The sequence below is a fragment of the Lygodium microphyllum genome, chromosome 10 (genome assembly GCF_053477565.2).
Source record: "Lygodium microphyllum isolate KBCC chromosome 10, Lygodium_microphyllum_v1.1.10, whole genome shotgun sequence".
Lineage (NCBI taxonomy): Eukaryota > Viridiplantae > Streptophyta > Polypodiopsida > Schizaeales > Lygodiaceae > Lygodium > Lygodium microphyllum.
This window is the reverse complement of record NC_141144.1, coordinates 105,023,474-105,311,831: the sequence shown is the minus strand read 5'-3', so window position 1 is coordinate 105,311,831 and position 288,358 is coordinate 105,023,474. Positions and strand designations below refer to the sequence as shown.

Genomic DNA, 288,358 nt, shown 5'->3' with positions numbered 1-288,358 from the left:
GTTTTGAAACAATAAACCCTACCTTTTTCGGTTTGATTTCCTAACTCTAACCTACGCTAAATGCAACAAAGATCGAAGGCAAAAATTTCAAATAGATTCTCCATGCTTTCCAATCATCAAACAACCAAAATATCCCAAAATACTTACTTGTTTTGAAGATCAAAAACACCCAAACTTCCTACCTATCTCAAGCTCCATTTCGGGGATGAGTACCCTACTTCGATGCTCGATATGAGGTGCGTAAGTGCTCAAGCTTGAATCAGTTGGTCCCGGCAATGGAACCAAAATGTGGGAGATTTCACTCAACCACCAAGACCCACAGACCGCTTATTGTTTCAAGCGTTCCAAGCAAGCTCTAATGGCTATCTCTCACCTAGCCGATGCGCCGTCGATCCTACGAGTGTAGTGAGCTTACTTTGATACTTGATCGAGTACCCTCCTCTCTCTTGCACTCCGGTAGCTTCATGATTCTTGATACTAGCTCAAGCATCCTCAAGCCTCCTCCATCTCCAAGCTCCATCCTCCATAGCTGCGCGTGCAAGAGAAGAGGAGATGGTGAAGAGCTTCACCCTCTTGATCCCTTACTCCCCCACACACACTCACTCCCTCACACTCTCACACACTCTCTCTCAAGAGCACACAAAAGCAAGAAGGAGAGAAGAAGAGAGGAAGAAGAAGACTCTTTTTGCCACACACCAAAAGAATGAGCTTCTCGTTCACTTTTCAACTTTATATACAAAACCCTAAATCCCTTTTGGGCGGTCATCCCCTTTTTTCCCTTTTTTTACATGGTCGGCCGTAGCCTAGGCCCTTTTTCCCATTTTCCACCACTCTAATTTCATCCTATTCCCAACTAATGTGTACAATTTGCACAGGAGTGAGCCTGGCGCTCTTTTACAAGGATTCGAGAGCGCTTCCATATTTAATGGTGCGGCTTTTACTCTTTTGTCGCCTCGGGGTGACACTGAGACTTTCTAAGGGTCATGCCCGAACATTTAAATTTTTCAGGGTCTGGTTACCAGTCAAGGTGCCTTTTTTGCTATTTCCTTTTTTTCATTTTTCGCTCCTCTGTGCTACGGGAAACACGGTGACTCTGTGCTGCAGGAAATAGGTAGCACACATGAAAGGACGCACTCGAATCCAAGAGCCAGCACTACACATACATAGAATGTATCTCAGAAGTCTCTAAGGCATTACATGAAGAAGCTGCAAGTATGTAATCATCATATGAATCAATGGCCTACATGACATTAACCTCTTCTATCTTCACGCTGGACTTTGCAGGTACAATACTATGCTGAGAAGACTTTTCTTGCACTTTTTCTTTTCTTTTTTCCTTGCCCTTATCATCGCGGGACTTACTGCGACCACGTGACCTGGGCCTGGACTTCTGAGAGTCCCTACCCTTATGATCATTAACATGCCTGTCATGTCTGCCACCTCTAACGGTCAATGCATGTGAAGAGCGGGAAGCATCATTGTTTCTCCTGTTGATTTCCTCAGTCAATAAAGCACTCTCAACATCTTTGATTTTCGACCCATCAAGCTTGTTCGTGCATATGGCAGTATGGAAGACATCCCATGATTCAAGCAAGGTGCCAAGTAGAAACAACAGGTGCAAGTTGTCTTTGAACTCAATACCCTGTAACAACAGACTCTTCACGATAGCATGAAACTAACTGGAATGAGAAGAAAGGGAGGTCCCCTCCTTCATACGAAGATCCATTAACTGCTTTAGCCAATACATCTGTGACGCAGGACTCTGCTGCGCATAGAGCTCCTAAATATTTTAACATAAATCCCATGCACTCTGATTCTCATCTTCAACAACATTATGATGGACCTCTTCTGAGAGTGATAAAATAATGGTAGACTTGCATAGCTCATCAACTTCCTGTAAAATATTACACGGCGCAGCGAACAGAATCTGAGAAAGAGATAGAGAGTACACAACAGATAAGAGGAGAATCAGTAAATTCTTTAACTCCAAACAACTGATACAAAGATGGCTCTGTCCACCCGTGCGCTTCCACTGTGTGAAGCTTAGATGGCGATCTAGACAGAAGATAGGTAAAGAGCTTAAGGCTAGCTGGAACAACAACTCTGACTGGGTGAAAGATGAGTGAGAGATGGTTGCGACGAAGGGGTTTAGCTTTTATAGCCCGCGAAGGTCGTTAGGTCGGCCTGCTAACCGACCTACCATATGAGCCTCCACTAGTCGGCCACGGAATATTCCAGGGAATATTCCACTGCAACTCGATGCAATGCGCCTCGAGTTGCTACCAGCTTAACCACTCTGTCTAACCCAAAGATTAGACCCACAACAGTCACCTTTTTGCCATCCGGTCACATAGACCTCATCTGATATACAAGTCAGGACTCAACCAATGTCCGGGCCCACATTTGGCTTCTCCTCATAATGGGGGCCTTACAACTTTGAGCAGCATGGATCATTGGTAGCACCTAATGAGGGTGGGGCATTGATCATATCTAATACCCCCCCTCAATGTCCATCCATAGGTGAACTATCTCCTCGGCCCAATACTGAGTCTCTGAAGATGAACTTGAAGCAGATCCTTCGTAAGTGCTTTGGTGAAGATATATGCTCCATTCTCCTCTGTTGGACAGTAGACCAATTCCACTATCCCATCCTCCATCAAATCACGCACATAGTGATATTGGATCTCTATATGTTTGGTGCGTGCATGAAACATTGGATTTTTGGCAATGGCGATGCAACTCTGATTGTCACATCTCAGCACAGTTGGTTCTTCATCCTGCACTCCCATATGCCATAGAATCCTTCTCAACCATACGGCCTCACATGCAGCAAAACAAGCTGCCTTGTACTCTGCTTCAGTAGAAGACAATGCCACTGTTGGTTGCTTCTTACTAATCCAAGAGAAAATTCCTGAACCCAAAGAGAAACAATAACCAGAAATTGACTTCCTGGAATCAATGTCTCCTACCCAATTTGAGTCACAGTTTCCCACAAGAGAAGTTCCGAAACTGTATGTGATACTATAGTCAAGAGTTTTCTTCAAGTATCTGAGCACCCGCATCCCAGCCTTCCAATGACTCTCATGAGATTTGTTTGAGAACCTACTCAAAACACCAACAGCAAAACTGATATCTGGTCTGGTGTTACACAAGTAGATCAGACTGCCGACCAACCTCCTATACCTCCCAATGTCTGCTAGTGCTGATGTATCCTCGACGGATAACTTTGCATTTACCTCCATAGGTGTAGCTATCTCCTTGTACTCGATCATGCCAAATGCCTTCAAGATCTCCCATGCATACTTCTTCTGAGAGATGAAGATCTTTCGTGGCTCTTGCTAGACTTCAATCCCCAAACAATAGTGTAGCAAGCCCAAGTCTGTCATTTCAAACTCAGAACTCAAAGCCTTTCGAGTTTGGTTGATCATATCTTCATAGTCACCTGTAATAAGAAGGTCATCCACATATAGGACAATCACTACAGACTTTTTACCATCCCTGTAAACATACAAGTTAGCATCCGAGGCACATCTTTTGAAGTTTAGGTTTAAAAAGAACCTATCTATCCGCTCGTACCATGCTCTGGGGGCTTGTTTCAGCCCATACAATGCCTTCTTCAGTTTACACACTTTGTTCTCAGAATGGGGGGTCTCAAACCCTGGTGGCTGAGCCACGTACACCTCCTCCTTGAGGTCACCATTTAAGAACGCTGACTTAACATCCATTTGGAACACTGGCCACTTCTTGTGGGCAGCCACTGCAAGTACCGTGCGAATAGTGGTCATTCTAGCAGTTGGGGCAAATGACTCTTGAAAATCAAACCCTTCAACTTGTGAAAATCCTTGGGCAACCAGTCTAGCTTTATACTTTTCTAAGGTACCATCAGCCTTTACTTTACCTTCTAGATCCACTTGGTGCCAATAACCTTCCGCTTTGCTGGTCGATCCACTAGCTCCCAAGTGTCATTCTTCATTATGCTGTCATACTCTGCCTACATAGCATCCTTCCATGATGGATCTGCAAGTGCTTCTTCTAAGTTAGTTGGCTCCTTTACTTCTCTCATAATCTTGTCAAGAATCGCGTGGTGGAGGGGGTTGCTCAAGATGCTGCGCCGAACACACACAGAATGCACAAGGAGAAGCTCACTCAAGAGACAAGAAGAGAGATGGAGGCCAAAACGTTTTCTTGATGATTTCTTCTTCTTCTTCCACACACTTTACAATGTACACAAAGTATAGATAAGATACAACATAAAAGGAAAGTGGCCTACTAAGTCAAACAATGCACAACCTACTACACTAGTCGACTGGCGCTATAACTATGCCAGCTGTAAATAGGTGTAACAACCTGAATATAATAAGTAATGAGTCAGTGGCCATGTGAGATTCATAATGACCACCGACGTGCTAAGTGTAGATGTGTGGACCCATCTAACCAGGCGGTCCATCATCCATGTCCACATGTGTTGAGCTTGCCATTTCAACACTCCCCCTCAAGCTCAACTCTATCTCTGCAACTCCAAGTAAGCTTCGAAACTTTAGAAGCTTTTCTGTACCCAATGCCTTCGTAAAGATGTCAGCTATCTGATCCTGTGTGCTGACATACACCAAGTCAATCTCACCTGCTAGTACCTTCTCTCTCACAAAGTGGTAGTGTACCTCAATATGTTTTGTCCTGGCATGGAACACAGGGTTCCTAGCCAACTGTATACTGCTTATGTTGTCACAATAAATGACAACTTGACCTTCCACCTGGACATCCAAATCAGCCAATAGCTTTTGCAGCCATACTACCTCACATGCTGCAACAACAGCACCTCTATACTCAGCCTCTGTACTCGACAAAGCAACTGTAGATTGCTTTTTGCTGCTCCATGCAACTGCTGCACTACGAAGAGAGAACATGTATCCGCTGGTAGATCTTCTATCAGACATACTACCAGCCCAATCTGCATCTGTATATCCAAATACCTGTATATTTGTACCTGTCTCATAGAAAAGTCCATAATGTAATGTGGACTTCACATATCTCAATATGCATCTGACTGCATCCAAATGTGGCTTTCTAGGTACTTGCATAAACTGACTCACAAGACCAACAGCGTAGCTCAAGTCTGGCGTTGTAATGGTCATGTAGATCAAACTCCCCACTATCCTCCTGAACATAGTAGGGTCTTCTATCTCATCCCCAACATCAGCACTCAGCTTTACATTCTGCTTCAACGGGACTGAAAGTGGTTTGCATGCAGTCATACCATACTTGGACAACATATCCAAGCCATATTGTCTTTGGGACAGCCATATACCATCATCACATCTGATCACCTCAATGCCAAGGAAGTACCTTAGCTCACCTAAATCCTTCATCTCAAACTTCATCTCCAAACATCCCTTGACTTCAGCAATCCCACTATCACTATCACCTGTAATAATCAAGTCATCCACATAGATGACTATGATGACCAAACCTGCATCTCCCTTTCTCACATAAAGTGAGTGATCAGCATCAGAAACATAAAAGCCAATATTGACAAGATACTCTCTAATCTTGTCAGACCATGCTTTAGGTGCTTGCTTGAGCCCATAGAGTGCCTTCTTCAACCTGCACACATACGTGGGATGCTCTAAATCTTCATAACCTGCTGGTTGATCCATATACACTTCTTCTTGCAAATCACCATGCAAGAAGGCATTCTTTACATCCATTTGCTGCAACCTCCAACCTTTGGCTGCTGCCAAAGCAATCACACATCTGACAGTTGCCATCCTAGCAACTGGACTAAAGGTTTCATCATAATCTATGCCATATGTCTGGGCATAGCCTTTTGCAACCAGCCTAGCTTTGTACCTGCTAATCGAACCATCTACATTGTGCTTAATCTTATAAACCCACTTACATCCAATAGCTTTCTTTCCCTTAGGCAATGATACTAGATCCCAAGTCTTATTGGCCTCTAATGCAGCCATCTCCTCATCCATTGCTGCATCCCAATGAGCATGACCAACAGCCTCCTCAAAACATGTGGACTCAACATCCTCAACTAGTTTCACCATATAAGCATAATGGTGAACTGCATAACCTTCAAAACCAAATCTTTTAACAGGGTATCTCACCCTGCTAGACCTGCGTACCACTGGATCACTCAATGGAGTCTTTGCATTAACGCGTGCTCTCTGCACACCTGGAGTCCTCACTGAAGGAATGCCAAGCTCATCATCCAAGCTCTCTGAGCCACTGGAGTCTCCATCAAGAACTGCATCAATGCCTTCTGACACTTTATTCTTTACTTTGTCTTTACCTGTAGTGCTAGTAGATGCACCCGAAGATGTAGAGCTACTCCTTAGTCTCCTAGACCAAGGACTACCAGATGATGTCTCTGGTCCGCTAAGAGTTCGTGATTCTTGCTTTTCAGCCTGCACATGAGTGTCATGATCATCATCATCATCCAATGCATCACCACTAGATGCATACCAACTGCTCATTTCATCAAAGATGACATCCCTGCTCACTCTGAACTTACATGTGACAGGGTTGTAACAGCGATACCCTTTCTGCTCTAAAGAGTATCCAATAACGACACACTTTTCAGCCTTTGGATCCAGTTTCTTCCGCAACTCATCTGGCACATGAACATACGCAATGCAGCCAAATACTTTCAAGTGTGAAACATCATGCTTCTTACCTGTAAAACATTCTTCGGGGGTCATACCATGAACTGCAGCTGTGGGAGTTCTGTTCATAATATAAACAGCAGTATGAACAGCCTCAGACCAAAAATGCTTAGGCATATTCTTCTCAGCCACATCAAGGCACGTGCAAGTTCTGCAATATGCCTGTATTTCCTTTCTGCAACCCCATTTTGCTGTGGGGTATACCTGCATGTAAACTGTCTCTTTATCCCATGAGACCTCAGAAAATCACTGAACTCATTGGAGAGGTACTCTCCCCCTCCATCTGACCTCAAGCACTTTACTTTCAAGCCTGTTTCTCTTTCAACTGCAGCCTTGAAAGTTCTAAAGTGCTCAAAAGCTTCACTCTTTTCCTTCATAAAATATACCCACAGCTTTCTAGAACAATCATCAATGAATGTGACGAAGTATGAACTACCTCCAAGAGATACATTTTGTGTAGGCCCCCAAATGTCTGTATGCACAACATCAAGGATATTTCTGCTTACATCTCTGTCATGTGAAAAGGGTTGTCTTGCCTGCTTACCAAACTGGCATGCTTCACATACCTTCTGAAATTCTGCAACTTTAAATGTAGGCAAACCTGTAACCAACCCTTTGGACTGCATTAATTTCAGCCTTTGTACATTTGCATGTCCAATGCGTTTGTGCCAAATTTCAATGTCTGCAACAACACCTTTTCCTTTGGCATACATAGCAGCATTCATAGTAGGAATTCCAGCATCTAGAGTGAACATACGTCCAACTCTACTTCCCTTTGCTACCAATCTGCACTTGTCATTGAAGTCTTCTACAAAGCAGCCCTTTGCATTAAATCTGACTTGCAGCCCTTGCTCTACCATTTGATTGACTAACACCAAGTTCTTTGTAATAGATGGCACATGTAATACATCTGAAAGACTCTTTGTCTTACCATCATGCAAGGACAAGGGAACTTTTCCAATGTGTAAAATTGGGTGGCATGAGTCATCACCCGTCTGCACATAACCTGCATTCTGCAAATCCTGCATCTCTCCAAACCATTCTGCATGGCTGGTCATATGATTGGATGCACCTGAATCAACATACCAAACATCTTCATGTGTTCCCTTTCCTGTAACAGCATTCAGCATATGCTGCATAACGAACAAACGTTCATTTTTGTCTTCATTCTGTTGTGAAGACGATGCATAGTTTCCTTGTTGCAACTTACCACTGTGGATATCATCTCTCTTAGCATAACATTGGGTTGCAATATGACCTGTTTTGCCACAGTAGTGGCACACAATACCAGAGTTGTTAGAACCTCTGTTCTGCCATCCACCTCTTCCTCTAAAGCTCCCCCTGCCTCTAAAGTTACCACGACCTCCTGAAACCTGCATATCACCAAATTGCTGATTCAATCTGTTTTGCTGGTTGTCACTACCACGTCCTGTACCACGGCCTCTTGAAGAGAACCTGCCATGTCCCCTTCCAGAACTGGAGTAGAAAGCTTGGACCTGTTCACCACTTCTTTCAAATGTCTCACTCTGCATGTTGATCTCTTCAGTGATCATAAGGGAGACCAATTCATCGAAATTTGGAAATGGCTTTCTAACATATACAGAAGTTACAAAAGACTTCCAAGCCTTTTCATTGTTAAGTCCACCCAAGGTAGACGACACCAAATCATCATCATCGGGCATTGCATCAATCGCTACCAATGCATCTGCAATGCTTCTTACCTTCAGTGCATACTCATTGATAGACATCTTCCCTTTCTTTAATGTATTCAACTCTTGCTTGAGTTGAATCTTTCGTGCCTTTGTATTTACAGAAAACATACTTTCAAGTATGGTCCAAGCTACATATGAATTCTCTGCATTTCTAATGTGTCCCAGCATATTATTGTCAATTACTGCAGACAACCAATACATGACATTTTTATCCTTTGCATTCCATTCTTTCCGTGCCTTTGTCTCTTCTGCAGTTGGAGGATCACTCATCTCTGGCTCCTTTTCTTCACCTGAAACGAACTCGTAGAGGCATTTTCCAATAAGAAAGTTCGTGACACGGAACTTCCATGAAGGGTAGTTGTTCTTGTCAAGCTTCTCAATGATGGGGCTTCCACTGTTCTCTGCCATTATCACAAAACTAATACCAACAGCAAGCAAATCTTCTGCAACGTTGGACCTGTAGTGCACAACAATACACCAGACAGCCTTTTTCACTGTCTGCTCAACAATACATGAAATCTGCAACCTGTTTGCAGATAAACCTTGTGCTTACTCACTGGTAAACACCTTACAGATCTAAAATCTGTAACCTGCGCACCCACTTTCGGTCAATACAGTCGAAGTCACAGCGAACCCTGAAACTGTTGTCCGCAACCTTGCGGCTCTAAAACGGGCCCTAAAACGGCCTCAGATGCCCAAAATAACTACGGGACAGCCCTAAAGGGCTAATCTGCACAATACACAATGCTCTTCGTGCACACCGATTCTCACTACAATCTGAGATTTTTGCTCTGCCCTGCTTCCGATGCCTCCACAGGCACTATCCAAGAGAAAGAGTTGAAGGATGGGAGAACTTCTTACCCGTGGCTTGCTTGCTCGAACCTTGCTTCTTCTCCTTTGCTTCAACCTTCGAAATCAGCCTCTCTCAATGGCACGGCTCTGATACCATGTCAAGAATCGCGTGGTGGAGGGGGTTGCTCAAGATGCTGTGCCGAACACACACAGAATGCACAAGGAGAAGCTCACTCAAGAGACAAGAAGAGAGATGGAGGCCAAAACGTTTTCTTGCTGATTTCTTCTTCTTCTTCCACACACTTTACAATGTACACAAAGTATAGATAAGATACAACATAAAAGGAAAGTGGCCTACTAAGTCAAACAATGCACAACTGACTACACTAGTCGACTGGCGCTATAACTATGCCAGCTGTAAATAGGTGTAACAACCTGAATATAATAAGTAATGAGTCAGTGGCCATGTGAGATTCATAATGACCACCGACGTGCTAAGTGTAGATGTGTGGACCCATCTAACCAGGCGGTCCATCATCCATGTCCACATGTGTTGAGCTTGCCATCTCAACAAATCTCAACCATCAAGGCCATATTGACTATGTGAGCAGAAGCCCTCCTTTGCTCCTCTATTCTCTGAGACCTCCTTGGTCCGTCTGCCTTCTCTTCAATAGACGCAGGCATAGGATTATTGTGGTCATAGAGCTGCTTCACCCAGTGCGGCAATGGCTTTTCCGGTGGGGTGATATCAGGTTGGTGAACTTTTTCCTCATCATCTGAAGATGATGCTTCCTCCTCCTTAAGGATAGGGATAGCTCTCAGGACAGGTTCATAGTGGACTACTTTTTCACTTGATGATAAAGTGGAAGAACTTGCCTTCTCCTCCTCCACTGTATGCGGCTCCTCCTTGAACACCACATCACGGCTCGTGATGATCTTCTTTGCCTCTTGGTCATATGATTTGTAAGCCTTCTGCTCATCACTATAACCCAAGAAGATACATTTTCTACTTTTTGGTTGTAACTTGTTTCTCTTCTCATCTGGAACATGTGCATAACATTCACATCCAAAAATTCTGAAATGTGAGACAGATGATTTCTTACCAGTGTAAGCCTCATGAGGTGTTTTTCCCTTGAGAGCCTTTGTATAGCTCCGATTTAGAATGTAGACTGCAGTATTAACAGCTTCAGCCCAAAAATGGTTAGGCAATCCCTTGCCCTTTAGCATGCATATTGCCATCTCCACAATGGTGCGATTCCTGCGTTCCACAACATTGTTCTGCTGAGGTGTGTGAGGCATCGTCAATTGACGCTTGATCCCTTTGCTCTTGCAAAAGCCTTCAAACTCCTTTGAGTTGAACTCACCACCACCATCTGTTTTAAATTTCTTCACACTTTTCCCTGTTTCATTATCAACAAGTATTAGCCATTTTTTAAACTTACCAAAAGCTTGAGCCTGATCACGAAGGAAGTACACCCACATCTTCCTACTGTAGTCGTCGACAATCAACATAAAATAAGAAGATCCCCCCAAGGCCTGTGTAGGCATCTTACCACACAAGTCAGCATGCACCAACTCTAGAGGAGCCTGTGCTCTATTCTTGCTTTCTTGTGGAAATGCCTTTCTCTGTTGCTTGCCCATCGTACAAGCTTCACATGGTTCCTTCAATTCAGTTATTGTAGGTAGGTGAACAACCATACCTTGCTTTTGCATCTCCTTCAATACTGCAAATCCGATGTGTCCAAACCTTTCATGCCAAAGCTTACTTGTGCCCACTCCAGCGGTGGCTATAAGAGCACTTAGCTCATACAGGTTGTTCCTTCTTTCTCCTTTGCCACCAATTGTGCCAGCACTATCAATAATTTCTGCACCTGTCTTCTTGAACCTCACTTCATGACCAAGATCAGTTATAGCAGCAACTGATAAGAGATTTCTCCTGATTTCGGGAACATACAACACATTTGAAAGCTTTTTGACTTCACCATTTGCAGCAACAAAAGAAATAGTACATGTGCCCACAGCAAGGCATTTAGCATCATTTCCAATCGTCACAATGATGGATTCTTGTAGAGGCTGCATAAAACTGTATAGACCTTTCTTGTTGGTCATGTGACGGGAGGCCCCACTATCCAACACCCATGAGTCAGTGGTAGATTCTTCTTGCGCCGAGGAGCACACTTCCTCAATGGTCGCCATGAATAATTCCAACTCTGCTTCAGCCGTATTGGCTGTCTCTTTCCCTTTACTTTTAAGGGTACCATTCTTTTCATCTGCCTTCTTGACACGACAATCTACAATTGCATGTCCTTTCTTCTTGCAGTAGAAGCACTCTCCTTGAAACTTCTTCTTGCCGCCCTTCTTCTTTTTGTCACCATCATTTTTAGTGGAGGAAACACCTTTGCCTTTTGCATTGGCAGAGAATCCAGCATCTCCATTATTGCTTCCTTCTCGGGCTTTCAGCCTCAACTCCTCCTCCATTAATAATGCACAAAACTCCTCAAAAGTCAAAGCTTGAGGTCTCGAATTTTTTTGCAGTCCCTTCCTACTATACCCTACAAACTAAAATAAACACTCAAAATAATTTAATACCTTTGAATGGCTTGCTCAAAAGAAGTGGGTTATGGTTCGTGTATCACTTTGACCATATAGGCATAGTGAATGGCTGTAAATCCATCATATTTCAGCCTATCCACAGGATACCTAGCTCTGGTAGACCTACGCAAAGTAAGTTCACTCCCAGGTGTTGTAAGTTCACTCCCAGGTGCTCTCAAAACATCCCTGGTCTTCCTTACTCCAGGTGTAACAATAGAAGGAATACCCAACTCATCATCAATGCTTTGTTTTGAGCCACTAAATTCACCATTGAATCCTTGTTTGGTTTCATGTTTCATACTGACTCCTTAGTACATTCCAAGCCTCTGACGCTTTGGTTGTATGCTGAATCAAAGTCAAAACACTGTCAGAATAGCTTGTAACTAAGACACACAATGCATCTGCATTCCTTCGTTTCCAAGCTCGGAGAAGATCTGCATTCGGAGGAATCATCACACTAGGATTTGATGGGTCGGGTGTAGGCTATGGTTTTGCGTCAGTCCCCAGCACAGTCTTCAGAAGCTCATAAGAATCAAGGATAGTTGTAATTTTGAACTTCCACAAGATGTAGTTTGTACCATCTAACTTGCCTTCACTGAAGGTTGGTGGACAAATCCTCAGTGTTTGAATAGCCGGTACAGCAGCACCACCTCCTGCACCGCTTCCTGATGTGCCAGAACCGCTTCCCGGAGTTGACATAGTTTCTCTTTGCTGTTGAAGCCTTTGCCTCTTGCACGCTCTCCGATCTCTAGAGCCCCCTAGGCTCTGATACCATGTAAAATATTACACGGCGCAGCGAACAGAATCTGAGAAAGAGATAGAGAGTACACAACAAATAAGAGGAGAATCAATAAATTCTTTAACTCCAAACAACTGATACAAAGATGGCTCTGTCCACCCGTGTGCTTCCACTGTGTGAAGCTTAGATGGCGATCTAGACAGAAGATAGGTGAAGAGCTTAAGGCTACCTGGAACAACAACTCTGACTGGGTGAAAGATGAGTGAGAGATGGCTGCGAAGGGGTTTAGCTTTTATAGCCCGCGAAGGTCGTTAGGTCGGCCTGCTGACCGACCTACCATATGAGCCTCCACTAGTCGGCCAGGGAATAGGAATATTCCCTTTAACCCCCCAGCCAGGGGCCGCTTCAGCGGCCCCCGGACCCCACAATAGGGCCCCCTTTTAACTCCCTTACACCGCAACTCAATGCAATGCGCCTCGAGTTGCTACCAGCTTAACCACTCCGTCTAACCCAAAGATTAGACCCACAACAGTCACCTTTTTGCCATCCGATCACATAGACCTCATCTGATATACAAGTCAGGACTCAACCAATGTCCGGGCTCACATTTGGCTTCTCCTCATAATGGGGGCCTTACAACTTTGAGCACCATGGGTCATTGGTAGCACCTAATGAGGGTGGGGCATTGATCATATCTAACACTTCCATCCAAACATCATCGTCCATATCCTCAGGCTTAACACCCTTGAAATGCAAGGGTTTAGTCTTTAATTTCTGCACCAAAACCTGCCATATTTGGGACTTCCAATACAAATAGTTGGTACCATCCAACTTGGCAATGTTAAAGAGAGATGTATCTTTCAGAGGACCAGCCATACTGTCCCAAATCAAAGTAAAAAAGTAAAATTGAGGGTCGCTGTAATTAGCAGAAAATGCACTAAAACCACTGCTAAAACTGGCTGAAATAGTGGATTTCACCAAGAGAAGCACCTATCCACCAAATATGACTAGGAGAACATCAAATAGTAAGCATTACCCTCATAGAAGTGCTCAAAATCTGCAAATTTCAGCTTGCTGTAATAAATGATAGCAGTATGTAAAATTGTCCCAAAATGAAGCAATCACTGATAAATATGTCACTGCAACTACCAAGTAGCAAGATACATCCAACAGTGAGTTTCCAAGGGCAAGAAGGTACCAAGAACTATCAAATCAATCGCATGTCAGGCAAGGGACATCTCATAGGTCTAGAAGTCATGCATGTAATGGGTCTCGGGGTAAGAGAAGAGACCAAGCACAAGCACAACTGATAAAGCAAGAAGCTCAATACATAACCATCTAAGATGCATACAAAACTGGCAAACCTGTTACAGAAATAGGTGCCTGCACCAATAGGCGTATCGAATCAACCCACTATAGACTAACTACAGACATAAAGCTCTCAAGAGAGCAAATGCATGTAACTGTCCCACAAGCTCAAGCTCAAGTGTAAATAAGACTCTATGTACATCCAAATATACCAAGGGGCTCCCATTGGAAGTGAAGTCAAATGCAAAGAGAGCAAGCAACGCTCTAATACATCGAATACATAGCATCAGACATGCCAAATCCTAGTAGGGTACATCCGGAGCATAAATCCCAAGCTATCTCAGACCCATAAAGCATAAGCATGAAAGCATTTAAAGAGCATGTAACTGACAACCAAATGTAATGCCCATTAGGTCCAAAATGCTCAAATACATTTGAAAATGAAGCTCCAAGTGACGGTCAAGCATGGACAAACCAAGTGGCATCCATATCTGACCAAAGCATAAATGCAAGAAGCCTAAATGTCAAGCAGTGACAATAGGCATAAACTGGTCCAAAGCATGCCATGCCAGTGAATGGCGACCAAGGTGGAGCCTATTCCAAGCTCAAAAGCATTCGAGAACCAAGAAGAAGCATTTGACAACCTCCAAATACATCGGTATGATAATTCAAACCTCCTCTAAGCACCCCGTATCCATGGACCAATGCATACACCACGTAAATGAGCTTCAGCCCACTATATTATGGCAAGTAATTTATTGTTAAATGAAGCTCAAACGGTACTCAAATATGCTCCAAATCAGTCCCAAAGCATAAACATAGCATCCCATAACATCCGGGCATCAATATGCATCAAATGGGCAATGCCAAGAAGCATTAAACATTAAATGTCAAGTGCTGCCCTATTTTGACAGTCCTGGGACTGTGTGTATAGCAAAGGGCTGAAGGGGGAAGCACTCGAATCGATCACCGGGAGTCAAGCACTAATGCCAGGGAGTCAAGCAATGCTCGAGAAGGTTGCCAAGAGTGCCGAGAAGCCGAGGAGGAGCAGGGAAATACCGGGGAGCAGATCAGCCCAACCCCCTAAAAATGCACCAAAAATTGTGTTGGCTCTTCCTGGGGACTGGGGGGTCTTCAACAGCCCTCGAGGGCACTTGACAATGTCAAGGGGGCTCCAATGCAGCCCGGGAAGAAGCCAAACAAGGTTCGAAAGCTCGAGGAGGAGGCAGGAGATCAAAACATATATGCAAATGAAGATGCCATGGCTGTCATTGAAGCTCGGATTGAAGCTCTTCAAATCCGTGCTAAAGAGAATATCGAGCAAGCTCCAATGCCTTTGCTCTGATACCAATTGAAAGGGAAGTGGAACCCAAGAGGAGGAAGCTTGGCGGTGAGAGGTATGGCAAATGGAGAGCAAGAGCCAAGAGAGAGAGACTCAAAAGTGGGAACTCCAACAATCACAATGTGTGGCCGGGCCTTCCTTTATTCAAATTGTCACTAAAAGAATAAAGAATAAGTAACTATGACGGGTGCCCGCCACCTGTAGTGTGCAGTGGCGGGTACTATTAGTGTAGTAATACACGGGTGGCTAGGCGGAGGCGCCTTTACCCCCAACACAAGGTTGTTGGACACTATGAAGTTGGAGAGCCATCAAGAGCTCAGCCCTCTCATTTTCAACCTCAATTACAGCCCTTTTATCAACCCAAGACTTACACTAGCTCTCATGGACAAGATTTTGAAGATAAGACTCATGCTAACTTAAGGCTTGATGAGGACACACATGGATGCCATCCTTTTTACAAGTCTTTTTATGGATAGCCATCTACTATTCTCAAATCTACACATGAAGAGAAAACTGAAGAACAAATGTATTGTCATGGTCAAGCAAGTGGAGGTAATAATTCTCATGGGCAACATTGATGCCAAGAGGCATATTCCACGATGGATTCCATGAGGTTTTGCGGTGGATTCCATAAAATTTTATTTATTGCCGGGGCTCATACATAAGGTGGATTCCTTGTTCGAAAAGTTGATGGGGACGCCTGTCCTTTTCGGGCATCTTGTTAATTTAATGTGCAAGTGGGTGATTTCATAGCGGGTGATTCCGCAAAACACATATTTAAATTAATAGACGTTTATGAGTTTAGAGTGCGCACTCGTAATAAATTAAGGTTAGGATTGAGTTTTAACCAATTTATTTATTTTATAGCTGAAGACTACTAGGTATTCACTTTTGTCAATTTAATTTTATTATTTTCTAATAATTGTGAATACTTCAGTTGATGTGTAGAGCAGGTAGCGGTGGCATTGGGAAGCATTGGGGGTGATAGCGTGTATTCAAGTTATTTAGAAGAAATTATCATTTTTTATGGGCGTGCATCTTAGGCGTGGCACCAATATTTATTTTGATGCACTTATTTATTGAAGCGCCTGATTTTTATTTATTATTTTGTATGTGCATGGGCGCGCGATTTAAATATTTGTTATTGGACATTGTATTTGGGCACAACCTGACTCTTTGGACACCCAATAGCTTTAATTCTTTAGTGGGACAAAAGCAAACACAAAAGCTAAAGCATGCTAATTGTAAATTGGGCTATTTTTTGAGCTTGGAGATGAATAATATATCAAATACATGCTTTGTGGAGCACTCACACAGGGCATGGGGGGAGATTATACCCAATTGGTCTTTTGCTTCATGTTGTTCAAGTCTTCTCTCTTGTTTTTTGTGCAAAAGTAGAGTTCTTTTGTTCTTTGGGACCTTCCGGCGCTCGCTACGTGTGCATACAGTATCCGATCTATGCACCAAACACCCATATGTTCATGGACAGCAACAACCATATGTTCATGGAACATGGAGTAACGATGTTCAAAGGCAAAATTCTTTTGGTCCAAACTTTTATGGACAACAACACAATAATGGCCAATCTCATCAATATGAGCGGGAATACAATGAGAAAATAACCATTTATAATTTCAAGGGTGAAAATCCATCCCCTACTAAATTAGAAGAATGGTTTGACAAGATTGAGATGTATTTCTCTTTGTATCCTAAACCAAAGAATGCCAAGATTAAATTTGCAGCCCTACATTTGGAGGGATATGCACACACTTGGTGGTGGTACATGTCAAGGATTGGTAATGAATTCTTGACATGGGATACATTAAAGAGGGCAATGATCAAAATTTTCGTGTCTCCTATTAAAAAAGAGAAGTTAGAGAAGAAGTGGTATGCTCTTGAGCAAAGGGGATTATTAGTTAGAGATTATTCTAACCAATTCTTTAAGCTCTCCATGTATAGGGATGCAATATCCAACAATGCCAATCTGAGTAAGTATATATTTGGGCTTGAATCTTCTCTATCTTCAGAAGTGGGAGCTATGAAACCATCCTCTTTACAAGATGCCTTACAATTGGCTGAAAGTTATGGTAAAAAATATAAGAGTTTTCAGCAAAGAACATAGCAATATTTTCAACCAAACCAATCCACTAGAACAATTGCAAAATATGGGCAAACAAAGACTGAATTTTAGCAAGGAGGGAAGCCAACAAATACCTATAGCAAGATTTCTACATTTCCTTCTGTTTATGGATCAAAACAGGGCAGTAATTTCATATTTAATGCTAAAAATAGATCAGATGGAAAGAGGACTAAAATAGGTGGCAAAAACTCAGCTCCTATGGTGCAAGGAAAGCATGTGTCTAATGACAAGCTAAAGGACTTGTATGTAAAAGGTCTATGCTTCAAATGTGGGGAGAAATGGTCTCCCAACCACAAGACAAAATGCAAAGCCAAGAATGTCAAAGTGAGCATGATCTTTGAAGAGGAATTGGATGTTGAGGCAAATGAAAGCAATCTATCTCAACTTGAGTGCTTACCTACTCTTGAGGAGATGCATGACCATGATGATGATTGCCATGAAGAATTTTATGACCCTATAGATGGTTTTCCATTCGACCCATGTGGTTACTACATGGATGATCCTTTGACAAATTTGGATTCATCGAAGCTTTGTTCTATCTCCTTGATGCATGGAATGGTTCCAAAGGGGACAATAATTACGCCTTAAAGGCTACATTAATGGAAGAATTGCTCATATTCTTATCAACACTAAGAGTACACATAGCTTTGTTAATATATGGTCTCTTGATGGGCTAAAGTTGTACACTCAAGAAATGCCTTCATCACTAAGAATTCAAGTGGCAAATGGAGCTATGAGAGCAAAAATCAGATTTGTTCTAATGTTCCCATCACTTTATCGTCATCTTGTACCACTTTGGTGAGTCTTATTGCATTGGAGATGGGCCTCATTGATGTTATACTTGGCTATAATTGGCTGAAAAGTATTGGCAGGTTTACCATGGATTTAAATCAGCTACAAATGGAATTTCAATGGCATGGACAGCAAGTTACTCTTCAAGGGATTGAGAAGAAGAAACTAGAGGTGATCAGCCCCAAGAAGATTAAGAGAGAGATCAATGCAAAGGCATGTATGTTTGCCCTTCTCTTGTCAAAGATTGATGAGGATAAGCCCTCTTCAAATCAGCCCTCTACTCCTTCAAAAGATATGGATCCTTGTCTTTGTAAATTGTTGGAAGAGTATGATGATTTATTTTAGCCACCTTTCTCTCTTCCTCCAAACCGTGAAGTGGATCACACCATCGACTTGCTTCCAAATACCAAGCCTATCAATAAGCCTCCATATCGCCTTTCAAAGGTGGAAAGAGAAGAAGTTGAGCACCAAGTAAAGGAGCTACTTGAAATGGGTCTTATATAACCAAGTTAATCTACCTTTGCTTCTCCCGTCTCATAGTCAAGAATAAGTATGGTTCATTCCGCATGTGCTTAGATTATCACGACTTGAACAATGCCTCTATCAAAAATAGGTATCCAATACCAAGGATTGATAATCTCTTGGATGAATTGAAGGATGCCAAGGTCTTTTGAAAGATCGATTTGCGATCGGGATACCACTAAATATGCATGAAGGAGGGGGATGAATACAATACTGCATTTAGAACTAAGAGGGGATTGTATCATTTCATGGTTATGGCCTCTGATCTTTCAAACACTCCAGCCACATTCCAAGCTTTAATGAACAAAATACTTCAGCCACTTTTATTCAAGACAGTTTTGGTGTTCTTTGACGATATATTGATATATAGCAAGATATATAGCAAGGACAAAGAAGAGCATTTACAACATGTTAGAGAAGTTTTTGACAGATTGAGGAGTCACAAGTTGTTTGTTAAAGCAACCAAATGTACATTCATGGCCAAAGAAGTAGAATACTTGGGACATATTGTTAAAGAAAATGGCATCAAGGTTGGCCCAAAAATGGTTCAATGTGTGAAAGATTGGCCTACTCCAATAAATACTACTTCATTGAGGGGTTTTCTTGGTTTGTCTTCTTTCTACCAAAGATTTATCAAGAACTATGTTCATGTGGCTGTAGGATTGACCGATAGGTTGAAGAAAGAAGCTTTGTTTTGGGATGAAATAGTCGACAAAAGCTCCAATGAGCTGAAGCAACTCTTCGTTTCAGCATCTATATTGGTTTTTCCCAACTTTTCTAAAGTCTTTGTGATCTATGCAGATGCTAGTGGGAGAGGATTGGGGGCTCTCTTAGCCCAAGAACATGGTGTCATTACATATGAGAGTAGAAAATTTGATGAAAAAGAGAGGCAATGCATGTATATAAGCAAGAGATACTAGCTATACTACATGCAGTCAAAAAATGGCATCATTACCTCTATGGAAGTCACTTTAAAGTAAAAAGTGACCATAGGGTATTGAAGTACTTCCTCTCTCAGCCCAACTTTTCTCCTAAGCAAAGAAGGTGGTTGGCAATTCTTCAATCATATGATTTTGAGATAGCATACATTACTGGAAAAAACAATGTAGTGGCGGACGTGCTCTCGAGGATGTGGGCATGTAATGTATCTACCATCTCCACTATATATAAATATTGGATAAATGACATACAAGAGGAATATATGATGGAGGAGCATGTTGCCACAATAATGCAAAAATTATAGCAAGGGGTAAATGAAGAATATCCAAACTTCAAATCGCATAATGGACTTTTATGGTACAAGGGAAAGGTCTACTTGATCCCTCAAAGAAACTTTAGGCTAAAAGTCCTTCAAGAAATGCATTTTTTTCCCTTGGTCTCTTTAAGACTTTTAACAAAGTGCACAAGAGTTTTTATTGGAAAGGCCCATGGTGGGATGTGAAGGAGTATGTCTCTCATTGCTTGGAATGTCAATAAAATAAAGATTCTTCTTTATTACCAGCTAGTCTCCTTCAGCATTTGCCTATCCCACAAGGAAAATGGACCGACATTTCAATGGACTTCATTACGGGCCTCTCTACCACAAGCACGGTTGGAATTGTATTTTTGTTGTGGTGGACAGACTTGCCAAATTATCCCGTTTTATTCCAACCAGGACACAATTTTCAACAAAGCAAGTAGCCGACCAATTCATGGAAGGAGTGTTCAAGCTACATGGTACGCCCTTGAGGATCATGTCGGATAGAGACACTAAATTCGTGGGAAATTTTTGGAAGGGTTTGTTTACTTCCATGGGCACTACTCTTGCTCCAAGTACCACTTACCATCCTTAAACCGATTGTCAAACCGAAAGGGTTAACCAATGGGTGGAAGTACACTTAAGACATTTTTGTTATGACACGCAATCATCTTGGGATAATTGGCTGCACCTTGCTGAATTTTGTTACAACAACACATATCATATGAGCATTGGGATGGCTCCTTTTGAAGCACTCTATAAATACAAGGTTCAAATTCCTTCAACCATGTTTCATGAAGACTTGAATCCACAAGCAAAGGATGAGTTAGAAAGAATGGAGATGCTTATGAAGCAATGTAAAGAAAACATACAAAAGGCACAAGATGTCATGAAGTCCTATGATGATGATAGAAGGAGGCACATGGAGTTTGTTGTTAGAGATTAGGCCTTCTTGCCCAAGACTCATTATGCATCCCTTAAGGGTGAAAATAACAAGTTGGCTCACAGATTTCATGGCCCATATTTGGTATTGGAAAAGATTGGAGAGCTTTCATATAAGCTCCAATTGCCTTCAACTACTGGCATACATAATGTTTTTTATGTACCACAATTGAAGAAGTATATTGGGCAGGATGTACAAGTTATTGAAGAGCTTCCACCACTTGCTGAAGATGGGCTAATTGTCTATGAACCTGAGAAGATTATTGGGAAGTGTGAAAAGGTTCGTAGGAACCAAACTCTCACTGAATTTTTGAACAAATTGAAGGGGCTACCTATGGAAGAGTACACTTGGCAACCCTCTTCTTATTTGGATGCTTTTCCATGGCTTTTGCAAGATGAATGATGATAGTCTGTGCAGGGACAGCTTGATGTTTTTAAATACTGTTATTAATTTAAAAAATTTAGTGACATCAAAAAGTGGTTTTGATGGTATGGCATGATGCCTCAGGTTGTGTACTTCATCTCTACACCTCAAACACTGGATTTGGACACTCCAACCAAAAGCACATCTTTGTAAAATGCTTAATGTCATATTTTGTAAATGCTATTGGCTCATTAGTGGGTCTACACATTTTAATGCCAATGCATACAAAACCTCTCTTCCTTTGGTTTATAAAGCTCAAAGATATAGCCATGTATACACAAAATTGAAAGCCTAAGCCTAAGGTTCAAAAATCATGTAAATGTTCTCATTTTGAATAAAGAAAAGAAAGAAGGAAAGAACAGTCGTGATTATGGGTGGTTGAGGAAGTTGTAACTTCTCTCTTCCTTTATCAACCCATGCATACGGTCCTTTCTTTCTCTCTCTCGCTTGGCACAACTTCTTTCTTGATTCTTACTCTCTGCTCTTTGTGCTCTACTGCAAGATCAATGGAGAGTGAGGGTGAGGATGAAGATGGGGATGTCTTTCATGTATTCCTTTTGCGTGTCAGAACTTGGGCAAGGTTCTTACAATATTTCATGGCTATGGGCAAAGCCCAAGGCATATACTTTGCCTATTGGAAGCTGGGTTTTGTGGGAGCTTGGAAGGGATTATTCATTGGTGCGTTTGCCGGGAGCCAAGTGCGCTCTAGCGGGTGATCAATTTTCCTAGGGTATTCAAATCCTAGGTGTTATTTATGAGTGAATACATAGTCTCTTTTCTAAGGGACTATTTTCCTAATTTGCCCCAAGAGTGCCAAAGAAAAGTGCTAGATTGGGCGAGGGATACAAAGTTAGTAGAGGGAGGCACATATTTTGGGCCACAATTAACTGTGGATGTTGAACAATTATCCTCTTGGAGCTGGGGTTATAACGACTGTGCGCAAACCATAGTTCTACTAGCGACACACTTTGGGTTAATAGACGCGGTAGAGATAAATACAATCAGTGTATCATACCACTTTGATTGGTATCACCGCACAGCTTATCGGACGTTTAGAAGAGTAGTGTGGGATGATGTGTTGCCTTGGATACGTGTATCCAGAGGTTTAAAAGTTGCTTTCGATACGAAAGACATTAGAGAGGTTGCTGAAATTCTAGGCTTAATCCCCGAGCAAGAAGAAAAGTTACCTTTTGGGGAGATAGACCCAAAGTTGCCGACTATTTTGAACCTTCTAAGCACGCATACAAGCGACAACCTAATTTTATAGCTTCAAATAAAACAAGCGTAATTTTGGAGTATGACAGTAAGAGCTAGTTTAGTACTTGTGGATGAATTCCAAAGAGAGACGGAAGCAGCAAAACGAAGCTAGGGATCAGCGAGTTAGAGAACGAACAGTGCGGCAAGAGGCTTGGTTATTAGAAAGGCTAGAGAGGGTCAATGCATTGCTGAACTTGGGAGTAGACGCTGTGTCTAACTCAACGGTAGAACCTCTTCAGCCTAGCTTATCAACTGATAGAACACCATCAAAGGAAAGTGAAGCAGCTTCATATCAATGGGATCAAGTTGTCTCCAGTACTAGCAGTGTCACTGGGGAAAGAGGTAGGCAAAATAGTGAAAATAGGGAGAGTCAAGCTAATGCTACGGTCGAGAGTATTGAATTGCTCTTTGATTGGTATTTAGAGTCAAATTTCGGATTGCGTCAATTATTTAAGAAGCCTCAGGAACCTCCGTGGTTTGATACTATCAACGATTTAGGGTTAGGGCTATTATTTAGAGAAACAATGGCTCGCAACCCAGTCAGATTAGCTGATTTCACGCAATTCGGGGGGCTATGGGACGAAGATCCCGATGCCCATTCACAAAGATTTGAGGTGACTTGTGTCGCCAATGAGATAATAGATGACGACTAAAAGCTTCATATCTTCCCTGCAACATTAAAAGATGAAGCAGCGAAATGGTATGGGAATTTAGATGCTCAACATAAAGGGACCTATGCTGCCTTATCAAGAGCTTTTCTAGAAAAATTTAGACGACAAGGTTTTCAAGATAGATTGGCTCTTCAACTGGATTATTTGTCCCAAGGAGCAACTGAAAGTGTTGAACATTATATTGAGCGCATGGAGACAATCATTCGTAAGATGAATCCTGCTCCTGACGATCCCACGCAAAAACATAAGTTTATTGATGGACTTAATCCTGAAGTTCATCAGCATGTTAGTTTACAACGACCAGCTGCGTTGGCAGATGCTAAAACACATGCTAGATGGTGGGAAGAAGTGCAGCTTAGTCAACAACGACGGAGAGATCTATTCAAAGAATCTCGGACAGAATATCCAAGCACTTCAGGCGAGGTACCTAAGAACGTGTCTTATGTGACCGTTCCTTTAAATCCCTCGGTAACCGCAAGTTCAAACATGTCGAGTGTACCTCTAAATCCGTACACTTCAATTCCAGCCTATATGATGCAGACAGGAATGCCTTCTATGCCGCAATCTCAATCTCCTCTAGATGAAGCAAAAGTAGCAGATATTATTACGAAATCTCTAGGAAAATTAAAGGAGGAAATTATGACTGCAGTACAAGCGCCTTTGAAGGAAATTTATTCGATAACGACACAAGGATCTAGTGCTCAACAATCGTCGGGAAATTCGACTTCAAACCCACCTCGATCTAATATCTGGTGTGGTAAGTGTCATGGTTACGGCCATGTGGCTACAGAGTGTCCGACGCCTTCAAGGTTAATGCCTGATCATCCACCGTTTTGCTCTTTTTGCCACAAGACCGGTCATTTAGATACAAATTGCTGGCATATATTAGGTCAAGAGCAACAACAAGCTCGTTCAATGCAAACGAATTACAATTACATGGATCGTAATAATAGGACTTATGAGATTGGACCACCCAATCAACCTTTTAGGCCACGAGGATTTCCCACCTAGGGTAGACCCCCAGTGCCTCGGAACAATTACAACAGTGATGGCAATCGAGGGAGAAATTCTCCTTTTAGAAGAAATAATGGAAATTTTCGTAATCCAATGGGACAAGGTGGTCAACAAAGACCTAGGGGACCAGTAATTTGTTATCGATGCCAACAAGAAGGTCACATAGCCACATATTGTCCAAATGCGTGTAAAAATCAAGACTATACTCCTCTTTGCAGGAGGTGCAGTGGTGAAGGACACTATGAAGAGAATTGCCCTAAATGAGAGGATAATAAAATTTCTGACAAAGGGAAACAAACCTCTAACAAACCTTCAACGCCTGCTGCAAATTTAGTTGAAGTAGAAACAATAAGGAAAGATACTGGAGTTAAGTCAAAATTTATACCTCGCAAGGTGACTTTTAGAGCTGACCCGATGATTGGTGTCATTACGAGGGCACAAAAGCAACAACAGAAGGAGCAAGATTTAGAGGAAGAGAGTCCACAATTAAACGGAGCAGTGAAGGATAAGTCTAAGGACATAGATCCTAATATAGAACTACCTGAATCGAATTCTCCGCATCATTCCTCTGACCATCCGTTATTACCTGTGCCCTTAGCAAATCCTAAGATTCAAGTGGGAGTAGCTCCTTTTCCCGAAAGATTGGTTCCTCCTAAGGAAGGGAGTAAAGATTATGCAGAATCCGTAAATAAGACCTATGATCTTTGGGTTGCATTAGAAGAAATATCATTGACTATTAACCTTCCGCAATTGCTAGAAATAGCGCCTGTTTGTCGGAAACAACTTTACCATAAATTAGTTCGGCGTCGAAGGAAGAGGATTGAGATAAACGCTTCTAAAGTCAGTGAAAATTCTTCCAAAGGAAAAACAACTAAGGATGTAAAAATAGTAGATTTATTTGTGGACCCAGGAGCTCCAGTTATCGATACTACTATTAATGGCCACTTGCTACATGAAGTGCAGTTAGATGGTGGCTCAGCAGTTAATTTGATGACAGAACAGGCAATGCAAGAATTAGGATTGAAGGATCTAGAACCTACTCATATTGTTTTACGGGTGGCTGATCAAAGAAAAGTAACTCCTTTGGGGTTACTGCGAAATGTGAAATCTGTAGTAGCTGGATTAGAATTTCATGTAAACTATTTGATCGTTCGTTCGCAAACGAATATTTCATCATATTCTGTGCTGCTGGGAAGACCTTGGTTATACCAAGCAAGATGCATTCAAGAGTGGTATAAAGATTCAATTGTGATTGGTCCTCGAAATGATAGGGTTAAAATACAAGTTATTTCAAAAGGATTTTTGAAAGAGTCAGGCGATGAGGCAGTTAGTGAAATGGATGAGAAATCCAACAGTGAGTTTTATGATTCGGACATGGAGAGGAGTGATCATGAAGGGCCTTATGCCTGGTTATTTAAAACACCACACGCAGCAACAGCAGAAAAAGTAGAGGTCAACATAGTACATCAACCTCACAGGGTAGAACAGATGGGTATTGGTGAATATGCTGTAGCATTTTCATCTGACAATGATTCGGACAGTGATATTACTCAGTGGTTATCTACATCCAAAGATACAACCCTAGACTACTTAATGCTTTCAGCAGAGGAAGCAGAATATCTTGATGATTCGCTTGAAACATGTTTTCAATTATCTACGGATCAAGAAGGAAATAATCAAGAAGATGTATTTTCTATATACAGCAGGTCGGAAGAGGTTTCTGTGGATGAATTAGGGGAGAAAGAAATGCATGAGCTAATGATATCTGATGTGGCTGACATTTCAATAACCTCTTCAGAAAGTATGGGAGAAGATGATGTTACTGATAATAATAATAGTATGCCTGAGAGTAGGATCTTAGAAGCTCTTCCTTATGGGGAAAATGCTTTACCCTTTGGATTTGGACAACTGCCAGATAGAGCTAAAAGGATTTATTACTACCAGCTAGAAAGGAAGGAAAGAGAAAGGAGAAGTAGGCATGGGTGCACACCCTTACAAAGACCACTATCTCGTGAGGATGAGGATGATTCAGCTTCGGCTTTTAATAGGTTTTCACAGACTTCCCATGAACATCATGGTAATTACGCTAGGATTATTAGAGAATTGAACGAGGCATTGGAAGTAGAGCGTGAGGCAGCGTTGACTACTGTAAATGAAGCAATGAAGAAGATTACTGAGTTGCAAAAGGAAAAGGCAGAGTTTCAGTTTAGAGAAAGGCGATATCTAGATGAAATCTCGCTTTTAGAATTTTACTTAGAAGAAGAGAAATCTAAATTCAGTAGGGATGAGTTACAGATGGAACAAGCGTTATCTATGGATACGAATTATTGGGAAGAACATGAAAAAACTAATAGGTTTTTGGAAAAAAATAAATCTAAGAGTACTTTTGAGCCAGAGACTCAAGAGAAAAACCCTACAAATGTTCCCTGGTTGTGCCATTCTTTTAAGAGTTCCAACGGAATTGCGCAGAAGATTTATTGCTGTTCTAGGGGACCGATAATCGGTTATCAACGAGTCCAATCTGAATTTATTAAGGTTAAATTGCACAATATGCAAGCGGTGGTGTTGCCTCATCCAAAAGAAAGAGTAATGGATTTTACTATTTATGGGGATGGGCAAGAGCCACAACTTAGATGGTTTGAACCCGCAGCACCTAGGAATTTTGTGGAACTGAAACAAGTCATACATTATTTGGGCCGTCGAATTCAGGGCGAGGAGGATGAGAATCTACATTCATTAATTCTCAAGCTTAAAGGTAATCAATGGTTTTGGAGTTTAGATGATCAGGAATGTCTAGAAAAGAATAACGAAATTTTACGTCGATATCGCCGTAGGTTACATGCTCAATATCCATGTAATTCAGAGCAGATACCTAGCGTAATTGACTCTGTAAGAACCTCATTTACCATGAAATCTCGTAAAGATGTAAATGTCAATAATGGTTGTTTAGATAAATATGGGAAGGGATATACTGAAAAATCATTTCCTGAGTTAGTAAATGTTTATGGAGTAGAAGTTGATGGTGCTACGCAAGATAACTTGGCTATTATTCCTTATAGGGCTTTACCCTTAGTAAATTCTGTGAATGTGGGAGAAGAAGCACCGGAATCAAGCATTAAGAATAACCTGCTTGAAAATGTATTGATGCAGATATCCGAAGATGTGCCCACAATTAAGTCACAAAGAATAGGCTCTCTATTTATTGAAGAGCCTGAAGTTGAAGTAGTTAAGCTTAAAATGGCAGAAGGAAAATATTTAAATTTAGGAGATCAATTGGAATCGCCACATCGTGAAAGATTCGAAGAAGTCTTACGAGTGCATGTTGACGCTTTTGCTTGGTCATATAAGGACCTTAAGGGTATCAAAGCTGAATTATGTCAGCATTTTATCGATCTAGAACCAGGCACAAAACGTGTATGTCAACGTCAACGACGAACAAACCCTGTGTATGCAGAGTTAGTGAAAGCTGAAATAACTAAGCTTTTAGATGCTGGATTCATTTATCATGTTGCATACAGTGAATGGGTATCTCCTATTGTGGTAGTACCCAAGAAGAATAGTAAGAAGATTCGCATTTGTGTTGATTATAGAAAGCTGAATAGCAAAACACGTAAAGATCATTTTCCTTTGCCATTTACTGATCAGGTACTTGATAAGGTTGCTGGTCATGAGTTGTATTCTTTCATGGATGGATTTAGCGGTTACAACCAAGTACTAATTCATCCTGAAGATCAATCCAAAACTACATTTACTACTGAATGGGGTACATTTGCTTATAGAGTAATGCCTTTTGGTTTGTGCAATGCACCCGCAACATTTCAGAGAGTTATGATTACAGCTTATCAAGATTTTCTACGTCAATGGATGGAAGTTTTCTTGGATGATTTTTGTGTTTATGGTACGGCAAAAGAAATGCCTGAGCTACTAACGCAAGTATTTGAACGTAGCGATGAAGTAGGTATATCCTTGAATCCTGATAAATGTGTTTTTGGAGTACCAAAAGGAACCTTATTGGGGCATATCGTTTCTAAAGAAGGTATTGCCATGGATCGAGCTAAAATTATTAAGATTTCTGCACTTCCACCTCCAACAAATCTTAAGCAATTGCGTGGATTTTTAGGACATCTAAATTATTATCGGAGATTTATTTCCGATTTTGCAAGGGTGGCATCACCTTTGACAAATCTACTACGAAAGGATACTCCTTTTACTTGGGATGATGTTTGCCAGAAAGCATTTGAATTTCTTAAACATAAGTTAATTGAAGGACCAGTATTAGCACCCCCAGATTGGACAAAGGAATTCCATATTCATGCTGATGCATCTATGTATGCTGTAGGAGCTGTTTTGTGCCAAGCAGATGATAATAAGGTGGATCATCCAATTTATTATGCGAGTCGAAATTTAAGTGATGCAGAAAGGAATTATACCACCACTGAGAAAGAATGCCTATCAATGGTATTTGCGGTGGAGAAATTTCGTCATTATTTATTAGGGAATAAATTTACTATATATGTTGATCATGAGGCGTTAAAGTACTTGCTTAATAAAGCAGAACTTTCAGGACGTGTGATTCGTTGGATGTTGTTATTCCAAGAGTTTGATTTTCAAGTAGTTACTCGTCCTGGTAGAGCTCATGTTCTAGCAGATCATCTATCACGATTATTAACATCAGACAAGGAGGAAGGTGTGGAAGATGATTTGCCGGATGCATCACTTTTTACTGTGGAGACACACGTTCCATGGTATGCTGATATTGCAAATTTTCTTAGTACTGCTCGATATCCACCTGGTGCTGATAAGCGTAGGAAACGTCAGATATTAATGCAAGCACGCTCCTATGGATTATTAGGGGGTTACCTTTATAAATTTTTTCCACGCGAGGGTATCTATCGACGCTGTGTAAGGGAAGATGAAGTACCAGTGGTTCTTAAGGCATTGCATGATGAGCCATGTGGTGGCCATTTTGCCGGTGAATTGACTGCAAGAAAAGTTCTATTAGCTAGTTATTGGTGGCCTACCCTATTTAAGGATGCTTATTATTATTGTCGAAAATGTGATGTATGTCAAAGGACTGGTCGTCCTTCTAAGAGTTTTGCTACGCCTTTGACACCTATATTATCATTAGCACCTTTTGAGAAGTGGGGAATTGATTTTGTGGGCCCAATTGATCCGCCTACTAGATATCGATCGAATCGTTACATCTTAGTCTATACTGACTATATTACAAAGTGGGTGGAAGCGAAAGCGCTTAAAACGGATAAAGCCATTGATGTGGCTAAGTTTATGTATGAGAATATTATTACACGTTTTGGTTGCCCACTGGAATTAGTAAGTGACCGAGGTTCCCATTTCTTGAATGGTCTTATCCGTGAGCTAATGGAAATCTATAAAATTAAACATCGCAAATCAACACCTTATTATCCCAGAGCTAACGGTCAGGTGGAAGTAACCAATCGCATTATCTGTGGGATTTTAACTAAAACGGTTGCTTCCCACAGGCGAGATTGGGATGAACGTTTATATGAAGCGTTATGGGCCTATAGAACTACTTATAAGGTGACAGTGCAAAATACACCCTTCAATTTAGTTTATGGCACTAATGCTATATTCCCTATTGAGCAAGAGTTGCCCACTTTACGAGTAGCTCTATCATTATGACTAGGTGAGGTTGAATCTTTGAAACAACGGATTTTACAATTGGTAAAGTTGGATGAGGAAAGATTATTAGCTCTACAAAGTCTAGAAGCAATGCAAAAACGTCGTAAAGCATGGCACGACTAGAATATTAAAGTACGGGAGTTTAAAGAAGGCGATTTAGTTTTACTTTATGACAGTCGTTATTATAAATTTTTTGGGAAGCTTAAAATTCGTTTGTTAGGACCTTTTAAAGTGATTAATGTTTATGATAATGGTTCTCTTGATGTGCAGGATATTAATGCTGAAAATGAGATATTTAGGGTCAATGGCCTGCGCCTTAAACATTTTGTGACTTAGGCTAGCTAGTATAGTTAGGTTAGTAGTTAAAATAATATTTTGACTAATCCACCCTTGGATGTCTTTTCTTTCTTGGGGGGTTTTTTAATGGGATGCAAGTATGGCCTTTTTGTGGATGGATGCGCTTTACCCTCGTATTGATGCCAATAGTACTGATCCTGTTCATGCTGGACCTTACGATATTCCGCGTTTTCAAACGCATGACAGGTTTTTATATGCACCGAGAGGGGAGGCCTGTTGTGGTTCTTCTTTTGTGATTATTTTTTGTTTACAGTATCATCCACCTTTTGGTTGTAGGTCTTGTCAGCGGCATTTATTTGTGCGTGCTCAACTCTTGTGTTGGCAGTGTCGCACATACTTTCGACACTATGGTACCACTGCCATGCAGGAAATGATTGGTTATACCTACCAGCGTCATGATTATAATAGTGTTTTTTCTCCTGAGCGTGGCGCTGGTCAGTCTAGGGTAGGCCGAGAGCAAGCAGAATTTGTGACATATCGTTCCACTGTCTACCGCCTTACTCCATCTTATCATGATCTGCAGACTAGAGTTCCATGTCCATGTTGGGATTATATTTGTTGGTATATGGATGCGACCGAGGGGCATTCTTTAGATGCTTTACCAGTGGCCCCTATGCCCTACTATGATGATGTAGCTTCGGCTTCGCTCCATGATGTGATGAAGGTTCTTAGCGATGCACCTGATAGCGGATTTGTGACTTCTGATATGCCTACGCTAGAGGCTATTCTTGAGTATCCTATAGCTGATAGTTTAGTTAATAGGTTTGAAATAGATAGTGTTGATGATTTCGGATTAGGATTATTGTTTTCACTAGAAGATCTCAGAGACTTTGAAGATTTTAGTCTAGATATTTTGTTTTCTTAGTCTTTTATGTTTTTCTTTTATTCTACATTTTGAAAAACAAACAAACAAACAAATATATATCATTTAAATATATATATATATATACAATGCTTTGAGTTATTGATATCATGTAGGTTTTCATGCACTTTAGTTTTATTTTCCACGTAGTTAGGTAGTTAGTTGCACGCACGGTCAGGGTATTCCTCTCAGTGCTGGGGTTTGGGATATTTAAGTTAGTAAGATGGACAGTTCTATATGCAAGAATGGTTATCAAGTGGAGAAATATATTGCTTCTTAAACAACCAAGCAGTGGGAGCGTTAAGACAGTCTAGTTGATCGAGATTGTGACATGAGTATCTGACAATTCTTTTGCACAAGGAAAAGTTTTATTATTTATCTAACCCTTTAACATTGTACTGGCTAGTGTATGTTTCATGTGCAGATTTGACTATGATTTTGTGTTACACACTGTTGTATGCTTCTGTTGATTCTTGGAGTTGCAATATCCACGAACATACAAGGTTGTTTCATACCTAAAACTTTTTATTTCATATTCATTTTGGAAGAAATACAAGAATAAAAAATTTATGGAACGAAATTAGAGATGTAGAAAGAAAGAAAAAAAAAACCTTAGTAATCACAAAGGCATTATAAATAAATATTTTAAACAAATATGAATGATATATATACAATTCTGTCTATATGAAGTCCACTCACAAGGGATGGGACTTAGCATTAGGGAGTGATTAAAAAGGGGGTGATGTGTGTGCATAACATAGTGAATTTCATTGTATGGGTGTCTGATTAGGAATCCTATAGAGTTTTTCCCTATCTTTTGGTCGCTTTTCTAGCGATATGTGGGATAGCTGAATAACAAGGTTCTCTCCACGAAATTTTGACTAGGAGTAGCGTGGAAGAGAGATGCTGAGCTGGTGAGTATTCTTTGCTTATCATTTGCCTAGGCAGAGTGACTAGTATTATGCGCTAGATTAGATTCCTCGAGCAAAGTTGTTGAGCTGAAATGTTTGACCGTTCAATTAAGTAATGTATTCTTAGCTTTCTAGCTGATCCTTTTTTTTTTAAAAAAACTACTTAAAATCCAATCCAAATACTAAAAGTTCGGAAGAGCCTATATATTTATTCTTTTAAAGAAAGAAAGAAAGAAGAAAAACAAAGAAGAAAAAAAAAACACCCTGAGACTGCAGGGTTTGAAAGAAAAAAAAAACAACCAAAAGCTGAAGATAACCATCGCCTCTGAGGTCCTGGTAGGCTGTAGGGATTTCCTTGACGGGTGCCCTGCGTCCGATGCCTTGTATCTCTTTGGGGTGGGACCTTTTGGGAAAGAGAATCAATGTATATACTCTTTTGACATTAAAAACCAAAAAAAAATACCATTAAAACATAAACTTAAAAGAAAAGCCTTGGACAGTTAGAAATTACGAACCATTGGCTGGTTGTTCTAGTAGAACGTGGAGGGTTAGCAGCTAAACCCTAGGAGTCCTATTTAGTGTTGTAGTATTAGTTTGCCTTGTTTGGGTTCTTTGTTAAGTAACAATCTTATCAGTGACGTTATTTCTAAAGCAATATTTCTAGTAGGATAGTAGTGTGGCAATTTATTGCCTAGCGGGATTATTGTTGTTTAGCGGCTCTAGACAGCTTCCTAGTTGGTATATTCTATGCAATGGATGAAGCTCTGTTATGCATTTCAGTGTGGAGAGTGAGTAAGGGAGAATGTTAGTTTGCATAAGTTTTTATACAATTTACTTGAAATGTTTGTATTGTTTGCATTTTACTATGACACCAACAAGTATTTTTTCTATCTTTTTAGTGTCTACTAGTTGTCTATGTGTGGTTTTGCAGATGATGTAGCTGTGCTCGCGAGGACGCTTCGCAATTAAGTGGAGCAGAGTATATTTTTCTTTCAAAGTTGCGTAGCAGTGCTCGTGGTAGTAGTGTTCGTGATGCTGAATGTTTGTGATGTAGCTGTGCTCGCGAGGACTCTTCGCATTTCAGTGGGGGAGAATGACAACACCTAAAAACATGCCACTTATAGCAACAATTTTTTGGCAAAACTGTATACAATTGACACCTTATTACTAAATTTTTACATGAATTTAATGCAGATGCGGTGTTCGTTGTTGCTGTCTTTGGAGGCTGTGTCCTTGCAGTCTGGCCAGGGAATGTAGGTACAAAATTTAATCTTTTGGCCTGTCTACAACCACAAGAAACTCTTATATCTCATTTGCAAGGCATAGGCTATGGAGACCAAGAATTAGAGACTGTAGGACTTTGCAAAATGAAGTTCTTTGAGCTTATGCAATCCACATCCTTAGAGCCACTAGAAATCATGTCATTCATGGAAGATTATGCAGTTCTCTTTGAGTTTAATGAGCCTAGGTTACAACAAAGGAGAATTGTGTCAAAGCCCTCAATAGGAAATTGAGATGGCACTAAAGGTACAAGAGCATTACACAAAGATGATCCATCATTGTGGATTCCCACTTATAAGATGTCTGACCATCCCCTTAGCTTTCAAGGATATGAAAAAATGGCAAGAGAACCTAGAAGAACTACAGAGAAGGTACTAGGAAAAAAAATAGACTTGGCTATAAATGTTGACATTAAGATCTTACAGATAGAGCAACAAAATATAGATGCATTATGGGGAGATTTTTAGCTTCAAAAAGACAGGCCCAAAAGTGAATATTTGGTATTGAGGCCTTGGGGTGTTTGGAAGTCTCAACTAGAATGGTAGCATGCTATCTTGGAATCAGACAACATTATTTAGTTAGTATTCTAGTATTCATGGCCTTATGATTGAGCAAATCTACTTTACTATCCTTATCCCAAGTGATACAAAGACTATAATCCATAGTGCCATGATCGGACAAATCTTTTGAAGTTTTCTAACATCAATACTCCAAGAGACAATAAATTAAAGGTATTCCAACCACAAGACCTTAGGCCTTCCTCTGACACATTTCTCAAGACGTTTATCAAATTTCATAACTACCAGGAGCGTGACATCTTGGGAGGGGGTGTCGGTTAGGATGTGTGGCCGCCATGTGATAGGAAGGAGGGGCGCTATCGTCGAAGAAAAAAAAAAGAGAAAGGAAGAGAGATTAGTAGGGCGTCTGCTACTGATGGCTGTGAAGAAAGGGGCCAAAGTCTCTTTATCAAACGTAGCCGACGACGAAGCCCATGCACTTCTTCAAGTGTTGTTACTGGCCGATAGCTTTGCACAAAAATTCTGCCCGATAACAATAGAGCACGTGAAGGAAGGAAGATAGAGAGAGAGAGAGAGAGAGAGATGTCTCATTTGCCTGACTGAAATGAAGTCCAATCCAAAGAGGAGGCGTTGGAATTGAAGACCAGCGTAGTGATTTACTTCTCTAGAATCATCTCGATTCAATGTTTAATCATCTGCGCATCAACACCCTTCAATTGAGATAGAGAGAGATATATATTTCATCTCGACATGAACAGGAGGGCACCATTCTTTTTCCTGCGACTGTTCAAAGTGAGAGAGAGAGAGATAAAAGCATCTCTAAAGCAAGATTAAAGTCACAAAACTCATCAAGGTCACAATCAAGAAGAGCAAGAAAGATGAATTGCTCCATCAATGCTTTCATCATCACACGACGCCATATCTCTCTCTCTATGTGAATTCGGAGCTTCAATATACTTGCCTAATCTGAAGTGGTAGGCTGGTTGAAGAGTTTGTCCTCTTCGAATCGCCTGATCTCGTGCGTGATTCTATGGCTAGATTGCCAAGATATTCAATTAGTTCTCTCTTTCTCAATGAGTCATCGCCTGTGAAGACACCATGTCCATGGATTTAAAGCTTTTAATTAAAGCTTAATAACTTTGAACTTATAGAGACCATTCCTATTGCCATAGAGCAATAGTCACACGAGGTTCGGCGAGAGAGTAAAAAGAATTGATAAGCTCACGGTTGGAACGACTGGCAGGATACAAGACTCTTCTTGGTTGGACTGCAAGAGGACACGGTTTTCAAAGAAGCGACAACGATCATCGGGATTTACAAGTATATGCCTAAACTATTTATCTAAAATGAATGATATATTATAAGTAAATGTTCAGCTTAATATTTTTAGAAAATGCTTTGAAACTTGTTTTTCTATGTTGAATGTTTGTTTGCATTTATGTGGACTTGTTTTATTTATTAGAAATGGAAAATAGTCGAAAATGCTTAAAAATGACACAAATAAATTTTTATAAAATGGCTGATTGAAAATTTATAAGTTGTGACATTTTTTCTATAAAGTTTATGACTCAAGAAATTTACTGAATTTTTATCAAAATTTTTAGAGATGGTTTAACATATTTTAAAAAATTCAAAACTAGTTATGTTCAAAGTAAAATAGCAGTTTTCACTTAAATAAAAAATTGTTCTCTATCAATAAAAATATGGATCTTTACATGGAAAGCTGAAAAGACAATTCTTGATTGCTGATGAATTTTTGTAAGCTTTAAGATGAAAAGAAACATCAGTTTAATTATATTCTATCGAAAAAATATTTTTTCATAAACATGGTGTTTTTATTTTAAGTAACTAAAACGATACGTGATGTACTATTCAATAACATGGGGATGGGTTAAAAAAATTGAGAGATGTAATAGTATTTTATGATATTTGTTGATGATAAGAAAATTATAACTTTAAATTCAGATTACAAATATTGGAAACGTAATAAAATAATTGTTTGATCGCATGAGGGAAAGCCTCAGCATCCAAATTTAAGATTTATATTTTGTTCATATTAAAAAGAAATCATCTGATGATTGCAAGGAAGAGTGAAGGGCTACTAAGACTTATTTATAAATTAACAGGGAATATGGGAATGTAAAATAAACTATGTATGTGATTTCGTTAGAGTGTGGAAAGTACCTGGTTTAGTCCTGATTTGTATTTAGTGAAGAAAAAGAAGAAAATGACGTTATATTTGCAAAATGAATTAAGTATTTAAATACTAATAAGCAACGACGAAATTGCGGTACGAAGTGGGAAGACGTTTATCAAGGGATAAAAGTTATGGGTTTTTAGAACGTTGGATTGTTTTGATTTGAATGTTTGTTGTTAATCAAATAAATAAAATGAAATAATTTTAATCAGTTGAAGAAGATAAATATACAAAGGAACTTAAATGGGGATATTTAAATAGATCCAAGGGATCTGTTATATGAAACAAACTTCTTAAAGCCAAATATTAAAACTTCCTGGATAAACCGCCACTAGTTGGCAGGAGAAATTTATGAAAAGCCGCTCCTGAAAGATGAAGGGAAACTGTAGTTATCCTAGGTTAAGCGTTTTAGTGCCCAATATAAAAATCTAATTGTAAAAGTTGAAAAGAAGCAAAGTATGAGATTAAGTATGTTTACTGGAGTTTAGATATTTATAGTTGGACTACTACAAACAAAATGTCATGCAATTAATGGAAGACTAAACCAAATTAGCATTGTTAGTAGCAACAATCACCTGTTTAGTGCAACAACTCTTAGGAGTTGGCTTGTTGACCTAGGTAAAAGTGGCTTGGTCTTTGGCCAGTCATTTTTTGGTGCGTTTGCCGGGAGTCGAACCCGGGTCTATTGCTTGGAAGGCAATTATCCCGGCCGTTGGCTCTAACGGGTGGGAGTGCATTAAAGATTAATCTGATGAAGTGGGAGTGCTACTTTGAAGATCTTTTGTGGGTTTTTCACCTTTTTGGTGTCAAATTGGTGGATTTTCAATGTTTCTTCTTCATGGAGATAGTGTGTCTCCCAAAATCAAAGTGTTGTGGTATTCATCCTTATCAGTGTATTAGTCAGTGATGGGTGTTTGGAATTAAGACAAAATATTGATGTGAAGAGATAGTGGTTGTTGAAGAAGTAGACCAATGATTCATGGAAGTGTGAAGAAATGAGAAGGAGGATATGAAGTTTTTCTTGAAGATTACAATGGAAGTTTACCATGGTTCTTTGGTTCACGGGAGCTCACCAATTTAAGTGTGGGAGGAATGATAGCCTCCAATTTTGTCATAAAAAAGGCTAAAACCATGTGGGCTCTACATCGACAAGTTATTCACTTTATCAAAAATGTTTGTGATATTGTATCTAAGTTGTACTTCATTGATATATATTTTTACCATTGTAAATGCTTGGCTTGGAGCTATAAAAGCCATTGCATATGTTCTTTTATTTTAAAAACCTTAGGAATCTTGCCTAGAATACATGCAACACATAAGGGCTTCAACCTTTGCTTTTGTATGGTCAAAATATTTGATTTAATAAAGGTTCAAAAGGATGCAATTGGGGTTCTTGGAAAAAAAGTGGTTGAGGAGGTTGGAGCACGGCAGATTGTGGTGCCTCTTTAACTTCTCTCTTCCCTCTTTTCCAAACTCTCTCTTTGTCCATCCTTCTTCTTGCTCTTTCTTTGTGCTGCAACTATGGATCTTGAGTGTGTAGAGGAAGAGGAGGAGCCTCCTGATCTTGTTTCTTGATTGGTGAGGGTGTGTCTTGAGTGTTTTGTGTGTGTGTATTCATGGTAAGAGAGGCGTGTTTGCAGATTTCATGGTGAGGAGCAAAGCTCCAAGCATATACTTTGCTGCTCGGTACCCTGGTTTTATGCTTCCTTGTGTGCTGGGTGAGAGCCAGTCAAACCTCTCTGCCCGTAGGGCATAGTCCCATTTTGGTCCCCTAAAATGACATGAATCGGGTTCTAACCTAACCATACCTAAAGGTCAAATGACAATAAAGCCTTGTGAGAAGCCTCCTAGTTCTTTGGGACCACCCTACTGTAGGACAAACCATTGGCCCACCCACTTCCCTTTATAGCTTTAGTTTTCTAATTAGGTCCTATCACATTTATGTATGACATTCATAATCAGCTTCCTTAATTAGGCCTTTTAGGGACAAGATTCCTTTGTGTAATTTACAACACTGACATGAAAACAAAACAAGTAATCCTTTTGACAAATAAGTTCCTTAACTTATCTTCAAGTTAATCTTTGTTTCCTGCCCATATAGGAGAATTATATATCCCTTATGTCCAATAGAAGTACCTGGTCCAAATCACATGGCACCATAGTTTTCATCCTTTATCTAGAGTAGGATCTTCCAACACCTCCAGACATTGGGCTCACAGCAGTCTTCACCTCCGTTCCAAACTAGGCAAGGGGTGTCCAGAGCTCCACCTAACCCCAAGCAGCCTAGGAGTGAAACATAATTTCCGTGGTTGGCCTTTTCATCACTCGACCTTCGACCGTGAATCAAGCAGTGCCCTCTCGGTTTAATTCGCAGTGTGATCTTGGAGATGATCCACCCTTGCAAATATCCTTCCTTAATTAATCCAATTAAGACTCAAGCACAATCAAAGCAATCAGCTTAATATCACCTTCCAAGGAAACATTCCTTTATTTCCCATGGCAATTTGTCATTACAGATCCCTACCATGCTTTTACCATCAAACACAAGCACTTGGAATATTTATCTAGACCACAGTGCAACAATCAGTTGATTGTAAAAAGCATTTAGGGTGTTGTTCAATCAACCAATAAAACTAATTGTATTTTTTCCCAAACAATACAAGAATAGGCGTGATAATAATTCCATCGCATATTCGCTCTCCCCCTTGGGATCAAAGAGCGATTCTATGCAAAATTTACTTAATACTTGTATGCATAATTCTTAATGTTATTCTTTTTACGATTATGCTATTCATAACCCCTAACCAATTGCTCTATCAACGAATAAGCCATACACAACTCAGTGCAATTAACTTCCCTTGATACATGCACTTTGCAAACTCCATCTTTCGAATATGTGAAAATAGGCCCATCCCTTCCCATGAACTATTCTCATACATCATAGTATGGAGCCTAATATATCTCATGCGAGAATCAAAGCAAGCATCTATCAATTTAGAAATACATTACTTACAACCGGACCCACAGTTGGATTGGTAGTGATGCCCTCGCCCGGGGCTTCATTGCTAGTTGTAGGATTGCCATCTGCACGTGACATTTTTTGCTTGGAGGCCATCATCCGCAAGTAGATTCAAGAGATAAGAAGACGAAATAGATTCAAGATAGGAGAGCATAAGAGAAGATGGCTTAGTCCAAGACCGAGATAGAGGAGAATTGAGCTAACTCTCTCCCTCGCAGTCTTGCTTCCTTGCGTCTCCCCATGCCTCATATTTGTAATGAATTAGAGAAGAGGGGATGTGGCTGAGAACAAGAGTTCTTGGTGAAGTGGATTTGGAAAAATCAGTGATCTGATGCTCAACTCATAAAATCGATTGTTCCATTGGCTCCAAAAGAGGGGTAAAACTCTAAGACACTTGATAAGAAATCTTTCGGATCACTCGTTCTTTCTCTCCCTGTTCAAAGTGATGTCTACTCCTTGTAGACTGCGATCGCGATGCGCGTGATTTCACCAATCTCTATCTTTATTTTTTTTCTTTTTATAAAATCTCCAAAATTAACTAAAGCATCACTTGTCTTTTCCTTTAAATGACATTTAATTCTTGAAATCTCCATATCTTTTTAGGATAATATCTAAATTATCTAGAATATGCTAGTTTTACCCAAAATCTAATATTTTTGGACCATCCATACTATACATATTAACACTAGTGATTAATATGGCTCATAACTTTCGTTCACGTTGTAACTTCTGTGAAGGGTGGCTATGGTCCTTGTTAATCCGAGGAAAATATCGAATTTGTGACTCTCGATTTTTTGAATAAAATATTTTTAATTAAATAAAAAGTGTTAGTTATTAATGTTAGTTAGTTTTTACCTTACTTAGTCTTTAGTTAGTAACCTTACTAACTTATTAATTGACTAACTAACTTTCGAACTAACCAACTAACTTTTAATTGCATGGAAATATTATTGAAGCACATAGAGGTTGTGTATCACTATGTTCGAGAGTGGATCCTGTATTCTGAGTTAGAGGTGGTCTAGTCCATTCCTGTGATGTTGCTATCAACATTACCTAATCTGGTGCCCTCATTGATGCTTTGGCCTGCATGCAAGGACTAATCAGTCCATCATCATTGTATCAATATTCTTCTTCAGTCTATGCAGTATTCTTCCTTCATCCTCTACTTCCTCTCTTTCTCTCTCTCTTTGCTTCTCTCTGTGTTTGTGTTTCTCTTCCATTGCACACTCTCATAGAGTCACCATAATAATATTGGAAACAAAAGTGTTCATAATCTCTCATATGCACCAATTAAAACAGGGCTAGAATAAGAGCATTTATGTTTTCACTTATGAGATAATAGACTTACAAGACAAATCAACATGCCAGTCAGAAACATGTGTAAGATAATCATGATGCCTTTGTTCCTTGTGCTTCCTTTTCTTGGAAGCTTTGGAATGCTCTTAATTAGACAAAGTAGACTCCCTATTTTTGTGACTACTTGTTCTCCTCTTTTAGTGAGTATGCTTCCTCCTCCTTCTTTCTTCCTCACTATCACTACTGATTTCCATCCTACTCTTCTTCTTGTGCTTATCATTTGAACAGTCAATCACATCAAACTCTTCTTCCCTTCTGTGCCTTTTCAACTTTCATTCAAATCATTGCACTTTGCCTTTCCCTCTTCCCTTCAATTTAGTGTCAAATAGCATAAACAAAGTTGTATTGCAAGAGGAGTTGTTTTCATTGCAGGAGTTGATTGACTATCTTGTTCAAAGACACACCTAGGTTATTCCTAGACTTTAGCTTCTAAGAATACCCTCTTACAAAGATGGCAAGTCTATTCTACTTGCAAGCAACTCTATATTGATGGATTACTTCTTTGGCATGGTTTTCAACTAGATTAACTATCACTTTCTTACTACGAGCTTCTATGGGGGATCCCCACCTATCTTTGTGTGGTTGGTACCTTATTGCAAGTTGTTAATATAGGAGACTGTCTTTAAAGTTTCACGTAGAGTCTTAGACCCTTACACTTTGTTGAATTGGAGTTTTTAGAGTGCTTTTCCAACTTGGAGCTTTCTCTTATGGCACATAAAGATTTGGTCATTGCTCTTGAGTACCAAAGGCTTTGTGGCTGACCCTTATGGCCTAGACACATCCAACCAAACTGTTCATCCCCATCATGGAGATTACTTCCTATGCCAAATTGTGGTCTCATTCATCCACACCTTATCATTCCTTTGGTGGCACATGAGGTTGGTTGATGTAATCATTTGCCTACCTGTTTTGCCTTCTTCATAGCCAAAAGCCATCCTCATGATCAATCTCCTCAGTTAGAAGCTATTTTGTTTGCCAAAGACTTGTAAGCCTAATTAGCCACATCAAAGCTCCATCAAAGTAGTGTTTGATTGTGGACTACTACCTATAATCAAGAAAAAATACAAAAACAAATGTTCCAAATAAGCACAGGGAAAGCAATGTGCTAGCACTACAATTTAGGAATGCCTCAACTTCGCTTATGCTAATTGCACTCAAGTCACATACAGGGATGCATCAAAATTTATAGAAGTGAAATAAATAAAGAAATTGTTTTGATGCTCCAACACACAATGATAATAGATATGTATAAAACTCAAATCTGTTTCAAAGTTTTATACTCACACTTTGTTCTATTTTAAATATACAATACGATGATGGGAGACATAGAGATTTGAATTCTTTAGCATTTCAACTCACATGATCCATATGGTTTTCATACCCTAGTAGCAACTACTTAGCAACCTTAGATGTGCAGCAAACCATGTAGAAAACATTGGCACGACAGAAGTGTACAAGCAAGCGACCCATAAATAGATGAGATTGACTATCACTCCTTGATTATCATCATTATTGTTAACTAGCATTATGTCACTTGCATCCAAAACAGAAACTATTGTGTTAACAAGTTCTCTTCTTTCTCATTTTTGCCTACTCAATCATGCTCCTCAAGGTGAAGATGTGGTCAACTGTAAACAATCCTCATTTGAAGCCAACTTATCCTACTACTCTCAATCTCCCTCCCTCTACATATGCACTAAGCTCTACCTCCATCATTGCTCCATATATCTTTGCCAACATGTGGCCCACCATGATGGTTTTTTAGTTACCTAGATCTAAGGGTCTCCAGACTTGTGAATGGGCACAATGGTATACATGGTCCACTCATCTAGGAAGCCTTCTACTAGGGTCGTATTGAACATAAAAGCAAGGCAAGGAGCCAAAATTTCAACTACATAAATGGAGTTCTCATATTGTATACCTATGTAATCCATGAATGGTCCTTGTTGTAGGCACTCTTTCACCCTCCTCACCTTATTATGTGTGAAGAAGGTGGATGTGGTAGGGCGAGGCACCAGTGGGTGAGGAATCAGTGGCTAGTATTGTACATCATATAGTCCCTCTACATAAAAGTGCCATGTCTCTAGGTCATGGATGGGTGTGGAATGGTGTGGCTCTTGCAATTTTCACCATACTATGGCTATATCTCTACTCATGAATAAAACCCAATACTGTGCCTCCTTGTATTCCCATAGTTTATGATGAGTCAAGTTTAGCATCTTCCTATAGGCCTCTCTCTCTATGACAAACCCTAGTCCTCTCTAGATCTAGAGGTGTCTGCATAGCTCTCTACACTCGTCACCATACTGCCAATTTTGAGGTGGTGGGTTTGGTAGTGTGTGTGGAGTGTGGAAAGCTCTAAAGAGCAACCAAGTGGAGGATGGAGGTGAGCTCAGAGGTGAGGTGTCCCCAAGGGGCAATATGCTTAAACGGTGTGAGCCCATCATATATGTGATGGTTGTATATGTCAACTAGCTCATGCCTAAAATAGAAAATTTTGGACTTGATATGGACAATGGCTGGCATCTGTGGGTGTGGGGAGGAGGATATGGTGAGGGACAAGTAGATATGATCTACTCCAATTGGCAAGGGGGATTGTGAAGGAAGTACTTAGTTCCATGGAACCTAGTACATAGTCTACCGTATTGAAGCCTTAAAGGAGGGAGAATGAGCTTGAAGTGGAAGCACATGAGCGAAAGCAAGAGCTATGGTGGAAGGAGAGAGAGAGAGAGAGAGAGAGAGAGAGGATGTAGAAACTCCAAGAGTCACAATGTGTGATCGGCCTTGCCTTTATCAAATGTCACTGAAAGAATAAAGAATGAAGTGACAGTGATGGGCACCCACCACCTGCAACATACATGTGTGTGGGTACTCTCGCGCAGCTAGGCATAGGCATATTTACCCATAACAACCTCCCACTTAAAGATGAATTGCCCCTAGTGAGGAGAGAACAAGAAAAAAGTGATAAAGTATAAATCTACATAAGTACAACAGGATGAGGAAAGATGTCATCCCATCTAATGCCCATCAACTTCGTAAGGAAGGTAAAATGTTCCACTGAGAGACTTTTCATAAGCAGATTTGTAAGATTTTGGTTAGTTGAGATATTAAGGTCAACGGACTTTCCTCAATGATCTCTCTAATGAAGTGGTAATGCACCTCAATGTGTTTTGTATTTGCATGGAAGACTGGATTCTTGGCTAGCTAGATAGCACTCATAGAATCTAAATGCAGTGTAGGGACCACATCAGTAATACCAAGGTCTGCCAGCAGGCAACCTAACCATAGAGTGTCACTACAGATCTTCCCATGTGTGGACCTTTTTGGTAGCTAATGCAATTGCTATTTACAAAAAGAGAGAGAAGGGAGAGAGAATGAAGCGGCTTTTCCAATAACTAAGGCTAGTAACACATTAAGTGTCAACCCTTGCCCGCATGCATGCATGCGCACACACACACACACACACACACACACACACACACACACACACACACACACACACACACACACACACACACACACACACACACAGAGTGAGTGAGTGTGAGTGTGAGTGAGTGAGTGAGTGAGTGAGTGTGTGTGTGTGTGTGTGTGTGTGTGTGTGTGTGTGTGTGTGTGTGTGTGTGTGTGTGTGTGTGTGTGTGTGTGTGTGTGTGTGTGTGTGTGTGTGTGTGTGTGTGTGTGTGTGTGTGTGTGTGTGTGTGTGACTTTTCAATAAAACTAACACAATTATCCTTTACAAAAAAGGAGAGAAGAGAGAGAAAATGAACAAAGAGAAAACAAAGGGAAGAGGGGGGAGAGAGAGAGAATATAAAAGTGTTAGCAGTCTAATCAACTCATGTGTGATTTTGGGCACGTACAATAGTGGACCCAACATTTTAGTGTTATTTAGGTGTTTTTTATTTGTCAATCTAATGGTGATTTGGACATTTATTGCTAGCCGACTTTATCACACTATTGGCATATGTTTGCTCTTTATATTCATGCTCCCTCCTCCACAATTTGTCATTCACCACTTTCAAATTCTAGCGCATGGTTCTATTGGAGAGAGGGAGGCAACGACTCATTGTTATACATGAATGTCATGTTTGGTATATGGATTCCATTTTTCAAGCATATCTTTGAGTTCTTTGCAATATTATTATGTATTCTCTTTTCTCTATCTTTTATCTTGTGATCAATAGTTTAGTTTAGCATTCTTCTATACTTCCATTGTTGCATCCACTTCTGACATGGTATTAGATTTCGGGATCTACATTTTTGTTGCTATATACAAGATCAGTTTGGTCACATGCACTCTACCCTTCTAGAGGCTCACCCTATGGGGATTGTGCTATACAAGCTCCCTCTAGAGTTTGATGGAGTAGCCAATGTTTTGTGGGCCTAGACATCATTGATGCCAATAAGCTTTACACATATGTCCTCGATGCAAGGCATCTTAATGGTTATAGGGGAGGCTTCCATTTCAGTATGTTGGCTCCAATGAGGCATTTACCACTTTAGAGAGGGTTTACATGAAGAAAAAGTTGAAGGCCCAATGTTATCATTGTGGTAAGAAGGGACATTATGCATAAGGATTGCAAAGAGTTAGCGGCCTCAAGGAAGAAGATAGCAAGGAAGAAGAAAAAGCATAATATAGACTCCTCCCTTGAGTCACATACCTCCTCCGACTCTAACTTGGATCCTCCAACCAAGGCCCAAACCAAAGGCATGGAAGGGTCATTTTCTTCGAATTGCAAAAGGGCATGACCACCCCTCCTTCTACTACTTTCTAATAGAGCTGACATGATCATTCCTCACAATTCTCCAATGCTAGAGAGGGAGTGTGAGAGGGTGGTGAGGTGGGGCTGATCGACCTCATCTATATAGGTATTCGTGTACATAGACTCCAAAGAGGGACTTCCCTAATGCATTGACCAAAGTCTGGAAGGTTTTGAAATCTTGGAGATGAGATTGACTTCTAGGTTCGTGCTGGGTTGTTACTTGATAGAGAATGGGATTGGCTCCTAATCTAAGCACAAATGAGGGGACACTTTGGTAGGCTACTTGGCCATAGGTGGGGAATCCATTTTCACATATGCTCGAAGGAATTTTTGATAGGATGATCATGTATGCTACTACAAGGCATTTTGAAGACATAGAGAGTTCTTATGGTTATTTTCTATTTGCAGGTGTTGGTACAATTGACAACAACATTAGATCTCTCCCAAGCACCTTGGTGGTGGCATGATCAACCACTATTTGGGTATCCATTCAAGCAATCTTTGTTTCATGGATATGATAAGTCATTATCCTTGTACCATCTTATTATATCACATCACCCATGATTTGAGAGAGGGTATTAGCAATCTAGTTAGCTTATGTGTGAGTTTGGGTGTATACAAAAATGGACCTATCCTTTTAATGTTATTTAGGTTTTTTTCATTTGTCATTTCGATGGTGATTGGGCATTTATTACTAGTTGACATTATTGGCATATTTTTGGCTTTTATATTCAAGCTCCCTCCTCTACATTTTGTCATTCACCACTTGCAAATTTTAGTGGAAGGTCCTATTGGAGAGAGAGGGAGCCATTGCTAGTGCCCACGCAACCATTGACTCACTCTTATACATGATTGTCTTGTGTTTGGTATATGGATTTTATTTCTCAAGCATATCTTTAAGTTCTCCTTTTTAGTGTTATTTTGTTTTCTCTTTTCTCGCTTTGCTGCCTTGTGTTCATCAGTTTATTTGAACATTCTTCTATGCTTCCATCACTACATCCACTTATGATAATAAAAGAGAGGATAGAGAATAAAACATAAGAGAGAGAAGTGATTTTTCCATAATCAATGCGATTACCTTTTACAAAAATAAAAGAGAGATGGCAAGATACTACTCTGTGATAGGTTGGCATGATAATCTGGGGGGGAGGAGTGAGAAAAATAAAGTCATACATTTGCTTCTATTGTGATGCTACTTCGAAGCTGTCGTGAAGTAGCCTAGTGTTCTTTGCATGTGAGGAACACTAGTATATATAATACATATAACCTCATGAATAGACACATGTGGAAATATGGGCTAGGGGCCACTAGTATATACAACAAATAGCCTCATGAATAGACTCACATGTAGGAGCTTCCTACAAAGTATAGATCTAGGGGCTTGCAAAGGGTGATATTGTGCACCCACAAAAATAAGATATGATGCTTATGTGTGGAACATGTAAACCCAACAATTCTCTTGTTGTGTGGAGTGGGGCTTAGAGTGCAAAGCACACTCCATTTTTGTAGCATTAGGCAAAATGTTACTAGTGTATGTCAACAAGAATTTGGCATTGTGTCTAATGGTTGAAGTTAAGTTTTGTAATTGCAACATTTTCGGATATTTTTTATCATAGACGATTGCTATTTTCAGTAGCTTCTTATGATATCTTTTTGGTAACAATACTTTGTTGTGCTTATCTCTAGCCTCACTCTATCAATTTAGTCTACTTGGCCTTCTCTTTTCCAAAGGCTTGGTATAATAGGCATAACCTCCTATGGATGCATGCTCTGTGGCCTTTCAATGGACCTTAGAGCCTTTTATATGCTTTGAATGCTTGACCACATGGTTTGTTTGCTACTTGTTGAGAGAGAGAGAGAGAGAGAGAGAGAGAGAGAGAGAGAGAGAGAGAGAGAGAGAGAGAGAGAGAGAGAGAGAGAGAGAGAGAGAGAGAGAGAGAGACATAGAATTTGCTATGCACCTCATTTACAAACAATTTAGATCAAAGGCATTCATTGGCTCAAAATATTTCAAGACAAGTCAAGAAAAAATCACATATTGGCACACATGATCACTTACAATGCATCACATTTGTTGATTTAAAGAAAAAATCAACTCAAAACATATCATGGTTGTCTATGGTGTACTATGGAGCCTTAAGGAGGAGATCCATGCTCATTTTCTAATAGATAACCATTATAAGCAAGATCCCAAAAAGTCCTCATGTGTGTAGGGTATGAGAGTATGGCCAAATTGACAATGCAAAACTTTTAAAAGTAATGGACTCTACTTAGGTTGGTTACATGCCATTCTAGACAAATGGGGCAGTGTATACAAAAATAGGGTGTTGCACCATGTGCACATATTATAATTGGGCTCTTATTTTTTGGTTTAGCCACACACGAGGGTTCTTCTTGGCCTAAGGCTCATGTTCACACCCAACTCATAAAGAGACAATACATGTACATTGAAAGTACAAAGCACAACTAACAAGAGTTGAACCTCCACCAATCCCCTCTCACTTGAAATCCTTGATCAGTGGGCAAGTCATCTTTTCTATGATGCAAGAGGGTGTGAACAATTTGTACATTTGTTTTAATGAACTTGTTTCACACTTGCCATGACCATTTGAGCCAAATGTAACCTGCCTTGATTATGGCCTCACCATCTACGTGTACATTAGCTTATCAAGTTTTTTTTTTTTTGAATGGGAATTATATTAAGATGGTAAATAAGTACAACATGCCCATCAGATGTAGCGAGGCCTAAGCCTTTATAGAACTAACTTCAAGGAAAGTCTATAAATCCAATTCTTAGCCTTCAAGGGGCCCATTAGCACCAAAAGAACCTTTGGTTTAATTTGACTAATAAAACTATTTAGCTTTAGAATAGGGGATTTTTTGAATATTATATCATTCCTTTTGGACCAAATAAACTCGAGGACGACTCCATAAAGTAGATTTACTAGTCATTTGGTGCTATGATCCATGCAAGCTTGATCACCAAAAAAGGCTATTGCCATGCCGAAGTATCACTTAGATTAGCCAAGTTGAGCCATTGTTGACCTTTTTCCACACTGGTGAGACATGAATGCAATCCCATAAAAGATGCCTCTCAAACTCCTTAGCTTGCCCATAGAATGGCCACATTGGGGAGACTTCAAGCTTCTTTCACAATCTAGTTGTAGAGGAGGGAGCTTTTGATGGTAATCCTCCATCTCAACACATTCATTCTGAAGGACAAGGTGGCCCTCCAGATCCTTTTTAGCCTCTTTTTCCAAGTATGAATCCTAGTCCTTGGAAACTCACTCTTTCATTATTCCTAGACATTCATTGTTATGATAGGGGAGGGGGTTTTATAGTCACCCATAGACTTGCAATGCCAAAGTCTCTTTCCAATTGGAGCTGTTAGATCCCTTAGAATATAATCCTCTCTGTTGATAGGAGAGATAGACTAGTCTTCTTTAGTTGAGAGTACGTCAAAGAGCCAGCATGCTTCTTTTGGCTTTAGGCCAAAGTTGACCACATTTTAGTCAAGCTGGTGCCAATGGGAGTCATTGGGATTCCATATGTCATGCAGTTTCTTCAATCCCTTCCCATGCATCCTTTTGGCAAGCTTGGGGCAATGAAGTATTGGGGCCCTCTCTAGGTCAAAGGCATAAGAAAAAGCCATATACTATGACTTAGAGAAGAGTCTCCTCCTTTTCCTTCCCTAGAGCTCCAATTGGCACAATTCAAGACTTTTTTCTAGGATGTTACCATGGCATGCATTGTCTCGAACTATGGAATTCTGAGAGGAGTGAAAGGGCAAGCCATATTATCCTACTAGTCCACATTCTTCCATGTCATGCCTTGAATCTTGGCAGAGTTGATCCAATGGTTGAGGATAACCATTCAGGGTTGACTGCCATCCAATCATTTGAATGAGCCATTAGTGGAGATTGAGCCTTGCATATAAGGCTCTCTAAACTTGGACCTCCATGTGTTCTTCTCTCTATAAGTGTGTCCCACCCTATTTCGGCCATTGACTTGTTACTAGTGTGAGACCAGAGGAAGTCTGTAAAGATTCTTTTCACCTTTTACCAAATAGATAGATTGTGGGGTAGGATAGAGGCTATGTACACTATTGAGGACTCCATTATGGTCTTGATAATGGTAAGCTTACGTGAAAAAGAGAAGGGAAGATTAAATCATTTTTCCACCTTTGCTTGCAACTTCTCCAAAAACCAATCAAAGTGCTACTTTAATGAGAGTCCAATGTCAATCAGGGCACCCATATATCTAACAATCTCTCCTAGTTTCATAATCTTAAAGCCAAGGTCCTTAATCCATTCCTCAGGGTCCCTCCAAGTCAAATAAAACAACTCAATCTTCGTTTGATTGATTTTAGAAGCCAACAGTAGGGAAAACTTTGAGTAAACCTACACTCTTGGGGGTAAAGACGCCTCTGCCTAGTTGCTCATGTATTACTACACTGACAGTACCCGCCACTGCACACTAAAAGTGGCAGGTGCCCATTAGCATCACTTTATTCTTTATTCTTTTAGTGACAGTTTGAATAAAGGAAGGCCTGGTCACACATTGTGATTGCATGAATTCCCATTTTGTATCTCTCTTTCTTCCTCTTGCTCTCCCACTATAGCTCTTCCAAGCAAGCTTCGATCCTTCTCACCTTTCAACTGGTATCACAGCATGGTTGCTTGAGCATTTGAGCTTGGCCCGTGATTCCTTCATCTTCCTATTGATTAACTACACTCATTAGGTCTCCTTCCCAACAGCCATAGCCGACTCTCTTGAGCTCCCATCACTCCCCGGCTTCCCGACTACCCAGCCCATTTGGGCACCCTCAGGGCATTCCTTTAGAGGTATTGAAGCATTATTTTGAGTGTTTATTTCAATTTTCAGGGTATAGCAAGAAGGGACTGTAAAAGAAATCGTTTTTTCCTTCAGCCCTCCCTTGGTACTCATTGGCAGCCTCATTTGGCCACAATACACTTGGTTTATGCTTGGCATTTGATCCAGAGCCTTGGCATAGAGAATTGATGTGATTTACTTCAGGTTTGGGACTATTATACATAGTTTATAGGCAGCCCACAACAGTGCTACATTAGCATTTTATGTTTGGATCACTTTGGTATTGACATTTGATGCCCGATTGGTCCTGAATGCTCCCCGAATGCTAAGGGAACGTATGCCTATGATGTGAGATGCTTTTGGGGCTGAATTTTCTCAGCCATTGACTATTTTACACAATCCACAAGCAGCCCAAAACAGGGCAGCCCCCTGTCATTACACTTTATACTTATGCTACATGGTCATTTGATGCCCAATTATGCCCGTTTGGGTCCTGAGTGGTCCCCGAATGTTTGGAAAATGTATGCCTATTGATTGGCTATCATTTGGAGCTGATTTAGTGGCTTGAAATACTCAATTTTTACACAATAAATCACTATTGTACACTCCAGGGCTGAAGCTTATTTAGTCACTTTATGCTCTGCCTACTTACTAGTCACAGGTGCTTCTCGGGTGTTTCATATGACTATTGCGATGCAAACGAAGGTTGGAAAATGCTTTGGATGGTTCCAGAATGTATTTTGAGCCTTTTTTGAGCTCAGTATTTGTTGGCATTTACTTGACATTGGTCTACACTAGCATGCTTTGTGACAAAGGTTATACCTATGGTCTACATATGACTCGTTGGTACATGCTTGATGCTTATGTTACCTACACATGCTAGTTACATTGTTTGGACTTGAATGCTACTGGAACTTCATTTGGGCTTGAATTTGGATATTCTAGAGCTTATTTTGGTCTTACTTTGGCTTGTCACAGAGATTGATTGGGATTGTCTTCATGACATTGAATGCTATCATTGGATACTTGATCGCTCATATGCTCTGGATGTCTTACTCATGTATGATCTTGGATACTCCGTCACTGGTGCTGTTACATGCTTTGTTTGAGCTTATTTGCATGACACTTACAGCTTTTGTGCCAGTGGGAGCATCTTTGTACGCTTATCAGACATTGAGCAGCAGTGTCGGTTATGCATATTGAGCTTTTGGATACTTGAGACTGGGATCTCCTCGTGGATGATGTATGTTTGATATATATTGGTCCCCGTGTAGATGTACTTGGGCTGATTTGGCTTTGTATTCACTGTGAAGACACCGACTTGTGTCAAGTCTTGGCAATGGTATGTACATTTTGCCTTGTTGATTGGGGGGTGTACTGACTTTACTAACGGACTTTGTCTGACATGCTTGGGTGTTGGCTTATGTCAGTTTGGTTGTTACATGCTTGTTGATATCCGCTTGATGTTGGTTTTACATTGACAATTAGTGAATGACTTTGAATATTGGGTTTTGCCTACTATGGCTCTCATTGTACATTGCTATCATAAATTACAGCAAGCATATATCTCCGAACTGTGATGTATTTTTCATGCTGAATCATCCTAATTTTATGTACTTTTGATGGTACTTAGTGGGAAGCATCATTAAATACTTGTTTCTTACCATTTTGCCTTGATTTTGGTGATTTTTGGTCATTTTCTACAGTTTACAGCAAGCAGTTTTGAACTGTCTGCACTATTTCAGCTTGTAGTATGGCATCTTCTTCCACTAACAGTGATGTTAAGCTTGATGGTACAAATTATGCATATTGGAAGAGCCAAGTTTAGCACCACTACCTTATGTGCTCCTTCTACTATTTTGAACTTGCTTGATGTAGAGAGTGCTCTTCTGCACAAGAAGAGATTAACCCTAAGAACTTGGATGCCTCGTATGTCGCATGCTTTGACTATTAGAGGTAGAGATGGTAAGAATGACCATGGGTATGGACGTAGCAGAGACTCGTAGAAGTCTAGATCTAAGTCACATGGTAAGTCGCACATCAAGTCTCGTGGGAGAAATGCTAATGTGACATGTCATCATTGCGGCGAGAAGGGTCATATATGCCCATAGTGTCAAGAGTTGCACAATGAGAAGCACAAAGAGAAGGGGAAAGACAAAGTACAGGAAAAGTCCTATGATCGCAGCATTATGCTTGCGAAATTCAGTGTAAAAATAGAGGAGATAAATGTCATGCAGACTGATGACTCCAATAGGGAGTACATACTTTGTAGCTAGTTCTTGTGATGCTATGCCATTGATTGAGGTTCACTCTATATATGTGCAGTGTTGGCTTTTGGATTCAGGCGCTTCATTTCATGTTACACCTTGCCGTGAGTGATTCCACTCCTATCGCACTATCTCTGGCTTAGTTCTCTTGGGTGATGACAGGTCACTTGATATTGTTGGCATTGGGGATGTACGGCTACAACTTTTTTGTTACAGAATGTATGCCATGTACCTACGCTTACACGTAGTCTTATGTTTGCAGGGCAGCTTGATGATGCTGGGTTTCATGTATCTTTTGGGGATTCTGCCTAGAAGATCACCTGTGTGGCAGACTTGTGCTTGCTAGAGGTGCCAAGGCTGGTAGCCTCTATCCTCTTGTAGTTAATCAATCCTCTGTTGATTATGTTTTGTTAGTGGGCTTCATCCTTCATGTATCTCTTTGGCATGCCCTTTTGGGCCATGTCCTTGAAGGGAATGAAAATGCTTTTTGGTTTGTAGTACTTACCGATGTCGTGATGTTATGAGGGCACAGTGTGAAAAAGTATGGAATGCATCATCATCCGACTTCTTTATTGATCTAGAGAGTCAATGTGATCTGAGCCATTAGTACTAGTGTGAGTTGCATGGATTATCAGAAAATACTAGATTTTTGGATCATTTTAGCCTATTTTTCATATTATTTATTGTAAAAATCCGAAAAAGTTAAAAAAAGCTTCTAGATTAGGATGGCATGCAAAAAGCTAGTTGCTTTTTTAGCCAATTAGGGGATTTTCATAAAAAAGACAGATGGACGAAATCATGCACGTCGCGATCGCTGTAAACAGGCTGAAAATTGCAGATTGAACTGAAAGAAGACGAAGGAGTGATCTAGGAGGTCCGTGACCAAGTGTCCTAGAGTTTTACCCCCCTTTCGGAGCCAACGGAGCCATCAGATTTGGGTTCCGAGCAGCAGAGAAGGAGCTGGAATTTTGATGCATGTTTTGTTCTACAAAGAAGCACCAGGAGATCTAATGCCCGGATATTTCTTCTGAGTAGTGTGAAGATTCCAGGTTCTTTTAATACATATTGATTCAATTCATTGTGATTTGTTTTTGTAGCATTTATCACTTGGGTATTCTCTTCTCTTCCATCTCCTGTCTCTACTTTCTTCTACTTACATGAAAGGTTGTCACAGAAGAAGGAAAGATAAGATGGGAGAACCTTCCAATACAATCTCCAGTGATGTTTTGCAACAATTGGTGCAAAATATGAATATGCTTATGCAGGTACAACAACAACAACAGGTGATGCAAGCTTCTGCTCAAACAGAAAGTGTTGTGATGAATGCTTTGCAAGCAGTTGAGCGTGAGGTGAAGTTATTCAATGGTAGGAATATATCTGCATATGTACATACCTATTCTCAGAAGATGGAATTCTTTGGAGTGGCTCAATCTACATGGAGCCGGTATTTTGTACGTGTTAATGTTCATGAATTGAAAGCATGGATTATTGAATTATACTTGTAGTATGTAGACTGGGTTGCCTTCAAGAAGACGCTCAAGGAAGAATTTTACATTGAGGACACCAGTTTGATTACGCACAATACTTTTCAAGAGTGCGTTATACAACCCAATAAGGGTCTTGTGGCTACAAAATTGTTAAGAGAATTTGAAAGTCGATTTGAGCAATTGGATCTCGCAGAACAACAAGCTCTTGCAAGTCAGAAAATTAAATTGTTTCTACATGCAGCTGATCCTGAGCTTCAAGAGAAGCTTGATGATTTGCTAGAGGATCAAACTACAAAGACAGGTTTGAAAACAGAGTGGAGATATGTCAAGGAAGCTGTTACTGTGCTTGTGAAGAAGCATAGAAGAAGAGAAAGATTGCATGTCTCTAGCTTGCCCACTGTTATAGGCAAAATAGTTGAAGTATCCAGTAAGCCACCCGCTTCTGTGGCTAACCCTATGGTTATACTTGCTATTGTTCCCTCTATTAGGGAAGATGTCTTGGATGAATTGGTCAAAGGGATGCAGGATCTTCAATTGAAGGTTGCAAAATTGGATGAAAAAGGACAAGAGGAAAGGGGACGCGCAACAGCCCCTAAGCCTGGAAAAAGATGTATGTGGTGTGATAGTTTGCAGCACAAGAGAAATGATTGTGCTGCCTATCAGGAGGCCTTGGCATGACAGCTTATCTTTTGGAAAGATGGCAAGATCCATGCACAAGAAACGGGATTGCCTCTTGCTTTGAATTTTGGAAAGGGAGGTACGTAGAAGTTGTTGGAAGACTTGGCTGTCCCAAATGCTTATGCGACGGTACATACTTCTACTTTTGGTCTAGTGTTGGATAAAATGCATGGCCAGGTGATGGTTGGTCCAAAGGCTGAAATATGGATACATGCTTTACATGCAACTGAAAAGAGAAAGGTCACTGATAGTGAAATGTCTCATGCAGGGCAAGACATTCATGGCATAACTGGTTGGGAATCACCAATAGATGCATATTCAGTGTATGCATATTTAGCAACAAAACACGGATGTTCTTGTGGAAGAAAAATGAAAAAGAGATAAAGATATTGTAGGGACATCTAAAAGAACGACAAGAAGAAGTATGGATCAGCCTAAAGCTGCAAATCAGCCACCTCCCGAGCATGTTATGGAAGAGGTCAGTTAGAAGCAAAAACAAAATAACAAACAAGAGGGCAAAAAGACGGGCAAGCAGCCAGGATATAAGTTGCAATCTGACATTGAGATAGCCACAGATCTTAAGAAGGTTCTTGAAGAATGGATCTTAAACAGTCAGGTGAAATTTACCTTGGGAGAGGTGCTTGGCATTGCCAAGCGAGAATTTCATGATGAGATCATTGACATAATTAAAAGGAAGAGTCTGTTTCTTGGTGATACCACTAGTGCATTGCTACAATTTGAAGAGGAAACTATTATGTTGGGTATTCAGGTTGAATATGCGCATAAAGTAAGAACTAGATTATCTATACAGGATGCTACTAATCAGTGGACAGCATGTGGAAAAGAGAAGAAAGTGGCTCAAAATGCATTGTCTTGTAGCAATATGCATGGTGGAGTAAGGCAAATGCAACAATATGGAGAAGAGACTCTAGGATTTATTCCTCGAAGTCACTACACAAAAAATCATTGGGCTAGAGCTACCACTGAAACGGTAGTGAAAATAGGGAAACGTGAAACTCCTTGTGTTGCTTTACATGACCATGGGTCTAAGATAAATGTCATTGAGCGCGGATTGTATGAAAATGGTGCATGGCCTATGGACACTGATCATGGTTGGCGTATGAGGGCTGCAAATAATTTTTCAGGGGAGCTCTATGCTGCATGTCCTAATGTAAAAGTGACGATTGGTGATGTACAGGAAGAGCAACACTTCTTTGTGCAAGATAATTCCTCATATGCAGTGATTTTGGGACAGCCCTATATTACATGTGTCCGTATGGAAAAAAAGGTGCTTGATGATGGTTCTGCTTATGCAAGAGTCAGAAGCAAGGATGGGAGAAAACCAATCCAATTTCTTACTGTTTGTGTTGATCATCCTAGAAATCGTGATACGCTTCGAGAGTCTCCTTTGGTTCCAAATGCAAGGGAATTCAAAGACCTGGATTTTCATTAAGCATTGCTGTAATGCGGGACTATAGTAGTGTTGTTCAGTGGGTGTACTCGCCTCTTGATGAAATGAAGCATGTATTTACTATTGGTAATTCTCAGTTTATAGCAAACAGTTCATGTTGGTTTAAGCATATGGAAGCTATGTGTAGGGCTAAACGCATATCTATGAAATGGGCTATTAAGAAAGTGAGAGCATTGGGGTTATAGCTGAAAATGATGGCATTACAGGCATCTTTTATGGGTTGAATATTACTAACACTATGGCTGAAATTTCAGCAACTATACATGCAGAAAATGAGGTTGAAAACAGAGTGTTGTCAGTATGTTCTTTGGATATGTATGATGTTATAGCAATGTTTGCTCAGCAGGAAGGATTACAATGGGCTGAAACACTTGTGGAGACAAAGTATAAGACAATTGACAAAAAGGTGAAACCAATTGCTTTGCCACTTCCACTAGAGAGTGAGGGTATGTATGAAAAAGTGTTAAGGCAGCCAAGCTTACGAGATCCTAAAGATATAGGTCATCAGTTTACATCTGAAACATTAATGGGAAGGCATTTGCATTTCAGCCAAGTGAAATAGGTTGTGTGGATCCAAATGTTGTCTCTCCTATGGTCATATTTACTATGCCACATGTACCTTGGAACTTGAGGCCTATTCCAGTGCCTAAAGCTTACTTGCCAAAGCTGATGGATTTGCTAAATGAAAAGATTCACATGAAGATCTTGGAGCCTTCTTTAGCCTCGTACTCAAATCATTGGTTTACTGTGCCCAAAAAGAATGGAGCTTTGAGATTTATTCAAGACATGCAACTGGTCAATAAAGTGACCATAAGAAATGTGGGTGCAGGTCCTGTGGTTGATGAATTTGCAGAGGCTTTTGCAGGCAGAGTGATCTATTCTTTGGGTGATCTTTACTCGAGTTATGATCAGTTTTAGCTTGCAATTGAAAGTAGGGATATCACAACCATGAAGACTCCTTTGGGGTTAGTATGGATTAGTACTCTCCCACAGGGTGCAAGAAACTAAGTGGCACACATGACAAATGCTATGAATAGGGTACTCAGGGATTTTATACCACAATTGACTATGCCCTTCTTGGATGATGTTCCCATCAAAGGGTGTGCAGTGGATGAAAAGAATGAAGAGATGGATGCTCATGGATGCAGACAGTTTGTTGCAGACCATATTGTGGATTGTGAGAGGATTTTTACATGTCTAGAAGAGGTGCATTTAACTCTTTCTAAACAAAAGTCTGTCTTTGGAGTTGAAGAGGTTTTGATTGTTGGGCATATGTGTGAGCCTTATGGTCAAAGGCCATCACCAGCAAAAATAGATGGGATTGATAGAATGCAAGATGTATGCATGAATGTATTAGAGGTGCGTAGATTCTTGGGTGCATGTGTGTTCTATTTGATATGGATTCCTCACTTTTCACATGTAGCTGATGCTCTTTATCAGCTTCTAAGGAAAGGTCAAAATTTTCATTGGGAAAGGAAGCATCATAAAGCAATGAAGAAATTGAAGCAACTCTTAAAATCTGCTCCTACATTGAGAAAGGCTGACTATTTACATGGAAACGCTATCATTATTACTGTTGATACAAGCCCAATCGGGATTGGATGGGCAATTGGGCAAGATGATAAAGAAGGACAAAGATATGCAATTCACTTTGGTGCTAAAGTATTGGTTGAACGACAGAGAAGATATCCACAGGTTAAAAGAGAATTATGGGGAATTGTGATAGCCCTTAAATGTGATAAGGAGTATTTTATGAGTACTCATGTAGTCATTGAGACCAATTGTTTGCCGGCATTGGGTATGATTACTAGTTGTGCTACTCCGGACATTGCTATGCTCCAGTGGATTGCATACATCAAATCTTTGAACCCTGAATTTCAGCATATTGTAGGAAGAGATAACCCAGTGGTAGACATGTTATCTCGAGCATGTTATGAGAATGAAGATGGGATGATGGATGAGGAGGAAGAATATGACTTTCTTATGGCTGAAAATGATGTTGCAAGAGTGAATTTAACAATGCAAGGTGTTGCTACAGCATTAATAGAAGCTTGGACAACAAAGAGAAGACACTTTAGATGTTTTGTATCTTGTGTAGAAGTGTTTCTGGAAGACAAATATGCAGGAGAGTGGCTAAGAATTGGTCAATATCTCAGTACATTAACAAAGAGAGATGAATGTTCAGACGAGGAGTTTAAGAAAATCAAGAGGAAAGCGTATGGGTTTTTTTTAAAAAGATGGATACTTATGGAAACATGCTAAAAAGAAACAGGTTATGGCATTGCGAGTTTTGGGTGACAGAGCTTCACAAGCAAAAGTAATGCAAGAATTTCATGAAAGCTTGTGGGCTGGTCATAGAGGTGTTTGGGGTACTTTTACAAAGATCAAAGAAAGATATTGGTGGTAGGGTATGTATAAGAATGTTGCTCACTTTGTGGAAACATGTACGACATGTCAATTGTATTCAACTGTGAGACATTGGGATGGATTGCAACCTACATATCCATTGTCTCTTCATTTTAAGTGGGTGGTGGATTTGGTCACAATGCCTACAGGTCTTTGGCAAATGAGGTATCTTGTGCTTGCTCGTGAAGACTTGACTAATCAAGTGGAAGGGAGAGCTCTATGTACTAAGACGACAAATGTTGTGTGTACTTTTCTTTTAGAATAGATTTTTTGTCGGTATGGTTGCGTGGGAAAAATTACAGCAGATAGGGGTGAGTTGGATGCAGATGAAGCTCATGATTTCTTTGCACGGTTGGGGATAAAGCTTGCTTTAACTTCAGCCTATAACCCTAAAGGAAATGGAAAAAGTGAAAGAGGTCACACACCTATTGTGAAGGCATTGGCAAAAGCGTGTGGAGAGAAGGTAAAAGAGTGGCCACGATTGCCCCCTTATGCTTTGTGGGCTAACAGAACAACTCGCGTGCTGTTATAGGATATATACCTGCAGAATTGATGTATGGTCAAAAACCTATCATGCTGATAGAAGAGATGACATTCACATGGAGTGTGTTACCTTGGGAGGAGGAGTTGAATCGAGAGGAGTTGTTGGCCTTACGCATTAGACAGTTGGAAAGAAAGTCAGAAGACATAGAGGCAGTAACTGCAAGGTTAAGGGTAGCAAGGATATAGAACAAGAAATGGTTTGACAAAAGACATGGACTGAGACCAAGAACCATACAAGATGGGATTGGGTATTGGTTTATGATACCATTTTAGATAACCAGCATAGTGCCATACTTAAAGTTTCCAAAAGATGGTTTGGACCCTATGTGGTAAGACAGGTGTTTGATAATGCTAATTATGCATAAAATGAGCTGGATGGGACAGGCATCAAACTTTCGGTAGCAGGGAAAAGAATCAAATTATTCAAAAGGTGAGAATCTACTATCTATGAGTTGCCAAAATTGGAAGAAAATAGTGGTCCTGATACAGGGGCTAGCTAGGAAGATATGAAAGATGAAGAAGTAGAGAATATGTTTGCAGAGGATGAGGAGGACTCAAAATCCGGTGATAATTAGGATTTTGGCACATACCGGAGGATGTGCAGGTTCAAAGGGGGTGGATGTCATGATGTTATGAGGACACAGTGTGAAAAAGTATGGAATGCATCATCATCCGACTTCTTTATTGATCTAGAGAGTCAATGTGATCTGAGCCATTAGTACTAGTGTGAGTTGCATGGATTATCCGAAAATACTAGATTTTTGGATAATTTTAGCCTATTTTTGATATTATTTATTGTAAAAATTTGAAAAAGTTAAAAAAAGCTTCTAGATTAGGATGGCATGCAAAAGGCTAGTTGCTTTTTCAGCCAATTAGGGGATTTTCATAAAAAATATAGATGGATGAAATCGCGCGTGCCGCGATCGCTGTAAACAGGCTAAAAACTACAGATTGAATTGAAAGAATAAGGAGTGATCTAGGAGGTCCGTGATGAGGAGTCCTAGGGTTTTACCCCCCTTTCGGAGCCAACGGAGCCATTAGATTTGGGTTCCGAGTAGCAGAGAAGGAGCTGGAATTTGATGCATGTTTTGTCCTACAAAGAAGCACCAGGAGATCTAATGCCTGGAGATTGCTTCTGAGTAGTGAGAAGATTCTAGGTTCTTTCAATACATATTGATTCAATTCATTGTGATTTGTTTTTGTAGTGTTTACCACTTGGGTATTCTCTATCTTCTCTTCCATCTCCTATCTCTACTTCCTTCTACTTTTGATCCTCGGTGGATTCGACCTTTCGACAAAAACCCCTCCCACACCGCCCTTTGACTATGCATGATTTGACTCATGTGAGCATTGTCTTTATGACAAATAGACTAGGAATACGCATAAGAAGTCTGATAGAACACGCATGAGTGAGCCTTTGGCATTGGTACATTCGGATGTCTATGGGCCCATTCCCTGTCAGTCTATGGGTGGTGCAAAGTATTTCGTAACGTTTATTGACGATTTTTCGCGTAAAGTCTGGGCTTATCCCATTAATCTTAAATTAGATGTCTTGGCTATGTTTCAGAGATGGCTTGCATTGGTTGAGAACTAGACTGGGCATAGGCTGAAATGCCTTAGGATTGACAATGGCGGAGAATATGTGTCACGTGCCTTTAAGCAGCCATGTGACGAGAGGGGTATTAAGCATCAGTTGACCGCCCCCTATACCCCACCCTAGAATGGTTTGGTTGAGCGGATGAATAGAATCATCCAAGAGCGTATACGTAGTATGCTTAGCCATTCAAGTCTACCACAGAGATTTTGGGCTGAGGCAGTCAGTACAGCTGTCTATATCATAAATAAATCACCTTCTAGTGGTTTGGATTTCCAAGTTGCAAAGGAGGTATGGACTGGGAAACCTTCGTCTTATGCGCATCTACGTGTCTTTGGATGTGAGGCATTCTGCCATGTGCCCAAGGACAAGCGTAGTAAGTTGGATCCTAAGAGTGTCAAATGCATTTTCATTGGCTATGGAGATGCAGGAGAAATGGGTTACCGTCTATGGGATCTGTAGGTGTGGAAAGTCATCCGCAACCATGATATAGTCTTCCATGAAGACAAGATGCATAAGCAGCCTGAGAAGGTAGTAGAGATACACATGGTTATATACCAAGAGGAGCCATGTGTTTCTGCACAGCCAGTGGGACAGCCTGCAGCAACAGTTGGTACACTTGGCCAAGGTGTTGGACAGGCAGCAGAGCCTGAAGTGAGACAGTCTACTAGAGATAGATGTCTGCCTGATAGATTTGAGCCCTCGATGAATTGTCTTGGTTATAGATGCAAGAGAGCCTCTCACCTATGATGAGGCTATATGCAGGGGTAACAGTCATTCTTGGGAGAGGGCTAAGTAGTCTGAGATGGACTCCTTGCACAAGAATATGACTTGGGATTTGGTTGCATTGCCTAAGGGAAAGAAGACTTTACCATACAAATGGGTGTACAAGTTGAAAAGTACTCCTGGAAACCCCAAGCCAGCTTATAAGGCAAGACTTGTTGCTATGGGTTTTAAACAGGAGTATGGAGTTGACTTTGATGAAGTCTTTTCTCATGTGGTCAAGATGAGCTTGATGCTTTTAAATCTAAGTTGAAGAAGAGCTTTGAGATGAAGGATTTGGGACATGCCTCTCACATTCTTGGTATGCGCATTAAGTGCGACAGGCATCAAGGACTACTCTACCTCTCATAGAGGGAGTACATTCATAAAGTCCTTGAGTGTTTTCATATGCAGGATGTAAAGCCTATTGGCTGTCCATTACCTTCTTATGTGAAGGTCTCATAGGCCGATTGTCTATAGACAGATGAGCAAAGGGCTAAGATGGCCAAGATCCCTTATGCATAAGCCATGGGCAGTTTGATGTATGCCATGATAGCCACTCGTCCAAATATTACCTTTGCAGTTAGTGTTGTGGCATGCTATATGGCTACACCTGGTAAGAAGCATTGGGATGCCTTGAAGGGTATCATGAGATACCTGAAGGGCACAGTAGATATGTGTATTTGCTATGGTAGCCAAGATACATGAGTTGTGGGGTACACAGACTCCAATTATGCAAGACATGCAGATAGTAGGAAGTCCACTTCTGGCTATGTATTCACCTATGCTGGAGATACTATCTCTTGGATGTCCCGGATTCAGAAGTGTATGGCTCTATCTACCACTAAGACCAAGTATGTTGCAGCCACTGAGACTTGCAAGGAGGCCATATGGTTGGACCATTTGGTTCATGACCTTGGGATTGATGCTATACCTATGTTGCATTCGGATTCTATGAGTACTATTCAGCTAGCCAAGAATCTAGTCTTCCATTGCGAAGACAAAACGCATTGAGGTGAGGTATCACTTCATACGTGGGGTCGTGGAGGACAAGTCTATTGACCTTATCAAGATCTCCACTGATGAAAATCCTACAAATCTACTCACGAAAAGCCTCACTATTGAGCGCTTTGCCTTCCTCAGGAGATTATGGGCGTTGGATGAGATGACGTTTTTCCTCATCCTGTTATACATCTGTACACTGCACTATCTTTTTCTTTTTCTTTTCACTCCTCATTGGGGTGGATTCGCCTTTAAGTGGGAGGTTGTTGGGGGTAAAGGCACCTTTGCCTAGCCGCGCATGTATTACTACACTGACTGTACTGGCCATTGCACACTATAGGTGGTGGGCGCCCATCATCGTCACTTTATTCTTTATTCTTTTAGTGACAGTTTGAATAAAGGAAGGCCCAGTCACACATTGTGACTGTTGGAGTTCCCATTTTGTATCTCTCTCTTTCTTGCTGTTGCTCTCCCACCATAGCTCTTCCAAGCAAGCTTCGATCCTTCTCACCTTTCATATATCAGTATAGAGACAGAGGATTTCTCAGCCTCAACGATTGAAGCATTATCATCCCACAAATAATTGAATAATGGATCGGGAACCATTTGGTAGAGGAAGTGCCCTGATGGATCCATCTTGAATGTACTTGTCAATCTTGTGCAATAGTGGGTCTATCATTAATGCAAATAGGAGGGGTGCTAGGGGGCAACCCTGTCTAATTGACTCGTGGAGGACAATGGGTGTAGAGAAGAACCCATCAATATTGACAGAGGCCGAGGCATCCTTAAATAGTGTTGTACCATTTGTATGAATGTAGGCCAAAAGGCCTAATCTATCCTATCATATGCTTTGTCCTGGTCCATCTTTACTAAGATAAAGTTAGATTGATAAGATAAAGTTAGATTGATGGATCATTGCACAATCCATAGATAGAACTAGGTTTAGGATCACATCATGTTTGTGCTTGCCATGCACAAAGCCGTATTGCTTCAAACGAATCACCTTGCCCAATAACTACTTGATTCATAAGGTGGGTGCTTCCATAAGCACCTTGTAAGCAAAGTTAAGCAAGGTCAAAGGCTGCCAATCCACAGCTTTCCTGTGGTCCTAAGACTAAAGGACAAGCTTAGTAACACCTTGGTTCATTGTTGAGGGCATGGTACCAGAGGCTCTTAACTAATTGAGAAGATCCACTAGGTCCTTCTCACAGGTGCCCCACAAATTTTGGAATACCTCAGCTGGTAGTCCATCAAGACTTGGGGCCTTACCACTTTTAAAACTCTATCAAGACCCAGGGCCTTACCACTTTTAAAACTCTATCAAGACCCAAGGCCTTACCTTCTACATTGCTAGAAGTAAACTTGTAGCAATGTAGAAGGTCTCGATTCCTCTCTATAAATTTCGATATTGGGCAATAACTATGGCCTGGCATGGCAATTGTGGCCACTAATTCTCCTAACAATCACTTATGGCATGACGTGTCACCGCTGGTTCATTCACACCCATTAACGCTGACACATGACATCAGAGGTATGCATGCTTACCAGGGTAAATGACAAAGGGTGGAGGATTTGCCTGTTGGGCCACAACCATGTGATTACAAGCCATTCAATGTAGCATGCAAAGCAAAGGTGTAAGCGGGTGCCAAAGTCTGCAAGTTTGTTGTTTCACTGGAGTTAGATAGAATTCGTCACCGCTATGCTGCTTTGTTAGCTATGTCTGTTTTATGGGAAGACCCCCCCTTAACAACAATTTCTTTGGGATAGAGATTAAGGAAGCAGTTTTCAGTTTTAAAAATCAACTTATCATGTTGGTTTATGAATTGGAGGGGGCCAGACATGTAGTGCGAGAGCCTAGGATGCTAACAGCTACTTGGAAACTTCCTGAACTTTCGAGTTGCAACTCGGTCCAACTCTCGATATTGACCTTGGCACGTATTGAGGTCTCGAGACTTCTCAAAGTTGGTCGACTCTCGATATTTACCTTGGCACATATTGAGCCTTGAGGCCTCAAAGTTGCCCTTATTGGCTACTGTAAAGGACGAATAAAAATCAACGTCTGTGAAGGCGGTGATTCCAGGGAAGGGAACAAGGCCCCTTTTCTGCTAGCGGTGTCGTGGTATCGACGAAAGCTCTCTCTCTCTCTCTCTCTCTCTCTCGCCCTGTGTGCGCGTGCTTTTTCTTCTCCCTCCCTCTCGCTCGTCTCTCTCTATATCTCTCTGCGTTGTGTAGTGTCTGTCCTTTTGCATCCCCTCTGCGTGTACGGCCATGGCCACGGCTGCGGCCGAATCCGTAGCAAAAGCCTCTCACGATCTGCGGGCCGATCCCAGCGAGGCTTCCCTAGCGCGGACGAGTCAAATAGAGACTCAAGCAGGAGCAGAAGAAGTAAGGGAAGCAGAAGACGACACCGCACAGTCAGACCAAGAAGAGGAGGAAGAAGACGAGCAAGCGAAGGAAGGGCGTAAGCAGGAAGACGATGACGAGGAAGAGGAAGAGGACGTGTGCAGAATTTGCCGCACTCCCGGGGATGCGGCCTCTCCTCTCTACTATCCTTGCGCTTGCAGTGGTAGCATTAAGTTCGTGCATCAAGATTGCCTTCTCCAATGGCTCACTCACAGTAATGCGCGGCAATGCGAGGTGTGCCGATTCTCTATCTTTGTGCTTCTGTTTTGTTCACAGCGTTTCCATTTTACAAAGACTTTCCTTCTTCCCTTCTCTGTGCCATGGTATGAATGAAACCAAACCGTCAGGTCCTGTGGAAAAGTTTCTTTTTGTTGTAATTGTGCTGTGACATGGTCTGTGTGTGACATTTTTGTAGTGAATTGCTGAAACTGGACCGTTAAGGACATTTGAAAAAGCTGTATTTATTGAAATCAAAATATGAACTAGTGTACAGCAGGGTTCGGGACCCTTTCCAAAAGCTTCATTGTGTTGACATTTAAGATGACATAGTGTATGAAAGAGTTCAGGAATGTCTATGGACCTCTCCAACTTTACTTTTGTCTATGTAGATCAATAATTTCATGCTTGTACTGGATTCTCCTCAGTGTAGTGACTTTATGAGAACATATGTTGATGAAGTTCGATCCTAGGCCCTGAGTTGAGCCTCTGTCTAAGTATGGGCTTTTGAGCCATGCCACTTTAGACTGCATTCACTTTGAGTCTTGTGGATGTATGTTTGAGCATAAAGTCATGTGATGTATAGCTGCTTATGGCCGACTTTGAGGCTCCAAGTTTGTTGGTAGAATTTATTGTGTGACCAATTAGATCCTTAGTGTATTGAGCATCTGTTTTTGATAGATTATTGCTCTTATTTTGAAGAGTCTAACTCTAGTTAAGTCATTGATAAGTGATTAGGCTTTGCCATTTTCAAGATTCGACTTCTTTATGCATTCTACATTGTTTTGTCTAAAGATAACCTTCTATCAAGTTCCTTTTCCCTCATTCACTCTACAATATGGCAAATATAAGAAAGTCACGGGGTCTAGCTTGTGAAGATGAGCCTTGCAATCTATAGTTGTATTAGTGGACAAGTATTAATGTATGGCAGGAATATATCTTGTAAGCTTGTAAAAGTTTCCTTTAGCTTGTTGGAAGTGGATGCAGTGACGGAAACATAGAAAAGTATGTGGGTGTATGCTCAACTATCTAACTATACAGGAGGGTGTGTCTATAAACATGCCAAGGGTTTTTGAAACAAGAGGTATGAAATAGGTTTCATAGGTTTCATACGAGTTTCATAAAATGTTAGAAATTGGTTTCATTCCAGATATAAAAAAGTATGAAAGTTTTATATACATATATTGTATGACTCATGTGATGTAGAAAACACAGATTGACATTATTCATTATCCTTTACAATGCCAATGAACTTTTGACATAGCGTCAATATTTGCATGCATCATGGTCCACTATCCATGTCCAATATCAACTTTAGCTATAAAAGGAGCCATTAGTATATGCAATCATCATGGATCACAACTCAAAACAAAACTTTGGCAATTGATGCCAATATCCATATCAACTTGCTAAGTAAATCCATGATAAATGATGATTATAAAAGTCCCAAGACATTTAAGGTGTGGCATTTGTGAAAGTTTAAAATAGACGTTTCATACAACTATGCCTAGGTATGAAATGAGTTTCCTAACCTTATGAAATGAGTTTCTTGTTAACTATGCCTATAAAGAGGCCAAAATTAGGAGAGATTGGTTAGCATCTAGTGGCCCAAAAACATAGGTTGGCCAGCCATGAATGTAGCTGGTAAGTTGAAAATGAATAAAATAATCGGGTGCCTCAAGTAGGCAAACCTCATCACTACTGAATGCTTGGAACATGCACAGACTCACACATGAATTGACTTATTTGCTAATCCCTCCTCATAGATCATGGATGATCTAATACAATACAATTTTACAATGATAATGACTCATCACACCCCCTTTGTGCATTGGGGAGTTGTGAGGGATGACCTACATGACTTGTACTAGCAAGCTAGAAGGGAGGCCTTTGTAGCCATCGTTGGGTCCGCATGGTTGGAGTGCGAACCTAGACTTGTAGATAAGGAAGACTTGCTGATAGAGTTGTCACCCTTCATCATTGTTAACTCCTTCGCTTTCCGCAAAGCTACTAAGGTCTGGTAGTACTTTTAGAGATGTTTCTTCTTACCACAATAATAGCACCACCACCACGACAACGACGATTGCTGCTTCTTCTTCTTCTTCTTCTTCTTCTCCATATGTCACCTCTCTCAAAAATTGGATTAGTTGGTGTACCGAGAGACATCCTCACCAAAACTTGGATTTGAACATAAAGTATCCACTTCTTCTTCTTCTTTTTCTTCTTCTTCTTCTTCTTCTTCTCCTCCATATGTTACCCCTCTCAAAAATTGGATTAGCAGTTGTACCGGGAGACATCCTCACCAAAACTTGGATTTGAGCATAGAAGTATCCAACATAGCACTTACAGATGAGTAACCAATATTGGCATGTTGGCCGTTAGTAGAAGCTAGAGGAGCCGTTTGGAGATAGATGTAGAGAAGGTAAACTGAGGCAATCGATCTTAAGGGATATATATATGCCAAGAAAGTAGTCACAAGAGTTTCAAGAGTTGAAGCAATAAAGCAACAAGTATCCAACATAGCACTCATAGATGAGTAGCCACTGTTAGTATGCTAGTTGCGAATAGTAGAAACTAGAGGAGCCGTTTGGAGATAGATACACAGAAGATCAATTCAGGTAAGGGATCTTTAGAGATGTGTGTGTGTGTGTGTAAACCCCCCCCCCCCCCCCCCCCCCCCCCCCTCTAAACAAAAAAAAAAAGAAAAAAGAAAATAGTCACAAGAGCTTTAAGAGTTCAAGCAGTAAAGAAAGCCACATAGGGAAGAATCAATAGTAACCAGAGTCTACTGTAAAAAACACAACTGTGTGCACAAGAACCCTCTCTAAAGCTGAGCAATGCATTACACAGAAGCTGAGCAATGCATTACACACAAAGTTACTAGTCACCAGAGATAAAGATCAGCCTGAAAAAACTGTCACCCAGCTCTGCTGAGGAGCAAAAACTCAAAACCAGATGCTGATGACCTAAACACAGGCAGGACAACAATGAATACAGTTGTCCTGCAGGAAAACAGGTCACCTTAGACTGGAGACACAAGACACAGATGCCAGGGCAGAAAACATGTTAAAATTCATCAAAAACTGGTTGGCCAGGCCGAAGACAGGTCGCAGCAGTCAAAAATAGGTCCAATGAGCATCAGAGGTAGAATGTGGACCTGCAACAGCAGAAGAAGAACGGAAGCGTAGAAAATTGCTTCACATTGGTGATGGCTGGTGTACTTGTTGTGGAGGATTATGCATTGGCAGAGGGCCAAAGGCACTTCCTAGCAGTGCATTATTCACTCTTGGTTGGTGCTTCATTCTTGGCTCTAGCTTATTGTGATTAGGGTGGGATGAGATATATAAATGACATTTTAAACTTTATATTCACAAGATGTATGCATGCGATGGGGTGGATGGAGTAGTTTGTAGATTTGTATAGTATCATAGAACATATGTTCACACACACTTATGCGTGTTTTCTATAAAAAAGAATTGAGAGATCAATCGTATAAGAGTTTTGTGATTTTGTATGTATTTGTAATAGATAACGCACATCTAAACTTTTTCAAATCCCCCAACAATACACAATCAAAATGTGCCCCCCCCCCCCCTTGGCGTGTCAGCATAAAAGCATACTCACCCCCTTTAAAAAAAAGCTGCCACAAAAAAAAAGTTTCATGTTAGCTTTCCTTAATAAGGGGGTGGGGTAGAGAGGGCCATGGAACCAGGCTTCTTGGATAGGGTGGTAAATAACTTGATTAAACACTAATCACAACAAGCATATAATTCACATAAATTGAAATACAAATGTTACCAATCTAATTTGGACAATGAACACCCGGTTGGCCCCAAAAACTGGTGCCCCTTGCGGTATCACTTTAACTTATTTTGCAATGAATGAAATACACTAAGATTGCTCCAATCTCTTTTGCTTTTCAATGTCACTTGCTGCCAAAAATGACCAACAAGCCTTCTTATCCATTTGCCCCTTGATTCACCTAGGGTTGGCCTTCAATTGACCCTTGGTTGGTCAAATCTAACCCCAAATCAAATTGGGATGACTAGCTTCTTGAAATCTTTGGCAGTTGCTCAAATTCTAGCTATTTATTGATTTCAAGTACTAACCCTTCAATTTCTTGGCACGGTATCTGAGATGGTTGCTAAATTCTGATTTTTGCTGTAAATTAGGATTCATAGTAGCCAAAACACAACTTCTATTCATAGGGCTTGAAAATGGTTGAGAATTGTTGGGAGATTTCTTGTAGAGGAGGGAGAGAGCCAAGAACAGAGGAATCTCTAATTTCTATTGCAAGAAAGCACTAAAATTTGCTGCTGCCCTACTGAAAATGGCTGAATGATTGTAGCTTACCATCAATAGGAGCCCCACATGTGAAGAAATACCCTGACATAGAAACACAAATAACACCGTATGACAAAGCGCAGATTGATAGAAGATTCAGTTAGGGTTAGGGTAACTCAAAGACAATGAACACAGAGAATGAATGAAATGATATGATTATTGAATATACAATGCTCATGTAGCAAACACAATATGTAGTGAATGAATACTACACTTTGAACTCCTATATCTCAAGGATCAGGGCAAGGGTAATGAGTTGGAGAGAGTGTCGTACTCTGAACGGATCTTTAATAGCAGCAAGGTAGCCTTTGGATGTCGAACACCAGCAAATGCAGCCAAGGAAGACTGGATCAGATTTAGATAGCAATGCAAGAGAGAGAAAGACAAAATGTTGACTACCAGAGAGAGAACAAATGCAGGCTATAGGAGAGAGAGAGACTAAAAACGCACAAAGCTTTTTGATAATGTTGACAATATCTATTCTTCTTAGGTGCATTTTGCCACCTGGGTTTACGTTGAGACTGGGAGTTTCTTGTGATTCCTTTGCTTGATTTTGATTTTGATTTGAAGTTTGATTTGGTTTACCCTTGCCTTGCTGGGCCTTTTGAGAATGAGCAACAAGAGTCTCCCTGTGAGGGATTATTCGTATGAAACTGATCGAATAGCCATGCATAATGTAATAGCTGACATTCAAATTTATGGAATGTGGGTAAATTGGGCAGAGAAACCACTTGCTACACAAAATTGAAGTATTTACGTCATAGAAACATGAAACAGGAAACGGGAACGGGGGACGGGGACGGGGACGGGGACGGGAACGCCAAACCTAGGCAACATGGACGTGGGAACGGGAACGGCATTTAAAAAATCAAAATTCATGAAAAAAATTTAATATTTCACTTATAATCCATGTGGACTCTGGAGTGTTAAAACTTAAAACCAAGGTATATAATCCACAAGGACAAATCATTTTAAGTTTTAACTTTAAGATATCATGCATTATTCTAAAACTACTCATTAGAAATTGAATTGCAACTTACAAGGCTCAAGAGGTAAGCTATTCAATTATAAATAATAAAATCCATAATACATATGCCAAAAATCATAAATGATAAAACAGTGAACAATGAATTAAACTTTAAAGTCTAAGCTAAAAGAACATGCCTATGGTACCATTTCCAAAAAACTTAAAAGATTACAAATATGAAATTGAAGTCTAATCTTTGAAAGAACATGCTCATTGCCCCAAAAAAGACTACAAAAATAAAGTCTAATCTCTAGACTGAAGCAAAATGTGGCATGTCAAAATAGCCCAAAGGGCAACTACAAGACTGCAAGACTCAAGTACAAATATAATATCGGCATGGCACAACTGTCAACAGCCCAAGTGTCACAGTGTGATCAATGATCATAATATCATATATAATGTAAATGTGTCATGACTCATGTATCATGAGACTCGCGATAAGTAAGCTAAATCAAAGATCATGATCATGATCTGAGGCTGCTCTAGCCACTGCTGAAGTGCCAGCCTCATCATCATGTGTACCATGAATTGCTGCATCTCCCTCAACATCAGCATGTGTCTCCTCTTCTTGCTGCATCTCCCACTCTGTGAATGGATCAGGCTTTGTTGTCATACTATTACATAACATCCTCAAATTAGCACTAACGAATACTAGATCGTTTGCTCTCTCCACACCAAGACGGTTCCTCTTCTTTGAAGCAATGTGAGCGTAGGTACTCCACAATTGCTCCAAACAAGAGGAGCTAACTGACCGACTCAAAATACGGATGACTAGTTGCTGCAACTCAGGACTATCCGAACCATAGTCCTCCCACCACAAAGCTGCCCCAATCTTACAGCGATCCTCCTGTGCATCTCCACAACCAAAAGAACCTCGAAATGTCCTATAACATGAAAGCTGATCTCTGATCTTTCGTCTAGTGCCATGATCAGGCACTAGACGAGACAATATAAGTCTCCATGCATCCATAACCTCAGTGTCATTCTCCTAACCCTTGCCCTGGAACTCAGGATCCACAACAAATGCAGCTGCATGCATGGGTGAGCTATAGGAGTTCCACCTCGTCACAACTAAATGGTGTATTTCCTCATACGCCTCATCATTTGGTGCCAACTCCTGCAACTTTTCATTCAGCCTGTCCATAGCCTCATATACCTTGCCAATGCAAGGTTGCATAGCATCTGTAACCCTCAATAAATGTACAATGGGTGATACCATAGCATCTATCCGCTTTACATCATCCCAAAAAGTGGGGTTATTTGCTTTCTCCAAGCATAAGATACCTGTAGGAGTATCTGCCAATGTTGATGAGGTAAACTCATCACTAAGAAATAACTGCCTCAAGGCACCACTGCATTCTCTTAACCTGCCTAGCATCAAGAAGTTAAAGGCAAATCTGGTATCAGAGTATTTTAAAAGTGTCTTCTTCGACCGCAAAGAGAAGTGATGGTGAAGAAACTGGTGATTCAAAACAAAGCTAACCATTTGAGCTCCTTGCTCTATGACAGGTGCAATCCATGACAAGTTACCAATATCCTTTAGTAGGTTGTTCAAGCAATGAGCCATACAATATGAAACTGTGATATGCGGATAATATCTCTGAATAATAGCACCTGCTGCCCTATTTGCAGGCTCTCCATCTGCAAAATCCCACAACATGCTCTGGGCCAATAAGCTCAACACCTGTAACCCACTCTGCTGCAAGTACATCTGCTGACTTTCCTGTCCCCGGTGCATCATGTGAAGATATGAAATACATTTCTCCACGAGAATAAGCAACCATACCATGAATGGATCGCTTGTGTGTATCACTCCAACGATCAGCAATCAAGGAAACTCCATTTTTAGCCCACATGCTCTTTCTAGTCACTGCTGCTTGCTCAACAAGGCGCTTTTCCTTGTCGAGCAAAGTGGTCCGTAAGGTCTTTGATGATGGAGGTACATACGAAGGGCCATACTCACCAATCTTCTTGCACATCAATTTAAAATACTCTGACCTGGCTGCATGAAATTGAATGTGGTCATGATAAAAAAAGCGTGCCACTGATGTATCCACCTCTTCTTTCTTCTTGGGATCCCAACTAGCATCAAGTGTGCTTTGTCTACGTGTAACATGTGGCGTTGTTGATGCCATGGCCGATGCAATGCCTGTAGTAGGTGTGGAGGTAGCACTTCCTGATACTGACCCTGCTCTAGATACATCTGATGGGGATGGTGTCACAAAAGTTGCAGGGTCAACTGCAACACGTCGTGGTCTAGATGCAAGATAAGCTTGTTGACTTGCTACACGGTCAGGAAGCTCCCTTTGCTTCTCCAAGGTCACATTTGGACAAAACTGCACCTCTGAATTTGGCTCATGTAGGAGATGAGCTCGGACCTGATTATGCATAAATATTAAAATGGAACAAGTGGCAATTGGTAGTCCATATTCTAATATTTAAGGAACTTTGAAAAATTAAAATCAATAAAAACTTGAAATACAAATGCTCGGCTCAATGGATTACCTTGTTTGCTCCACTAGTTCGCTTGTATGGGCAAAGCTTGCAAGTCCATGGTCGAGATCCTCCACCACTCAAAGGGCGTTCCCACCATGACCAATCATCAGACCTTCTTCCTCGACCACCAACCCGACGAGCAGGGCGGGAAGATGAAGCCATTTATGATTTCAGGCTGAAAATTGAAGGTTTAAGAGTCGAGAGAAGGAAAAATTGAAGGCTGAAAATTGAAGGCTAGAGAGAAGGGAGAAGGCTCAAGAGTCAAGACTCACTCAAGAGTCGAGAGAGAAGGGAAAGGGAGAGAAGGGAGAAGAGAAGAAAAGAGGAGAACTTGGAACTTGGAAAAGAACTTAGAAGGAAGACTCAAGAGAAGAGGAGAAGAAGGAAGACTCAAGAGAAGAGGAGAAGGAAGAGAAGGAAGAAGGTTCAAGGAAGAAGGAAGAAGAGAAGGGAGAAGTGAAGAGAAGGTAGAAGGTAGAAGGAAGAAGAGAAGGAAGAGAATAAAGAGAAAGAAGAGAAAGAAGAAGAAGGAAGAGAAGGAAGAGGTTGGAGGTGGGAGGAGAAAGAAGAGAAAGAAGAGAGGGAAGAGAAGAAATAAGAAGAAGGAAGAGAATGAAGGTGGCTGGGCCGTTGGCCGCTGGGGGCAGGATGCAGGCGGGTCCCGGGAGCAGGATGCAGGTGGGAGTAGAACGCGAAGAGCAGGATGCAGGCGGGAGTTTGGACGCCGGGCGGGAGTAGAACGCGAAGCGCAGGCGGATGCAGAATGCGGGCGACCGGCGCAGGTAAGTTTCGCTTGCCACGTGGCGTTCCTTGTCCTGTTTCAGACAGGGAACGCAGCAGGGAACGCGTTCCCTATCTGAAACGGAACAAGGAACGTTTCATCATTTGGAAACGCGGTCCATGACGGATACATTCCGGGGACGGCGATTCCACGTGCCGGGGGGCCGTTCCGGCCGTTTACTATCACTATGGAGAAGGGGAATAATCATTAATAGAATCTGAAATGGTAGACATACCTGGCATCGGAGAAAATAAGTACGAAGGCATTGGAGTGTACTCTATGCTGGTTTCCACTTGTGGATGGCCAGTCCTAAGGGGAGATTTTGCCTTTCTTGCATGGTCAGTAGATTGGTGCACTGAATCTAAAGGGCGAAATTCACATACTCAGCTGTGGTAATCTCGTAAGGTCGTGGAACTCCATGGTAGTCCAATGTCTGTCCGGCCATGTCGGCAGCTTGTGAAGCAAGTAGTGAGGCCCACTCCCCTCGTTTCTTGATGGATTTAGCTCGGATGTGAGAAGCGGTGGAGTAGTGTTCAAAGTTGTCTGCCCTTTTGTTGTTCTTGCTTCTTGTGTAGAGCTTTCAGATCAAGGCCTAAGTTTCTCTCAAAGAACTCGGCTTTGATACCATGTGAAGAAACACCGTGACAGAAACACAAATAACACCGTACGATAGAGCATAGATTGATAGAAGAACATAGTTAGGGTACGGTAACTTAGAGACAATGAACACAGAGAATGAATGAAATGATATGATTATTGAATATACAATGCTCATGCAGCAAGCACACTATGCGGTGAATGAAAACTGTACCTTAAACTCTAGTATCTCAAGGATTAGGGCAAGGGTAATTATCTGGAGAGTGTCGTACTCTGAACGGATCTCGAATAGCAGCAAGGTAGCCTACGGTTGTTGAATACTAGCAAACACAACCAAGGAAGGCTGGATTTGATGCAAATGGTAGTGCATGAGAGAGAGAGACTAAAAACGTAGGTGAGGAGAGAGAAATACTAAAAATGTTGGATGTAGGAGAGAAAACAGCAAATGTAGGCTGCACAACAAGTCTCCAACATAACACTTGTAGTTGAGTAAAGAATATGTGCATGCGGACCATTAGGAGGAGATGATGGAGGAGCCATCATGAGGGGGAGACAGAGAAGATGAAGAAAGATAAAGAGATCTTCAGGGAGAAAAGCATGTCAAAAATACAAACTCACAAGGATTGCACGAGTTTCAAGCAGCAAAGAAAACACAAAGAGAAAAGAGAAACAGTAACGAGAGTGTAGTGATGAGAACACGACAACTGGATGCACATGAACCCTCTCTAAAGCTGAGCAATGTACCGCAAAGTGAGAAGATGGACCAAAATAATGAGAACCAAGCTGAAAATACTGTCGCCCAGCCCAGCATAGGAGCAAACAGCCAAAGCATCGGTGCTGATCAGTAAAACATAGGCAGCAGACACCGAAACACAGATTTGGAAGGGTCATTAAACAGGTCCCCAGTCCTGAGACAGGCCCAAAAAGCTGAAAACGAAAATGCTAGTCTACAAAACGTGGAGGAGACAGGCCGAAAATGATAAGAAGATGGTTGCTCAGGCTGGAAATCAGTAAGGCCTAAAGAATCAAGAAGTGCCCTAGCCCACTGACATGCACAGACTCAGCTGTGATGACATATCTGCTAACACTCCCAACCTCCACACTGTTCTAATAATCAATGCAGAGTTAATAATTTTGAAAATTAATTTAGCCCTTCGTCACTGCCTAGAAAATTAGTAGTGTCCATCTGTAATTAAATTGGCTAGGCTATTTTGATTGCTAGTGGTCATGTGCATGAATTGACCCTTGAACTGACATTAGTTTATTAATTAATGCCTAGTTCCTAGTGTCACCACAAACACTTGCTAGTCAAATAAATGCCCTAGGCCAAAATTGACACTTGGCACCACTAATACCTGCCCAATATAACTTATCACAACTTTTGCCTTGGACACCAACTGGTATCTTGGGGTCCTTGGCCCATCATTGTGAATTGATTGTCTTGCACAACACATTTGCACCTCACACACACACACACACACACACTCTCTCTCTCTCTCTCTCTCCCCCCCCCCCCCCCCCCCCCCCCAAAAAAAAAAAAAAACCTCAAGGCCACCATACTTCCAATAGTAAGTTCTACGAGGTTTAGTTCACACAGATTTTGCTGAAACAACTTGCTCCATTGAATGCTTTCCAAACTTCATTGAATGTTTAGGTCATTTGACACCAACCAGTATTATCTGGCAATCTTCAATGCATATTGTAGCATATGGACATCCCTCAAGGTTTCTTGCAGTCTTATGAGTAGTAGTTCTGAACATTCCACAGAATTTTTTTGATCAAAGTTTATCTGCTGTCATACGTCTCAATGCATTTTTATGTTGGCCATTTGACTAGTAGATCATCATGGTGGCTGAGATGAACGAATCAATTGTAATTCTAGTCCTCATTAGAAGGGTACATGACCCATCAGCATGGAACTAACAATCCTCACTGTGACATGCAAAGACTTATTGGAGAGCTTCTGAAACCAAAGCTGTACTGTAATTATTGCGTGACCCAACCAATTAACTTCTTATGAGATGGTTGCAATGCATATGCACATGATAACAAGCTCATGTGGATATGTTAGCTAACCTAGCAATATTAACTGATGCTCTCTTTCCTTTGTTAGTGGAATAATTTTGATAGTGTCCCATATGCAGACTTGCTTGCTTAAAAGTTTCTTTAATGGACTAAGAGACTATTACCCAACAATACCCCCATTGGAAAATTGGTAACAGTATCTGTGACATGAAACATATATGCATGACCTATTAGAATCTTCTAGATCTGTAATGGCAAGTGTCTAATTGCAAGCCAAGGGTGTATGATATGGGAGGACCTACTCGGACCCTTTTGTTTAACAACTCTTCCGTTTACTGCGGGAGGACCCAACTCCAAACTCCTCGGCATGCATTGATTGACATGTTTTGCAGCAACTTGGGCCCCTTTTTGTGCTGTGAAGAAATTGTTGCCTGTACAATGTACTATCAAGTGCAGTCAGGAATTGTCAAAGCTTTGAAACAGCCTGCTACTGCCCATGGGAATAGTTGGGTCTCTTTGTGATGAGTGACACTTTTTGATGGGACAGGTTTCTACCATGTACATTGAGAATTCTCAAATGGCCAGATGGTTACTTGACAGTGATAGAAAACCCTGACCCTGTGGCAGTGCAAAATGTAGAGACTTACAATCAAAGTCGTGCTCACTTGTGCTGTACGCATGTGTGCCCATCTTGGTTCTTTGTCCTACAATTGTGGTCTGTGGCATCAGCAAAAGATTAACTGTGAGCTTACACCTTTAGTTGTTTGAATTTGAAGCTTGTATTTTTGTTGTCTCTGGCTTCAGTGAAATTTCCACTGCGAGTTTAGATTTAAGTTGTTTGGTTTTTAAGGTTTGTACGTTTGCTACATCACTTGTAACTGAGAGTTCTTTATTTTTGTTGCGTCTCTTTTCTGACTGGAATTTGTTGTGTCAGGTGTGCAAACATCCCTTTGCTTTTTCACCAGTTTACGCAGAAAATGCACCAACAAGGTTATCATTTCAGGAGTTTGTGGTAGGGATGGCACTCAAGGCTGGCAGTAGCATGCATTTCTTTCTGAGATTAGCTTTTGTGCTTGCTGTGTGGCTGGTCTTTATACCTTTCACAACATACTGGATATGGCGCTTTACATTTGTCAGGAGTATTTCTGAAGGCCAAAAACTGTTCTTTGACCGCTTGACTCCTGGCTTACTTTTCACAGACTGTCTTCATGGATTTTTATTATCAGCAGGGATTGTGTTCATTTTCCTTGGTGTGACCTCACTTAGGGAATATTTTCGTCACTTGCGAGAAATAGGTGCTCATGGCTTTGAAAGAGAGGAGGATGTTATTGACAGACAGCCTGGTGTTAGAGCAGGGAGACGGCAAGCACAAGGTCATGCTTTAATTGGGGAGAGACCTGGGGTTGCAGGTGCTCAAGCAAACCTTGGACTAGCAAACAGAGAAGGTCAAGGTTTGGCTGCAGGTGCTGGACAAATTCTTCGGAGAAATGCAGAAAATGTGGCTGCACGCCTGGAAATGCAGGCTGCCCGATTAGAAGCACATGTGGAACAAATATTTGATGGAGCAGATGATGTGGATGGTGCAGAAGATGTGCCTTTTGATGAGCTGGTTGGGATGCAGGGTCCTGTTTTCCATTTAATAGAGAATGCAATTACTGTGAGTTTTTGTCCTTTTGTTTGCTTCTTAATTTAGTAAGAGGAAGGGCTGTATCTCTCAAGCTAACATGTTTAAAGGACGTGGTTCTTACATTGACAGGTTTTGGCTAGCAATGCTATATTTCTGGCTTTGGTGGCTTTTGTTCCATTCACATTGGGTCGGATAGTCCTCTCTGCTATAACTAAGATGATGGCTCCTGGATCTCTTAGCGCAAAGCTTTCAGCTCCAACCTTTCCTAGTACTAACTATATTCCTCCATCAGTTAATACATCCCAGGCTACCAATTATGTTCAGTTTGTTAGTGAAATTTTTAGCTCAGGAAATATGAGCTTTGGTGCAGTAGTTGAATCCCTAGCTGCTTTCCCAAGTATGGATGGAGCTGAAAAGTCCACAAGCACTCCAGTTGATTCCCTGGGTTTCTCTGATGCTGCTACTATCACAGTAGGTTATGGTGTTATTCTCCTCTGTGTCAGCTGTTATCTTTGCCTAATGGCTTTAATCAGACTCAGCAGAGGGGAGCCATTGACAGTAGGGCGGATTCACGGTTTGAGCTCAATGACTGAGGCTGCTCCATCTGTGGCAAGACATGTTGTGGCAGGGCTGAATTACTTGATGACATTGTTCAAAGTTGCTTTCCTGTTGCTGATTGAGCTTGGAGTCTTTCCTTTGATGTGCGGGTGGTGGTTGGACATATGTACTCTAAGCCTGCTGGGCGGGAATGTTGCAAATCGTGTTGCATTCTTTTGGGCTTCACCTCTCACAAGTTCTCTGCTACATTGGCTCTTCGGTATAGTTTACATGCTCCAGATCAGCATGTTCGTAAGCTTGCTCCGGGAGGTATGTTAATCCAAATATGTCATGAACTTGCCAAGTTAACTTTTGCAAGTTGTTCAGCTGGTGTCCATTTTCATTACAAGAACACAGCAAAATCAGACTAGATGGTTGATTTAAAACTGAACATCCTGCAGTGACTACACAACTTGGCATTTTATTTGAAGAAAACTTCATTGTGTTAAAAATTGATTTGTTAGTGCATCATTGAAAAGTTTTAAGGTTAATTCACTAGCAAAGCTATAAGGAAGTTCTTTAACAAACCCTAAACTGTTATGTTTTACCTTACTGAAAAGGGCTCATATTGCTGTAGTCTAAAAATTCAGTTGAAATTCCAAAGAAAGGTGTGTCGTTGAGATGCAAGATTACTCATTAGTAGTAGCACATAAGTTGGGAGAGCTCAAATGGACCGAGATAGCAAATAACATAAAGGGCATTTGAACCTTAACACTACAGCAAAGTTGGGTTTACATGTTCAAACTTCATGTGAATATTTTCTCTACGACGGAAATGTTGTATTCAGTGTTTTCTTCAGGTGGACTGTTGCATATAATGCCGTGTTCTGGATATTCCCACATGACTTTTGCCTGCTCTACAAAAACTTACAGAGCCAATTAGGTGACTTCATTATTCAGCTGAAGCCTGAATCTGTAGGAGTTTCTGATGTCCAAGACTTGGCTCCGTGAGCATCTTTAGGCTTCTTATCTTGTTTACGTGAGTTGCAGGTAAAGCTAGGCTACATACTCTTTATCCAAGTCCATGGAGGGGAGAATGCTGCAACCATTCTTTAGGTGGTTTGCACCGAGTCTTCTGTTGAAGATTCACTAACAAGCCTCCTATGTGTCAATGGCACAGAGTATATCTAAGGGGCCTTTAAAGGGAGGGACCATTGGTCTTTGTCAATGGCTGTACATACCATTTAGATGATTAAAGCGGTCTAGAAACTACATCATCTTGTTCCTGTACATTGTCTGTGCATGGAGCTTCTGCATGTTTTCTTTATGTTATCCCGAATTTGGGTTTCAGCAAAGTCATTTTATGTAGCTTGAGAGTTTTCTTTTATATGGTTATCAATTTGTGTTTCCTAGAGTGTCAACTTGTGAGTTTTCTTTTGTCTTGTCATCATAATATTAGCAAGTTTTTTCAATGTTGTGAAGGGGCCATCCAATTAACAAGGGAAAAAAATTGATAGGTAAATTAGAAATCGAACCATACAAGTATTGTGTAGCTACCAACAAATCCTGTTGATGGTCGCAAGAGCAGCTTAACTCACAGTCACTCTTCTTATATCATCTATTAAGTGGTGCCTATGCACAGGTAGTACATTTGCTACATTAACTTGTGGTCGTCATTCCCAAATGGTTGGCTTTTGAAATTTTCAGGTTCTTCGTCCAGGAGTTCTATACTTCTTACGAGATCCAGCAGATCCCAATTACAATCCTTTCCAGGATCTGATAAATGATCCTGTCCACAAGCATGCTCGCCGTGTACTACTTTCTGTAGTAGTTTATGGCAGTCTTATTGTGTTGCTCATATTTTTGCCAGTAAAATTTGCACTCTCTGTAGCTCCAACAATGTTTCCACTGGACATCAGGTAGAGCATAGGAGTAGCTAAAAATGGCAAACATGTGGTTTTCGTTACTTCTATCTGAAACAGAGTCAACATTCTGGACTAACTCCTTTCACATTTTCTGTTTGCCACTTGCAGAATCTCTGACCCTTTCACTGAAATACCAGCAGACATGCTGTTGTTTCATATTTGTATACCATTTGCTATTGAGCATCTCAGACCAAGGGCTACTGTAAAAACTATTTTGTTTCACTGGTTTTCAGTGGTTGGGTGGGCTTTAGGGCTGTCCGAGTTCTTACTTCCCAAGCCCGAGGAAAGAGATGAACAAGGAAGGCTTGTTAGAGGTGATGAGTTACATCAGGTTGCTGACAATGGCTTAAATTTACCTCAGGCTCGTGCTGACAATGGATTAAATTTGCCTACTGGAGATGATGCCATTGAGGTGGTAGATGTTGATGATCAGAGTGACTCTGAGGAGTAAGTTTGAACTTGTTTTGATTGCTTATACAAGTGTGCTCTATATTTTCTAGCCTTGCCTGATATTTGAAGTGCTGTTAAATTGTACTTCTGGGTTGGACAGGTACAAGTTTGTGGTCCGTATTGTCTTACTTTTACTTGGGGCATGGTTCACCTTGCTGCTATTCAGCTCAGCCATGGTTCTTTTGCCTGTCTCACTGGGACGAGCAGTATTTACATTCATATCACGTCTTCCAGTAACTCATGGTGTTAAATGCAATGGTGATTATGCTTTCCTTGAGTGCGTTTTAAATTGTCTTTCTTGCTTTTGTATTTGTAATGATGATTTGTTCCTTGCAGATCTGTATGCTTTCAATATCGGTTGCTACATGATATGGGCATTGGCAGCTGCTGTGGGGTATGCTGTGGACTATGTTAAAAAACATGACCTGAGAGTATTGGCCATGCATATTATTAAATGGTCTGCAATCGCAATCAAAAGCTTCATGTTGTTGTCATTGTGGGTAAGTCAGTGGACTTGTCTTTTACACAGAGAGTGTTTCAAAATCATTAATGAGGAATTTCACATGTTGTCATTGTGGGTAAGTCAGTGGACTTGTCTTTTACACACAGAGAGTGTTTCAAAATCATTAATGAGGAATTTCACATGTGGGGATACTGTTGAGTGGATGATGGACTGAGAAAAGATTGTGAATAAATGTGGTGTTTTTTTTCAGTTTTCATATATTGTCACACTGACCTAATCTATCACATATGATATATGTCCTCTGGCATTGATCTTCTTTCGTATATGTGCAGATTATAGTTATCCCAGTTCTGATTGGTCTTCTATTTGAGCTATTGGTGGTAGTTCCTCTACGTGTACCAGTTGATGAGAGCCCTGTATTCCTTTTGTATCAAGATTGGGCCTTGGGCCTTGTGTTTCTCAAGATTTGGACAAGACTGGTTCTCTCTCTCTCTCTCTCTCTCTCTCTCTCATTAAAAAAAAAAAACAGAAAAATAGAAAAAAGAAAGAGAGAAAAATCTCCCATCTTTGATAAGATACCTAAATCTTTAGGCAGTACGTGTTTCATACAGTGGGCCAAAGAGTGTTGAGACTGCCACTACCTGGCGAATGTCCGAAGAGTGTTGCTTTCTGCATGGGTTCAGAAGGTATCACTCAGCACTGACCCAGTGTGTTCCACTTTTGTAGGTAATGCTGGATCAGATGACTCCTCTTGCAGATGAGAACTGGCGTACAAAGTTTGAACAAGTCAAGGCAGATGGATTTTCCCGCTTACGAGGACTATGGATTCTACAAGAAATTGTGGCACCTGTTCTCATCAAGCTGTTAACGGCCCTGTGTGTTCCTTACGTGTTTTCACGTGGTTTATTCCCTATATTTGGGTATTCTGCCATTGTCAACTCTGCAGTTTATCGCTTTGCTTGGGCAGGATGTCTTATATTGGGGGTGGGGTGGTATGGTGCCAAGCGTTTGCAACACTGGTTTTTAGACCTCCATAATGCTATCAGGGATGATCGATATCTTGTTGGCAAAAGGTTGCATAACTTTGGGGAGAACAACCCACCTAGTACTCAACCTCCAAACGAAGATTGCAAGGAAAGCAGTAGTATTATAACAAATGTTGCAGGAGAACTTGAGGTTTCAGATTCAAGAATAGGGAAAATTCAGTTGATTAGCACTGCACATGGCCTATAATCAGGTGCTAAGAGAAAAACAAGCAAATATACAGGACTTGCTGTCTTGCTGTTGATGACTCTACCTTGGAAGCGTATGGTGAGAGTGCAGCTTTTTGTCTGCAGTAATATATGCCCAATATAAAAGTATGAATGTGAGTTATGCTGTTCCATCTTCTGATAAAGCAAATTATTGCTAGCAAGTTGTATCGGCAGAACATCTTTGTGTAAATAAATGTTTTGATAATTATCAATCAATGTTGTATTCAAAGCTTTTGATGTCCTCCATTCTTTGAGCTTGAGTTGTGCTTTGCCAGAGCATGTTGGGGCTTCCTTCTAATGCTGGTTATTGACCACTTGGATGTCTCATTATGTGAGAGGAGACACTGCTGTCTGCAGAGGAGGCCTTGAAGTGAAGAAAAGTACTGGCACTAGTGGGTTGGAGATGTCAGACATTCGACAAGGTGGCATCTCTTGATTGTCCATTGTCCATTTCCTTCAGTGACGTAATGGTGTTGCAAATGAGAGGGACTGGTCTATCACATCAAAGTCATGTAATTGTATCTAGTTCTTGGAATAGTGGATTGGAGATTTGAAACATTTGACCAGGTAGCATCTCTCGATTGTCCTTTACCCATCACCTTCAGTGACGAAGTGGTGCTGCAAATGAGAGAAACCGGTCTATCACACCAAATTATGTGATTTTATCTAGCTCTTGGTCTTAATGGTCTTCCAAATTAGTGAAGAACAAATACTGGTCCAAGAAATTCAGCCGTTCTTTTCGAGTTTGATATTACTGAGTCTTCTGGGGTAAGCTAGACTATGCCTTTGATATTCTATGGGTTCATTTCTATGCATGCTTGTAGACAGGTCTTCTCATATCTTACGGCATCTGCCACAATCGACCAAAATCATTTAGTGCTATATTTGTGTTGGTTCTGATGTTTCTATGATGCTCATGTTTTATTACATGTGGAATGTAAAGGAGAAGATGGTGCAATCTATAAGTTGTAAATACAATTTAAATGGAAGGCTTATTATGTAGACCATTTGGATTGATTTGGTCACAGAAGTTGCTGTCCTTGTCTGTTATGAGCTGACTTGTTAAGCATAGTCCATGAGCAAATATCCAGCTCCTGGCTTTTGTGAAAGCCAGATTATGCCGCTAATATTATCTTGGTTTTCTCTCTATGGGTGCTTGTATACAGGTCTTGTTACATCTGATCACAATCAGTGAAGACCATTTAGGACCAATTGGTCATGATATTTCTGATTTTCCGGATCTTCATAACATGTGAGTATGCTATCCATGTCCTCATGTAGTCTAGTAGTTGCCAGTTCATCATGAACAGGATGAGAAGCTTACTTATGGGAATAGAAGTCTTGTTATAAAGGTATTGCTGTGCTGCTTGTTTGATCTGAGATGACCTGTTTAGCATTTCTCGTGTACGAAATACGGACTCCTGTTGAAATGGCCGAAATGCAGATGGTTTTTCTGTGCAGCATTGCTAGGGACTGGCTGCTAATTGAAGTAACATAACTTTCTCTGTCACACTGTCCACATGACTGCAGGGGAAACGCATACCAGTCTATATACTACCTTTGGGGAGTGTGTTTAACTTCATGGAATATAAGTTGGTAGTTACTGCAGCACAGTAAAGTATTCTAGATCAACTGTCAGACAGCTCATAAGCTCCTAGTAGAGAATGTCATAACGTCCACCTTTTACATGCTACAGATTTTAGATATTTTTCTTGATTTTCTAAAGACACAACATGGATTCTTGACTAGTAAATGTCTAGCTCATTATGAAATTGAACCGCAAGGAGCTCAGCAAGATTGTACCTCCAGTCATGAAGTGACTTAACCAATCCATTCATATAGTTAACTTTTCCCCCTTTTTTTAGGGATGGTATTGGAAGACACTTTAATGCTTGCCACATGCAAAAGCTATCTTAGATCTTCAAATCCCTTTGGCACATTACCAATTTTGAGTGTGAACATTCAAAGATGGAATTTAACTAAGAAACACGACTAAAGTGAAGCAAGTTAGTTATCTAACTACCTTTCTATAATTGGGTTTCTAAAGCCGAATCGATACTGACAGTTATCACTAGATATTTTATGGAAGTTGTTTTGTTAATTGTATGGTCATTGGTTTTTTTGCATGTGATTGATGGTCACATTTGCCAATGGTTAGTGCTAGAAATGTTACTAAGTGGTGGAAATAAACATAAATCTCACTAAATTCTAAGGCTGCACCTTATAAGTATATGCATATTTGGCTCGAGTAGACACTTAAAAGGAAGTTGCGTATTCTCGGCTTTAGTAGCCTTAATAATATTAAGAAAATGCGTGTGGTACAGAGAGAAGAAGAAGAAGAAGAATCGTTTATGAATGTTGCTAAAAGGCCAATGTGACCTATGAGATCAAACCAATACATACAATGACATGCATTTCCCATCTTAAAAGTTAAAAGATATGCCTATGAGATTAGAAATTATGCAATATTTTGTGTAAGAAAATGCGTGTGGTACAAATGTAAATATTGAAGTAGGGAAGATTGATTTTTCTATTAGTGAAGTATCTTTCAAGTGGAGATGTAGCTCTATGTGGTTCAAGATACCTTGACATTTGTCTCCTATGGTGCTCAATGATAGCTCTAATTTGTTTGTGATTAGGATGTCTGGGTCTCCAACCATGTAGATATGGGCATCTCGCGTGACTAAGTGCAACTGCTTTGTCTAGAAAGAGAGATCCAGAAGATGAAGTTGCTTTGTGATGTGTCCATGTTGGCTATCTATCAACAATGGTGGCCAATCTTGTACTGGACTGTGTGGTAGTGAAAAAGTTTGTAACAACCCTCTATTTGAGAGGAGCTGTTTGTGGAGGGACTCTTATCTTGTAGAATAGTTGTCCTATGCCTTTGAAGTTCTAAGAGTGAATTCTAGACATCGTAGTCCTTAAATTACATTAGATGTCGTATAGGGCCAAAACCCTCTTAAAACATACAATGGTATTTGCCTCGAATGTCATATTATACCGTACATTAACATATAAAATGCTCCTATGTCTTTAGCTCTTTCACAAAGTTGGCACATGAGATCTTCTATCTCCATACCCTCCCATTTTCTTATCTCAATCCTTAGATGATGTGTTGAGGTATGGATTTGCACAATAGCTATATGTAGCCCATGTGGTAGTTGGGTATCCATATATAAGTGGGTTGGACAATGAACCCATCTTTAGACAGTTGAAGAAAGTGGATTTGGTAGTGTGCCATTCTTCTTTGCTCATATAATACATGATATCATCATGACCAATGGTCACTCCATATGCTTCAATACATCATACAACTCCCTCTTTGGTCTATCCTGATTTATCAATGGCTATCTCCTCACGTGATAGAGGCTTGGACCCCAAATGGCTGCTCCATAGAGGAGTGTGGATGTAACTAGTGTACGAAAGAGCCATAGTTTGGTGGATGGTTCATGGAATTGCATGTGTACATCGTCTCTCTAGCACACCTAATGTTGCATATGCTCGTGCTAGTCAAGCCTCTGATGTGTCTCTGTAAGAAAATCTTGGCCCTTTGAGAGAGAGAGAGTTGTGTGGACCAATCAGGGGAGAACTATTGTAATGGACCATGTCATCTCTTCGTGTATGTATGTTTGGACCAATCAAGAGAGCTACTATAATGGATCATGTCATTTCTTTGTTTTTTGTATATATTTTCGAAAAGCAAGAAATTGAAAAAAAGATGCTAAGAAATTAAAAGTATTTTATTTCTTAGAACTCAATATTTTTCATTGAAAGATGTTAGAATTAGTGCTGTCATCTCAATAAATGGATAAATTTTACTTTCAAAGTGGCTCTCATTTACGGAAGAACAAACTTTTGTTCCAAAGAAGAGCTTTTTCTCTTCACTACTATCTATCATTCTTTTGTGAGGTCTACTTACAAGTCCTTTTCCTTGCATGTTTAAGCTTCTTCAACTTGCATTTGGTTTATCATTTCTGCAAGTATTTTCTTTGCATGTTTAGGGTTTAAGCTTGTTCTACTTGCTATTTCCCTTTCAAAGTGCGGCTATCTCATTTAGTGAGAAGAATGAACTTTCGTTCCAAAGAAGAGATGTTTCTCTTCAGTACTATCTCTCATTCTTTGTGAGCTCTATTTACAAGTCATTTTCTGTGCTTGTTTAGGGTTTAAGCTTCTTCAACTTGCATTTTGTCTATCATCTACGCATGTATTTTCTTTGCACATTTAGGGTTTAAGCTTGTTCTACTTGCTTTTTTATATGTTCTTCTACTACTCATAGAAATAACACCACCACGACCTACACACCCATGCTCTTCTATTAGAAGTATAACATTATATAATAATTTTGACATAGAAAACTATAGGTGGATCCTTATCACAATCTTTGTTGGAAGTTGAGTTATACTATTGACTAGAAAGAGAAAAAAGGAGTAGCAACAATAAATTCACACAAAGGTAGGGAAAAGTACTTTCAAATGGTTGATAATAGTGGTAGGTGTGCAAAGGAAGTGTTGATACAACATGCATGCATACTTTGTGAGTTGTCCCTATGAGAATGACCATCCAATATTCCAATGCATACAACAAATTTTATGTTATCTTTTAACTTTGATAATATATGTTACATTTTTGTACTACGAGTTGTTTGAACTTTGTGTTCACACACACACACACACACACACACACACACACACACACACACGCACGCACGCACGCACGCACGCACGCACGCACGCACACACGTCAAACCTTCTAGATTGACAACTATTGGAGCCTATTATGGGTATTGTTGGGGCGCATTTCATAGAATCATTGGAGTAACTCTTTATAAAACAAGGTTTTGCATGTCTTTAGTAGAGTGGGAGATGGTTTTAAATGCTACATTTTATTTGGTTGCATGCTAGTATTATGGTTTTGCATGTCTTTAGTAGAGTGGGAGATGGTTTTTAATGATACATTTTATTTGGTGCATGATACTATTATGGACTATGATAATTTACAACTTACTCCATTGCCTACAATCCATAGCCTAGAATGGACACTTCTTGTAGTGGAAATAAGTAAATGTTATAGAGTCAAGCTATATCAATAAATGCAAATTTGTAGCCAAAAAATTGTAAACCATGCGTTGAAAGTAAGTTTGTTCATGGGCTTACATATGTTCGTTGACTTCTTTTATGATGAAGATGTTAAAAATGCCTTCACTATGTACATCTGCAAGACAAAGAAGTATTTTGATTTCTTGGATTACAACTTGGATATGAAAGAACTAAATGGTAATGCAAGGTTGATAAGCAATCTATAATTTATAAGTATCTAGTTGTTACATAGGACTTTATTCTTATATTCCATTATAGGAGATGCCACTTTGTGAACGGAAATCATATGCCAATGGATCAAGACTTGGTAGTAAATATTCAAAATGGTCAATGCCACACCCTCATAAGCTGCCACCAATGATCCATGGTGCTTAAAGTTGTTAGGCCCCCATTATGAGGAGAAGTCATGTGCGAGCTTGGTAGGTCTTAACTTGTATGTCAAATGAGGTCTGTGTGACTAGATGGCAAAAAGGTGACCTTTGTGGATCTAGCCTTTGGGCTAGATAGAGGAGCTAAGTTAGTAGCAACTTGAGGCACACATCGGGTTGCGACATGTGGTAGTTATAAGGGACAATAAAGAGAATATTTCCTCATTGACTAGGGAAGGTTCATAATATGGTAGGTTGGACAAACCGACATGATTGCCTTCCCATGCTATAGAAGGAAAACCTCTCTAAGCCATCATCAATCTATCTTTTAACTAGTTCGAGTTCATCTAGTTGGCCTTAAGTCCTTTGCCTATCATGTACATAGATTGCCTTTTATGTTTCACATTGGAAGTGCACAGGTTAATAGAGCTCTCTTTGTATTACTTTGTTTAGAAATAAAGAAGGTTCTCTTTCTCTCATATTTGTTGTGTACTATTCCTTGTTCAAATTCTGTTTGCTACATTGTTTAATTTTTTACATGGTATTAGACCCTAGGGGACTCTAAGGAGTGAAGGATACATGAGAGGCAAAGGCTTCAATATCAAAGAGGAGCGATGTTGACATGGCGCATCAGATAGCGATGTTGTTGTAACCGACAATCCAAACATTGAGAATTTGTCCCACAACCTTTAGCAAATGCAAGTTAGATAGTACAAACTAGACACCATCAATTGACAACGCCTCATACACCTCAGCAAAATGGAGTTTTTGAATGCCAAAGTCACACCATTGTGGAAGTGGCAAGGTACATGCTTAAGGATAAGGGATTTCCTAACAAGTTCTGGGATGAACCTACTAAGTGTTGTAGCCTATATTCTCAATTGAAGATGTATAAAGGCTCTCAAGGTAAAAACTCCTCATGAGGCCTATAGTGGTAAGAAACCATTTGTCTCACATTTCAAAACTTTTGGACATTGAATGAAATGCACATGTTCCAAAGGATAAGAGGAATAATTTGAAACCAAAAAGCACCAATTGTATCTTCTTGGATTATAGTGACGAGCAAAAGGTTTACAAATTGTATGACTAAGAGGCAAAGAAGATCATAATAAGTTGTGATGTGGTGGGTGTTCAAGGAGCATCCACATACAATGAAGGAGGAAAAAACAACTTCTTCCACTTTATTATCAAGCAAAGAAGTAGTCCACTATGAATATGTTTCAAGGGCTATCCCTATCCTTAAGGATGAGGAAGAATGGACTTCTGATAATGAGGAGAACTTCACAAATATTTGTAATTACACCCCTGAAAAATCCATTACCGCTATGGGTGAAGTAGCTCTATGATTGTGATGATTCTATGGCTACAATTGTTGAGAAAAATACAAATGGATCAAGGAGGTCTCAGAGAGAATAGAGGAGCAAAGAAAGGATTTTGGTCGCATAGTCAATATATCCTTAATGTCTAAGATTATGAGAGAAGTAAATAATCGTCATCTTTTAGAAAAAGTATGCATGGAAGATCTTGAAAGCATTTGGTATGACCGAGTGCAAGGAGATATCTACACTTATGGATGCCAATGAGAAGGTATCCACCATTGAGGATACATCACCACACTAGTGGAAATTGGGAGGTATAGGAGATTGGTCAACAGCCTCATCTACTTGTCGAATGCTGGGCGAGATATCAATTTTATGGTTAGTGTTTTGAGTAGGTTCTCAAACAAAGCCCACATGAAACTCATTGGAAAGCTTGGATGTTGGTGCTTAGATACTTGAACGGAACTCTTGTCTATGATTTCAAAAGTTATTTTGGGGAGAATTGCGACTTAGATTGGGTAGGGAAGAATGATTCCATGAATTTGGTTTTTGGATATTGTTTCTCTTTGGGTTCAGGAATCTTCTCTTGAAAGAAGCAGCCAATAGTGGCATTATCTTCTATAGAAGTAGAATACAAAAGGAAGCTTGTTTTGCTACATATAAAGTAGTTTGGTGAAGGAGCATCCTATGATATATGGGAGTGTAGGATGAAGATCCAATAGTGCTAAGATATAACAATCAGAGTTATATTGCCATTGCCAAAAATCTAGTGTTTCATATATTGGTTGGGCCTTGCGATCCAACTGGAAGAGACTTTTGCGACCCTCAAAACTGCATAGAGAGAGAGAGAGAGAGAGAGAGAGAGAGAGAGAGAGAGAGAGAGAGAGAGAGAGAGAGAGAGAGAGAGAGAGAGAGAGAGAGAGAGAGAGAGAGAGAGAGAGAGAGAGAGAGAGAGAGAGAGAGAGAGAGAGAGAGAGAGAGAGAGAGAGAGAGAGAGAGAGAGAGAATGGATGGAAGAAACAAAATACAACTGATTGAACTTCTTGATTCACATGAAAAACCTTTACCCACATACATATTTATAGCCATTCTCACACTGTTTGGCACCACATTAAGGTACATTCCCATTGATATCTTGTGTGCCCATTTATCCCCTAACACTTGGCACGCATATGGGACCAATTGTTTACAATTGAGAACCCACTATTCCCTTGATTGAATGTCAAATGCCTTATCTCTCTATCTATGAAGTAGATTTGATTACAAATAGTGGAGAATGATGAACAACAAAGATAATAATATTGGTTTGGCATTCTTTCACCAAAATATTCTTCCAAAATCTTATCTAAGATTGTGCTTCTTACAGGCTCTGCGTCTTTAGGTGGTACATCTGGTCTTCTCTTTGCTTGGTATGCCCCCTTTTGATCACTTTGTCTTTGCAGCAGTCATCCTCATGAATCTGCTTCAAAAATACTCATTGGGATGTCCATGCCTTGAAACTTGATATTTCTTGTCTTCTTTCTTCCAATTTTGTTTCTTTGACCTTCCATTGGCATACACAACGTGACATTCTACATCTTATAAAGGATAAGTTGTAAAGGGTAGCATGGAATATTGGGAGAATGGTAGATCTGGATAAGCATGTGAGATACATGTACTGGTTGAAGTAATACCATGACACTAAAGTAGATTAGTGTATCTATGAGTTTTATTGGCGCATGTGTTATATTTTAATATATAAAGATATTCAAGATGTATGTCGTGATTGTAATAATAAGGTTGATATAGATATGTATATGTGTTTGAATAGTTGGGGTGGCACAAATGATGATGGGGTCGAAAGATGGATTGAAAGCTAGCTGATGTGACCGATGGGCAAGTGGGGTGGGGACCGGTGTCTAACAGATGATGATGTAGGGCATGATGTCGTTGATGATAATAATCACGAGGGCTACATGATGCTGGTGTGGTTGGGTAATGGGGGCGCAAGATAGATGTTTAAGCATTGGATAACCATGGTAAGGCAACTGTGGTTAAGGTGGCTATGGCAAATGAGGGTTGCTGATGTGGGCTTTGAAAGGACAAATAGAGTGTATATGGAATGATGGCCTTGATGGCACAAATAGGGCGGCCATGGATGGCATTGGAATTGACAACCCACCTTCCACACTCGTGCAGTCCACAAATCAGCGGCTACATTTGGAAGGATAAAGCGGGTGAACCAAAGGAATCAACATACACAAGATCGCCAAGTGGTTGGTTGGGCCTTGCAGCCCACCAACTAGAAGAGCCTTCCTCGACCCTCAAAACTGCAAAGAGAGAGAGAGAGAGAGAGAGAGAGAGAGAGAGAGAGAGAGAGAGAGAGAGAGAGAGAGAGAGAGAGAGAGAGAGAGAGAGAGAGAGAGAGAGAGAGAGAGAGAGAGAGAGAGAGAGAGAGAGAGAGAGAGAGAGAGAGAGAGAGAGAGAGAGAGAGAATGAAAGAAGGAAGAAAGAAAGTTATATTAACGTCTTCTAAAGACCAAAACTGGCCTATGAGACAAACTGTGATACAACTGATGAGGTCCAGCTATCCAAAATAAAAGTGCTGAATGAAAAGCTAAAAACTGGAAACTGAAAATACGGTGCTGTGAGTGTGATAAGTGTTGTGTAGAGAGAGAGAGAGAGAGAGAGAGAGAGAGAGAGAGAGAGAGAGAGAGAGAGAGAGAGAGAGAGAGAGAGAGAGAGAGAGAGAGAGAGAGAGAGAGAGAGAGAGAGAGAGAGAGAGAGAGAGAGAGAATGAAAGAAGGAAGAAAGAAAGTTATATTAACGTCTTCTAAAGACCAAAACTGGCCTATGAGACAAACTGTGATACAACTGATGAGGTCCAGCTATCCAAAATAAAAGTGCTGAATGAAAAGCTAAAAACTGGAAACTGAAAATACGGTGCTGTGAGTGTGATAAGTGTTGTGTAGAGAGAGAGAGAGAGAGAGAGAGAGAGAGAGAGAGAGAGAGAGAGAGAGAGAGAGAGAGAGAGAGAGAGAGAGAGAGAGAGAGAGAGAGAGAGAGAGAGAGAGAGAGAGAGAGAGAGAGAGAGAGAGAGAGAGAATGAAAGAAGGAAGAAAGAAAGTTATATTAACGTCTTCTAAAGACCAAAACTGGCCTATGAGACAAACTGTGATACAACTGATGAGGTCCAGCTATCCAAAATAAAAGTGCTGAATGAAAAGCTAAAAACTGGAAACTGAAAATACGGTGCTGTGAGTGTGATAAGTGTTGTGTAGAGAGAGAGAGAGAGAGAGAGAGAGAGAGAGAGAGAGAGAGAGAGAGAGAGAGAGAGAGAGAGAGAGAGAGAGAGAGAGAGAGAGAGAGAGAGAGAGAGAGAGAGAGAGAGAGAGAGAGAGAGAGAGAGAGAGAGAATGGACACAAGAAACAAAATACAACTGCCTCAACTTCTTGATTCACATGAAAATCCTTCACCCACATACATATTTATAGCCATCCTCACACCCTCTGGCACCACATTAAGGTACATTCCCATTGAGCTCTTGTGTGCCGATTTATTCGCTAACATATACGAACCAAATATATTGAGATCCAATATCACAATGTACATGATTTGATCGAGAATAGGATAGTTTATCTGCTATTTGACAGAGGGAGAAGATATATTCACCAAAGTTGTGTTACGACGGATCTGCTTTGATTTCATGTTTAGAGACTCTGCATTGCGATGAGGATTTAGTTCACCTGCATGTGGACATTGAGGGGGACTAGCAAATATGCTCAATACCCCACCCTCATAAGGTGCCACCAATGATCCATGGTGCTCAAAATTGTTATAAGGCCCTCATTATGAGGAGAAGCCATGTAGGAGGCTGAATGTCATAAGTTGTATGCCGCAAGATAATGGCCGGTCATGTAAAAAAAGGGGATGGGTGCCCATGGGATTTTAGGGCTTGTATATAAAGTTCAAAAAGTGAATGGAAGCTCATTCTTTGGTGTGTGGCTAACAAGAGCTCTCCTCTTCTTCTTCTCTTCTTCCCTCCTCCTTGCTTGTGTGTGCTCTTGAGTGAGGGAGTGTGAGAGTGTGAGAGAGTGAGTGTGTGGGAGTGAGGGATCAAGAGGGTGAAGCTCTTCACCATCTCCTCTTCTCTTCTTCTCTTCTATTCTATTCTATTCTCTTCTCTTCTCTTCTCTTGCGCACACGACTATGGTGGATGGAGCTTGAAGATGGAGGAGGCTTGAGGATGCTTGAGCTAGCATCTAGGATCATGGAGCTATCGGTGTGTGCGAGAGAGAAGGCAACTCATATCGGCATCAAGGTAAGCTCACTACACTCATAGGATCGACGGCGCGTCTGCTAGGTGAGAGATAGCCATTAGAGCTTGCTCGGAATGCTTGAAACGATAAGCAGTCCGTGGGTCTTGGCGGTTGAGCGAAAGCTTCCACATTTTCGTTCCGTTGCGGGATCAACGGATTCAAGCTTAAGCGCTTGTGTGCCTCATATCGAGCATCGAAGTAAGGGATTCATCCCCGAAGCGGAGCTTGAGATAGGTAGGAAGTTTGGGTGTTTTGATCTTCGACACATATTTTGGGTGGGTTAGTTTGTTTGATTATTGGAAAACATGGAGAAATCATTTCAGTTTGTTGCTTTCGATTCTTGTTGCATTTAGCGTAGGATAGGATTAGGAAATCAAATCAGGAAAGGGTAGGGTTTACTGTTGCAAAATAGGGCATAAATCATGCAAAAAAAAAGGCAAAAAGCTTGCTTGGAATGCTTAATGTCGGCAAGTGAGTGATTGGGAGCATCAAAACCTTACCCGGGAGGGGGTTTAAGAGCCAAGAGGCCAAGGGAGAGCTCATTTGCAACCATTGCACAGAGAGAGAGAGAGAGAGAGAGAGAGAGAGAGAGAGAGAGAGGGAGAGGGAGAGGGAGAGGGAGAGGGAGAGGGAGAGGGAGAGGGAGAGGGAGAGCGAGAGAGAGAGAGAGAGAGAGAGAGAGAGAGAGAGAGAGAGAGAGAGAGAGAGAGAGAGAGAGAGAGAGAGAGAGAGAGAGAGAGAGAGAGAGAGAGAGAGAGAGAGAGAGAGAGAGAGAGAGAGAGAGAGAGAGCCGGCAAAGATTCGATTCGATCTCGTCATCGGAGAGCCTACCGCTCACCTCAGGTATACCAATCACTTCCCTTGGTACCTTAGTTAGGATCTGGAAGTTTGTGCTTGGAATGATTGCCTAAATCGTGAGATTTGATCGAAATCGTCATCGTGCGGCATTCATCACTCCGTGTTCAGCCCGTCCAAGCAGTCGTTTTTGGACTGAGTCCCAGACTCGACCCTTGGCCCCTGCCATTCGGCCGGCTTGACCCGAAAACCCTAATTGGCCCTTGGCCCATAGTCTACTTGGCCCATCCGAGTGACGACACTTGGCCCCTTGACCAACTCGACACTCAGCCCAAAGTCCACTCGGCCCCATTTACCAGTTCGGCCCTCGGCCCAAAACCTGACTCGGCTCGTCCGAGTGATGGCAGTCGGCCCTCAGCCCATGAAAAGTTTGGTTCTCGGACTAGTGTGATGCGGCCCGTCCGAGTCACCCACTCGGCCCCTGCAATTCGGACTAGTTGGGCCGAGTGTGAATTGTCTCAACTTTTCAGAAATTTGACCTGACCCGGCTAGAGCTCAATAGCGCAAATTGTCGCAAGCCCTCTTGATGCTCAGAACTTGATTTTGGCGAGCGGAATAGATAAAATCGTAAGGCACAGCCGCTTAGCAGCTTGAGTGGGCTGTCACGAGACCTAGATACCGAGAGACCTAGGGGAAACTCGCTGCACCATAAAACCCTGATTAGACCCAAAAACGAGTAAGGCAACGTAACAGAAAAACCCTAAACCACGTCAAGACGGCCAGAGAATTGATCGACAAAGCCTATCAGGCCCAAGACGAAGTGAAAGTGCGTAAGACGCTTAGAGATTGTTTGCCATACTCACCCTGAATTTCCGCACTTGAATACACTTAAGGAAAACTGAAAGCGTGATTGAGCACAAGTGCACTGGAAAGAACACACACACTGAGTGGAGATAAATTGAGGACTGTATTTAATAAGTCAAGGAATTCACTCAGATAAACCACTCAAGGAACCCACCAATAGGAGAGAACCCAAAGACGTAGACAAACCATCAACACGCGAAGTAGGACCAAGCAAGTGGCGCCAACGAAGTGGATCTTACAAACCTACTTAGCCTGATCGATAGCTTCGTGGAGCACGAGAACTCGACTATGGAAGAAGAAAGCTCAGACCGTAGGTCTAACGAGGAACTCGACTTAGGCGTCTTTCCAGAGGCCATTCAGTATAGTTGGTCAGTAGCTACGATGCGCACGCCCGGTATGAGCACTGGGGCAGGACAACAGATGCTATCATCGCGAACGTAGAAGAAGAGAGAAAGCTAGCCCACAAGGCATTGCAAAGCATAGTCGAATACAATAGAGACCAGCAAGCTAGGAGCCAAAGGCAAAGCACAGAGTTGCGTAAGGTGCAGGGGGTGCTGAACTTAGCTACCAGTAGAAGCCAAATGGATCACGAGAGGGCCCTAGAAGGAGACTTAACGCTAAGCGAGCTTCTTATGAAGCGACTGCTAGACAACACCGCAGCATAGCAAAGTGCCACAGCATTGGTGACATCACTGCTTGGCAGGAGTAGGAGCAACCCAAGGCTCTAAGAGCCAGTCTAAAATCCCAATAGTCGCAAAGCAGCTCGACAATTACCAACCCCACGACGATCCATATAGCTTTGTAGAGTAGTTCGAGCAAGTCTGCGAAGCCAACGGCCTCAGTGACCTGACTCAGCACTCTCAAGCGTTTGGGCTCTACTTAGGTGACAAGGGTAGGACTTGGTATACAAGCTTAGATGTCGCAAAGCGAGCCAATTTCAATGGCCTCAAAAATCTCTTCATCAAGAGATTTGCCGAGAATGGATACTCCGGCAATCTGCTAGTGCGATTGATGAATGTGAAGCAGAAAGAGAAGGAGGACATTCGCAATTACGTAACCCACGTGAGGAGTCTCTTCAAGAGAATCCCTATGGGCGAATGACTGACTAAAAGAGCAGTTTCAACTATATTCATCATCGGAATTTGAAACGAGGAACTGTATAAGGCTTTGGCAGGCAACTCGAGCTTGCAGCGAGACACACTAGTAGCTAGGGTTTTTGAGAAAGCCATTAAAGTTGACGATTAGCTGAAAGAGTGGAGCTCCAAGAGCTCCAACTCAGAAGAAACCAACTCACGAAGTTCAGAGAGAGCGTTAGCCTCTAGTGAACGACCAACCCCATCATCCCAAGATAGGGGGAAATCCACCAAGACAAACCAAGACTTGGCTGATGTCAAGATAGAGATAGCCAAGCTGCAAGACATATTGAGACAACCAACGCGCCCACACGTCCAATGTGTGTACTGTGGCGGAAACCATTTTCCAGTTGAGTGTCAAGACCCTCGATTGAGACCTTGCGCTAACTGGGCAGGTTCGGTCACGACATCGCACATTGCAGATTGCCAAGAAGACTTCCGTACTTGCAACCATACGGCCAGCCTTAACTAGCGAACAAGCCGCAACCACTCTTTGGAAGGGGAGCCCCATTGGCCCTTCCTGCGTCTAACGACATTAAGCCGGCTATTCCTAGGATGGACATAAACCCTACAGGCATACCTAGACCACCTAGTCCCTACGTGACCCATCCACCGTGTGATGCTCCGATCCACTACGTGGAAGAGCCAAATGAGGAAGAGACCTACTTATACCCTTATGTCTCTCACGATGACGAGGGCAACGCAGTCCTTATGGATTATCGACCAATACCGGTGATGGCGTTAGGGAGAGGACGAGGTAGAGGCCTAGGAGGGTAGACACAGGATCCAATCATCTATTGGACTTGTGGTCACCCAGGTCATGTCTCATCACGATGCCCTGAGAGGGAGAAGCAGAACAGAGACAAAGCTGACCTAAGGTGCATTGAGTGCGGAATCACCCATCTCCTCGTCGATTGCCCAATGCGGAAACCTTCTTCAAGTTCAACCAACGTGCCATCTATCCCATTAGGGCTGTTTGGTGTCGAGAACCTCAATGGGGAGGCCACAACTATCCCATTGCAAGTCATGTCCCGAGCCCAGATGAAGCAGGCCGGCATATTACTACCAGGACCTAGCAACCTCGATGCAGCCTCGATAGGGAAGAAGAGCCGTAGGCGGAGAAAGAAGAGGTCGGAAGCTAAGATTGCATTGAAAACTGAGAGTGCTACAACTTTGCCTATTGGGAAGAAGGTCACGGACGCAGAGGCAGAAACTTCAGCCCTTAAGACGGCCGAAAAAGGAAGTGCCAAGGTAGGGGAATACCCACATCCAAAGTGCCAGTTAGAGGCCATAGAGAAAGTGAAGGACTGGGTGAAAGAGGCCCAAGAGCACTTAAGGGATGCTAAGCTCATCCTAGAGGATGAGATCGATGATCTCCCTAGCATAAGCATGCCAGTCTCACCCCCTCGACCAAGATTAGGAGATGCGATCGCACCACAAGCAGCACCGCTTAGGCCAAGCCTTGATGCTACAGGTCCGCAAATCAATCATGGCCATTGGCCAGGACAATCCGGTTTAGGAGAGAGACGAGCAGTCAATGAACTCCTTACTATGTTAGTGACCACCCCGGTGATGTTAAGCTTGGGAGACCTGCTTAAGAAGCATCCCACCCTATGGCAAGACCTGAAGTAGTGGGTTGAGGGGTCATGAGAACAAGCTGCTGATCTGCACGATCATGATGTAGAAACACAAATACCAAGTCTAACGCTGCACTCTGTGCCAAAATCCTTGCACGTTAATGCTTTCTGGGGAGGCACCAAGATGCATGCAGTGTTACCAAACCTGGCTTAGGCAACACAACAAGAAAGGGGATCTAGACACGGGAGTCGGGATCAGTGTGTTGAGCCACGCAGTACTTCAGACTTGGGGAAACCCACCTGTCGAGACTGCTCGGTTTAATGCCACATTAGCAAACAGCATGAGAGTGAAGCCATTCGAGGTACTTAAAAACTGGCCAGTGAAAATTGTAGGTGTCTAGTTCTTTGTCGACTTTATAGTCATGAAGGGGGTGGACTACAATATCCTGTTATGCCGACTTTGGATGCGCAATGCTAGAGTTATCGAAGATTGGGGTAACAACTAAAACGAAAGCTGTGAGGGTAGAGATGGACACTTGGAAGGCCTCACCAGTTGACTTGGATGCTATCTCCGCGATGTTCAAGGGTAACGCTCAAGTCAAGAAGTCTTATGGGCCCTTGACCAAGTATATCCCATGCCCAGCGGATGAGCGAGATTGGATACATGTCCTTGCTATAGTCGACCTACCGTTCTCGGATCATGAGGCATATGAGCAAGCCATCAAGATGATGGGCAAGTCTGACGGCATGCCCTCCGTACCAGTTTGCATGATGGTAGGGACCCTTCGTGGGAGACCTAAGCCCGTCACCTTCCAAGTGCCAAGCGACAAAAGAGAACTCCATGAGGTTCTAGAATACTTAATGGATAAGCTAGCTGACAATCCAGCAGCAAACTTCAAACCACTCCAGGATCTCTTAGACGAATCCAAGTGGCAATGGACCAGGGTGCATGACTTAAACCTCATGTACAACTGGGCCCTAGTCCCGGATCAACTACAAGAGATATACCAAGCCCTAGGAGATGACGAGTAGTTTGACGCACATGACTCTAATGATGAGTACGAAGACTGCCAATCCTTCAGTGACAAGAGTGAGGGTGAGATAGATACGGGCAGACTCCAAGCCACAGAAAAAGAGTGTCTTCAGGACAGAGCGAGGGGTCATGCACATGGATTGTGATCGCACTTGGTTAGAACACGTAGGGGCCATAGACTTGGAGCAAGCAGGCCTAGCCGAACCGGGAACGACACCAGTGCTTGGGACAAAATCACCATCTGAGCTGCGACAACCAGGGGAGACCACCTCTTCTAGCGAAGAGGGGAGTTTGACTCTGAGTCAGAGGTCAATTTGGATAGCGACCTAGAAATACCTAGGCCACCCAAGACCCGACGCTCTAAGGAGGACCTACCCGTCCACTTAAGGCACAGACAATTGAAGCAAGAAAGGGCAAAACAACCCAGGGATACACGAACCGACGAACATCGAAAACCGCAGGACCTCCCTAAAAGATTTACAAAATTCAAGAATGGAGATAGGGTAGTGATCCTGTTGGGTGCCAAATGGCAAGGGCAAATGAGTGAACCAATTGAGGGACCAGCCAAGGTCAAGGAGGTGAACCTAGCCTAGGAAGGGGCGACACCCCGACCAGCCTTCATTGCTGATGACTTGACTGAGGAAGAAGAAATGAGTCTTGTCACTTTCTTGCGAGAGTACGTAGATGTATTCGCTTGGTCCTTGGAAGAGCCTAAAGGGGTAGATTCGAGTGTAGTGACTCATAATATACCCATGACACCAGACGCAATGTGGGTGAAGCAACAACCGTATCCAATGAATCCAAAGCACGCTCATGCTGTCAAGGAAGAGATTGATAAGCTGATGAGAGCGGGATTCATTTACGAAATTGAGCACACGGATTGGGTATCACCCATAGTCATCGTGATATGAAGAAAAACGAAAAAATTAGAGTGTGCGTCAATGCAAGGTCCTTTCCCTATTTCCTCTTCTAGCCTTATGCCTCTAGTCTACACCCGTTTAATACTTTACAATTGGCACAGGAGGGAGCCTGGCACTCTTTTACACGAGCTTTTGGAGTTTTTTGAGGTGCCTTTCATTTAAAATTATGCTTTTGGCCCCAGCTTAGCTTTAGAGGCCACCTGTGTGCCTTCGCTATTTTTCCATCCTCTTCTTGCTTTTTCATTCATTTTTTCGCCTTCTTGACTTGGGTTAACATCTGGGGTCTACTCATATTTGTTAAATTATACACCTCCTAGTGTCGTGCTCTAGAATATCGATTTCTGTTTCACTCTCATCACTGAAGGAACAAGAATCCTCATATTCGTCGTTAGAGTTGGTATTTGTTCAATTGCTCCTTGTTCTCTTGGTTCTGGCAATTCTCTTCTTGTTGGTCGAGGAGTAGAGCCCAATTGTATCTCAAGTTTAAATCGTGTATCTTGGGCCATCGCCATTCAGGCTTATCCAAGAGGTCTTGGAGTGGTTTAAGATTCGTTTGCTAGATTTCCCGCCGACTTGTCAGTCAAGTACTCTAGGATCTCGAGGAGCTCTTGTCTATTGTTCGGGACTCGGAATGCAACATGATTGAGTCTTCCACGTAGGCTCCTGATCATCATGTAAACATGCACTGAAGATATGCCCTTGAGGCCGCTAGTTGCCTTGATGGCTTGCTTGTACTCCTCACTATCTGAGAACGGTAGGTCGATAGTAGCAAGAACATGCATCCAGTCTTGCTCATCCTTAGGGTATGGGATATACTTGGTAAGGGTCCCATAGGATCCCCTAGTCTGTCCGTTGCCCTTCAACATGGTGGAGGTGGCATCTAGGTTGACTGGCGTAGTCTTCCAAGTGTCCATCTCTACTCTTACAACTTCTGTTCGTTGCCCTTCAGCATGGTGGAGATGGCATCTAGGTTGACTGGCGTAGTCTTCCAAGTGTCCATCTCTACTCTTACAACTTCTGTTCGATTACCTAAGAAGATAAGACCGTTGCCCCAGTCTTCTATGACTCTTGCATTGCGCATCTAGGGTTGGCCTAGCAAGATGTCATAGTCCACTCCCTTCATGACTATGAAGTCAATAGAGAATTGGATTCCTGCGATCTTTACTTGCCAAATCTTCAACACTCCGAAAGGTTTCACCTTCATTCCATTTGCCAGTGTGACGTTAAACCTAGCAATCTCGACTTGTGGGTTACCCTAGGTTTGGAGCACCGCATGGCTTAGTACACTCACTCCTGCCCCTATGTCCATGATCCCCTTTTGGGTGACATCCCCTAGTGCTAAGACTCGTAGGACTGTATGCATTTCCGTGCCCTCCCAAAAGGCATTGACGTGCAAGGATTTAGGCATGGAGTGCAGCGTCAAACTCGATATTTGGGTTTCTACATCATGCTTAGGAAAGTTTGTGATAAGTGGCTCATTTGGTTCTTCAACCCACTGCTTTAGCTCCAACCATAGTATTGGGTATTGCCCAAGCAAGTTGCCTAAGCTTAGAGTTATTGGGGTGGTCTCACCAGTGTATTGAGGAGGTGGCTAGTCACTTGCCTCTCTCCTAGGTCTATGGTTCTTGGCCAATGGCCTTGATTGTCTTGTTGGCCTAAGGAATCTAGGCTTTGTCTAGGTGACCGAGCTTGTGGTGCCATCGCCTCCCTTGATCTTGGTCGTGGGAGAGAGATTGGTGTGCTTGTGCTTGAGAGATTATCGATCTCGTCTTCCAGTATGGGCTCAACATCCTTCAAGTGCTCTTGGGTCTCTTTCACCCATTCTTTCACCTTTTGGCTTTGAGTTGGTGCTTTGGGTTGGGGTACTCCCCGACCTTAGTAGTTTCCTTTTCAGCTGTCTGAGGAGCCAGCGTTTCTTCATCTACATCAATGACTTTCCCTCCAAGTGGTAGTGTCGTGGCACTTTTGATTTTGAGGGTGATCTTAGCATCTGGTCTCTTCTTCCTTCATCTCCAAATCTTCTTTCCAACTAAGGTTGCATCAAGGTTGCTAGGCCCTGGCAAAGATATGCCGGCTTGCTTCATCTGCGCTTAGGTCATGACATGCAGTGGGATAGGCGTGGCCTCCCCATCAAATGTCTCGACATCGAACAACCTCAATGGAACCGATGGCTCGTTCGCCGAACTAGAGGATGGCCTCCTCCTAGGGCAATTGACAAAGAGATGAGTGATTCCACACTTACTGCATCTCAGTCTGCTTGCTCCCTCTCGTGGCAGCGTGAAGAAATATGTCCGGTGTGCTCGCAAGTCCACACACGACTGGTTCTTGGGTTTGCCCTCCTAGGCCTCTGCCTCTCCCTCTACCTAACGCCATCATCGGTAGTGGTCAATAGTCCATGAGGATAGCGTTGCCTTCCTCATCGTATGACACGTATGGGTTTACATAAGGCTCGTCATTGCTTGGCTCGTCCACATAGTGGATTGGAGTATCACTAGGTGGATGGGTCACATAGGGTCCAGGCGGTCTAGGAATACCTGTAGGATTTATTTCCATCCTAGGGATGGTCAGTTTAGCGCCATTAGGTGCCATGAGAGCCAATGGGACTCCCCTTCCAAAGAAGTTCGGTGGCCTGTTTGCAAGGTAGGGTTGATCGTAAGGCTACGGGTATGGGAGCCTCCGAGGTAATGGATAATGCATGGTGTCATGGACGAACCTACTGCAATTAGCACACGGTTGTGACCTAGGGTCATGACGCTCGACTGGCAGTGGTTTCCGCCACAATGCACACATTGGGCATATAGGCGTGTTGGCTGCCTCATCATCTCTTGCAGTTTGGCTATGTCCATCCTAATCTCCGCTAGCTCTTGTCCCGAATCGGTGCCCTTCCCATTGTTTTGCATGCTTGGGTCAGCTCTCTCACTCGGTGTTGAGACCCTCTCAGAACTCCTAGTGCTAGAATTTTCTCAATTTGAGCCTCTAGAGCCTCTTTTCTTGAGCTGGTTGTCCACTCTAATAGCTTTTTCAAAGACCCTTGCTAGTGCGTTTTTTTGTAAGCTCGAGTTGCCGGCCAAGGGTAGAGCTCTTCACTTCTTATTTCGTTGATGAATGCCGTGGTAATAACTGCTCTTTTGGTTGGTCTCTCGCCCATTGGGATTCTTTTGAAGAGACTCCTCACATGGGTCACATAATCTCGGATGTCCTCCTCTCTTTGCTTGACATTCATGAGTCGCACTAGTAGGTTGCCAGAGTACCCAGGTTTGGAAAATCTCTTAATGAAGAAAATTTTCAAGCCATTGAAATTAGCACTCTCCGCAGCATCTAGACTTGTGTACCAAGTTTGATCGTTGTCGCCTAAGCATAGTCCGAAGGTTTGGGAGCGTTGAGTAGGATTAGTGAGGTCATTGGCTTCGCAGACCTGCTCAAATTGCACTACAAAGGTGTATGGGTCGTCAATTGCTTGGTATTTGTCCAACTACTTTGCTACCACGAGGATTTTCGATTAGCTCCTAGAGCCTTGGTTAACTCTCAACCCTATTAGTAGCAACGTTGCCAATGCTACAGTGCTTTGTTCTACGGCCGTGTTATCTAGAAGTTGCTTTGTTAGGAGCTCGCTTAGTGTGAGATCTTCTTCTAGCGCTCTCTCACTCTCTGACTGATTTCTGCCCACTAAGGCTAGCACTCTCTGGATCTCTCACATTTCTAACCTTTGGCATAAGTTCCTAGTTTGCTGATCCTGGTTATACGCGGCTAGGCCTTGCAGAGCCCTACGTGCCAGCTTCCTCTCCTCCCAGAGGTCTGCTATGATATCCTCTACAGGTCTAACCCGATACTCCAGTCATGTTTGAGCATCGTATTTGTTCACTAACTACTGGAAAGCCTTAGGAAAGTCTCCTAGGTTAAGCTCCTCATTGCTTCTATGGCGGCCTGAGCTACCCTCTTCCATGTTTAGGACTTCCTGTTCCACCAAGTTGTCGATCAAGCCGATAAGGTCAGGTAAATCCACTTTCGCAGTATTGTTCATCCTTGTTGTGTTCAGATTTTTGGTCGTATTCTCCACTTGGTTCTACTTCTAGGGATTTGATCTCCCTTCTATGTCCTTGGGTCTTATCTTTACTGGTGGGTTCCTTCAAGTTCTTAAGTCCGGGTGTGTTCCTTGTTGATTACAACCAGTCCTTAACTTACCCTCACTTTGTGCATGTGTGCGTGTGTGTGCTCTTTTCTGTGTGCTGTGTGAAATTAGGCTTTTAGCTTTTCTCAATTGTGTTTTGAGGGCTAGAATTCAGAGTGAGTGAGAAGACAAGTGCCTAGAGATGACTCTACCACTCTCATCATGGGTTTAGCTTGATAGGCTTGTATGCTCAGATTTTGGCGGTCCTTGCTGGTTTAGAGGATTCTTTGCTATTCCCTATGCTCAATCACAATTCGTTAGTGTTCTAAGACTCCACTCGATGTTGCTATTGGACTAGATCGCTAAATGGTTGACTAGCGTCACCTGCCCGAGTCTCGCTGATCCCTTTGTTCCTTGTGCCAGAAAAACTCCTCAAGCATCTGTATGGTCTTTGGATGTTCGAACAGCCAATGTCTAAGTGGTCTAGTTCAATTTTCAAAAATTTCTAAAAAAATCAGACTCGGCTCAACATGTTTGAATTGTAGGGGCTGAGTGTCTAATTTGAACGGGCCGAATACAAGTTTTTGATTCGAATGGGCCGAATGGTGGGCGTCCGAGTCGAGTGGGTCGAGGGAGGAGTTTTTGCGTGTCCGAGTTGAGTGGTCCGAGGGTTGAGTGTCTGAGTCGAATGACCTAATTTTCAAGTGTTCGAGTCGAGTGGGCCGAATGGCTGAATGGGAGTGGACTGAGGGCCAATTCTAGGACTCAGCCCCTAGAATTGCCATCACTTGAACAAGCCAAACGCGACGTATTTTTTTTCCATTTGACGAAAAATTAGCTGCGATGAGCGATTGTGGCCTTCACACTAGCCGAGCTCCTCCAGATCCTGCCTACACATGAAGGAGAAGGTGTGGGTATACCTGTAGTGGGCAACAAACTTGTCAATGATGCGATTGAAGTGGGTCCACGCAATGAAGCTCATACACACACACACACACACACACACACACACACACTCTCTCTCTCTCTCTCTCTCTCTCTCTCTCTCTCTCTCTCTCTCTCTCTCTCTCTCTCTCTCTCAAGTAACCAGGGTTTCAAATGAGCTCCCCCCTGGTCTCCTGGCTATTAAACCCTTTCTTCACAAGGTTCTTGCCACTCCTGCCCGCTCGCTTGTTGGCCTCAACTCCCTTCAACTCTCATTTTTTCCATTTTTCCTAGATCTGTGCCCTTTTTGGCCTATTTTACAGTAGCAAACCCTACACTTTTCCAACCAATTCTCTAACCTTAACCTACTCTAAATGGAACAAGAATAAAAAACAAGGTACTGAACTAATTTTTCCTACTAAAATATCTTCAGAAACCAAAAATACTTACTTATAACACGGATTAAAGACCCAAAACCTCCTATTTATCTCAAGCTCCGGGTTTGGGGATGAAACCCTTACTTCGATGCTTGATTTGAAGCGCGCAAGTGCTCAATCTTGAATCCGTTGTCTCAGGAATGGAACCAAAATGTAGAGACGAACCGCCAAGACCTACAGATCGCTTATTTTTCAAGCGTTTCAAGCAAGCACTAATGGCTACCTCTCACATAGCCGACACGCTATCCTTCTCTATGAGTGTAATGAGCTTACCTTGATGCTCGATCGAGTTGCTTCCTCTCTCAAGCACTCTGATAGCTCCACGATTCTTGATGCAAGCTCAAGCATCCTTAAGCCTCCACCTCCAAGCTCCATTCTCTGTAGCCGCACGTGAGATAAGAGAAGAGAAGAGAAGAGGAGAGAAGAAGAAGAAGAAGAGAGGAGGTGATGGAGAGCTTCACCTCTTTGATCCCTCACCCTCATGCACTCACTCCCTCACACTCTCACACTCCCTCCCTCAAGCACACACAAGTAAGCAATACGAAGAAGAGAAGAGCTACTTTTGGCCACACACAAGAATGACCTTCTCATTCACTTTTCAACTTTATATACAAAACCCTAAATCCCTTTTGGGCGGTCATCCCCTTATCCCCTTTTTTACATGGCTGGACGTGGCCTAGTCCCTTTTTTACATGGCCGGGTGTCCCTTTTTCCCATTGTCCTCCTATCTTCCTAGCTTCCTTCCTATCGCCCACCTACCTTTACAATTTGCATAAGTGAGAGCCCTACACTCTTAAAATAAATCATGGTGCGCCTTGTGCTATTTTACAAAAGTATTAACTTGTGCTTTTTCTTGTGCACATTTCTCCTTGATTTAGGACTTTTCTGCACTTCTTGTGTTTCCATATTTTTCTTGGTGCGCCTTCGTCTTCCGTTTTACTTCTGCCTTGGCCTTGTCTTTTGCTTTAGATTTTCTAGATTTTCCACCTTGTTTATCAAAGGGTTAACATACTTGGGCTGATTTGGGCTTTGCACTCCCTGAGCATACACCTCTTTGTGTCAGGTCTTGCCAGTGTTGTGTACACTTTGCCCTATTACATAGGGGGTGTGTCGGCTTACTGACGGTGAATTCATTTGACATGCTTGGGTGTTTGCTCGATGTCCATGTATAAGTTTCATATGCCGATTTATTCCTGCTTGATACTGGTTCTGCTTTGGCAGTTAATGGTTGACTTGGTGCATTTATTTTGCCTTCAGTTTGCTCTCATTGTACCTGGCTGTAATTTATTATAGCAAGCAGTTGTGCATGGACGACGTGGAATTTTCATGCTATATCATCCTGCTTTTATGTACTTTTGATGGTACTTGGTGAGCAACATCATTAGCTATCAGTTTGTGGTCATTTTGCCTTAGTTTTGGTGGTAATTTGGTTGTTTAAAGTAGAAAACAACAAACAATTTTGAATTGTCTCCACCATTTTGGACTGCAATCTGGCATCTTCTTCCACTAATAGTGCTCTCTTCAACATCACCAAGCTTGATGGTACGAATTATGCCTATTGAAAGAGCCAAGTTTGACAGGTATTGGTGCAGAAATCTTAGATAAAGCCACTAAGGATGCACGGTGAGTAGCCTGAAACTATGACTGATGACAAATGGGATAAGCTTGATGAGTTATGCAAGTCCACCCTCATCTTGTCTCTCATTGAATAGGTGCATTACAATGTGGTTGAGGAAACACAGAGTGCTTGGCAGCTTTGGGATAAAATTAAGAACCTCTATGACAAGAAAAGTCCAACAAGTCAGATGTATTGGCTGAAGTAGCTTATGGACCTGTGCATGAAGGAGAATATAACAATGTCTGCTCATTTGAGTAAGTTCCATGCTATTCTCAAGAACTTGACTTCGTAGGGCATTATCTTTAATGATGAGGTTACTCCATTGTTTTTGCTTGGGACTCTAAGTGAGTCATGGGATGTATTTCACATTGCCTTATGTGCTCCTGCTACTATTTTGAACTTGCGTGATGTAGAGAGTGCTCTTCTACAGGAAGAGATCAACTATAAGAACCTGGATACCTCTCGTGTGTCGCATGCTTTGACTGTTAGAGGCAGAGATGGTAATGGAAAGAATGACCATGGGCATGGATGTGGGAGAGACTCGCAAAAGTCTAGGTCTAAGTCACGTGGCAAGTCGTGCAACGAGTCTCTTGGAAGAAATGTTAATGTGACATGTCATCATTGCGGCAAGAAGGGTCACATACATCCACAGTGTCATCAGTTGCATAAAGAGAAGAGGAATGACAAAGTACATGAAAAGTCCTCTAATTGCAGCATTATGCCTATGAAATCCAGTGTGAAAATCGAGGAGATAAATGTCATGTAGACTGATACTCTGATGGGGAGTACATACTTGCAAGTAGTTCTTGTGATGCTACGCCTTTGACCGAGGTTCACTCTATGTATGCGCAGTGCTGGCTTTTGGATTCTGGTGGTTCATTTCATGTTACACTAAGCCGTGAGTGGTTCCATTCCTACCACACTGTCTCTAGTTCAGTTCACTTGGGTCATGACATACCACTCAGTATTGTTGGCATTGGGGATGTACGGTTGCATTTCTCTACTCGCAGTACTTTTCTATTACAGGATGTACATCATGTACCTGCACTTACATGCAGTCTTATGTCTACAGGGCAGCTTGATGATGCTGGATTTTATGTTTCATTTGGGGATTTTGCCTGGAAGATCACCCATGGAAGACTTGTGCTTACTAAAGGTGCCAAGGTTGGCAGCCGTAGTTGATGGGTCCTTTGTTGACCATGTTTTGTCAGGCAGTTCCATCTCACATGTATCTCTTTGGCATGCCCGTTTGGGCCATATGTCTTTGGAAGGAATGAAAACACTTTCTAGTTTGCAGTACTTACCGCCCCTTGACTATGCATGTTTTGATTCATGTGAGCATTGTCTTTATGGCAGACAGACTAGGAATATGCATAAGAAGTCTAGTCGGACATGCATGGGTGAGCCCTTGGAATTAGTATATTTGGATGTTTGTGGGGCCATGCCCTGTCAGTCTATGGGTGGTGCAAAGTATTTTGTGATGTTCATTGACGATTTTTTGTGTAAGGTCTGGGATTACCCCATTAAGCTTAAGTCTAATGTCTTGGATGTGTTTCAGAGATGGTTTGCATTGGTTGAGAACCAGACTCAACATAGGACGAAATAACTTAGGATTGATAATGGGGGAGAATATGCGTCTTGTGCCTTTGAGCAGCTATGTGACGAGAGGGGTATTAAGCATCAGTTGACTGCCTGCTATACCCGACCCCAGAATGGTTTTGGCTAAGTGGATAAATAGAACCATCCAGGAGTGTGTATGCAGTATGCTTAGCCAAGCATGCCTACCACAGAGATTTTGGGCTGTGGTAGTCAATACAGTTGTGCATGTCACAAATAGATCACCTTCCAAGGGTTTGGATTTCCACGTTGCAGAGGAGATATGGACTGGGAAACCTCCGTCTTATGCGCATCTATGTGTCATTGGATGTGAGGAATTCTACCATGTACCCAAGGACAAGTGTACTAAGTTGGATCCTAAGAGTGTCATATGAATTTTCCTTTGCTATGGAGATGCAGGCAAGATGAGTTACCGCCTTTGGGATCCACAAGCGTGGAAAGTCATCCGCAGTCATGATGTAGTCTTCCATGAAGACAAGATGCATAGGCAGCTTGAGATTTATATGGAGCAACCTAAGGGCTTTGTAGAATTGGTAGGGACCACCTAGTGTGCAAGTTGAAGAAAAGCCTTTATGGCTTAAGCAGGCCTATGGAGTGGTATCATAAGTTTGATGCCTTTATGCAGTCATATGGCTACAGCAAGAGTGCTATGGATCCGTGTCTTTACATGAAGAAAGCCCATGATGGCTCTTTGTTTATTTTAGTACTTTATGTGGATGATATGTTGATAGCAGGGAAAGCTCATGATGAGCTGGATGCTCTTAAATCTTAGCTGAAGAAGAGCTTTGAGATGAAGGATTTGGGAAAGGCCTCTCACATTCTTGGTATGCACATTAAGGGCGACAAGCATCAAGGACTACTCTACCTCTCATAGAGGGAGTACATTCATTCATAAAGTCCTTGAGTGTTTTCGCATGTAGGACGTGAAGCCTATTGGATGTCCATTACCTTCTTATGTGAAGGTCTCACAGGCTAATTGTCTTTAGACAGATGAGCAGAGGTCCGAGATTTCCAAGCTTCCTTATGCTTCAGGCATGATCAGTTTGATGCATGCCATGATAGCCACTCGTCTAGATATTGCCTTTGCAGTTGGTGTTGTGGCACACTATATGGCTACACTTGGCAAGAAACATTGGGATGCCATGAAGGGTATCATGAGATACCTGAAAGGCATAGCAAATATGTGTATTTGCTATGGCAGCCAACATATAGGAGTTGTGGGGTACACAGACTCTGATTATGCAGGACTTGCTGATAGTAGAAAGTCCACTCCTGGCTATGTACTTACCTATGCTGGAGGTGCTGTCTCTTGGATGTCCAGGGTTCAAAAGTGTACGACTCTCTCTACCACTGAGGCCGCGTATGCTACAGCCATTGAACCTTGCAAGGAGGCTATATGGTTGGGTCATTTGGCATTCGGATTCTATGAGTGCTGTTTAGCTAACCAAGAATTCGGTCTTCCATGCGAAGATAAAACACATTGAGGTGAGGTATCACTTCATACATGGGGTCGTGGAGGACAAGTTTGTTGACCTTGTCAAGATCTCCACCGATGAAAATCCTACCAATCTGCTCATGAAAATCCTCACTACTGAGCGATTTGCCTTCCTTAGGAGATTGATGGGCATTGGATGAGATGACATTTTTCCTCATCCTATTGTATATGTGTACATTGTACTGTCTTTTCTTTTTCTTTTCACTCCTCACTAGGGAAGATTGGCCTTTAAGTGGGAGGTTGTTGGGGGTAAAGCCACCTCTGCCTAGCCACCCGTTTATTACTACACTGACAGTACTCGCCACTGCACACTCTAGGTGGCTAGCACACGTCACCGTCACTTTATTCTCTATTCTTTTAGTGACAATTTGAATAAAGAAAGGCCCCGTCACACATTGTGACTGTTGGAGTTCCCACATTGTGAGTCTCTCTCTCTCTCTCGCTCCTGCTTTCTTGCCATAGCTCTCCCGTGAAAGCTTCAATCCTTCTGACCTTTCATCGCGGAGCAGCTAACAGTAACAGAAGAAGAGAGAAGACAACGATACCAAAAGCACATAAAAGATCTAGAGAAGAGGATGGCCTTGGAGCTTAAAGAGCAAGAACTCTTGGAAAGAGAAATTGAGGAACAGGAGAGGAGGCTAAGGGTGTTTGCCTATAGGCATAATGAAAGCCTAGAAGAAATGAAGAAAAAAGCAAATGAATGGCTGGACAGGAGCAAAGGAAGGGTGAGAGACTTAGCATGCCAGTAAGCCCTTATAGAAGGTGACAGGGTGTTAGCACAGAGCAGGGTAGAGGCCACATAAGTGACTTTGGAAGCCCAACAACGTGCCTTCCTCAACTCTCTCTTGGACACCACACAATCTGAGGAGGAGGAGGCAGTTGAATGATTGAGGAGAAAGCTAGAGATCACCTGGAGGGCTCTAAGACATGGGGGTTGCATGTCCAACTACAAACTGCAGGGCCCAAAGAAACAGAGCCACTAGAGCATAGAGGAGAAAAGAGGCAAAGACCGACTGAGAATACATGGCTAGGTTTTGAAAGGGGTTAGCAAGATGTGGCTCCTTAGTAGAAGTTTATTAAGATAAGACTCTAATTCGCAAGAATACTATCTCCCGCCACTGTTTCTTGATCTCAACACCAGCAAAGATAACTATGCAATAGCTAGGTCAATGATGCACGTGGCCCCCTTACCATCCTTTTTGTAGCACCCTCACAAAAAAAAAAAGAGGGAATGACAAACGAATAAGAGATCACAACAAGAAAATCACAAGAAAGCAACCAAACAATCTCTTTCCATGTAGGCCGCAGTCACTGCACCTAGGGGTCCTCAAGTTAGAAACGTTCAATGGCTTCAGTCGGCCAGCTCCATTCTTAACCCCCTAGCCCATTTTGATTCCCCACATCACCCTTAGTGTACATCAAGGGCAGGACATACCTAGGGAGGTCACCCTCACCTACGATTAGACATGTCTTCCTAAGCCACATTCATTGCACCATCCTTATGCACGAACTAGGTCCTCAAGTGTGAGACAACACCTAGGCTTATTGCCTATGGTTCAACCCAACTCCTACTTTCAATAACATGAGCACAAGGCACCACATTGAAAGATAGACACACCCCCAGCCAACACACCTTATTTTCTTAATAGGTAACTCCAAACAATGCAAGCCACCAACTTCGGAGGCCCCATCATCATCGATGCACATGGCCACCTATCAACTCACCAAATCTTCCTCAATTTAAACCTGCAAGTGCCATGGAGCTGGCACTCATTGTCTAGGAGGGGGGTAATGTTACAAGACATGTCACAAACAAGGATCACACAGCCAAAAGGAAGCAGAGAAAGACTGAGGAAGCCCAAGTCAAAAAGTGAATGAAGAAGCTCATTCTACCCAGGCAGGAAAAGTGGAGAAGAAGGAAAGCTAAAAAAAACGTGGGAGACCATTGAATATTCTAGCAGGGTGCTCTCAAGAATGAAGGAAAGCACTGAAGATTCTAGCAAGGTACTCTCAATGATGAAGGAAAGCATTGAATTTTCCAGCAATGCTCTCTTAAGGATGAGGGAGGTTCTCTCAAAGATAAAGGATGCTCTCTCAAGGATGAGGGATAACCTCCAAGGGCTCTCACAAGGAAAGTGCTGGACACAATGTAATTCATTTTATAAGAGCGCTAGACTCCTTCCTCTGCAAGTTGTAAAGTCTAAACAAACATGGGTGAAGGGATAAGGCAACTATAAGGGAATGGAGAAAGAGGACCCTGGCAAGATGCCTGGTCACGTAAAAAAGGGGATGGGTTCCCAAGGGATTTAGGGTTTTGTATATAAACTCAAAAAGTGAATGAAAAGCTCATTCTTTGGTGTGTGGCAAAAGTGATATATTCTTCTTCTCTCCTTCTTGCTTGCTTATATGTGCTTGAGAGAGGGAGTGTGAGGGAGTGAGGGAGTGAGTGTGTGAGGGTGAGGGATCATGCAGAAGAAGCTCTCCATCATATCCTCTCTTCTTCTTCTTCTTCTTCTTCTTCTTCTTCTTCTCTTCTCTTGTATGCGGCTATGGAGGATGGAGCTTGAAGGTGGAGGGTTGAGGTTTCTTGAGCTTGCATCTCGAATCGTGGAGCTACCGGGTTGCTTGAGGGAGAAGGCTACTCCTTCGGGCATCAAGGTAAGCTTACTACACCCCGTAGGATCGAAGATGTGTTAGCTCGGTGAGAGATAGCCATTTGTGCTCGCTTGAAACACTTGAAGCAATAAGCGATCTATGGGACTTGGTGGTTGAGCATAAGCTCAAACTATAGCTTCTACTTGCTTCTTACTCAACTCATGCAATCCTTGATTCACATGTTCTAGTAGCTTATTCAAGTCATGCATTCGGTTATTATGTTTATGCGTCCCTGAACTTATATTGCATGCATTCTATATGAGTTAACCAATTTGCTAGTTCAACATATCGAGAATTGCTTCTGCATTTGAACACTTGTATTGAAAAGGGTAATTTGTTCCTTGAACCAATCCCTATTCCTACGTATTATTCATGTGTCGGAGATGCTAATTGTTTAAAGGTTTTTGTTGCTTTGATCTCATGTAGGCATTCGATTTTGTGCCACATATAGGTGCTAATCATAACAATTCTGATTGAAGGTGCTCTCTCTCTCTCTCTCTCTCTCTCTCTCTCTCTCTCTCTCTCTCTCTCTCTCTCTCTCTCTCTCTCTCTGTGGGAAAATCTTGTTAATCCATGCATGTATGGGATGTAGATGCATACAAAGATGCACTTGTGTTGGTAGACCTTGTATGCATAAATCAATTATGTATAGAATGAAAACCAAAGATGTTGAGATTCAAATGTAACTGCATGTAATGGGTTTATACATCTAGTGCATTTGTAATGACTACCAAATACAATTAGAGATACATATGGTGAATTGCATGTTAAGGAAGCCATTTCTCATCATGATAGATGCATTTGGGGTAGGCATTGTCATCATGTTTAAGCAATAATGGTAATTGGTTGACAGGACGCTCCACTTAGAAAATAGCAACAAACATCAAAAGTCATAAAACCTAAACCAAATTGAACAAAATAATTAGGTCTATGTTCTTATGATATCCTTCTGATTGTGATCACATACAAAGTGCCTTGTTTCATGATGCATAACTTGATGGATCTCAATGGATATATTATGTATGCAAATTGATTTAAGTACCATTTGTGATTCAACATTACGTATATGTTTATCTAGATTTCATGTTGAATCATGTTAATTAATGAATACGATTGATCCAAGAATGGATAGCATTGCATGCACATAATCCCTCATATTAATCCATGTGGGAGCTTTCGCTCAATCGCCAAGACCCCCGGACTGCTTATTGTTTCAAGCATTCCAAGCCGAGCACTAATGGCTACCTCTCACATAGCCGACACACCATCCATATCTATGGGTGTAGTGAGCTTACCTCCATGCCGTTCGAGTTACCTCCTCTCCCGCGCACTCCGGTAGCTTCACGATCCAAGTGCAAGCTTCAAGCAAGCTCCATCCTCAAGCTCCACGCTGCAAGCTCCATCACTGCGAGCAAGAGAAGAGAAGAGTAGGGAAGAGAAGAAGAGAGGAGAAGATGGAGAGCTTCTCCACCCCACGGTACCTCACCTTCACACACTCGCTCCCTCACACTCTCACACTCCCTCTCTCAAGCACAAGCTCAAGCAAGCAAGAGCAAGAAGAAGAAGAAGAAGAGGAGAGCCACTTTTTGTCACACACAAGAATGAGCTTCTCATTCACTTTTCAACTTTATATACAAAACCCTAAAACCCTTTTGGGCGGTCATCCCCTTTTCCCCTTTTTTCATGGCCGATCGTAGCCTAGGCTCTTTTTCCCATTGTCCTTCTCTCTCCCTAGCTTCCTTTCCACCGCCTATCTACATTTACAAATTGCATGGGTGAGAGCTCGGCGCTCCTTGAATTAAACCATGATGCACTCCTTGAATTCCGTGAGTCAGAATAGCGTTCTGAGTGTCCTTTGGGCTTCCGACAGTTTGCACTGCTGTGTTTTAGCCAGGTCAGGTCAAGTTTCTGGAAATTCGATAAAAAATTACACTCAGACCAACTGGTTCGAATTGCAGGGTCCGAGTAGATCACTCGGACATGCTGAGGCACAAGGCCTAGGGTCAAATTTCAAGGTTTGACTCGAATGGATTTGATTCGGACGGGCCGAATGGCACTTGGACCGAGGACCGAATGTGGAGAGTGGTCGAGGGCCGAATTTGAAACTCGGACAGGTCATTCAGATGGGCTGAGGCCGAATGTGCCACGTGGTCAAAAGTTTGACTTGGGCGGCCCAATGGGTTGACTCGGAGGGTTTGCCTAGGACGGCGGTCCGGGGGCCGGTACGAGGGCCGAATTGGCCAAGTGGGCCATGTGGTCCGAGGGCCGAGTCTGGGCCTCGGACCAAAGTCGACGTGACTCGGACGTGCCGAACGCCACGCGTATTTTCGCCGAAGCTCACAAAATTCGTCGTGTAGGGCGCTGGGGGCCTTCCCCCTTGTTGAGCAACTCCAGATTGGTTCTACTACTGTAGGGGGAGGTGTAGAATTACCTGGGCTAGCCGAAGATCTCCCTGATGTCAAGATTGAAGTGAATTTCCTCTCCAAGCTTTCCTCTTCTCTCCTGCTCTCCTGAAACCCTGCAATGCACAATGTGGCCTTTCTTGCCACTTTTGGTCCTTATACCCTCTTCCGGGTATGGTATTGGCACCCCCAATAACTCACTTACCGACCTTAGGCATCACAAGTAAGTTTTTTTACCACTTTTGTACGATTCTTGCCCTGTTTTACAATAGTAACCCTAATGCTTATTTTCTTTGTTTTTCTTTGTTTTCTCCTACTCTAATGCATACAACTCACAAAGTAAATACCTACTCTACTCCATCTCACTACATAACTCTCGAGAAGCAAAAACCTACTTTCCAAGAAGATCGAATATCATCTTTAATCCCCTCACTACCTACCTATCTCAAGCACCGGTTCCGCGAAACCCTTAATTTGATGCTCGATTCAAAGCGCACAAGCGCTCAAGGCTTGAATCCGTTGGTCCCGACAACGGAACCAAAATGTGGGAGCTTTCGCTCAACCGCCAAGACCCCTGGACCGCTTATTGTTCAAGTGTTCCAAGCCGAGCACTAATAGCTACTTCTCACATAGCCGACGCACCATCCATATCTACGGGTGTAGTGAGCTTACCTCCATGCCATTCGAGTTACCTCCTCTCCCGTGGAACTCCGGTAGCGCCACAATCCAAGTGCAAGCTTCAAGAAAGCTCCATCCTCAAGCTCCACGCTCCAAGCTCCATCACCACGAGCAAGAGAAGAGAAGAGTAGGGAAGAGAAGAAGAGAGGAGAAGATGGAGAGCTTCTCCACCCCACGGTCCCTCACCCTCACACACTCGCTCCCTCACACTCTCACACTCCTTCTCTCAAGCACAAGCTCAAGCAAGCAAGAGCAAGAAGAAGAAGAAGAAGAGGAGAGCCACTTTTTTCCACACACAAGAATGAGCTTCTCATTCACTTTTCAACTTTATATACAAAACCCTAAATCCCTTTTGGGCGGTCATCCCCTTTTCCCCTTTTTTCATGGCCGGCCGTAGCCTAGGCCATTTTTCCCATTGTCATTCTCTCTCCCTAGCTTTCTTTCCACCGCCCGTCTACATTTACAAATTGCACGGGTGAGAGCCCGGCGCTCCTTGAATTAAACCATGATGTGCTTGCGCTATATTACAATAGTTTTGACTTGCGCTTTTCCTTGTGCGCCTTTGTCTTCCGTTTCTCTTTGCCTTGGCCTTTTGTCTTTGTCTTCTGTTTTAGCCTTTCGGATTTTCCACTGCCTGGCACTCTTTTACAAGATTTCAGGGTGTGCCTTTGTATTTTAAAATGCACCTTTCCCCTTTTGCAGTTGCCTTGGACTTTTTAAGGTTGCCCTTGCGCTTTTGGCCTTTTCTCCTCTTCTTTCGTCAGTCAAGCTACCTTTTTTCCGCCTTTGCCCTGTGTCTTTTTTATTTCCTTTTGCTTTCTTCATGTTGAGGTTGGGGTTAACATTACCCCCCTCCTAGACGAGTGTTAGCCCCATGGCACTCATCGTCATAGGTAGAAGGCGTTAACATGCACCGAAGACATGGGTGGAAGGGTCGTCGTGGCACTTGCTGTTCTGATTGGCTGGTGATATGATTGTTGTAGGTGGCGATAGGGCTACTCGCTATTGGGAATGGCCACTCATGGCTGGCACGCGGTTTGGTATGCGTGGGATGCTCACGGTGGGGCCTGCTCGTGATGATTTGTTGGTGGTTTGCATGATGGAGTAGAGGACAAGAGTTCAGAGTTGAGTGTTGATGTAGAGCTGATGGCGCATTCGTTGGAGTCTTTAATACCTGCAATTTGGAAAACCTCTTATGTGGTCTCTCCCTAAGGGATAGTGCTAGTCTGCATAGCATGCATGAGACATATTTAGATTAGTTTGGGAGACAGGTCGAACTCTAAGCAAGCCTGGAGTATTGTCCTGCACTTGAGGACCCAAACTGTGTATAGACTTTGGTGCAGATATTATGTGAGTGCTCGTGCATACTTAGATATTACGTAGTTAGAAGGCCGCGGGCTAGTTTCTCGTAACAATGGGTGGATGAAGCAAAGTTGTCCATGTTGAGAAGTTCTCGTGAAGGTGTAGGAGACATCCTTTGCCTTGTGACTGCACGATGTAGCATAATTGAATACATGGACACTGCCCTTCTGGTAGCTGGAAGCTATTAGACTTGCTTTGTTGAGGACGGTGTACTTTTGATGGCCAATTGTGCGGTGCTTACCACCATTGATCGCAATGGTATTTAAGCAAAGTGTTAGAGGGGACTGTGCAAGTAGGTCAGGGTGACAGGTCTAACCATAGGCGAGACAAGCTCCCTCGATATGTCATGCCCTTGATGTGCCCTAAACTATTGTGGGGGACGCTAGGGGGTTAGGGGACTAGGGACGGAGCCAGCCGACCAAGGTCACTGGACGCACCTAACTTAACGACCCCTAGGTGCGGTGCTATGATCGTGGGTGCTTCTTATTTCTCTGTTTTTTTTTTTTGCCAAAGTACAATCACTGCAATATGCTGAGGCTATGAGCCTTTTTGGCTGGGAAATGTCAAGCCTGGAAGGCTCATGAAATGGATATGACAATGATGATTGTGCCCTAGCCTCGTTGTTAGGGGAGCCGTTGTTGCGATATTGGTGCGATTGCAGGGATAGAGAGTGTAGCCCATGACTATGCTTTGGTGCGTGGTATGGGGGTACTTGCAAGAGTGATTTTTCGTGTTCCGCATCATGGCTGTGTAGTGTTTCGTGTGTGGTTGGTGGTGTTGCAGTGGCCCGGCTGTTGGACACGTTTACGCGATGACCTGTGTCATCCTGCATCCACTTGTCACTTCGTGAGAGTATATGCTCGCTTGCGTTAAGTATATCGAACAAATGCAATCATGTTAAGACATAATTTTTTAGAATTCTATGATGTCTATTAGGATGCCAATTTCATTGCTTGTTAAATTCGCATACATTAACGAAAGGTAATAGAAATGTGTACAAGTGGGGATCTTGCCCCTTTACTCATCAAAAACAAAAAGTTATGGCATGCTGACTTGTCGAGCTACTTGTACATCATAGGGGTTTAGTCGATATATACGAGGCGGGGTGAGTCTGGTTGGCTAGGCGATCGGGGTGGTGCTAGTGCGGGGTTCCCATGAGGCTGGGCAGGGAACATGTCGGCCAGGACATGAATGGTGTAGTCCCGGGCCGCTACCGTTTCCAGAATGTCTTTAAACAATTCATTAAATTCTTCCCTATCCCGAGCCGCCTTGTCACTTCGTGAGCACCTGGTGCCCGAGCATGTGTTGGGGGTCTGTGCAACTGGCGTTGCCACATGTTGCGCGTTTCTTTGAGTCGCGACTTTCTTGGCCCGGGGATTCTTTGGCCTTCATGGGACAGTGCCACTTAGGGCCTCGCTTCTTCACGCACCTTGTGAGGGTGGGCACGTAGTGCACCGGTGGAGGGGCATGTGCCGCATGCTCCTGGCGTGTGCAAAGAGCGTCCTTGCACGTCAACTGACCGTGGTTCTCCATGTTTTTCTTCTGGAATCCTGCAAAATGCAACCCAAGAGTTAGGCTTTGATACGGGATAAGAGCATTCCCATAGGAGGGACTTGGTGTGGGTTGTCAAACGTATGTGATTAGAAGAGGAAGTGCAGAACATGCGGGACTCTTGTAATGGTGTCCCTCTGGCCGCTGACTACGAGCAAGTCTTGACTCACTCCGAGTTGGATCGGTTGGTGGTTCTGCGTTTGGAAGGCTCCTCCTCGGAAGGATAGGCTAGGGAGGGGATCGTGTACAGAGAGAGAGAGAGAGATTGCGCCCTGCTTATGTCGTTAGGGATGCTGGACAGAGCTACCATGGTGGTGATGCGGAGCACATGCTCTTTGCCCGGAGACGGGTATGATCTGGTGAACATGGAACCAGCCTAGCATAGCTTGGCAGCCCCGCTTTGTCTGTTTGCGGTTGACTTGTTATGGTTTGTGTGTGTTGATAATGTCTATACAAGGTGATACGAAAATCGTTGGATATATATATGTGTACATACATTTGTCTGAGCCCTTGTCGCTTCACTAGGTTAGAAACCAACGGTAGAACTCGAGATTGTACTGAAGCATGGCACACGCATCTAGCACATGTGGGAGCTTACTTAATACTGATAAATATTTTGCCATATCGAGTAGCATGGAACCTTGTTGGAGTCTACTGGCGACATGTAACTCCTCCTCAGCAAGAACTTTATCAAACAGAGGGTTTTTTTGGCCTGGTTCGGCCAAGTCTTTGCCTCGAATGGCAGTCAGCACCCGAAGAGAAGTTGGTGCCACATAGGTTGGGTCGCTTTGGGATCGCCATTTAGCCAATCGTTCCTCAGAGACTGTCATGATTTGAGCCCCTAGTTCGGCCATTGCAACACGGACTTCGCATCAACACTGCTCAAATTAATTGTGGCCTACTGACAGTCGCTTTAGTTGCTCTATGTCTACGAGATTCGGTTGGTAGAGCACTTCATTGAACGTGACGGGTAAGCATAGTTTGTCAGCTTCCTCGCCCGAGATGAGTTGCAAGCGTTCGTGTAGGAGCCTGCTATAGTGCTCATCAAGGTGTTCCTGCTCTTCCCAAGATAAAGGGAAGGGCAAGTAATCTCCAAGTTGCTCCTTGGGGATTGTGCCCATGTCGGCAAGGACGTAAACACGTGCGAACACCTTGAGCTTAGTATCCAACTTACTTAAACATTCTACGATACTTCTATGTTCAACGAGGGCTTGCTCGGTTGCTATTTCATGCAAGGTTCTAGGAGTTTGCCCTTGCTTTAGCATAGCTGGGGGTTCAGGCCTATATGAGCAAGATTGGTCAATGCTAGGATTGCTCATACTCTTGGGGTTTCCATGTTTCTCTTGATGCTTAGTTATTGTGTCATGGTTTTCCTTGGGTGTGATTGGTGTGAATTCGTCACTCCGTCGTGATAGTGTTGTATCCACTCTTGACTTGTCAATGCGAGTTCTATTGTTAGTGGATAGAGTGTTGCAAGCAACCATTGATGGTAACGACTGCTTTGATTTGTCGGAGCACATGGATGTGTCTGAGGTTTCACCGCTATTAGGAGAGGCATCAGTGGGCTCATTGGTGGATGGACTCGATGCTTTATTCATTAGCTCTCCAGCACTCTTCGTCCCAACGTTCTTAGGGTCCACAACCACCTGCAACTGTTGTTGTTTTCGCTGTTTTCTCCTCGTTTTCTTGGTCAGTGCAGGTGCATCTAACGTCTCAGGACCCTGGGCTATATCGACCGTTGATGTGCTTGGTTGGGCCTCAGCATTTCCCTGCTCTAGTGGGTCCTCATGGAACCTAGTCGTGGCCTGTGGAGTAGCCTTGCCAGGTTGCATGGGTACAACTATCTCCCTTTTGGGAGAATCTAGCTCTTTCGCTCGTTCCCTTGTGCTTAACTCCTCCAGCCCAGGTTTGAGGCGCTTTGGAAGTACTGGAGTTCTCAAGGAGGTAGGTCGCGACACCTCCTTCACAGGTAAACTACTAAGGACACGCTCCGCAAGGGGCATTGTCATGGCCAGAGGCTGTGACGGCTGTGATCCCTGATTTGAAGTACTGGCAGCTAGTTCGGTGGACTTGCTATTATTGGTGGATTGCGGTATCCGGTCCTTAAGGCAATCGGAGGTGGTCACGTCTTTTGTTGCCCTTTGAGTATTCATCTGTGTAGATTGAGCGTGGGTTGATCTGGTCACTACTTTTTAATAGGCCATGTTTGGTTTCTTGATTTCAATAGTGAGGGGCCAATCACCCCAATATTTTTTGTTCGAGACTTGGATTTTTGTTTAGGTTTCCTCCTACACCTCTTTGCTTTGGGCATAATTTGGGCTTCTGACAGAGGCGGTTTAGCAGGGGGTTTTGGTACCCAAATCCATTGATTGCCTACATAATACCCTTGAGCATAGAGCAACGCCTTGGATATCCATTGTGGCGTTGTGCTAGTTCTCCATCGATGCCTTTGTCTATAAGACTTGGGATTCTTTCGTGGTCTTCTACGATATTTGTGAGTCCAAACCCTATCCTTGGCCTTGTCTCCTAACCTTTTTGTTTCGAGCATGGCCTCAGTCACTGGTTCTCGTTGTTCGACTTGTGCTTCTATCAACTCTTCCAACAAGCCCTTGCTCTCGTTAATAGACTTGACTGTTACGTCAGCACCTTCCTTGCCTTTCCCTCGAGGTTCGCTGAGGTCACCCTTGCTAAAGGTTGTGACTATCCTCACACTCGGTAGTGTCAGGTGTATCCTCTATTCTATATAGTCAGCCTCGCATTTGGTCGCCCTTTTGAAGGGTCTTCCCAGGAGGGTTTCCTTACCATATTTAGCACCATTTGGAGGAACATGAAATAGGATAGGCAAGCTTTCAGTTTCAATTGTTGCAAGGATATTGCACTTCCCTATGAGTGCTTGTGGAGATCCCACATAAGGGCTAAGAGTTGCATTAGTCAGTATCAGCTCTGGTTGGCCTAGTAGGATCCATGCCTCATAGGCCAAGACATTAAAATCTGCTCCTTCATCAATCAGAGCATCAATAGTATGCTCTCTTTTCGCGGTGAGTTTGACCCTAAGATAAGCAAGTGGTACTATGTCTTCATCTTTCGGGTCTTGGCTTGTAAATTTAAGCCTTCTGACAAATACCCTTGAGTCCCCAACTACACGGCCAGATGTGGATTCTCCACTGATGTCTTGGCTCGTCAGTACGGAGCTATTCAAGGAGCATCTATTGTCAGAATTGTCATATTTAGTCATCGCTGCATTGGTAGCTTGACGATGTTGCATTCTGCTTTGACTAAACGTAGTTTGAACACAATGCACGTGTGTCCTTGTAGTGCGGCCTTTTTGCCCTTGATGGGCTAGATCGGCCTGTTAAAGTTCTAGGGTCTCTATTTGCCTCTATTCGAGTGCGGGCTTCTAGTTGCTCCTCCACAAGGGAGCCTTCATGCTTGCGTAAGGCCATTACTGCCCGAGGGTCTAAGTTGGAGGGCCTATCGCAGCGTGTGTTCTCTCTCCAACCTACTTGGGGTGGGAAAGGAGGGGATAGGGCCCCCTTTGCGGGGGTCCTGGAGGCGGTCCCCTTCTCGACCCGCAAGGTTGTTGCGATAAGCAAGATGCACAGCTTGGAGGATCGTTCCGCCAAATCTGGAACCACTTACTCGAGGGTTTGGTCTAGTCATGGGTCTGCAGTGTGTCTTTCATTCTATGTAGCCTGTGGGGTCAATTTCAGGGCTCGGCGCTCTTTTCCCACTTCGTTGCCTCATTCGTTTTTGGGTCTAATCAGGCTTTACCCCTCGATGGATTGCGCCTGAGTCCTTGGTCTTGTAATTGCCTGCCTCTAGCTCCCAAGCGGTTGCGCCCTATGATTTTGCCTATTCCGTGAGTTAGAATAGCGTTCTGAGTGTCCTACGGGCTTCCGACAGTTTGCGCTGCTGCGTTTTAGTTGGGTCAGGTCAAGTTTTTGGAAATTCGATAAAAAATTGCACTCGGACCAATTGGTCCGAATTGCAGGGTCCGAGTAGGTCACTCGGACAGGCCGAGGCACAAGGCCGAGGGCCGAATTTCAGGGTTTGACTTGAACAGATTTGATTCGGATGGGCCGAATGGCACTTGGGCCAAGGGCCGAATGTGGAGAGTGGCCGAGGGCCAAATTTGAGACTCGGACAAGTCGTTCGGATGGGCCGAGGCCGAATGTGCCACGTGGCCGAAAGTTTGACTCGGGTGGCCGAATGGGTTGACTCAGACGGCGGTCCGAGGGCCGAATCGGTTGAATCGGTCAAGTGGTCCGAGGGCCGAGTCTGGGACTCGGACCAGAGTTGACGTGACTCGGACGCGCCAAACGCCGCGCGTGTTTTCGCCGAAGCTCGCAAAATTCGTCGTGCAGGGCGCTAGGGGCCTTCCCCATTGTCAAGCAACTCCAGATTGGTTCTACTACTGAAGGGGAAGGTGTAGAATTACCTGGGCTAGCTGAAGATCTCCCTGATGTCAAGATTGAAGCGGATTTCCTCGCCAAGCTTTCCTCTTCTCTCCTGCTCTCCTGAAACCCTACAATGCACAATGTGGCCTTTCTTGCCACTTTTGGGCCTTATATCCTCTTCCGGGTATGGTATTGGCACCCCCAATAACTCACTTACTGACCTTAGGCATCAAAGTAAGTTTTTTACCACTTTTGTACGATTCTTGCCCTGTTTCTGCCCTGTTTTGCAACAGTAATCCTAATGCTTATTTTCTTTGTTTTTCTTTGTTTTCTCCTACTCTAATGCATACAACTCATAAAGTAAATACCTACTCTACTCCATCTCACTACATAACTCTCAAAAAGCAAAAACCTACTTCCCAAGAAGATCGAATACCATCTTTAATCCCCTCACTACCTACCTATCTCAAGCACCGGTTCCGTGAAACCCTTACTTTGATGCTCGATTCAAAGCGCACAAGCGCTCAAGGCTTGAATCCGTTGGTCCCCGCAACGGAACCAAAATGTGGGAGCTTTCGCTCAACCGCCAAGACCCCCGGACCGCTTATTGTTCAAGCATTCTAAGCTGAGCACTAATAGCTACTTCTCACATAGCCGATGCACCATCCATATCTATGGGTGTAGTGAGCTTACCTCCATGCCATTCGAGTTACCTCCTCTCCCGTGGAACTCCAGTAGCTCCACAATCCAAGTGCAAGCTTCAAGAAAGCTCCATCCTCAAGCTCCACGCTCCAAGCTCCATCACCACGAGCAAGAGGAGAGAAGAGTAGGGAAGAGAAGAAGAGAGGAGAAGATGGAGAGCTTCTCCACCCCACGGTCCCTCACCCTCACACACTCGCTCCCTCACACTCTCACACTCCCTCTCTCAAGCACAAGCTGAAGCAAGCAAGAGCAAGAAGAAGAAGAAGAAGAGGAGAGCCACTTTTTTCCACACACAAGAATGAGCTTCTCATTCACTTTTCAACTTTATATACAAAACCCTAAATCCCTTTTGGGCGGTCATCCCCTTTTCCCCTTTTTTCATGGCTGGCTGTAGCCTAGGCCCTTTTTCCCATTGTCCTTCTCTCTCCCTAGCTTCCTTTCCACCGCCCATCTACATTTACAAATTACAAGGGTGAGAGCCCGACGCTCCTTGAATTAAACAATGATGCGCTTGCGCTATTTTACAATAGTTTTGACTTGCGCTTTTCCTTGTGCGCCTTTGTCTTCCGTTTCTCTTTGCCTTGGCCTTTTGTCTTTGTCTTCTGTTTTAGCTTTCCAGATTTTCCACCGCGTGGCACTCTTTTACAAGATTTCAGGGTACACCTTTGTATTTTAAAATGCACCTTTCTCCTTTTGTAGTTGCCTTGGACTTTTTAAGGTTGCCCTTGCACTTTTGGCCTTTTCTTCTCTTCTTTCTTCAGTCAAGCTACCTTTTTTCCGCCTTTGCTCTATGTCTTTTTTATTTCCTTTAGCTTTCTTCGTGTTGGGGTTGGGGTTAACATTACCCCCCTCCTAGACGAGTGCCAATCCCATGGCACTCATCGTCGTAGGTAGCAGGCGTTAGCATGCACCAAAGACGTGGGTGGAAGTGTCATCGTGGCACTGTGCTGTTCTGATTGGCTGGTGATATGATTGTTGTAGGTGGTGATAGGGCTACTCGTTGTTGGGAATGGCCACTCATTGCTGACACGGGGTTTGGTGTGCATGGGATGCTCATGGTGGGGCCTCCTCGTGATGATTTGCTGGTGGTTTGCATGATGGAGTAGAGGACAAGAGTTCAGAGTTGAGTGTTGATGTAGAGCTGACGGCGCGTTCGTTGGAGTCTTTAATACCTGCAATTTGGAAAACCTCTCAGGTGGTCTCTCCCTAAGGGGTAGTGCTAGTTTGCGTAGCGTGTACAAGACATATTTAGATTAGTTTGGGAGACAGGTCGAACTCTAAGCAAGCCTGGAGTATTGTCCTGCACTTGAGGACCCAAACTGTGTATAGAATTTGGTGCAGATATTATGTGAGTGCTCGTGCATACTTAGATATTACGTAGTTAGAAGGCCGCGGGCTAGTTTCTCATAACAATGGGTGGATGAAGCAAAGTTGTCCATGTTGAGAAGTTCTCGTGAAGGTGTAGGAGACATCCTTTGCCTTGTGATTGCACGATGTAGCATAATTGAATACAGGGACACCACCCTTTCAGTAGCTGGAAGCTATTGGACTTGCCTTGTTGAGGACGGTGTACTTTTGATCGCCATTCGTGCAATGCTTACCACCATTGATCGTAATGGTATTTAAGCAAAGTGTTAGAGGGGACTGTTCAAGTAGGTCAAGGTGACATGTCTAACCATTGGCAAGACAAGCTCCCTCGGTATGTCCTGCCCTTGATGTGCCCTAAATTATTTGGTCTATTGGATGTGATCAAGAGCAAAAAGCATTAATGAAAGATAAACTTCTAAAATCTAGAATGTTGTGGCCATGTTTGAGCTACTATTAAGTAATCAAGATGATGGACACGACAACAGTATGTATTTGCCATTTTTGATGGAGTGCATGGGCTACTTCTCTCACTAGATAGCCCATCAAAGACATGATGGACAAGCATGTTGGGGCCTATCCCATACCACAAACATGTATGGAGCAAGGGATTTTAGGTAGATACTCAAATTAGATGTTTGCAAGACCACATTCAAATATCTTGTATTGAAGTTATCACCACAAATGTGATGCAAGAACACGAATTATTGAAGAGCAATACCTATTCAGAAGAGGGTTTGTGTGGCTGTACATCAACTCACAACCTCAAATTAGGGACTTAGAGGTGATTTGTATGTCGGAAAACGATGCATGAGTGGAGCTTTGGCATAGTATTGTCTTCTCAATGATTGTGCTTATCCGACACACGTTTGGATGCCACCTCCTTTCAAGGGTAGTAAGGAAGGACTCTTTTTGGAACATTACTATTAGAACTGCATACATTCAAGCAATTGAATGCCAATTGAAAGAGTCTTTGGAGTCCTCCAAGCTTGATTTCACATATTGTTGAAGAGATGTGATATGCTTCTTTAAAATGTCTCAAGATGGTGGTAACATGCATTGTTCTACGTAATATATGCATTATGCATATAGATAGTTTCGATGATGCATGGATATGTGAAGCTATAACAGAACTAAAGAGAGAAAATAATACACCTCATCAGGATATGGACCAACAAAATATTATAAGTAATGTACTAGCAAAGGTTGCTACATTAACTATAAAAGATATAATGCAAGCAGTTCAATAAGCTTAATCAGCAAAGCTAACACCGGGATCTAGCCAACTCGGAGGAGAAGCATGAAGGGGCAGCATTGCTCGAACCATGTTTCAAGAGAGAGAATCCTAATGTAATAAATGTATTTGGAGACACTAATTTAGTAGAAGAGATTGATAATGAAGATAGCAACCACCAATAAACTATCGCATTTGCACTGTAGATGGGAAGGTGGAAAGAGAGGTGGTGTATCGAATAAATTTTCCCTCTTTCCACCTTCCTGCATAGTATGGTGAAGGGATTCAAATCCCCTACTTTCTAGTAAAATATTTGATTAATCATGTTTATTATGCTAATTGATAGGCCTTTTACAATTATTATGTAAGCAATAGCTAATTAATTTGATTGTTGTGTTAATAATTTGAGATTGATTAATGCATATGTTGGTGTTAATTGATGATTAATGTTGATGTTTGTGTGCTAATGTGGGGATTGTTCGATGTAGATAAGTGATGGGCGATGCATAAACACTTGTAGACGAACAATGAACAATGACTGACCAAAAAAAGTGTTTGCCACCCTGTGTGTAAACGTGTGGCAGATGGACAAGTGGCCAAGTCATATTTTTCTATGCCCACAAATTGGACGCAAACTAGGCGGGGGGCAATGGTAGTGTGTAACAGCCTTATAAAGAAAGGTGAAAACTGTAATTACAACACCGTTGTAATAAATGTAGTAGTATGTCAAGAACCAACTGTAGAAAATTGGTCAAGAAAAGCCGAGCAACCAATATTGAATAGGCATACAATCGGTAGTACCAAGATCTGTCACAAACTCAATGTGTTAGTAAACCATACATCTAATAGGTATAGATGTCATACATGTAGTAGGTCTCAAAAGTAACAAATGAGAGTTTCCGAATGCACAACCAATTGAGCAAGGGCAACAAAGCTCAATACCTAGCCAAACACGGTGTATAAATCATTGACATTGCACTGAGAGAAACATGTGCTTGGTTCAAAGCATGTAATCAAATCAGCCCACTTAAGAGTAATTGCATCCAATAAGCATAAAGAGAGCATGTACATATTAGCTCAATGAGTCCCACTGTCTCAATGAAATAAGCTTAAGTTCAACTACATAAAGAGTCCAAAGCTCTAATGCCAATAGCAAGTAGCTCTCATTAAAGCAAATCCAAATATCAAATGAGCAAAGCAAGCTCAATGCATCAAGTACATGACCATCCCGAATCCAAGATACATCACGCATATAGTTGGGAGCATAATGCCTCAATGAATCTTCAAGCCCATGATGTCAATGAATAAAGTAATTGAAGCATAAAACCAAAGTGCCAAAGCATCCAATATAGCTCAAAGTGGAGCATTAAATGTCACCATAGACATGTCCAAGTCCATATATCAATTCCAAACATTCACATGAAATTCCGGAAACATGTAAGCCTTCAATACATAAGTCTTTCCAAGTTAGATGCTTGCTACCCACTATGTATATAACAAAAAACCTTCCATAAAAAAATGAGCTAAGCAAGCTCAAACCAATCCAAGAAGCACCTCAAGATATGTACCAAGCATCCCATTATCAATACGTAGATGTATGAGCATCAATGGAGATCAAACAATAAAGTAATGGCTATCCCTATTTGTATTATAGCAAACTATCCTAAATGTACAAACAATGAAGTATGCACTTGCAAATAGCGCTCAAATGGGTCCAAATCAATGCTACGAAAGTTGCCCATGCCAAGTGCCACAGGAGCCAGAAGGATTGCCAATGACTATAGTAGTGCCAAAGATAGGAGGCTAGGAACATATGCAAATCACACGGGTATTGTTGATATGTGTGTTGGTCTCGTTGCTTCTCATTTGAGCCTTGAGCAATGGCAAACAATGTGTCTTGGACCCTTGGAGTAAGCCTCAATGTGTGGGAACAAGTAGGAGCAAGATTCATACCTTGGGAAGAAGAGGGCTGAACTACCATGGAACCTTCAAGCTAAAGATTTGTCATGAACTAAAATGAATGATGGAGAAGCTCCTCAAATGATTGGCTTTGATACCAATTGAAGAGAGAAGCTTGAGTGGAAGCATGAGAAAGTGGAAGCAAGAGAGATGCAAGCTATGGAGGATGGAGTAAGAGAGCAAGAGAGAGAGACATAAGATGTGGGAACTCCAACAATCACAATTGTGATCGGCCTTCCCTTATCCAATAATCATTGTAAGAATAAAGAATAAAGTAATCGTGATGGGCATCTGCCACATGTAGTATACAAGTGTGTGAAGCCAATATAGGGCGGCGTAGGCACATGTACCTTTACCCCCAACAAGGTTTTGAATGACATTGAAAAGGATACCATAGGCTTCAAAAGCTTATGTTCAGTTTAGGTGCATATATTGTGTTAGTTGCTTTTCAAAACTTGTCTTTAATCCTTCTTGTCACAAGCTCTATGTTATACGAGATTACCTTGCCCCACCAACATCTATCAAACATTTCAAAACTTGTTCTTAATCCTTCTTGTCGACAAGCTCTATCTTGTAGCATGAGAGTATCTTGCACGACTAGCATCTATCGAATGGTAGGTTGATAGGCTTATTGCATGAGATAAAGTTGCCTCACTACTAACTTGAACATGCGGAGTACATGTTGCCTCATCAATCTTGTGAATTCTAGGAGTAGTTCCTTGTTTTACTCCTTTGAGGTTGTGAGCACATGGTCTTTGGACCTCTTTACTTTTATGTTTGTTGTTCTCCCAAAACTTCCAAAACAAGACTTTTACATTTAGATGGTGGATTGATATAAGCAACTATATTCTACGATATCTTTAAATATACTCCTTAACATACAAGGGTCTACATTTAAAATCGTGCCCTCATAAAAACACTCTCTTTGTGAGTTAATTGGACAACCATATAACTCATTTATATAATTATATTCAAGTTCACGCCTTGCCTTTTCTAGATCTTTTTGATTGTTAACTTGCCCTTGTTGGCTTGTTAACACATACGATATTACCTGTATATTGACTTAATGTTAGCTTTAGATACAAACTAAACTCAAATTTAAATCAAATAATCAAGTATATTTTTCACCAAATTTTCTCTAAAACGATACAATTTTAGTTTTTATTGCTTGTTTACATGTTTTAAGTAGTTAGAGTTTTCTTCACATTTGGAAAATCATGCTTGTCTAACTGAAGAATAAATCAACTAGAGATGCTAAAATTTATCCCATTATGAACAGGTCTATTTGACGAATAAAGTCATCAAAAGGAGATGTTAAAATCCATCTAACTCCCATTTACTTATGTTCTCCTTTGTTTACTTTTAGATGCTTATCTTATGTAATATGAATTTTATTTATTATTGTAATGTGATTTATTTTTAAACATTATTTATTTGAATATTTTTATTAAGAATCAAATTTTTATAATATTTGATCAATAAAATATATTTTAAATTTAATTAAGCGATCAATTATCTTATATCTAAGACTATTAATGTAGCTTAGAATACTCCTTGTTTAGGTCTCATTAAGATATATACTAACTAATTTAAAGTTAATCAAATTATAATTTTGTACATTTTATTTACCTTTCTCCTTGAAGTCCCTCAACTTAGAGACTAGTCAAACATGCCATTATATTATAGAATCCCATAGATTATAAGAAATATTTTTTTGTACCAATGAATTTTTTTGGTATAAATGGATTCTTTTGGACAAAAGAATGACAAGATTGATCACATTTTTAATCCAATAAGACACTACACAAAATTGATGACATGTTCCCATATTATACCCAACTCATACCCAATAATTTTTAAGGGCCATGGTATAGTAGCCATGTGCTTTAATATAATGCAAATCTCATATTTCTTCAGGTGTGGATTAGTGAAAAGGTGAGCCTATTTTCTGATTTCGGTTGTCTTGCTTGTAGGGTGGCGACCACTCGTTTAGACTATCGTTTCATGATAAGAGGCCATGAGCTACATGTTTACAAGGGCTATATTGGTGTAAGAAGACAACGTTGTCATGCCGCTACGCGCATGTTGTGTGAAAAACTCTAGAGTGTGGATTTCTTATTGATCTAGAGAGCCATTGACATTTTAGACATTAGTATCAGTGTCCATGGTTTCGAAAATATTAGATTTTTTGGACAAGTTTATCCAATTTTTGATATTTTAGATATTATCTCTTGTAAAAATCCATGGAACTGTACACAACTTCTAGAATAGAATGACATGTAAAAGAAAGTAGGTAGCTTTCAGCCATTTTGAGAGGATTTTATGTAAAAAGAAAGATTGATGAAATCGCGTGTTGCGCGATCGCTATTTTCAAGCAGTGAACAACACTTTGAAGTGGGAGATGAAGAATGAGTGATTTGGTAGAATTCTGCTCAGGTGTCCTGCATATTTTCCATCCTTTCGGAGCCAATGGAAGCATCAGATTGGCGGTCTAAGCAACGTAGAGGAAGGTATTGTTTTATGTACGTTTTTGTCTACAAGAGATTTGTCTTCTCATAATGCAGAAATAAACTGAAAGGCTTTAACTCTATGAGTATTCTTCTACATCTTCTATTTCTTTTTGTGAGTATTCTTTTATGTCTTCTATTTCTTTGAACCCTTTCTCTTTCGTCTACTCCTCTTCTTGAATCTCCCTTCACCCTACTGTCTCTTACCCCCGCGGTAGATTTTCGACCCCAAACGCTCCGACAACATATGAGTTGTAGCCTTCTCTAAGTTAAGGTGCGAGCATAGGAGGAGGTTTGATTCTTGCATATAATGCATAAGGGCCGATAGATGAGGCATATTGCCTCGTTGTTGCAAATCGCCTTTTCATCTCATCCATGTATACTTCTTCCCCATACTCCCCACAGAGACAAGTTGCCATGTTGGAAAAAGAAAGTCTTCACACATGCATGCACACACATCTCCTTCCTAGAGATGCTATGAGATCTAAGCCAAGCATAGCTCTTGTTCCGACTACATGGTCCTTTAATGCGCACCATGTGGAGTAACATTAGAGAGTCATATCCTTTGATATGGTGTGACCATTAAAGACCAAACACACACACACACACACAAAAGCTTATAAATAGTTTGTTTAAATCATTTTTTCTTTGTAATTGTGGAATAGGATTTTAAAATTTTTGGAATGTATATTACATATGTTTGGATAATGTTTAGAAGATGCGAGAATAATAGGTAGTATAAATGATGTCTCCAACTTTTTTCTTTTAGCAAACCAAAAGCCTTTAACTCGAAATTTTGGAATCAATTTACACAACTTGCCATTTCTATAACACTAAAAGTATAAGGGTCAAAGTTTTAAAACTTCTTTAAAGTTTGAAAGTTTTTTTAAGCGTTGGCATTTCATTTTACATCAAACCTCTATTTTTTGTGGACACTCGTATAAATATAGATATATTCATCCCTTATATGTTGAGGATTTAAAGAAAGGCATAATTATCCGGAGAGAGAGGAGGATGGCGAGCGTATACTCGTCATGGGCTGCGTCTTGCTCGCCGCTCTCTCTCTCTAGGGCGAGGCGGGGCATTTGGGCCCCCCCGTCGAGAAAGCCATCCCAGCTCGGGCGATTCCCCCCCCTCACCAAGTACAGCAGCTGTCGTTGTCTCTACGTGGACGACGAGGTACATTTTGCATGATCAGACACCATTGATCCTGACTAGACCGATACTTCAATTGGACATCACATTAACCTGCTGATCAGACAATCATCTAATGAATCGAATAGCAACAGTTCTGCGCTTCCTCTTTGATGGTATCTCATGTCTAAAAAGCAAGCTTCGGTTGATCCAGGGTGACCTGTTGGATGCACCTGTGTCCATAGGAGATGGCTTCTCTTTCTCTGGAGGTAAGCAGATGTATCGTCATGCACATCCGCTCTCTTTTGCGGCTAGCTGGAATCTTCTCTCAATTGCCTCTCGTTGCTGGCAGGCAAGTATTCCGACGAGCCTAGCCGAGCTGACGAATGGTTCGCCCGTGGACAAATGGTGAGTCCTTTTACAAGACCTTTCAGTATATTAAAGCAGCTATGCGGGCATTTACAATCCTAGATTTGATATACATCGATTGTAGTGGCATGGTACAATATAAAACTCAAGTGGATCATCTGCTAGCTGCATCACTAATAAGCATCACAACCATCAAACGAACATGCTTAACTTATCTTTAGCCTTGGTTTCAGCTTCACAACCCTGATAACTGAATCAGGGTTACCTACTTAAGATGCTTAAGCCTTGGGTTCAAGCACATGGAGTGCAATAAGAGCACCAAGGCAAAGGATTGGTAGGATGCATACTACTGCAAATAAATATTCGTTTGCAGATAACAAAGATAAAATAGATTTCTTTTAATGTGCCATTATAGGATTTCCAAAGCAGAAATGCCAAAGGTGCTCATTATTCATAGGCTTTTGTGTGGTGGCCAAAGCGTGGAAGCGATGGAACTTAGAGCCCTCAGCAGTCAGCTAGGAGAGAAAATGAGTCATCATATAGAGGCCAATAAGCTGTGCCTCATTGCAAGCAATCACTAAACCAATTTGAGAGTCTATGACCTTAACTCTGGTCAGAGTGAAGAAACCGCTCGCCCCAATTGACAAAGCTATTGAATAGATAAGAGATTTATCTGAAGCTTGGGGACATAGTATACATTGTTCAGTGAAGCAAGATCCTAGCCCTTGTTAGTATCAACTTGACGCGACCTAGACCATAGATCTTAACTGAGGAGTTATTCTCACATTAGACATTCTCGGTTGTAGGGGTTTGGGAGATAATTTTTTTTTGAATAGGGGTCATGTGATGTGTGGTTTGAAGATATGCTAGACACTAGTCAGAGAAGGGCAAGCAACAAAACACAGCCTATAACGGTGTATCAGTGATGATGGAGACCTCCATGAATAGGGCAGCAGTTGTATGATCAGGCAACAACAAAAACACAACAGTTTTGGTATCTGGCTGGTCAAGATGGCAGCTATAATAGGCAGATTTGGGGCAGCTAACTGTTGAGAAGATTGTTTGGGAGGTCGGAAAAGACGTGGTAGCCTGTTGCTTGGTTGTAGTGGGTGTAAATGTAGGCATATCAGGTGCTGTGATGATGTGGAGAGCAAGCGCTTGCAGTGGAGCAACAAAATGCAATAGTGGGAAGCCGGAACATCCAAAACAGCAGGGCGATCGCTGAAAATAGGCTGTCTAAGGCTGGAAGGTGAAGGGTTGTAGTTGATGATGGCTGGTGGTCGACACGATTGATGGCTGAAATTTGCATGTGAACGTGAGAAACCTATAGTCTATCTATTTATAGACGTGGAAATAATGAAAAACCCTAAAAAGGAGAGCGGTTCAAGAGGGTTTCAATGGTCTCCCCAAAACCCTAATTTTTGGGGCACCCTTCAACATCTATAAATAGATAGGCTGCCTCATTCTATCTATGCAGATTTCACACCCTTGAGTGCGGATTTCAGCCATCAATCCACACGCACGTGGCTGTCCAGCCCCAGAGACTATTGCCACACCTTCTGCTGTTGCGTTTGGACCTATTCTACACTTGGTGGCAGCTCGCGACTGCATCCACAGCTTGTGTTTGATGTCATATTCCCAGGTGATAGCTTTCTCTATTAGGCGACAACTTTCTCTATGAGGCGACAGCTTCTCCACACCAGGCAATAGATGCCCACCCTCTTTGTTATGTGTCCAACTTGTGTTTGGTGCACCATGTTCTCCTGAGATCTACGTTTGCTGCATTCTCCTCTACATGATGAGTATGAGTGGAAGTAGAGAGAGCATGCATATCCATCGAGGTGTTGAACAGTGCTTAACAGTGAGAGAGTGTAAGAGTGAGCCGACGGATAGGTGTGTACCAGTGTATTTATACTTAGGGTACGGAACACTTACACCCGCTAGGGTGAGTTTACATGTGTGAAGTAATGTATTTATACTTAGGGTACGGTACACTTACACCCGCTAGGGTGAGTTCATGCATGTGAAATAATGTATTTATACTTAGGGCACGGTACACTTACACCCGTTAGGGTGAGTTTATGTGTGTGAAGTAATATATACACGGGAGATACACGGGAGAGCGTAAAGGGCCTTTACATCCAATAACCTCTCACTTAAAGATCCTAAGCGAACCTTTAATCGACTTCCACAAGTCTAATGCAATGCTTATGTTGAGCCTTTGTAAGACTTTTAGTGAGAACATCTGCAGGGTTATCTTGTGATTTGATCTTAGTCAGGGTGACTAGACCATCATTCAGAATATGTCTGATAAAATGATACCAAACTTCAATATGTTTAGTACGTGCATGAAACATGGCATTCTTAGCTAGGCATACAGCGCTTTGGCTATCACATCCAAGTACAGGTGTTTTGGTGGGCAGCCCAAAATCCTTGACCAAACGACGAAGCCAAACTGCTTCTTTTGAAGCTTCAGTGGGCTGAAATATTTTCAGTTTCAGTGGTGGAGAGTGCTACTATCTTTTGCAATCTAGAGCACCAAGAAACTGCCCTACCAGTGAAGGTAAAGATGCACCTACCAGTAGACTTGCGAGTATCCAAGTCACCTGCCATGTCTGCATCACAATACCCCTGCAGATCTAACGTATCCTTGCCATAGCAAATACATTTTCTTTGTGTGCCCTTAAGGTATTGTAAGATACATTTCATTGCTTTTCAATGTGCTTTGCCAAGATTTGACATAAACTTGCTCACAACTCCCACTACATAAGCAATGTCAGGTCTAGTGACAACCATAGCATACATGAGTGAACCACAAGCTGAAGCATAAGGAACACGTTTCATAGAGCTAGTTGCCTTATAATCTTTTGGGCAATCTGCCTTGCTAAGCTTAAGATAAGGTGGAAAAGGTACACCAAGAGGCTTAGTATCAACCATAGAAAAACGATCAAGTACTTTGTTGATGCACTTTTCTTGTGAGAGAAATAAGAGCTACTGCTCTCTATCTTGTGTTACATGCATGCCCAAAATATATTTAGTTGCACCCAAATCCTTCATGGCAAAGACTGAATTCAATTGTCTTTTCAATGCATTAATCTGGCTTTTATACTTACCAACAATAAGCATATCATCCACTTAAAGCACAAGTATAATAAGGCTTCCATCATCAGCCTTCTGAATATATAAGTAGTGATATGCACTACTCCTTTTAAATCCATGTGAGTCATCAGTCATGTGTCTCCTGCATTCGTGGGAAACTGCATCAGGATGCGATTCCCAACAAAGCTTCTAGGCGGTCTACTTTACCCATGGAGCTTGTATCTACGAATCTTTGTGGCCCGATAAGGGCCGAGTCCTTGAAAGGGAGCTTGTATTTCATGTTGATCGTAGATGACTACAGCAGGATGACTTGGGCCTATTTCTTGACTTTGAAGTCGGAGGCTTTCTCTCACTTCAAGGATTGGCTTCTCTTTGAAGAGAACCGTTCTGGACGGCGACTGAAGACCTTGCGTTCAGACAAGGGAGGTGAATTTATGTCTAATGAGTTTGCTCGTTTTTGTGAAGATAGGGGCATTCACCAGGAGTTTGCTAACACCAATACTCCCCAAGAGAATGGCATTTTGGAGCGGAAGAACCGAAGTGTGATCGAGATGGCACGCACCATGATGGAGCACTAACAGACACCTCAGTTTCTGTGGGCCGAGGCAGTGGCTACCGCAGTTCACATCCTCAATCAATCTCCCACTTCGGCTGTTGACAGGATGACACCTTTTGACACTTACTTCGGGACTAAGCTTGATATCTCTTATTTTAGGATCTTTGGGTGTGACGCTTATGTGCACATTCCAAAGACGCAACGTGATAAGTTCGAGGCGGCTTCTCCGACGACAGGTTTTTGTTGGCTATAGCTCCCAGTCCCAAGGTTATCATTTGTTTGATCCCGTCAAGCGGGATGTCTACACGAGCCGAGATGTACGGTTCGTAGAAGTTCCGGTCACAAAGGGAGGTGAGGAGCACCCCGTCCTTCGAGATTCAGGGGAGAGTTGGGCTCCTGAGACAGTTCCCTTGGAGCCAGAGCCTCTTGATGGAGATTCTTCTTCTGATTTAGAGTCTTCTCTTCCACCGGAAACCCTCGAGGAGCTTCCGCCGGTGGATGTTCCTGAGTCTTCAGCAGATAGAGAGCGACGGTCCTCCTCCTCATTGGGCCCGTGACACACTCCGAGATTCAAGGATCGAGGGGGTCCCTGAGGAGTGGGAACCGTAGGATGGACCGCGGAGGTATTGGAGGAACCATGCTTATTCTTCGGAGCTTGTTTGCTCCAACTATTGTTTGTTGACCCGTGTTATGCAGGATCGAGAGTCCCCTTCATTAGTGAAGGAGGCTTTGCAGTCTGATCATTGGCGGAAGGCCATGGAATCCGAGTTGGAGGCTATTGAGAGGAATGGCACTTGGTCTCTTGTGTCTTGTCCCTCTCACAAGAAGGTCATTGGTGTCAAGTGGGTCTTCAAGACCAAGTATCTTAGCGATGGTTCTTTGGACAAGCACAAGACTCGCCTTGTTGCTAAAGGTTTTACTCAGCGTCTAGGCAGGCACTAGATGGTGGCAGGTGGCTGGTGGAATCTTTGACTACGATGTCCTTCGGAAATGGGGTGTGGGCAGCAGAGATACGACTCTTGATGTAAAAACAAGATTGAGGAAGAGTGGTGAGCTACATGCATATTTATAGAAGGTTTGGGGCACCCAAATTAGGGTTTTACATGTGGGACACAGTGACTCTAGGATTGCATTTCTTTTTAAAATAAGAGGTTTTCTCCATTAATTAAGCATGTTTTGGGGCTGTTTAAGTCAAGCTAATGCATTTTTAGCTCAATAGATCCTCCCAAATTAGGGTTTGGCTTATGGGACACAAACACTCTCTACAAACTTGCATTGTGTAATGAAACTTCGTAGTAATATAGTTTTGGGGCTGTAATAAAGAGCTAATTGTTTATAATGCATTTTTATCTCAACAACTCCTTCAACCCAAAGACCTGTTCTCCTGAAGAGGTGTAAGCAAACTTGCTTTTCCATGAAATCCAACAATCTTGCTTTTAGAGGATGACACAGGGACTAAAGTACTCCCAAAGCATCCAAACTTGTAAAATAACTAGCTAGCTAAAGATGGAATGGGGGAGTTTCATAGAGAATGCAACTTATTTTTTTTCTAGATGAAAGAACTACGAACAAAGAAAGAAAAACTATGATCAAGGGCCAAAAGCTGGCTTAGCCTAGTGTCAGATGGGAATTCCTTGACTTTTCTTTATGGCATCATAGTAGGCACCTAAAAAACTCTATCATATAATTCTCCAACTTGAAGAACACATATTTTAAAGCAAGAATTTGTAATTAAATTAATTTTCAGATTTAATATTAGAAAAATTAATTTGATTGGGCTGAAAATTGCTGAAAAATGCATTTAGAAGGTTGCCACTTGGCAAAACTTTTCCATGCAAGTGAGAAAAAGGCTATTGGAGTCTCATTCCAGGATTGTTGAGGTTGGGAGAGCGAGAGAGAGAGTTGTTGCTGCAATTTTCAAGCCATTGTTGATCAGCTCGGCCGTTGGAGGTTGTCAAAGAGCTGTCCCCAATAGCTGATCAGGAGACCGTTGGAGACAAGTGATAGCTTGTGTAGGCTGTCTATAGGTAGGTGAGAGGAAGTTTTGGGGCTCACTGTTGAGCTAAAAATGCATTAGCTTTACTTAAACAGCCCCAAAACATGCTTAATTATAAGAAAAAAACCTTGTTTATTTAAAAAGAAATGTGTTCCTAGAGAGTATCTATATCCCATAAGCACAAACCCACTTGGGAGGGCCTAAACTTTCTATAAATAGGTATGTTGCCCTCCATTCAGCATTAATTTCGTTTTTTGCGAATTTCAGGTATTTTAGCTTACTGCCCACACGGCGGATGCAGAGCTGATTTCAGCATGTTAACTGTTGTTGCTGGTTTTTCGTGCGTTTTTAGTCTTTCTCTCTCTTGCACTGCTTTTTGCATTAGATCTAGCCTTGGCTGCATTTATTGGTGTTCGATACCTGGAGGCTACCTTGCTGCGATTCAGGATCTATTTGGAGTACGACACACTCTCCAGCTCATTACCCCTGCCTTGATCCTTGAGATACAGGAGTTTGAGGTATAGTATTCATTCAATGCATAGTGTGTTTGCTGCATGAGCATTGTATATTCAATAGTCATATCACTTTATTCATTCTCTATGTTCATTGTCTTTGAGTTACTCTAATCCTAACTGTGTTCTTCTATTAGTTTGTGCTTAGTCGTATGGTGTTATTTGTGTTTCTGTGTTAGGGTATTTTTTCACATGGTATCAGAGCCGAGTTCTTTGAGAGAAACCTAGGCCTTGATTTGAAAGCTCTACACAAGAAGCAGGAACAACAGAAGGGCAGATGACTTCGAACACTACTTCCGTACCACTTCTCACATTTGAGCTAAATTCATCGAGGAACGAGTTGAAGTGGGCCTCATAGCTTGCTTCACAAGCTCCTGACATGGTTGGACAGACATTCTACTACCATGGAGTTCCACGACCTTATGAGATCATTGCAACTGAGGACGATCTCATTTTGATGCATAGAGCCTAGTAGCAGATAGAAGGTAAGTCTAAATTTCACCCTCTAGATTTGGTACTGATCTACTGACCATGCAAGAAGGGGGGAATCTCCACTTAGAACTGGCTATCCGCAAGTGGAAAAACTGGCATAGAGTACACTTCATTGTCTTCATACTTATTCTCTCCGGTGCCAAGTATGTCTACCATTTTAGATTCTGTTAATGATGATTCCCCTTCTCCTATTGGTATGGACGATTTTCATGATGAAGGACATATGCAAAACAATTTCTGGTTTATGAGTAATGAGGAAGACAAATATTTCTTTATGAAGTCAAGACCAGGTAAGCAATTGAAACAAGAAACTGTGAGTACTACTTCCTCTCCTTTTTTCTTCAAATAATTTTGTTTTCAAAGGTCAAAATGAAGTAGGTGCATCTTCATTCATCATTATTTCAATTTAATGCATTTAATGGACAAAAAGAAGCCACATTATTTCCTACCTCTACATCTATCACAAATCCATTTAATCTCCCTTTCATCCTGCCTCTTATTCCGCTGCCACATCCTTACAGCCTCCATTAAGTGCACCGCATGTTGTCTCATGTAGGATTAAATGTGTTTTCATTCACCATCTGGGGGGTTCTTTAAACTTAGACACAGCCGTCAGAATCTCATCTCTTTCTTAGTCGTGTGGTGTTCCACCTTTTCCCCACACACTTTCGGGATCATTGCAATCTGGGTATTGTTGGACCAAGAGGGGCACAACAGAGAGAGATGGAGGTCAAGCAGGAGTGAGCACAAGAGTGTGACGGTTGGAGAGAGTGTGAGCAGAGTGAGTACGAGTCGATTAGAGTGTACTAACAATGTGTTGGTACACAAAGAATAAAATGTATTTATACTTAGGGCACGTAAAGTGTGTGTTCACATGTACAATGTGCGTGTACTATACACGGAGGTTGCTGGGCCTTTATTCCAACAATCTCCAACTTAAAGGTCCAATATGAACCTCTAGCTAACCAACTGCCACTAGTTGAATGTAATGCTCGTGCTGAGCTTTACTTAGACTTTTAATGAGAACATCTGTAGGGTTATCTTGTGTTTTAATCTTGGTCAATGTGATTTGACCATCTTTTAGAATCTGTCTAATGAAGTGATATCACATATCTATATGCTTTATGCGTGAATGATACATGACATTCTTAGCCAGATACATTGCACTCTGGGTGCGTGAATGATACATGACATTCTTAGCTAGATACATTGCACTCTGGCTATCACATTCCAAAACTGTAGTACCTATAGACATGTTGAGATCATCTGCAAGTCTGGTCAACCATATAGCTTCCTTAGAAGCTTCAGTATTTGATATGTATTCAGCTTTAGTGGTACTCAGTGCAACAATGTTCTGCAACCTGGAACACCAAGAAACAACCCCACCAGCAATTGTAAAGACATACCCGATGGTGGACCTACGAGTGTTCAAGTCATCTGCCATGTTTGCATCACAATAACCCTGCAAATTAAGTGCACCCTGCCCATAGCAAATACTTTTTCTTTGTGTACCCTTAAGGTATTGAAGAATACACTTGACAGCTTCCCAATGTGCTTTGCCAGGATTTGACATAAACTTGCTAACGACTCCCACTGCATGAGCAATGTTTGGACGAGTAGTAACCATAGCATACATAAGAGAGTCTCAAGTTGATGCATAAGGAACTCCCTTCATAGCATTTACTTCCATGTCATCTTCCGGGCTGTTGGCTTTGCTAAGCTTGAGATAAGGAGGTAAGGGTACCCCAAAAGCCTTAGCTTCAGCCATGTTAAATCTGTCCAGTACCTTTCCAATGTACCTTTCTTGAGATAAAAATAGCAATTTCTGCATTCTATCTCTACGAATCCTCATGCCCAAAATATGCTGTGCATTCCCCAAATCTTTCATGGATAAAGTTGATTTCAGCTGATTTATTAGAGCATCCAAGCTAGTCTTTCTTTTCCCAGCTAGTAACATATCATCCACATACAAAACAAGTATGAAGGGGCTGCCATCTGTATCCTTTTTCATGTACAAGCAATGATCTGCATGGCTGCGTGTAAACTCATGAGATAGCATAAAAGTGTCAAACTTTTTGTACCATTGCCGTGGTGCTTGCTTCAGCCCATACAGGCTGCGTTTTAGCTTACACAACATCTGCTCTTTTCCAAGAACTACAAAGCCCTCGGGCTGTTTCATGTAGATTTTCTCATCAATGTCACCATGCAAGAAAGCTTTTTTTACATCCATTTGATACAGCTCTAAATCCAAAACAACAGTAAGAGCAAAAAGCACACGTAAAGTGGTCATCTTTACAACGGATAAGAAGACCTCTTGGAAGTCAATCCCTTCCTTTTGTGCATACCCTTTCACAACTAGCCTTGCCTTGTACTTGGGTTTCCCATCAACTGTCTTGACTTTGTACACCCATTTGTTTGGAAGTGGCTTCCTTCCCTTGGGCAATGACACAAGATCCCAAGTATCATTTGCATATAGAGATTTAATCTCTTCCTGCATAGCTAGCTCCCACTTACTGCTGAACTCACATGACTAGGCCTCTTTGTATGTAAGAGGCTCACCCTCATCTGTAAGCATCACATAATGCAAGGAGGGGTCAAATCTATGTGGTTGCTTCTTACGCGTGTAGACCCGTACCCAATGATCAACATTTTCAGGAATTGAGTCTACATGTGGAGGTATATTATTTTCAGCATTTATTCGCTGCTGTAAACCATTTTCAGCATGCTGTTCATGCTGTATAGCAACTTCATTTTCTTTTCGAGCACCTGCATTTTCATAATCAACAAGCCTATCTTGCTGTCCATGACCTCCTTGTGCTTCTATTTGCTGTCCATCATTATCTTGCTAAAAAATAACCAACTGATCATTAGTTTCAGCCTGTGGTACAACACCTTGAGGCTCATTTTCTGAAGTAATAGGTGGCTGCAAACTCTGAAATTTCACCTTTTTCAGATCTTCGTTAGAGACTAAAGTGCCTTTCAGCAATTTTTCCTCATTAAACACAACATTACAGTTGTGAATAATTTTCTTGGACTGAGGTAACCACACTTTGTAGCCAAATTCATCCTCATCACCGTAGCCCATGAAAATGCCTTTGGTGGATTTTGGGTCAAGTTTGTTCCTTAGCTCATCCCTAACATGTACAAAAGCATCACAACCAAATATGCGTAAATGGTCAGATGGGGCCGGTTTGCCAGACCAAACCTCCTCAGGGATGCCATTATTTAAGGACCTATTTGGAGGGCGGTTGCAAATGTGAACCGTTGTTTTGAGCGTCTCTGCCCAAAATGCATGAGGGAGATTAGCAGTGGACAGCATGCACCGCACTCTTTCACATAAAGTCCTATTATATCTTTCAGCCACCCCATTTGAAGAAGGGCTGTAAGCTCCCTCTTAATACCATGCAAGTCACAAAAGGACTCGAATTCAGTCGATGTGAACTCATCCCCGTTATCAGTTCTCAAGCATTTCAGCTTTCTACCAGTCTGAGTGGCAAATGCATGAAAAGTTTTAAAAATAACAAACACTTCACTTTTCTTTTTGAGTAAGTACACCGAAATCTTCTTGGAACAGTCATAAATAAAGGAGACAAAATATGAAGCACCACTGAACGATTTCACGGGCATACTACATACATTGGAATGCACTAAGTCCAAGACATTGGACTTATGAGAGACAATTGAGTAAAAGGAAATTTTTATTTGCTTTCCAAACTGACACTCGTTATTACAAAAGTCAAGTTTAGAGCCTTTTCCATCAACCCTCTTCAGAGAGGTAAGGACATCAAGTCCTTTTTGGCTCATATGGCCTAATCTCTTATGCCATAACTCCAAGTGGCTGCAAATTTCAGCAATTGCAAGAAACTTGCCATTTAAGGCTTTGCAGTGCAAACAATACAAAGTGCCCTTCTTGGTTCCTTTTGCAATTAGCATAGACTCATTTTTCTCTTTTCACAAACCACCACCAAACAGTGCGGTGTAGCCATGCAAGTCAAGTTGACCAACAAATAGTAAACTCTTTTAAATGCCAGGCACATATCTGACATCTTTTAGCACAAGCTCTTGACAATTGTCTAAAGACAAGTGTATTGTGCCAATCCCATCAATGCTGCAAGCATGGTTATTTCCAAGATACACCTTTCTATAACTGCTTGCATTGAACATAGCAAAACACTCCAAGCAAGGAGTTACATGGAAAGAGGCACCAGAGTCTACAATCCAAGTCTGACTGACACCATCATCAACAGACAGGAGTGTATCAATCACATCAGCCTTGGTAATCTGCATATCCTGCATGTGATATAGAAGGGCATCATAATCAACTGCACATAATACATCAGCCTTTGTATTTGAAAGCTCCTCTATGACCACACTAGAGGCCAATGGTATTTTCTTTGCCTTTGGTTGTCTCTGATGCATCTGTCTTTTCTTCCTTCTTCTTTTTATCTCGTGCATTCTTCTTTCTCTCTTGTTCCTTCTTGTAGTACCTGCAATCATGTTTCTCGTGGCCCTTCCGACCACAGTGATAGCAAGCAATGTCACTCTTTTCCTTTCCTTTGCTCTTACTCCTGTTTCTGTGTCCTGCATTTGCATTTTTCTTTTCAGCCCTGCCTCATCCAGTCCCATATTCACCAACTTGCACATTAAATGCACCTGATTAACATGTGTGGTGATCTCATAAGTAGTTTTCAGCTTCTCCGATATTGCATAACCTGTGTCTAAACCCTTAATGTCTGTCAGAATGTCATCAGTGACACCCATCTTTATGTAAGCCATAGCCTTTTTATTCACTCTGGCCCAATCTGCATTAGACATTAGTATGGGTTTATCTTCCTGCAAAGCATCCTCACAATTCTAATTTTGCTCAAAGGGGCAAAATTTTGACTAATTTGGCAAAATCCCCAAATTAATTTGGGTCACCGCTCGTAATGTCTGCAATTTTTGACTCGAAAGTCAGTGACAGGCATGAACGATGTCAAATTTGGAAAAATCCCTAAATTTTTGGCTCGAATCTTCATAGGTTTGAGATCTGTGCTTTCGGCGTGTGAACTCCTAGGATCTTAGATTTGTGAAGATTCGAGCCGGCTGGCGTTACTGACATCCTGCAGGCGTTACTGACAGCCTGCTGGCGTCCGTTCCACACGCGCGTCTCACGCCCTACAACAATTATTCACAATGGCCCCCTTCGTCGCGACACGGTGTATCCTTGCCAAACAGGTCAGTCGCCTCACATCTTGACCGCGCGCAGTAACATGTGCTTGGTCCACGTCCGCTGCCCATTGCCGCATGGTTGGTACACGTGCGCATAGTTGCTGCCTGATTGGTATACGCGCGAGTAGTTGTCACCTAGTTGGTCCACGTTCTTGACGACCTGTCTGCGCGTTTACTACCAGTCGACTCTGCCTGTTGCTTGCCTGTTGAAGGTCGCCTGCCTGTCGCTTGCCCGCTGAAGGTCGTGTTTAGATGGGAAGCATGCACAGAGCCTTAAGCTCTAATACCAGTTGTTAGACCAAGAGGGGCACAACAGAGAGAGATGGAGGTCGAGCAGGAGTGAGTGTGAGAGTGTGACGGCTGGAGAGAGTGTGAGCAAAGTGAAAGTATGAGTCGATTAGAGTGTACCAACAATGTGTTGGTACACAAAGAATAAAATGTATTTATACTTAGGGCACGTAAAGGGTGTGTTCGGATGTACAATGTGCGTGTACTATACACGGAGGTTACCAGGCCTTTGTTCCAATAGGTATTGCCCCTGGTCTCTCCTGAGTGTGGATTAGTTGATGCTACAAATTGCCTCCATGACATTACCTAGTGGACCCTTTGGTCATTATGCTGTGTCTCAACTGACATTTAGATAGGGCCTACATGTCCGAGTGCCTCCACCTCCATTGGTACCTTATGGAGACATTCATGTTCCAGTGCCTCCGTATCAATTGGCACTCATTTGGACACTCGTAGCCTATTTCTACTTTCCCACCTCTTCCCCCTCCTTCTTATTAGACACCACCTGTGAAGAAAACTGCTAGGGTTTGCACTGAGGACACACAGAGTGTACGACCACGATAGAAACACAAAGAGATAGACAGAGACACAAAGGGCAAAACTCAAACCCTAAACGCAAAACTCAAACTCAAACCCTAAACGCAAAACTCAAAAACTTAAACATAGAAACTCAAACACAAACAGAAGAAGGGAGAGAGAGAACACAACTCTGAAGTGAATGAATGCTGTGAATGAATGTAAGAGTGTACAGTGTGCTCAAGGGCAAAGCAATAAATCTGTGACCATTAGTCGGAGTGTAGGAGTACTGAATAGTGAATGGCAGTAGGCTGGTCACCAAAACGCAGCAGTTTGGAGGTTGGAAACTGGTAAACGTAGCAATGTACCACCGATCGGAGGCTGGAAATTGTGCACACTCTGCTGTAAACAGCAGGCTGAAACAGTGTGTGATGTGGTTGGCGATGACTGGATGATCAGATCATAGCAAATGATGATGTCGCTAGCAGCTGACGTCAGTTTGGATGAAGGCGCCAACAACAGGAGCAAACACGGAAGGAGTGGTAGCAGTCTCGAGGGATGGACAGCCACGTGGGAGGAGGCTAATGGCTGAAATCTACAGGTGGAGTGAGAAACTTGCACAGACAGAATGAGGCTGAATGGGGGCAGCCTGTCTATTTATAGATGTGGAAGGGCGTTCCAAAAATTAGGGTTTCCATTGAACTCTCTTGAAGCGCTCCACGTTTTAGGGTTTTTACTCTAAAAGAGCATTTTTTAGTGTGCTTTGGGGTTGTTTAAGAGGCTAATCATTAAGTTATGCATATTTTAGCTCAACACCCTCTCTCATGCCCAAAACTGAGCCGAAAGGTTAGGCCAACCACTGTGATGTTTATTGACCCCAAGGCGTCCCATCCCAAAGCAGCTAGGGCATCGGACAAAGGGTGTACGTCGGCTGCCTAGTGGCCTACCAAGACTATAGAGGCGATGGTTATCTTACTAAGGGAATCCAAGTAGCCACCCCAGAGAGGATAGGGCATCGGACAAAGGATGCATGTCGGCTACGCAGTGGCCTACCAAACCCTACAAAACAGTGAGTAAAAGTGACCCAGAAGACGAGAGTAGGGAGGGTACACCCAACACATCACAAAACAGTACAAGCTAACCCGTCCACTCAGGGTGGTGATGACGAGGAAAAATGGGTGATAAGGTATCCATGTGATGAAGGAGGATGGTGGTGTGGTAACAACAGTCATCGATGGAAACAACTTAGGATCCGCTCAAGTGGTGCTCTGCACAATGAGATGCAAAGTATGCTACATGCTGAAGAATGCTCATGCAGCAAGCGTCACTTGGATAGTATCCCTCATGGGAAAATTGTTCACTTGCTCAAGTGCCCTAGTACAAAGATGATGAAATTATGCAATGCAAAGGGTAAGGTACAATAGGGGGAGGAAGCCGATGTCGAAGACAAAGTGCTGAAGCCTGTAAAATACCAAGAAGGGTAGGAAACCCCTCTCAACGTGGATGTAGATGCTGAAGAAGGAAGAGGAGCCTGATGTCGGTCTTCGTATGGTGCCGAGAACCATAAGGAATGAAAGAAGATGAAGTGAATGAAGCATCCTGCTAGAAGAGCAAGGTAGAAGTTACCGCCATGATAGCATCAAGAGAGACGCTGCACGATCCGCCTCGAGAGGGGAAACCGCCAAGCTGGAAGAAGAGCAAGCACTCTTAGGATGATGAAACCATGAAAGGAACAGTGCGCATCCCCACGTCTCTACCCCAGGTAGGACCAAAGCAATCTGCAAGTTAGCCCTACACTGAAAGACAAAACCCTGCAAAAAGAGATGAGAATCTGCAAACACAGACGTTAGTGGTGAGATGCTCAAAAGCAAAACAGAACAAAACAAAAATCTAACTCAAAATAAATGCAATGAATATGTATGTGTGAGTAAATGCAGCGGAAGACAAAAGAATGGAAAAGCTAAGAACAATGAATCCTATGGGCCGGACTCTAAGAGTGCGAAAAATGAAGGCTAGAATTGACCTAGGGTATCCGAAAGGACCTAGAGACATGCTAGTCTAAGAAGGTGGCCACCATCGCGTACGTCCAGTAGTAGGGCTCTGCCAAGGAAATGCCTGACGAGATGGAGAGGAAGGTGAGATAGATGCATAAAGTGCAACAGGATCGGAACCTGCAGACCAATCAGCCAGTCCCTCAGGGATAGTCAAAGAGATGGGCTGCTAAGATTGTACTTGAGCCACATGTCCAGCAGCAACAACGGGTGTTGAAGGAGCAGATGAAGCAGGAGCGAAAGGCATAGCCCCACTGGATTGTGTAGTCGCAGCGGTCTGCTGAGGCTTTTTAGGTGGAAGACGTTGGGCCTTGGAGCGACACTCCTCGTCCATATGGCTTGCTCTTCTGGCAGTGTGTGCAAAACCGGTTTTTCTCAGGGAGTTGCTGCCAGATAGGTCTAGATGCTTTGGTTCCATCTGAGGAAGAGGAGTCACCCTTTGATTGTCTTGTCTTCACATCTTGTGAGTTCTTGCCACTGGTGGTTTTCCCTCTCGAAGAAGAGGCAACCAACCCCCTCTGCTCTGAATAAGGTTGTGATGAGGATTTCTTGTGGACTTGATCATGCAGCCTTGCATAACACAAGAACTGACACTCAAACTCGTAGAAGGTTGGCAATCAAGGTTTTGGAGATGATTTGTTGAATGAAATTGAAGTAACTTTCAAACAACTTATTCAAGAAGAATGTAACTTGATCGTCATTTGACTTTGGAGAGCCAGTAGTGGCGAACTCGGCAAGTAACCGCCTATATTCAGCCAGCTTGATTTTCAAATCATCCCCTTGCTTAATAGAGAACTCTTGAAGCTCAAAGTCGAGATTGATACACTGAGTAGGATCATGAGCCGCATAGTGGTCGAGAAGGTGACTCCAATGCTCTGACGCGAGCAGGAAGTGTTGTAACTGAGAGTAAAACTCAGGGAGCAATCCTTGGATTAGCTCAACATTGGCTGTGGCATTGCGGGCTCTTCATTGACGGATATAATCAGGGTGAGCTAGTTGAGGGTCCAACATAGGCTCTAGACCAATGTTGAGGTCCCAAAGACCTTGAGACTCAAGCACTTGTTGCATGAAATTAGACCAAGTGGTGAAATTTGACCCGTTAAAACGTGTCTTGTCTGTGAAGGCATTCTTGGCCATTGCAACAGGAGTGGTAGTGCTCGGAGATGGATAGTGTGAAAAAGTGTAGTGTGGATTTGATGCGGTTGGCGATGACTGGATGATCAAATTGCAGTAGATGATGATGTCGCCAGCAGCTGATGTAAGCATGGATGAGGGCGCCAGCAACAGGAGCAAACATGGATGGAGTGGCATCAGTCTCGAGGGTTGGACAGCCACATGGGAGGAGGTTGATGGCTGAAATCTACAGGTGGAGTGAGAAACCTGCACAGACGGAATGAGGCTGAATTGGGGCAGCTTGTCTATTTATAGATGTGGAAGGGCGTCCCAAAAATTAGGGTTTCCATTGAACTCTCTTGAACTCTCTTGAACCTCATGGTTCTACCTTATCTTCTTGTTAGAGCTTGTTGGGTCGAGATTGAGTGAGCTGAGGGTGAGAGTATCAAATATTGCGCAGAGAGCACCGAGTAGTAGAGAGGAGTGTAAGCATGACACAATGGGTATATGGTACAATAACGAATGTTCCACTTTTTAGGTTTAGATAGTATATAAAGTACAAGAGTGTAAGGGTGCATTCACACCTGAACACTGAAGAAAGGCACTGTAAGCCTTTATTCCCAACAACCTCTCACCTAAACTCAACGTGCTTAAAGGAAGAGAAAAGAATCAACTAAGTCTATGCATGTACAAAGCTGAAATACACATATACTATCCAATCCCCATCATTTGGCGGCAATTAGCAAACCGCTTTGGTGGAAGACCCTTCATGAGAAGGTCTATAGGGTTATCATCTATATGTATCTTGACAAGCTCAATGCTCTTGCTGTCAAGTACATCCCTGATAAAGTGATACTTGACCTATATGTGCTTTGTCTTTGTGTGAAAGATAGGATTCCGTGCTAGCATGATAGCACTTTGACTGTCACAGTGGAGAATAGGAGCCTTTGTACTATTAAGCTCCCTCACAAGACGTGAGAGTCATAATGCCTCTTTGCATGCCTCAGTGGAAGCCACATACTCTGCCTTTGTAGTAGACAACGTAGCACACTTTTGCAGCCTGGATATCCAAGAGATTGCTCCACCTGTGAACGTGAACACATATCCTAAAGTAGACTTCCTGTAGTCAAGATGGCTAGCATATTCTGTATCTATGAACCCAACAACAGAAGACTTTTGCTTACCAAAGTAGATACACAAATCCTTTGTGCCCTTAAAGTATCTCATGATACCCTTCATTGCATCAGAATACTTTTTGCCAGGATATGCCATGTATCTGCTAACCGCTCCCACTGCAAATGCAATGTCAGGACGTATAGCAACCATAGTATACATCAAGCTGCTACCAACAGCTTAAGCATAAGGTAACTTGGCCATTTTAGCCTTTCCACCATTAGATGTAGGGCTATCATCCGCACTAAGTTTCACATATGGAGGCAATGGTACACTAATGGCTTTCCCCTCTCCATATTGAAACGTTGCAAAACCTTAATGACATACTCTTGTTGTGACAGATAAAGAAGACCCTTTGATCTGTCTCTGAGTACACACATGGCAAGAATGTGATTGGCCTCGCGAAGATCCTTCATATCAAAGCTATTGTGTAAACTCTGCTTCAAGGAGTCCAAGGCATGAATATCCTTGCGTGCAATCTGCATATCATCCACATACAAAACCAAGAGAATAATGCTGCTATCTGTGGCCTTCTTGCTGTATTGGCAGTGATCAACTTGAGATTGATGAAATCACCGAGATTGCATAAATGTATCAAATTTGTGATACCATTCTTGTGGTGCATTGCTTCAGCCCATACAAACTCTTGTTGAGTTTACATACCATGTGCTCTTTCCCCTCTGAAGCAAAAACTTTAGGCTGCTGCATATAGATTTCCTCATGCAGATCACCATGTAAGAAAGCGGTTTTTATATCCATCTATATGAGTTCTATGCCTTCAGATGCAACCAAGTCCAAGATGGTCTACAAAGTAGTCATTTTGACTACATGAGAAAAGATTTCATCAAAATCAGTTCCAGGTTCTTGCTTGTACCCTTTAGCAACAAGTCGTGCTTTGTACTTTGGCAGAGAATCAGAGGTGACTTTCATTTTGTAAATCCATTTGCAAGGTAGCACTTTTTGCCCTTATAGCAAATACACCAAATCCCAAGTGCCGTTCTTCATGAGAGATTCTATCTCAGACAGCATTGCTTTGTGTAATTTCTTACTATCCTTTCTGTCCATTGCTTGGTGGAAGCATGACAACTCACCACAATTTGTTAACATGACATAATCAGCCACATAGTTTACACCAGGAACGAACCTATTTGGCTGTCTTTGCACTCTTGTGGACCAATGGACCTAATGGTCAAGATTTTCTGGCTGTTCAGCCTGTAAATATGCATTAACAGCTTGCTGTTTTGCAGGTTCAGCGTGTTGTATAGTTGGTTCTGGTTGTTCTAAAGGCACATATTCTTGTTGAATTTGTGGGACATCATGGGCAAGATCTTGCCGATCATGTTCAACATCATTTTGTGCATTTTCAGGAACATTTACAACAGGTATTTGCTGCTGCCTAATGGGCATTCTTTGCTGTCCTATTGGTACATCCTCCTGGAATACAACCCTTCTAACCTCTTCTATCTTTTTGGGCTATTTGTGCATGCGATCTTCCCAGAAGATAACATCGTTGCTGCGTACTACTTTTCTTTTCTCGCCACCCCATAGTTGATACTCCATCTCACCTTCATCACCATATCCTAGGAAAATACATTTATAGGACTTTGGCTCAAGTTTACTGCATTCTTCCTTGCGAATATGCACAAATGCCTCGCAACCAAACACTCTCAAGTGAGCATACGAAGGTGGCTTGCCCGACCACGGTTCTTGAGGGAAGACCCCCCCCTCCCCCCCAGACTTGTTTGATGACCGATTAATCAAGTCATAATAGCCTCTACCCAAAATCCATGGGGTAAAGCAGCGTGTGACGGCATTGTACGGGCCTTGTCTTGAATGGTCCTGTTCATTCGCTCTGCAACACCATTTTGGGGCGGATTATGAGGGGCAGTGAGCTTTCTTTTAATCCCTTTGTTGTCACAAAGTCCTTGGACAAATATTTTCCACCATTGTTAGAGCGAAAGCATTTTAATGTCTCACTGGTCTGATTTTCTGCAAGTGCTAAATTTTTTTAAATTTATCCAAGGCCTCATCTTTGCGACGGATTGGATAAACCCATACTTTGCGTGTGGCATCATTAACAAAGGTAATGAGGTATTTCTTCCCCCTAGAGATAATCCTAGCATTTGACATACATCTGAATGTACCAACTCTAAGAGTGAAGACTTTAGAGAAAGAGATTTTTTATGTGATGTTTGAGCATGTTTACCATAAATACAATAATCACACTGTTCAAAATCAGCATACCTCAAAGACGGCAAATAACCCAAGTGAGAAAGCACTTTCATTCTAGTTTGACTCATGTGTCCTATTAGGCTATGCCACAAAGAAACACTTGGTTGCTCAGTACATGGTCATGCACGCTAGATACATGCAAAGGATACAAGGTATCACTTTTGGACCCCTTGTTGGCAACAATGCGAGAGCTCTTGTAGATTTTCCATTTGCTATCCCCAAAGGTTGTGTGATAGCCTTCATCATCTAGTTGCCCTGTGCTTATTAAGCTCTTCTTGAGCTGAGGTATATGTCTCGCATTATGCAAAACAAACACGGAGCCATGCTGAAATTCCGGTTCCACATTGCCAATGCCTGCAACTTTACATGCATAGTTATCCCCCAAGTGAACAACACCACGTACACCACCATTGTAGTTAGAGAACCACCCATGATGTGGTGTGACATGAAAGGATGCACGTGAATCAAGTATCCAAGTTTGCATATCATTCTCAAAAATTTGCAATCAATGCATATGCACTCAAAGAAGAAGCAAGAAGTATATCACCATCATTGTCATTATCATGAGTGACTACATTAACCTCTTCTATTTTCACATTGCTCTTCTTTGCAGGCTGGTTGTCCTTTTTTTCAGTCTTGTTGTCTTTAGTATTTTTGTTTTTGCCTTTCTCTTTCTTCAATTGAAAATAGTTCCGTTTGTAGTGCCCTTTTTTGCCACAATGATGGCACTCCATATTATTTGCCACGAGACTTGCTGCGTGCTCTATTTCCAGAATTGCACTTTTGCTGAAATCTGCCTCTAGTGTGCAATGCATTAGAAGACTTGTTTGCTGAGTTATTTTGCCTATTGAGTTCTTCCAACAGCAAAGAACTCTCCACATCAGAGTATAACAGCTGAGCATTCGAGTTACTCAAAGCTGTCTTGAAGGTATGCCAACTTTCAAGCAAATTGAATAGCAAGAAAGTAGCCTTGAACTCATCATCAATGTGGAAATCCAAAGCAATCAGCTGACTGAAAATCGAGTTAAACTCATTCAAAAGTACAAACATGGCTGTACCTTCTTTCATGCGAAAGTCCATTAATTTTTTCAGCCAATAAACCTTGTTGGCTGCACTTTTTTGAGCATACAATTCTTCAAGCCACTGCCACATTGCATATGCTGAATTCAGCTTCTCAATGTTAAAGAGCAAGTTGTTTGACACTGAGAGCTCAATGGTAGAGCAAGCAAGCTCATCCAAGTTATCCCACTCGTCTTGTTCCATGTATGCTTGTTTTATTTCCTTTGTTTTGATGGGCTTTACATGTTTCTTTTGCACCAAGACATTGTAGCATTGTTTTTGCCATATTGCAAAATTATGTGCACCCTCAAGCTTCTTGATATGGAAAGATTGTTGCTGTCATTGTTTCTAGCCATAATTTGCAGTACCAAATAAACTATTAATCACCAAAGGCAAGCCCAATTGTTAGAGAAGTAACCACGGTACACTACAAGTACTAACTAGCAGTGTAAATCCCAAGATTGCAAAAATTGAAGATTTGCAAATAGATATTCAGAAAAGAAAATGTTTGTTATTGCACTCCTTAGGCAATTATTGACACATTTAGGTACGAAGGTACTAATTATATGTGAAATCCCCAAAATTTCACTGCTGTGAAATCCCCAAAATTTCACTGCAATTTCTGCTCCAAAGGCATTTACGGGTACAAATTTGACAATGTTGATCAAAAGCCCCAAATTTTTAGAGGGTAATCTATCCAAATTGCATCAATACATGTACCCAACATTTGCTGCACAAATTGAAGGGATTTTGCAAGAGTTCCAAATTTTTTGGGTTCAGAGTACACAAAGAGAGAGAGAGAGATAGTATGGAAAGTAGAATGAATTGTAGTTGTTGATTTCATCACTAGTAGTTGTATGTATACATGATACATTAAATGAGGTAGGTGAGCTCGTATCCTAAATATCTAGGGTATTTATAATGATGATAACTATGGGATCCTTTTATCTACATGTTTGCATATCCTTATCTTATCTAGACTTTATCTTAACAGAAGGCAAGGAAGCATGGCCCTAGGGAGTCCATCTATAAGAAATCATCTATATAACTTGAGTTCAAAGGATATTAAAAAATATCATTTCTTTACATGCTATAGAAAAGACAATGCAAACTTCGAAGTTTGCTGACAACCAGCTTCTTTCATACAAGCTTGATTTAAAAAAAAACAAAACTAAAAGGGTCTGGAAGAGTCATCGGCATAAAGATTTATGGTTTTGGCCTCACCCAAAATCCTGCCTTAAAATTATTCACTTTACTTTACTAAAATTATGAGATGTTTTTTAAGTTGTAATAAATTTTAGTGAAATTGAAGAAATTCCACTAAAATGTGCAAAGCTTCAAAATTATTTCGGGAAGATGTGCACGAAATGTGCAATTTTTGAGTCGAATTATCTTGTCCTCTGCTAAAGTCCTCTAATTGGAGAAAAGCCCCAATTTTCTTAGTCAAAATTTCACGTTGTGCCTGTGTGTGTGAATGCTTGACAAAAGAATGGTAGAAATTAAGGAAATTTTTTTTAAGAGAAAAAAAAAACAAGATGAGCCTGCCCTGGTGTTGACCAGGGCTCGCCGTGAGATCTGACGCCTAGTGACACACAATATTCCCGTTGCTTGCCGACCGTCCAATCGGACCCCTGGGATGCCTGTGACCTGTCGTGTGTGCTTGTCGTGTCCGCTTGCAACTCGTCATGCCGGCCTGCAACCTGTTTGTCGTGCCTGCTTGCAACTTGGCGCCTGCACATTCTGTCATCTACTCAACTCGCTGTGATTGTCGCATGCCCTAACTGTCGCATGCCCTGACTGTCGCCTCTCACCTCAAGCGTGTCACCTCACGCCAATCACCTACTCTGACACAAGTTTGTTAAAGCCTATCAGATTGAGACTGAGTGGAGCTGAGGGTGATAGTGTCAGATATTGCGCGAAGAGTAGAGAGCAATAGAGAGGGGTGTAAGCATGACACAATGGGTATTTGGTACAATAACGAATGTTCCACTTTTTAGGTTTAGATAGTATGTAAAGTACAAGATTGTAAGGGTGCATTCACACTCGAACACTGAAGAAAGGCATGTAAGCCTTTATTCCCAACCCTTCCGCCAAGCATCTATTCAATGATAAGACTTGTTTTAATGGGTCAAACTTTACAACTTGGTTGAACTTGATGAGACATGCCCTTGACTCACAAAACCTATGGGATCTTGTGCAGGGGTTGAAAATCCCCACCCGATCCCACACTTGTTTCCATACAAGGTCATCTGCTCATGGACGGGTAGGAATGCCTCCACTATTGTCGAGTTGATGCAGGGCTTATTGCCTGAGTTTCATTCTCAGCTTTAGCATTTTGACTTAGTATCAGAGTGATGGACACACTTGATTAATCGCTATGTGGTAGAACTTCAAAATCTTTGACCGAGATGACTTGAAAGTCAAGTTGGTTGAGCATCGGCGTCTTTTTGCTGAATTCTCCACTATAGGGGCTCTTAAGTTCTCTTACGATCAGGTCACATTGTTTCTTAACAAGCTGCCGTGTAAATATTTCAATTTCATGCAACAAGTGGTTTCTCTGTCCAATTTACCCATATTCTATGAATTTGAATGTCAGCTATTGTGTTATGCACAGTTGTTCGATCAATTTCATATGAATAATCCCTCAGAGGGGGACTCTTGTTGCTCATTCTGAGAAGGGGTAACAAGGAAAGGGCAAACCAAATCAAACTTCAAATCAAAATTAAAAACAAGCAAGGGAATCACAAGGAAACTCCCAGTCTCAACTCAAACTCGGGTGGCAGAATGCACTTAAGAAGAATAGGTATTGTCAACATTGTCAAGAGACTGGCCATTTTGATGAGTGTCGATCAAAGGCAAGAGGCACAACACCAAAACCCAAGTCTCAGATCCCGGCCCCTCAATTGGGCAACCCCCGTTAGGGAAGGCAGGGTGATAGGTGTACTGGAAAGGTCAGATCCACATTGCCACCGGTCAGCCGTCTCAATCGACAACGTTCTCAACTCTAGAGGACTTGTCTGACTGGTTTGCAGAGGCCCACATCGTCTCCGTAGAGACATCCAATGCGAGTCTTGTCCACATCTGTGAGTTGCCTTCCAACGAGGTTACCGCAAAGGCCCACTCGTCACAACCGAGCATATCAACACCTGTTTGGATTGTGGACAATGGAGCTACACATCAAATGACTCCTACAGAGGACATCTTGTGTACTCGAGCCTCTACAGCCAGGCGGGTCCGCGTAGAAAACAACTCCTCACTCAAATCTAGGCTCAAGGTTGCGTCAGTTTTGCCATTGACAAAGGGTTCGGATCTGGCTTGTCTGGACAATGTATACCATGTCCCTCAGCTTGATGGGAACTTGTTATTTGTTTAGCAGCTTTGCCGATTAGGGCGAGCAGTTTTCTTTATAGCGACCACAGTCGAGTTCCTTGACTGTCAAACTGGTTTAGTGATTGCTTGCAGTGAGACACAACCTAATGGCCTATCCCCCATGACCCATTTCTTACCGAGTTGACAGCCGAGGGCTCCGTGCTCCATAGCTTTCAAGCATTAGCCACATCTCGAGAGCTTACGAATAATGAGCGTCTTTGGCATTTCCGCCTAGGGCATCTTGGCTATGACTCTCTTTATGAGTTGTCTCGCTGTGAGATGGTTGAGGGTCTTCCTCGCTTGAAGATAGCTTGAGATGTTTGTAGAGCATGTCAGCTTGGGAAGCAGCACTGTATCCCATTTCCTTAGCGATCTACACATAGAGCTGAGGTGTCTCTTATATTGATTCATGTTGATCTTTGTGGACCCACATCCACTTCTGCCTTGAACGGCACGCTATACTTCTTTTTGATAGTGGATGATCATTTGAGATACATGTGGATGTACTTCCTCAAGCATAAGTTCGATTTTTTCACATATTTCTCTGCTTGGGTGGTGTTGGTTCATAACCAGATGGGTCGTCATATTGGTTGTATGAGGAGTGATAGCGGTGTGAGTTCATCTCCCATGAGTTTTCGAAGTTTCCACAGTAGCATGGCATCTCTTGTTAGCTCATCTCTACTAACTCGCCCACTTAGAATAAAGTCGTAGAGCATCGGAACCGGGTAGTTATGAAAACGGCATGCTGGATGTTGTTCACAGCAGAGCTCCCTGAGCGCCCTTGGGCTGAGGTTGCTAACATTGTGGTGTACATCCTCAACCAGTGCCTAAGACTGTGGCTCTTCCTTAGAAGACCCTATATGAGGCATTCTTTGGCTCTCGGCCTGTCATATCCCACTTTAGAGTCTTTAAATGTCGTGCATACACACACATGCCTGATGATAAAATAGGAAAGCTCATTTCTCGAGCTGATCTCGTTATCTTTGTCAGATATTTCTCTGAAGCGAAAACCTACCGTTTGTTTGATCCTCGAACGAACAAGGTGATTGTTAGGAGGGATGTTATCTTTGATGAGAGGGATATCATGCAGTCCTCTGCACTTGATTCCGATCCGATTCCTCCTTCCATATCATTGGAGATTGTGCCTACTACTGAGCCTGGTTGCTCCTCACCTACTTGCGGATTCTTCAGCTTCCAGGCCCCCTTCTTGAGACTCATTACCTCGTTGGTACCAATAGACCATGCGGGGTTTGCGGATCTTACCACTGGGTTCCACTCCGCAGGGACCTAGAAGATTTGCTCGGCTTGCACCTTAGGCATCATTTAGTGCATTCTGAGCTGGATACATGGCAGTAGACTCTTCAGCACCTTGAATGGCGAGATGCCATGGAGAAGGAGCTAGAAAGTATTGATTGAAATGAGACTTGGATATTGGTGGATTGTCCGAGCCACAAGAAAGTCATTAGGACAAACTGGATTTTGAGGACCAAGCTAAAGGCTGATGGAACTTTAGACAAGTACAAGGCTTGCCTTATCGTGCAAGGGTTTCAATAGAAGCATGGTATTGATTATGAAGAGACCTTTGCATCTACTATGCTGTTGACATCTTTTTGGTTATTACTTGTGCACCCGCTCACCATGGTGTTGGATGTAAAGCCCCTTCTGATGTTAACTCCCATTTATCCCATGTGTATAAACTTACGGGTGTGAACACACCCTTTACTTGTACCCTAACATATAAATACATTTTTATTCTTTGTGTACCGTGCAACACACTGGTACACTCTTACTCCATTCTCTCAGCTCTCAGCTCTATCTCTGCTCGCATTCTTGTTAGCACTCAAGTGCAACAAATTGGTACTAGAGCTCGACGGTGCAAGGCGGTGGTCATTGCAAATAGTGCTCTCTCTTCATCATTGGGACCAATAGTCGACAGTTGAGGTAACACCTACTGCAGGTGTAACAATTTTGGGGGCTATTGAAGAGTAGGCCGTGACATGACTGCAGTTCAGTCAAAGTTTGCACGATAGGACAAGCCCGTGGGGCTGGTGGGCTGACATGCACCAGGCGGGAACTTGACCAGTCCTAGTTGATGGTCGGGCTGACGACCAGCGCACGGGCGACAGACGGGAGATGGAGGCAGTCGACGACCAGCGCATGGGTGACAGACGAGAAACAAAGGTTGCGCATGGTGAGTGACGGGAGACAGTGGCCAAGCAGTTGACACAACACGCGTGTGGGCTGGGTTGACAGGAGCCAGATGGGTAGGTCAACGGCCCCTCCATTTTTTGAAAAAAGGAAAAATCTTCAGTTTGATTTATTCCTTCTCTCTCGGGTGTTTGCAAGAGCAAGCATAGAACACAAATATGTGCAAATTTGCTCCTTAAAATTTGGGGCTTTTCTCAGATTTGGTGGCGGACACATGTTTTAGTGATTCTTGATCCATAAATTGCAGACATTGAGTGCACGGGCCTGGGAAAATTTGGGGATTTTCAGATGCAAGTGAAATTTTTGCTTGATTGAGCCAATTTCTTGGAAATTTGTGCACTCCTGGACCGCGAAATTTGGGGCTTTTGTGGAATTCATAAAATTTCTGCAACATTTGCCCACACTTGATACTTGGGAAGATGTGCTGATGCAATCAGTTCAGATTTGTTAGTAAAATTTTGGGGTTTTTACTGAAATTTGAAAATTTTGGCAAAAATAATGTTTGAAATGTACATCGGAAACATTGTTGATGCAATCTTGGTGCTATAAGCAGTGAGATTCATTCCCCACTTATGAAACATTGAAGAAATTGTAGAGAATCGTGGTTTCTTTTGTGTATCAGAAGTATTTGGTCACATACGCAGCACATATGTTGGGCAGCTTCCATTGAGTTGATGTATTGCTGAATAGTCATTTTGGAGCAGTCTTAGTGATCATTTGCAGATTTGGGATTATTGCAAATGTACTTTTGGTGATACTGCTGAAGTGGGAGTCACCTGGTAGTGATGTATGCTTTGCACATATGCTGAAATTTCAGTTATACTGCTGAAAGTCATGAGTTCCACTGCTGTACATGTACTTGGACTAAACCTTCCTCTCATTGCCTGAAAATTTGGGCTGATATTAACCGAACATTCAGCTCATTGTTTGCTGTTATAAATTGCAGTACTTTTTCTTGGGTACATTGCTGAACAATGGCTGCAAATGCTTCAAGCAGCAGTGACACTAAATCCCTTCTTGAAATCAAGAGATTTGATGGCACTAGTTTTGACTTGTGGAAGGACAGAATGCAAGGCATTTTGTTTCTCAAGGATTGTGATGATGCTCTTTTGGAAGTCGAGCTTGCAGCTATCACATATGAGGATCGGGCTAGACTCAAAAAGAAGGCCATTGCATACATTAAAATGGTGGTATCTGATGATGTACTTACGGACATTAAGCGTCTTGATACAGTTTATGCTGTATGGAAAAAGTTGGACACTTATGAAAATACAACTACAGTAAATCAAGTTCACCTTATGCGCAAACTTGTAAACATGGAGCTGGATGAGTCTAAGTCTGCATCTGAGCATCTGAGTGCTTTCATAGGGATTTTGAGTCAGTTACAAGACTCTGGTTTGCAGCCCTTCAATGATAAATTGAAGGCCATTTTCTTGTTGACGACTGTGCATGATAGCTGGGAGTCTTTGGTTGTTTCATTGAGCAACAATCCTACTTTAACCTTTGATGGTGTTAGGGGCTCTATTCTCAATGAGAAGATTAGAAGAAAGTCCAGTGGAGAAAGCAGTGGTTCAGCTTATCGTTTGAGAGGCAGGTCAGAAAAGAGAGGTAATGCAAGAAATAAGGGCAAAAGCAGGAGTAAAAGCAAGGGCAAACAAAGGATGTCACTTGCTATCAATGTGGACGTAAAGGGCATAAAAAACCCGATTGTTGCTACTACAAAAGAAGTTGCAAAAGCAAATGTTGTATCTAGTGTGGTTATTGAAGAAAATTTTGACACTGGAGAGATACTTGTTGCAGCCTCATGTAATGATGCAAATATTATGGTAGCAGTAGGTGATATGCACATCACTAAAAACGAGGTGATTGATGCCTTACTTTCAGCTCATGATAGGCTGTCTCAATCATGGATAGTGGACAACGGTGCCTCTTTTCATGTCACTCCCTCTTTGGAGGCATTTTCTGAATACACTTCAGGTTGTTTGGGCAATAATTATGCATGTGAAATAGAGGGTGTAGGTACCATTCACTTGGCCCTTGGAAATGGTCAAGAGCTGATTTTGCATAATGTCAGATCTATACCTAGCATAAAGAAAAGTCTGCTATTAGTTGGGCAGCTTGATGCAAGAGGGTATTTTACTACCTTTGGTGGTGGATCTTGGAAGGTCCACAGGGACTCTATGCTGATTTTTAAAGGCAGCCAAAAGAAGACTTTATATTATTTGCATTGTAAAGCATTACCTGGCAAGTTTTTGGCTGTGGGCTGAAGTTCATTCATAGATGGAACTTTGGCACAAAAGATTTGGTCATATGAGCTAGAAAGGCCTTCAAGTTCTCTTCTCTTCAAGGAGATTTGATGTAAAAGGCTTTGGACTTGACTTTTATAATGATTGCATATATGGAAAACATGTGAAGTCTCCTTATTACTATGGTGTTCTTAAGAAGTCCAATGCTCTTGACTTAGTACATTCAGATGTTGGAGTTAGAAGTTAGTGATAGAATCCAAGTTCGCCTACACGTCGCGCTGTTGTCCCTTCGCCCAACACGCGCGTCCGACTGGTCGCTCGTCCGATCCCGCCCTCTGCTTCGACTCGCCTACTGTCCGACGATCGTGCCATCCCCCGCCCAATACGTGCGTCTGACTAGTCGCCTGTCCAACACGCTCGTTTGACTAGTCATGCCATCCCCCGCCCAACACGTGCGTCCGTCCAACACACGCATCCGACTGGTTGCGCCATCCCCCGCCCAACACTCGCATCCGACTGGTCGCCCGTCCGACACGCGCGTTCGATTGATCGCGCCATCCCTCGCCCAACACGCGCTTTCGACTGGTCGCCCGTCCGATCCGCCCTAACCCCCCTCTCTCCCCGTAAGGGCTTTGTAGCTATACCATGCCGTTGCTACCGATTGCACCTATATAGGGAGTAGTAGTGACTCAAAGTCCTGCCTTGTTTTCACTCTACGTGTGATTCCCTATGCCCAGTGGTGAACCCTCTTATGTGCGGCGTCACGAGGGTGTAGTCCTGGGATGTGTCTATGTTGTCCCGCTTTTGGATTGAATAATACAAGAGTATACCTTGAGCTCATATCGTGTTACCTTTTTGTGCCGTGTTGAGTGCGTAACGAGTGCAGGTTTATCACACTTGGTATCAGAGCAACTCTTGCTCGGAGGAAGGAGTGCTCACGGAAGCAGGAGGAAAGATCCAGTGCCCCGAAGAGATTGAAGTCGTAACGACCCACAGCGCGATGCCCCACGTCGTGTCGCTCCACGTCGCGTCGCCCCACGTCGCGTCGACCCACGTCGCGACGCCCCCCGATGCATCGCCCCGGCGTGACGCCCCAACCTCGACATCCCACCGTCTGAAGACTTGACACGGCTTCCCCGCGGCACGAACCACACCACCACAGGCGAAACGCGGCTTCCCCACGTCGACACCACCACCAACCACATGGAGGAAGAAAGGGAGAACATCACCCTCCCGACACTGGAGGAGAGGAAGAAGAGTAGGGGACAAGAATGGAGAGTGGCCCAAGAGGAGAAGGTGACCGGACTAGAAAGACAATTAGATGGTATGTCAGGCATGCTAGAATCAATATGGAGAAACATTCAGATGAAAGAGGAAGAGGAAGAAAGGAGGAAAAAACTAGAAGTAGAGCAAGGCTATAGAGAATGGGTGAGTCAACAACAAGAAGAGGAGAAGAGACACCGAATGCAAGAGGAGATGGATAGAACGGGTAGAGAGGAGTCATCTAGGAGGGCGCAAGATACAAGGAAGGAGAAGGAGAAAGTAGTAGAATTAGGAAGCAAAAAGAAAGACAAGAAGAAGGAGAAGAAGCATCATCGCAAAGAAGAGGAAGATAGCAGTAGTTCAGAAGATGATTATGGAAAATTCAAGATGCCGCAACCCGCCAAGTACAAGGGAGAGCGAGATGGGTTGGTTCTGAAGAAATGGATCGCAGAGGTGGATAGGTACTTAAAGTATTCAAGAATTACCGAAGACAGGAAGGCGGAGGTGGCAGCCATTTACTTGGAGGAGGATGCTGCCAGTTGGTACCTATTAGAACAAGAGCAGGGCCACACAATCCGTTCGTGGGAAGAACTCCAGGAAGAACTGAAGGACTACCTTATTCCAAAGCTGGAGAAATTCAAAGTGAGAGATGAATGGAGGAACCTCAAGCAAGCACAAGGAAAGATGAAAGAGTATGTCAGCAAATATAGGCAAATCATGCTGCAGCTACCAAACATGGATACAGACACTAAGCTACATGGATTTTTGTTTGGGATGCAAGAATGGGCTAGAAGAGATGTGGAGAGACAGGAGCCAACAAGCTTAGCAGAAGCCATGAGAATGGCCGAACGACTGGTGGACCTGGAAGGCAGAAGAACAGCACAAGGAAATCAAAACAAGTTCAACAACAACTTCAACTACACCTTCAACAACAACAACTCCTGGAACCAGCGGCCCAATGCTCCTAGAGGGGCATTCACAGATACAAGGAGTCAAAACACCACTAACACCACGGCCGTATCCCAAACCGCATTAGTACCAAGAGGAGCAGTAGGGAGATGGGGAAACAATCACTACAGGCCAACCCATAGCACATCATATGGGCCCGCAGGATCAAACACATCATGGTGGAGACCCCCAGGCCCTTCCACCGGCATCAGATGCTTCAAATGCGAGGGTCCACACTACCAAAACAGATGCCCAATAGAAGACACAGCTTCATCGAGTGGATCAAGGGTAAACGCAACTTGTGCATATGGAGGAGAAGAACCACTACCACCGCGTATCCAGGAAATTCCAAATGGGAGTGAAGAGAGCATGGACCACCCAAGGGTAGGGTCAGTTAGTGCCCGACCCCAATGCATGGCAGCCAGGGTAGCGGCAGTCCACCATCTATACATCAAAGGCCGAATGGGCGAAGGAAACCAACCTATCATGGTGGACACAGGAGCAACACACAACTTCATGACACCACAGTGTGCAGCAAAACATGGATTGAAGCTATCAAAAGCCCCAAAAGGATTAACAATAATATTCGCACAAGGAGAAGCCAAGGAAGTAAAACAAGTCTTTGCAGTCCAACTGGAAGCCGACAAGTGGAAAGCGAAACTCAACTTCTTAGTAATCCCCATGGATGATTTTGAAGTGATATTAGGCTTAGAATTCTATGACAAGTATGTCATTGCAATGTTTGGTAAGGGTGTGAATGAAATGATGCTAGATATGCAGGGAGAAGGCGTCAGAGTACCATGCGAAAGAATGCAGCTACCTGGTAGGACCCCAATCAAGGTGCAAATGAAGGAGAATAAGCCAGGAATATCATGCCAAACAGTAAAACCAACTACAAACCAACCAAAGGGCCAGACCCAAAAAGCACCGGTCCAAGGGACCGTTATCAGGCCACGTATCATGACATGCAGTGCAAAGCAAGTTGAGAAATCAGTCAAGCAAGGAGATATGGTCTATCTGTGTATGATCCGACCAATTGAAGAAGAAGAAAATGGCAAGAAACCCAAACAACAGAAGAGGAACACAGAAGTGACAGAAATACTTGAAGAATTCAAAGATGTAATGCCAGCCGAACTACCCAAGGGTCTACCACCCAGACGAGATGTGGATCACAAGATTGAGCTGATTCCAGGGTCTGCCCCACCGGCCCGAGCTCCCTATCGCATGAACCACACCGAGCTCATGGAATTGAAGAAGCAACTACATGAACTAGAAGAACAAGGATTCATCCGCCCTAGCAAATCCCCCTTTGGTGCTCCAGTGTTGTTTGTAAAGAAGAAGGATGGGGGACTTACACTCTATGTAGATTATAGGGCTCTTAACAAAATCACCATAAAAAACAAATACCCTATGCTCCTAGTGGAAGACCTCTTAGATAGACTGCATGGGGCCAAGCACTTCAGTCGGATTGATCTTAGATCAGGATACCACCAAATCCGCATAGCCGAAGAAGATATCCCAAAAACAGCCTTCCGTATCTGATATGATAGTTTTGAGTGGTTAGTATTAGGGTTCGGCCTAAGCAATGGGCCAGGCACATTTTGTGGCCTCATGGATGGAATTTTTAGACCGGAGATAGATATCTTTGTCATTATCTACATAGATGATCTCCTAGTCTATAGCAAGACCTTAGAAGAGCACAAACAACACTTACGCCGAGTTTTTGAGAAATTGAGGCAGCATTAGTTATATGCCAAGCCGGAAAAATGTGAGTTCGCAGTGAAAGAATTGGAATTCTTAGGCTTTATTGTAGAAGCAGATGGAATCAAAGTGGACCCTAAGAAAGTGGAAGCTGTCCAAAGATGGCATGTACTGAAAACTGTAAGAGAAGTGCGGGAGTTCCTAGGCTTCACAGTATTTTGTCGAAGATTCATCAAAGATTACAGCCTTATCACTGCCCCCCTCTGCCACCTCCCCAAAGAAGACCACTCTTTTACATGGGGGAACGCGCAGCAGGAAGCCTTTGAGCAGATGAAGAAGTGCATGAGCCAAACTCCCGTCCTAAGGGTACCGAACTTCACCAAACCCTTTGAAATCTCTACAGATGCATCTGACTATGGCATAGGGGGTATACTGGTCCAAGAGGGTCACCCCATTGCGTATGAGTCAAAGAAATTTACCGATGCTGAAACAAGGTGGAGCACACATGAGAAGGAAATGTTGGCAGCCATCCACTGCCTTAGAAAATGGAAGCACTATGTTCAAGACAAGCATACAATAGTCTTCACCGACAATATCTCCCTCAAATACTTCCAATCCCAACCCAAGTTATCAGCAAAGCAAGCCCGCTGGCTAGACTTCCTAGCCGAATTTGACCTGGAGATTAAGCACAAACCCGGCTCTACTAATAAAATAGCAGATGCCTTGAGCGGGAAAGTTGACCTGAAAGCTGTCAGTGTGGTCAGCAGCAACTTCATAGAACTTGTCAAAGAGGCCCTAGAACAAGATCAAGAAATGCACAAGATAATCAAAGATGTGGAAGCAGAGAAGACACCACATGGAATGTACACCTTAGAAGAGAGTATTCTATTTTTAGGCAAGAGATTTTACCAGTACCTAACCGCCCATGGGATGTCATCAGCATGGACTTCATTGTGGAGCTACCGGAATCCCATGGGTATACAATCATCTTTGTAGTGGTGGACTATTTCTCCAAACAGGCCCACTTCATCCCGGCCAAACCACCACTGAATGCCAAGGAGGTAGCACGCCTCTTCTTCACACATGTATTCAAACTGCATGGCTTACCACTGGCCATTGTATCAAATAGAGATGGAAGATTCATGAGCGACATGTGGAAGGAACTCTTCAAGACTCTGGAAATCCAACTGAGATTCTCATCATCCTTCCACCCGGAGACAGATGGACAGACCGAATGGGTCAACCAAGGCATCGAAGATTACCTCCGCAGCTATGCTAGAGTGGATCAGAAAGATTGGGCCTTATATCTTGATGTCTTGGAATTCCACTATAATAGCTCCATCCACTCGGCTACGGCTTACACTCCCTTTGAGTTAGCCACAGGAAAAGAAGTCATTACACCATTGGCCTTAGCATCCGGAGCGGCCAAAGCGGAGGATCAAGATGCAGAAGAATTCTTGAAGAAATGGAGAGATCGCAATGCAGCAGCTAAGCAAAGTCTCGAGCAGAGCAAGATAACAATGACAGAGCAAGCAAACAAGAAGAGAAAGGTGGTACTATTCGCCAAAGGAGACCTGGTCCTAGTGAGCTCTAAGAATATGTCACTTCCCAAAAACATGACCCCCAAGTTCAATCACCGCTACTATGGACCCTACCGAATCACTCAAGTGCTGAACAAAGTCACCTAGAAGCTGGACCTGCCAGACAGTGTTTGTGTTCATAACGCATTTCATGCTCGTCTTCTGCGCAGGTTCTATCCCGACAACCAATGGGGACGGCGCGTACCAATGCTCCATTCCAATGGTCCCTTCGAAGTAGAAGCATTCCTCCGACGCCGGGAACAAAGAGGCTTCCCCGAATACCTCACCAAGTGGCGCGGGCGTCCACTCAAGGAGGCCACTTGGATCTCAGAAGCGGAGGCCCGTGAACGCGGAAAGGATGCCTTCGCCCTTTGGCTCGAGGAGAACCCCCCTGTTCCTTCTACCGACCCTTGAGCCGCCTCAACACTTCAACAAATAATGCGGTTCTCAATCATAGACCCCAAATGTGCCTCCACTCCTCAAATGTAATCGAGTCGAGGGTGGAATCGCATGGTAGCAATCATCACAAATAACTCCATCAAAAAGAAAAAGCCCCAAATGTCTTAGTGCGGCAGACACTGACCAGTTTGATAGTATAGACTGTGTTAAGACCCCGCGGTCCCCTTAGACCGGCAGACACTGACCAGCTTGCTGGGAAAAGCTGCGTTAAGACCCCGGATGAGTCAAATAACAAATGCTACCCTTAGATTGTTGAGGTCAGCAATCTAGTAAGCGGGGGTGAGTGTAAGGGCTTTGTAGCTATACCATGCCGTTGCTACCGATTGCACCTATATAGGGAGTAGTAGTGACTCAAAGCCCTGCCTTGTTTCCACTCTACGTGTGATTCCCTATGCCCAGTGGTGAACCCTCTTATGTGCGGCGTCACGAGGGTGTAGTCCTGGGATGTGTCTATGTTGTCCCGCTTTTGGATTGAATAATACAAGAGTATACCTTGAGCTCATATCGTGTTACCTTTCTGTGCCGTGTTGAGTGCATAACGAGTGCAGGTTTATCAAACCCCCCCCCCCTCCCCTTCCGAGTGCCACCTGGGCGAGAGGCCTGGTCCGCAATCAATCTGCAACACCACCGCCATTGAAAGCAGAACCCCCTCCCTCCCTCTTTTTTTTTGTCCCCTTCCCCTTCAGTTGCTCCCTCCCCCTGCAGCAACTCTCCATTTAGCGACACAACAGCGTGATAGGTAGGTTCTCCCAGTAGGGACGGGCAATGGAAACCTTTGGTCAGACGCTGTTGTATTCATCGAGTGCCCCTCAGTCGAACACCTTGCGCGTAATCCTCTCTGAGGAGCAGCTCTTAGCCGTCCGAGCTAAGGAGCTAGAACTAATGGAAACAACAATCTATGGTCAGGTAATAGGACACTCCCCAGCTAGGGCCAAGCTTTGGGACTGGCTCCACTCCACGCTGAGTATCGGCTTGGCGCAGATCATGGAGGCGGTCCTGTTGGGCCAAGGAATCTTCATGGTCCGCCTCAGCTCGGCAGACGTAGCTCGCGAGCTACTCGCTAGTTCACCTTATGCATCCACGAAGGGGGTCATATACATGGTCCCTTGTTACAGTGGCTTCACGGTGGAGGCGTTTGCACTCCACAATAGGTTTCTTCGGCATCCGGTCACCCTCCTCTTTCCCGGCCTGGCGATTGAGTACCGCCAGTTATTAGTGGAAGACTTCGGGAGGCTCTTCGGCACTGTCCTTCCCGCGTCCTTCAAGGATGTAGTGACAGCGGCAGGGGTCCCAAAGGTATGGGTGGTAGTGAAGGAGGTCAAGAATATCCCACAGTTCCTAGAGATTGAGGCAGGCGGACATTCCTTTAGGTAGCAGGTCATTGTGACTGGGCAACCAGGGCAGTGCTTGTGCTGCCACGACTTTGGGCATCATGCAGCAGTTTGCACACGGTTTGGAGCCAAGGCGGCTCCGCCTACAGGTCTGCAAGTGGATGCTGATAGTTTCACAAGGGTCCAGAGGCGACAGAGAGAGAGATGGCAAGGGGGGGGCAGCCAGCCCCTCAAGCCCAGCCTTGTCAGCAGGGTGATGGCGGACGAGTGCCCCCCTCTCGGTAGAGCACTCCGCAGTCCCCCCTGCCCGCGTCACCCGGCAGGACCAATCCCCCCCATTTTACCCACATGAGCCACAGACTACCTCGCCGGACCCCCCACTGGCCCCTCACCCACCACGCCCCCCACCCCTCCCCCCCCCCCGCACATCCCATCCCCCCTCTCCCTCCACTGACCATGGCCCATAGCCCCCCCTTGCCAGGGTTACCACCCCCTCCCTACACCCACCATGCATCTCTAGCCACTCCACCATAGCGTGATCCAATCCACCCCCATCCCCCCCCCCCCCCCCCCCCCTACCGAGCACTCCCCCTGATCCGCACCTAGGTCAGGTGAGCCCCCCCAGACCCACTCCCTCTCCTCCCAGAGAAGGAGATGAGCCACACACACCTATTTCCTCTGTACACTAGCAGTCCCCCCCGTCCACACTACCACCAGCTCATCTGCCCCTGTCACCCGCCTTACCTTCCCGAGACAGGCACAGCTACTGCCACAAGAGTTTTTTCGCAGTGGCCCATGGTCTTACCTGCGAGTTGCGGAGCACGGAGTGTTTCCACTACCTCTAGAGGTGGGGATCTTCGTGGTTCGTAAGTCAAGGAGGGGCAAGGTCCACCTACTAGCACCACCGGATGGACCAAACTACGCTTTCTTCCAGTCATCCTTCTCAGAGGAGTGGACGACTACGCAGTTTGAGGAGGAATTGAAGAGTCAGGTGGCAGATCACATCTCCGAGTGGATGGGAGATGAAGGACTAGCACTGTTTGCACAACAATGGCCAGGTTGCATGATGGACATTAACTGGTGGGCTGGCGCCGACGTCCCGCATTCGAGCATTATCTTTCGAGCCCCCCCACAGTGGGAAGCGCCGAGGAATGTGATTGCGTGGCCCCCGGCACAGGCGGCCCGCTTCTACCAGTGTACAGAGTCGCGGTTTTCAGCATGGCTAATAGATGCATTGATAGTACCATTTGGAGCATCTATCACCCCTATGGTCCGGCCGAGGGCCACCATGGGGGACTGGAGCTCACCATCCAGGCCAGCGGCAAAACGTATCTGCACGCTCCGCAGTCTCTCCTCCTCATCTACAGCTTCCACATGGAATAGATGCCTGTTCGGTCAGTCACAAGTTTCCCCCTGAGCCTACACCTTGCATCTTGGAATGTGAACAATCTCCACTACAGTGGGGCGCGTGGCTCGAGGAAGTTGATTGTCCGACAAGAGCTGCAGCCTGCCCTTGACGGACGGATAGACATCTTGCTACTGCAGGAGCACAAGCTCACCCTTGCCCAAGCTCAGTGGGTTGGGAAGGTACTGCCAGGCAGATCGCATACGTATTGGGAGTAAGCCATAGGTGCCCACGGCAGGAGCGGAGGCGAATGCACATCTGTTGGTCCGAGTCTCACCACCTGTGTACGAGACCACGGGACGATAGTGGCAGGAAGGGCTCTATGGATCAGACTGGATATGGGGGACTTGTGTGTTGGAGTCCTCAATGTCTATGCCCCTACGGAGGTTAGGGCATGCAGCAGGTTTTGGGGGGAAATTGTAAATGGACTCCCTGAGGTGGACTCCTGGATTGTTGGAGGAGATTTCAACAATCTAGAGGCTTTGGAGGACCAGCAAGGCAGGGGAAGAAACTACCAGGGCATGGCAGGGGAGGAGCAGGAGGCATGGGAGGTCTTTTTTCTTGCAGTCGGAGCACGGGATGCCTGGAAAGACCTTACCTTCCTCAAGAGGGAGGGGTCGTTGGACTTCTCTTGGGGATATAGGCGACTAGGTGGAGCCTTGCTGGAGCGGTTGGACAGGTTTTATGTGGGAGAGTGGGGAGGTTCTCGTGGAGGCCAGATTGAGCAGTTGGCAGGTACCACACTATCCGATCACTGCCCGGTTCTCTTGGCACTTGATCCCCCAGCATCCGCCCTAGATACACGATCCTGTCGGATCCTTGACTCTATCTATAGGAGGGAGGAGGTGTCGAGACAGATAGAGCAGATTTGGACCAGAGAGTGGGAGAGGAGGGACAGGATAGCAGAGGAGGTCGTAGAGGTCCTAGCCGAGTCAAGTAGAATTTGCCAAGAAGCAGCCCTACAGGCAAGGCAGCAATGCTGGGAGAAGGAGAAAGCACTTCGGCAGGACCTGGCAGCTACGCAGAGATTGTTGCAGGAGGCACCAGGGGACCCCATCCTCCACGCACAGGAGGTGCATGCGCGTGCAGCCATTGCTGGCCTAGAGGATAGGCGCTTGGAGTTCTCTTTCCGCAATTCAGTAGCTTTTTGGGCGTGGAAGGGAGACACGATGTGTAAGGAGTTCTTCTAGGTGCACTAGTCCCGTACCGCGGGAAAGCAGATACGCAGCCTTAGGGATCAGTATGGGAGGACCCGTTCTAGCCCTGATGAGGTGATGGAGATTGCCACCGACTATTACACACGCCTCTTCCAATAAGAGATTGCTTCAATTAGAGGAAAGAGATGCAAACAACAGGTATGGGATCACATCCCGTCCCTCATCACAGAGGAGATAGGACACACCCTCCTAGTCCCCTTCATAGAGAAGGAACTAGAGGAGGCTTTCCATATACAGGATGGGCAAAAATGCCCGGGGGAGGATGGCCCCTCTAAGGCCTTCTTCACTACATATTGGGAGGTGGTGAAGGACCCCCTACTGAGGACTTTCCAGGAGATATTCTCCTCAGGACAGATGCCAGGGAGGCTATCGGCAGGCCTTATCAGTCTCCTCCCCAAAGGGGGAGACTGGTTGGAACTATCCGAGTGGAGACCTATCACCTTATTGTCAGTGGCCTATAAGGCTATGGCAAAGATGATTGGTAGACGATTATGCCATGTCCTTCCAGACATCATTCATGACACACAGCCAGGCTTTGTACAGGATATGAGCATCCTAGACAATGTATTTACATTCTTTGAGGCGATAGAGTGGGCTCAGCACAGTGGGCAAAGACTGGCAGTACTACTACTGGACTTCTAGAAAGCCTATGACAGGGTGGACTGGGATTTCCTAGAAGGTACCATGGTAAAGTTAGGATTTCCCCACGCTTGGATTCGCGGGGTCTCTGGCCTGTACAGATCAGCCACTAGCAGGGTTCTCATAGGAGGAAGGCGAGGGGAGGAGGTCCGAATTGAGAGATTGGTCCAATAAGGTTGCCCCCTGGCCCCATACCTATTCCTATTTGTCGCAGAGGCGATGTCTCACTTCCTCAGGTCACGTGTGAGTGGACTACGCAGCCTCCAACTTCCAGTGAGAGAGGAGACTGAGTTGCTAGACTCAGAGTATGCAGATGGCACAGGACTCTACATAGAGGATGATGAGGTGATGTTGGAAATAATGAGGTTGGCTCTTGAGGTGTTCTGTGTTGCAGCGGGTGTGAAAATTAACTTGCGAAAGTCGGTTGGCTTCCTCACAGACCTGGAATCTAGCACGGAGTGGGGAGTCCACTTGGGGTTTAGATGGGTGAGCAGAGGGCAGACCGTCCGATACCTAGGGTTCCAGGTGGGACTTAATATCACTCCTGCCCAGCAGTTTCTTCTTGTTCTAGAGTCTATTAGGAGGAAACCGACCTATTGGAGCACAGCTCGCCTCTCACTAGCTGGTCGAGCCCTGGTGGTTAACCAGGTCCTCCTAGCGACGGCCTGGTACATCGCCTCGTGCTGGTGTTTCTCCTCATCATGCGCAGGACAGCTTCGCCGACTGGTGCGGAATTTCCTTTGGTCAGGGTCTGATGGCTCCAGAGACTCCAGGGCCAAGGTGGCGTGGGCGACCATCATAGGACATCGATCAGAGGGAGGGCTTGGGATCATAGACCCAGAATATCAGAGTAGGGCCCTCTTGGGCAAGTTAGTTGTCCGCAGTCTCACACCAGGTGGGCAAACCTGGAAGGTCTAACTGCAGGAGGGCCTTCCGAATTGTAAACCGAGGCTTGGCGGGGAATGGAGGCCGTCCCTGAGATGGATTTTCACTTCAGCCCAGATTACCCCACCCAGATCAGCTTTCCTGCGGAGCCTACTCCGTGTGTGGCAGGGCCTCTAAGGCCCTAATCTAGAGCCCCCCGGGCTGCCAAGAGGAAATAGACCGTTAGCCGATGATCTGGAACATCCAGGTCAAAGACAGGGAAGGGGCACAGTTAGGTGAGCGCCCCCACATCCAGTGGGCTGGGTGGGAGGCTGGCCCGGCTCGCTCCATCAGGACATGGCGGGAGGTGTATAGGACATGGCGGCCCGGCTCGCTCCATCAGGACATGGCGGGATGGCGGACAAGGAGGTGCTACAGCGAGTATCAGGGTGCTTGAGAGGAGTGGAGTTGAGGAGAAGAGAGATTGACGTAGCAATACCTCCGGAGTGGCTCGCCCCCCGGATACGAGAACCGATAGAGACCGGGGAGGTATGGGCAGCCAGGTTCTCTCCAGCAGGCATCCCTCTTCAGGTGGCAGGTAGAGTGGGCGGCGCCCCCCAGGGGACCTTCTTTACCGTTTAGGAGGGGGGTCATTTGGTCCCTGATAGAGGGCAACAGGATGAGGAGATTGCCACCCTCTCATGGAGGAGGATTCAGGTGGTGGGCCTTCAGGGGAAGACCTGGCGACTGGACCCCTATGTCTTCTGGATGGAGCTCAAGGAGTGGGGCCTTTGGATATGGGAGGGTAGACCACTTGATGAGCTAGAGTGGGACCCAAGAGAGTGGCTATGGCCGGCCTCTGCGGTTGCAAAACAGCCACCCAGGCTCCTAGAATACACTGCCAGGATTGGCAGACATGTACTGATGCAGGAGGATATGGATTGGGCGTCATCAAGCAATAGACACTGGGCGGAGCACAGCATCACGAAGCCCTTCCGACGGACCTTCTGGCGCCGCCGATGGGATAGCTGGAGGCCGAGGAGGGTGTCGTATTTTTTATGGCTGGTGGCACATGGAGGTTTGGCGGTGGAAAGCTGGCTTGCCTAGATGCAGAAGGAAGGAGGTTGTAAGCGCTGCACACAACAGCCTCTAGAAACCCCAAAGCATTGCCTTTGGTCTTGTGAGGAGGCGCAGCTTGTATGGAGAGGAGCATGCCGTATCCTTCGACGTATAGCCCCCAGCCTTGGATGTATTTCATGGGGAGCTTTCTGTTGGGAGGTAGTTAGCCAGGGACGTCACCTTTTGTATGAGGCCGGGATGCAGGACACGATTTTCATGATCGAGGCAGGGTCATGTGCAGTGGTTGGTCTGGAGGCTTTACCCATCCGCCAGGTACTAGAGCCCACAGCCGACCGCTCAGAGATATGGGAGATCATAGGGAGTCTTACTGGATGGCATATTTGGAAGGCGCGATGCCAGGTGGCCTTCAGCGGAGAGAGACTTTCAGCACTTGCGACCTTGGCAGAGCTATGGACTTCTATCATTCACTCCCTTCGCGGCCGATGGGAGCAGGTGCAGGGTGAGTCCAGGGCGCGTCAGGAACTCCGGGATCACTTCATGCGTACCTGGGGCAGCCAGGGCCTATTCTTTGTGCTACAGGCAGGCAGTCCCGTTTGGCGATATACCCTTCCCCCATGGCTCCTTGCCCCCATCCCCCCTAGACCGCCTTGAGAGGCTTGAATACATGATGTAGTGGTGACTTTGCATAAGCTCCAGTTTATTCTGTTGAGCTTGAGCACTTTGTTGTAATCAGATTTTTGAGTAATATAATTAGCCACATTTTCTTGGAAAAAAAAAAGTACATTCAAATGTGTGCACTATGCCTGTTAATTCACATGGGGATGCATGGTACTTTGTCACTTTTATTGACGATTTCAGTAGAAAGTCATGGGTGTATGTACTAAAGAGAAAAAAGGAAGTGTTTGATGCTTTTAAAAGGTTTCATGCCTTTGTTACCACACAAAAAGGGTTAAGTTAAAAGCTATAAGAACATATAATGGGGGGGGAGTATATCTCTAATGAGTTTTAAAGATTTTGTGAGATGCATGCATTAAGAGGGAGTTGACAGCCCCTTACAACACCCTGCATCAAATGGCGTGGCTGAAAGATATAATCGCACACTTTGTGAGAGAGTTAGATGTATGCTGTCCACAACTAATCTCCCGTAGCAGTTTTGGGGAGAGGCTCTTAAAACTACAGTTCACGTGTGCAATCGCTCTCCCAGTGGCGCGTTGAAAAATGACATTCTTGAAGAGGCTTGATCCGGAAAATGTGCTTCATATGACCATTTGCATGTCTTTGGTTGTGATGCTTTTGTGCATATTCCTGTAAATCAGAGGACTAAACTAGACATGAAATCCATTAAGGGCATCTTCATGGAATATGGAGATGAGGGAGAGATGGGATATAGAGTTTGGCTTCCTCAAGATAGGAAGATAGTACGCAACCGAGACGTAGTATTTAATGAGGCAAAGTTGCTGAAAAATACTATAGATGGTGACCTTAGCAAGAAGAAGGTCAAGTTTCAGCATGAACAGCCAGCCATTCAGCAACCATTAGCTGAAGATTCTGTCCCTTTTGATGCTGAAAATGAGTAGCAACCTATTGTGCTATAGTCAGAAGATAATGGATAGCAAATTGATGCACATGTTGGAATAGGAGAGTAAGAAGAACATGCTGAAAACAGGTTACAACAGCAAGAAAATGCTGAAAATCAGCCACTAGGTGATGGTGTGCACATACCTGAGGATGTAGGCCCATTGCTATCAACACAGATCATTGGATAAGAAGGTCTACATGGGTCAGAAGGCAGCCACAGAGGTTTTAGCCATCTTTGGATTGCATTTTATTTACTGATGAAGGTGAGCCTTTGACATTTAAAGAGGCACAGCCATGTGAAAACAAGAGAAAGTGGGAGCTTGCTATGTAGGAAGATATGAAATCTCTATATGCGAACAACACATGGGAGCTTGACCTTTGCCCACGGATAGGAAGGCTATTCCTAACAAATGGATTTATAAGGTGAAATGTATTGATGGGAAGCCCAAATACAAGGCACGTCTGGTTGGTAAGGGCTATATGCAGAAGGAAGGCATAGACTTCCAAGAGGTTTTCTCACCAGTGGTGAAGATGACTACGTTCAATGTTTTGTTTGTTCTCACTGCATCCTTGGATTTAGAGTTGGTTTAGATGGATGTGAAGATTTCTTTTCTTCATGGTGACCTGATGAAGAGCTGTACATGAAACAACTCGAAGGTTTTGCTATTCCAGGGAAAGAGCATTTAGTTTGTAAGGTGGAACACAGCTTATATGGGCTGAAACAGGCCCCTAGACAGTGGTATAAAAAATTTGATACCTTTATGCTCAGCCATGAATTCAAACACAACCATGTAGATCACTACTTATACACTAAGCAGGTTGATGATGGAAGCCTTGTTGTGCTGGTTTTATATGTGGATGACATGTTGATTGTAGGAAAGCATGAGTACTTTATATACTCTTAAAAGGCAGCTGAGTTCAGCCTTCTTAATCAAAGATTTGGGAGCGACTGAATACATTTTGGGCATGTGCATTAAAAGAGACAGAGGACAACACTTGTTGTTTCTCTTACAAGACAAGTACATCAGCAAAGTTCTTGACAGATTTAATATGGCTAATGCTAAGTCTCTTGGTGTACCTTTACCACCATATACAAAGCTTAGCAAAGCTGATTGCTCAAAAGATAATGCAACTGCTATTGCAATGAAAGACGTACCTTATGCATCAGCTTGTGGTTCGTTGATGTATGCCATGGTTGCAACTCGTCCAGACATTGTCTATGTAGTGGGAGTTGTTAGTAGATTCATATCTAATCCTGGCAAACAACATTTGGGAAGTAGTGAAATGTATCTTTAGATACTTAAAAGGTACACAAGACAAATGTATATGCTATGGAAAAGGTGCACTAGAGCTGCAGGGGTTTTGTGATTCGGACATGGCAGGAGATCTTGACACTAGAAAGTCCAACAGTGGGTATGTCTTTACTATGGTTGGTGGAGCTATTTCTTGGTGTTTGAGGTTGCAAAAAATTGTAGCATTGAGTACTACAGAGGCTGAATATATTTCAGCCACAGAAGCTTCTAAGAAAGCTATTTGGCTTGGCCGTTTGGTAAAGGATTTTGGTCTTTCTTCCCATACTCTAGTGCTTGGTTGTGATAGCTAGAGTGCAGTATGTCTGGCTAAAAATGTCATGTTTCATGCTCGTATCAAACACATAGATGTTCGGTACCATTTCATTCAATAGGTCTTGGATGATGGCCTTGTCACATAGACTAAGGTCAAAACCCAAGGTAACCCTGCAGATGTTCTTACTAAAAGTTTTGCAAAGGTTTGCACGAGCATTGCATTCGAGTAGTGGGAGTTGGATACCTTACAGGCACCACTTTGGGCCTTTAAATGGGAGGTTGTTGTATGTAAAGCCCCTTCGGGTGTAAATCACGGGTGTGAACACACCCTTTACTTGTACCCTAACATATAAATACATTTTTATTCTTTGTGTACCGTGCAACACACGGGTACACTCTTACTCGATTCTCTCAGCTCTCAGCTCTCTCAGCTCACTCCAAGCTCACATTCTGGTCAGTACTTAAGTGCAATACATGATTGGCTAATACGTCAGATGGATTGCAAGAGTGCCTTCCTGAATGGTTATTTGAAGGAGGAAGTCTATGTCGAGCAGCCACCAGGATTTCCTTCTACAAACCTGACGTATTCCGCTTACAGAAAGCTCTCTATGGGTTGAAGCAAGCACCGTGGTCTTGGTTTCAAAGGATGGATGAGTTCTTACAGACTCACAGATACTATTCTACCCCTTGTGACCCAAACTTATATGTTCGATCTATTGCAGAGGGGGTCAGCTACATCCTGCTATACGTTGATGACTTACTTTCACAAGCTTAGAATCTGCTGTCATAATGGAAATCAAGGCAAATCTTAGTGCTACATTTGAGATGACAGACCTCAGTTTGTTGTCTTACTTCTTGGGGATGGAGATAGTTGAATCTGGGGGGTTGTATTTTTGTGTCATAGCAAAAGTACGCACTTCAGCTTGTAGAACAGTTCACTACGGATCAATCATGGCTAGTAGCCACGCCTCTTGATCCTATTGTCCACTTGTCAAAAGATATCCCAGGTTAGCCTCTCGATGCGCATATCTATAGGTCTGTTGTGGGAAAACTTCTAGGCCAGACTTAGCTTACTTAGTCAATATTCTTAGTCAGTATTTCAGAGCACCTAGGATGTCACATTGGATTGCATGTCTTCGTGTGTTGCGTTATTTACAGTGTACTTATTCTTATGGCCTTACTTATGGTTCTTGTTTATGTTTACAGGGGTACATCGATTTTGATTGGGTAGGAGATCTTGACACCTGGCATTTCCATGGCTGCTACCTCTTCACCTTGGGCACATGGCTCCCATTTCTTGGTTCAATCATAAGCAACGATGGTGGCTTCCACATCCGAGGCTAAGTATAGGGGTCTCTTTGATGGCACCATTGAGGCCATCTACCTGAGGAGCTTACTGGTGGCGCTTCACTTTCCTTGTGACTCTCCCACCATTGTCTACTGTGACAACCAAAGTGCCATTGCCCTTGCGCGAAATCCGATCATCACACCATGGATATAGGATGTAAGAGTCCACTTCCACTTTTCCAGATAGCAGGTTGAGCTAGGCACTATCCGCCTATAGAGTTTGTGCCTTCATCAGACAATTTTGCAAATATTTTGACCAAAGCAGATCGGCCAGTTCTTTAGTACCTTTTCCCAAGGATTAGCCTAGGTACACCCTCCTCTACTTCTTTAGATTGATGGGGAGATGGTGCTTGCCTCTTGCTTTCCCTTCTGTAACTTCATAAGCACTGTCAGAATGACATGATTGTAAAAGGACACTTGGACAAGTGAACAATTCCCCTACAAGGGCATTGTCCTCAGGATAACGATCCTTGGTAAGATAACGATCGCCTCTGTAGTCTTAGTAGGCAACTGGGCAGTTGACACGCATCCTTTGATTGATGCTTTGGTTGCATTGGGGTTAGATGCCTTGGGGTAAAAGATAAAGGAAAAAAAAAAGGGCTTGACTGGCCTACTTCTCGTGGCACCGTTGTTGGGCCGCCTGAGAGGAGGTGTTGAGATAAAAATACATTAGCTTTACTTAAATAGTCCCAAAACATGCTTAATTAAGGAAGAAACCTTGTTTATTTAAAAAGAAATGCGTTTCTAGCGAGTGTTTGTATTCCATAAGCATAAACCCACTTGGGAGGGCCCAAACTTCCTATAAATAGATATATTGTCCTCCATTCAGCCTTAATCTTGTTTTTGCAAATTTCAGGTATTTCAGCTTGCTGCCCACATCTCGAACGCAGAGGACATCGCTGTCCATGCTGGCCATTGTTGTCTACAACAGTCTGGTGCCTGTTTCCAGCCTACCAAATGCTGTTCGGAGTTGATTTCAGCATGCTGACTGCTATTGCTGGTTTTTCTTGCGTTTTTAGTATTTTTCTCTCCTGCAGCCTGCATTTGTTGGTTTCTCTCTCCCGTAGCTAGCGTTTTTGGTCTTTCTCTGCTTACTTGCGTATTTAGTCTTTCTATCTCCTGCACTGTTGTCTGCATTAGATCCAGCCTTCCTTGGTTGCATTTGTTGGTATTCGACATCCGAAAGCTACCTTGTTGCAATTTAGGATCCATTCAAAGTATGACACACTCTCCAGCTTATTACCTTTGCCCTAATCCTTGAGATACAGGAGTTTAAGGTACAATATTCATTCACTGCGTAGTGTGTTTGCTGCATGAGCATTGTATATTTAATCTTGTTTTTGCAGATTTCAAGTATTTCAGCTTGCTGCCCACATCTCGGACGCAGAGGACATCGCGGTCCATGCTGGCCATTGCTGTCTACAATAGTTTGGTGCCTGTTTTCAGCCTACCACACACTGTTCGGAGTTGATTCCAGCATGCTGACTGCTACTGTTGGTTTTTCCTACGTTTTTAGTATTTTTCTCTCCTGTAGCCTGCATTTGCTAGTTTCTCTCTCCTGTAGCTAGTGTTTTTGGCCTTTCTCTACTCACCTGCGTATTTAGTCTTTCTCTCTCCTCCACGGCTGTCTGCATCAGATCCAGCCTTCCTTGGTTGCATTTGCTGGTGTTCGATATCTGAAGGCTGCCTTGTTGCGATTTGGGATCCATTCAAAGTATGACACACTCTCCAGCTTATTACGTTTGCCCTAATCCTTGAGATACAGGAGTTCGAGGTACAGTCTTCATTCACTGCATAGTGTGTTTGCCGCATGAGCATTGTATATTTAATAGTCATATCACTTCATTCTTTCTGTGTTTTCATTGTCTCTAAGTTACCCTAACCCTATTTGTGTTCTTCTATTAGTCAGTGCTTTGTCGTACAATGTTATTTGTGCTTGTGTTAAGGGTATTTCTTCACACCCACAAGGGCAAGCGATTGCATTTGGGGCTCTTCTTGATGGTGGGATGGAGTAAATCAACCATTTTTCAACAGGGCAGCATTAAAATTCAGCCTCTCTCCAACATCCTTCCTATTCTTTCAGCCAATTCACAGCTTCTCTCAAGAGATCTCAGCCAAATTTAGTACCAAGAGGGTGCAATTGAAGAATTTTTTCTGCTCAGCAAAAATTAGGGTTTACCAGTCACCCTAGGAATACTGCTCAAAATTCAGGGATTGGCACTTGAAATTCAGCAGCTGAAATATGGGAATTTCAGAGAATTTTAAGAAGCGGACCAAGCAATATTAAGTTTAGGGCAAAATTTGTTAGGAGCATATTAAAGGCCAACCCCCAAGAAAACCAAGGGGCAAATTGGTTTGAAGGCTTTCTGCTTGCTATGGAATTGCAAGATGTATTGAACATTGAAGGAGATCAAGTTGGATCTCGGTTTATTTTCAACCTTTAGCAATACAAGTTAAAGAAATACTGTAAGGGGTGCTAGTTTTGGGGCCAACAGGATGCACAATGTCCAAAGTTAAGTGGTAACATTGCATTTTTAGGTTATTGAATTTATGCTTGCTGTAATTGTTATTAATCAGGTCATTACCACCCTCTCTGAGAAGGAAGGCTGGTTTCAGCATAGACGAAAAGAAAACTGGTGAAGAATTGCACCTCTCATTCATCAATGTGTGTGTCAATGCCTGTATTTCAGCACACGTATGTGTTCCATGAGTCCATCTGATGCTAATGAGTTGGTAGATCTCTATGCCAATGGTGTAAAGCTGTTGTTGCAGACAACAAAGAGAAACTTCACCAGCTGAGCTCTTGTATGAGTGTGTCAATGTGCCTTTCTTGTGCCAGTGCTCTTGTGCTTCATCACCTGTGCATTCCATAAGGCCCTCTAATGCTTGTGCATTGATACCTCTTTCTTGTGCCAGTGCTATTGCACTTCAGCATTTGTATTCCATAAGACCCTCTAATGCTTGCAAGTTTAATACCTCTGCTATGCCAATGGCGACGAGCTGTTGGCACAATGGACAAATAAAAGAGAGAGAATTCACTAGCCAAGCTGTGTGTTATACTGAAAATAGGAACTCTAGGATGGCCAGGAGGTGAGTGAGGCATTTTGGTGATTTTCCAAACAGCTTTATATTCAATTATTAAATGCCAAGTACTGTTAGAAAGCACCAAAGTAGGATTGGAACCGATATACATTGCAGTACAGACAACAAGCTACAAGCTGCAGCCTCTGAAGACTGTGACCTTGGAAGTCATCAAGGAAAAAGGAAGACATGAGGAAATCATAAGGCTAGACAGGGGGAATGCAGATTGTGATGAGACCCCTTGAGTGTAGACTGCAAGGCATCTAAAGCAGAAATTATCCATTACTGAGTTAGAGGCAAATCTGAGTCCCTAAGCAAGAAGTATCTGCAAGAATTTTGGATGGCCATGAAGATGATGGAGAGTAGCAAGGAGAATCTAACAAGGCAAACTGGTATAGAGAAACCACGTGACCATGCTGGCAGCATGAAAATAAACCAGTCCTCTTAATGTGAGGAAGTTCTGTGATGAAGAGGCATCAAAAGCCCACCTATGGAAGTCTGCAAGGGAGCACCCAAAAGACACTTCTTCAAATTGCTGTAAGTGTGTACTGATCTATCCCCAAGTGGTTGATAAGGCATCCAAACACCTTTCTGTGTAGAAAAGCTAAAATCCTTCTATTATTGAACACTCTATCTTGCAGTACATGGGTATCTTTCTTTGATGGGAATTATGGTTGTTGGGGTTGCTTAAAAGCAGTGATGAACACTAGACCCCAGTGTATGCTTTCTATCTCAAGGAGAATTTCATATTTTGGGGGTCTTCTTGTCCTACGGAGATATTTGAACAGTATTTGCGAATAAGTAATCAGGTCAGACCCTTCCACCTGTCCAGAAAACACTTCATCACGAGACAGCTGCTGCAACCTGCCAAAATATTTTATGTTTAATGATGGTACACATTGTTGCTATCATGGCAGTTGATGCAGAGTTTTTCAGTAAAAAATGTGGACAGCATAATGGCTTTCATGTATGTACTGTGACTATATCCAACAATAATTCTCTTAAAGGTTCAGAATGTGCTAGTTCATCCATAGCTAGATGGAACAAATTATATAAGAATTTATGGCTTAGACAATTACACTGTTTTAGTGAATCATGACAAGCGGAACATTGTCTGAAGTTGTACAGGAATAAGTTAGATGATTGATTTCAAAAATTCTTGAAAACTGAAAGGTTGACTTCTCTTTCATGAGGGGCTTTCAAGATAACTAAAACTACAAGCTTTTGCTTCTTCATCAGGGAGCTTCAGAAAGTCCCTAGGTTAAGTCAAAATAAGAGTGCCATGTATGATGTCTCCATGAAGGGAGCTTGAAGAGTGTCACTTCACAATAGTCCAATATCAATTTGACTAATAGATTATGGTGATTGTCAAACCATTGCACTAAAGTAACACATTTTTGTTTACAACTGCTATTTAAAGATCCTTTCAAAATTTATTTACTTTTGGATTTTTTGACTTCAATTAATAGCTATATCTTATGATGTTGTTATTTTTTTTCATTTATCTTTGTTATTGTTGAATGTTGCCGAATTGTTTAGATTAATGCATATCCTGTGAAAGGAGATCGAAGGAAGGCTCAAGATCCTATATTTGGACTTGCCATGGGTGAGTCTTCACAAATTTCTGAGGATTATTTCAGGTGATCACTGTAATCTTGTAATAAATAATTTGTTTTTCATTTCATCTCTCCAAAAATCTATTACAATTTTAATTTACATTGCATGCCAAAATAGGGCTAGGCTGGTTGGCTGGCTGCTCTATGGGGGGGCCAACTCATATAAGAGATTGGAGTGGTAAAACAGCCAAAATGAAGGGTGAAAACTTCAATGTAAGACTTGAACGTCAGATTCCCAATCCAAAAGGAGGCTCGATTTTGATCAATGTAATGCTTTCTGTGTCTAATAGGTTAAGGCATCTCTACATAGTCAAGTTCTATTTTCGCTTATTTTTCTCTCTTGTGCATAGGGGTGCATGGGCCTTCCATTTTCTTTGATGTTCTAGTGCAACCATTTCCATCTATATTTCCTTCATGGTATTGGAACCTTTCTTCAGACTCTCTTTGTCATCTTTATCTTTGGTTATCCTCCTCCTTTTTGGATTCACTAAGTATTAGAAGTTGCATTAGAGGTTACTTTACATTAGCTAAAACTTTTAAAACTTGTATTTATGGCTCTCAACTCACAAAGGTTATGGTTGAATTTCCTACTATCATATCATATTTTAGAATTGGAGTAACCAAGTATGGCATATAGATCTCTATGGCTTAGAGAAAGAAAGAAAGTTGTACTAAGGTCTATTGAAAGTCAAAATGATCTATGAGACCAAAATCAGTATGATTGATCGATGTCTCACTAGGAAGAAACAAGATAACAACAAAAATAGTAGAGTCATCTATGTGTACAAGAGCTCTTGCCTTTCTTATTGTCCTAAAAGATCCAACATAGGGTTATGATGGAGGGATCTTAACACATCTATGATGGTATATCCTGAGGTGAGTCTCCTCTAGAATGCCCAATGGTGATGGTAGATTATAGCTTAGAGTCATGTGGCCCTATAAGGACCCCGGTCCTCACTTATGGTAAGGACGGTGATCTTTGGTGACTGATTGACTTCCAATCTTAAGTAATGCCATTTGAACTCTCTCAAGAACTTGGACTTGCGAAGTGATGCTAGAATTTGCACTGATAAAACACAAAATGTATAAACATGACTAAAACACAAGAACCCAGACAAGAATGCAATAAACACAAAAACACAAAACACAAATAGAGAAAAAGAGGACTCTGAAATGAATGAATGAATGTTGTAAATGAGTGAGAGAATATACAAAATGCTCAAAGGTGGAGCAATGCAAGTAGTCAGAGAGCGACGTCCATCGGAGATGAATTGCAAGGTTTGTAACCGCCACTCAGAGTTGAGGTGATGCTGAAAGTGGAAGGGCAGCATGCTGGAAACCAAAACATAGCAGCTTGGAGGCTGATTTTGATAAATGCAACAATATAACCACTTGGATGCGAGGGCAGGTGATCACTAGAGGCTAAAGAAAGCTGGGTGACAACAATGTGTATCATGGAATAGGATGGGCCACCACAACTGAGATTGCATAATCTTCTGAGCTGTGGTGTTGCCATCAAAATGATCCCCCTTGTAACGCCTACGTGCACTTTAGCCAAAACTTCGTGCATCTGATGCTCGCAGATGCAACATCTTAGCAAGCCATCTTAAGCCTAACTGATACAGCTGTCCGGTGATCAATTGGTAGGGTTGTGCTTTGATTAGGAGTTGATGAGGTCAAGCCTTTTCTATTGGTTGGTCAAGTATTCCATTTTCCAAGATCTCAACTGCATCATCAGCCCAATAGGGAGTGAGGTCAGCTTTAAAGAGATTCTTTGCTTTAGAGATTTTGAACAAATGTACATGAGGAAGGTCATCTACAATGCCTTTTTTTTGGCCCTCCATTGGGTATCCAAGATAAATGATCGGCCATGTAATATTGCTTTTCTTTCTGTACTACTACTGAGAAGTGGAACTTGGGAAGTAGGGCTATGTGGCTGGTAGCACATTGCTTGTTGACCAGATACAACAGAGCCTGGTAGTCCATAAAGAAAGTGAATGGCGTTGCTAGTAGATACTGAGGAAATTTCTTCACGGCAAAGACCATCGCCAAAGTTGGCACAAGACTGCTCCCATGGAAAACTTTGAGGTATCAATGTGCACATGGAAAGTTATGTTTCAATTTGGGGCTTGTAGAATTGGTGCTAGGTCAAAGTCTTTTTTAGTATTTTGTAGGCATGTTGGCATTCTTCAGTCTATTCGAAAATGATCAATAGCTTGTATAGAGGTCAAGTGATTAATGCGTAGTCTAGTTCAACTGTTGATAATATCCAATGTGACTGAGGAAGCATTAAACTCCCCTGTAGTTCGTCGGTGGTGGCAATTTCACAGTGACTTTGACATTCGAAAAGTCAATTGCAATCCCGTTTTTTGATACTATTTGCCCTAGAATATATCTGCGTTTGACCCAAAACTAGCATTTTAAGAGGTTCAAAGAGAGACCGTACTGCCTATACCATTCAAAGATCGCTCGAAGCTTTTCGAGATGTTTTTCCAAGTTGGTATGTTTGCAAAGGTCATCCATGAATACTCCAACCATTTGCAAACCATATCTTTAAAAATTGTGTACATTAGTAGTTGAAAAGTGGAAGGAGCATTGGTTAGACCAAAGGGCATTAGCATACATATGAATACACCCCATTTGGTGTCAAAAAGCTATTTTCTGCCTATTCTTTAGATGAACTTGCACTTCATTGTAACCTAAAAATCCATTAAGAAAGCTATATGCATCCTTTCCTATGACCCTTTCCAACATGTGCTCAGTTGTAGGGCAGGGGATAGTTATCTCTTTGTTGTTGCATTGATTTTTTTGTAATTCATGCATACTATGGTTTTGCTACTTTTCTTCAACATAATGATTATGGGGAAAACCGAATTCATGTGCTTAATTTCGTAGATGAATCTAGCATTGAGGAGCTTCTTGATCTTCGCCTTGATTGCATTAGCGTGCTTAGGATTCATTGCTTAAGGGTGTTGCTTGACTAGCACCACATCTGACACCATAGGGATATTATGACAGACAATTTGAGGTTTATTCTCTTAAACTCCTCGAGCGACTAGGTGGCTAAATCAATTTCTTTGGCTTTGGCTAGACCTTCGATCACTCGCTGGTTTGTCATTCTTGTTTAGCCCCAAGTAACACTACAATTCGATCTCCTTTTTTGAATTTAGTAAAGTGTTTTGAAAGATTTTGAGGCTTCTTTTGTTTCTTAGTATCGACACTTATTGCAATCATTCTCTACTCCGCCTTTAGCCTTTTGCACTGTAGATGGATTGGAAGATCCCCCTTGGTGCGTCAAGTCTTAGGTAGTGAAGGGATTTCAAAGTCACTATGTGAGCTGGTTTTTGACTCAGAGCTAAAGTCACAGCCTTCGCTGTGGACGAGGGTGTTTCACTTGGTTGTTGTAGCTCAGAAGCTATCTTTATTTCATGTAGTGTTACTGAATTTGCTTGGTTGAGTTTAGCTTGCTCATAATCTAGCACTTCCAAGTACTCTAGCCAAGTTCTATCACAATCCATCTTAACTACTATGTTGATAAGCAACACGTGCGCTTCCTTAGGTTTGAAGTTGACAATGATTTATTCAATCGTGCGTGCCCCTCAGTGTCATGGTTGATAGTTTTGAGTCCTATGGTTGAGGCTTTATCTCTTGATTCACAATTAGTGTGTGGACTTTCTGTGTCTTCTGTGTTAGAAAACTCGTTATCCGTCAGTATCATAGTTGATAGTTTCGAGTCCTATGGTTGAGGCTTTGTCTCTTGAATTAGTGTATGTACTTTCTGTGTCTTCTGTGTTAGAAAACTCGTTATCCGTCATTGCCTCTTTTTCTAACTTGGTGTTCTTCTCAAGAAGGGCCCAGTGGTAGAGCAAGTTGAGATCATGTACTTTGGTCCACTTCCATCGTTGAGCTTCCAAGAGCTCTTCGAGTGGTTTTAGGTTTGCCTTAGGGTTCTCATATAGCCCCTTTTTTCAAAAATCCTAGCATCTTAATCAGCTCTAGCTTGTTTGGAGGCACATGATAGGTCCTGCTAGGAGCTATTTCGGCATTTCTTGCTATCATATATTTCAGAATTATTGGTAGGTGTTGGTCAATGGCATTCGTTGCTTTTCTTTGTTCGTGTACATGAGTGCTTGTGGTGGTTGCTCACTTATAATCATCCTTATCATCAGTGAAGGGAAAGTCAATGATAGGAAGCATATACATCCAATCTCCATAGCTCTATTTGAGTTTAAGAAGAAAGAAGAAGAGAAGAAAATGCTGATGAAGTCTACATCTTGTAGACTTCATTCTCCTCATGACTTGCACAAAGAACTTGTTGAGAAGCTTTATCAAGAACTTGGAAGGAGTCCTTCACAAACTTGACTCTAAGGCGAAGAGCACAAATCTTGCTCATTGAAAGAAGATATCCAAAACTTGGCACATAGAGAACCTTTGATGTGTGGGCATCACCTTGCCCATCTTGAATCAACTACATATCACATTTGTATTTAATTGGAACTGAAGAGCTATCACTTATGAGAATTTTCCCATGCATCAAATGCATATGGGCAATACCATCTCAAGGAGTCATGTGGCGAGAAGCGCCACTATTTACAATCCACTCACGAGATTGGAGGCCAACATCACTGCATTAGTGGCAATCAGAGGAGCATCCTCAATCATCTCCAAATGGAGGAAGGCAACCAATGAAGGAGCAACCATCGCTCCTGAGTTCGCTGTAGTCTTCTCCTTCTTGGTGTCTTCCTTGTTCTTGTTGGGGCAATCCTTCTTTCAATGACCTGTCTTGCCGTAGATGTGGCAAGTAGACCCCTTGGCTTTATCTTGCTTGGTCTTGTTGTCCTTGTTGTTGTTATTGTTGTTATTCTTTCCCTTCTGTTGGGAAGATTGTATTGTCAATGCCTCTGACTTGGGATCATTGTGACCTTTGAGTTGTTTCTCTTGGTCCAAGACCATCAGCACTAGCTCCTCCCACTCAAGGGTTTCTCTCCACCCTGAAGCAACCAAGGCAGAATAAAATGCACTAAATGGGGGCGGTAACTCTAAAAGAAGAGTTAGCACTATGTCTTCCGAGATGATCACCTTGCATTCTGGAGCTAGATCTGCAATTGGTGAAGCTTATTTACATTCTCATGCATGGAAGAAGACTTGTTGAGTCTCAAAGTCCGCATTCGAACCTCCAAATACACCCACTTCATAGTGGTCATCTGATTGTACATTTGATCCAACTCTAGCCATATCTCTCGAGCCACGATCAAGTGCTCAATGTGAGCAATAACACTTGGGCTGCAAAAGAGAGAAATCCACCCACCTCATCATACTAAAATCATCAACAATTAGCATAAAGAATAAACTTCCCTTAGCAGACTCCCTCCTCATTAGTCCACATAAGTCTGTTGAAACAAGCTCCAATAGCTCCTGAGCCCTACGCGAAGCGTTGCTAGGAATAGCATCTCTATGTTGTAGATGCAAGACACACATGGTGGGTGACTCACCACATCTCTATTAATCCATGCACAAGTTGACCATGAGCTACCTTCCGAAGGTATTTGAAGTTGAGGTGGGCGAATCAAGCATGCACCAGCTTAGTCTGAGTTTGAGAAGAGAGAAGAAGAGAAGAAAGGGCGGATGAAGTTCACATCTTGTAGACTCCATTCTTGTTATGACCTGCACAAAGAACTTGTTGAGAAGCTCCATCAACAACTTGGAAGGAGTCCCTATCAAACTTGATTGTAAGGCCAAGAGCACAAATCTTGCTTATTGAAAGAAGATACCCTAAATGTGGCGCATAGAGAACCTTTGATGTGTGGGCTACCCTAAATGTGGCGCATAGAGAACCTTTGATGTGTGGGCATCACCTTGCTCATTTGTCGGAATCAACTGCATATCATCTTTGCCTTTGATGGGGACCAAAGAGCTATCAACTATGAGAATTTACCCATGCATCCGATGCATACGGGCAATACCATCTCAGGAAAGAGTCGTGGCGGGAAGCACCACTATTCACAATCCACTCACGAGACTGGGGGGACCAACATCACTGCATTAGTGGTCATCGGAGAAGCATTCTCAATCACCTCCACACAGAGGAAGCAACCACCTTCTTTGAGTAACAATCGAGCTCACGCTCGTCACGTCGCAAGCGCCCCTCCCCCTTGTCACGTCTGATCGCGCTCGCAAGTTTTTTTGTGCTGAAGTAGCTGCACCCCCCCTGTGCCCCCCCACCAAAAAAAAACTGCCAAAACTAGCAGCCCTCCCCCCCTCGCCATTGTTCCCCCCACCCTCCAAGTTGCTCCCTCCCTTGCAGCAACTTTCCCCCTTAGGTAGCACTGCGACGTGATTGGTAGTTTCCTCAGAAGGGTCGTGCAATGGAAACCCCTGGTTAGACACCGGCGCACTCAACGAGTGCCCCCTAGTCAAACACCTTGTGTGTCGTTCTCTCTGAGGAGCAGCTCTTAGCCGTTCGAGCTAAGGATCTGGAGCCAAAGGAAACAACGATTTATGATCAGGTAGTAGGACATTCCCCAGCCAGGGCCCAGATTCGGGATTGGCTTCACTCCACGTTGCGCATTGGCACAGCGCAGATCGTGGAGGTGATCCTAATGGGCCAAGGGATTTTCATGGTCAGGCTCAACTTGGCAGATGCAGCTCGCGACTTACTTGCCAATTCATCATATGGGTCCACGAAGGGGGTCATATACATGGTTCCTTGGTACAGTGGCTTTACTGTGGAGGCATTTGCACTCCACACCAGGTTTCTTCGGCACCCGGTTACCCTTCTTTTCCCCGGCCTGGCAATAGAGTATCGGCAGTTGGTGGAAGACTTTGGACGGCTCTTCGGCACTATCCTTCCGACGTCCTTTACAGATGAGTGACAGTTGCAAGAGTCCCAAAGGTACGGGTGGCAGTGAAAGAGGTCAAGAATATTCCACAGTTCCTAGAGATTGAGGCGGGCGGGCACTCCTTTAGGCAGTAGGTCATTGTGACGGGGCAGCCAGGGCAGTGCCTGCATTGCCACGACTTTGGGCATTAGGCAACAAGTTGCACGTGTTTCGGAGCCAAGGTAGCTCCGTCGATAGGCCCACAGGTGGATGTTGATGGCTTCACATGGGTCCAGAGATGACAGAGGGGGAGACGGCAGGGGGGGTGCAACTAGCTTCCCCCCACATCCCATGTTTCCCCCCCCCCCCCCCCCCCCACACACACACACACCCGCCATGTACCTCCGTCCATCCCACCATCCTTTGATCCTCCTCCCCCCCACCACCCCCCGTATCGAGCACCCCTACTGATCTACACTTGGTTTAGGCGATCCCCCCCGACCCACCCCCCTCCTCCCATAGGAGGTGATGAGCCACACACGCAGACATTCTCCTCGCACCAGTAGTCCTCCCCCTCTCATACAGCCACTACCTCATCCACCCCTGCAGCCCATCACACTTTCCCGAGACAGGTACACCTGTTGCCATAGGAGTTCTTCCGTAGTGGCCCATGGTCATACTTGAGAGTTGCAGAGCGTGGAGTGTTGCCACTACCTCTAGAGGTGGGGATCTTCGTGGTTCGTAAGTCAAGGAGGGGCAAAGTCCATCTACTAGCACCACCGGATGGACCAAACTACACCTTTTTTCTTCAGTTCTCTCACTCAAGGGAGTGGACGACGACACAGATAGAGGAAGAGTTGAAGAGTCAGGTGGCGGACCACACCTCCCAGTGGATGGGAGAAGAAGGACTAGTATTGTTTGCACAGCAGTGGCCTGGTTGCATGATGGATATTAACTGGTGGGCTGGTGCCGAGGTCCCTCACCTGAGCATTATCTTTTGAGTCCCTCCACAGTGGAGAGCTCCGAGGGATGTGATCGGGTGGCCCCTGGCACAGGCGGCCCGTTTCTACCAGTGCACAGAGACTCAACTCTTAGCATGGTTGATAGATGCATTGATAGTACCACCTGGAACATCTATCACCCCTATGGTCCGAGGGCCACCATGGGGGATTGGAGTTTGCCATCTAGACCGGTGGCAAAGCGTACCTGCATGCCTCATAGCTCCTCCTCTTCATCAGTAGCCTCCACACCGAACAGATGCCTGTTCGGTCAGTCACAGGTTTCCCCATGAGCTTACACCTTGCATCTTGGAATGTGAATAGCCTCCACTATAGTGGGACACGTGGTTCCAGGAAATTGATTGTTTGGCACGAGCTGCAGCCTGCCCTTGCCGGATGGATCGATATCTTACTTCTATAGGAGCACAAGCTCACCCCCACCCAGGCCCAGCGGGTAGGAAAGGTACTCCCAAGCAGCTCGCACACTTACTGGGAGCATGCCATAGGTACCCATAGCAGGAGTGGAGGCGTATGCACCTCTATTGGTCCAAGTCTTACCGCTTGTGTACGAGTCCACGGAACGATAGTGACAGGGAGGGTGCTATGGATCAGATTGGATGTTGGGGACTCGTGCCTTGGAGTCCTTAATATCTATGTCCCTACGGAGGTTATGGCACGCAACAGGTTCTGGGTGGAGATTGCGGAAGGACTTCCAAAGGTGGACTCTTGGATTGTTGGAGGAGACTTCAGTCTTCAACAACCTGGAGGCTTTGGAGGACCAACAGGGCAGAGGGAGAAACTACCAAGATATGGCTGGGGAGGAGTAGGAGGCATGGGAGGTCTTTCTACTAGCAGTAGGAGCACGCGATGCTTGGAGAGACCCTGCCTTCCACAGGAGGGAGAGGTAGCTGGACTTCTCTTGGGGATACAGGCAGCTAGGTGGAGTCGTGCTGGAGCGGTTGGACAGGTTTTATGTGGGAGAGTGGGGAGGCTCTCGGGGAGGCCAGATTGGGTAGTTGGCAGGCACCACGTTGTCCGATCATTGTTCGGTTCTCCTGACACTAGATTCCCCAGCATCTGCCCTAGATACACGATCTTGTCGGATCCCTGACTCGATCTATAGGAGGGAGGAGGTGATGAGACAGACAGAGCAGATTTGGACCAGAGAGTGGGGCAGGAGGGACAAGATCGCAAAGGAGGTTGCAGAGGTCCTAACTGAGTTGAGCAGAATCTGCCAAGAGGCAGCCATACAGGCCAGGCAACAGAGCTGGGAGGAGGAGAGAGCACTCCGGCGGGACCTTGCAACCATGCAGAGATTATTACAGGAGGCACCAGGGGATCCCACTCTCCACGCACAGGAGGTGCGTGCGTGAGCAGCCATTGCTGGCCTAGAGGATAGACGCTCAGAGTTCTCTTTCCGCACCTCAGCAGCTTTCTGGGTGCAAAAGGGGGACATGATGTGCAGGGAGTTTTTCCAGGTGCACCAGTCTCGCACCTTAGGAGAGTAGATACGTAGCCTCCGAGATCAGTATGGGAGGACCCGTTCTAGCCCAGACGAGGTGATGGAGATTGTCACTGACTACTACAATTGCCTTTTCCAGCAGGAGACAGCCTCCACTAGAGGACAACAATGTAGACAGCAGGTCTGGAAGAACATCCCGTCCCTCGTCATAGAGGAGATGGGAAGCTCCCTCCTAGCCCCCTTCACAGAGATGGAACTAGAGGAGGCTTTCCATACACAGGGCGGGTAGAAATGCCCGGGAGAGGATGGCCTCTCTAAGGATTTCTTCACTATCTTTTGGGAAGCGGTGAAGGACCCCCTACTGATGGCCTTTAAGGAGATTTTCACTTCAGGACAGATGCTAGGGAGTCTTTTTGTAGGCCTTATCACTCTTCTCCTCAAAGGGGGAGACCGGTTGGAGCTTTCCGAGTGGAGACGGATCACCTTATTGTCAGTGGCCTATAAGGCGTTGGCAAAGATGATTGGTAGGCGACTATGCCCTGTGCTTCTAGACATCATCCATGACACACAGACAAGATTTGTCCAAGATAAGAGCATTCTGGACAATGTATTCACCTCTTTGAGGCGACAGAGTGGGCCTAGCACAGTGGGCAGAGACTGGCCGTACTACTCTTGGATTTTGAGAAAGTCTATGACAGGGTGGACTGGGATTTCCTAGAGGGCACCATGGTGAGGTTGGGTTTTCCCTAGGCTTGGATTTGCGGGGTCTCCGTACTTTACAGATCGGCCATCAACAGGGTTCTCATAGGAGGGAGGCGAGGGGAGGAGTTTCGGCTGGAGAGATCGGTTCGATAGGGCTGCCCCTGGCCCCATACCTGTTCCTTCTCTTTGCAGAGGCGATGTCTCACTTCCTTAGGTCACGTGTGAGCGAATTATGTGGCCTCCGACTTCCAGTAAGAGAGGAGACCGAGTTGTTAGACTTAGAGTATGTAGATGATACAACTCTCTACATAGAGGACAACGAGTTGATGCTGGAGAGAGTGAGGCTGGCTCTTGAGGTGTTCTATTTTGCCGTGGAAGCAAAAATCAACTGGCAAAAGTCGGTTGGTTTCCTCACAGACCCAGACTCTAGCACGGAGTGGGGCGTCCACTTGGGATTTAGATGGGTGAGCAGAGGACAGACCGTCCGGTACCTAGGGTTCTAGGTGGGACTGAATATCACTCCCGCCCAACAGTTTCTTTCAGTCCTCGATTCTATTCGGAGGAAGCTGACCTACTGGAGCACGGCTCGCCTCTCACTAGCCGGCGGAGTCCTGGTGGTTAACTAGGTCCTCCTAGCTACCGCCTGGTACATCGCCTCGTGTTGGTGCTTCTCCTCCTCCTACATAATGTAGATTCGCCGCCTAGTGCGGAATTTCCTTTGGTTCGGGTCAAACAGCTCCAGGGATTCCAGGGCCAAGGTGGCGTGGGCGACCATCATACGACATCGGTCAGAGGGAGGGCTTGGGATCATAGACCCAGAGTATCAGAGTACGGCCCTCCTGGGCAAGCTAGTTGTCCGCGGCCTCACACTGAGAGGGCAGACTTGGAAGGTCCTATTGCAGGAGGGTCTTCAGGACTGTAGACCAAGGCTTGGCGGTGAGTGGAGGCCCTCCTTGAGATGGATCTTCATGTCAGCCCAGATCACCCCTCCCTAAATCGCCCTTCCTATGCAGCTTGCTCCGCATGTGGCAGGGCCTTCGTAAGGCCCTAATCCAGAGCCCCCAGGCTGCTAGGAGGAGATAGACCGTTAGCTGGTGATTTGGAACCCCCAGGTCAGGGATCCGAAGGGGCACAGATTGGCGAGCGCCCCCACATCTAGTGGGTTGGTTGGGAGGCTGGCCCGGATCGTACCATCAGGACATGGCAGAAGGTGTATAGGATGGCGGACGAGGAGGTGTTGCAGTAGGTATTAGGCTGCCAGCGAGGAGTGGAGTTGAGGAGAAGGGAGATAGACGCAGCAATACCGCAGAAGTGGCTTGCTCCCCCGATACAAGAGCCGATAGAGCTCGGGAGGTATGGGCAGCTAGGTTTTCACCAGCAGGCATCTCCCTACAGGTGGAAGGAAGAGTGGGTGGCGCTCCACCTAGGACCTTTTTCACAGTGCAGGAGGGGGGGTGTCTGGCTCTTGACAGAGGGTAGCAGGACGAGGGGATAACTGTTCTTTCATGGAAGGGGATCCGGGTGATTGGCCTTCAGGGGAAGACACAGCGGCTGGACCCTTTGGTTTTTTGGCAAGAGCTCAAGGAGTGGCGCCTCTGGATCTGGGAAGGAAGGCCACTTGATGAGTTGGAGTGGGATCCGGGAGAGTGGCTTTGGCCGGCCACTGTGGTCACTAAGAAGTCACTGAGGTTCCTTGAGTACACTGCCAGGATTGGCAGTCACGTACTAATGCAAGAGGATATGGATTGGGCGCCGTCACGTAGCAGGCACTGGGCGGAGCATAGCATCACGGAGCCGTTCCGACGGACCTTATGGCGCCACCTCTGGGACAGCTGGAGGCCGAGGAGGGTATCATATTTTTTATGGCTGGTGGCACATGGAGGCTTGGCGGTGGGAAGCTGGCTTGCCAAGATGCAGAAGGAGGGAGTTTGTAAGCACTGCATACAACAGTCTATGGAAACCCCCAAGCATTGCCTTTGGTCGTGTGAGGCAGCACAGCTTGCGTGGATAGGAGTATGCCGCATCCTTCGCCGCATAGTACCCAGCCTTGGATGTATCTCTTGGGGAGCTTTCTACTGGCAGGCGGTCAGCTAGGGCCGTCACGTTTTGCTGGCAAGCGGTCAGCTAGGGCCGTCACCTTCTGTATGAGGCTCTATCCATCCGCCAGGTAGTGGAGCCCACAGCAGACTGCTCTGAGGTATGGGAAATCATAGGGAGTCTTACTGGTTGGCATATCTGGAAGGTGTGGTGTCAGGTGGCTTTCGGCAAAGAGAGACTTTCAGTACAGGCGACCTTCGCAGAGCTCTGGACCTCCATCATCCACTCCCTTTGAGGCCGATGGGATTAGGTGCAAGGTGAGTCCAGGGTTCGTTAGGAGCTCGGATGTCATTTCATGCGCACTTGGGGCGGCCAGGACCTATTCTTCGTGATGCAGGCAGGCAGCCCCAGATGGCGATACACCCCCTCCATGGATTCTTGCCCCCATCCCCCCCAGACCGCCTTGAGAGGCTTGTATATATGATGTATCTGTGACTTTCATCAGCTCTAGCTTGGTCTGTTGAGCATGAGTACTCTGTTGTAATCAGTTTTTTTTGAGTAATATAATCAGCCACATTTTACAGGGAAAAAAGAGGAAGCAACCACACCACTCCTAAGTTCTTTGTAGCCTTCTTCTTCTTGGTGTCCTTCTTGTCCTTGTTAAGGCAATCCTTCTTCCAATGACTTGTCTTATCACAATGTGGCAAGTAGACTCCTTGGCATTATCTTGCTTGGTCTTCTTGTCCTTGTTGTTGTTGTTCTCCCCCTTCTATTGGGAAGACTGACCTATCAATGCCTCCAACTTGGGATTGTTCTGACCTTTGAGTTGTTCCTCTTGGTCCAAGACCATCGGAACCAATTCCTTCCACTTGAGGGTTTCTGTACACCTTGAAGCAATGAGGGCGAAAAGAAATGCACTGAATGGGAGTGGTAACTGTGAAAGAAGAGTTATCACCATGTCCTCCAAGGTAATCACCTTTCTTGTGTTCTAGACCTACATTTGCACAATTGCTGAAGCTTATTGACATGCTCTTGCATAGAAGAAGACTTATTGCCGAATTTGAATGTCTAGAGACACTCGCTTCATAATGGTCATCCTTTGCACATTTGATCCAACTCCAACCATGTTTCCCGAGCCACGGTCAAGTGCTTGATGCAAGCAATAACAGTTTGAGTTCAAGAGAGAAAGAGCAAAGAGTGGATGCAAGCATTTAGTTTATCCGAATGTGCGTGTACCTTGAGCAACCTAGATTTATCGTTTGTAGAAAGCTTGGAGGCATCACAGGCTATAGGACCTATAGCCTCGCTTATGAGCTCTGCCAAGTCATAGGACTCCAAGATGGCAAGCATCATTACCCACTAGATGCGGTAATCCTCCCCTTTGAGCTTGTGATGTGAAGGAAGAGTTGGTAACATGGGACCTCACGGTCCATAATAGCCAGAAACTCGGCTTTGATCTCGGTAGATATTGTCTCGTGAATAACTTGCACAAAAACAAGGGCAGCCTCATTTGATTGCGCACATGATGCTTGCTAAGGCTTCCTCTACTTGTCCCAATGTGTTTCAGCCACCGGAGGTGATGAAATCTCAAAATCTGCTCCAAAAGGCTAATATAATAATCATGTTAGCTAGTTTCAAAATGGGCCAACCACACCAAAACTGCCATCGCTGAATTAAATAATGATAAAAATGCTGCGCAGCACAGCAGCTGCCATGTTGCACTCTGTGCAACATCCTGTGCCTGGTCAATTGTTGGCTAAAGCTGGAAAACACTTGTATATCAAAATATGATTGTTGTGAAAGCAAACTAGAGTGATAGTGGGGTTTGTGGGGGAGGGGGGGGGGAAACACAGATTGTTTACGGCAAACACTGAGTGAGAAGAGAAACTCAAAAAACACAAAAAAAGAAGAAGATGAATGATGAGTCACTGAATCATGCTAAGTGAATCGAGCTGATACAGGGGAGCCAAAGCTTTGAAGATAGTTGTACTGTCTTGTCTGAATCAAGCAACAACACTTGAAGGGAGTTTGCATTGTAGAGGGAGGGAAATGTAGTCCTCCAGTAGTAGGGTATAGAAGGTAATGTTGAAGATGAAGGAAAGGATAGCTAGCTATAGAGGGAGTGAAATGCAATCATTCGGAGCTATCATAGGTGAAGGATATGCTGAAATCTCTCCCAGATGATGGTTGCTATCAATGCAACTGCTAGGCAGCCCTTTAGGAGTTTAGATGACACAAAAATGGAGGTATTTGGTGTAGGACAAATAAAGAGGGTGTAACTTGCTGTAGACGGTCTTAAAATGGTGTAAATGCAAGCCCGATGATGATGGCACGTGAGGAGGGTTGATGTGAGTTGATTTGGCTGCAAAGCACTAGGTGGAGATGACTTTCCTTTGCACATTGAGGGGGGAAAATTTTTTCTCTCGAGGGTGATAGGATTTCGGTTCTGGGACATTTATTATTTTGTACCTTGTATCATTATCTGCATCTTAGATGACCATGATTGTAGAAGGGTACTTGGGGCAAGTGAACAATTTCCTTGCGAGGACACTATCCAAGTGGCACTCTTACATGGCATTTTGCATTTTGCATGATCATCTGCATTGCCTTTTGCATAACTCCAATGCATAGCATTATGTTATTGTAAACATGCATCCGTGGACATGTATCCATTCTTAGTCTTTTGGAGCAGTCGACTTTGGATTCATCATATTTGTGGCAACTCATATGACAGTCTCCTAGGGCAATTTCCTTTGCTTGCCTAGCTTGCTTAGCTTGTTTCCACCTATCTTTTTTACTTTCACCGCATACCCTCCATAGATATCTTCATCACTAACACCCAATGGTGGTTGGGATCACTTGTTTGTTTTGTGGAGGTCTTGGATGTGACCATCCCTTTAGTATCCCCAAAGGGCACAGATTACTTAATAGGACGAAAAGTAATTGAAAACCCTCATTTGAAGATAACTCTATTTAAAGCAATCAAAAGCCCTTTAAAGAAAAACCAAAGTTCATTGTGGTTTCATCCACCTTTGCAGGTTCCGATACACCACTGGGCAACTGAAGAGCACCCTTTGTCCAATGCCATGGCCTCTCTGGGATAATCACTTGGGGTCCCTTGTAAGATTACCATTGCCTTTGTAGTCTTGGTAGATCATTGGGTGGTTGACATGCACTCTTTGTCCAATGCCTTGGTTGCTTTGTGTGGAATGTCTTAGGGAAAAGAAAATGAAATTTGGGCTTGGACCAATCTAGTCCCTTTCTGGTTCCAATTTTGGACTTGAGAGGGGTTGTTGAACTAAAATGCATTAGCTTTATTAAAACAGCCCTAAAACTCAATTAATTAATGAAATGAACCTTTTATTAAAAAGAAATGTGTTCCTAGAGAGTATCTGTGTCCCATAAGCACAGACCCTAATTGGGAGAACCTAAACTTTCTATAAATAGAGAGGTTGCCCTTCATTCAGCTACAATCTCGTTTTTGGCTTGGAGATGCTAGAGCTTTGCTGTCCACACCCCATTCATGAAGGAGATCTATCTGAGCTGTCCTACATTGCTGTCCATCATTACTGCGTGCTATTCGGCCTTCTTGTGCAGTTTTTCACTGTTTCCAGCCACCACCGAATAGCTGTTGTCCAACCAGGCGAGTGCTGTTTGGGCAGTGAGCGAGCCGCATAGGGTATGAGTTGGAAGATCCATCCGTAGATGCATTATGCACATGGGAGCTTCGAAAGGAGAAAGCATCCATAGAGGCTCAATTGGAGCCCTTGAAGGAGACATGGGTGAAATATGGACGCACAATATTATGCGATGGATGGTCAAATATGCGTCGAAGGAATGTTTACAATGTTTTGGTATCTTCATGTAAAGGCACCATGTTCATTAAGGCCATCGATGCCTTTGCCTCAGGTCCTGACTATCACAGAAACTTTCATTTGGGAGTACATGTGACAGGTCATCATGGATGTAGGAGTCCAAAATGTGGTGTAGGTAGTGACAAATAATGGAAGCAATTGTGTGTCTTGGGACGTATGCTTGAGGAGGAGTTTCCTAGCATAGTATGGACTCTGTGTGCATCCCATTGCCTTGACTTGCTTATTGAAGATGCTGGGCAAATATCTTGGGTGGATGACATTTTCAAGACGGCAACAAGCATGGTAAGATTTGTGAAGAAGAGGCCATTCATCACAAGCATGTTTCGAGTCAAGAGCACACTTGAGCTATTGAAGCCCTCTACGACTAGATTTGCTTATATGTTTATTGTATTGGAGAGGTTGATACGGGTCCGTCCAAATTTGATACAAACCATTGCATGCTAGGAATGGCTCACATGAAGTGAGAGAGTGTCTTCAAAGGCTTTTGCTTTTAGGCGGATAATTTTAAATGAGAGTTGGTGGGTTTACGCAGAGGCATTGGTGAAAAGTCTCTCTGCTATTTACACTATAGCGCATCACTGATATGGAGGGTTGTACTTTGGGGCTTCTATATGAGTAAATGGATATAATTGGCAAGGCCTTGTTTCGTAACAACTTTTTACCCCAAGACAAGTAAGTTTTATTTAACATGACATAGTTACATGTATCATTGTATCTTGATTTCACTTATTATGCATATTGATTCTTGTTCTATTGTTCTTGATGTCAATCTTCATTGTTCTTGATGTCAGTCTTCACTGCTCTTTAGATCATAGATTATTCATGAGTCATAAATTAAGTTTTGAAGATTGAGTCTTAATTGTGTTAAGCTGTCTTAAGTTTCAACCATTGAGTCCTTAGTTTTGACTCCTCAATCTTCACTCCTGAGTCGTGACATAAATAATGAATCATGATTTCAATCATATGACATGAAGACTCAAAGTTTTGTATGAAATTTGGGTACATGTTATTGCAGGCATTGATATATTTACATACCCTCATAATATTGTATTTATTTTAGTGTATAATCCGAAACACCGTTTCGCCGTTTCCAAAATTTGGCCAAAACTTCGAAACTCTGGTTTTTCCTGTTTCCGTTTTCCCGGTTTCCGAAACTCCCCCGTACTATGGAACTGACTTGGTCTTACATTAGATTGCTGCTTTTCATGAGAGGGCAGCCATCGTTTACTTTACTGGAAGCACTCCTTTGATTAGTAGGATTTGTGCTTGGTTGCAGTCCATGCTTGTCAGTGTTGAGGTATGTCAAGATGATGCTTCAAGGCAAGTGTATGCCCCTCTCATTGAAGAGATCTATGATGGAACGAGGGGGTTTTTTGAGGTCCTTTTTCCTAAGGTTCCCTCTTCGACCTTTTGAAACAACGGAGGCCTATTTATGTTATGGATTCTTTATAAAAAATGTTCTCTAAAATCATTGCCAACAAATTGCAGAAAGTGTTTCCGCCCTTGGTTCATCCACGTCAATATGGTTTCATTAAGGGTCAAAATATAATGCATAACATTTTGAATGTTCAATTGGGGATGGATTATGCCAAAGCTTCGGGCCAATAGGCTGTTATGCTTTAGCTTGATCTTGAAAAGGCATTTGATCATGTTAGCTGGTCTTTTTGTGGCAGCTAATGTCCACCATGGGATTTGGTCCTTGCATGATTTCTCTTGTTGATACCATTAGTCAGGGTGCAGTGGCTTGTAATGCACTTAATGGAGGGATCACAAATGAAATTGCCTTGTCTCGGTCTCTTTTGCAAGGCTGCCCTCTCAGCCCTTCGCTATTTGCTTTAGTCACTCACCGGATGCTCTCATTTTTGGGTAAGTTGGCCGATCAGGGTGAGATTGTTGGTTTGTCTCTTCCTAGTGGTGCCCAAATTTTGGGTCAATCTTTGATTGATGATTCCTTTATGTTTCTTAATGCTAATCGCATTAATGTTAATCTGGCAATGGTTGTGTGGAATCTTTTTGCTTTGGCATCAAGACTCCATATTAATGCTAAAAAATCTACACTACTTTCTTGTATGGAGAATGATATTCAGGCCTTGGGATTGCATGGGTTGGCATGGAGATATAACCAGACACTTGGGTTATCCTATTGGTGTGGATGTAGCTCCTTGTGCCTTGCTTGATTGGATGTCATCCTGTATTCATGATCGGTTCATGTATTGGAAATCTCAAGGCTGGCTTCTTCATGTGTGACTTAAAATTGCTCAATGCATCATGATTAGTATGATTTCGTTTTTTCTGCCATTACTTGGACTAAGAATTCTCTTTTGGAACTGGTTCAGCCTATCCGATTCATGTTGTGGAAAAATAAAGGGAATCGTTGGATTTCGCGGCAGGATGTGAATACTCCTAAAAGGATGGGGAGAGCAGCTTTATTGGATGTTAATTTGCATATGACTGCTTCGAGACTAGCTCTTTTGCAGGCACTGTGTAGAGAGTCATCCCTAGTCAGATATCGCAAAATTTTTCATAGAAAGGACTGGCATCTCTCATGGTAGCATGGTTATTCACGCTTGTTGGTGGCATGTGCTTAATTTCACGAGGCCTATTAAGGTCTTCGAGTCTTTTCTCCTTTCACATTTGATTGCATCTTGGCACGAGAAGTTACATTTTGCAGCTGGTGCCTCCCTGATTTTCATAAGGAGAAGAATTCGCTGCAAGGAGAAGTATTGGCTACCTCTAGGTTGTTGGATTGGGATGATAAAGATTTGCAGTGAGACAAGTTTAACCGGATGTCTTGTTTGGGGTTGCAGACAGTCCTTGATGGTGTCATTCCTGGGCAGCCGCATCTTTATTCTTTCCAACGTATTCGTGAGCACTTTCGGGCGCCTTGAGGATATCATGATATTTGGTCGTCCCTACAGGACAGGCTTCTGAGATTATCTCCTTTGCCTGCGTTACAGCCATCATCTCATTGGCGAGATTGGAGGTTTGTGCTTCTTAATGATATCGAGAAAAGGTCAGCTAATGAGATATATCATTAGATGGTGGAGGCTAAGAGATGGGTCATTGGAGAGGCTTATAAATTTTGGCATATTTGGGATAGCAAAAAGAAGTGGCAGGAAAGATTCATTCAACTCTGGAAGTCTAAGGTTCCTTTTCGGGGTAAAGTGTTCATGTGGAGGTTGCTTATTGGGGTCTTCCAATTGGGGATGTGTTGCATGCTTGCAAGATCTCTGCTGGTTGTTGTATATTTTGCACTACATGTGATGTGACATTGCTTTATCTCTTTGTCTCTTGCCCTGTTGCTCAACAGCTTTGGAGTTTTGTTTCCTGTGTGTGGTCTTCGGCGACTCAACACCGGATATTTGCTTGTTCGTGGATTATGGGAAAGATGATCTCTATGTCTTAGATTATTCTTATCTCTTCCATTTCCTTAGATGGACAGCCCTATGGCATATTTGGCGTACTCAAAATGCCTTTATTTTTGATTCAACATCGGGCATCCATGGTCATGTGGCCGGCGTTTGTGGTTTAGTGTTATAGCAGATTTTCTCTATGGTCTCAGCTGATCTGGTTCTTCTTGACATTGCTGCTTCCTGACTGGATATTGTTCGCTCTACACTAGCTGTCCTTCTGTGTGATATTTCTATGTTAGAGTCTTGGTAGACTTTTATTTGTGTCTGTTTTTTCTTTTCTTGACCTGATGGTTTGATGTAAATATTTGCTTCTTAATTCAATTATCTCCACAAAAAAAGAGAGAGAGAGTGAACACAAGACAATGAGTAAGAGTGGGCAGCAATTCCACACTCAAAAGATGCAAGTGCTAGAATGATAGAATGAAAGTACTGTAGGTCTTAACTAAGTTAGACCTATCCCTAACTCAGCTTGACTTAATTTTACTCTAGAACTAATTGTAGAAGTGGTGACACAACTTGTTAATGTAGTTGTGTTCACACTACAAACCAACTAACGATAACATTGGGCCGCACTGCCCATAGAATTGGCAAATTCTAACATTCATAATTATCCATTCAAGTTTTCGAGTTTTTGTTTTTGTTAGTCATGGTACATAGTTGCATTTTCTCTTTGCGAAGTGTATCATTTCCCCACACCAAGGGGATTTACTAAGAGAGCTATTTTTAAATCTGAAAAACCATGTTTTGATTAGAGTTCAATGTAGTCTCGTTGGTTCAGTGGGTGTGTATGACAAATGAGGCTCTATTAACATCATATTGCACATATTGTTTTATCATCTTTTTTAACTCTTAGCTAAAGAAACTAAAGCACCTCAACTTCTTGGTGGTTATGTTTACGTAATGCCTATCAATGTGGCTTGGCTATTCTTGATCCCATTTCACAAAGCTAGGACTTACCAAGTTTCCTTTTGTGGTTTTGTGCTTTTGTCCAAAGAACATCTCTTAATATGAAAGTTACCATTTTGCAAAGGAGTCAATGCAGAAGTTAACACACAATGTACCATAATAGTCCAAGGTTGTCTTGTAGTGAGAATGCAAGCAACATCATCCAATCACACCTTTTCACCGACAAATAGAAATTACTCACCTTCATTTCATAGCCATTATAACCCCATATTTGTTTTCCTAGAAAGTTAGAAAGATTTTTTTGTTTGTAGTGGTTGGCTTACAAGATGGATCATTTTGACTTAATTTATACTCTTTGATGTTATTTTGTCATTAGGTGGTTTTATGTCGAGGAGGGAGACCCACAAAAAACTACAGTTCTACTAGTCCACGGGTTTCCATCACAGGTGAATCCATGCAGTTTGAAAATATGGAGAGAAAATTTTATAAGATGTCCATACATTTAGTTAAAGTACTTTCTAAAAGGTAGCTTTCTTGCTAGCTTATGTGCTTCAAGAAACGAAGTTGAGAAACTGGATGGTAGTTAAGAAACATATGAAGAGATAATTTTGTTGTTGTTGCATTAAAATATGTGGCCTGTGACTATATATAAAAATTGGGTATCTCTTGCCATGCAAGTCTCTCTAAAGTCTCGTATACTAATCAAATATGCAACTATGATAATGGCCATTTATTCAACCATTTTGGTCTTCTCAACATTGCACAAGTCAAATTTTTGAAACTTAGATTGGTTGCACATAAGATTAAATCTACTCAATGGAGAATGGGGCGGCATAGTAGGGAATTTTTTTGCTTCTTAAAGTCAATCAATTGTTCTCTTCCAACACACATGTTAATCTAAAGGTATCCTGAGGCTATACATATAACAAAGATTAATAATATCCTACATCAAAATAAATAAAGAGGGGATTATCAAACCATTTTTGCTAAAAAAGAAAACTAAAGCTATGCTTTATGATTCATTTTTGCTCCACATTATTCATCCTTTTTGTGCTCTTTAAAGAGCGATATGCATTTGTGTACCAACCATAACTTGAGTACCATTTAAGAAGAAATGTATAAAGGTAGTGAAAGGGAGGAAACCTAACTTCTATGAAAACTCCATGTAAAAACCTGATAGATTCTACGTTGGAGACTAGAGACCACAATCACTCTATATGTTTATTTTCTAAATATTAGCTGCAAATCTCAAAGGTGCTGCAATCATAGAGTTGTCAATGGGTTATTTCAAATTTGCAATCACCCTAACTTAGGCCAGTGGGTGTCAAAACATAATGACGAGAAGTCCTTCGAGAGTCCTCGACTTTAGGATCATAGTTGCCTTCATATGTGGTACGGATTGGTTTGTACGGTACGAACCGTACGGTACGTATCCGTATGAATTCATACGAGATTTTGGGCCTGTTTCGGCCATGTCGCCTACGCCACCTAGATCCCGCGTCCCGCGTTTTTCGCTCTCGCTTTTGCTTTGCCTGCCTGTGTGGCACCTTTTGGGGGGTGGGAAGCCTTGGATACCTCACCCCACCCCCTTTTCCAGCCATGCACTCCCCTCCCCGGCCCTCTTTGGATTGTTGGGTATTTGACTCACGCCTCACTTATGCCTACGCTCATATGGGAGTGTCGGTGATCAGTAGGACACTGGGGCACTTTTTACTCTCGGTAGGAGAGGTTTTTTCCCCCAGACTTATAGTCTTATTGTCGTATGTGCTTATGTGCTTATGTTACACACTTATGGGCACTTAGCGTGTGTCGGGTGTGAACACCCCCTACAACTCTAAGTTTAAGGGTTGTACTTTGTACTTTCTGGTTACACTCTTTCAGACTATTCTCTTGGGTGTCGTGCTTCACTCTGTCTCTCTTACTCTCACACTGTCTACTGAACTCTGAGCTGCACCTCGATCCTATTGGTGTGGATGTAAATTTAAAAAAAATACATTTTTTCTACCAGAATTAATCTGTGGAAGAGAGGGTTCCCACGGCCCAGGCACAATATTCAGAAACGTGTCTGGGACACATTAAATGCAATTTTTGGACACAGTCATAAATTTTTTTGGGGCTTTTATGTATTTTGAGGACAGTTGCATATGAACTACTGTTACAGTCACAGAAAGATTGTTTTGACAGAAAATTTGGCAGAAATTTTGGGGCTTTTGATATAACAGTGTTGTTGAGCACTGTTTGCACCTTGGGAAGCGTGCATTAAAAGACAGTTTTTGATAGAGTACGCCCTTGCACATTAATTGCAGAAGTGTGTTTGCTGCAATTTTTGGAAATCTGCAGATTTCCATGCCTTACTGCTTTGACATTGCTCATTTGTCTTTGGAAATTTGTCATCATGGCAAATCAAGGAGGTGATGTCTTTACGTCTGTATCCAAGGAAGACAGATTGGACGGAAACAATTACTCGCTATGGTCATTCATGATGAAGAATGTATTAGTGGCCAAGAATTTATGGGATTATGTCAGTGGACAGGAAACACGACCGGGAGTTGTAGCTCCCGTTACTCCTCCCCATGGCGCACGTGGACAATGGGGACCTCAGCCTGCTCCACCTCAGCCACTTCCTCCAAGAACTGCAGCTCAAAAAGCTTGGAATACACGTGATGCACAGGCCTTGTCGCTGATTGCTCTGGTAGTTCAGCGATCCATCATTCCTCACATTCGTTCAGCATCTTCTTCACGAGATGCATGGTTGACTTTGGAGCATATGTTTGCAGGAAAGAATGAGACTCGGATCTCTTTCTTGAAGAAAGAGTTGGAGACTTTGAAGATGAATGAGGGTGATTCGATGCAAGATCACTTAAATAAGATTTAGGACTTGAGGGAGCAGCTCATGAATGTAGATGAGTATTTTTCGGATGCACAGTTGATATCCACCACCTTGAATTCCTTACCTCCTTCGTACTTGTCTTTTCATACTGCATTGAACCTCACCATGAGGATTGCTGAGCACCCACTCACTTTTATTCAGCTGGTTAGTTTGCTTCTAGAGGAGGAGCAAATAGGAAAAAATAGTGGTGTGGATGCTATAGTCTTTGAGCAGGCTTTTGTGGCAAGACAGAAAGGCAAAAACAGCAAGGTGAAAAATGCTCTACAGAGTTCTGGCACTTCGGGCACATCGCAGAATCAGACACAAGGGGGGACAGAAGCTAAAAAAGGAAAATGTCATTATTGTAAGAAGCCCGGCCACTATATCACTGAGTCAGGAAGCGCATTGCCAAAGAGAAGAAGAAGGAGTCAGGAATGTCTGTTTCTACTACTCCTTCCACTGCTAGTGAGTCCGCGTCCTTTGTTGTGGACAGGGACTATTGTTTTTACACTTGTAGTTATGACATCTCTTGGGCCGATAGAGCACTTAGCTCTACAGAGGATGCTGACATTTGGTTCTTTGACAGTGGTGCTTCTAGACATATTACATCTCGCAGAGATTTGTTTGCTTCGGTTAGTGCACCTCCCGTTGGGAAATCTGTACAGTGTGCCAATAATGCATCATACCCTGTTCGTGGTATTGGGGAGATTCAGCTCACAGCCATTGATGGCTCTATTCTCCGCTTGCAAGATGCTTTGTTTGTGCCTGGAATCAAGAAGAATTTGCTTTCTATTTCTTCTTTGGCACGTTGTGGTTTGCAGGTCACATTTGATGATGACCGTTGCACGGTTAGAGATAAAGAACGCATGACTTTGGTCTTGACAGGATCTTTGTGTCATGGTTTATATGAGTTGGATGCTCTTTCAGTAGATCAGACGGCATACTTGACATCCACTCTTACTCCTGCTATGATACAGGTGGAGTTATGGCATGCTCGTTTGGGGCATGTAAACTTTGGCAGCTTGATGCTTTTGCAGCGTACTCAGATGCTGGATGGCTTACCTCTCTTGGAGAGACCTCCTGAGCATTTATGCGAGGGATGCATTTTAGGGAAAATGCATCGTTTCTCATTTTCTCTTGATGTTGCTTTCAGAGCAACAACCAGATTGCAGTTGGTGCATTCAAATGTTTATGGGCCTATGCAAACCATGTCATTGGGCGGTGGTTATGATTTTGTGACATTCGTTGATGACTTTACACGTTTTTGCTGGGTCTACTGTTTGAAAAAGAAGTCAGAAGTGTATGATGCATTTTTGGCTTTCAATGCACTTGTTGAAAATCAATCTGGATGCAAGATTAAGACTCTCCGTTCGGACCGAGGGGGGGAATACATGTCCTCTATGCTGAATTCCTTTTTGCTGAATTCCTTTTTGCAGCAAAGGCATAGTTCATCAGTATACTACTGCCTATACTCCACAGCAGAATGGGGTAGCAGAGAGGAAGAATCGGTCACTCATGGAGATGGCCAGATGTATGCTGAAGGCAAAGAGCAGTTTTTGGATGGAAGCAGTCATGTGTGCTTGCCATATTTTGAACAGATGCCCTACCAAAGCCTTGAAGACCATCACACCTTTTGAGGCTTGGAACAGCTGTAAACCTTCTGTTGGTCACTTTCGTACCTTTGGGTGTCTTGCCTATGCCCATATTCCACAGGTACTTAGAAAAAAGTTGGACAACAAGGCTGTTAAGTGCATTTTTATGGGATATAGCAATGAGAGCAAAGGCTACAGACTCTATGATCCCGTTACAAAGAAGGTTTTTGTCAGCAGGGATGTTGTTTTTGATGAAAAATCAGAATTATCCTTGGCTGGTTTGGACACATATCAGACTGCCCGTGATGTTTTTGAAGGGCTGCCCCCCATTACTTTTGGTGATTCAGCTGGAGCTTTAGAAAATGAACCTGATGTTCAGCCAACTGCTCTTATGGAAAGTGCAGAAATTCAGCCATTGGCTGATCGGAATATTCAGCATAATGCTGAAACTGAAATTCAGCAAGAGCTTGCACACAGTCAGGAAGCTAGACAGTTACCTAGATGGTATTTGCAGACTATGCAAGATAGTCCTTTGGATGCACCCATGGTTGGTCGTACTAGAAGGCAAACTCGTTTGCATGATTCAGCACATACCATGGAGTTTGTTATGGCAGCAAGCACTTTTGATAATGAAGAGCCTGAATGTTATGAGGATGCACAACACAGTGTGCATTGGATGGCAGCAATGCAAGCTGAATTAGATTCTATTACTAAGAATCAAACTTGGGATTTGGTGTCCTTGCCATTTGGGAAGAAAGCCATTGGAACGAAATGGGTCTACAAACTGAAAAGGAAAGTAGATGGATCCATTGATAAATACAAGGCACGGCTTGTAGCTAAAGGCTACGCACAGAAAAAGGGCATTGATTATGAGGAGACATTTGCTTCTACTTCCCGTATGACGACCATCAGGTCTATGATTGCTTTGGCTGCACATTATGGTTGGACAGTGCATCAGCTAGATATCAAGACTGCATTCTTACATGGAGAACTTCAAGAGGAAGTCTATGTACAGCAGCCCATTGGTTTTGCAGTTGAAGGCTTAGAACATTTGGTATGCAAGCTCAAAAAGGCACTATATGGTTTGAAACAAGCTCCTAGAGCTTGGTATGCAAAAATAGATGCTTTTTTGCTTGGTCAAGGGTTTCTAAACAACTCATCTGAGTCTACCCTTTACGTATGTAAAGAAGGGGGATCTATGCTAATTATATGTCTTTATGTTGATTACTTTTTGCTCACTGGAACACATGCTGATCAGATTTCAGCATTGAAACAAAATTTGCAGCAAACTTTTGACATGTCTGACTTGGGAGTTTTGCATTACTACTTGGGCATCCAGTTCATACATGATGCTCGAGGTATTGGGCTATCACAGTCAAGGTATATTGGGCAGCTTCTTGAGAAGTTTGGCTTATAAGATTGCAAGCCAGTTTGTACTCTCATGGAACCTGGACTGAAACTATCATTACATGATGACAGTGATTTGTTTGATATACATACATATGCTCCTGCAGTTGGATGTCCTATCTATCTATGCAACACTAGGCCGGACATACAGTTTGCAGTTTCAGCTTTGAGCAGGTACATGCATCAGCCAGGTATGTCACATTGGCAAGCTGTCAAGCGTGTTTTTCATTACTTGCAGGGTACTCGATCTCTTGGGTTGCTTTATGCCAAGGGGGGACCACTGCAGTTACATGCTTACAGTGATTTTGATTGGGGTGGTGATTATGATACACGTCACTCCACTAGTGGGCAATTGTTTCTTTCTTGGCTTAGCAAGAAACAATCCACTGTTGCCACATCGTCATGTGAAGCTGAATACAAGGCAGCTTTCACTACCACAGTTGAATGCGTATGGCTTAGACGCTTGCTAGCTGATTTGGATGTATCTGTTATTACGGAGCCTACTCCTTTGTTCAATGACAGTCAGAGTGCCATTGCAGTGGCACGGAACCCAGTGTTTCATGTCCGCACGAAACACATTGAGATCCATTATCACTTTGTCAGAGAGAGGCTACATGCAGGTGATATCAGCCTTGTCTATTGTCCTACCACCAGTAATGTGGCAGGCATCTTCACCAAAGCTCTTTCTTGTGACAAATTTGAAGCATTTCGCGATGCTTTAAATTTGATATTCTTTGGTGGAGGATGATCCTTGTACTCTTGATCACTCTTCACTCCAGGGGGGTTTGTTGGGTATTTGACTCACGCCTCACTTATGCCTACGCTCATATGGGAGTGTCGGTGATCAGTAGGACACTGAGGCACTTTTTACTCTCGATAGGAGAGGTTTTTTCCCCCAGACTTATAGTCTTATTGTCGTATGTGCTTATGTGCTTATGTTACACACTTATGGGCACTTAGTGTGTGTCGGGTGTGAACACCCCCTACAAGCCTAAGTTTAAGGGTTGTACTTTGTACTTTCTGGTTACACTCTTTCAGACTATTCTCTTGGGTGTCGTGCTTCACTCTGTCTCTCTTACTCTCACACTGTCTACTGAACTCTGAGCTGCACCTCGATCCTTCGATCTCACATGGATTTCTTCTAGCTGGCAGCCCTCTCTTTGACTGTTTGAACTTTGATTGTTTGAACTTTGACCTTTCTCTCATCTACAAAAGGTGCTCCTCTCCTCCATGCTTCCACACCAATTTAGCAAGCACTTGTGACTTACCATTCTCATCTTCCTCTCTTGGATCTCGTCGCTCGATTCTTGAATGGACGTGTGATTTGTCATTCTCGAATCTCATCTCCCATCTCCTCTTTCCCGCACCCTATCGAAGCATTTACCATTCTCAAATTTCATCTCCCATCCCCTCTATCCCACACCCTATCAAAGCATTTTCCATTCTCATCTCCCATCCCCTCTCTCTCACTCTTGCTCTTTCAACTTTACCCCAACCCTCAGGCCTCTCAAGTCTCCCTCTCAACTTTGAAGAGTCGAGACTCAAGCATCTCTTTCTCTCTCTCTCTCTCTCTCTCTCTCTCTCTCTCTCTCTCTCCTCTTTATCCGTCATCGGCACCATGACTCCTAAGAAGCATAAGGCCTTCAATTTGCATGCAATCCATGTGGAGAGGGACACAAAGAAGTCCAACTTTCACCCATGCAAGTATTGCGGGAAGCGCTATACAAGTGATGCAGCTCGGATTCTCAAACATCTTTCCAAGACGGGGGGCAAGTTGCTCTATGCAAGGAGATCCCTCAAAACATTGCGGAGGAGATTCTCGCCAAGATGAGAGGGGGATCCACAAGAGGAGGAGGAAGTGGCTTATCGGCACCAACTCCTATGCCTACTAGCGAGTAAGCATCCAATGTGGGCGTATCTTCAACCGATGCGGGAGAGACCTCTTCCATTGGTGGTGGGGGCTCCACATCTCCCCGGCTCCTGTAAAAGACAAAGAGTGGAGGCTCATGCGATGCCGGAGAGACAATCATCTCTCTCTCAAGTTCCCGGTCATGTGCGACTTGTGGACATTGAAATTGCACGCACGGTGATTGAGTGCAATCTTGCATACAATGTCCTAAAGCAAGAGCAATGGAAGAAGATGGTAAAAGGCATTGCCAATGTGGGTCGATGTGAAGGATGGACCGGTGTCAGATACAATGACATGAGGACGAGAAAGATTGATGAAGAGAGGGAGAGGATTGATAGAGCCCTTGATCTTATTCGGGCCGCATGGATAAAATATGGTTGCTCCATTCTCACCGACAGATGGAGTGATCGTAAGAAACAGAGCATCATCAACATACTCGTCTCATGTCCACTCGGCACTTACTTTTTACGGGCCGTAGATACCGGCAAGAGGGGGAGAAAAACGACGGGCGCATTCATCTACCGCCACATTCTACAAGCTATTATTGAGGTATACATTGCAATTTGTGTTTTAAATTTGTTTCACTTTCTTTCATTATGATAATATCATGATTCATAATTGAAATTTGATTTATACATTACTTGTAATTTGTAAATTGTGGTTGTAGGTGGGCCCCTCAAATGTGATGCAAGTTGTTACAAACAATGCATCGAATTGTCGGTGCATGGGCTGTTTGCTTGAGGCCGAGTTTCCTACGATTGTGTGGACTTCATGTGCAAGTCATTGTTTGGACTTGCTCATGGAGGACATTGGGAAGCTCAAGTGGATGAAGAGGGTGGTCCACAAAGCTACATCAATTGTCACATTCTTCATAGTAAAGGTAAAGGTTGGCCCCTCAAATATGGTGCAAGTTGTTACAAACAATGCATCGAATTGTCGGCACATGGGCTGTTTGCTTGAGGTCGAGTTCCCTACGATTGTGTGGACTCCATGTGCAAGTCATTGTTTGGACTTGCTCATGGAGGACATTGGGAAGCTCAAGTGGATGAAGAGGGTGGTCCGCAAAGCTACATCAATTGTCACATTCTTCATAGTAAAGGTAAAGGTGCTTGCGATGTATCGTAAGCATAGCACACTAGAGTTGAAAAAGCCTTCTTGAACTCGCTTTGCTTACATGTGGTTATTGCTGGAGCGCCTTTATAAGGCGTGGTCCGCGCCTTGCGCGAGATAGTGGTGTCCACTCTATGGAATGAGTGGGATGAGCATGAGACAGAAGATGCCAAAGCCGTGCAGCGCTTATGCCTTAATGAGCAGTTTTGACAAAAGTCCGTGCGGTTGTCATTGTCGTGACTCCCTTTTATAGGGTGTTACGTATGAGTGATTGCGAGGGGTCCACCATGGGCCTTCTTATTCACTTCTTTAGAGCGGCATTGGTGGAGGTACGTGCTTGTACAGTGATCACAGAGACATAGCGTGCACATGTTTTAGAGATAGCAGAGAGGAGATGGGTGTGGATGCATAAGCCCATCCATGGTTTTGTCGCATTGATACATCCGGCCTACAAGTCACCGGCGGTCATGGATGATAGAGAGTTGTGTTCGGACCAGCTTGCTATTTAACTTGTGTGGTCCTTGTGGATGATCACAATGCAATGCTAGAGGAGTTAGGATGCTATGCAGATCAGAGAGGGTATATGGCTTTTGCTTCTCCCACTTGTTGGAGGAGAGAGTCACTTGTGAAGCCTTTATTTTGGTGGCAAAACTTTGGATACACACTAGAGACCCTTCAGTCCTTAGCCATGAGGGTCCTTGTCCAGGATTGCTCTTCGGGTGCATGTGAGAGAAACTGGAGTGCTTATTCTCTCATTTACACAAAGATTCATAATTGGCTTAGCACACGACAGTTAGAGCGGCTAGTTTATTGCCGCACTAACTTACGCATGATGAGGGCTATGATGAGCATGGGTAGTCCAAAGCAGGTAAAGTTTAAACACTTAACCATAACATTTAAAATTTGTTGTTTTAACTTTTAAACATTGAACTTTGAAGTTTAAACTTTATTCTTTACAATTTAGACTTTAGCATTTACAATGATCAATCTTACATGCATCAGTGCATTGTGTAGGTGAATGTTGATACATTCAAGTTGACGGGCGACACTCTTCGGAGTATACATAAGGAGGTGGACGAGGAGGAGGAGATGATTTTTGCAGAGCTCTATAGAGAGCTTATAGCAGTAGATACTTGTGACACTCGCAGTCAGCGTGCTTGTGGGCAAGGAGTTCGAGTAGGTGGTAGCAGGGGCATGGTCATTCAACGCCGTCCATCATCGAGGAGGGGTGGTTCGAATGGCTTGCAGACATATGTAAGGTGGGGCTCTAGTAGCTCACATCCTGTGCCTCATGATGATATCCCCACCTTGCCTACACAGCCGCCACCTAGGGAGCCATCATTTGATGATGATGGTAACCTCATCAGTGAGGATGAATATGAGTGTGTCTCATCGTCGGATGTTGAGGAGTCATCTTCAGACTCTCTTGATGAGCACTCAGATGGTTCTGATGATGATGATGATGATGATAGTGATGCCTCATTATAGATTCATATGACATAGGTCTCTCTTTTTTTTTGTATTAGATATACTAGACTGTAGACTGTAGTTATATCGCATGTTTTGCATAGCCCATGTGACCACTATGGTCACCCTCATGTATTAATCCTATTTTGTAATGAAATGGCTAGTTCCACTTTAAACATGTATTCTATGATCTATCATTTAATGTTTTATGATTTTTGTTATTTAAAAATTCATCTTAATTTTTTTTCATACTAATATCGTACCGTACCTTGTAAAATCATAAGGTACCAATTAGTACCATATTTTATCATACCGTATCGTATCGTACCTTTCATACCTGACAACTATGTTCAACATCTATCCAAATCATCATGAAGGCTCATAGGAGTGCAAAGACAAACATTGTAATTAGCCATCAGTTGTATCTTCACCAAATACAGCAAACATATATTATTTTATGACCTAGTTCTCTTTTGAAATATATACGAGCTTTTGAGTTTTGTACTGCTCATATTGGTTTTGGGTTATGGTAAGGGATAAAGACTGTCATTGGTCCAAGTAGGTGCAAGAAAACACCAAGAAGAAACAATACTAAACATTGTGTAAAACAAAAGAAAATCACATTAACATGGTTCATACTTTTGACATTGAAAATGTTTTGAAAGGACCTCTATTATTTGCGTGCTTCTCTTCATTATGTTTTTAAAGACTTCTCTTCTCATCATATTTTTGAAAGATAATAGCCCATGGTGTGTGTGGTATCATTTCAATGAACTGTTGGGTTTGACTCACACCTACGCTCACAAAGGAGTATTGGTAATCCGCAGTAGGACACTTTTTACTCTCCTTATGAGAGGTTGTTCCTCAGTTATATTATCTTCTATTTTATGTGCTTATGTTACATAGGTCGGTCATCTATTGTGTTTTACATCTTTCATGTGTGAACGCACATTAAGAAGCCTAAGGTTTAAGGTTTGTGCTTTGTACTTTCATTACACTCTTGGTAATTGCATTGGGAGTCGTGCTGTGTCTTCACTTTCTCACTCTTCATTGTTAACTGTGTACTCTCAGCTGAGCTTTGATTCTCCATATCTCACATTTGGTATCAAAGCCACAAGCTTAGCCTCTCGCCGTGTCCAACTGTCACCAGCAGCTCCGCCACCTCAGAGCTTAGTTGTGCTGCCACCTGTGTCAACCGTCCCGATCTCCAGTCCACAACTGTAGGCTTGCCAGGTCCGCCACTGTCCAGCACCGCCTGCAGCGCAGCGGGCTGTGCCTTCTGCTCCAACTGCTGGTGCTCGTCAGCTCCACTTTAGGCCCGCCACTTGTAGCACCTCCAGTCACCCTCTGCGCCAGCAACCAGCGCTGCACCTTGGTCTTGTGCCGCTGTCACTAGCCTCTGCATCACTACCTGTTCTCTAGCGCCTGCCAGCTCCACCTTGGTCCAGTGGCGCTGCCTAGCTATCGCCATCTAAACAACCTGCTTGCCTCTAATTGTATCTCTGTCAGCTCCTCCAGGCCTGACAGTTGTCACAGCCAACATTAGAGGTAAAGAAGGCATTTATTCAGTTTTTAGTTAAAATCTGAATCACAGCAAAGGGCTTTTCCCTGGGCAGTTTATTTCTGCTCTTGGACATGACTTGGACACACTTATTGCAGAAATTTCTTGAGATTTGGGAATAAATTTTGGGGCTTTTGGGTTTAATGTAGACATTGGCACATGTACTACAGGTTCAGTTTGATAGACTGAAATTGTACATTTTGGACAACAAAATTTTGGGGACTTTGCATTGGTTGTGTTGTTGAGCATTGTTTATTCATTGAACAGCGTGTACATTGGACAGTTTTGATAGAGTGTGATAGAGATTTGTCAATTACAGCCTGGTGCATGCTGTAATTTTTGAAAATTTCTAGATTTCCAGGTTGTTCCAGCTTTAGCTCTTGCTCTTGTAGTGACTGAAACAGTGACATTTACTATGGTCAATCAGGGACAGAGTGATGTCTTCACATATGTATCCAAGGAGGATAGATTGGACAACAATAAATATTCTTTATAGTCTTTCATGATGAAGAACGTGCTGATTGCAAAAACTCTTTGGGATTATGTTAGTGGTGAAGAAGTTCGTCCTAGGGTTGTGGCTCTTGCAACACCTCCTCTTGGAGGATGTGATAAAAGGCCCGCTCCAGCTCAGCCACTTCCCCAAAGATCAGTAGCACAAAAGGTTTGGGATACACAAGATGCTCAAGCATTGTTGCTGATTGCATTGATAGTTCATTGGTCTATAACCTTGCATATACGGTCTGCAACTTCTTCACGAAAAGCATGGCTCACAGTTGAGCAGATGTTCGCTAGAAAAAATGAGACATGCATCTCTTTCTTGAAGAAAGAGCTTGAGAATGTGAAGATGGATGCAGGTGAGTCCAGGTAGAATTATCTTATCATAATTCAGGACTTAGATGAGCTATTAATAAATGTAGATGAGTATTATTTGATGCACAGTTGATCTCTATTAGTATGAATTCTTTGTCACTCTCTTATTTGACCTTTCATATGGCCCTAAATCTCACCATGAGAATTTCTCTGTAGCCATTTACTTTTCTTTAGTTGGTTAGCTTGCTCTTAGAAGAAGAGCAAACAAGAAAGAAGAGTGGGGTGGATGTTATAGTCTCTGAATAGGCTTTTATGTCGAGGTACAAGGGCAAGGGCAACCAATTAAAAAATTCTCTGTAGAGGTCTGGTTGTTTAAGTACTCCAAAGAGCAATAAGAAATAGGGGGGCACGCAAGCCAAGAAGGGAAAGTGTCACTATTGTAAGAAGCTAGGTCATTACATCACGGAATGTAAGAAGCGCATTGCCAAGGAGAAGAAAAAGTCAGGGATGTGTTTCTGATGCATCTTCTACTGCTACAGAGTCCACATCTTTCGTTGTAGATCGAGGCTACTGTTTTTATACTTGCAGTTATGACTATTCTTGGGCTGATATAGCATTTAGTTGTACTGAGGATACTAGCACTTGGTTTTTTGACAATGGTGCTTCTAAGCACATTACATCTCACAGGGATTTGTTTTCCTTTTGTTATTGTAGCTTCTATTGGCAAGTGTGTGCAGTGTGCCAACAATGCATCTTACCCTGTTAGAGGTATTGGGGAGATTGTCTTGAAAGCCATTGATGGCTCTACTCTTTGTTTACAAGATGCATTATTTGTGCCAAGCATAAAGAGGAATTTGTTGTCCATTTCTTCTTTAGCAAAGTGTGGTATATAGGTCACATTTGATGGTAACAAATGTACGGTTAGGGATAAAGAATTCTTGACTTTTGTTTTGATTGGCACATTTTATTATGGACTCTATGAATTAGATGTCTATTCGATTGATCAGTTAGTCTATTTAGCATCTACTCTTACTCCTGCTATGTCATAAGCAGAGTTATGGCATGCTCGTATGGGACATGCCAACTATGGCAGTTTGTTGCTTATGCAGCGTACTCAGATGCTAGATGGTTTACCTCTCTTAGAGAGACCTCTTGAGCATATTTGTGAGGGATGCACCTTGGGGAAAACGCATCGACTCTCAATTTCTCGTGATGTTTCTTTTAAGGCAACCACGAGATTACAAATTGTGCATTCGGATGTATGTAGACCTATGCAAACAAAGTCATTGGATGGATGCTATTATTTTGTCACCTTCATTGATGATTTTACTCGTTTTTGCTGGGTCTATTCATTGATGAAAAGGCTAGAGGTATATGATGCATTTTTGGCTTCTTTTGCACTTGCCAAAAATCAATCTGGCTGTAGGATTAAGACTCTCTGTTTGGACTAAGGGGGGAAATACATGTCTTCCTTGCTGAATAATTTTTTGAAATAGAATGGCATTGTCTATTAGTATACTATTGCATATACTCCACAACAGAATGGGTTTGCAGAATGGAATAATCGGTTACTCATGGAGATGGCTAGATATATGCTGAAAGCTAAGAGTTTGCCACATGGCTTTTGGATGGAAATAGCTATGTGTGCTTGTCTTGTGTTGAACATGTGTCCTACCAAGGAATTAAAAGATGTTACGCCTTTTGAGGCTTGGAACAGCCAGAAACCTTCTGTTGGCCATTTTCATACTTTTGGGTGTCTTGTGTCTGCTCATATTTCCAAAGTACTAAGAAAGAAATTGGACAACAAGGCTATCAAATGCATTTTTCTAGGGTACAACAGTGAGAGCAAAGAATATAGACTATATGATCCCGTTTCCAAGAAAGTCTTTGTCAATAGGGATGTGATTTTTGATAAAACATCAAAATTATCCCTTGCTGGTTTTTATACATATTAGGCTGTAAATGATGTGTTTGAAGGGCTGTTGCCCATTTCTTTTGGTGTTATAGCTGGAGCTTCAATAAATGAACATAATGTTGAGCTAGTTGCTCCATTGAGCAATGCAGAAATTCAGCCTATGGCTGATTTGAATATTCAGCAAGCTGCTGAATTTGAGGTTCAGTAGGAGCTTGTACACAATTAGGAAGTAATGTAGATGCCTAGATGGTACTTGCAGACTATGAAAGATAGTCATTTGGATGCTCTTATTGTTGGTTGTACTAGAAGAAAAGCTCATCTGCATGATGATGCTAATACTATGGAGCTTGTTATGGCAGCACACACACGTGATGATGAGGAACATGAATGCTATGAGGATGCACAACAAAGTGTGCATTGGATGGAAGCAATGCAAGCTGAATCTAATTCTATCATAAAGAAAAGGGTATCGCTATTATAACCATTCATCACATGTGAGTTCACAGTGAGCATGGACGTTATTTTTTATGAGATGAGTAGTTGGTACACATCTACTGGTGATGTATTAGATGATAATAATGATCATGATAGCTATGTGCAAAAAGAAAAGCAAGAATCAGGGAGCCTTAGTGGACTAGAAACATCATTTGGTACTACACCTACAGTTAGTTTTTGGATTGGGAGACTAAGGAGTAGCTCCACGTCTTCAAGTGAATCTACAAGTGTTGTAGGTAAAGACAAAGAAAGAAAAAAGTGTTGGATGTTAATGAATCTACTAGCCATTTGGGATTTGATGGAGATTCTAGTGGTTTAGAGAGTTTAGATGATGAGATTGGTATTCCTTCAATCAGGACACCAAGTGTACAGAGAGCACATAGTAATGTAAAGGCTCCACTAAGTGATCTAGTGTTGTATGCAGGTCTAGTAGGGTTATATACCCTATTTAAAGATTTGGTTTTGAAGATTATGTAGCTCACCATTATGCTTATATGGTGAAGGTGGTTGAGGATGTTGAGCCCACTTGTTTTGAGGATGCTGTTAGTCATGTTTATCATGGGATTTAGTGACATTTCCTATTGGAGAGAAAGCCATTGGTACCAAGTGGATATATAAGCTGAAAAGAAAATGTTGGGAATAAAGGCCCTCATGCCTTTTAATGTGCTCGGGTGTGAACAACTTGTACTTGCACATATATATCTATCTAAAAACCTAAAGTGGTACACTCATCATTGTACCCAAAAATCATACACTCTCTCTACTCTGCTCTGTCTCGCTCTGTCTCGCTGCTGCTAACAAATGCTGACTGTCTCGATCTTCGTGCCCCCTGGTCATTACAAATTGGTATCAGAGCCAACGGCTCTCACGCAAGCTCTTGGGGGGTAGACCATCAGGTGTAAAGTCTTGTGTAATAGTCTTGTGGACTGTTGAGGAGTAGGCGACATGTGGCGAGTAGACGAACACGTAAGCAAAGAACGACTGACAGATAGGCTACTGTTGGTTGGGTGCAGTCGACGGTAGACTAACGACACGTCAGACGGGCTGCGTGATAGGTGACGAGGTCGCGTTGCGTGACAGGTGACGGGGCGAACTGAATGCAATGGGGCTGCACGACGACCTATACGTGATGAGCGACAGATCATCCCGTCACACAAATAGGGCAGAAGGTCAATGCCACATTTTTCCCTTTAATTTACTTCATCCTATTTTTTCCCTTTACTGGGTGTTCACATCTACAAGCACAAAGTGCAAACCTGTGTCTTAAAATTTTGGGGCTTTTCCCAAATTCGGTGCCTGACACACATTGCAGTGATCTTTGGACCAAAAATTGCAGACATTGAATGCACAAGCCTTAGAAAGTTTTGGGGATTCTCCAATGCAAGTGAAATTTTTTTGCTTGGATGAGTCAATTTCACTGAAATTTGTGCAATCTTGGCCCGAAAATTTGGGGCTTTTCCTGGACTTGGGGATTGTGATGCAGGACGAGACAATTTGTCTCAGAAATTGCAAGAATTTGTGACATTTTGTCTCGGAAATTTGGGCCTTTTCATGTACATGCAAAATTGGGCTGAAATTTACTTAATTTCTCGACATTGATGCACATTGGACCCTGTGCAATTTGGGGATTTTGCTGTTTGGACAATATTTGTGCACCATTTGGTCATTTTATGTACATGCAAGCTTAATTCCATGCAATTTGGACATCTAGCACTTGGAAAATTTGGGGGTTTTTGCTAAAATTGCTCTATTTTGGCAAAATTGGCTTGTTCTATTCATGTCACAGACAATGCAGATGTGTGGTTGATTCTTTGAGCGCACAAATTTTTGGCGCTTTTGACCGTGTGTGTCAAATTTTATGCCGGTGGGTACATATACAATAGAAATTGCAGCTAAAATTTGGGATTTCTCATGTAATGTGATGTATATGCCCTTGGAACAGTTGTAATTAGTTGTGGAATGCTCTAGCACACATGGTTTGGTGCTTCTGAAGATTTAATTACAGTTCTGAATCTCTGCTTCTACGTGGTCATTTATTGTTGGTTGGTACTTGTTTGTACCTTGGTCACTTGTGTGACAGTTTGGGCCTGCATTTGCTGAATTTTTGGCCCACATTTGGGCTGAAAATCATAGCTGGCAACAATGACACCAGTAATCTCATGCACATAAAGAAGCTTGAAGAAGCACATAACTTTGCAATTTGGCAAAAATAGTGCTACAATATCCTGTTGCAAAAGAAGCATGCAAATCCGATTAAAACCAAAGGAGCAAAGCCCACAGACATGAAACAGGAAGATTCTGATGAGTTAAATGAGCTTGCACGCTCAACCATTGAGCTATCGATTTCTGATGCCTCGCTATTTAATATTGGAGATTTGGATTTTGCATATGCTATATGGACTCGATTGGAAGAACTGTATGCACAGAAGAGTGTCGCAAAGTGTATAGACCGAAAAAGCTTATGGATGTACATATGAAAGAGGGTACAACAATGTCTACTCACTTGAGTGAGTTTAACTCCATTTTCAACCAACGGGTTGCCTTGAAGTTCTTGATTGATGAATAATTTAAGGCTACGTTCTTGCTTTGCACTCTTCCAGAGAGTTGGGATACATTCAGGACTGCTATGAGCAATTCTAATGTGATTCTTTTGTATGCTGATGTAGAGTGTCAAAAGATGACGTACCGGCGAGACAGTAGGGTTTGCGGGGAGGAACACGGAGTGAACTCGGCAAACATGGAGAACAGAAGAGAAGAGAGAAGAAACTGTGATGAATGGAATGATGAAGATCTGAATCATGAAGTAAATGTGATACAAGGGAACAAGGGTGCCGTAGCACAAGGAAGATCATGAAGACAACCACGAACCACGAATCGCAATGTTCTCCTGAAGGGGTGTGAGGGTAGTGGAGAGGCTGGAGAGAAGAGGTGACGGACTGAATGAATCAGCCGTGAGGAATGAATGAGAGAGTGGCCTATAAATAGGCACAGTTAGTCTAGGCTGGTGCCCCTTTTTGGGGCTGCAAACCCTAAACGCAAAACGCAGAAATGCAAAAATGCAAACTGACGATGAAGGGTTTCTCAACACCCCCTCTGAGGCCCAAAAAGGGGAACAAGAGAAGAGTGAGATGGAGATGCAATGCTACATGCTAAAGAATGCTCATGCAGCAGGTGCCACTTAGACAGTGTCCCGCGTGGGAAAATTTTTCACGTGCCCTAGCGCCCTAGTACAAAGATGATGAAAATATGCAATGCATAGGAGGAATGTCGAGCTTTGTGTGGTGCCGAGAACCATAAGGATATGCCCATACTCAATCTCGGGAGGTGGCTCCATGCTGACCAAGGGACCAAGGCAAGAAGATAAGAGGAGGAAAAGATGTAGAGGATTCCTAAGATCCAAGATTTCGACCGGAAAGGAAATCTGCAGTAAAGACCAATAGACAAAGTGAACTGGAGAACCCGAAACACAATCTCGGAAGAGAAGCCACTAGCTCCGTGCTGGAAGCAATACGAAGGCCTCGTCACCAAGTCATGGCTGAACCTGCGAGGTTTCGATTTAGGTGGCACCTGAAGATCCTGGGTATCAGAAGAAGAGATGATTGGTCGAAGACAGCCACCCCAAGAAAGTAGAGGATGGGTGAAGAACTTCATGTGGAGTAGGTTTCCCCTCTAAGGTGGGAGGTGGAGGGGCGCCCGCTAAAGTCGAAGAAGAAGTAGATGCCCCCTTTGAGGGCAAAGAAATAGGGAATCCAAAAACTCATGGATCACGGACTCCGAAATGTCTGATGACGAAGGAAGTGCCGCCGGTTGTGCTGAAGAAGGTATGTGGGGTGTCGAAAAGCTCCTAGAGGTAGCCTCTCAAACTTGAGTAGTCGAGGGTGGAAAAGAGTGGGGCTCAGAATGAGCAAGAGTTGGGTAGCAGTCGCTGTCTCTCAGTGGAGCAGACTGGGTAGCCAAAGAAGAGGAAGGAGTTGAGCAGTCACTATCTCTTGAAGGAGCAGACTAACGAGGAGACGGTATCAAACAATCACTGTCTCTCGATGGAGCGGACTGCAGAGCCATAGGTCGTGGAAGCCACTGTACGTGAAAATAAGTAGGAGAAGACTGCCACTGGCATTGCGACGATCTCCAGGAGGTTGGTAGCGCCAATTGATCCTCCATGTGCTTGAAAGGACTTAGTGCGCATCGGATGCGTCTTATTGCCTTGAGCATAGTACTCTGATAGCCGATGCTGAAAAATCTCTGTGGCCCAGAAAGGAGAGGTGGCACAAGGAGTGCTTGGTGGAAGACGCATATACTCCGGGGGGTTGGGGAGCAAAGGTCGAGGTCGGTAAGTATCAGTGGTGCGTCCGGTGATGCCACAGTAGGAGCACCGAGTAGTCTGGTCATCTGTTGGTGAAGAAGCCATGGATACCAGTGTGCCTTGCTGAAGAAGGAAGAGGTTAGCCACCATGAACCACGAACCGCAATGTCCGCCTCAATGGGTGTGAGGGCAGTGTGAAGCATGAACCGCAATGTTCACCTCAAGGGGTGGGAGGGTAGTGGAAGGGCTGGAAGTGAGCTGCCAGTGGGAGGAGGATGTGACCAGCAACAAGTGATTGCAACGAGTGGGAAAACGCAAGTGAGGAGAGAGAAAGACTAAAAACGCAGGCAAGACAACCTGCAGGAGAGAGAAATACTAAAAACGTAGGTAGCAGGTGAGAGAAAGACTAAAAACGCATGCAAGACAGCCTGTAGGAGAGAGAAAGACTAAAAACGTAGGCAGCAAGACTATGATGATGTGGCAAGCTGTACGACAGTAGGTGTGCACAAGAATAGCAGTCAGTCGCCAGGCAGAAGCAACAACAATCAGCGTTTGGAGGGTTGGAAATCAGGCGCCAACTGATGGAGACAACAATGGACAGCTTGCAACGCGATGTCCTCCACGAAAGGGGTGTGGGCAGCAAGCTGAAAACACCTGAAATTTGCAAAAATGAGATTTTGATGCAACGGAAGAAGAAGAGAAGTGGATACCGAACCCGCTGCCAGTCTTTGCCTTCACTAGAGTGGAGGATCTTCGCTGCTAGGTGAGCAGATCTAGCTCTGATACCATGTCAAAAGATGACGTACCAGCGAGACAGTAGGCTTTGCGGGGAGGAACACGGAGTGAACTCGGCAAACATGGAGAACAGAAGAGAAGAGAGAAGAAATTGTGATGAATGGAATGATGAAGATCTGAATCATGGAGTGAATGTGATACAAGGGAACAAGTGTGCTGTAGCACAAGGAAGATGATGAAGATAGCCACGAACCATGAACCGCAATGTCCTCTCGAAGGGGTGTGAGGGTAGTGGAGAGGCTGGAGAGAATAGGTGATGGACTGAATGAATCAGCCGTGAGGAATGAATGAGAGAGTGGCCTATAAATAGGCACAGTCAGTCTAGGATGGCGCCCCTTTTTGGGGCTGCAAACCATAAACGCAAAACGTAGAAACGCAAAAATGCAAACTGCGGGTGAAGGGTTTCTCAACAGAGAGTGCTCTACTCATGGAAGAAATGAATTGGCATAACAATGCATCCAGTAAGTCATCCAGTGCTTTGCATACTAGGGGCAGATCACATCAGAAATGCAAATTTGATAGTAAGGGACGCAGTAAATTGCGTGGTAACGATGTTGAATGCCATCATTGTGGCAAGAAGGGTCACTTTAAATGTGACTGCTACAAATGGAAGAAAGAGAAAGGGAAGGGAAAGAATACAAATGATAGCAAGGAAGAGAAGAAAGAGGGTTAACCTAAGAAGAGCAGTGTCAAAATTGAAGAGGTGAATGTAGTCAGTCATGACAGTGACAGTGGGAATGACGTACTCTTGGTCTCTTCACACTTTGGTGCACATGCTTTACTTGTAGGTACAGATGATGACATGCATACCTGGATTCTTGATTCAGGTGCTTTCTTTCATGTCACCCCTGATCGTGAGTGGTTCTTTGTCTATACAGGGGGTCGACATGGTGTTGTCCATCTTGGGGACAATTATGCATGTGCTATTGCAGGTATTGGCAGTGTGCAGTTACAATTTTAGCATGGTTCTGTCTTCACACTTCAGCATGTATGTCATGTATCTTAGCTCAAAAAGAGCTTGATTAGCACAGGGCAGCTATATGATGATGGATTCATACCACCTTTGGTGATGGGAAATGGAAGATCTGTAAAGGATCTAGAATGATTGCCAGAGGTTGTAAAAGTGATACCTTGTATCCTCTCCATGTATCTAGTATGAGTGATCATGTTGTTGCCGTTACCAAGCAGCCAAGTGTTTTTTTGTGGCACGGCCGGTTGGGACGCATGAGTCAAACTGGAATGAAAGTGCTTTCTTGTTTGGGTTACTTGTGTTGTCTTCATTATGCTAATTTTGAGCACTGTGATCATTGTGTTTATGGCAAACATGCATAGACATCTCATAAAAAGTCTCGTTCGTTGAAATCATAAAAAGAACAATCAAATCTACCAAAGTGTTGATTTTAAGGAATTGAACAAGTAAACAATGAATGATTGATGATGCTACACAGAAGGTATGTGTTTATCCTATTCGTAGCAAGGATAAAGTGCTTGACAAGTTTAAAAATTTATTGGCATTGGTTGAAAATCAGACTGATAAGACACTTAAGTGTCTTCGCTCTGATATTGAATTGACTTTGATGAGATCTTCTCTCTTGTACTACATTGAGAATCATTTTGGGCTCGATTGCAGCTAAAGATATGAAGCTCATACAGATGGATGTAAATACTGCATTCTTACATGGTGATTTGCATGAAAACATATATATGCAGTAGCCTGAAGGGTTTGTGGAAAAAGGAAAAGAGAGGATGGTATGTAAACTCAAAAGGAGTTTGTATGGGCTGAAACAAGCACCAAGAGAATGGTATCATAAGTTAAAGACATTCATGCAGTCTCAAGGTTTCCATAGAAGTCAAGTGGATCACTGCTTGTACACTAAAAAGGCAACAGATGGCAGCTTGATTATCTTGGTTCTGTATGTAGATGATATGCTGATTGCTAGCAGGGATACTCATGCCTTGGACTCACTGAAGCAAAGTCTTCATGGCACCTTTGACATGAAGGATCTTGGTGATGCAAATCACATTCTTGGCATGCGAATACTCAGAGATAGATCGAAAGGATTACTCTATCTATCTCGGTAGGAGTATATCTCCAAAGTTTTGCAGTGTTTCAATATGAAGGGGGGGGGGGGGGGAAGGGAACGATTGGGGCTCCATTGCCTCCATATGTGAAACTCAGTGCAGAGGACAGCCCTACATCTAATGATGAGAAGGCTTAAATGGCCAAGATACCATATGCTTCAGCTGTTGGCAGTTTGATGTATGCTATGGTTGCTACATGTCTTGACATTGCCTTTGTAGTGGGAGTGGTTAGCAGATACATGGCAAACCCTGGAAAAAAGCATTGGGAAGCAGTGAAAGGTATTATGAGATACCTCAAAGGCATTAAGAAGTTGTGCATTTGCTTTGGAAAGCAAAAGGCAACTGTTGTTGGCTTTACGGATGCAGATTGTGCTGATCATGCGGATTGCAGAAAGTCCACTTCTAGGTATGTGTTTACTTTCACAGGAGGAGTAGTCTCTTGGATCTCCAGGCTACAAAAGTGTGTTACATTGTCTACTACAGAGGTAGAGTATGCGGCTGCCATTGAAGCATGTAAGGAGGCTTTATGGCTTTTACATCTGGTGGAAGAGCTTGGCATTACAGAGCTATCTGTTCTTCATTGTGACAGTCAGAGTGCTATTAGGCTAGCATGGAATCCCGTCTTTCATGCGAACACGAAGCACATACAGGTGAAGTACTACTTTATTAGAGATGTACTTGATAGAAAGAGCATTAAGCTTGTCAAAATGCATACGGATGATAATCTTGTAGACCTTCTCACAAAGGGTCTTTCAGCAGAGCGTTTTGCTCATTGCCGATAGATGATGGGAGTTGGATAGATATATGTATTTCAGCTTTGTACATACCTAGACTTAGCTGATTCTTTTCTCCTATTAAGGCACATTGCCTTTAGGTGGGAGGTTGTTGGGAATAAAGGCCCTCGTGCCTTTTTATGTGCTCGGGTGTGAACACACCCTTAGCACTTGTACTTACACATATATATCTATCTAAAAACCTAAAGTGGTACACTCGTCATTGTATCCTAAAATCGTGCACACTCTCTACTCTGCTCTCTCTCACTCTTTGTCTTGCTGCTGCTAACGAATAGTATAAAGCCAGGCTTGTGGCTAAAGGCTACGCATAAAAGAAGGCCGTTAAATATGAGGAGACATTTGGTCGTACATCCCGTATGACTACCATTCGGTCTATGGTTGCTTTGGCTTCCCATCATGGTTAGACTGTGCACTAGCTTGATATTAAGATTGCTTTTTTACATGGGGAACTTCAAGAAGAAGTGTATGTACAGCAGCCCATTGGTTTTGCAGTTGAGGGATTCGAACACTTGGCATGTAAGCTGAAAAAGGCTTTGTATGGTTTAAAGCAAGCTCCTCGAGCTTGGTATGCAAAAATCGATGCCTTTTTACTTAGCCAAGGATTCATGAACAATCCATCAGAGTCTACTCTTTAGTATGCAAAGAGGGGGGATCCTTGTTGGTCGTATATCTTTATGTAGATGATCTTTTGCTCAGAGGGACACATGCTAATTAGATTTCAGCATTCAAGAAAAATTTGCAACAAACTTTTGAAATGTAAAATTTGGGGCCTTTGCATTACTACTTGAGCATTCAGTTCATTCATAATGCTAGAGGCATTGGATTGTCACAATTTGGATATATTGGTGGACTCGTTGAGAGGTTTAGCTTAGAGGATTGTAAGCTAGTTAGCACATCGATGGAGATTGGACTCAACCTACCCTTGTATGATGACAGTGATTTGTTTGACATCTATACATATGCTCCAGCAGTTGGATGTCTCGTTTATTTATGCAACACAAGGCTAGATATTCAGCTATCAGTTTTAGCCCTGAGGAGATATATGCACAGGTACGCATGTTACATTGGTAAGCTATGAATCGTGTTTTTCGTTACTTGAAGGGTACTAGGACTCTTGGATTGCTTTATGCCAAGGGGGGACCGTTGCACCTACATGCTTACAGTTATTGAGATTGGGCTAGTGATATTGATTTACGTCATTCTATGAGTGGAAACTATTTCTTTCTTGGCTCATCTTGCATCTCTTGGCTTAGCAAGAAACAATCCATTGTGAAGCTAAATACAAGGCAGCTTTTACTATGACAGATGAATGTGTATGGCTGAGACGTTTGTTGGCTGACCTTGATGTATCTGTCACGGAGCCTACTCCTTTGTTTACTGACAGTCAGAGTGCCATTGCAGTGGCATGGAACCCAATGTTTTATGCACACATGAAACACATGGAGATTTACTATCACTTTGTCAGTGAGAGGCTACATGCAAGAGATATCAGCCTTGTGTACCGTTCTGCCACCAGTAATATAGCAGACATTTTCACCAAAGGTCTTGCTCGTGACAAATTTGAAGCATTTCGCAATGCTTTAAATTTGATCTCCTTTGGTGGATGATCCTTGTATGCTGATCACTTTTCACTCTAGGGGGTTTGTCGGGTTTGACTCACGCCTACGCTGACAGAGGAGTGTCGGTGATCCGCAGTAGGACATTGGGGTACCTCTTACTCTCCTTATGAGAGGTTCCCCCCCAATTATTTAATCTTCTATTTTATGTGCTTATGCTACACAATTCGGTCATTATTGTGTTTTACATCTTTCGGGTATGAATGCACATTAACAACCCTAAGGTTTAAGGGTTGTACTTTGTACTTTCATTATACTCTTGGTAATTGCATTGGGAGTGTAGTTGTGTTTTCATTCTCTCACTCTTCACTGTCAACTGTGTACTCTCAGCCGAGCTAGGATCCTCCATATCTCACATGAACTTGGCATGGTTTACCTTTCATATTACACAGTTTTTGGGTCATTGGCATGTTTGACCAGTTACTGAACTCTTTTCAACTAATTTCCTCAACAGAGACATTTATGGGAATGTTGTAGATACTATGGGGAAAGGAGCTCCACATGAAGGGCCAAACCTCACAAGGGAGACTGTTATGTATGTTCTACTCTCCTGAAACAAGGGAATGTGCGGACCGAATTGATGCATCTTGGTTCACTGCTGTACTGAAATCAAAGATTGATGTATTAGAGTGATCAAGAGGATTATTCTTGGTCTAGAATAGGGTATTCCATGAATATATGGGCTAAATAAGTGGAGGGCTCTTCTCAAGTCTAAATAAGACTGTTCTGTTTTGTGAAGCATTGTTTGCTCTCCATAATCTTTTATGGTTGAATACACTCATTCAAGTTTGGTCACCATTCATGAAAGAAATCGTCGTCTCCATGACTATCCTCGACTCTCAAATACCAAAGAGTTAAAAAAATCTCAAGATAATATGGGTTCAGCAAGTGCCATTATAAAGCAGGACTATGATGGCACTAAAAAGAAATATCTCTTGCCTCTTTTAGTTGGTACAAATGCTTTTTTTGCAAGGTTTAGAGCATTTTCAGTAGACGTTTAGTTTTGTGAAAAGCATGGATCTAGAGCATGGCAGGAGCTATGGAGGATGGAAAATGAATACACAACTCATGATGACATAGACTTAGATAGACTAACTTTTACACAAGTGAATTGGGGTCCAAGATGGAAGGTTGAACTCATAAACACATTCTTGTGTAAGATAGACAATGACACTGACAATGACTCAAACTGATAGTTCCATTACTTTGAAATGAGTGTCAAGTACATGCCTTTATAGCTTATGGATAGTACCACTCTCCCTCACTGTGCTTATGGAAATTCGAACATCTCTTCCTGGAGTATACATCATTTGTCATCTCTTTCATACAAAGCCACTTATAGGCAAGCCTCTTTTTAGGCACACATATAAAGCATCATTTGCTATTCTCAACACCCCCCCTCAAATGATGAGTTCCTACACTTGTTGGCTTTTGCCCCCCTTACATGATGACATGGCTCGGGAGACCAGCTCATAGGCAGACTAGTCAAGTAAAAGCTTGAAACTTTATATCTTTGGCAAGGGTTTTACTTTACAAAACAAATCCACTAAGGGAAACAAAAATCAACTATGGGAAAACATAAGATCCACTATGGGAAAACATGATCCACTAATGGGAAATTTTTTGTTGTCAGTAGTAGAATGTATCTTCTTCATATTCTTTGTGCATCCTTTGTTTTTCTTGATCTTCTTGGTCTTCTTGGTTTTCTTTGTCTTCATGGTCTTTTCTTCATGCTCTTCATCTTTGACTTGTTCTTCATTATCTTGTGCTCTAGTCTTCTTTGTAAGGTTCTTTTTCTCAGTGATTTTGAGATGGATACAAATAGGTACATTGTTGTGACTTGACATGACTTGTTGAACCATTACATAAATCTTGGGATACATAGATTTTGGGATTCCATGCGGCTTTGCAAGATAGATACATTTCTCTTTGGATAGCTTTGGGACTTGCTGGAATACATGGCTTGGTATCACATTAGCATTGGATTTTCTATTGAGGTTGGGCACTTGTGCATAAAACATCTCCTCTTCAAAAAGACAAGGTCCTACCAATTGGCATTCACGCTTAATGGAAGAGTCTAATCCCTTTACAAATAATGAGGCTTTTAATACATGGATTTTAATTTCAGATCTGATCTAGGTCAGTAGACAAATGACTAAAAGTTTATGCTTAGTGCTTACAAGCACTAGTTTTACCGCTTATGCCTCTTGTCTGTCGATTTCTCACGAACTTGTGGATGACTTCTGAGCTTCCTTGGGCACTTCTAGATCTGTAATGAATTTTGAGAGAGTGTAGCTCAGTGATTTAAATCACTGTTGATAGCTTCAGTGAGAAGAAACAATGAAAATTTAAAGTTTTGAAGCTTTGGCTATGGCTGCCCATAGAGATGACAGTTAGGGTTTCATAGATTGTGTGATAGATAGAGAGAGAATTTTGGGGAGCCCTTTCAGCCTGAGATTGCTCACTTGGGAGTCTTCAAATGCCCGCAAAGATCTGGAGAATCATGCCTTGTGGTGGATGCTCGATCAGCTTGAATCCTTGCGTGTGAAATCTGTGCTGCCAAATTCACGTATTTCTGCAATGTCGGGTCCTGCAAGGCACAATGTTGACGTCTGATGTAACAAGAAGAAGCGCCCCAAGTTGGGGAATAACTCTCTTGAAGAGAGCAAGAGCTAAGATGCCTTAGTTTTCTCACACTACCTCCTCCAAGGTCAGTAGGTATGAGAGTTTGCAGGCACAGTTAAGACAGCGAGTGTCAATTTTCACAATGCCAGGGCTGGGAGAGGCGAAAGTCAAGCTTTGATGTGACCAGAAGTTACCCAATGAGTCAAAGGAGAGATTTCCAGAAGAGAGCTTGAAGAGATATGCTCTGGTTCGAAAGATCTAGGTGCTCAAACAGAGGTGGGTTCAGGCTGGCTATGACAGACACAAGGTCAAGATAAAGGTGAAGTTGAAAATAGAGTTATGAGTTGGATGTGAGCTGGACAAAGATGACCAGAGATGAAGAGATACTAGAGAAGCAGTGTATGGAGCTATGCCATGCTCAGCTAAGCTGTGATACCATGTGAAAAGCATGGATCTAGAGCATGGCAGGAGCCATGGAGGATGGAGGATGAATACCCAACTCATGATGACATAGACTTAGACTAACTGTTACACAAGTAAATTAGGTTTCAAGATAGAAGCTTGGACTTATAAACATATTCTTATGTAAGATGGACAATGACACTGACAATGACTCAAATTGATAGTTCCATTACTTTGAAATGAGTGCCAAGTACATGCCTGTATAGCTTTTGGATATTAGCACTCTCCCTCATTGTGCTTATGGGATTTTGAACATCTCTTCTTGGAGCATACATGATTTGTCATCTCTTTTATACAAAGCCACTTATGGGCAAGCCTCTTTTGGGCATATATATCAAGCATCATTTGCTATTCTCAACAAGTTTTTTTCCAAAAGTTTGAAACTATTGTTGGGTTTGACTCATGCCTATGCTCACAGAGGAGTGTCGGTGATCCTTAGTATTACATTGAGGCATTTTTACTCTCCTTACGAGAGGTTTTTTCCCCTAGATTTATTCTCTTTTATTTTATGTGCCTATATTACACAGTTTGGGCACTTATCGTGCTTTATACCTTTTGGGTGCGAATACACTTTAGTAACCCTAAGGTTCAGGGGTTGTACTTTGTACTTGCACATTACGCTCTTTGATTATTGCATTGGGAGTTGTGTCTTCACTCTCACATACTCTCTTCAATGTCAACTGTACTCTCAGCTGAGCTTCAATCTTTGTGTATACTTTCACCTCTCACATTTGGTATACTTAACCTTTGCATAGGTTGCATCTGTGTTTTCTACATACCGATCAATCTCAAAGATCTTGTCCTTTGTGTGAAAAATAAAGGGCATTATAAAAGGAGTTTTAATTGAAAGGTCGTGTCCACAAGGGATCAAAGAGTGAAGAAAGTAGAGAAAAGGAGATAGAAGAGAAGAAAAAGAATAGGCAAGAGATTCAAATGAATCTCAAGAATGCTGGAAAACAAGTTCTCTTCAAGACATGTCCATACATCATGAATCAATCATAAAATCTTCTACCAAGTATGCCAGAGCCTTTATATAATATAAAGACAAAATTCAATGATTCGAAGCACTATATATTGATAGAAACTGAGAAGATAAACAACATCCTTGTACGGAACTCCAAATACACTTCAGCCTTGTGCATTCCTCATTATTACAATAGCTATAAGTTGATTGTTTGATGGCCAAACTCCAAGAAAAATGGTTCTTGGATTATCTAGACAATGTCTACTACTAGTCGAAAGCAATCTCCAAGCATTAGATCTCTTGGACCCCCTTGCTATACCAAAAATGCACACTAAACACTAGCTTCTTCTTTGCTGCTCAGACGGAAAATTTGATGGTTCCGTTGGCTTCAAAAGGGAGTAAAACCCCACGATACCTAGTCAGAACTCTCCCAGATCATTGCTTCTCCTTCTTCACCATCTAAAGTATTGTTTGTTGTTTGAAAACTAAGAACACGTGCCGTGCAAATTCGGGAAACTTTTTTTTTGCATGAGATCTTCCAAATTGGTTGAAAAGTAACTTGCTTTTTGCATGTCACTCTATTCTACAAGTTTTCTATACCTATTTAGGATATTTATAAGAAATAATATCCAAAATATAAAAAATAGGCCAAAATTGTTAGAAAATTCCGTATTTTTGAACCATCCATACTATGGACACTAAGACTAATGACTAATATGACATTGACTCTCTACATTAATAAGAAAGCCAGATGATGATGCATTTCAAGCTTATTCACACTGTCCATATATGTTGTGTGGTGGAACTCCAGTTTCAGTCGCCTAATGTAAGGAAGCACGAGAGGCTGTCGATTCACCTCCCAACCTTGCTAAGGAAGATGCAGGAAGAAAAAAACATGTCTTCCCCTACTAGCCGTCAATTTCTATCGAGTTATACTAATTTTATAACTCATTTACTTCCTAAGCCCCCTGAACCCCATACGAGTGTCCAAGACCCCCGGACGGTCATCTCTCTTGCTGTTTCCCCATAAGTTACATTTATTAATGTAACATTTCCTCCCCCTTAAGAATCGGTTTCGTCCTCGAAAACGATACTTGGAAAGTCTAACTGTAAATTGGGAAACCTTTTTCTTAAAGTGCTTACTCGCTCCCATGTTGAGCTTTCTTCTAAACAATCTCTTCATTTTACCAGACATTCTTGATAAATAGTATGCCTTGTTCGTCTATTACAAACATTTAAAATTCTTTTTGATTCATGTGGAACAGATTGGTCACTAAATAGCTCCTCAATCTTATCATTTAAGAGTATATTATCCATATCACCCAGCTTCTTTCTTAACTTGCTTATATGAAAAACTGGATGTGTTTTACTACTAGCAGGTAGTTGGAGCTTGTAAGCCTATTCCCCCACCCTCTTAAGTATTGTAAAAGGACCACAATACCTAGGTGAAAGCTTTAGACATCATCCCGTCTTCATGGTTTTAGTTTGTCCAGGCACTTTAAGATAGACCAATTCTCCTTCTTCAAAGAAGATGTCTCTTCGGTGAGAATCTGCATAAGCTCTAGCTCGGTCTTGAGCTTTCTTAATATTTTCTTGAGCAAATTTTAACATATTATTCATATCCTCCAAAAAGTCTTTTGTTGCCTGAACCTTTTCCTTATGCAGTCCTACTGCATGAGAAGCTCTGGCCATACATTAGCATAAATGGACTATATCCAGTGGAAGAGTGTTTGGCACTATTATATGTAAACTGTGCTATCGGTAAATACTCTTTCCAATTTGTTTGCCTTTTACTTACATATGCTGTCAACATATCTTCAAGGATTTGGTTAACCCTTTCAGTTTGCCCATCAGTTTGCGGGTGCTCCACCATGCTCATGCTAAGTTTAGTATCCAACTTCCTAAATACAACACGCCAAAATTGACTATCAAATTCTCTATCTCGATCAGAAACTATATTTTCCGAAAGGCCATACAATCGGTATATGTTCTCTATGAACAATCTAACGAATTCTAGTGTTTTAACATCAGTTGAAGTTGGAATAAACCTAGCCATTTTGGTTAACCTATCCATAATCACCCACACAGAGTCGTGCCCCCTCTGTGTCCTAGGTAACCCAACAATAAAGTCTATGGAGGTACTCTTCCATTTTCTCAAAGGAATCTCTAATGGGTGGAGAAGTCCTCCCATTTTTAATCTTTCAACTTTATTAACTTGGCACTTATTACATTTGACCACATAGTCAAGGACGTCCTTATTTATTCTAGGCCAATAGAACTGCCTAAGACTATAAGTCTTATTAACTCTTGGATGTCCCGCACTAGGGGTATCATGATACTCAAAGAGTATCTGGCGCCTTATTTCTTCATCTTTCGGGACACATACCCTACCCTTGTAGAGTAAATAACCATTATCACTAGTAAAATTCTTCCACTTGAATTCCATTTGAGCAATCCTTGATGCTCCATTTCCTTGTTGAACATCCTCAGATGTTCCTTCCTCAGTGGAGGCTCTTACATTTGGATCCCCATTTTCAATTGCTTCCCATATGTTGGAATATGCCGGATCAACCTGGAATTTTCCTTTTAAGGATTCAAGCAAATTAGAAGAAAATTGAGTAAAACTCAATTAATTTATGATGGGCATTTTGCTGAGCGCATCAGCCACTATATTGTACTTTCCTTTTCTATACCTTATCTCATAGTCGAACTGTTGGAGGAGTTCGGCCCATCTGGCTTTACGCCCTTGTAGATCCGGTTAGTCATTAAGCCACTTAATGCTTTCATGATCCGACAAGATCAAAAGTTTGGCACCGTACAGATAGTGCCTCCATTTCTTCATTGCATGTGCTATTGCATACAGCTCCCTCTCATAAATGGAATAATTCTATTTTGCATGGTCTAATTTCTTGCTTTCAAAAACAACCGGTCAACCCTCTTGTAATAAGACCGCACCTACTGTCCTATCACTGGCAACAGCTTCAACTAGAAATGGTTTATTGGAATCCACAATTAATAGTACTGGAGCTGTAGCAATAGCTACTTTAAGTTTTTCAAAACATTCATTTTGGTATGTTCCCTAGTTAAAGCTCTTCCCTTTCCATTTAAGTTGGTCCGTCATTGGAACAACTATCTTAGCATAATCTTGAATAAATCTACGATAAAATCCAGATAAACCTAGGAAGATCTACAGCTCTTCTAGGTTCCTTGGAGATGACCATTCAATAATTGCCCTTACTTTTTCTGGATCCATCTTGAGTCCCTCTTTCAAGATAATATGCCCCAAATATTTGTCCTCTTGTGTGAAGAATTCACATTTAGTTTTCTTCGCATAAAGTGAATGGGTTCTTAACAATTGGAATACTAACTGTAAGTGTTCCAAATGTTCTTCTCTTGATTTACTAAAGATCAAGATATCATCCAAGAAGACTACTACAAAGCGTCCTAGATAGGGCTGTAAGACACTATTCATCAGCTTCATAAATGTAGCTGGTGCATTTGTGAGGCCAAAAGGCATCACCAAAAAATCATAATGCCCGTATCTAGTTTGAAATGCTGTCTTAGGAACATCGTGGGCCTTAATTCTTACTTGGTGATAGCTTGACCTTAAGTCAAATCTTGGTGAAGAATTTTGCCTCTTGTAATTGATCAAAAAGATCTTCCATTCTAGGCATAGGAAATTTATTCTTCACCGTTATCTTATTAAGTGCTCTATAATCAACACAAAGTCACATAGAGCCATCTTTTTTCTTCACCAATAAAATTGGCGAAGGCCAAGGTGAATTGCTGGGTTGTATAAACCCCTTATCAAGGTAATCCTTGATTGGTCTTTCGACTTCTTCATACTGTGTTTCACTTAGCCTGTCAGGTGATTTAGAAACAGGGCGTGTATCTCTATCTATGTCAATTGGGTGATTTACATCACCCCTATCTGGTGGAAGGCGACTAGGTAAGTCCGATGGAAACACATCTTTAAATTCATCTAACAAACCATTTAATTCATTATTTGCATTCAACTCACAAGCATAATAAAATTGCTGCTTTATATTACAAGAAGTAAAAGTGTCCTGTACAGGGAGGGACCATAACATGTATACCTCACAAGCTTCCTTCTTCATCAACTTCTCTACTTCAAGGCAACACATCAGAGGCTTATCAGATACTTTATGCTCACCTTGAATCACAAAAGCCTTACCATCCCTTTCAAATTCCAGTGTATTATGATAATAACTACGCTTTAAGGATGGTTCCAATCCCCATAGCCACTCCCTCTCTAGAGCGATATCGGCCCTTTCCATATTCATAATTTGGAAATCAAGCTTATCTTTATATCCTTGGATCTCGATTTCCAAATTGGATACCATTGTATCCCATATTTTGTTACCCTGACCTCGCATCATACGAACAATATATTGATTCTCACTCTTTTGTTGGGGAAGTTTCAACTTTTTGACAAGTGCATAACTTATGAAATTGTGGGTGGCAGAGTCATCAATCATGACTCTAACCCTCTTGCCATCTATCGATCCATGCACTCTTAGGTAAATCATGTAGCCCGAAGGTAGGTTGCCACATGGAAGTTGACATACAATACTTGTGTTGTACATCCTTGTGCAAGATCTCTAAAGATTTCTACCTTTCATGCCCCTTTAATTCCAAGGGCTACACTACATGGATTTGTTTCTCTTTTCCCTTGCCCTTATCCTTATCCTTTCCTTTATCTTCCCCCTTCTTTCTTTGAGGGCAATTCCAAGCAGCATGGTTAGGAGATAGGCAATTGAAACACAACTTTTCTTTTTTGGCCTTATCAAAGTCATCTTGACTTAGCTTTGGCCGTACATATTGTTTCTTTTGAAAGGGCTGTTTCTTACCCTTAAGGAATGGCATTTATTTTTTGAATTTACTTACAAATTTTGAGGCCTCAAATTCCTTAATCTTGGGCTCCTTTTCGACGGGACTAGTGAGTGCATTGGACGTATATTATCTTCATTAATTAGTACAAATTTAATTGCCTCTTCAAGCGTCTTAGGTGAACTCCTTTTCACTTTCTTTTTACAGGCCTTATTTAGTCTCCTTATAAATCCTCTTGTCTTTTGAAATTCATCTATTCCTTCCAATTTGAGAATTATCTCATGATACTCTTCAAGATATATCAGCAAAGGTCTTCCCTTTTGTCTGACAAAATCCCAATCTTCCCAATTTCTTTGCATTTCATTTTGAGGAAGGAATTCTTTTAAAAAGACCGATTCAAATTGAGCCCAAGTTTTAGGTATTTTATTTGCCTCCTTTTAAGTTCTCCACCATTTATATGCTTTTGGCCCCAAGGTTAAACTGGCCTCTAGCGCTTGGAGATGTGGTGGAGTATTTCTTAATTTGTGCAAATCCTCCCATTTTTTGAGGAAGTTAAAGATAGTGTCTTTGTTTCTATCTTTTTCCTCCCCATGAAATTGAGGGGGTTTCATATCTTTTAACACTCGGCTATCCCTTAGCTTTTGGTGGGGTTCCCTTGGGTCTCGCCTAGTCACATCTATATCTTTTGATGAAGATGGAATATCTGAGGCCTCTGCTTTACTTTTATCCCTTTCAGCTCTTTCTAATAATAAGGCTAATTGGGATTTTATTTCGGTGAGTGCTTGAGTTAGCAACTCCATTTGAACCCCCTGTGCTTGCACACGAATAGTTAAATCATCAAATTGCTCTCGTGTAGCAAAAAATTCTTCCCAGTGTTCTTCTTGCATTTCAGTTTCATGGGGATCCACCATAGGGTGGTCCTCGGAACTAGAGCCTTCCGTTGCACCCTCTCTCTCTTTCCCCTCTATCTATACAATGGAATTTGAAAGAAAATATAAGAAATTTGCAGACAAAGGTAGAGCACTTCCCTGTATTGCGTCCACTTGATTCCAGTTTTCAGTACACTGGAAATTCCTGAAATTCAATGCGGCATCCAAGGCTGTAAAAAGCTTCCACGAGCAAACCGGTTGAAAATTTGTTTTCTTTTTTGTTGCGAGTTCGTAAGCGCCTGCATTAGCTAGCTGCTCCCGATCGAGTGGGTGTTAGGCTCCCATGATGTGAGGTCTCAGCCGCAGTGAGAATATCCCCCTTTTCTCTGTGTTGAGAGGACAATCCTTTCTGGTCTGCATATTTGTGGCTTGGACTTATTGTGTCGCCTGTAACCCAAGGAGGGGGAAAATTTGTGGCCGAAGTGGTGGATGTCACCAGCCACGTGTACTGAGATTGTGGGGTCACTTGGACAATGGCCTTGTCACCGGCCATGTGTACTGAGATTGTGGGGTCGCTTGGACAACGGCCCTTAGCAACGTCACCTGTCTCGAAATCGTGAGTGGACGAGAGCGTTACCACCTGTCCCCAAGTCGCGAGTGGCCCTTAGTAGCGGCTCCCATCTCTAGTCCCACGAATGGCTTTGATACCAGTGTTGCGTGGTGGAACTCCAGTTTCAGTTGCCTAATGTAGGGAAGCATGAGAGGCTGTCGATTCACCTCCCAACCTCGCTAAGGAAGATTCAAGAAGAAAAAAACGTGTCTCCCCCGACCAGTCGTCAATTTCTAATGAGTTATACTAATTTTATAACTCACTTCCTAAGCCCCCTGAACCCTGTACGGGTGCTCAAGGCCCCCGGATGGTCATCTCTCGTGTTGTTTCCCCATAAGTTACATTTATTAATGTAACAGTATAGCGGCACAACACCACTTTCTTCCCACATTTCACAACCTTAAATAAAGCTTTGCCAGGTGGAACTATAGACTGTATTATTGTATGAAAAATCTACCAAAGGCAAATACTGCTCCTATTGTGACTTATGCTCAAATATATAACATCTCAAGAGATCAAGCATTGTAGAATTTGCCTCTTTTGATTGACTATCTGTTTGCGGATGGAAGGATGAAGAAAATTTTAGTGTGATACCCATATTTTCAAATAGCCCCTTCTAAAATAAATTGGTCATTTGAGGGTCTAGATCATTGATGATCACTTTGGCATTCCATGATACTTAAACACATGCTGCAAAAATAAGCATGCGATATGATTAGCCTTTATCTTCTTCCTCACTAGAATGAAATAGGTGTGCTTATCGGGCCTGCAAATAATGCTCCATATTGCATCATTCCTTGTAGGTATTCCGGGAAGCTCAAAGATAAAATCCATACCAATGCTCTACCAAGGCCTATCTGGAAGAGACAAGGATTGCAATAAACCTGGCATATTTTGCCTATCATACTTCACTTTCTGACATACGATGCATATCATGATAAAACTGCTCAACATTGTGTCTCAAAGAAGGCCAATAAAAGAAATGCTTCACTACTCTAATTGTAGCATCAATCCCCCTATGTCATGCATAAGGAGCATAACTCTCAGTGATCACTTTGGGCCTCAATAGCTTTGTGACACACAGTCCTCTATGCATCATAAAATTCATCTCTAAGAACGAAATGCTCATGCCTCTAGCCATTGCAAAGCCGATCATATACATTCACAAAATCAGAAGTAGAAGCATATTGTGTAATGAAGGGAGACTGGAGAGAGAGAAGGAGAGGAGAGAGAGAGGGTGTAGAAGAGAGAGAAAGACTGCAGGAAGTGAGAGAAAGAGAGTGACAAGGAGAGAGAAAGACTAGAAAAAGAGAGAGAAAGACAGTTAGAAAGAGAAAGAAGCCATGAGAGCTTGGAGAAGGAGATGAAGATAAAAGGAGACTTGTATTAAAATCTGATAGTCAAAAATCAAGTCCCTAACACCTTATATACCAGCCATTGTAGCTAGTATTTCCCCCTTATTAAATCCCCCTCTCTTACATTCCACCACCCAGAGGTTTTTGCCCTAAAAAACAATCTAGGCACTTATGCTAACTGGGTAGGAGCAGATGAGAGTACTACTCTGCTGCATTATTACAGGGGTATACAAATGAATGAAGAGGTATTATTGCGTATGTTGGGTCATTGAGGTATGTACGTTACATGGGTCTTATTGGGGAATTATAAAAAATGAATTTTGACCCAAGTATCTTGAGTAAATGTGAGTTGCAGACAGTGGACAGCAAGCTGTTTACTACAGGACCCTGCTGTAGTAAATTTGTCATAACTTTTTGTAGGATTCTTCGATCGGGGTGGACGATATATCAAAACGGAGCTCTCGAGGAGTACTTTCAGCCCATGTATGGTGTCTGTTGCTGTCCATAGTGCAGGGTAAAATCTGCTTTGAAACAGAGAGCTGTCTGCAACCAATCTGAGAGAAAACAAGGCCATAGTTAGCTAGATTTCAGCCAAATCTGCTTCTAATAGGTATGGGAACTCTTCCAAAACTAAAGCTGGCCTCCAAGAAGCTTCCTCAAGTGGTAAACCTTGCCACTTAATCAAGCATTCCATGATGGAGCGAGAGCGAAGCTTCTTTTCCCTTTGTCCTATGATTTGCTCGGGTATATATTAAATGATGCCTTCTTTATCTATCGGTGGTAACTCCTCAACATAATCCACTGATGATCCAATGAAGGGCTTCAATTGGCTCACATGGAAGACATTATGAATTTTTGTGGATGGCGGTAGTGCTAACTGATATGCCAAGGCTCCCACTCTTTTGACAATCCGGTATGGCCCATAGAACCTGTGAGCCAACTTATTGCTGGACCCATCCTTAAGGGTAGCATATCTGGACTTGGGCACCTTCAAAAGCACCAAATCCCCTTCTTGGAATTCAACATCCCTTTTTTTGTCATCAGCATAAAGCTTCATTTGATCCTGAGCTTTCTTCAAGTTGACTTTGCATTGCTAAAGTAAGGCCTGTATTTTATCCAATTCCTCCTTGCTTTGTGGGTTTATTTTATCATTGAAGATAACCGTGGGGAGGGGCACCTTATAGCCATACAGTGCCTCGAATGGCGAAACTCCAATGCTAGAGTGTATAGAGTTGTTATAGGCAAACTCAGCTAGATGCAACCATGAGTCCCAAGTATTCTGCACATCATAACAAAAATGCCTCAAGTAAGTTTTCAGCCACTTGTTAACCCTCTCTGTTTGGCCATCAGTCTGTGGATGGTAAGCGGTGGAAGGGGCTAACTGAGTGCCCATAGAGCTGAAAACTGCCTGCCAAAAATTGCTCATGAATTTAGCATCCCGGTCATGCACAATGACCTATGGTAAGCCATGTAATTTGAAAACATGTTCCATGAATTGGCTAGCTACTTGTTGAGAAGCATTATATTGAGTCTTTGTAGGAATAAAATGGGCTGCATTGGTAAGTCTGTCCACAACTACATAGATGCTGTTCCACCCTTCTTGGTCACCGGTAGGCCGGTTATGAAGTCCATAGTGATGTGTATTCATTTGTCTTCGGGCATAGGCAATGGCTGTAGTGAACCAGCTGGTTTTAAGGTGTTGTCTTTGTTTTGTTGACATGATACGTAGCTCAAGACAAAATCCTTTACATCCTTCCATAGGCTCTACCAATGAAAGCTTTTAGTAATTTTGTCATTAGTTTTAAATATGTCCAAGTGACCAGCTGTAGGTGAAGAATGCATCTCTTGCATGATCTTTTGCTTGAATGGGGAAGTGTATGGGATGGCAATCCTGCCCTGAAACCATAAGAGATCGTTCTTAAGCTGATATGGAGAGTTTTCTTCTACATGCCCTTGCTGTAATTTCTGGAAAATGTGACTGAAATCAGCATCTAACAAATAGGCCCCTTGAAGCACAGGGGAAGCATAATGTGAAGAACTGGGCTCAATGAATCCCATGTCAAGTAATTCTTTGACTTGTTTGGCAACTTCTTCTCTTTCACATCTAGACAATTTGTAAGGTGGCTTGTTCACAGGCTTTGACTGAGGCTTCAGATCTATGGGATGATTAACTGCCCTATTAGGGGGCAGTGCTGTAGGTACTTGGAAGAGGTCCTTGTACTCTTCTAAAAGAGTTTTCAATGCTGAATTCTTTACTGTTTTAGTAGACTGATCTGAATTTTCTTTATTTAACTGCAATACAAAGATTTGGGACCGTTTCTTGAACTCTTTCTTGAGTTGTTTGCTGGTAATGAGCTGAAATTCACTATCATTTTGAATTCCCTGCAAGTGAATGAGCTGTCCTGCACTGACACACTCCATATACAGCAAGGAAAATTCCATGGTTATAGTGCCCAAAGTTTTCAGCCAATCACAACCCAAGACAACATCTATAGGCCCCATGTCCAATGCAATTAAATCCAATTGCTATCCAAAATTTTCAGCAAGCTGAATATGAACAGTAGGGCATACTTGTGTGTTAATTTCTCCATCCCCATTGGCAACTTGTACCTTCAATGGCTGATATAAATCAGTGGAAAAACACTTCAGCCTATCCATGACTGCTCTGTTAATGAAACTATGAGTGCTACCACTGTCCACGAGTATAAACACATCCTTTCCATGAATTTGGCCCTTAATACGCAATGTATTAGGGCTTTTGGATCGCGTCCAAGCATCCATTGATATGGTATAAGCAGTGGCAACATGTATTTCAGCATGTGGTTCAATCTTTCTACCCCTATCTCGTGATACATGGCCACCGGGGTTAAAAGGAAAAGAGTCAGCAGGGTCAAAGAACTCTTCTTGACCAAACTCTTCATCAGCATTATGTGTTTCAGTAGTCATCATAAAAGTATATGTATCCTCAGGGTCCTCCTCTCAGTCCTCAAATACCAACATGCTGTGAACCCATACCTTAGTATTTCTAAAAGCACATTTTGAGGCATGATCAACTGTATACTTCTCGCCACACTTGAAACAAAGCCCCTTTTCCTTTCTTTCTTTATACAAATCCATGGGAATGGACCTTGGACTACCAAAGACTGAAGCATTTTTATTTCTGTTGTCCCCTTGCCTATTATCCATTCTTGGGCTGTTTGCTGTCCTTAAATTGCCTTGTGGTCTTGAGGCATTAAAAGTGGGGTATGTGGGGATTTTTGGAGTGCTAAATGGCATGCTACCACCACCATAACTGGCCCCAAACTGCCCCAGCCTTACAGCACCTCTTTACTGTCCAAAATATGACTGCATGTGTCCTCTTTGCTGCCCAAGCTGGCTGAGATGCCCGTCTTTGCTGTCCATACTGAAATGAAGCATCCCGGCGATACTTGTGAGAGTACCTCTGAGCCAATTCAATAGCTTTGAATAAATCCGATGGGTTTTGAGCTGAAACATCAGCCGAGAGTTGGGGATCCAGCCCATACACATACTTTTGTAACTTGACATCATCACTAATCAACTCAACATACATGGTAAGGTTGAGGAATTGATTTGTGTATTCTCTAACAGCAAGACCACGCTGTTCAAGGCTATACCATCGGCGGGCAAGCTTTTCTTTCTCCACCGGTGAGACAAATACTTGCACCATGAGTGCCTTGAATGCTTCCCATGAGTTCACTTGCTGATTTTCTCTTTTAATGTACCTCCACCATTTATGTGCAAATCCTTCCAAGTGGATTGTTGTAAAATGGATCTTTTGGTCATCATTACGGGGCAAGATGTCAAAATAATCCTCAAGCTTCGAGAGCCACTCTTAAAGTTCAGCTGGGGATGACGACTGACCATTGAATTTTGAGAAGACAATCTTGTCTCTCAGCTCTCTTTCATGATTAGGTGGCTGTCCCACATATCCAAACTGAGGCTGATCCATGTGGCTACCCAAAAATGAACCATTGTTAGAGAAATTTCTGCCAAAAGAGGGCTGAGCTCGCATAGATGGCATGGGCTTTTGTGATGACTGAAAATTGCCCCTCATTGCATTGTTCATGGGCTCCTCCTGTCTATGTGAAGGCTCTCCTTGTTCAAAAGTGCTTTGATACCACTTGTAATGAAGGGAGGCAGGAGAGAGAGAAGGAGAGGAGAGAGAGAAAGAGAGGAGAGAGAGAGGGTGCAAAAGAGAGAGAAAGACTGCAGGAAGGGAGAGAAAGAGAGTGACGAGGAGAGAGAAAGACTAGAAAAAGAGAGAGAAAGAAGCCATGAGAGCTTGGAGAAGGAGATGAAGATGAAAGGAGACTTGTATTAAAATCTGATAGTCAAAAATCAAGTCCCTAACACCTTATATACCAGCCAGTGTAGCTAGTATTTCCCCCTTATTAAATCCCCCTCTCTTATATATTGATCCTTCATAGTATCTAGGGTGGTCTTGTATGTTTAGTACAATACGATTTGTACGTGAACTAGTGTAGTACAAAACGTATACAAAAACTTTAAAAATAAAATACATTGTTTTATATATTCATTAAAAAATACATGTAAAACTATATATGTATATATATAAAAATACATATAAAATATGCAACTTAAAGATAGATCAATCATCATAAAGTTTCATGAATTAGAAACTAGAGTTTAGAAAACAATTGCAATGCTATATAGGTCTAAAGAATCAAAACTAGAGTCATGTATGGAGTGCTCCAAAAAGATATATCAATCGTAAATGCCCATGAAAGGACTCAAAATGTCTAATGACAAATGAACTAAATACAAAATGTCTAGATTCATGAGGACTCCTCGTCTCATCAGGCTCAGACACATTGGAAGGTGGAGATTAGCTCTCACTAGAAGAGGCCTCAGACAACTCACCAAAGTTGCTATCGCTTATAACATTCCCATTATCATTATGCTTAGGCTCCCTAATTGGAGCATCCTCTACAAACAGCTGCACATGTACTAGAGAAACTCTTAGAGCCTTGTCCACAGATCTTGATGGCTGGTGTAGGGCTGGTTCTAGTACTCACAACGCCAGCAACAATTGGATGGCCGCTATGCATGCGTGAGACTTGACGGTCGATTTCCTCTAGCTCCATGTAGAGATCCCTGAAGATGGTCTCCTGCTCCTCATTTCGCTCCTTGTTGACACTCTTCAAGGTAGCTCCACTTAACTTTTGATCTCATCAACATTCACCCAATCGAAATAAAATTATAATTTGCATATTTAGAATTAACTGATTATTTAGAATACGCAATAAATGGAATACAACTTGTTACTTCTAAGTTCTAATTTTACTTGTCTAGCCATTGGCATCTCATGCATAGTTCAAAGGATATGCAAGTTAGAGTGACAATAAATTAGTCGCTCTAACTACCATGTACTCAACTTATTTCTGATCTTGGTGTGAATGAGAGAATATGTGACAACAAATTCAAATTCAATGATCACACAACAATTCAGCTGTAGGTGAAAACTCATAAGTGGGTACTTAGAACTTATCTGTGCAAGTACTCTAAGGGAAATCTTTTGGACACCACTTGATATGACTCCGGTAGACCATTAAGACTAATGGAAACAAGCTAGTTATCATGAACTTCTTCATCAATATTTAATAACTGATAAATAAGATCTTTGATACCAGTGAGATAGGCATCAATATTACCTCCTTCCGTACGAATGTCTTCTAGTTGCCTATGTAGGTAAGTAACATACGCTTCATCGCGCACTTGATATAATGATGCAAAATTTTGCCATGCATCCTCGGATATTTTGCATGATTCGATGTGTGAAATGATGGCTCTTTTCACATATAAAGAAATTAGAGCATGCGCTTGGGCATCATGGCCCTCCTATCAAATTTGGTCTTGAGTGGGAGACATTGTCGAAGAATGGCACACCAAATCTCACAGCAATCTAAGATTTTCACTTTGCCTTGCTTCCGGTGCCTCCATAGGCACTATCCAAGAGAAAGTGTGGAAAAATAAAAGAGCTTCTTACCCGTTGCTTGCTTGCTCGAATCCTTGGTTCTTCTCCTTCACTTCAGCCTTCAAAACTAATCTCTCTCAATGGCGCAGCTCTGATACCATGTTATGAATCGGGTGATGCGGAGACTTGCTTGAGCTACTGCACTAAACACACACCATACACACAAGAGGAAGCTCACTGAAGAATACAAGAAGAGAGATGGAGGCCAAAACATTTTCTTGCTAGTTTCTCCTTCTTCTTTCTCACACAATACAATATACATGAAGCTTCCAATGGTGGTGGCAAAGCATGAGGCCATTTAGGCGCATGGGCTAGGAGAAGGTATAGAAAAAGATAGTTTGGAAGCATCCAGTACCATGTCGGGGAAAACCACCTACTCTTGATCTTTTGCCATGCTCGATGACACACGGCTACTTTGACAAGAGAGGGGAGAGTACTCCATGATCCCATCCCACGAAACTTGCAAGTTCAATGGTAGCAATTTGCATTGCTCGAGGGGTGGATGAAATGAAGAGAGAGGGCAAGAGATATGGAGAGAATGGGAAGAGGAGGTGAAGAAAAGGGTAGGGAAAGGGAGAGTAAGAGGAAGAGGGATAGGGATAGGAGAGGGAGAGAAGCGGAAGAGGAGAGGAAGAGAAGGTGTAGGAAAGGGATAGGGAAAGGGAGAGCAAGAGGTAGAGGCCCAAGGGATAGGGATAGGAGAGGGGAGAAGACTCAAGAGGAAGAGAAGGTATTGGAGGTGCTTCAAGCTTGAGCCCAAGAGGGGAAGATTAAAGGAGGTTGATTTTTGGATGAAGAGGTAAGAAGGGGGGGACTGCCCTTTATAGTGGGTTGAGGTGAGGGAGAAGAGAGGAGCAGTTAGAAAGAGAACTTTCAAAAGATCCAAAATGCCCATGCCACATGAGCCATCAACCAAGGCCCAATGTTCATGTGTGGCAATGTGCAACGGCTAGAAAACGGGTAGAAATTTGAAAATCACACATGGTTTGCAATGGTTAGATCTCGTCGGTGCTTGCTAGAATGCATAGAATCTTGCACGGTATCATATGGAATGTTCGTACGGTACGGTACTGTACGGAATGTTCTGTGCACGCATGGAATGCAACCTTGGTAGCATCCAATTCAGTGTAAAATCCCATAGTGACAATCGAAATGTGAGGCTTACGTGCCAATGCATCAGCCACCACTTTCTTTTTCCCATCTATGTCAATGGAACCATGAAACCAGCCTTCCTCCTCGGATAGGGTGGTAATAACCTGATTTAACAATAATTACAATAAGTGTTTAATTCACGTAAATTGAAATATACACTTTATCTCTTAATTCTTGGACAATGGATAGCTTGTCGGCCCTAAATTTGGCGCCCCTTTAAGTATTCAGTTATCTTTTATTGCGAATGGATGGAGTATAACTAAGATTCATCGATCTCCTCAACTAATCTAAGTGCTATTTCTTGTCATTAATGACACCAAGCCTTCAAACTAGTTTTCCCCTTGGTTTACTCGGGAATTGGCCTTTACCCTATTCCTTGAAAAACAAATTTAGCCACGAATTGAAATTGGTTGGCTAGCCTTTTGAATCTCCCTGATATTCTCCAATTTCACTATAACTCAAGTCTTAGGCCTTCACTTCTAAGCATGCATCTTGAGGTAGCTATCAAAACCCTAATTCCTTCTATAAATTAAGGTGTATATTAGAGATTGATTGAAATTTCTTTCTCTTATGACTTAAACTACTGAAAAATACTGAGGGGAGTTGAGAAATGAGTGGAGAATAAGAGAGAATACTATAGAGAGAGAAAATTTTGATTTTCTTCACGAAAACCACCTCCAATTTGCTGCTGCTTTGTTTTGGCCTTTTTGGGTGTCAAAAGATGACGTACCAGTGAGATAGTAGGGTTTGCGAGGAGGAACACGGAGCGAACTCGACAAACATGAAGAAGAGAAGAGAAGAGAGAAGAAACTCTGATGAATGGAATGATGAAGTTCCGAATCATGGAGTGAATGTGATACAAGGGAACAAGGGTGCCATAGCACAAGGAAGATGATGAAGATAGCCACGAACCACGAACCGCAGTGTCCTCTTGAAGGGGTGTGAGGGTAGTGGAGAGGTTGGAGAGACGAGGTGACAGATTGAATCAATCAGCCGTAAGGAATGAATGAGAGAGTGGCCTATAAATAGGCACAGTCAGTCTAGGATGGCACTCCTTTTTGGGGCTGCAAACCCTAAATGCAAAACGCAGAAACGCAAAAACGCAAAGTGCGGGTGAAGGGTTTCTCAACACCCCCTCTGAAGCCCAAAAAGGGAAACAAGAGAAGAGTGAGGTGGAGATGCAATGCTACATGCTGAAAAATTCTCATACAGCAGGTGCCACTTGGATAGTGTTCCTCTTGGGGAAATTGTTCACTTGCCCAAGCACTCTAGTACAAAGATGATGAAAACAAGCAATGCATAGGAGGAATATCGGACTTTGTGTGGTGCCAAGAACGATAAGGATATGCCTGAACTCAATGTCGGGAGGTGGCTCCATGCTAACCAAGTGACCAAGGCAAGAAGAAAAGAGGAGGAAGAAGATTTAGAGGATCCCTAAGATCCAAGATTTCCATCGGAAAGGGAATGTGTGGAGTAAAGACCAGTAGACAGAGTGAACTGGAGAACCCGAAACACAACCTCGGGAGAGAAGTCACTAGCTCTGTGCATCCATGCTGGAAGGAATATGAAGGCCTCGTCACCAAGTCATGGCTGAACCTTCGAGGTCCCAATTTAGGTAGTACCTGCATATCCTGGGTATCAGTAGAAGAGATGACTAGTTGAAGACAGCCACCCCAAGAAAGTAGAGGATGGGTGAAGAACTTCATGTGGAGTAGGTTTCCTCTCTGAGGTGGGAGATTAGGGGACGCCTGCTGAAGTCGAAGAAGAAGTAGATGCCCCCTGTGAGGGCAAAGAAATAACATTCCCCTCTGAATCCCCCTTTGAAGTAGATAGGGAATCCAAAAACTCATGGATCAGGGACCCCGAAATGTCTGATGACGAAGGAAGTGCCGCTGGTCGTGCTAAAGAAGATATCAGGGGTGCCAAAGAGCTCCAGAGGTAGCCTCTCGAATGTGAGTAGTCGAGGGTGGGGAAGGAGGCTTAGGATGAGCCAAGGGTGGGGAAGGGTGGGGCTTAGAATGAGCAAGAGGTGGACAACAGTCGCTGTCTCTCAATGGAGCAGACTGGGTAGCTGAAGAAGAGGAAGGAGTTGAGCAGCCACTATCTCTCGAAGAAGCAGACTGATGAGGAGACGGTATCAAATAATCACAGTCTCTCGATGGAACGGACTGTAGAGCTGTAGGTCGTGGAAGCCACTGTACCTGAAAATAAGTGGGAGAAGACTGCCGCTGGCATTGCGACGATCTCCAGGAGGTCTTAGCGCCAATCGATCCTCCATGTGCTCGAAAGGACTTAGTGCGCATCAGATGCGTCTTATTGCCTTGAGCATAGTACTCTGATAGCCGATGCAGAAAAATATCTGTGGCCCAGAAAGGAGAGGTGGCACAAGGAGTGCCTGCTGGAAGATGCATATACTCCGGGGGGTTGGGGAGCAAAGGTCGAAGTCGGCAAGCATCGGTGGTGTGTCCGGTGATGCCACAGTAGGAGCACCCAATAGTCTGGTCATCTGTTGGTAAAGAAGCCATGGATACCAGTGTGCCTTGCTGAACAAGGAAGAGGTCAACCACCATGAACCGCGAACCACAATGTCCGCCTCAAGGGATGGGAGGGTAGTGGAAGGGCTGGAAGTGAGCTGCCAGTGGGAGGAGGATGTGACCAGTAGTAAGAGATTGCAACCAATAGGAAAACGCAAGTGACGAGAGAGAAAGACTAAAAACGTAGGCAGTAGGTGAGAGAAAGACTAAAAACGCAGGTAGGACAGTTTGCAGGAGAGAGAAAGACTAAAAACGTAGGCAGTAGGATTGTGATGACCTGGCAGGCTGTACGGCAGTAGGTTTGCACAGTAATAGCAGTTAGTCTCCAGGCAAAAACAACAACAATCAACATGTGGAGGGTTGGAAATCAGGTGCTAACTGATGGAGACAATAATGGACAGCTTGGATGGCGATGTCCTCTGCGAAAGGGATGTGGGCAACAAGCTGAAAACACCTGAAATTTGCAAAAATGAGATTTTGATGCAGCGGAAGAAGAAAAGAAGTGGATGCTGAACCCGCCACTGGTCTTTGCCTTCATTGGAGTGGAGGATCTTCGCTGCTAGGTGAGCAGATCCAGCTCTGATACCATGTCAAAAGATGACGTACTAGAGAGATAGTAGGGTTTGCGGGGAGGAACACGGAGAGTGAACTCAACAAACATGGAGAAGAGAAGAGAAGAGAGAAGAAACTATGATTAATGGAATGATGAAGATTTGAATCATGGAGTGAATGTGATACAAGGGAACAAGGGTGCCGTAGCACAAGGAAGTTGATGAAGATAGCCACGAAGCACGAACTGTAATGTCCTCGTAAAGGCGTGTGAGGGTAGTGGAGAGGCTGGAGAGAAGAGGTGACAGATTGAATGAATGAGCTGTAAGGAATGAATGAGAGAGTGGCCTATAAATAGGCACAGTCAGTCTAGGATGGCGCCCCTTTTTGGGGCTGCAAACCATAAACGCAAACCCGAAACGCAAAATGGAGAAACACAAAAATGCAAACTGCTGGTGAAGGGTGGAGGGTTTCTCAACATTGGGGCTATCTCTTGGCTGCTATAGTCTGTAGGCCTTCAAGCAGCTATTTTTAACTTCTATGTGGGTCTCCAACGTTGTAGAATTGTTCAACAACCTCTCCTCCCTCTCTAATAGCCTCCTCCTCCCTCTCACAATGGCTCAAACTGACTTCCATTAGCCCCTAAAAATGTTTTTTCCACTTGCACGGGCAAGTTTTTGCCAAGTGGCAACTTTCTAATCCCATTTTCCAGCATTAACCAAGGTATTAAATTAATTTTCAAAATACTAATTCTGAAAATTAATTTAATACTTTTCTAGTGCTCAAAAAATTAATTTCACTGGCTAATAATTAAATTGGCTGGGCAAATTTGTCTCCCAAGTGTCCTTGAGTAATTATTGACCCTGACACTAGTGTTTATTAATTAATTAATGCCTAGTTTCTAATGTGAACACTAACTTTGATGGCCAATAAATTGGTCTAGGCCCAAATCTGACACCAAGTACCATGTTGTACTTGTTAGAGATAACTTATTACAACTTTTGCCTTTTGCACCAACTAATATCTCGAGGTCTTGGTTCCCACATTGTGAAATAATTGACATGCGCCTCACATGTGCAAGTCACATTTGCACATTTGATTAACTCTTAATCAAATGCTATGCAAGCAATAAAATTTCACATCCTCATGATACCTTTCCATTTTCCTCTTCTAAAACATTGTTGTTACTGTTTCTGTTCTCATTTTTGTTTCCCACAACTATACTAACAATAGTGAATTCATGAAAGATTGCAAACGCAGAAGAGCCTGAAGAATGAATGAGTGCTGTACAGCTGAAATGAATGAATGAAGGGAAGAGATACAAAAATATGTGCTAAAAGAGTGCAGTCTGTCCAATTGCCACTCTCTCTCATGGGACTAGGTTGAGGGAGAGTGCTAGAGAGTGGCATCCTCCAGGATGGATCCTAAGCGCAGCAAATTGGCATGCCAAAGGTGACATCTCTGTATCTGCTACTCTGTTTTTTTATGTTCAGCTCTGCATCGGGATCCAATCTGATCTGTGTGAAAGCATGAGCCATGAAAGCTGTGAAGGCTGCACTAAAGTCCCATGAGGAGAAAGAGGGATTGGTCACTATCTTGTGGATTGAGTTTTCTTTGTGTCTAGCTGCTACACAAGTTCTTGTATCTCTCAAGTCTATGAGCCTTGCTGATCTTGTGATGTTGCTTAAGGGAAGGGAAGGATTGGGGAGGAGAGGGTGGAAGCCATTGCAGAGAAGAGGGCTCCCAATGCAGAGGGTGTGGCATCCATTACAAGTTAAGACAGCACAAAAGGGACTGGAGGTTGGCGGGCAAGCAAGAGCGTGGCAGGAAACTAGGTACGTCGCTTTAGCTGGCCAGGAGGTGGGTAGAGGGCAGTTGGGAGGCTGTGTATTTTCACTTCAACCCATGGTACTCTCCACTATTTATCCCTTCTCCGTAGCCTGCTGCCCATTTGGTAGCACTTGGACAGGGTTCTTGAGCATAGGCCCCTAAGTTGCTGGATGGAGGTTGATGGGCAACTAATAATGTGGAATGGCAATGGCAGGGATAGGGATGTCTCTTGCAGCTTGGTGGACACAAAAAATTCAGTGGGAAACTTGGGGTTTAGTGCTACCCTTTCTATAATGGAGGGATGCCTAATGGGTGAATATTCTAGAGTAGGTTGCAAGCTTTTACTTTGATGGCTTCCTAAATGTTTTCTTCACCTTGCAAGAGGATGGCAAGTTAGCAATGTGAATTGTTCTTGCTGCAGTTATAGTGCAGAATTCATATTATTTATTTGAGGAAATCTTGGATGCTATACTCTTAAACCTTAGGGTTGTAAGAGAGTGTTCACACCTGAAGGGTGTAAAACATGATAAGTGCCCAAATTGTGTAACATAGGCACATAAAATAAAAGGAAATAAATCTTGGGGAAAAAACCTCTCATAAGGAGAGTAAAAAGTGCCCTAGTGTCCTAGTGAGGATCACTGACACTCCTCTGTGAGTGTAGGTGTGAGTCAAACCCAACAAACCCCCTTGGAGTGAAGAGTGATCAATATACAAGGGTCATCCACCAAAAGAGATCAAATTTAAAGCATTGTGGAATGCTTCAAACTTGTCACGAGGACGAGCTTTGGTGAAGATGTCTGTCACATATTGGTGGTAGGACAATAGACAAGGCTGATATCACCTGCATGTGGTCTCTCTCTGACAAAGTGATAGTGGATCTCAATGTGTTTTGTGCGTGTATGAAACACTCGGTTCCGTGCTACTGCCATGGCACTTTGACTATCATTGAACAAATGAGTAGACTCCGTGATAGATGCATCCAAATCAACCAATGAGTGTCTAAGCCATACGCATTCAACTGTGGTAGTGAAAGATGCCTTGTATTTAGATTCACATGACAATGTGGCAACAGTGGATTGTTTCTTGCTAAGCCAAGAGATGCAAGATGAGCCAAGAAAGAAATAATTACCACTAGTGGAGTGACGAAAATCATAATCACGAGCCCAATTAGAATAACTGTAAGCATGTAAGTACAGTTGTCCCCCCTTTGCATAAAGCAATCCAAGAGTCCTAGTACCCTACAAGTAATGGAAAACACACTTGATAGCTTGCCAATGTGACATGTGTGGTTGATGCATATATTTGCTCAGGGCTGAAATTGCAAACTGTATGTCTGGCCCTGTGTTGCATAAGTAAATAAGACATCGAACTATTGGAGCATATGTATGGATATAAAACAAGTCATTGTCATCATGCAAGGACAGTTTTAGTCCAAGTTTCATTGGTGTACAAACTGGCTTGTAATCCTGTAAGCCAAACCTTTAAAGAAGTTTACCAATGTATCTAGACTGTGACAATCCAATGCCTCTAGCATCATGAATGAATTGAATGCCCAAGTAATAGTACAAAAGCCCCAAATCTGACATCTCAAAAGTTTGCTGTAAATTTTGTTTAAATGCTGAAATCTGATTAGCATGTGTCCCTGTAAGCAAAATATCATCAACATATGGACATATGACGAGTAAGGATCCTCCCTCTTTACATACGTAAAGGGTGGACTTTGATGAGCTATTTATGAACCCTTGGATGAGTAAAAAGGATCAATCCTTGCATACCAAGCTTGAGGAGCTTGCTTCAAACCATATAAAGCCTTTTTCAGCTTGCATACCAAGTGTTCGGATCCCACAACTGCAAAACTAATGGGTTGTTGTACCCACACTTCTTGTTGAAGTTTCCCATGTAAAAATGCAGTCTTTGTATCAAGCTGATACACAATCCATCCATCATGGGCAGCTGGAGCAACCATAGACTTAATGGTAGACATGTGAGATGTAGGAGCAAATGTCTCCTCATAGTCAATGCCTCTCTTTTGTGCATAGCCTTTAGCCACAAGTCTGGCCTTATATTTATCAATGGATCCATTTGCATTTCTTTTCAGCTTATAGACCCACTTTGTACCAATGGCTTTCTTTCCGACAGGCAAGGACACTAAATCCCATGTTTGATTCTTTATGATGGAATCAAACTCAGCTTGCATTTCTGCCATCTAATACACGTGGCTCCTCATCATCAAGTGTATCTGCTGCCATAACAAACTCTATGGTATGTGCAACATCGTGCATACGAGCTTGCCTTCTAGTACGACCATCAATAGGAGCATTCAAATGACTTATCTTTCATAGTTTGCAAATACCATCTAGGCATTTGTCTAGCCTCTTGACTATGTACAAGCTCTTGCTAAATTTCAAATTCAGCACCTTGTTGAATATTCAGATCAGCCATGGGCTGATTTTTTGCATTACCCCATGGAGCAGCTGGTTAAACATGAAGTCCACTTGCTAAAGCTCAAGTTGTATCACCGAAAGAAATGGGAAGTAACCTTTCAAATACATCATTGGTAGCCTAATATGTGTCAAAACTAGCAAGGGATAATTTTAATTTTTTATTGAAAACCACATTCCTATTAATACGTTTTTAGAGACATGATCATATAATCTATATCATTTGCTCTCATTGTTGTTCCCCACAAAAATGCATTTAACAACCTTGTTATCCACCTTCTTCTTGAGTATCTTGGGAATGTGTGCATATGTAAGACTCCTGAAAGTACGAAAATGCCCAACAAAAGGTTTCCGACTGTACCAAGCCTCAAAAGGCATGACATTCTTTAATGCCTTGGGGGGGCACCCATTCAAGACATGGGAAGCACACATAATTGCTTCCATCCAAAAACTGTGTGGCAAGCTATTTGCTTTTAGCATATATCTAGCCATCTCCATGAGTGACTGATTCTTCCTCTCTACAACCCCATTTTGCTGTGGAGTATGAGCAATAGTGCACTGATGAACAATGCCTTTTTGCTTTTAAAAAAAAATCAGCATTAAGGACATGTATTTCCCCCCTCGGTCCGAATAGAGAGTCTTAACCTTGCAACCAAATTAATTTTCAGCAAGTGCAACAAAAGCCAAAAATGCATCATACACCTCTAACTTTTACACCAAAGAGTTGGTGCGCAAATCGGATGCCATACGCGTACGTAGCGAGCGCTGGAAGGTCCCCAAGGACAAAGAACTCTACTTTAAGCTCAAAATTCAAGAAAATAGACTTGCACAATATGAGGCAAAAAGACCAATTGGGTACAATCTCCCTCCATGCCTTGTGTGAGCGCTCCAGAAAGCATGTATTTAATATTTTATTCATCTCTAAGCTTAAAAATAGCCCAATTTTACAATTAGCATGCTTTAGCTTTTGTGTTTGCTTTTGTCCAAATAAAGAATAAAGTGGTTAGGTGGTGCAAAAGTCGAGTAGTGTTCAAATACAATGTCCAATAATGAATATTTAAACCGTGTGCCCATGCATATACAAAATACTAAATATATGTCAATCGCTTCAATAAATAAACGTGTCAAAATAAATATTAGAGCCACGCCTAAGACGTGCGCCCATAAAAAATGATAATTTTTTCTAAATAACTTGAATACACACTATCGTCTAGTGCTTTCCAGTGCCACCGCCGCCTGCTCTACACATCAACTGAAGCATTCACAATCGTTAGAAAATAATAAAATTAAATCGAAAAAAGTGAATACCTAGCAGTCTTCAGCTACAAAATAAATAAATAGGTTGGAACTCTGTCCTAACCTTAATTTAATACGAGTGCGCACTCTAAACTCATAAACGTCAATTAATTTAAATATGTATTTTGCGGAATCACCCGCTATGGAATTACCCACTTGCACATTAAATTAAGGTGACAGCCGAAAATGACAGGCGTCTCCATCAACTTTTTGTACAAGGAATCCACCTTATGTACGAGCCCCGACAAAAAAATATAATTTTATGGAATCCACCGCAAAACGTCACGGAATCTACCGTGGAATATGCCTCCTAGCATCAAGAGTAGACCCAAAAAAAGCGAGTAAAGTCATCAATAAAAGGGATAAAATAGTAATAGCTACCTAGTGGCTTTGTTTGCATAGAGCCACGTACATCCGAGTGCACAATCTGTAATCTGGCAGTTGCTCTAAAAGCAACATCATGAGAAAATGAAAAATTATGCATTTTGCCCAAAATGTACCCCTCACATATATGCTCAGGAGGTCTCTCCAAGAGAGGTAAACCATCAAGTATCTATATACGGTGCATAAGCATCAAGCTACCATAGTTTACATGTTCCATGAGAGCATGCCATAACTTCGCTTGTGACATAGCAGAAGTGAGAGTAGATGCTAGATAGACCAAATGATCAACTGAAAAAGCGTCCAACTCGTATAATCCATGATATAAAGTGCTAGTGGAAAAAGCAAATGATCAACTGAAAAAGCATCCAACTCAACCAAAGTCATGTGTTTTTTATCTTTGACCATACATCTGTCATCATCAAAGGTGGCTTGCAAACCAGACCTTGCCAAATAAGAAATAGATAGTAAATTCTTTATGCGTGGCACAAATAAGGCATCCTACAAGCGGAGAATAGAGCCATCAATGGCTGTCAACACAATCTCTCGAATGCCTCTAATAGGATATGATTCATCGTTGGCACAGTGTACAGACTTACTAACTAGGACTGCAATAATAGAAGAAAACAAATTTCTGCGAGATGTGATATGCTTGGAAGTACCATTGTCAAAAAACCATGTGCTCGTATCTTGAGTAGAGCTAAATGCGCTATCAGCCCAAGAAGAGTCATAACTGCATGTGTAAAAACAATAGCCCTATGTGCAACAAAAGACGTGGACTCAATAGCAGTGGAAGGTGTGTCAGAAACAAACATCCTTGGCTTCTGCTTCTTCTTGGCTATGTGCTTTCTACATTCTGTGATGTAGTGTCTTGGCTTCTTGCAATAGTGGCACTTGCCCTTCTTGGCTTGCATGCCCTCCCTATTTCTTGCTGCCCTGTGAAGTACCTGAAGTCCCAGAGCTTTGTGCAGCATTTTTAGCTTGGCTGCCCTTGCCTTTCTGCCTTGCTATAAAAGCGTACTCAGAGGCTATAACATCCATACCACTGTTCTTTCGTGTCTGCTCTTCCTCTAAGAGAAAACTGACCAATTGAGGGAAAGAAAGTGGTTGTGGGGAGATTCTGTCAAAAGATGATATACCAGCGAGACAATAGGGTTTGCGGGGAGGAACTCGGAGTGAACTTGGAAAACATGGAGAAGAGAATAGAAGAGAAGAGAGAAGAAACTCTGATGAATGGAATAATGAAGTTCCAAATCATGAAGTGAATGTGATACAAGGGAACAAGGGTGCCATAGCACAAGGAAGATGATGAAGGCATCCACGAACCACGAACCGCAATGTCCTCCTGAAGGGGTGTGAGGGTAGTGGAGAGGCTAGAGAGAAGAGGTGACGGACTGAATGAATCAGCCGCGAGGAATGAATGAGAGAGTGGCCTATAAATAGGCATAGTCAGTCTAGGATGGTGTCCCTTTTTGGGGCTTCAAACCCTAAACGCAAATCCTAAATGCAAAACGCAGAAATGCAAACTACGGGTGAAGGGTTTCTCAACGCCCCCTCTCAAGCCCAAAAAGAGGAACAAGAGAAGAGTGAGGTAGAGATGCAATGCTACATACTGAAGAATGCTCATGCAGCAGGTGCCACTTGGACAGTGTCCCTTGTGGGAAAATTGTTCACTTGCCCAAGCTCCCTAGCACAAAGATGATGAAAACATGCAATGCATAGGAGAAATGGTGGACTTTGTGTGGTGCTGAGAACCATAAGGATATGCCCGTACTCGATCTTGGGAGTTGGCTCCGTGCTAACCAAGTGACCAAGGCAAGAAGAGAAGAGGAGGAAGAAGATGTAGAGGATCCCTAAGATCCAAGATTTCCACCAGAAAGGAAATCTGCAGTAAAGACTAGTAGACAAAGTGAACTGGAGAACGCGAAACTCAACCTCGGGAGAGAAGCCACTAGCTCTGTGCATCCATGCTAGAAGGAATACGAAGGCCTCATCACCAAGTCGCAGTTGAACCTCCGAGGTCTCGATCTAGGTGGTACTTGAAGATCCTGGGTATCAGTAGAAGAGATGATTGGTCGAAGATAGCCACCCCAAGAAAGTAGAGGATGGGTGAAGAACTTCATGTGGAGTAAGTTCCCCCTCTGAGGTGGGCTGGAGGGGCCCCCGCGGAAGTCGAAGAAGTAGATGTTCCTTCAAAGGGCAAAGAAATAACATTCCCCCCTGAATACCCCTCTCAAGTAGATAGGGAATCCAAAAACTCATGGATCACGGACTCCGAAATGTCTGATGATGAAGAAAGTACCGCCGGTGGTGCCGAAGAGCTCCCAGAGGTAGCCTCTCGAACCTGAGTAGTCGAGGGTGGGGAAGAAGGAGAGTTAGGATGAGCCAAGGGCGGGGAAGGGTGGGGCTTAGAATGAGCGAGAGGTGGGCAACAGTCTTGCTGGAGCGGACTGGGTAGCCGAAGAAGAGGAAGGAGTCGAGCAACCACTGTCTCTCGAAGGAGCAGACTGACGAGGAGACGATATCAAACAATCATTGTCTCTCGATGGAGCAAACGGCAGATCCGTAGGTCGTGAAAGCCATTGTACCTAAAAATAAGTGGGAGAAGAGTGCCACTGGCATTGCGACGATCTCTAGGAGGTCGTAGTACCAATCGATTCTCCATGTGCTTCAAAGGACTTAGTGCGCATTAGATGCGTCTTATTGCCTTGAGCATAGTACTTTGATAGCCAATGCAAAACGATCTCTGTGGCCCACAAAGGAGAGGTGGCACAAGGAGTGCCTGGTGGAAGACGCATGTACTCCGAAGGGGTGGGGACCAAAGGTCAATGTCGATAAGCATCGGTGGTGTGTTCGGTGATGCCATAGTAGGAGCACCCAGTAGTTTGGTCTTTTGTTGGTAAAGAAGCCATGGATATCAGTGTACCTTGCTGAAGAAGGAAGAGGTCAACCACCATGAACCACGAACCGAAATGTCCGCCTCAAGGGGTGGGAGGGTAGTGTGAAGCACGAATCGCAATGTCTACCTCAAGATGTGGGAGGGTAGTGGAAGGACTGGAAGTAAGTTGCCAGTGGGAGGAGGATGCGACCAGCTCTAAGAGGTTGCAACTAGTAGAAAAACGCAGATAGGGAGAGAGAAAGACTAAAAACGCAGGCAACAGGAGAGAAAAAGACTAAAAACGTCAGCAGGACAGCTTGCAGGAGAGAGAAAGATTAAAAACGCAGGCAGCAAGAGAGACTAAAAACGCAGGTAAGACAGCGTGTAGGAGAGAGAAAGACTATAAACACAGGCAGTAGGAGAGAGAAAGACTAAAAACGCAAGTAGCATGACTGCGATGATGTGGTAAACTGTACGACAATAGGTCTGCACAGGAACAACAGTCGCCTGGCTGGAATCAGCTCTAAACTGTGTGAAGAGGGCTGGAAATCAAGTGTCAACTGATGAAAACAGCAATGGACAACTTCGACTGAGATGTCCTCCGTGAACGGGGTGTGGGTAGCAAGCTGAAACACTTGAAATCTAAAAAAATGAGATTGTTTTCTGAATGGAGAGTGATCAACAATAGTCGTTCTGCTGTAAACAGCTGCAAACTGCGGGTGGAAGGCTGGAAACAAGTGCCAGACTGTAGATGACGGCAAGGAAAAGCCGAGACTGCGATGTCCTCCGCGAAAGGGATGTAGGCAACAAACTGAAATACCTAAAATTTGCAAAAACGAGATTTTGATTCAGCGGAAGAAGAAGAGAAGTGAATGCTGAACTTGCTACCGGTCTTTGTCGTCACTGGAGTGGAGGATCTTTGCCACTGTTTGAGCAGAACCGGCTCTGATACCATGTCAAAAGATGGCGTACCAGCAAGATAGTAGGGTTTGCGGGGAGGAACTGGGAGTGAACTCGGCAAACATGGAGAAGAGAAGAGAAGAGAGAAGAAACTTTGATGCATGGAATGATGAAGTTCCAAGTCATGGAGTGAATATGATACAAGGAAACAAGGGTGCCGTAGCACAAGGAAGATGATGAAGACAGTCATGAACCACGAACCGCAATGTCCTCGTGAAGGGGTGTGAAGGTAGTGGAGAGGCTGGAGAGAAGAGGTGACGGATTGAATGAATCAGCCGCGAGGAATGAATGAGAGAGTGGCCTATAAATAGGCATATTCAGTCTAGGATGGTGCCCCTTTTTAGGGCTGCAAACCCTAAATGCAACACGCAGAAATGCAAAAACGCAAACTGCGGGTGAAGGGTTTCTCAACACATCCTCATAGTGAGGTTGAAGGCCATACAAAAGGCCAAATATGAGAGCCGCAATGAATTCAAAGTAGTGGATATTAACTACACATCTGAGTAGTACTCATCTACATTCATAAGCTACTGACGCAAGTCCTGAATTTTATTTAGATGATCCTGCATAGAATCACCCTCATTCATCTTTACAGTCTCAAGCTCTTTTTTCAAGAAAGAGATGTGTGTCTCATTCTTTCCAGCAACCATCTACTTTAAGATCAGCCATGCTTCTCATAAAGAAGCTGCAGACTGAATGTGGGGATGATAGACCGCTGAATTACCAATGTTATTAGTGGCAAAGTGTGTGCATCCCATGTGTCCCATGCCTTTTGTGCTGCTGACCTTTAGGGAAGTTGCTCAGCTGGAGCGGGCTGAACAGGCTAAGGGGGCTAAGTTGCCCGCTGTGCATGTCCTCTTGGAGGTGTAGTAGGAGCCACAACGCTAGGCCTAACTTCTTCACTGCTGACATAATCCCAAAGATTCTTTGCAATCAGCACATTCTTCATCGTAAATGACCATAGGGAATAGTTGTTGCCATCTAACCTATCCTCCTTGGACATATAAGTAAATAGATCACCTCCTTGATTTGCCATGATAAATGTCACTAATCAAGGAGCAAAAGAGCAAATATTTCAAGCTGGACCAACATGGAAATCTCAGAATTTCCAACAATTACAACAAGCACTTTGCTGTAATTAGCAAATGTAATTTACACTCTGTCAAAAAACTGTCCAGTGTACACTCTGTTCAATGCACAAGTAGTGCTCGGCAGCACAAAAAATGCAAAATCCCCAAAATTTTGTTGTCCAAAATGCACAAATTCAATCTATTGTAGATTGACATTGATGTACATTCACCAATGTCTGAGCTGACTTGAAAATCCCCAAAATTTTGGCTCAAAATTCAGGAAATCTCTGTAAATAAATGTGTCCCAGACACGTGCAGAAACAGAGATAGGATGCCCGAGCAAAAGCCCTTTCTATAGATCAAATTTGAATTAAAATTTTATAATAAAAAAATTTACCTCTGATTTTGATTGACCAGAGCTGGAACTGGGCAGATTTGTGGCGGGGGAACCTGGCCTGTGGGGGCGGCGCAGTTGCAGGACTAGGCAGGCTGACGTGGCGGGCCTGGTGGATCAGTGGCGGTGCAGGAATGGGGCATAGGTGCAGGAACAGGGTGCTGGAGTAGGTTGCATGTCCATGTGGCTGGAGGCTGGGGCGGTGCTGACAGACTAGCGGCATCTAGGTACAAGGAGCAGAGGCATTGCAGGTGGTGCCAGGTAGCTCAGCTGGCAGCTGGGATATGTGGCATCAGCATTGCCGCTGAAGGCGGCGGTCAGAACTGGAGCACAGGTGGATGAGCTCAAGGCTCTGCAGATGGCAGATAGGGCAGAGATAGGTGGAGCTACTGACGGTGCAGAGATAGAGAGAGAAGACTGAGTTGAACTCCGCTCTGATACCATATGTTGTTAGGACAGATCGAAGCTGAGCTGAGAGTACAGTTGACAGTGAGAAGAGTGTAAGTACAAAGTACTGCCCTTAAACTTTAGGGTTGTAAGAGAGTGTTCACACCCAAAGGGTGTAAAACACGATAAGTGCCCAAATCCCCACAAGCTGTTTATTACTACTCTCTACTTGTCCATTAGCTTGAAGAGTTGTAAGGCATGGTCTTATTATGTTTAACTTTTAGAGCTTCCATCAAAGCCTCAATTCCTTTATTCAAAAAATGTGTCCCATGGTTAGACACAAGCTCCTTAGGTGGATCAAAAAAACAAACAATCTTTTCCAAAATGAAACTAGCCATTTCGTTAATATTATCTTTCATCGTAGTGCGAGCTTCAAACGACTTTGTGAAATAGTTTGTCGCCACAATGATATAATGGTTTCTGCCCATAGTCGACAAAGGATGTATAAGTCTAATGAAATCAATACCCCAGATAGGCACATAAAATAAAAGAAAATAAATTTGGGGATAAAAACCTCTTGTAAGGAGAGTAAAGAGTGCTGCAGTGTCCTACTGAGGATCACCAACACTCCTTTGTGAGCGTAGGCGTGAGTCAAACCCAACACACAATTCTTCCAAAGAACTTTTTGGAGGCACCTATGGAACAATTGGCAGCCATGGATGGTCTCTTTCTTGTGGTTGGTTGCCCATGGGGGCTTGCAATGGGTATGGCTGGTGTGGATGCAACAAGATGGGATTTGTTAGCATTGTCAAGGACAAATGCATGGAGCATTTGAAGTAGTGCTTTTGGACATGAGACTCTAGAAGGCTGAAATAAAGGGCACCTTATTCATCATCAAGGCCACTGATTTGTGTGTGATTGTAGGTCTTGAGCCGTCAGTGCTGTGATTAGAGATTTGGAAGCTTCTTTGGGAGCTCTGAGAGCTCTGTTCTTCCATTATTCACTCACCCTTGGGCATTGGGAGCAGCTTTAGGGAGAGTCAGTATCATCAGGGGCTTTTACAAATGTTTCTTTAGGCATGGGGTACTATAGCCTGTTTTTCACGTTAAGGGATGGTAAATGGTTCTACACCCCCTGGGTTGGCTTCTTTCTTGATTCCCCCCAAATTTCCTAGAGAAGGTTTGTATGTATCTGATGTAGGTTCTTTCTTATCCAGCATGCTGTGATTTCAGTTGAGTAGTATAATCAGACACTTTATTTTGCAAGAAAGAAAAAACCATGTCCATGTATGGGTGTGGGTCTTCAAAAGAAAATTATGTTGCAGCTCTATAGCATCACTTCATCTCAATGTCTAGATATACCAAGCAATCATGCTTCCTGGATGTGGTAATGACTTGTGGTCTAGTCTGAACCATCATGAAAGACCATCCTCAGGGCTCTCCTCCATACCTCCTGAGTCTGGGACAGTCCCATAAATAGTGCCTTTGCATCTCTAATCCACTACATCTCACACATGCCATCGGGACCTGGCCATACACAAGCCATGTACTGATAGCTAAGCTCGTATGAGCTACTAATCATAGGAAGAAAGAAATCCTCCTAGGCCTAAAGTTGTGATCCAACAACACCCACCTTGTGAGGAGTGGGTCCTGGCTATGCTCTGATCCTACCCATCATGAATCCTCCTTCTGAACCTGGTAGTGTAGCTAAAGAAGGCCACATCATGTGGCCTGTTAAAGGAATGGGTCTCTCCAAACCCACTTTCCTAGATCCCATTGTAATCTCTAAAGCGGCCTGCTCTGATAAGCCCAGTGTCTCCATCCATCAATCAAGAAGATGATTGAGTGGATGTTGAGGTATTATCTCCTGTCACAGTGGGCTACAGCTCTAATCCTCTGCCTAGAGCAGCCCATGAACTTTGCCTGATCCAAATTCTCTCGCTAAAGCTCACTGTCCTTTTTTTCATTTTTACTTAAACATGATAAGTTAAAAATTCAAAATAAAGTTTCGGTCAGTTCTCATGGAACATACTGCACCTCATAGGTCAATCCTGAAGTCAGATGCAAGCTACTAATAAAGCATTTTCCCAAAGATTTGTGGAGAGAGAACTTGACAGGCCACATATTCCTATATGCAGTACTAGAGGAAAGAACATAGAATTTGGAAACAGTATGCTTAAAGTTGGGTGGCCCTTGCCTGTCTATTTCAGCCAGGCAGGGGACTAGCTGGGTAAAATACATGTTTGTTGGTCCTTATCTTCATTTCAGGTAGTTAAGGATATTGCTGATCTGTCAGGATTTTGGAACATAGCAAGTTAATGATTTTAATGATTTAGACTGGATTGAGTTGTTTCTCAATAGAGGCCAATCTTGATACAGCTGATCACAGTTACAAATTCGGATCGGGTCTTTGTGAAAGTAGTGCCACCAGCCTCACTAAAAAGTTGAAGAGATCAAGTGATTCTCCCACTATTGGAGTCTGTGAATCAATGGTACCCTGGGAGGGGAGGGGCTGATAGGAACAATTCGGGGAAATATATGAGTTTATGAAGAGGCATAAATAGGTCAACACCAAACAGACAACCTAGTGGGACTGCGCATCATAAAGTCACACAAAGCATTAGCAGATCAAGTAGAACCTGTAGGTTTTGTTCTTTTGATTCAATATTTCTATTGTTTACTACACACACTTGCTGATTAAATGCTTCAAAACTCTCTAAACTCTTTCTGTTGATTTGTTTTTGTCTTCAGGCTTATTCTTTTCGCAAGGTGATACCTATTTTGTCCAAAGAGTTTCATGTTGTTGCCTTTGATTGGCTTGGTATGTGGTAAACTTTCTTAATCCATACATGTTTCTATTGACACCATATGAGTGACCAATATATTCCTGTTGGACATATATAAACCATCAAATTTTCCTGAAAACCTCAACTTAAGGTCATAGAGCATCACACAAACAGTTTGATGTCACGACAGGCTAACTTGAACATTGGCTTGGAAGTTTGCAGGGTGCGGTCTTGTTGGGGACTTCCCACTGATGATTCAAAAGAGATTCTTAGCCTCTAGTTTAATGATGTTTGTGCAATCTTTTGAGGCTAGTCCACTTTTGTTTGCTGTGATATCATGATGAGGCTAGTACTTGAACCTTCTTTCAAACTCATCCTTAGTTGGATGAGGAGAATAAGAGACAGCCCTCTTCCAAGCTCTTTCCCAGTTGGATGATGATGTCTAGAGACAGCAGTCTCTGCAACCCCCTAGTCATTTTCTTTCAAACAGGTTGCATGTAGGGTCCAGGCCTCACATCTCATGGGAACTTCTTACCTCCTGGTCCAAGCCAGATCTGTTGGCTGTTGTGGATGAGGAGAATTAGAGACAGCGCTCTTCCAAGCTCTTTCCCAGTTGGATGATGAGGTCTAGAAACAGTCTCTGCAACCCCCTAGTCATTTTCTTTCAAACAGGTTGCATGTAGGGTCCAGGCCTTACATCTCATGGGAACTTTTCAGCTGCTGGTCCAAGCCAGATCTGTTGGCTGTTGGGGATGGGATGCCGTTCGCAACTGTTTCTGCAGTTGCACAATGACTGACTAGCTGGTCTAGAGGAGCACAAGTGATGAGAGCAGACATTGAGTAGGATGTTCGTATGGAGTGGCAGATCCCAGCTGAGGATCCTCTTCCTTCAATATTTAGGCCCATTTTCACATGAGACCACAACAAAACTAAGTATTGATGCTAATTCTTTGCTGATCCTAGATCTTGGAGAGGAGATCCCTCTGCAGATTCCAATAGGACCAAGTAGAGTGGTTTTGGAAAAACCAATTCTGAGGCACTCCTTACCTCCATTATAGAAAAGTTTTGGAAGTCCAGGTTTATCTTATTGCTACAATATTCAAACTCCCTTTCTTTATTAAGGGTTTTGAAAGCATTACTTATGCTAACATTATTGCAGTTGGTGGCATCCTTCTTCAAGATCCTGTGTAAACCTTATTACTACAATACTCAAACCTGTGTAAACCTTATTACTGCAATTTTCAAACTCCATTTCTTTATTAAGGAGTTTGAAGTCATTACTCATGCTCATTGTTGCAGTTGGTGGCATCCTTCTTGAAGAACCTGTGGTCTATACTTCATACAAGCTAAAATCTTATCATTGATCAAGGAAGGTTAAGTTGCATGATGCTTTTAAAATGAACAAAGCAGCAGCAGAAAGCATTCAGTTGACTCAAAGAAGAAGGATCATACTATGCACCCCTAATTTCATTGTCATGCTTTCTCAAGAAGACCTCAGAGCAGATCTCAAGTTCGGAAGCATACAAGTTGCTCTCCTCCCCCTTCTGTAGACTACCTGCCTTTGTGCAGCCCTCTTTCTCTTCCTTGGCTGCCTCTCTCCCCCTCTAACTGATGCCTCTCCACCCTTTCCTTTTGCCCTCTGTGCTGCTGCTGACCACGGCAGCATGCTGCTGCATGTTTCTCCCATCTGTCCCCCCTCTCCCCTTCCTGCTGCTCAGATGCAGTGAGAATTTTTTAATACAAATTTGCACATGGTCCTTGACCAATCATTGTTCTGGTGATTGTCAAGATTATTTGTGCTGAACACTAAACTCTGATATCTATAAGATAATTTCCTGATTGCTAAAGGTTTTACTGGTACAGATCAATTGTTGCAAGATTTGAAAATCTCTTCACATGCCTAAGTACTATATTTTGTATCAACTGCAGGATTTGGATTTTCAGACAAGCCTCAGACCAATTATGGTTTTAACTACACAATGGAAGGTTGCTATCTGCTCCTTGTTCTTGGGTCCTTTGGTAGAAATGGCATAAGAAAGAGAGATGGAGAAGGAGAGTATAATTCGGCATGCTTTTGATTCCTTGGATTGTCCTTTGTATGCTGTTTTTGGGTTAAAGCATGCACTCATATGTAGCCATCCATGTATCATTTTCTTCAAAAATGTATAATTAAAAAACTTGGGTTTAACTTGACTAGTTGGACCCTGGCTTATTGGCTATCTCAACTTACTTTTAACGAACTATTTACTACAGAGTATGTAGATGCTCTGGCATGGTTGATTGAGTCATTAAACTTAAAACAACTGAGCATTGTGAGCCAGGTACTCCACAATTTCATCCCAATGTCTTTCATTTAGTACTCAATAAAAAAATGGCTAATCAAATTTAGAGTTCTAAGTAGTTGCCCAGAAAAGTTCATTTATTTGGAAAAAAATGCAGGGGTATTCTGCACCAATTGCTGTAAAATTTGCAGCCTTGAATGAGGAAAAGGTAGATCGATTGGTGCTTTTGAACCCTCCTGTAAGTGCCTTACCACTCTGACTATGAAATATCAAATTCTTAGCCTAGACTGGATGACGACATTGTTAGCTTATGAGTAAAAGTCTGCACATCGTATAAGATGGGACTCAGCTAGGTTATTTGTATTATATGTAACATTGAAGTATACAATTAAAAGGTCTTCTTGTTATATTTGTTGCGAGGAATTCCTGAAAATTCCACACATACCTTGCAATTTGCCTGTGCCTTACTGTATATATGATTCTTATGTCAGGATTTTATGATTTCTTGAAGGTTACAGAACAGCACACAAAAATGCCTTCGTCACTCTCAGTTTTTGCAAACTTCCTATTGGGTGACATATTTGCTCAGGTATGTAGCTTTGTTAAAAATTCCGGTTAAGCATGTAAGATAGGTTCAGTTTCAGCACCAAATCTATTAGGTCATTTTTTCTGTTTCATAAGTTAAAACATTCAATCATGTTTCCAGCCTATACCATAACTTCATGTACTATACAAAAGAGGATTAAATGATCAGGTAGACCGTATTCTAATAATCGGTGACATTGTTTGCATAATGTTTGAAGCATGAAGAAATTTCATTTGTTGAAGATTATTATGCCATTGTTTGTGATACAAATAGCTCAATTATGTTAAAGTTCAGGACCCCCTCAAAGCAGGCGAAAATCCTCTCAATGAATGTGGACCATACATTCTAGATGAAGAAGATGCTATGGTTTACAGAAGGCCATATCTCACTTCGGGAGCTGCTGGATTTGCCTTAACAGCATTCACTAAAACACTGAAGAAGGAGATAAAGGTGACTGCAAACTCTCTATGACATATTCTTTTATCACTGCCAAACTTCTTTTACTTTTGTGGATACTAATCTTCTCAATAACAGTGGCTGTGCTTGGAAATATAATGCAAGTGAGTCTTTGATTAAACCTCCAGTTTTACGTACATACATCAGCAAGTGGTCCTTGGGGTGTCCCCTTCATTGAAGGACATTTTTTGTTTCTGGAGTGTGATACCTAACTTATGAGCAAATTCAAACAGGATAAAATTGTGAAGGATTCATGCCAGTCAAGTAAAAACTATTCTTCTCTGAGTTTTCCTCACACATGCAGCAGTTAATGTCTTGCAGAATTCTCTTTGGAAATAGTATTGTACTTGTTTTCAGTAATGGAAATAGCCATAAGGAGCTTTATTTTTGTTGTGAGCCTTTTTATGAGGTGGTGAAGTGGGTGTTTTGTACAATCAAATGTAGATGCCCTTTCTGATCAAAATCAAAGTATCTTCCTTCTTTAGACCTCTTTTCCCATTCATTGTTTTGCAAGTTCCTTTCCTTCTACCTTGCCACCTGGATTTTGTGATTCAGCCTCACTTTCAAGGACAAACCTGCCCCAATTTTACTCTTGGAGTCAATCTAGTATGTAAATCTTCAGAAATAGTGACTTTTTGTAGTGCCATACCCAAATACTATCGCTCATGCAGCAAACACACTATGCAGAGAGTGAATACTATACCACAAACTCATGTATCTCGAGGATTACGGTAGGGGTAATGAGTTGGAGAGTGTGTCATACTCCGAACAAATCCTGAAACACAGCAAGGCAGCCTCTAGATGTCAAACACTAGCAAATGCAGCCAAGGAAGGCTGGATTTGATGCAGATGGCAATGCAGGAGAGAGAAAAACTAAAAACGCAGGTGAGAGACCAGCAGCAGCTGCCAGCAGGCCGAAATTAGCTCTGAATAGTGTGTAGTAGGCTGGAAACAAGCGGCAGACTGTTGTAGACAGCAATGGCCAGCTTTGGGCCGTGATGTCATCCATGTCTGGGGTGTGGGCAGCAAGTTAAAAGACCCGAAATCTACAAAAAAGAGATTAAGAAAGAATAGTGGGCTGCATGCCTATTTATAGAAAGTGTGGGGCACCCAAATTCGGGTTTTGCATGTGGTACGGGTGGCTATCAAAGATACAAAGAACATACCAAAGTTTCTAGAGATTGAGGTAGGCAGACACTCCTTTTGGCAGGAGCAGGTTATTGTGACTGGGCAGCCAGGGTAGTGCCTGTGATGCCATGACTTTGGGCATCAGGCAACAGATTGTATACGCTTCGGAGCCAAGGCGGCTCCACCCCGATAGGCCTGTAGGTGGATGCTGACAGTTTTACACGGGTCTAGCGATGACAGAGAGTGAGACAGCAGGGGGGGCCTCAGTTAGTCCCTTAGACTTAATCACAATAGGAGAGAGGAGGAGGGTGTGCGATGGCCCCCCTGCAAAGCACCCTACAACACCCCACAGCTCGTCCCACCCAGTGGGATCAGAGACCTCCACCTCCACTACCCACGAAGGCATCAGGAGCCCCCACACTAGAGATCCCATAGCCGGCCCCCCCCACAGCTTCTAGCTCATCTAACCCAGCCGTCCGCTACACCTTCTCTAGGCAGGCGCAACTACTCTCACAGGAGTTCTTCCGTAGTGGTCCGTAGTCCTACTTGAGAGTTGTGGCGCACGGAGAGTTTCCACTACCTCTGGAGGTGGGGATCTTCATGGTTCGCAAGTCAAGGAGCAACAATGTCCATTTACTAGCACCACCGGATGGACCAAATTATGCCTTCTTCCTTTAGACCTCTCATTCAGGAGATTAGGCGATGTCATAGATAGAGGAGGAAGTGAAGGGACAGGTTGCAAACCACATCTCCCAGTGGATGGGAGGAGGACTAGCACTCTTTTCCCAGCTTGGCGGCGGTGTATGATGGACATTAACTGGTGGGCTAGAGGTGAGGTTCCACATTTGAGCATTATTTTTCGAGCCCCTCCACAGTGGAGAGCACCGATGGACGTGATGGAGTGGCCCTTGGCATAGGTTGCCTAGTGTACAGAGTCACGCCTTTTAGCCTGGCTGATAGATGCCCTAGTGGTATCACTCGGAGCATCTATTACCCCCATGGTCCGCCGCCCGAGAGCCACCATGGCGGAATGGAGTTCACCTTCCAAGCTTGCGGCAAAGCACATTCGCATGCCCCATAGCTCTTCTTCTTCATTAGTAGCTTTCACACCAAATAGATGCCTGTTCGGTCAATCACAGGCTTCCCCATGAGTTTACATCTAGCATCCTGGAATGTGAACAGCCTCCACTACAGTGGGGCACGTGGTTCCAGGAAGTTGATTGTTCGGTAGGAGTTGCAGCCTGCCCTTGCCGGATGGATCGACATCTTACTTCTGCAAGAGCACAAGCTCATCCCCGGCCACGCCCAATGGATAGGGAACGTACATCCCAAGTAGCTCACACATCTACTGGGAGTACTCTATTGGGCCCATGGCACGAGTGGAGGTATATGCACCTCTATTGGCCGGAGGTTTACCGTGTGTGTGCATGACCACAGTATGATAGTGGAAGGGAGGGTCCTATGGATCAGACTAGACATGGGGGACTCATGTCTTGGAGTCCTCAATGTCTACGCTCCTACGGAGGTTAGGGCACGCAACAGGTTCTGGATGGAGATTGCAGCAAGACTACTAGAGGTGGACTCGTGGATTGTTAGAGGAGACTTCAACAACCTTGAAACCCTAGAGGACCAGCAGGGCAGAGGCAGAGACTACCAGGGTATGGCAAGGGAGAAGCAGGAGGCATGGGAGGTCTTCCTTGTAGTAGGAGCATGCGATGCCTGGCAGGACCCAACTTTTCACAGGAGGGAGAGGTCATTGGACTTCTCTTGGGGGTATAGACAGCTGGGTGGAGCTCTTTTGGAGCGGCTGGACCGGTTTTATGTGGGACAATGGGGGTGCTCTTGAGGAGGCTAGGTAGGGTAGCTGGCTGGCACCACCTTGTTTGACCACTGCCCGGTTCTCCTCACACTCAATGCTCCAGATTCAACCCTCGACACATGATCCTGTCAGATCCTTGACTCGATCTACAGGAGGGAGGAGGTCAAGAGGAGATCAGGAGGTAGATTGAGCAGCTGTGGACTAGGGAGTGGGATAGGAGGGACCAGATCACAGAGGTGGTTGCAGAGGTCTTAGCCGAGTCGAGCAAGATCTGCGAGGAGGTAGCCTTATAGGCTAGGCAATAGAGCTGGGAGAAGGAGAGAGCACTCTGGCGAGACCTAGCTGGCACGTAGAGACTTCTTCAGGAGGCACCAGGGGATCCCACTCTCCACACATAGGAAGTGTGCGCATGGGCAGCCCCTACTGGTGTTGAGAACATGCGCTCGTAGTTCTCCTTCCGTACCTCAGCAACCTTTTGGGTATGGAATGGAGACACGATGTGTAGGGAGTTTTTTCATGTGCAACTGCCTTGCACCTCAAGAGATCAAATTCGTAGCCTTGGTGATCGGTATGGGAGGATTCGCTTTAGCCTAGATGAGGTGATGGAGATTGCGACTAACTACTATAGACACCTTTTTCAGTACGAGGGAGGCTCGGCTAGGGAACAATGTTGTAGACAATAGGTCTAGGACAAGGTTGTAGACAACAGGTCTATAGAAAACGTTGTAGACCACCTCCTAGACCCCTTCATAGAGAAGGAATTAGGGGAGGCTTTCCATGGACCCCCTCTTGCTGGCTTTTCAGGAGATTTTCAGATCAAGACGGATGCCTGGGAGTCTATCGGCAGGTCTTGTTAGCCTCCTCCCCAAAGGGGGAGACCAGTTGGAGCTATCCCAGTGGAGACCGATCACCTTATTGTCCACTAAGGCACTGGCCAAGATAATCGGTAGGCGACTCCGCCCCGTGTTTCGAGACATTATTAATGATACACAGACAGGTTTTGTCCACGATAGAAGCATCCTAGACAATGTTTTCACCTTCTTTGAGGCAACCGAGTGGGCCCAGCACAGTGGCCAAGGGTTGATTGTACTACTCCTGGACTTCGAGAAGGCCTATGACAGGGTTGACTGTGGGACTTCTTAGAGGCCACCATGGCAAGGTTGGGTTTCTCCCAAGCATGGATTTGCGGGGTCTTTGCACTCTACAGATCAGCCACTAGTAGGGTTCTCATAGGTGGCAAGAGGGGGGAGGAGTTTCGGCTGGAAAGATTTGTCTGGCGGCAGGGTTGTCCTCTTGCCCCATATCTGTTCTTACTCTTTGCAGAGGCAATGTCCTACTTCCTCCGTTCATGGGTGAGTGGGCTACGTGGGCTTCGACTTCCGGTGAGGGAGGAGACGGAGCTGCTTGATTTAGAGTATGCAGATGATACTCCTCTTTATATGGAGAAGGATGTGCTGATGCTAGCTCTGGAGGTGTTTTGCACTATAGCGGGAGTGAAAATCATCTGGCAAAAGTCGGTTGGTTTTCTTACAGACCTAAATGCTAGTATGGAGTGGGGTGTCCACTTGGGGTTCAGATGGGTGTGCAGGGGACAGACCATCTGATACCTAGGGTTCCAGGTGGGACTCGATATCACTCCTGCCCATTAGTTTCTTTCAATTCTCGACTCTATCAGGCGGAAGCTGACCTATTGGAGTACTGTCCGCCTCTCCTTAGCGGGCCAAGCCGTGGTAGTCAACCAGGTCCTCGTAGCAACGGCCTGGTACATTGCCTTATGCTAATGCTTCTCCTCGTCTTATGTGGTTAAGCTTCGCCGCCTAGTGCGGAATTTCCTTTGGGCCGGCTCAAATAGTTCCAAGGACTCTTGGGCCAAGGTGGCGTGGGTGACCATCATCCGACATCGGGTCTGAGGGAGGGCTTGGGATCATAGACCCAGAGTTTCGGAGCTTGGCCCTTTTGGGCAAGCTAGTAGTCCGTGGGCTCACAACAGGTTGGCTGACTTGGAAGTTCCTTCTGCAAGAGAGTCTCCAGGAGTGAACGAGGCTTAGTGGTGATTGGAGGTCATCCTTGAGATGGATCTTCACGAGTATCCAGATTATGCCACTCATATCCTCCTTTCTCCATAGCCTACTTCGTGTGTTGCATGGCCTCTGTGAGGCCCTAATTCAGAGGCCTGCAAGATGTTAGGAGGAGATAGACCGCCAGCCGGTGGTTTGGAACCCCAAGGTCAGAGATCGGGATGGGATATAGATTTTGGCCAACGCCCCCACATCAAGTGGGCTGGATGGAAAGCTCTAGCCCTACTCGTACTATTAGGACGTGGCGGGAGGTGTACAGGATGGTGGATCAAGTGGTGTTGTAGCAAGCATCAGGTTTTCAACGAGGAGCTGAGTTGAAGAGAAGGGAGATTAACTTAGTGATCCCTCAAGAGTGGCTTGACCGCCCGATCCGAGAACCGGTGGAGCGTGGCGAGGTCCACGAGATTTTCATGATGGTGTAGGATGGGGGGGTGTTTGTTTCTTGAGAGAGGGCTGCAGGATGAGGAGATCGTTGTCCTTCCTTGGAGGAGGATTCGTGTGGTTGGTCTCCACGGGAAGACCTGGCGTCTGGACCCTTATGTGTTTTGGGAGGAGTTTCGGAAGTGGCACCTCTAGATATGGGAGAGCAGGCCACTTGATGAGCTTGAGTGGGACCGTGGAGAGTGGCTATGGCCGGCCAATGCGGTTGCCAAGAAGTCACTGAGATTCTTGGAGTACACGGCCAAGATTGGTAGACATGTACTGATGCAAGAGGACATGGATTGGGCGCCTTCGCGTAGCAAATATTGGGCAAAGTACAGCATCACGGATGCCTTACATCGAACTTTCTGGTGCTACCTATGGAATAGTTGGAGGTCGAGGAGGGTGTCGTATTTCCTATGGCTTTTGGCACATGGAGGTCTGGCGGTTGGGAGTTGGCTGGCCGAGATGTAGCAGGATGGAGGGTGTAAACACTACCCACAGTAGCTTTTGGAAACTCGAAAGCATTGGCTTTGGTCTTGCAAGGCCGCACACCTCGTGTGGAGAGGAGCTTGCCGCATTCTCCACGTGTGGCACTTAGCCTTGGATGCATCTTGTGGAGAGCTTTCTGCTGGCAGGGAGTTAACCAGGGCCATCACCTTTTGTACGAGGCTAGGATGCAGGACACAATTTTCATCATTGAAGCTGGGTCTTGCGCAATGGTGTTCAGCTTGGAGGCTTTACCTAGCCACCAAGTACTGGAGTCCACAACAGACCGCCCAAAGGTATAGGAGATCATAGGGAGTCTTACAAGATGGCACATCTAGAAGGCATGCTGTCAGGAGGTTTTAGGTAGGGAGTGCCTTTCAGCATAGGCGACTTTGACTAAGCTTTGGACTTCCATCATCCACTCCCTCCGCAGTTGGTGGGACCATGTGCAAGGCGAGTCTGGAGCTCGTCAGGAGTTCCGTTTTCACCTCTACGCACCTGGGGCGGCCAGGACTTGTTCTTAATGATGTAGGTAGGCAGCCCCAGATGGCGCTACACCTCCCCTCCATGGCTTCTTGCCCCCATCCCCCCAAGACCGCCTTGACAGGCTTGTATACATGATGTATTTGTGATTTGCATCAGCTCCAACTAGTTTGTTGAGCATGATCATGCCGTTGTAATCAACTGTTTGAGTAATATAATTAGCCACATTTTACTTGCAAAAGAAAAACTCTCTAGGATCGCGTTTCTTTTTAAAATAAAATGTTTGTTTCATTAAATAAGCATATTTTGGGACTGTTTAAGTCAAGCTAATTTATCTTTACCTCAATACCCTCTCTCTTTAGGCCCAAAATAGAGCCATGAGAAATAAGCCCTTAACATAAATAGTCTTTTACCCCATGGTATCCGACGCGAAAGCAACCAGGGTATCGGGCAAAGGGTACACGTCGGCTGCCCAATGACCTACCAAGACTAGAGAGGTGATTGTTATCATACCAAGGGAGCCCAAGTGATCACTTGAGAGAGGCCAAGGCATCGAACCAAGGGTGTGCGTTTGCTGCCCAGGGGCCTACTAGATTTTGCAAAGGCAGATAATTTGTTTTTTTCAAAAAATTTAGCATTAAGTGAGGGTTGAAATCAATTTTTGTCCTCTTTGATAAGAAGGCCCTTTTATTATCCATGTGCTCTTTCAGCATGAGAGAGAGAAAGAGAGAGAGTGAGAGAGTGAGAGAGAGAGTAATGTGCCCGGTTGTAATCATGTAATCTTGTATTTTTTTCGTAATTAATATAATTACCTTTTACGAAAAAAAAAAAAGTAATGTGCCCGATTGTCCACGCACGTTTTTAGCGATCTGAATCTAAGCGACGCCGCCCGGCACTCCCATGGAATGTTATGGGGTTTGTCGCCTGGGGTTTCTCGAGTCCGCCTCGCAACGGAACATTCACGGCCAAACCCACTAGAATCGACCTAAAACTTGGGTCCCTAGTGGTCAAGGTCTCCTGACAACATTCTAGCGCCGAATCCTGGACATCCTACTTTACGCAGAGATACCCAAGCCGAAGTAGACCAATGCTGCACTTGCTTCAAAGAGAATGGGAAATGAGAGGGATACGTCACTCAATCTTTCTACTCGTAGGGCATAGTCCCATTCCGGTCCCCTAAAACGGCATGAATCGGGTTTCTAACATAGCAATTCTTAGGGTTCGGCTGACATTGGTAAAACCTTGTGAGAAGCCTCCTAGTTCTCTGGGACCATCCTGCCGTAGGACAGACCCGTCAGGGGTTCTGGCCAGCCGCTTCTCTCAGTAGGTGTTCTTTAGTTATCTAATTAGGTCCTATCATATTTATGTGTGACATTTAAAATCAGCTTTCTTAATTAAGTCTTTTTAGGGAACAGGGTTCGTTTGCGTAATTTACAGCATAGACACAAAAACAGAGCAAGCGGTCCTTTATAAGAAAGAAATGAAAGGACAATTTCATCTTACACCCTTGAATGAAATTGAGAAGGAATAGTTCTTATCGGCATTGCTATTCTGCAAAATTGCAAAAGGAAGGCAGGTGCTAGCAACTTAGTGGGCATTGTGCAATGGCAAGGTGGCTGATGGACAACTAACTGGATAGCGAACTAGCACAATCATCCTACTGATGAATGATGCCAATTAGTAGGAGTTGCCACTTAATAATCACTTTTGGGGGCTCAGACAATTGGAAACACTTTGATAAATTGGGATCAGCAGCTGGCAAGACTCATGAGGTGGTGATGATAACATGTCCAATCATCATTTCTATTTGTGTGTTTCTCACTAACTTCATGGTGGTGATTCCTTGGTGTTATGGCCCTTAATGTTAACCTAACACGCTAGGCTGGGTAGCGTAGACACCAGATTTGCTTACAATGTGAAGGCTTACCAAATGTACTATCTCAATCTAAGGATCATATAGCTTATCAGAGTTAATAATCTTATATTCACATGAACCTCAGCATGTTGGTGGTGTCTGGCACAATTATCTAATGCCCAATTCTTGGGGAATTTCAGCTGGTATCCAGCACCATTGTCCAATGACTGGTTCATGGTGCCGTATGGCCTTAGCTTATGGTGGTCTCTGGCACCATTAAAGGACTGGTTCTTGGAGACATTCAGCTGGTAGCGAGCACTATTTTCTAAGGACTGGTTCATGGAGACGGTCAGCCTTAGCTTGTGGCTTGATGAGGAATCAAATTCCTTTTTATTAAGGGACCACATGGTTGGATATGAACTAGTCATTTCTCTGAAATGTTTCTGACTTTCAGCTGAAATTTCAATACTAGCTGATGCACATAGACTTCTACAAGATTTATTCCATTTTGAGATTGTTTATTATTGGAGATCTCTGTGCTAGATATGGATAGGCGCTTAAGCCAGTGCATATGCATGCTTTGTACAAGAGAAATTATGTTTGTCAGTTCTTTGCATTCTATTGGAAGGCATATAGAAACCGAGTCTAATTCTGCATTACATCTTTGGAATTAAACAGTCAAATCATATCTTCCAGCAAAATCAAGCAAAATTGAAATTGGTACTAACTCTGCATCAGATATTGTAGGCTTCCAAGTTTTTTCAATATGTACCCTCTAAGAACATTACCATTCCATCGTTCTCGTTTTTCTGTTTTCCACGTGTTAATAGGTGTATATTGCTATAGGAGTCCGTTGGAATGTTGAGGAAAACTCTTTCAGAGGGCATATGGAACAAAAAGACTTGTATTCTTTGGGGCATGAAGGACAGGTGGTTGAAGTTTAATGGAGTTCCCGAATTTACATCACAAGCTGGCTTACCACTTGTCCAACTTAACGAGGTGCCAGCTCCTATAATCACATTTGTAAATAATGATCTATTTTACAGAAAGCTGTTGTATTGTGTATGTTTCAGTTGTTTCCAACCTTCTTAGAACTCTCAAGTTCAAGCTTCTAAGGAAATTTAGCATTGTTTTAACCTTTTAAGAACTGTTTGGTAGCTCGCGTTTAGGAGGCTCTTTTTTTTTTCATCAAGTTCATCATTACAGCTACTTTATTCTCTTCTTTGTTCTCCCTCTTCAAATCTCTGGAGTTCAAAACACTTCCAGCGTGACACCAGAGCACTAGCCTTACAATCTTGTCTTGTCAAAATGACACCTTTTGCATGATTGGCCTTAGTTAATGGGTTTTAACTAAGGTTTAATAGACCTTGGTTAAAATGTTATACATAGCAAAGATGACAAACATGGATTGACTCTTACAATCAGAAAAGGCAGGGCACTGTATAGCCATTATCATCTTGTTTTTCTTCACCTGGAGGTTTGTAATAACGTTGCTAAGGTTTAAGAAAGTCGAGTTTAAAGGTAAAGTTACTTATGTCTGCAATAAAAGTGGAGATGACTTAAGAGGTGAGTGTGCTTTGGTCATCACTGTTCATGCTCTTGATGTGCTATGATTTTAGGTGAGTGTGCTTTGGTCATCAGTGTCCATGCTCTTGATGTGCTATAATTTTAAATGTTAGGTTTTTCCTTGTCCATGAGCCAATGCTTGTCAAATTCTGTGGTTTGTTCTTGCGGTTTTGCCTTAGACATGCATGATCTCACATCACATATTCTGGAAGATTTTTCTGTTACATGGCTCTCTAGCTTCTCTATGCTTTGCATGGATCTCCTTCTTGAGTGAGATTCTTCTTGGAAGTTGTATGGTTCTCAAGCTTCCCTATGCTTCATATGGATGGATACAAGCACTTCTTGAGTGAGATCCTTTGAATGTGTTGCTATGAATGAAGATCATTGTGAGTAAATTTGGTTTTGGGGCTCTCTTAGAAGTTGAATATGGATTTGGTAGATAACTATCAGATTGAAAATAATTCACCTTTTTCAGGTTGGCCACCACGCTCAAGAAGACTTTCCTGAGGAGGTCGCAACTGCAGTAAAAATGGCTCTTAAGAGGTCACTTATTATTTGATTTTCAGTAGCAGAAATAGTCTGTGATAAATTTGTTCCCCTAACCATCCAAAGATCATCAAACATCACCTTTGGTTGGCCACTCTGTAGGCTGGTGAGCACAAATACAACTGCGATTGTGTGTGTTCTTGCTTTAACATATGAGCCAGGTTCACTCATAACAGAGCTTAAAAGGCTCAGCATAATTCTCTGCCTGTGGTATGTTCTGCAGTTTTCTTTTGCTTATAAGAACAGTATGTTAGGGCCCTTTTGTACGATCACAATCTGTTCTTAAATCTAGCAAGCTATTTGCTACACATGACAAGCAAGTACCCCTTGAAGAGCTAATTCACCTTCAAGGTATGTTTTCCTTTAAGATACTCCATGTTTTTTTGTAGTAACTAGTGACTGTCGTCCATCATTTTGTATCCACGTGTAAGGATTCCCATCAATGTAAACCATATTCACTACATGCAAGAAGCTACTGGAATGACTGAGCGTATTTGCATACATTGACCATAATGATCCTGAAGTTTTGAATACGATTCAATGCATTATAATGATTTGCATAAAGCCCATGTGCTATCATTGTTAGTATAAACATGCAGGCACTTGAGCAATCCAATCAACACCTCATCTAAGCTCATTAAAAAACAAGATACAACTCATGAATAAAAATGTGATGACAGGTCTCTATCTGTATGAGTGTAGCTTGCCCTCTGAATTTTCCAATAGTGTGGTCAAAGGCCTCACCTGGCATAGGGCTGTGGCTCACTTCAAGGTGACTCCTGGGGAAGATCATATAGGGAGTCCATCGTTGAGGACGGGGTAATGTTGTGGTGCTGAGTGTGGTTGGGAAGTCTGTGAGAATGCTCTGTCTCAGTAGGTCTGGAGGTGCTACTCTCTGTCCCTCAGGAGGGTTTCTCTGTGCCATCTAAGCTCAAGCAAGAATAACCCTAGACATCTCTGGCATTGATACTCCATGATCCGATGTAATGGTCGAAAGCCCTCTTAAGAAAGGCAATGGCATCACACTCTGATCTCATAATGCACAATACAAGAGCATATGTAGTGCTCCTGTGACTCTGCCTCCACTCCACATAGTTGGCAGATGCAATCCTTTGGTGCAATGGTCATATCCCGCAGTCTTAGTTTGTAGCTGGTGTGATGAGGAGTGGATCTAATCATTGGCACATCTCAGAGTGTGTGAGAGATGTGTGTCCATACATGCTGGGCACATGACGACGAATCGAATCTATCGTCAGAGAGGTGTAAGAAATGTGTCTACACGGCGAATCGAATCCATCGTCAGAGAGGTGTAAGAAATGTGTCTGGTACTATATCGTCTTCATGCCCAATTTTTGACCTGGACTTGAAGTCCTCTCTATATCTAGTCTCACAATATTTGTCCTTGATCACTTGATTGATGCATAGGTGACTGAGTCTGAGGTGAGGACAATTGAGGCTATAGTCAAATGGTGAAAGTGCATTTTTCATTGTCCCATGTAAGTACAACCATATGCATATTTGGGCACACTAGCATTGGGTCTCTTTGTGTAGCTAACTGTCTGGAAGATGCAAGTGCCAAGTAGGGGTATCTCTGCTACGAGAACTCCCATAGTCCTGATGGAATATCACTGCCTAGAAGAGGGCCTCTGTGACCATAGGTGCAGTGCCCTTTAATGCTCTCATGGGATACTGATGATTTGCTTTGGTTCATGTCTGCTGTCATTATGACTAAGGGTCTCTCCATGGGTTGCCATTCATTGTAAATTTGTCTCTCTGGTCCAGCCAGTCCTACAAGTAGCTCTCTGTATGTGTTACAAAGACTCTTGGGTCCATATAGCAGTGTCGGTGTGACCAACATATCAAAGAGCCAGAGTCGGTGCATGGCTTCTGAAACTATACATGTGCACACTCTCTCTCAAGTGCCCGTAATGCTGCAAAACCTCATGCTAGTGTTGCCTCAACTGCTTCCCACACGGAGAATTGTGGCCCTTCAAAGGTCACTCCCAAATATGCATATGATCTGACAATCTCAATGGAATTTTTGCCAAAAGTGAATTAGAGCTTTGATTTGATCACCTGAGCTTGTATGGTGTTGAACACCATGGCCCATGACCTTTGTCTTTCCAAGGTTTATTGAGTGATCTCTGTTTGTTCAAAAGGTCTGTAAGGTATCCAAATGTTGCCGTAAGTCCCTGGGTTAGTCTGAGATAAGTACAATATCCTATGCATACAATACAATAGGTGTCAGAACCCTAGCAAGGCTTGCACCACAGCCACTTAGTCTGTCTATGTACTTTTCCACCTCATCAATGTAGGGACCAAACAGAGTGGGTGACAGTGGGACCACTGTTTCGTCCCAATAGTGTTAGTCACTCTTATCTGACAGGCCTCTTGGTGTGACGCTATCCATCACTGTCTCCAATATCTCCTAAAAAGTGAAAAGAAAGTAAGTCTAGTCAAATGCATCCTAGTATGCTGGAAGGGTGAAATCATGATGAGTAATAAGTAATCTTTCACTAGTTCCATCGAGTGGGTATGATGGGGTGTGATATATCATACATCAGTCGTGGTATGAGAGAGAGAGAGAGAGAGAGAGGGAGTTGGTGCCTGGTCTTCCCCTTGCATTGGCTCTTCACCGCAGGGGCATTTCCAACGAGAATGAAGGAATCGATTAGGCAGTGAGATCAAGGCAGACAGTCATTACGCGCAGTGAGAGAGACAAAGAGAGTGCGAGTGAGCAGAGTAGAGAGTGAACATGTTTTTCGATACAATGACGAGTGTGTATCACTTTAGGTTTTAGATAGATATATGTATGAAAGTACAATGTGCTAAGGGTTTGTTCACACCCGTGCACATATAAAAGGCACGATGGCCCTTTATTCCCAACAACCTCCCACCTAAAGGCAATGTGCCTTAAGAGGAGAAAAGAATCAGCTAAGTCTAAGTATGTACAAAGCTGCAATAAATATATCTATCCAACTCCCTTCATCTGTCGGCAATGAGCAAACCGCTCTGCTGGAAGACCCTTCATGAGAAGGTCTGCAGGATTATCATCTGTATGCACTTTGACAAGCTCAATGCTCTTGCTGTCAGGTACATCTCTAATGAAGTGATACTTCACCTGTATGTGCTTTGTCTTTGCATGAAAGACAAGATTCCGTGCTAGCATGATAGCACTCTGACTATCACAATGGAGAATAGGTAACTCTGTGATGCCAAGCTCTCCCACCAAACGTGAAAGCCATAAAGCCTCCTTGCATGCCTTAGTGGCAGCTATATACTCTGCCTCTGTAGTAGACAATGCAACACACTTTTGTAGCCTGGAGATCCAAGAGACCGCTCCTCTTATGAAAGTAAACACATACCCAGAAGTGGACTTCCTGTAGTCTGCATGACCAGCATAGTCTGCATCCGTAAAGCCAACAATAGATGCCTTCTACTTTTCAAAGTAGATGCACAACTCCTTTGTGCCTTTGAGGTATCTCATAATACCTTTCTCTGTATCCCAATGCTTCTTGCCAGGGGTTGCCATGTATCTGCTAACCACTCCCACTGCAAAAGCAATGTCAGGACGTGTAGCAACCATAGCATACATCAGACTGCCAACATCTGAGGCATATGGTATCTTGGCCATTTCAGCCTTCTTATCATCAGATGTAGGGCTGTCCACTACACTGAGTTTCACACATGGAGGCAATGGAATCCCAATTGTTTTCCCCTCCCTCCATATTGAAACGCTGCAAAACTTTGGAGATATACTCTTGCTGAGATAGATAGAGTAAACCTTTAGATCTATCTCTGAGTATTTGCATGCCAAGAATGTGATTTGCATTACCCAGATCCTTCATGTCAAAGCTGCCATGAAGACTTTGATTCAATGAATCCAAGGCATGAGTATCCTTGCAAGCAATTAGCATGTCATCAACATACAAAACCAAGATAATCAGGCTGCCATCTGCTGCCTTCTTGGTGTACAAGCAGTGATCCACTTGACTTCTATGAAAGCCTTGGGACGGCATGAATGTATCAAACTTATGATACCATTCTCTTGGTGCTTGTTTCAGCCCATACAAACTCCTTTTGAGTTTACATACCATTTGTTCTTTCCCTTGTTCAACAAACCCTTCAGGCTGTTGCATATATATGTCCTCATGCGGATCACCATGTAAAAACGTAGTCTTTACATCCATCTATATGAGCTCCATATCCTCAACTGCAACCAAGCCCAAAATGGTTCTCAATGTAGTCATCTTGACTACAGGAGAGAAAATCTCATCAAAGTCAATTCCATGCTCCTGCTTGTACCCCTTTGCAACCAATCTTGCTTTGTACTTTGGTGAGGAACCAAAAGTGACCTTCATTTTGTAAACCCATTTGCATGGAAGGGTTTTCTACCCTTTAGGCAACTGCACCAAGTCCCAAGTGCCATTTTTGTCAAGAGATTCCATTTCTGATAGCATGGCTTTATACCATTTCTTGTTGTCCTGTCTATCCATTGCTTCCTTGAAGCAAGACGGTTCACCACAGTTTGTCAACATGACATACTCAACCACATTAATTGCACTAGGAACAAATCTGTCAGGTTTTCTAGTAGCCCTAGACGATCTACTAACCCAATGGTCATTGTTTGCTGGCTGTTCCTGCAAATTTCCATTTTCAGCATGCTGTCCTGGCATTTCAGCCTGCAAATCAGCATTAACAGCTTGCTGTCCTGGCAGTTCCTGCACATGTAATGGCTCATTTTCATGGGCAATATCTGGCTGATCATTTCCAGCATCATTTCCTGCATTTACAGGTTCATTTACAGCAGGTATTTGCTGCTGTACAGCGGGCACATTTTGCTGTCCAAAAGGTATTTCTTCCCGAAATACAACCCTACGGACCTCCTCAGTCTTTTCGTGTTGTTTGTGCATGCGATCTTCCCGGAAGATAACGTGATTGCTGCGTACTATTTTCCTTTTCTCGGGATCCCACAATTTATACCCCATTTCACCCTCCTCACCATATCCTAGGAAAACGCATTTACAAGACTTTGGCTCAAGTTTGCTGCGTTTTTCTTTACAAATGTGCACAAAAGCCTCGTAGCCAAACACTTTCAGATGAGCATATGAAGATGGCTTGCCCGACCACGCTTCTTGGGGAACTTCCCCCCCCAAAGATCTGTTTGGTGACCGATTAATCAAGTGAACGGTTGTCATAACAGCCTCTGCCCAAAAAACCATGGGGTAATGCAGCACGACACAGCATCGTACGGACCTTATCCTGTATGGTTCGATTCATACGCTCTGCAACTCCATTTTGGGGTGGATTATGAGGGGCAGTGAGCTCCCTCTTTATCCTTTTGCTGTCACAAAATGCCTAAAAGGCTTTGGACACATATTCCCCACCATTGTCAGAGCGAAGACACTTAAGTGTCTTATCTGTCTGATTTTCAGCCAATGCGAATAATTTTTTAAACTTGTCAAGCACTTCATCCTTGCTACGAATAGGGTAAACCCATACTTTCCGTGTAGCATCATCGACAAAGGTGACAAAATATTTCTTTCCCCCTAAAGATAATCCTGGCATTTGACATACATCCGAATGTACTAACTCTAGAGGAGAAGATTTCAAAGAAAGAGACTTCTTGTGAGAAGTCTGTGCATGTTTGCCATAAAATACAACGATCACAATGCTCAAAATCAGCATAACGAAGACAAGGCAAGTAACCCAAACGAGAAAGCACTTTCATTCGTGTTTGACTCATGTGTCCCAACCGGCCATGCCACAAAGAAACACTTGGCTGCTCGGTCACGGAAACAACATGGTCACGCACACTAGATACATGAAGTGGATACAACGTATCACTCTTGTAACCTCTGGCAATAACCCTAGATCCCTTACAGATCTTCCATTTTCCATCACCAAAGGTGGTATGAAAACCATCATCATCTAGCTGCCCTGTGCTAGTCAAGCTCTTTTTGAGCTGAGGTACATGCCATACATGCTGAAGTGTAAAGATAGAGCCATGTTGAAACTGCAACTGCACACTGCTAATACTTGCAATCTCACATGGATAGTTGTCCCCAAGATGGACAACACCATGTCGACCCCCTATATATGCGGAAAACCACTCACGATGAGGGGTGACATGAAAGGAAGCACTTGAATCAAGAATCCAGGTATGCATGTCATCATCTGTATCTGCAAGTAGAGCATGTGCACCAAAATGTGAAGAGACAAAGAGTACATCACTCCCACTGTCACTGTCATGAGTGACTACATTCCTTTTCCTTTCTCTTTCTTCCATTTGTAGCAGTCGTGTTTAAAGTGACCCTTCTTGCCACAATGATGGCATTCAATATCTTTGCCACGTGATTTACTGCGTCCCTTGCCATCATATTTGCCCTTTTGCTGTGATATACCCCTAGTATGCAAAGCACTGGATGACTTACTGGATGCATTGTTCTGCCGATTCATCTCTTCCATAAGTAGAGCACTCTCTACATCAACATACAAAAGGATCACATTAGAATTGCTCATAGCAGTCTTGAATGTATCCGAACTCTCTGGTAGAGTGCAAAGCAAGAAAGTAGCCTTAAATTCCTCATCAATCATGAACTTCAAGGCAACCAGCTGGCTGAAAATGGAGTTAAACTCACTCAAGTGAGTAGACATTGCTGTACCTTCTTTCATACGCAAATCCATAAGCTTTTTCAGCCAATACACTTTACTTGCAGTGCTTTTCTGTGCATACAGTTCTTCCAGTCTAGTCCATATAGCATATGCAGAATCCAAACCTTCAATGTTGAAGAGCAAGGCATCAGAAATCGATAGCTCTATGGTTTAGCGTGCAAGCTCATTCAACTCATCCCAATCGTCCTAATCCATGTCCGCAAGCTTTGCCCCTTTAGTTTTGATCGGCTTTGCCTGCTTCTTTTGTAACAGGATATTGTAGCATTGTTTTTGCCACACTGCAAAATTATGTGCGCCTTCAAGCTTCTTTATATGCATCAAATTACTGCTGTCATTGTTGCCAGCCATGGTTTTCAGCTCAAAAGTGACCAAAAAACCAGTAAATGCAGGCCCAAATTGTCACCCAAGTGACCAAGGTACAAACAAGTACCAATCAACAATAAATGACCACGTAGAAGTACAGATTTCAGATCTGTAATTCAGTTTTCAGAAGCACCAAACCAAGTGCTACAGCATTATCCAACTGATTACAGCTGTTCCAAAGGGCATGTGCATCACATTACAAGAGAAATCCCAAAATTTCAACTACAATTTCTGTTATACCTGTACCCACGGGCATAAAATTTGACACGAACGGTCAAAAGCCCCAAAATTTTGTGCTCAAAAGCGTCAAACACACATCTCCATTTCCTCTGTCATGCATAGGACTGTCCAGTTTTGCCAAAATAAAGCAATTTCAGCAAAACCCCCAAATTTCACCAAGTGTTGATGTCCAAATTGCGCGGAATTTTCCCAAATTGTAAGAGCCTTTGTGCATGTACATGAAAAGCCCCAAATGTTGGGGACAAAATGTCACAAATTCCTGCAATTTCTAAGACAAATTTGCTTGTCCTGCATCAAATTTCCCAAATCTGGGAAAAGCCCCAAATTTTTGGGCTAAATGTTGAGAATTTTCACTCAGATTAGCAAAATTTCAACAATTTTGACAAAATCTTCAATTCAAATGCTCACAATGTCTGCGATTCCGACACAGATGCCTCAATTTTTCACGAACAGTGCTCAGTCTTGTGCATGTACATGAAAAGCCCTAAATGTCGGGGACAAAATGTCACAAATTCCTGCAATTTCTGAGACAAATTTTGCTTGTCCTGCATCAAATTTCCCAAGTCTGGGAAAAGCCCCAAATTTCTGGGCTAAATGTTGAGAATTTTCACTCAGATGAGCAAAATTTCAACAATTTTTGCGAAATCCCCAATTCAAATGCTCACAATGTCTGCAATTTCGACGCAAATGCCTCAATTTTTCACGAAGAGTGCTCAATCTAACAAAGCCCCAACTTTTTGGGCCAAAATTGCACAAATTTGATGTTTTGTGCTTGCACACGCGAACCCCGGTTAGGGGAAGGAGTTTGAGAAAAGGATTTTTTTGAAAAAAAAATGTTTCAAATGACGGGTCCGTTGACCCGTCAGGCCTCCTCGTCGCGCGCTCGTCAGACCTGTCCTTGCCCACTGGCGTCGTGCGCCCCAGCCTGTCCTTGCCCGCTGGCGTCGGCGCCCCGTCAGGCCTGTCCATGCCTGCTCTGCTTGCCCGATGACGAGTAGCCTCACTACCACCTCAAGGCAGCGCGTCTACCATTCCGCCACACTGCGATACTGCAGACCTGCTCGACTGGTTGTCACTCGTCACTCCACGCTGGGGGCCACATGGCTTTAGTTCCCGCCACTCCACGCTAGGGGCCAAGTGTATACTCTCCACGGCCTGTCCGCTTTCTGCAACTCACGACTGCCTCTGCCTGACTGACGATCGTGCTCAGCACACTCAGCACCTTACGCTCTGATACCAGTTTGAAGGAATCGATTAGGCACTAAGATCAAGGCAAACAGTCATTACGTGCAGTGAGAGAGACAGAGAGAGAGCGAGTGAGCAGAGTAGAGAGTGAACACATCCTTCGGTACAATGACGAGTGTGTACCACTTTAGAATTTAGATAGATATATGTATGAAAGTACAATGTGCTAAGGGTATATTCACACCCGTGCACATATAAAAGGCAGGATGGCCCTTTATTCCCAACAGAGAATTGTTTCTTGTGTACCACTACGATTGATTTTTCTCATCACAAATTCATCTCATATCCCTTTGCTCGGGAAATTTGGGTCCTTTTTGACATTTGGCATGCTGTGGTGGGGACTAGGATGCGTCCATTTGATTGGATCTTTGGAAATGCTAAACATCATAGTCCAATGCAACCCCATATGAAGATTCTGTTTCATTTTCTCAAAATTTAGGGTCGCTAGCATATTTGGGCTATTCACAATGCATTCATTTTTTTATGCTGCTTCAGACATCCAGAGTTGTGTTGTGAAGCTTAAGGGACTTCTTTGTTGGGGGTAAAGGCGCTTGTGCCTACACTGCCCGTGTATTCACTACACTGACAATAACCACACACCTATACACCGCAGATATGGTGGGCGCATATCACTATCACTTCATTCTTTACTCTTTTAGTGACTAATAGAATAAAGGAGGCTAGTCACACATTGTGACTATTGGAGTTCCCACATCTTGAGTCTCTCTCTCTTGCTCTCTTGCTTCATCTGCCATGGCTTACACCTCCGGTGCTTCCACTTGCATGTGCTCTCACTCGGGCTTCTACCTTGAACTGATATCAGAGCATTGAAGAGGTAACCATTTGACCCCAACTTGTTCGGAGGTGTTTAAGCTTACTTTGTGGCATTTCTAAGGCTTTTTTAAGCTCTCTAGAGGCCCTTATTGTGGCCACCCACTTCAGCATTCTCAGCAGCAAGTGAGGCTGCAAACAGCATGACTGTGCCCGTAGCCTCCCCTCCTTCATTTGATTAGATCTCTGTTATCTTCAGCTTTTGATAGGTCTGTATTGGGTCTTCTTCAGTGCTTGAAGCCTATACATGCTTCTATTCATGCCTATTTGATGCTAGATCATTTGTGGATGCTTGTCTGATGTCTTAAGTTGCTACTGAATTGATTTTAGCTTGGATTGGCTCGAATTTAACCATTATTTCACTGCTGCACCGTAGTAAGCAAGTATATACACTGTGAAGGTTATGCCTATCAGGACTAATGCTATTTGGGTCTACCATTTGGATGTACCAATGCTTGGCCAACGATGATGTGGTGCTCCTTAGCAAGAGTGGCTCCACCGAGGAGCTCATCCACCTAGTGCCCTACACTTGTGCCAAGGGTTTCTACCTCGTTGGTGTCACGTGCCTCAAGAACTCAAGGCTAGAGAAGATTTGTGACATGCAAGTGTAGCTGCTGCTGGAGCATGAGCTCTACCGTTTGATCTTGCCCCAGTCACATCCACAACAATCGAGATGCTCTTTAGGGACACTGTTGCCATTGCCTTGAAGTTGGCCAAGAAAGAGCCACAAACCAAAAGAAGCTTACAACCACCAAAACCACCTCCTTTTAAGTTAGCCACAAGATGTGTAGCTCACTCACAAAGAGAGAGAGAGAGAGAGAGAGAGAGAGAGAGAGAGAGAGAGATTTTACAAAAAAAAGAAAGAAAGAAAGATATATTAACGTCTACATAAGGCCAATGTGGCCTATGAGACAAAATCCTGAGTACATCCATGTCCAATGTCATCTCATCAGTAAGGTAAAGATAATATTACAAATAAGTGGGTGGCCTATGAAACAGTACTGAAAATAACTATACGATGGGACTATACTAGGGTTGAACCATCTGTAGTGTTGTTCCATTGATAGAAAAGAAAAGGAAAGGAGAACCAGATCTGATAGAACCATGTACAAAAGTGTGGTGGAGACTATGGGCTATAGCTAATCTCAAGATCTGCACATGATCTCAGCTATGATGCAGTCCCTAGCTGCTTCATTGATATGCCTGGTGGTGAGTCTGCAGTATCTCGTGATAATGGCTCTAATCCGACTGTGCAGACGTGGTCCTAGTAGATAGGGTCGTCATGCTCGATGAAGGGAAATGGCTCTATCCAATGTGATTCCACGGTGTGGCCTGTAAGGTGTCTGGCGGGGTGGCTCTGTCTCTGCTAGACTCGTAGTGTCTAGGGTCGGCTCTGTAGAAGAAGTCTGTCACTGCTTTCTGTGTGTGTCCCTCTACGCGAGCTAGCCTCTTGTCTCGCAGTAGTGCGATTCAGCACCTCTCGAGCTCCAAGAGGAAAAGACCTAGGCATCTCTAGTCCTCGTACTCCATGACGCGACGAAGGGGTCCAAATCCATCACGAAAGAGGCAGTGGTACTGTCCTCGTATATCATAGTATACTGTGCATATGCATATGTAGTGCTCCTCCATCTCAGGCTCTCAACCACAAAGCTGGCAAGTCCTATCTTCTGCTAGGGTATTTGTCCATCTAAGAATCTCCATCTGCTAGGGTATTTATGTGAGGAGGTGCAAGTCTGTCCGATAGCAACCTGTACGCTTTGAGAGAGATGGGTGTCCATATATGATGGCCAAATAGTGAAACCATCATCAAAAGACACAAGAAATGACTCCTATAGAACTCCATCCTCAATCCTAGAGGGAGTGGTGGATGGATCCATGCCCTTGCTGTCTCAATCCTCAAAATATCAGCTCTGATCACCTGGTTCTACTCTGATTGGCTGAGAAAAAGTGTAGGAGAGTCAAGGCTATAATC

General features: G+C 43.0%; 2 protein-coding genes and 1 pseudogene across 4 annotated transcripts; 2 read left to right on the top strand and 1 right to left on the bottom strand.

Annotated features, from left to right (window-relative positions):
- The first annotated feature begins 64,195 nt into the window (after window positions 1-64,195).
- Window positions 64,196-83,020, top strand: LOC148030389 (putative E3 ubiquitin ligase SUD1). 2 transcript variants are annotated; one of them, XR_015692185.1, is made up of 10 exons: window positions 64,196-64,760; window positions 76,947-77,669; window positions 77,769-78,506; window positions 79,883-80,094; window positions 80,209-80,547; window positions 80,651-80,808; window positions 80,887-81,050; window positions 81,346-81,492; window positions 81,740-82,379; window positions 82,542-83,020. XR_015692185.1 is itself a non-coding variant. In XM_087686703.1 (9 exons), exons 1-9 carry the CDS (start codon window positions 64,392-64,394, stop codon window positions 82,244-82,246), a joined length of 3,357 nt encoding a protein of 1,118 aa, XP_087542829.1. In that variant the 5' UTR covers window positions 64,196-64,391; the 3' UTR covers window positions 82,247-83,020. The 2 variants fall into 2 exon arrangements, 1 of the variants encoding a protein (XP_087542829.1); XM_087686703.1 differs by having other exon boundaries at window positions 81,740-83,020.
- On the bottom strand, window positions 70,555-71,774 carry LOC148030390 (uncharacterized; annotated as a pseudogene).
- Window positions 83,021-131,659: 48,639 nt separating the features above from the next.
- LOC148030388 (alpha/beta-Hydrolases superfamily protein) lies at window positions 131,660-277,527 on the top strand. 2 transcript variants are annotated; one of them, XM_087686701.1, is made up of 13 exons: window positions 131,660-131,860; window positions 132,030-132,084; window positions 132,168-132,223; window positions 181,903-182,003; window positions 202,567-202,636; window positions 263,290-263,359; window positions 265,254-265,310; window positions 265,578-265,645; window positions 265,764-265,844; window positions 266,118-266,195; window positions 266,487-266,642; window positions 275,767-275,919; window positions 276,962-277,527. In XM_087686701.1, the coding sequence occupies exons 1-13, from the start codon at window positions 131,696-131,698 to the stop codon at window positions 277,043-277,045; spliced, it is 1,194 nt and encodes a 397-aa protein (XP_087542827.1). In that variant the 5' UTR covers window positions 131,660-131,695; the 3' UTR covers window positions 277,046-277,527. The 2 variants fall into 2 exon arrangements, with proteins under 2 accessions (XP_087542827.1, XP_087542828.1); XM_087686702.1 differs by lacking the exon at window positions 181,903-182,003 and having other exon boundaries at window positions 131,720-131,860.
- Window positions 277,528-288,358: the final 10,831 nt, after the last annotated feature.

Coding starts and splice junctions, on each gene's coding strand:
- LOC148030389 (XM_087686703.1), top strand. CDS start 64,392: ATGGCCACGGCTGCGGCCGAATCCGTAGCAAAAGCCTCTCACGATCTG. Junction 80,095..80,208: donor ATGTTTCCACTGGACATCAG/GTAGAGCATAGG, acceptor TGCCACTTGCAG/AATCTCTGACCCTTTCACTG. Junction 80,809..80,886: donor TCATGGTGTTAAATGCAATG/GTGATTATGCTT, acceptor TGTTCCTTGCAG/ATCTGTATGCTTTCAATATC.
- LOC148030388 (XM_087686701.1), top strand. CDS start 131,696: ATGGCGAGCGTATACTCGTCATGGGCTGCGTCTTGCTCGCCGCTCTCT. Junction 182,004..202,566: donor ATTTCTGAGGATTATTTCAG/GTGATCACTGTA, acceptor TTTTGTCATTAG/GTGGTTTTATGTCGAGGAGG. Junction 263,360..265,253: donor TGTTGCCTTTGATTGGCTTG/GTATGTGGTAAA, acceptor TATCAACTGCAG/GATTTGGATTTTCAGACAAG.